The 288,358-nt window shown below is 34.6% G+C and overlaps 8 protein-coding genes, 2 non-coding genes and 1 pseudogene across 12 annotated transcripts; 6 read left to right on the top strand and 5 right to left on the bottom strand.

The window, feature by feature from the left end:
- Positions 1 to 7,791: 7,791 nt before the first annotated feature.
- Positions 7,792 to 19,547, bottom strand: Gld (Glucose dehydrogenase). The gene is made up of 10 exons (XM_068767576.1): positions 19,392 to 19,547; positions 17,126 to 17,246; positions 15,291 to 15,436; positions 13,126 to 13,384; positions 12,779 to 13,040; positions 11,383 to 11,618; positions 10,633 to 10,876; positions 9,593 to 9,857; positions 9,281 to 9,415; positions 7,792 to 7,914 (listed from the first exon to the last, which is right to left on the bottom strand). Exons 1-10 carry the CDS (start codon positions 19,539 to 19,541, stop codon positions 7,822 to 7,824), a joined length of 1,911 nt encoding a protein of 636 aa, XP_068623677.1. The 5' UTR covers positions 19,542 to 19,547; the 3' UTR covers positions 7,792 to 7,821.
- A 51,532-nt stretch (positions 19,548 to 71,079) lies between these two features.
- On the top strand, positions 71,080 to 71,152 carry TRNAV-CAC (transfer RNA valine (anticodon CAC)). The gene has a single exon. It is a non-coding gene; the product is annotated as a tRNA-Val (tRNA).
- Positions 71,153 to 74,692: 3,540 nt separating this feature from the next.
- LOC137924393 (clavesin-1-like) lies at positions 74,693 to 97,660 on the top strand. 2 transcript variants are annotated; one of them, XM_068767788.1, is made up of 7 exons: positions 74,693 to 74,773; positions 88,977 to 89,116; positions 92,007 to 92,160; positions 93,062 to 93,220; positions 94,997 to 95,090; positions 96,355 to 96,571; positions 97,490 to 97,660. In XM_068767788.1, exons 2-7 carry the CDS (start codon positions 88,984 to 88,986, stop codon positions 97,639 to 97,641), a joined length of 909 nt encoding a protein of 302 aa, XP_068623889.1. In that variant the 5' UTR covers positions 74,693 to 74,773; positions 88,977 to 88,983; the 3' UTR covers positions 97,642 to 97,660. The 2 variants fall into 2 exon arrangements, with proteins under 2 accessions (XP_068623889.1, XP_068623890.1); XM_068767789.1 differs by lacking the exon at positions 88,977 to 89,116 and having other exon boundaries at positions 74,708 to 74,773.
- Positions 97,661 to 105,991: 8,331 nt separating this feature from the next.
- LOC137924396 (cuticle protein 16.8-like) lies at positions 105,992 to 134,985 on the bottom strand. 2 transcript variants are annotated; one of them, XM_068767791.1, is made up of 4 exons: positions 134,852 to 134,985; positions 108,435 to 108,630; positions 107,540 to 107,731; positions 105,992 to 106,372 (listed from the first exon to the last, which is right to left on the bottom strand). In XM_068767791.1, exons 2-4 carry the CDS (start codon positions 108,628 to 108,630, stop codon positions 106,188 to 106,190), a joined length of 573 nt encoding a protein of 190 aa, XP_068623892.1. In that variant the 5' UTR covers positions 134,852 to 134,985; the 3' UTR covers positions 105,992 to 106,187. The 2 variants fall into 2 exon arrangements, with proteins under 2 accessions (XP_068623892.1, XP_068623893.1); XM_068767792.1 differs by having other exon boundaries at positions 134,901 to 134,984.
- Positions 134,986 to 147,332: 12,347 nt separating this feature from the next.
- On the top strand, positions 147,333 to 176,702 carry LOC137924397 (clavesin-1-like). The gene is made up of 6 exons (XM_068767796.1): positions 147,333 to 147,465; positions 160,662 to 160,812; positions 164,472 to 164,576; positions 165,453 to 165,600; positions 175,343 to 175,559; positions 176,451 to 176,702. Exons 1-6 carry the CDS (start codon positions 147,333 to 147,335, stop codon positions 176,603 to 176,605), a joined length of 909 nt encoding a protein of 302 aa, XP_068623897.1. The 3' UTR covers positions 176,606 to 176,702.
- Positions 165,654 to 166,479, bottom strand: LOC137924163 (uncharacterized; annotated as a pseudogene).
- Positions 169,941 to 171,138, top strand: LOC137924395 (meso-2,3-butanediol dehydrogenase-like). Its single transcript, XM_068767790.1, has one exon. The coding sequence runs from the start codon at positions 170,018 to 170,020 to the stop codon at positions 170,771 to 170,773; it is 756 nt and encodes a 251-aa protein (XP_068623891.1). The 5' UTR covers positions 169,941 to 170,017; the 3' UTR covers positions 170,774 to 171,138.
- Positions 176,703 to 177,009: 307 nt separating the features above from the next.
- On the top strand, positions 177,010 to 180,367 carry LOC137924340 (uncharacterized). Its single transcript, XM_068767735.1, has 3 exons — positions 177,010 to 177,013; positions 178,319 to 179,122; positions 179,636 to 180,367. The coding sequence occupies exons 1-3, from the start codon at positions 177,010 to 177,012 to the stop codon at positions 180,343 to 180,345; spliced, it is 1,518 nt and encodes a 505-aa protein (XP_068623836.1). The 3' UTR covers positions 180,346 to 180,367.
- A 1,316-nt stretch (positions 180,368 to 181,683) lies between these two features.
- RpLP2 (ribosomal protein LP2) lies at positions 181,684 to 185,854 on the bottom strand. The gene is made up of 5 exons (XM_068767348.1): positions 185,747 to 185,854; positions 184,091 to 184,263; positions 183,193 to 183,288; positions 182,127 to 182,210; positions 181,684 to 181,773 (listed from the first exon to the last, which is right to left on the bottom strand). Exons 2-4 carry the CDS (start codon positions 184,260 to 184,262, stop codon positions 182,140 to 182,142), a joined length of 339 nt encoding a protein of 112 aa, XP_068623449.1. The 5' UTR covers position 184,263; positions 185,747 to 185,854; the 3' UTR covers positions 181,684 to 181,773; positions 182,127 to 182,139.
- LOC137924435 (small nucleolar RNA Me28S-Am982) lies at positions 182,270 to 182,346 on the bottom strand. The gene has a single exon (XR_011107592.1). It is a non-coding gene; the product is annotated as a small nucleolar RNA Me28S-Am982 (small nucleolar RNA).
- A 42,208-nt stretch (positions 185,855 to 228,062) lies between the features above and the next one.
- sand (sandman) lies at positions 228,063 to 251,244 on the top strand. Its single transcript, XM_068767671.1, has 10 exons — positions 228,063 to 228,247; positions 233,072 to 233,219; positions 234,806 to 234,942; positions 239,109 to 239,210; positions 240,258 to 240,361; positions 243,443 to 243,558; positions 245,176 to 245,367; positions 246,077 to 246,166; positions 247,433 to 247,562; positions 251,069 to 251,244. The coding sequence occupies exons 1-10, from the start codon at positions 228,127 to 228,129 to the stop codon at positions 251,135 to 251,137; spliced, it is 1,209 nt and encodes a 402-aa protein (XP_068623772.1). The 5' UTR covers positions 228,063 to 228,126; the 3' UTR covers positions 251,138 to 251,244.
- Positions 251,245 to 288,358: the final 37,114 nt, after the last annotated feature.

The following is a 288,358-nucleotide window of genomic DNA, read 5'->3' as shown; positions in this document are numbered from 1 at the left end:
GCAAAATTTTTTAGACAATAAAACCTTTACCTCAAATGAACACTGAATGAGATGCCCAAAGATCCTTGGCAAAGAAATTTAGACCAAAAATTTTATGAGTGTAGAGTCATTACTACCAGAAAGATGGCAAAAAGTGTTGGATCTAAATGATCAATACATAATTTTCATTTTCACCATAGAAAAACGAAATTAACATCCCAATGTAATATAGTAAGAAAAAACATTTTCAAAAATATGAATAAGTTAAATTTAATTATTGTTTACTATCTATCCCTGCAGACTTTGTACTGCCAGAAGCGTCTGCCATTTAAAAAGAATATCTTGTGCAACCGCAAAGGTGCCAAAAGGTACCCAAGTGGTGAAGGTTAATGTCTTCATCATACAGAGGAGCTAGTTGTCTGACAAATTCCGGTCATTGTGTTGAACTTTGAGAAGGACTTATAAGTTTTTTAATATTCAATTTTAAGTTAATTGCATATGTCAACCCCATTGTGACCGTGCAAAGTTGTTAAGCCGCACATGATGTTTTACACAGTGTGATTTGAAATAGGAGTTTTAACTTTTTATAAATGAGCTACATATCTGCTAAAAGCATTACATATAAACTTTTATAAAATTATGGAACATTATATGATATTGATAATAATTTTTACTTACTACCTACATCACAAGTTAAGAAAGATATTAAATTATGTAATGTATTAACTGCATGCGCTTTTTTAAAGGAGTTACGATTTGCCCACCACTGGACTAATCAAGTTAAATATTTATTAAATAAAAATTGTTTCCTCAATATGTTATTTGTAAGAAAAAATCAATCGGTGACAAAAATATACTGCGATTTTATTGTGATTTTCTAAACGTAATGTGATTTATCTACCGCAAATAGATATTGTATGGTGATATTTTTAAATAAATGATCTATTTTGAAACTCCTGTATTGGTATCACAGAGAAATAATTGGGCTTATTGATATGCACCAAATTAGTATATTAATATTATTTGAATGTGTTTACAAATATATTCTTGTGCTAAGAAATCTTTGGCATATTTAGCAAGCTTGCCAGTGAGGACCTAAGTGGAGGAGATCATGTTTCAATGCCTCGTAAGGCTTCACTGGTAACACTTAGTAGTTCATAATTAAACACTAAGGGATAATAGACGAGAAGATGTTACATAGTTTCCCAGAGCACATAAAAGTCGTGTTGGATTCGATAATTGACATGTTTCTTAAAGTTAGACTTAGTTTGCTTGTTATATGTGAAGGTAACTAAAATATAGGAGTCATATATATATGTTAGTATTAAGAGATGTATGTATTTGTGACATGAAAACACTTTTGTTACTTCTTCTCCCATCATTTTCCTTAGGATCAGTTTTCTCTTTGGTTTAGAGCAGTGTTTCCTAACATTGGACCCATGCCCTACAGTGGGGCATTTTGAATATGAACTCCATATGAGTTTTTAACTTCTTATATATCAGGGGTGGCCAAACTGCGGCCTGCGAGCCACATGCAGATATATGAACGATTATATTTAGCTCTGATTGACTGTCTCAATTGTTGCAATATTTAAATTTATATAACATATGTAAGCTCCTGGGAAACTTAAATTACTGGTGTGTATAACTATTACCATTATTCCATCATAAAATTAGCAAATCCAAACACCGATCATAATTAACTAACTGGCATCTTAAGTATTATTAGGAGTTCCGGCATATATACTACAACACACACATTTTCTACAATTTTGTTTTAATAATTTCAATAAATATGATTTTAGCCAATATATATATATATATATATATATTGCATATTTAAAAAAATGGCTCGCACAATCGAAGATCTTGGCCACTCCTGATTAAATAACTTATGTTATGTAAAAAAATATAATTAAAGTTTGGGAACATTTTGATTAATTATCTTAATTCGTAAACAATACGATTTTTAGATTATCCTTAAATTCAGACTGACACTCAGCAGTTACATTAGTAATTTGTCTTTTAAAAATAAGACTTTGTTCCATAGACGGGTCAATGTTCATAAAGAAATTGCAAAGATCATTTGTCATTTTAAACCTTCACTAAGATTTTTCAAATTAAATGTCATGTTTTTATTTCTTGTTGAAGCCTCTTATAAGGGCTGTGTATTTAACAATTTTTTTTGTTAGTCCATTTAGGATAAATATTGGAATCCTTTTATTATGTATGTACTTATTAGATTTGCCAATATAGGAAGGAAGCACCAATAAAGAGTCTTGACTATTAAAAGTATTTTTCATAGAATTCTTTGTGATAAGTTCTATGCAGACATTTTAAGTATATACTAGCTTAGTAATCAATTTTACTTTGTCACTGATATGTTGGATCGTTGGCACTTGCAATTTTGTGATTGCAAAAAGTTTAATCTCTTAGTATAGACCTAACAAAACCTTAGCTTGAGGAATATAGGGGCCTCAACTGGGGTCATTATTTAGTTGACAAATGAACTAATAATTTTGAAAAACAAAACAGCTTTGTAACTTTGTGATCTACGGCTATCTGTGATCAAGAAAATATGTCATGTGCTTAGAAAATTTCTTAGGTTTAATAGGGTTTATATTTAAGCACTAAACATTATTAGGGAGACCGGAAGGTATTGTCACCTGAGTTAAATTTACACGACTACATTTTAACAATTTTTTATTTTTAATCAACAATAAATTCACCTTCGTTGACAACAACCTTTTGCCATCTAGTATACAAATTTTTAATCCAGGAGCAGTAACAATTCCATCGATTTTTTTGTAAAATATGTCGACAGAAACGACATTACTTTCCGGTCCCCCTAATACTTGGGTGAAAATATCTATTACTCATTGTAATTATTATTTGAATTATGCTAGAGCACCTTTTGCTTTTTATATGTATAGTTAATTGTGATTAATGATTTTATTATAAAATATCACTGCCTTTATGTATAGTTGATGATTGTTATAATGATTATAGTCATTTGGTATGAATATTTTACATGTGTTTGTGGCTACATATGTCCCGCGATGTTCGTTTTTTGTTACAACCTATTGTGTCAATCCACAGACAATTATTTTTTTACAAACGTCAAATTGACGTAATTATTTTGACAGATGTCATTAAAGATGTGTCACGTGTTTGAATTTTTTTTTAAATAATAGTTATGTGTATTAGTCATAGGATTGAATACTGATACAACTACCAAAAGTAATATAGCTAATATACGAGACGGTTTTAATGTGTTATTAATATATATAGGAAATATTTAATATTTGTCACACCCGCGGTAAATAGGTTTACTAAATGTTCGCGTTACAAAAGTACTCTTCATATTAAGCTAACAAAACTTTGATTTGTCAAAAGCATTATTTTGAATGAGTTTTATATTGTATATAGTAATATTTTGATCAGTAGCGCATAAGAAGTTGATGGCCTAACAAGCTTTCTTTTAATACATCACAAATCAGGTTCTCGTATTAAAGATAAATGTAATAATAAATAGTCAAATTAATTTGTTACAATGAATCGAATGTGTTTTTAAATAATATCAATTATATTTGGTTAACTGGCATTTGATTTAATGTATTGTCATTATTATTTTTTAGTGTTGGCAACACAAATATCATTATATTTGTGTTGCCAACACTAAAAAATCTAATATAAATTCTCTCAACTATCAACCACGGCTATTACAAATTAGTAAAATGTAACATATATGGTTTATATTGAACTTTGTTTTTTTTTACCTTACTTTATCAGTAAATATGACAGGGATTCCTAAATTATTTTGGGCTGTTAGTCAAATTTAAATATTCTATTTCTAGCTTATTTATTAAGCATATAAAATATTTAACAGTTTAAAAATAGCGGTTAGTATAGTATAGTAAAGAATGGGTTGTGGAAACCCAGCGACAGAGGACTGAGACTTGGGATCAAAGGTCGTGTGTTCGATTCCCGAGATAAAATATTTTTACTGTTATATTCAAACTAGTTGCATTATTTATATAGAATTGTCAACACTTATAAGTTTCCAAAGGATGGACAACAGCGTCCTCTGCATACCCCACTGCAACCGAGGGTGGCGATTATGGTGTATCCCCCATAGATATCTTTAGGGGAGAACCTATGCTTGCAGTGGGTTTCTATGGATTAAAACTACGACGACTATCTTATGATATTCTATTAATATAATCCTGAACCCTTCCTCTCAGACAACCGTGTTAGTCAAATAAACCAGGATAATATTAATCATAAAAATAATGAATGAGAAATGAAAAAATCTGTACAAATTTTAAATAAAGAGATGTCTTCTTATTTCTGCATTAATCCCCACAATTTTATTAGCAGCAGATGATTTGTCACATATGTCAGGATAGCTGTGACTTCTAACAAAGCAAACTCCCTCACAAAGAACCATAGACTGCTTACACTATGCCTTTTCAGGAGGTTGCTATAATTTGATACAAGTTTAGTTTTAGATAGGACAGGGAGAGGTAAAGTATGTACAAATAACAATTTATTTAACAATTTTTGTCATATTCCGTCAAGGAAGAATTTCGAGGAAAGTCTAGTGCTTTTTTAGTCAGATGTTTTTTATGATTAAACTAACCTACTTTATTCTCATCTCAGGATAATAATTGTCTGGCCTAATTATAATTGTATCAAATAAATAAAAAAATAAACAAAAATGACAGATTCGTAATCTGTCATGGCTTCTAGGTTAGTCGGCGAAATATAAAAGCAGTTTCCGACGGGAATACAACGCTATATTATCGTGCTATTTAATTTTGTCAACCAATCTTTCAATTAAGATAGGTTATAATGTATCAAGTTTTACAATCAACATTTTTAGAACACTTAAAATTACAACAAAAATTAGATTGCTCTTAGAGATGGACAAAATGTATCACTAATAAGAAAAGAGTGACTTATATGTTTTCGATCTTGGGATATATATCACTCTTTTATATGTTTAACTCATTTAGCTCGGTACGGCTCAGAGATAAAGGCAGCTAAGATTAAAAATATATTCTTTATATCTTCGGCTCTTTTAGGTCAGACTTAGAACTCAGTAAGGCGGAATAAAACGTGTGAAATATTCCTATTAAGCATTTTATGTCTTTGTCATAAAGCACAAAATAGCTAAACGGCCGCGCGTGATTATGTTCCGAAAATCCTTAGTTTACATTCTTAATACAAACATGAAATAGCTATCCATCTCTCTTTTTCTCTCTAACTCTGAACAAGCCGTAACTTATCACGAAAATTGACTATTAAGTATAAAGATATAAGAGATATAAATGAAACACGCGCTGGAGAGTGATTATATATTAAAAGGATATATATGTATCTTGTCTTTAGCTCGCAAGCCACCCATTTCTAGCACCTATTCATCAAAAGCACTTGCAAGAGTTGATGAAGACAAAAGGAAATAATCAACCCACATACATTAGGCTGCGAGAAATCTGATCTAAAATTTTATCGATAATATTTCACCTTATATTTACTCACATCTAGACTTCATCTCTTACATTGAGTATATATCCAAGTTGTAAAAAAAATTGAAAAATGTTTTGAACCTCTGTAACCCGCCCCGCGGCAATATATACAGATGTTTCCAATACCCTAGATCAGTGATTCCCAAAGTGGTCTGTATCGACCCCTAGGGGTCTATGACAACCTGCAAGGGGAAAAAAAATTTGGGGGTCCATGAAATGAAAATGGGGGTCCACGATAGTGGATCTCAACACTTACACTGATGGCACCTATTTACTTACATCATACTATCTTATAATATCAAAACATTTACATTATTTATAAAAGTACCTATGAAGTAAAAAAATATTATATATGTTTATATAATTGTGTAAGTTGTAGGATGTTGGTATTCGCTTTGTGGTCGCAATACATTTTGCTTCGCTATCTTGCACTGACTTGTTCAATTCGTCACTCTATAAATACGAATGTGGGACAAATACGTTTATTCGTTTCCTGAATCTTGAAAAGGAAACTGCTAAGAAAATATTTAAAAAAAATGCATAAATTAACACGTGTTTTTACTTTAAGTTTTTAACACTAAACTTCACTACAGTTAGAAATTTACAGGTAATCAATATCAGGTAAGTAGGGGGTCAACCCAACACGGAAAAACATGGCAAGGGGTCTACGACACAAAAAAGTTTGGGGAACTCTGCCCTAGATCATCACCAGAATTAGTAAGTATACATTTAGCCCCCTTTAGCATAATTTAGGTGATGTCATATTTATTTCTCTCAGACAACCGTGTTAATTAAATAAACCAGTTTAATATTAATCATAAAAAGAATAAGCAACTTCTAATGTAAGATTAATCTACTTTGAAATTTTGGACAATAATGTATTACATAAAATATTGAAATCTTATAACTACGCCATATTTGAAAATAAAAATTAAAATACTTGAAATGGATGAGGTCTTTTTTCATTAGTGAACAACCTAATGTTAAAATTATGAATTAAAATTAGAAAAAAATAACGAATGAGAAATGAAAAAATCTGTACAAATTTTAAATAAATTTATTATTACGTATTTCAATTTGTCTAATTAAACTTTATAAATAAGTAGCTAATTTATACAAAATTAAAACTGAACAACATAATTAAATAAATGTAGACAATTATAATTATATTTATTATTACATTTTACATTTGTAATTGTGAAACTTTTTTGTTTTATTCTTAATAATAACTATAGTTTTGAATGTACTGAACGTGAATTGTGTTTTTTTTTTATGAAGAAACGTGAAGTGTGTGTTTTGTTTTGCGCTGAACTGTTCATCATCGCGGTATGTGACACGGAGGGGAGCAACGTCGACAAGACGCACACGGTCTTTTTAACAACAGACTTGATGCTTATATATATATATCTCACGTCCTGCCCACATACTTTTGGACGTAAATACAGTGTGCGTAACAGAGCTGGTCACTGACTCAGGTATGTGAGTAGCGAAAGGGTATAATGCGCAATTAAAAAGACGCACATGAGATATTTGCTTTGATATATGTCTATCTCTCATATCCTGTTTACAGACTTTTTGGACGTGTATATAGTGTGCACAGAAGAGTTGATCACCACCATATGTATGTAAGCAGCGAGATGGCATAATGAGCAATTAAAAAGACGCACATGAGATATGTGCCTTGATATATGTTAATCTCTCATGTCCTGGTCATCACAGACCTTTGGACGTGTATATAGTGTGCACAGAAGAGTTGATCACCAGCATATATAAGTGAGTAGCGAGACGGCATGATGCGCAATTAAAAAGACGCACATGAGATATTTGAGAACAGACGGCTTGATATTTGTCTATCTCTCACGTTCCGTTTACATGCCTTTGAAGGTGACTATATTGTGAACAGAAGAGCCGGTCATCGGCTCAAGTATGTGAGTAGCAAGACGGCATAAAGCGTGATTGACAAGCCGCACACGAGATATTTAAGAACAGGATGGCTTGACGTTTGTCTACATACGATATGTCATCAAGTGTTTTTAATTTTGTACCATTTGTACCAGTAGTATTTTTCAATACTATTGTATTACTTTTTACAGTTGTTTTTTATATAGTCTCCGACTTTTTTATTTTTATTTGAAATGTAAGTTTTAACGTTTTTATTACTAGTTTGATTTTTTTTTCTTAATACTATTATTATAATTATCTTAAATGTAAATTTTTACAATACATTCAGGTGTTTTGTTTTTAATTCCTAGATTATTTCAATCTGCGTAGGAAGAATTGATGTTTCATTTCAATTGTATTGTGTGGCGTGTCACGGCCAGGCAGGCCAGGGGCGCGCGTGGTGTCTGGACTCGCTGCCCGTCAGCTGGTTGGAGATGTCTGCCGATCCTGTTGGGTAGTTCCCCTGTGGCAGAAAAAATAAACTTATTTACACTCTCCTCTTGTTTATATCTTTTTTTTGGTTTTGTGAAGGAGAGAGAAGCTTCGGAGTCTGCACAAGATGTACCATCTAGAAGGAAATCCCCTACCTAACCAATTCCTAAATTGTTGATAACACCGTTCCTAAAGTTCCCAACCGTTAGGTTTTACCAATGGGTACAGTGCACCAGCCCAAGGACAGGGACCTATTTACAGTAAGTCTTGCATCCACCATCTCCAACAGCAATACTCTTTAAGGTGATGGAGTTGTAAGGCAAACGCATTTCCCGTACGTCATCAAGAACGCACTAACGATTCAATCATCACTAAAAGGACAGGGTTATGTGGGACTACCCACTAAGCTCAAGTAAACACTTAGGCAAATATAACTTGAAGGCTACATAGGGCGAATAGATGGTCGCTGGCACTTTATAGTTTTGAAAACCATAATCCGGCAGTTTTGGATGTTCTCTCAAGATGTACAGATGATTTTATTAAGTTCGTTAAAGATGCTGAATACAAGCCACGACGCCTATATCAAGCATTTCAAGTGGAATTCCAACGAAGGACCTTATGTGCAGAAGCAAACCTTCTGCGGCTCAAACGATGACGGTAATGAATGTTTTTCGCGTTGGTGCGTTGTTCCATGACCTATTAAAATCTGATAGCTCGCCTTAGGTATACTTTATTCACAGTACCTCTGGATTTACTATCAAGAATTTATATATCTCGTCAATACACACACGCGACCTGCATTGTAAATATCAAGCTGTTCGATTTTATTGTGGATCTAATTAACATTATACAAGTGAATATCTACTATCCCTATTTGCATATATATTTTTATATTAAAGCGATAGAACCTAACTCGTGTCGAATCCACTTTCGAATTGCCCTAATTGCATTCAAATTGCCCTACTTTGGAGCGTGGGGTCCTCGTTGGAAAACGCTGCTATGGTCCGCATATGTGAATTTAGAGCTTGGTACCTAATCTGGAGAATACTAAGGCTACCTGTTTTCTAATCTCTGGCACCTTAAACCAGGTGAAACTGTTAATACCAATTAGCTTAAATAACTAAAAATAAAGTCTAGTTTATTCTGCTGTGTGGTTGGATCCGTCAGAACAGATTAGTGAGATATTTCTATCCGCTAAACCCCTACGGTGGGCTTAGATGCTTTACAGCGATTAACAATAAAACATATATGTTACGTAACACATGATTTCGCTTTCTTACTATGGACACGAGATTACTTTGCGTAAAATCAACCTTATCTAGATTTGGTTAAGTGGTCTTTAATTCAAGTATCTTGACTGAGCTGAACTAATATTGAGGCATAAGAAGAGTACAAACATTTGTGAGCCAGCGCTGCTTGATGAAGTCTGCAGCCCGTTCCCCCACCATGACGCAGGCTGCGTTTGTGTTGCCAGACGGCACACTTGGCAGCACACTTGCGTCAGCCACACGCAGCCTATCTATGCCTTGCACCTGGAAACACATTTTATTTTTGAGTTTGCTTATAAGGCAATCGGTCAGTCATTAAGAGCCAAATAAAATAGAATACTAAAAATTAGCGATGCTCATCTCTTCGATATAGACAAATGCAGTAGAACAAAGATCGTGTCTTAGAGGCATCTTCTTGGGCGAGAATTGCAAGAGTCATACCTGCAGCAATGGGTCAACGACAGCACCAGGGTCCCCTCGCGGGCCCATCCTGCAGGATCCAGCCTGGTGGTTCTCGGGTCCAGTCTGCGTGCGAGCAGCGCACTCCCAGTAGGCATCACAGCCGAACTTGAATTTCTCGCAGCCGCGCACCGGCGTGCGGTCAAGTTTCAATCCGTACTTCTTCAGCGCCTTGGTCTCCGACAGTTTGATCGCGAATTTGATGCCCTCGATGAGTGTCCGCACGTCGTCAGGATGGGTCAGGTAGCTGGAACATGGTTTGAATTATCTAATTTTGGCTAAAAACTCTTCAATAGTTACATCATGGAGAGATTTTAGCATATAATTTTGATTCTGTATACATTAATATACGAGCGAAAGGGTAGTGAGAGAAAATGGGTAAACCACATAGCACGTAGGACAGATGGCCTCTGGAGCCTTAAGGTTCTGCATGGAGAGTCCAGCTGCCTGTGGACCAGCAGTTTCATAGTCGTCGGTGCCCCAACAACCGTTGCATATAATATGATCGACTTTAACAAAGCCAGATGCATCGTTCTTATCACCTCTGTGTTCAGAAGCTAAGATATCTTCGCCGTCCGGTACAGCTAACGGTAAAGCCAACCATAGAGACCCTAGACCTTTCTGGTCACATCAACTGTGAGGTCTAGTATACGGATCTCTTTTGTTTGACAAAGTTGCTCACTTCCCACGTTCAGTAATGGTTAGAACCATTACCTTTGTATTGTGAAGGAACGAACCCAAGTTTGTTTCTTACTCCTCTTTAAGAATATGGGCAAGAACCTCATTGATCTTAGTCGTAATGTCCTGGGCATTTTTCCCGAGAAAACACAATTTTACTTGCGAAAATCTGGCATGTGTCCTGCTCTTTGCTACTTTCTACAGGAGAGGGTTGTTTAGTAGGGTCCAGAAGGTTGGGCCGCCTATGGATTCCTGCAGATAGACTTCTAATAAGACCGGTTGGAAGCGGCCATTATCCGGTATTCGCTGTAATCTGTTGATTATCCATAACAAAAAAATCTCACTTGGCATAAATCTTGGGATACGCGAAGGGGTCGCTGCTAGCTATTTCCAAGTGCCCCCTACTCTTGGGATGTAGAACAGCTGGGAACATCTGTATGGAGCGGGAACCGTTGCCGAGGCTCTCCCCCACCATGCCGGTGCGGGCGCAGTCGGCGAGGAATCCGCCGAAGAACATCTGGATGTCAGGATTGTCACCTTCCGGGTCCGCGTACTTTGTGTTTATGAAGGCAGTCACCTCCGATATACCTGGTGACAAGGGAAGGAAAACCATCAGTACCAGAGATAAAGTGAGAATGGAATTAAATGTTTGCGTTTTGTGAAGAAAATATTTTTATCTATACATATATACATATTAATTAAATTGGAGTATAAGTTTGAAATATTAAAATAACCGCTTTCTGCTACATACGTATGAATTTATATAGTTGATATATAAAAAAAAATATTTTTTTTATTTTTGTCTGTTTGTCTATTTGTTCCGACCAGTCTCTGGAATGGATGGACCGATTTTGACGGGAATTATACTGGCAGGTAGCTGATGTACCTCAGGTAATGTCACCTCAGGTGAGCAATTCTTTGAGCTACGTCGTGATCTTTATTCTTCTGCAAATCTCCTCATTTCTGATTAAAGCTCGCAGCGAAACTTCGAGCATAATCTTCTCAATTGCGCCTTGAATTTATTTCGTGCTAATTAAAAGACATTACACGTTAGTGTATTGTCACATGTTAACCGTGAAATCTGATGAACCTACCTGTTCCAGACATAAGTCCATCCCTGAAGAGAAGATACTCCATAGCGGTGGCCCAGTTTAGTGGCGCGGTGTTGTTGTCGCGCAAGGAGAAGCTGAGGAAGTGGGTCACGTGGTTCTGCAGGTTCCGACCCACCGCTGGCAGCTTGTGCACCAGCTGTACGCCGGCCTTTGCCAACACTTGCGGGTCGCCAACGCCACTGTTCTGCAGCAGTTGAGGGGAACCTACGGCTCCAGCGCTGTTGAAAGACATCTATGTAATTTTGCAGCTGGTGGTTAATACCTGATTTAATATTACTAAGGTGGTCGGAAAAAGCAGCATGCATCGGCAGCGCACAGAACAGGAGAATCCCATGCCAGAGCGCTTTATATTTACGTCGTGCGAAAGAGAGAGACCTACAATACTTCTCGCCTTATCATTGGCTGAGTGTTTTTATTGGTTGAATATATTCATAGTTTTAAGAATCGGTATAAATATGGGCTAAGTTTTAACAATATACCCGGCGATCTCGAAGCACATGTCATGTACTACACACCTACACATGACACGGCGGCCGCGTCCGCCTAGCCCGCGTTCAAGCGAGGGCGGTCCGGAGAGGCGTTGTCTCTCCCGACTGCCGTGTAGTCCTCGCTTCGTGCTACATACTCAACACCCCACTCACTACACTATACACTTACACGGTTATAGTTCTCTGCGTGTGGACGTTTTCGTCGTAACTGAGATACGATCCCCAGCGTAAGATGTTTTAGTCCGTGAACCTCTGTTTCCACGGGTTCAATTTCAAGCTGTACAAAGACTAGACCGGCTAGTAGCACAACATCAAATAGTCAATATTAGTGACAATATACACACTTGTACTTTGGACTCCATGTTATCATTACCTCCAAGACATACCGGCTCTAGGAAGAATCCTACAATGTCAATAAATTAAAAAATTAAAAATCTCTATATGAAGTGGCACTGGGAGTATTATATGCATTTAATAACATAACTTATATGCATTTAAGTTTTCTTCCGTTAAATTAATTTTGTATTAATAATTAAACTTATGTTTAATGCTGTTTTGGTAGTTACTTTTATTTAGGCTTGATTTGTTCTTTTATAAACGTGTCGTGTTATTTAGCATAAAGGTAATAGTCAATTATATTCATAAGTATAAATGCATCTGTATTAGACGATGGTGTATCTTAACCCTTAATAGCCTAGTTTCAATTTTGATACCAATCTTTTAAATCGAATGTTCACATTACTATTAGTTTTTTTATAGGTTGGCTGTACGTATTTTACTGTTGTATAATATTCTTTCCAACAAAATCATCTAGTCAAGCAAACACAGTAATATTAAAAAAAAATCACTTTCGTAAATCAGGGTATTAAGGGTTAAATGAATAAGTGTACCTCAATATGATTTCGTTGTTCGCGAAAATGGTCTCCGTGGCGCCGAAGCTGTTCCTGACTTCCACGGCGTAAGCCTGCCGCGTGGTTTGATTGATGAGCACGCGAGCGACGGTCGCGTTCAGCATGATGTGCAGGTTGGGACGCTTGCTAGCTGGACGTAGGAAGGCACGTGCCACGCTCAGTCGGGATCCGTTCCTGTTCGTGGTCTGAGCGATTGCGAAGCCCGTGTGGTGTTCGCCGTTCAGATCTCTTGCTTTATACCCTGGGTACAACGTAATTATCTCAAGAAGAACGAAGTAGAATTTCCTTTGAAATGAAAAGTCCCAGGCTAAGAAGAGAATAGCTACCTAATTCCTCTCCCGCCTTCACGAGGCTATAGCTCAGCGGCGGATGGTACGGAAACTGAGACACTGTAAGCGGCCCTCCTGCAGCATGGTATCCTTCATCCATTTCTTTGAGCTGTTTGTTATCCTCAGACTTGAGGAAGTATGGAAGCACGTCGTCGTACGACCAGCCCTCGATGCCGGCTGCAGCCCAGCTGTCGTAGTCTTTGCGGGAGCCTCGTATGTACATCATTCCGTTCATTGCAGACGTGCCGCCAAGTACCTGTAAACATAGGACCATCTTTATTGGTCAAGACCAGAAGAAATTGGAAGTTGAGATGAACTGCAGTGACCTAATTTGGGGACAAATAATTCTTTTATGTTACATTTCCCAAGTAGTATTGAAGTATGAGAATTGTTGTCAAGAGTAGAGATAATGTTACAATGTGCCCAGAAACACAATTAGGTAAAAGTGTATAATGGAATCAGGCGTTATCTTGCGGAAGTCCATCCTAAGTAAGAAAAGGACGAATATTTAGCCACTTCCGCACATGCAGTGGTAGTCGTGCAACAAAGTGCACCGCCCGTTAGCCCGCTGATAAATGCGTATGCGGCAAACAATGCGAATTACACAACTGCCACCGTTAAATCACTCAACACGTGTTTGACCCCTCCACGGGGCATCTTCAGGAGTTATGTTACACCGATTAGTGCCAAACACAGAGTCATCTCTCATCAGGCTCTTTTTTTACTTAGGTAAAATTTCATCTATAGATATATATAATTATTTTATATATACTAATTCATTATTTACTCGAAGGGGTAGATTGCCGTTGGCGTGACAAAAAATGTTGGTTAACAATTTGTAAGAGGAGATCCACAAAAATTTTTCACCTTTTAATAGAACTAAAATGTATAACTATAAAAATTATGCATAATATATCCTTTCGTATTGTTCTATCAACTTTCAGTTTCCTTTAAGTGCTAATGACTGCGTATATTAAAACGGAGTCTCTCTATATTCTTCAAGTCTTATTGGTGATATTATTTTTATTTGTTGAATATTTACTTATAATAGATACAGTAGAGAAACAAACTCGAAAATAAAAGAAGTTTTAAAATATAAATCAAAAGCGTTCAGATATTCTATAATAACAATAAAAAAATTTCGTTTTTTTATGTATATTAGTGAGACCGGAAAGTAATGTCGTTTTCTTAAGTTAAATTCACACGACTATAACAAGTTTTTATTTCTAATCAACAATATATTCACCTTCGTCATCATCAACATTTTGCCAACTAGTAAACAAATCAATGCCGGAGCGGTAAAAATGAATCGATATTTCTGTAAAAAATGTCGACAGAAACGAAATTACTTTCCGGTTCCTCTATTAATTATGTCCGAGGAGATTCATAGGTGAATGAAAGCAACCGAAGTAGCAGGCAGGCTAGACGGCGCGCAGAACGGATCATCATCACTGCTTTAAGGTTTCATAGTGAAGACCAGGCATTGGAAGGTGTTCAACTACAAGGTGTATTAACTGTTAAGTCGTAAGTCAGATGTTTCCTCTTAGATGAGAACACAAATCAAATTCTATTCAATCAATTTGCTTTTGATTTGTGGTCTGATCTCTTTTCAATGTTGTATAAAGTAAATATTTAGTGATGTGTCAGCTATGAAGAAACACATAATTTATGAGTACTACTGGTTTACCTAAATAAATAAGGTGGACGGATGATTTTGTCAAGGCTGTGAATGTGTAGGAGAGGCATTTCTCTGAGCTTAATGGTGATGATGATGAACGGCTTGAGGGGTGGTCGTTAGTACGGGCTTCTTATCCCGTAATAGATAATTCGATGTAAAGAAAAACACTTGTTGGATAGTTAAACTTATAATATCAAAGAACAATAAATCTCAATCTGATTTACAAGTATTTCCTTTGTTGAACAGCGGTCGAAGCGACACGTCCGCTCGGTATCGCGGCGAGTCAGAGAGAGAGCGAGTTGTACCGAGTGTAAGAAGGGGCATGAAAAAACAGATGCGTTCACAGATAATAAATTTGGGTGCGTTCTTATGAACGCCACAGGCCCATTGCTAGGTTGATGAATAGCACAAAGAAGAACAATAATACAGATATCTATATTTGTCTAAGTGTATATCTAAGTTTATGTAAAGTAACTTAGTCTACCTTCCCCCGTGGCCAGTAGCAGCGTCTCTCATCCTCCCCGAGGCAGGCGGCAGGTTCAGGCTCGGTGCGATAGCCCCAATCGATGCTGGACCCGATGAAGTTCAAAAACATTGAAGGCACCTGACTTCCGGTTGGCTCGTCGAATCCTACATTAATCATTATTATTTTATTTAATTTAATATTCTTTATTATACACGCTAGGATACATTTAAATGATACTACAAAAATATACAAAAAAGTGCAAAGAGCGATCATATCACACAAGGCAATGTGTAACAGACAATCATAGTACGGAAAAGCTAGTATTATCATATAAGCTCACGTCAGTATAGAGTATAAATAAAATGTACAGTTAATGTATGTTTTATATACTACAATACCTGGCGATAAATATTGCACATCGACCTTTGGAAAGAGACAATCGGCTAATTTCGCTACGTAGAGCGTTATCTCTGTCGCACGAAATACGACTGACAAAACGTCACATAGGTAGTGTGGGGTAGGTATAGGTTAGAAGATATAAGTTCCGTATGTTTATGTTTCTCCGTCTAACTTTGCTGGGCACCACATATTATTTTTATTTAAGAAAACGACCAATATATAGCTACTTCTGCTATGTAGCAGTAGTCGTGCAATAAAGTGCACCGCCCGCCAGCCTGCTGATAAATGCGCATGCGGCAAACAATGCGAATTACACAACTACCACCGTTAAATCACTCAATACGTGTTTCACCCTTCCACGGGGCATCCTCAGGAATAATGTTCAACCGATTAGTGCCAAACACCGAGTCACTTTTTATTGCACGGCTATTGCTACATAGCGAAAGTAGCTCTATATTAGTCCTTTTCTTACATAGGATGGACTTCCGCAAAGTAACAGCTGAATCCATTAGATATTTTTTTTATTTATTCATATTTTCCCTACTTTATTAATTTTTTTTAGTAGTCCTGTACTTGTTTTTGAATTGTTGATTATTTTAACATTATAAGTGGTAATCTACCGCCGGCCGGGATCGCAAATCTGCTGAGAAAAGCCGACCCAAAACTCTGCAAGTGGTTTTTTAAATTAAACCAAGTTTCACATATTTCGAACAACTGATAACTTTTGAATGCTATAATAAGAATCATTAATTGATATACTTTTAATTTTAAATTTACAACTACGAAAATATCTAACATATCTTGCTGAATTTTATTATATATAATCATACAAACACATCCGTAAAGGATTTGTTAGAATTTTCAAAAACGAAATTAAGGCGTTAAGAGTTCGTTTTTATTTCCTTTATTTATTATACATCTGTCACTATTATTCATATTAGATTTTAAATTATAGCGCATAAATAATATATTATTGAAAATTTATTGCATTAAAACCGTTAAAATACCAATAACTCTAATAACATTTCTGATGAAATCGTTAGCTATATATTATATATCGTTAGTTATAAATTTATTGTGTTCTTCTAGTGTATATCACGATGAAAATGCCAGAAATGCCTAATTTGATACAACCTAGAATCAAAACGCGCTCTCCTATACTGGAATTCTTTGAATTAATGCTACCGAAAAAGATCCCAGAACAAACAAAGACGGGTTTTTTGTGATCACATTTACAATATACTAAAATTGCGAATTGTTGTATAGCAGTCAATAATGCCGCCAGGACTTTGGGGTTCTGGAGGGAAGATCACGGACCAGCATGTACATTGTAGGATATCTACAAAGTGGACTAACGATCTTGTTAAGGAGAGGCCCACGTCCAATAGTGGACGTCTTAAGACTAATATGATGACGTAATAAAATAAATGTATATATATGAATATTCCACTAACCAGCCTCCAATAGAAGCACACGCCACTCAGGCACTTCCGACAGCCGCGCTGCCACCACCGAACCGGCCGACCCACCCCCAACAACTATGAAGTCGTATACGGAGTCCATGTGTCGCCGATACTGGAACAGATGGAATAATAAGTTATTTTACTAATAGAAACAGTGCTTACTTATTCACCTTTATTTGCAGAGGTACTAAAGCAATCGACTTAGATATGTATTTAATGAAGTCCATCCTAAGTAAGAAAGGGACCAATATTTAGCCACTTCCGCACATGCAGTGGAATCGTGCAATGAAATGCACCGCCCGCCAGCCCGCTGATAAATGCGTATGCGACAAACAATGCGAATCAAACAACCGCCACCACCAAATTACTCAACACGTGTTTCACCCCTCCACGGGGCATCTTCAGGAGTTATGTTACACCGATTAGTGCCAAACACAGAGTTAGATATGTATTGCTAAGTTTAAAGTGACAGTTGGCGGACCACATGGCACGCAGAATAGATAGCAGCTGGGGTTTTAAGGTTCTGAAATTGATATACAAGGCGGATAGATGATGTTATTAAGAGTGGAAAACACTGGCATTAAAAGATAGAAAAAAGGAACATCGCCTCATTGTTGAACAAAAAGGAAAGTCGCTTGATCTTTTTAGATTACTGCTGATTATAGGGAATGTAATCAAAGATAATAAAATACAATAACAGAAGGAGAAGGAAAGAGATATAAGAAAATATGAGTTAAAAAAAAATTATTAAAGACTAATAAGAAATTAAATTATTGCAAAATGTTATATAAATAAAGAAAAAAAATGTTGTAAAGTATTATTGCTTAAAAAGATCTTTACCTTGTTATAGGATTTTATGTAAATGTTTTTTATGAAGAAATGTGATATGGAAAAGCATTCAAAAAGTTTTGCATCATAAGCATATTATAATCTTCGCGTCTGAAAAAATTGAAAGTCTTCGAGTAGGCACATCAATCTCCTGGGAACGATCAAGATCTAAAACGGGGAATTCCCACGATTGTTCATGCCTGTTATCTTTATATATAATACTAAATTTATTGGGAGCACATTTCTCCCGTGTGAACACAATCCTGTCACGCTTTTCGAAGCGCGCCGATATTGTTTTAATGCTGATTATTAACTTTTATCGATTTATTGATGTTCTTTCTTCGATCTTTCTAAGTTTATTTCCTTGCTCTTCTTTCGTATTTCTCAATTTATCTTACTCGCCTTTTATTCCTTTTCATTCCATTATAATTCATACATCACTTCTTTTTCTTCACCATTTCTTTTTGGATTACTTTTTTACCATTTATTTTAACATTTCTGCATAGTTATATATTTTTTGTTTTATTATTATGCATACTCATATCTATATCAAAATTTTAATTGCTTATTTCTTGTGTTTCAATTCGGATCAGCAATAGGCAGTATCACATCGTGTGAAGTCTTCACATGTCCAACTTAGAACTGATCATAGTGATAAGCTAGAAGGAAGAGAAGGTATGTCTTGCAGAAGTGTTAAATTGGATACTGCGATCAAATTTAGCTTCCCCATAAAGGTGTCTTTGCAAGTAAAGAACGGAACAGAGATGAGCTCTCAAAAATATATATTGTGTATCTAATGGATTCAGGCGTTATTTTGCGGAAGCCTATCCTAAGTAAGAAAAGGACCAATGTATAGCTACTTTCGCCATGCAGCAGTAGTCGTGCAATAAAGTGCACCGCCCGCCAGCCCGCTGATAAATGCGCATTCGGCAAACAATGCGTCCTCAGGAGTAATGTTACATCGATTAGTGCCATTTTATATCATATTGACTCTGTGTTTGTTTGCACTTTATTGCAAATTGCAAAATTTGAATACTGCATGGCGGAAGTAGCTATATATTGGTCCTTTTCTTAAATATATTTTGACTGCTCAAATAATTTAAATTGCATATTATTATTATCATGCTCCTTTCTCATCCTTCTTAATTTCTTCCATTCATTTCTCATTTTTTTCCTTTCCTTTCGTACATCACCTCGCTTCCATCGCCTTCTCTGCAGGTTACATTTGCATTTTGTTTTATTTTGATTGCTTGTTTTTGTTTTTTTACATTTATTTGTTTTAATTTAAACTGGTTACTGGAAATATATAGAGAAGGCTTGTTTCTAATAGTGAACATTTTACAGCTAAAATGATGATGGATTAGATTTTTCAAAATACGCTCTATTAAGATTAATTATTTTCTGTAATTCGTTTTGTCTGTAACTCTACCTGCGTCCTCCCACACGGGTCCTCCAGGTCGCACTGGCTGCGCAGGAATACCTCCAGCAAACCCATGAACAGCATGAAGGCTCCTCCTCCGCACGTGGCCGCCAGCGTGGGCCCGGGCTGCGACATCGGACAGTCGCATGTTATTGCCATCTGGATAAATAGAAAAAAAAATTTTTAATCACCTTCTTATTTCTTTGTTATTATTTAATTTTGAAGCTTTTTTATTTTAACATTTATATTTGGAACTCCTAATGTTATACTTACTTATCTTATTTTTTTGATTTAAAACATTTTATCGTTTCATATTTTTATTTATGTCTTAATAATCGTGTCATTTCATCACCAAACACTTAATTAATTTGATATTTAATTTTCAAACTTTTAATTAGAAAATGGTTGCTGATTAGTCCATAATGAATAGAGAAAATGATAAATTAAAACCCAATATGTATCATCTAGAGCAGTGTTTCCCAACGTGAGGCTCACGCCCAAAAGTGGACTCGTCCGAATGTTACTTAGGGGGTCACAAGAGTTTTAGAAAGGCTAAGGTGGCGCAAGGCAAAAAAATGTTACAAAATACTGGCAGAATATAGTATAAGTTATCCGTTTTGTAAAAAAAAACAGTTTTATTCTTAAAAACGTTTCACAAATTTTGAATGATTCAGACATTTTCTTTAAGTGATTCATGGACTAATTATGTCTCTTTCCATGTATAGCTTCACCATGCTTGAAGGGACAGAGTCTGGAAGATCATTATATCTAAGTAACGTAATTATGCTACCTCGGGAACTTTGTCTAGGGTCATTTTATATTCGACAGCCTAAATTCCTCTCAGAGTACATTAGTGTTGTAGATTTAAATTTAAGCTTCGTGTCAAAGAGTATACGTGTAGTCCGATTAAAAACTAGTTAGTCATAAATCATTGTGGCCACACTGTTTGCGAAGTAAAACGTGTTGTAACAACTCTTGTAATGTAAGTGGTAAATTGACAAATTTGCCCGGAGGTAAAAACAACTCCGTCAATATCCGTTAACTTATCCTGTATGTAATGATATTAAGTAATTAATTTAGTAGTAATTGTAATAATGTATTTTGTTAATATAATATAATGTAAATAGGTGACTTAGTATTAACTTCTGTGAATGGTTATATTCGCCATGTGCCATGTGTGGATTTGTATCTCGTTCGGCAATTTGTTTAAGCTGTACAAGCGTTAGTGACTTGAGGTAACTGAGCAGTAGGGCACTGGAAGAAGACAAATGTCAAGCCGTCTATTCCGAAATATCCCGTGTGCGTTATGTCAATCGCACTCTTCGCTGTCTCTTTGAACACTGTAATCACCCATTGCGGTATGTGAGCGGTCTGAAGAAGACAAACCTTAAGCCGTCTGTTCTTAAACATCTCATGTGCGTCTTACCAATGACGCTCTTCACGTCTCACCGCTTAAATACCAGTACTTTCGCTTACTATAGTTACTCTATATCTATTGTAGGATGGTGTAGGTGCTAATGTTGATTCGCGATTGGAATTCGAAAACTTTATTTTCAAACAAAAATAAAAATTTTCTTTTCTTTTCATCTGATAGACGCCCACTGTGTCTTCCGCTGCCTGCATCCAGCTACTTCTCGTGATCTTAAGTATGTCGTCTGTCAAACTTTTGGGGGGAGGGGGGGGGGGGGGGGGGTTATCGACGCCACGTCTACCGGCTTGTCGCCAGAGTCGACCTTTCGGCCCCAATGGCCATTGGTTGCATAAGCGATATCCCCCGTTTACTGCCACTTCAGAGACCAAGACCAAGACCTGTCGTAAGCGACCATGTAGCAGATCCGTATGTCAATACATATTAATCAAAAATCTATACGTAAAAATATATTATGTATTCAATATTGTGTGTGTTGTTGATTCCCGAATTAAAGCAGTGTGTATGCACCTTTAAATCTTCTATTAAGATGATTACACACCTGTGCTGTACAAACACACATTGCGTGAATGTTTATTAGTTGACCTTTGCTATCTAAATGCAATGATAAAATCATTAACCCAAGGCTGGTCGGTTTTTATTCACTTTCACACTTCGGATTTGTGGTAGAACTTTCCGGATAAATAATTATGATTACGAATTTACATATCTGTTTTGTAATTGTGTTTATTTATAAGCATATAGCCTAGCGGTAGAGGACTAAGATTTGGGATCGTAGGACGCGGTTTCGTCTCCTAGGATACATTATTTATATAGAATTGCTAGTACAGTAATACCCCGCTTTACGCGAGGGATACGTTCCAAAAAAAAATCGCGTTAACTGAAATTCGCGTATAACGAGGTTTATGATTAAACATAGTCAAAAATTATTACAAATAAATACAAATAATTTTGATCAATCACTTTAATTCTAGGAACACTTTATACAACACATACTCTTATTTTTTACGGAAAAATAGATCTATTGTCTTTTGGGTAACGTTTTGTTTACGTTCTTGTAAAATACGTTCATAACACCCAACACTGTTTTTAATTGTTTGACAGATGGTCAAGACACAATAAAGAAGTTGATGACTATATTATATTTATACGCACTCTTTCGCATAATTCGAGGCATTAGAGAGCGAAATTTGCAATTCGCGTTATAGTGAAACCGCGTATAACGGGGTCGCGTAAAGCGGGGTATTACTGTACACAAACAAGTTTCCAGGGGTACGCACTGCCAAGCGTGGCGATTATGGTACATCATAGATATCTGAGGAGAAGACCTATGTCTTATACTGGGCGTTTATGGGATGAAATATTATCTGTTTTTGCGCCAAATATGCTATAAGTATATTTAGATGTCGAAGAAATGGCTTCTATATTGTTTTCTCTGTTTTATTCACTTATCGCTTAGATACATTCTAATATAATAATGTACGGGTCTGTCTAAGCCTCTAAAAGGCCAAAATTTTTGTATATACAAACACTGTACTGTAATAAAAAGTAAGGTGGAATTGTCATTTAAAACTTCCAAACATTAGGAACGATGAAATTTTTTTTTCCTAACTTAGTAGAATTGTGCCTACATATAACATTTGCAAAGCGTATGTTTGTCAAAAGCTGTAATATCATTTAGCTCAACCCAAACCATTTTATATAGGGTGGGCCAAAAATTTTTGCAAATAGCAACACTTGATTTCTCCAAAAGCGTGAGAGTAACCGTGGGAGTGCCAACGGCGAGACGGAGCACATCTCGACGATGTAATTTTTAAAAAATAAATTTTAATAAATGGCAATTACGGTAAATAAATCATAAACAAAATAGCATTTGTACTTTTATTTTTACACATGTTTCAAAAGTGCAAAAATTTATGGCCCACTCTATACAATATTTTGTATCTCAAAAACATTAAGTCTCATCAAGTCTAAAACTCAACTGATATTTTTCCGCAACCACTGTATTGCACGATTTGGCTTTATGCGACTTGTCGTTCTCGTTTTGACACGACTAAGGAGGTAAAAACCGAATCGCAGAAGGTACTAAAAGCTCTACCTGAAAGCCTATTCCGACTTTTTCGCGGACTGGAAAAATGTTCACAATAGTTTGTTTTATCGATCGGGGATTACTTTGAAGGGGATGAAATAGATATGGAACAATAAATAATGAATTTATATTTAAAGAAAATATCACTGCTTTTTGACTACAGTATTATCAAGATGTTGGAGCTCTACCAGAATTAAGCAAGAAAGTTATCATTGGGTTCAATAATTGCAATAATATTTATGTATGTATTTAGACACAATTAAGTTACATTTTTACAAATTATCAATACGATCACGAAGAATTCCACGTTTTTAAATAATTTCCATGTCTCTGCTCGAGCAAGTTCGATGAGTGTGGTAGTTATTTTGACTACCATAAGCTTAACATTCGCTTTTTAAATTTTTTCGAATTTGAGATCCAACAATTTACGTCAGCTAACTCGATATTACCAACATAATGTTTTTCCGCCAATTTATTGCATTCTTTTTTTAATTTCGCGCGCTTTAAGAAGTTCTTCATGATTTCAGCGATATGATGTCCACGGCTGGACATCGGACTCGTCCATAAATTTCTCATAAATTTTATTGGTACGGCGTTTTCTTTTTTCACCGAACTTCACGTGGTTGTCTGTACACGCTTTGTTTGCCGGTCCGTGATCTTCATTCCAGAACCTTCAGGCCGCAATGACCATTTGTTCTGCGCGCTATCTGGTCTGACTACTGCCACTTTAAATTGCAACACCGCTGGGGTATGTCCGTTAGTTTCTTTCGTTTAAGAATCTCGTAAAAAGCGAAAGTAAATCGTGCAGTTAATTAAGTGAAAATGTTCCGTAACTAAATCAACAGAGATAAATCTTAAAACTAACAATATATAAAACAATGAACAGAATTCACATTTAATTTTAATACAAATATGAAACGTATGGGAGCGTACTTAATTAGCGCGCGCTTTTGCAGCGCGCTGATTGGTTGAAATGTTTCACAGAGTATAAATAAATTCACAGATTATCAAGACGTCGTGTATTGTATTATTAGGAACTTTAATTGCATTCAAAATTGATGGATGAGGTAGATTAATATGTTATTATGAAGCGGTCGAGGTTGGACGCGCATTAGGGTCGGAACATAATTGCGATGCACTTGTCGTATGATTTGACACGCACGTATATTGAATTGTTTTATTATTTATAAATTTTAACAAAGTTGTCAAAACCACAATTATGTTTTATCATTAATTCACTGATTAATTTTTGGCGATCGAAATATATGTCAAATGTATATGTAATATGGACATGCTTCGATAATTTCGAAATTTGAAAAATTAAAAAACTAAACAACGTTTTTTATTAGTGGACAGTTGTTTGTTTGGAACATATGAAAATGCCTCCAACTAGTCAATTAGTATATAGTAGTAAATTTTTAAAATAATCTCATCACCTATAGTCACCGAAAGAGAAGGTATATCCATGTATTTATATTATATTAGGACCTTGAATAAGTTCTCGCTGTTTTTTGAAAGATGGCGTTGCGGCACTCTGTGTCCGGAATTTTTTTTCTTTATAATCTATACTTATTCTATGTTTATACTCTAATATTATTATCTTTATTTTTGAACTTGTCGTTTATTATTCAAAAAGATTGCATATTGAACTCTACCTGTACTATTTACAATGTGTAATAAGCTAATCTCTTATTTTTTTAATTTAAACTATATTAGACATTGATAAGTCAGAAACTTCTGTCATTATCAAATCAAGTTAATATCAAGTTAAGAGTAAGTTACAAATAATACAAACTTAAACTTTTAGGAAGAATATTAGATAATTAAAAATCTAGAACTAAATATTGCAATAGCCAAATGACCATGCAATAGACAGTTTATTATTACACTCGTAAATAACTTATTGGTGTTAATTACGCAATTTGCATTTATTTTACGTAATTGATACAAATAGGAGTTTATACAGGGTGTTAAAATTACTTACGAAATAGTTAAAAATATTAATTGATTCGGCTTCTTCCAAAGATATATATGGAGGATCTGTCTTAATCGCCATGCTTGGCAGACGGGTTGGTGATTGCAGCGTGGTATTATGGTGCGCAGAGGACGCTGCTACTTCATCCTCTGGAAACTTTTTTGTGTGAAGTGACAATCTTATTTTTGCATAAAGTAGAAATTATATATAAATTATTAAAATAATTATTTGTATCCCGGGAATCGAACCTCACGACCTAGAATACAACTACCCACATAAATAATAATTATGGGTATTTATATTAGTGGATTTACTATGATAATTTTTGGCTTTTTGTTATTTATTTCGCTTTGAATTAGATACGTATTTATACTCTTATTAAGATTTTTTGTTTAAATTTTTGTACACACAATTTATTACAAAGAATATGAATCCGAACGTGAACTTGAATTGGATTTTGAGTTTGAATTAGAATAAGACTTTGATTTTGAAAATGTATTTGATTTCGAATTAGAATTAGTATTTGAATTAGTGTTTGAATTCGAGTTCGAATATGAATTTGGTTTTGAATTCGAAATTGAATTAGCATATGTATTTGAATATGAACTTGAAATTGAATTTGTACTTGTATTATAAAAAGAATTTGAATTTGAATTTGTAATGTAGCCGCTAGGGCTAGATTCGCCGCTGTAAACAAGGTTTTGGTTTTTTTTTTAAAAAATTGTTAATGCAAATAAGGTGGTTTACATGGTGTGGTATGATGGTTGTGGATCATTCCACATCAGGCGATGTATGAAAAGAAATAAAGTATAAAAAGGAATTACAGGCTAAAATTGGATAAAAGTGGGAAGAATATGTGACATTGAGACGAAGACAAGACAAAAGATAAGAGTGAAAATAAAAAATTTAACGTGAAAAAATTATTATTGTCATAAAAATCCCTGTGAACCATATAGTTACATAGAGGTCCCAGAAACAAGGTTCTAAAAATTGTTCAGATCAGTCCAGTTAGCTGGTGAAGTTTATTGATTTTAAAACCTTGTTTTTATCATCCTATATCAAAGATTAATACCAACGAACGGTTGCAAATTTTTAGTTGACGTCGATCTGTCTCCGACACGTTCGCTTGCTCAGGCGAAGGTCAAATATTATATAACTGCAGAGCTTAGAGAGCTTAGTCTTGTGTCAAATCAGTTGCGTCGGTTAGTTTGGATTACATTATTTCTGACATCTTATAGCTCTATGAATCATGTACAGAATGATTGTTCATAAGCATAAATGCTTTGAGGGGTAAAAATACTAAGGTTTCTGATGTAATAAGGCAATAAAAGAAAAAGTGTTCACAAAAATATGATTATTATAATAATTTAATGTAATATATTCCAGAGTAATTACTTTCTACAGGTTTGTAAATATATGTATATATATATATATATATATATATATATATATATATATATATATAAATTAACATTTTGTTATCATAGATTACGAATTTTAATGTTGCAATTGAACTGTTCCGTAGACACTGATTCGCTGAACAAAATTAATACCAGAAAATGATTATGTTACTGGTACTAATATATGTACCAGTACATATATATATATGTATATATATATATATATTCATATAAATATATATTATATATTTGTGTGTTCGTCTAATATTAGTACAATTCTTCTTGGGTTTTGTATGGGTACTTTCAAGTTATAATACTATTATTATTGTGTGCAATTAATATGTTATAACTATAATTAAATCCATTTTTAAATTACTGTCCTATTGTCGCAATCCAGTATGATCATCTGTCTTTCTTTTTTCACGCTTTAATTTTCTAAGAAGTTCACTATGTTTATTAAATATCCCAGTATTTTAGAAAGACGCCGACAAGATATAAGAACAATTTAACTTGAAAATATGTAATATGATTAAACGGTATATGATTAATAATTGTTTTTCAAATAAAAGCCTTTGTAATTAATGCATTAATTTGGGTTTTTTTGAAACTGTCACAGATTAAATAGCTGTTAAGTGTAAAAATGCAGTAAAAGTTTTAATGTCCTTCGTATATTTTATAGATATCTGTATTTTCCGTACAAATGATTCATTGCTGTCCACGCTGGGTCCGGCTTTATAAAATTATGAACTCTTGTTAGTTTGTATACGGTATACTTATATACAGAGTGACTCTTACATACAGAGTATAGCAGTAAATTATCGACAAGGTTGCGATGTTTTATTTGACTATACAAAATGTTTGTAAATATCAAAAACGTGTACATTGCAGCGGTGAATTGTTTTCGTGATGCGCTAAAGTCGTGAAGTACCTTCGAGATCCCACCATGTTTAAGTATTTAAAAATAATTTTATATACCACCTTCGTGTATCTTGACTTCCGGCCTTATAAAACTTCCGTTTAAAACAACACGTTCATTTCAGATAAATGTAGGTTACTCTTCATGTATATAAGGTACAGGGTGTTTGGTTACAGGTGTAAAAACTTTGAAGAGGCGATTGTATTGGTCTCTCTTTCTTTTCAGTCAACAGACGGACATTGCACGACATAGGCATACTCTAAAAATCTTCACAATGACTAGTTCTATATTGTCCGCATCCATTACGCATCTATTTCTATGTTATGTTATGTTATGTGTTTGAAGTTATGCTGATAGCCGATTTTGGCTTTGTACAGCTTCATCGGAATGGAGCCCGTGGAAACTGAGGTCCACAGGCCGAAATTTTTAGGCTGCGGAACGTACCACAGTTGCGGCGAAGACGACCAAACGTGGGTAACTATAACCGTATAGGTGTATAGAGTAGTGAATGATTGAGTTAATTATGTAACGCGAAGCGAGGACTACTCGGCGGTCGGGAGAGACATGGGCCTCTCCGTAATCTATTTCTCATTTGCTGTCAATTAATATAAGGAACAGTACCCGGCGATAAATACCCTTAGAAAGAGACAATCGGCTAATTTCGTCTTCGCAGACCGTTATCTCTGTCTAACGAAACACAGAGTCCGGTATCTATTAGGAGCTGTTGCAACAAGTATCATTTGCTTATTTTGATAATTATTTTTATTCTTTGTATAAGACACACCAATTTTTCTATAAGTGGTGGCATTAAATTGGAGTAAAATAAAATAAAAAAAAATTAAATACGTAAACATAAAGTGAAAAAAATTTTTTTGTGTATTTTATACAAAGAATAAAAATATTTATTTTGTATTGTTTTACAGCTCCTAATAGATACCGGACTGTTTGTATTTCGTGCGACAGAGACAACGCTCTACGAAGCCGAAATTAGCCGATTGTCTCTTTCCAAAGGTCGATGTGCAATATTTATCGCCGGGTATTGTACATACTATCCAATTTTAAATGATATCAGAAATACTAAATATTGTTGCCAGAACTTATACGCTTTCGGATAGAAATAATATTTTAATGTAACATATTTCAGAGCGAACATTTTATAGCTTTTAAGCTAACAAATGAAGTATACCACCTATCCCTTTAAATATTTTACTACAGAAATAAGTAGAAGTATAGAAATAATATATTAAAGTTATAATTAGTTTAGTTTTACTTACCTTTGGTTAAGTTTGGCTTTTTTTATAGTAATAAAAAATAGTAGTAATTTGTCTACGAAATCCCTTTACGGAATGACACATCTGTTGTGATTCCATTATACAAGAATAAATTAAAATATTGCAAAGATATGTACAGAAATGTAACTACAAAACCATTGGAATATCGTAAAAGCGAGAGGTAATTCAAATGGAGCATTTCGCACCAGAAGCCGTTGGAAGCCGCTCGAGATAATTAAACCTTTTGTTAGCGCAGAGTACAGTCGCGAACATAAAACTTAAATTTATCCAATAATATAAACATTTGAAATATATTACAAATTATTGTTTTGTATAATTTTATGTGTATTTATGTTATATGTCTTATGAAGTTAACATTAGTTTTTTTTCAAGACCTACATTTCACAGACATTAGCTTTCATGCATTTGTTTTTATGATTATTTTTTAATTTTTTTTCTCACGTTTCTGCATATTACCGTGCTTACTGTCTCTTAAACTATTTTCTAACTTGAAGTCAACTAATTATAATTATTTTTAAATTATTAGTGTCTTATTCGTTTTTCACGGCGCCATAACAATGTTCATTGTTTTAGCGGTAGCACGTTGACTGCTGGATATATTCCTTCATCGTAGATTTCCAAAAGCACCTGTTGTAAACAGCCTATATGTAGCATATTTCGACAACCATAACAATTTTGATCAGAGAATGTAGAGGAAAGAAAGGCGACATATCGAAGAAGGTTTGCAAATAAGGAAAGATAGAACAAGTGAAGGCATAAAAGGTATTTTGAAGAAAGAAGAAAATAAAAAATCCCGAAAAAGTAACCCATAATATATCGTTTGCCCAATACATGGGAGAGGGAACTAGATATCCCCAAAACCGGGGACCAAAAAGAAATTGGTCATACGAGAAATCTATCCAAAAAGCCCATGTCAAATAGCGGACCTTCTGTGGTTGAAATGATGATCATATATATAATAACTTTTCTTCAATTATTTTTGTCTCCATTTATCGAGTGTGTGTGATTGTACTTCTAAAATGTTAATACTTAAACCCCGCTGATTTTTATGTAATTCCGAACGCCTCGGTCTGAATGGAGGTATTTTTTCTCATTAGAGCAAAGCACAGAGTTTGTGGTGCTCGTGAGAACTGTGCCACGGGAATTCGACTGTGCAGAGGTAATTAACTCGCTTTTTAGTATATAATATAGTTTTGGTACGTTAGACAAAGGTATTACATGTTTTAATACAATGTAGTGGATGTCTAATTTCATTGTTTTGTAAAATATTTATGAACGCGAGTGTACTTTTATTGGAAAGAGATATAGAATTATTAATAAAATAGCTGTGCTGATGCATGGTTGTACCAGCCAAAAATTTTTTTATACTGATGGGAAGAAATAATAAATCGAAGAGCCAGGCCTGGAGAATATGGTGGCAGTACATCCCATCCAAGCTGTGTAAGCTTTTGGCGTGTGATTGGTCACAGATCACAGAGAGTTTGGACTCTCCGTGAGGACATGGGGAACCCATATCCGAGCTTCGAGATTATACCCAGGCCTTTGTGTCAAGTGGTCATAAACAGTTGTTTCGATAAATTTGAACTCTCACCGATCTTACTTTACCTATTTGCCGGTTTGCATCAACTAATGCCTTTATCGCATCTTTATCAGCTTCAACCGGCCTTCCAGAAAGTGGTGCATCTTTGACATAAAAATTGCCGAAATTTTGCAAACCAATTCTGGCACTGGCGTATTGTCAACACATCTTCTCCATACACATCGGTTAATTTCCTTCCTGCTTAGAAAACATTTTTACATTTTCCATATAAGAAAATGAATTGTGACGAAAATGCTGCTTATTGCTCTCGATTTTTAAAAGGGCACCAACCAAAAACTACTGTGTAAAATCAATTGAACTATGTATATATGGTTATTGACTATCTTCCCTGATGGCGAGGGTAGTGGACGATACTCTACAAGCCTCACACGGATTGTTTCTCTGTCCATGAAAGTCCCCCCAAGTACTACATATTGAACAAGTCGACGCGTTATTTTGGTCTGTTATTCATAAGGTTCAAATTTCGATTCCATATAGGATAGGTAACAATATCGATTAGTGTAGTGACAGCTACAACCTTTAAAAATTAAACTACAATTTATATGCTATTATTGAGAATGTCTAAAGCAATTTTGTACAGTTTTTCGTTGGGTTAAAAAGAAAAAACTTAATAGTTATTTCGGGTAATGCCGTTGCCTGAAGGTGCCCAGAACTGCTATACCGCTGCACGGATTATTAAAGCACAAGAATACATATGCAATTTATAAAGTTATGTACAGGATACACTACGGACCTTCGGAGACCACGCGCGTGTTTCAAGTGAGTGGAATCTCCGCGTAATGTCAAGGATCGTTTCGCAATTGATTTAAAGGTTGCATTTGGATGCGGTATAATAGGACGCACGGCACGCGACCCACGATTTAGTTCTTTTGAGGATATGTCCCATTTAAAATATCTCATAAATATATGAATAGATGAATTTTTATGTGTTAATGACGAATATTTTACGTTTAAATATTTTTATACACTTGTAAATTTCCCAAAAGCCTCACACACACATACATGTATATTTGAGCTATATAATATAATATATTCCTACCTTCTATCAATCTTAGACGCTTCTTTTACTTCTCTTTTGTATAAATGTGTATGAATGAAAAAAGGTAAAAATATGTTTAAATAAACACATAAACAAAAGATAAAAGTAAAGTGTAGTAAGTGTTTAAGTATATCAAATAATATATTGGAAACAAACATGCCGGGGATTGGTAACACGTTGATTGTCACCTGAGAAATACATATAATGTAACATGAAGATGTGAAATTGACGTTTAATTATTTATTTACTTTTTATTGTTCATCATAGATAGTAACTAAAATAAAAAGAAAAAAAACTATTTATATAGAGGTACAAGAGGCGGTCTTATCGCTCGTGACGATCTCTACCAGACAGCCTTTAGATGGAGATGAGAGACTTGAAGGAGAGGGCAAATACATGGTCTTTAAAAGAGTAAATATGGGCATTTTTGCTGGACTCTTCTCTGTAGATTCAATATTTTGAACCTTAAAAAATATAGAACCAATAATTATATTCATTTAAAGAAATTATTATATACATATTTTGACACCCTGAAAGTGCTTCGAGTTACGTCGATGATCTTGGTTCTTCTGAGGATCTCTTCATTACTGCATTAAAACTCCATTGCTCTCTCGGTGACCTTGAACTTTATGAGGTATGAGTGACTACTTTTCGGATCCATATGTCATCACCGGTAACACAAATTGGACAAAGACCATCATCTTCAAACGTAGCGGTATTTTTGTATTCCGAAAGTGGTTAGTAAAGTCTATAAGAAATAATTAATATTTATTCCATTACTACATTATAGATAGTACGTAAAAACCCATTGGCTTTCATCACCATCTATGACTTGATTTTACGAGCAGTCGAGCTAGCAACCATTTAAAGAAAATTATTTATTAACATTTCAAATGTAAAAACACGGACATTTTGTTTTATTTCTTTTGATTCCTTATAGTTGGCCACTTTATCATATTTGATTTAACTACCATCGCAGACGATTCGGAAGGAGTCGTGAAATCCTTTAAGGCGATCATAAATAGGTACGTGTTAACATTATCGAGTCCTTGTCGGATGAAATGTTTTGTTGCATCAGATTTTTACGTAATTGAATCTTTAGAATTAACCCTTTTATGTAAGAAAAGGAATAATATTTAGCCACTTCCGCACATGCAGTGGTAGTCGTGCAATAAAGTGCACCGCCCGCCAGTCTGCTGATAAATGCGTATGCGGCAAACAATGCCAATCACACAACCGCCTACCACTGCATGTGCGGAAGTGGCTAAATATTGGTCCTTTTCTTACTTAGGATGGACTTCCGCTAGGTAATGCCTGATTCCATCAAATAACCCTTTTATATTACTTCCTTTTTTGACTACAACTTTGTGAAAGTATCCTTTCCACTGTTTATTTTTTTGATAGTAAAAGTCCAGTTGCTTCCCACCATCTTCATAACTATATCCTTCGAGTTTGAAGCTTTTCCTGCGTTTATGTTTCCAATTCTGGTGCCATAGTCTACTTTCTAGCAGGTGCTTGCCATTCCCACTAGTGTTTTGTCTACTCTTAGATCGATATCTGTGATCGTTCTGAATTATGACCCATTTGTTTGTCTATCTAACCCTTGGACTGATCCATCGGCTTCTTCTGTGTTCTAAAAACAGATTGTTAAGTCCAATATAAGGTTCTTCAAGTAAAGAGCCATGTGTGATATCCTCCTCCTTCTTTTTTTCAGCCGGTGGACGCCCACTGCAAGATATAGATCTCTCTTAAAGATCCCCATGATGATAGGTCCAGCGCTGTCCGCATCAAGCGAATTCTCGCGACTTCAACTATATTATCGATCCTAGTAGTCATACACTCCTAACATCTATAAAATTCACAGATTAACTATTTAATAGTTAGAGTTATACAGAATGATTGGTTGTGTATATGTCAAAGCTTTCAAGAAATAAACACATAGCTTATTTATCTACAAAAAGCAAGAGCATTTACACCAATTTCAACATATATAAAGTGATCACTCTGAAATATGTTGATTTTTTTTATTAGAATGCAACAGGCTAATGACTTCTGGTAGTATAAAGCCTTGTGGTTACCATTTTACGGTCTTTTCAGGCTATGTGATCGAAAAATTAAAAAATCTGCATTGTTTATCTGAATAAAAGCATTCCAGAACACGATATATTTTTGCTTAATAAATCTGTCAGGAAATTCAAAATAATCAAAAATTGCAAATATCCAACGATAATTTCACCAGATATTTTAATAATAATAGAGATATTAAACCTTTTCACGTGAAACTAAGATATATAATACTCACGTTGACATTTCGGTTTATACGATTATTATGTTGTCTGTTTGACAAGCAACTAGCGTGTGAGATGACGTCTTAATAAACACCCAACAGGCGTATCGTGTGGAAATGTCTTTATGTCGTTTAAATTTAATGACATTCTAGAAAATTCTATCGTTTATAACTTTCTAAATATTGTTTCATACACGAAATGTATTCTATACTTCGATTGTAATGTTAAATATGATTGTTTCAACACCTAGTTCTGATTTTCGATCTGTCAATGTCATGTACTTTTTTTTTAATTATCTATGTTAATAATAATTATAATGGGACATTGTTGCTAAGCGCAAAGATCGAAAGCCGCTCCACAAATTTAGATTATTTATTTTCTTAATTAGAAAATTACGAGAAAAGTTTCAAGGAAAATAGTAAAAACAGCAATTTTCTTTACTTATCTACACCATAGAATAAATTATAAACAACCGTTCCTAGCTGTCAAACTAATGGCGCCATTAAAATAAAAAAACATGAAATGGGTTGCAATAAAAATATAAACAAATGGTTTTGCCTTGTACTAAATAAAAAATTATATAAGTAGTTGTAATTTATTATTAAGACTAAAGAAAGTGATTACAATAAACATTTTAAACTTTTTTTTTTATCAGACTGCTATATGTTAATTTATATATAAAACAAATTATGTATATAAATAATTTACATATATGTACTGACTCATCATGATATGTCATAAACAATGAGACTTAAAAACTTGAAATTTAGATTTAATATTCTTTTTACTAATAAGCAAGTCAGCTAGGAAGGGATTTTAGTAAATTTTATTCACAAGCAGGTTTTTTTTTTAAAAAATGTTCTCTTCTATTGGGACCCCTCGTACCCTTATCTATTGTGGGACAGGGACTTCGTTTTTATTTAATAATTTATTTACGTAATATTTTTATTTTCGCGCTCTACTATCGTTCCTCCTTTTATCTCTCATTCCTTTATTTATTTTCTTTCTGCAATTCTTCTTTTTTTCCCTTTCATATCCATTTTCACTTTTATCCGATACCATTCTTTCTTCTCCTCATACCTTAAATATTACAAATTCTTTATTTTTATTCTACACCACATTTTTGGTCTATTCTAGGTATACATTTTTATATGTATTATTTTATTCATTTATTTATTTAATTGCCTATTTTTACACTTTTATTTACTACTTTTTAATTTTAGCTCAACTCTTGTTTCTTTTTATTACCATTTCCGCAATTGTTGTTCACATTTTTAGGAACGTTGGTTTTGCTTGTCTTTGATTAGCAAGGCGATAGAGTCCTTACTAATCTCACAAGAGAGGTTGAGGTGGGTTGGTTAATGTATATTTTCAAATAGGTCAGAATATTTTCTTTGTATATTAAAAATTATTATTAATGCAAGAGAAGTAATATAAAAAACGCCCAATATAAAAAACGCCGCAAAAAATTGAGCGACGTCATATATAGGGCTTACAATATCGAACTAAAAAATAAAATACGGGTATTTGAAATTTGAAATACCGGTATACCGGTATTAAAATCGGTATTATTAACAAATTTACAAAGTTATATTTTTACTTACCTCTGTTGTTATATTGACTTGTTAACAAATAATATATGAAATATAATAAATATTGTTATGAAATGAGTAGATATTATTTATTACACAGAAAATAGGAGTAAATAGATACGAAAACTCGTGTACGTAAAAAAAGTACATATTAAATTCTATGTTACATTTTACGTTACATATAATAGGCTCGTATGGAATTATATAATTAAAGAAACCAAAAATATAATTTAATTAAAATTATTTAAGAAATAATATTTATCACTTGCGTTTTGTATGTATAATGTAATACCAAAATATCGTTTTATTTACATAAATACCGGTTTTTAATAAAAAAACACAAAAGGTTTTTAATGGCGTTACCTTGCGGAAGTCCATCCTAAGTAAGAAAAAGACCAATATTTAGCCACTTCCGCACATGCAGTGGTAGTCGTGTAACAAAGTGCACCGCCCGCCAGCCCGCTGATAAATGTATGCGATGCAAACAATGCGAATTACACAACTGCCACCGTCAAATCACTCAACACGTGTTTCACCCCTCCACGGGGCATCTTCAGGAGTTATGTTACACCGATCAGTGCCAAACACAGAGTTTGGCTTGGTTTGGCAATCTGTGTTTGGCATCATCCATACAATCCATACTAAAAAGTGTTTCGAGATCCTAGAATCCTGGTATTGTAAGCCAGTAATGACTAGCATAGACCTCAATATGATTATAGTTTTAAGGTCGTCAAAAAATAATAACCTAAAAGGGTTTTAAAGTTGTTAGTTTGGTTAACATTTGCGAACATAATTGACACGTAATTTTATTAACCTAACAAGGCAAGGAAGTCAAGGTTATTGCAAATAATTATAATATTGTGTACACCTAATACCGTTACTTCCTGTATGCACCGCCTTTTAAAAGCTAAACGCGACTGTGATAAAAAATATACTGTTTATGTTTAGTTATGTGTAGTTTACTTTTTACTAGGCTTAGAAACTTTTATTATTCTTATATGTGTTAATAGTATTATTATTGTAGAAAGATGACCATATGAAATAAAAAAAACTGAAGAGTAAAGTGAATGCACTTAGAGAAAACATTGGTCTTAAGACTTTAGACACCAAAAGTGTTTTTAATTTATTTTTAATTTTATTCAAGACTGTGCTAAAAATACTCAATTAAATATAAAAATCTGGATACAGAGAATTGTTGAGATGATTTCTAAACACTGTATAAGAGCCGGGAAAATCGATGGCAGGCAATTCTATTGTTTATGAAGATGTTAATGCTGTTAGCCCTAAGGCTTTTACTGGGTACTGAGTTCACGGAGCGGAAGGGTCCGTGAACTAGATTTAAAATTAGAAACTAAAAGCTGGGGAGGTGTACAATGCGATTAAAATAAGAATAGGACCGGCCTAGCGCCATGTTGTGACGTCACAACGGGAACTTGGTATAGTGTGCAAAAAAAGCAATGTTAAAAAATAATACCAGTGGCTAAAGTCACTCGCTCGGTTACCTTCGAAGCAGTTTCCAAATGCTTAATGAAACTTCCAAATACATCACGCGATATATGAATATTGCCATCTGGCCCTGGTACAATTCTTGCTTGTTTTAACTGGTCCAACAACATAATGGCACGTTTTTTCTCTTCCGCGAAGTACTTATCAACATTGCTGATAATCTCTCGAGCTCGCCGATGTAAAACACTACCTCTTTTGCTCATTGTAGAACAAATTAAACAATTAACAAAAACAATTATTATTATTTTTTTATTTTATATATTTAATGCTGACCGTACTTATATGAGTGAAGTTAGCCGAGAGCCCGTCCTATTCTTATTTTAATCGCATTGTATATCAGTTGCATGCGGGTTAGGACGGCAGCGTGGACCACAGGCGAGCCGATGAGGAATCCGGATCCAACATCGGTTCGTCCACGCTGTTCGCGGTTAGGGAGTAGGCGGCCGCTCATTAAAAACAGGTGGCAGGCTATTGTAGAAATATTCTGTTATAAGAAATAATAATCGTGATATATCAAACTCTACACAACTGTGTCATAAATCTAGACATATATTAGTACATTGATAATTACTTCTAGCAATTAATGCATTCTTAATGCTCTCTGTCATGCGAATATATTTTTTAAGCATATAAAAATAAAATCATATATCGTTTGCATATATTTATAGAATTTACGAAGGTTTACACGTGAGGTATACATTCTTAAAAACAACTCCACAGGAAGTTGAAGTAAAAAGGCAGTTAGTTGCTATGTTTATTTATACTGTTGGTAAATGTCAATTGAAAGTTAATTTATATGTTCATATAATTTTCTTTTTAGGATCACTTGGTGATCACTTTTGAGCGTCTAAACTCATTATCGTTTCAGCCCACAGTGGCCCATTGCTGGGCATAGCCCTCCTCCAAAGATATCTATGGGGAGATTAATCGCCATACTTGGTAGGCGGGTTGGTAATTGCAGTGTGATAGTATGGTACGCAGAGGATTCCTGCCCATCCTCTGGGAACTTGTTGTAACTTGTATATAATTAATGTACAAAGTGAATTATACAAGATATTGTCCCGAGAAATGAACCCTAGACTTAGGATCGCAAGTCTGAATCCTCAACCGTTGGGCTCCCAAAGATCAAACTAAAAGCTCTCAAATAGACAGGTTTTATGTTCTCTTTAACAAATAAATACATTTAAAAAACTTTAAAGTTAAACGGTTTTTTGATACCCATATTGTGGTGGTTGTGGAAAAATATCTTCCTAGTCCGCCATATTGGAACGGCGTCCATCTTGAATTTTAAATTTTAACATAATCATCGTGTTTTACTAGTGTAGCCCTTTCATTTGATACCCATATTGAGGGGGTTAAGGAAACATATGTAATCCGACATTTTGTATCGGCAGCCATCTTAGATTTATAATGTTATTGATTTTATTATATTGTATTGTCATCTAAATTAAACGTGTATACCAAATTTCAGATCAATCTGACAACGGGAAGGTGCTTAAATTTCAATTTCTTATTTTGACTTAAATAAACATATTCCGTACGGCTCGAACTAAATTAAATCGTTTAATATACCTAATCCAGTGATTGAAGCAATTCAATCTAAAGTATTGTCATTGACATTATTCAAAAAAAATATATCGCATCGTTATAAGATATTACGAGTATTTATTTAACTTTTTTGTCCATATGCGAGATATTAAATAGTGCAATACACGAGCTATATATAGAGAAATATGGTTGGCATTTATAAATTGTGATAAATATAAAAAAATACCAACATACACAAGGTTAGCGTTGGAAATAAAGACAAGCTTGTCATACCTTTCTCTAAACTCCATAAAATTATTTACAGAGCAATTGCGTTCGATTTTGATATAAACTCTTACTGCGTAATAGTTATCATGATTTTATTTATATAGTTATAATGGAATATGCGTTTGTATTTCATCTCACCTGATGGAAAGTGTAGATGAAGACGAAGATGGTACACGACCATCCAAAATAAACCTGTTCACTCTACTCTTAAAGGCTCCTGAGTTCAATTCATCAGTAAAAATAGACCCAGGCAAGTCGTTCCAAATCTTGGCGACTCTCACCAAAAACGAGTTGTCAAACCGTTTAGGCTTTTGGGTATATCAACAACGTATGGATGAAATTTTTGCCTGCACCTAGTAGTCCGGTAAAGGAATGGAGATGGCTCAATCAGTTCGAAAAGAGCCTTCGAGCACTCTCTAAAGTACATGTCATAAAATAAATCGATTGGCTGGACGACGACGACGATACTTCGTTGTTAATTAACCTACGGGCTCTTCGGTCGAGTCCAAAGCTTCCAGATGATAATTAGCTGCACCGTTCAAGGGGTGACTGCAGTACTCCATGTAGGATCGAACTTGGGCAGTGTAAAGATTAAGCAGCTGTTCAGAGCTGAAGTACTGCGGAACCTTTGAAAGAATTGATAATTTCTTGGACGCCGCTTGTGCCATAGACTTGAATTGTTGGCCAAAGTTGAGTTTGGGGTTTGAGGTGATGGTAATACCTAGAAGCCCTAGATGGTTAGTAGTTGGTAAGGATACACCTTCGAAAGTGGGTGTTAAATCGAAGGTACTCTTTTTACCCTCACTAGTGTTCACTTTTATATCTATTACCATTCACATTGTATCTGTTCACCTGTGTTCTTTGACTTTTTCTCTTAGCGCACATAAGTGTTCGCAAAAACTATCCAAAATGTAAAGTAAAATGAAGTTACTTACAAGAATAAAACACTCGAGAGAAACTTTGATAAAAAGAAATAAGTTCGTCAGGGAAGACGGAACTTGCGTGTACCGTGTTCCGTGATTGTTCACCTTATCAGAGTACCTGCACAACAAAGGCCAATTAATTAACTAGAAAGACAATAAATCTTCAGGGACGTTAGGGTGTCCAGTAAAAGTGTTCATTTCGGGATAATCTCATAATGTACAGTCTTTTTTATTTTAATAACTGAAGACGAAGGCCTTTGGCACGAGTTGGTTGGCAGAAATGTCATGGATCTGAAACGGAGTCATTTACGTTGGACCTTATAAGAAAGTTAAATGTCACCCCGAAATGGAGAGGTCTATGCTCGGCGCAGAAAGGAGGAGATCCTCAGACAAAACATGGTCACCAATATAACTCGAAAAATTGCACATTTAATCTGGACACATTGTTTGTTCGATGACATTTGGTATCGAAATGTCTGTAGTGGCGGCTACGGGTCGGTAGTGGGTAGCTCCCCCCTCCCCGGCAGATCGATGGTGTAGTCAATGTCGCAAGAACTCGATGGATATCAGAATTATGTTTTCTGATTGAAATAAAACATCTATCCTTTTGCAACATTACTTTTTCACAGAAGATTATACCAACGCCCCGTGTCTGCTCGTTCTGTACCATCTGCCTAACAAAGCCTGGTAACGAGGGCTACTTGCCCACAATGTCATACCGCCATAGCCTAGCGGAATATCCACTAGTATAATCTGATTTCTACCAGGTTTATTTCTTCTGGTATTCTTATAATTAAGTATACATTGCATTTGCATATTTTTTCCACCACAAAAGTTTCTAAATTCAGATTTGAATATATTACGTAATTTTATGCCGAAATGAAAATGATGACAGTAATTGTAGGCAATTTTATGATGAGCGTAATAAATACGTAATTGCATTAAATTTTAAATGATGAACACTTTCACCTGCGTGTTGCAATGTTTAATTACTGGTAATATTCTCGTTAAATGAAAGTAATGATTCAACATCCACGGATTTCCTGCTAAACGACATTTCTAATGGCACTGCACTCGTATGGCCGGATGAATGTGTTGACGGCTTTATTTTTTATCTAATATAATAACACCCGTCTATCTATATGTTGAAACAAAGATTTATAGATGTCTCTAGTGGCCCCCCGTTTTCAGGGATCTCTAGTTCAACCTTCAATATGGAATATTGAGTTGGTTTACAGAGGTTCAATCATTTTTCATTTTATTTTCTTCTTCCATGCTTCACAATTTCTTCGTCTATTCTTTATCTTTCTCGCTTTACAAGTTCTAAAATTCATCATCAGTTCTAAAATATCAATCACAATACACTTAATCACAGCCTCCTTTACTATTTACTTGTGTCTTTTCTTTTACATCCTATTTGTTAACACCTTATCTATTTATTTATTTTAGATTCTAATTCATTTAGTTTAGGGTGTACATACACACGCACGCACGCACGCGCACGCGCACACGTATGTTTATATATATATATATATACATATTAACATATATATATATATATATATATAGGAAAAGGTTTTATGGAAATGGTAAAGGAGGATTTCTATTCCAAAGCGGAATTACAGATGCACGAGCGAATCTCCCAGCACTTTTAAACTTGTGGAGGTAAATCGAATGCTCCGTGAACATCAGGACCAGAACCAGAACAGAGTTGGAGACAACTCGATTTTGTGCCGTGCTCGGTAGACCAGCGTGGCGCTCGGGAAGAATATATCCGCTGTGTTTTGCTAAATAGAAATCTGTTAAGAAAAGATTTTTCGAAATTATTCGCAATTGGTTGAGTTAAGAGTTTTTTATGTACTCGTTGCAGCCGGGGGATAGCTGGTCTACATGGTGATTGTTAACAGTTGTAAAAGTTTTAGTTTTAAAGGAGCGTATGTATAGGTTAAATGCCAGTAAGAAGCTTTAAAGTTTTAACACCTATTTCCAAACATCCTGTATAAAGCGATCGCTCTTAAAAAGGTCCTATTAATTTATTTTTCTTATTCGAATGCGACAGACTAATGGCAGAGAGTAAACCATAAATAAATTTGTAAACTTTAATGTAGTAATCTGATATAAGAAATCGCTTTTTCTTATTATATAAGATTTTTGAATATAATTATCGACAGCAAATGAGTTATATATTCACTCTGTTAAATCATTTACATCTACAAACATCACCCTGTATACAATAATAATAAAACATTGGTTGCATTGTGATTCTTATAAAATTTTCTGTAACTCTAATAAAAAATCCAATTTGTTATACCACAGAAACCGGAAGAACTTATAAAATAAACAAACAAAATATCTTATACCATGGTTAAAAATATTTTTTTAAACGTTTTCTAAATGTGGTCGAATATTAAATTATATTTTAATTATTTAATGTCATTTTAAGAGTATAAAATTCTTTGTAAGACTTTTGAAAATATTTAAAAAAAGAACGGCTTCAAAGATGGCGTCGTAATTCCAAAAACACGCACACAGGGTCTATTCCGCAAGCGAATATTAAGCAAGCGACCAAACCGTGCGATTTATTATCGCACGCATCAACAACCGCAGCGATTTGTAAGAAATATGAAACCGCGAAAAGCGAAGAGTGAGCGACAGTTACGAGGCATTACATAATAATCCCCCAGGAACTTTAATTATTCTATTACAATTTCAAGACGAATAGCTTTGGCGTTTTTATTGCATTCTCTAAACTATACTTTTGTAAGCAAGTGAAAGGGACAGATGATTGTAACGGGCGTCGATTATTATAAAGAAATTTAAAGATTAGTTTACATATGCGCGATTAAAAATATTTTATAATATAAAAAAGGTTTATTATACACATATTAAATTTTAAATTTATAAATTTCTCCTTTTCTTTTTATTTTTGGACATCATTTCAGCCGAAGGACGTTCACCGAAATGGACTTTTGCCACAGATTTTCAATAAGACCAGAATGTCGACGGTAGACTTTCCACCGCGTCGTCTGTTAACCAAGATCACCAACGTTGCTTGAAGAATTATTAGTCTGAAGGTGCAATGAGCGAGACACAGCTCGTGTAACTGATGGCCGTTGGAGTTCCAAGGTTTTAGAGTGGCGAATAAGAGCGGTTCACGCGACGTGGCTCGCCCATCACCAGGTGGACGGATGATCATAGTTAAGAATATTTAGCCACTTCCGCACATGCAGTGGTAGTTGTGCAATAAAATGCACCGTCCGCCAGCCCGCTGATAAATGCGTATGCGGCAAACAATGCGAATCACATAACCGCCACCGCCAAATCACTAAACACGTGTTTCACCCCTCCACGGGGCATCTTCAGGAGTTATGTTACACCGATTAGTGCCAAACACAGAATGAGCTCTCTAATCGTTCTATTCGTTCGGCGGGCGGTGCATTTTATTGCACGACTACCACTGCATGCGCGGAAGTGACCAAATATTGGTCCTTTTCTTACTTAGGATGGACTTCCGCGAGGTAACGCCTGATTCCACTAAATACATAGTTAAGAATGCCTGAAGTCGCAGAACGCTGACAGCCCAAGACAGGTGTGTTGTCGATATTCGATGGTGGCCTATGTCTAGCAATAGACGTCGAATGACTGATATTATCACTATGATATAAGGTGGGCCATAAATTTTTGCACTTTTGAAACATGTGTAGAAATAAAAGTGCAAATGCTATTTTGTTTATGATTTATTTACCGTAATTATCATTTACTAAAATTTAATTTTTAAAAATTACATCGTCGGGATGTGCTCCGTCTCGCCGTTGGCCCCTTACTCTCAGGGTTTTGGAACAATCAAGTGTTGCTTTTTGCAAAAATTTTTGGCCCACCCTATATTTACCATTACATATGTAAATCCCTTTACAGTACTCACTACGTTTTCCTTTTTAACCAAATCCAATAAATTATCGACTGGAGAAATCGCGTTTTGTGATAAGACCGCCCATTGTATTTCATTTGTTTCGCCTCGTCATTTTGGCCCATGAATGCCCACTGCAAGGCATAGGTCTACCCAAAGATATCTATGGAGGTATATATCATAATCACCACTCTTGGCAGGTGGGTTGACCATCACAGTGTATTAGTGGTACGCAGAGAATGCCGTTGTCCATCCTCTGGAAACTTGTTTATGAGCTGTGGCAATCCTAAATAATTAATGTATAACATGTTAATTATATACTAGCTGATCCTGCAAACGTTGTTTTGCAAAAAAAATAAAGTTTTTAATTAACAAATGTAAGATAAGGGTTGATCGTAGAGGGGTGAAAATTTAGGTTTGTATGCAGTATCATAATAAAATAAAAACCAAAAAAATTGTCTAAAAAATTAAAAATAAAATTTATGAGTGAACAACCCTTATCACTTAGGGGTATGGAAAATAGATAGTAGCCGATTCTCAGACATACTGAATACGCATGTAAAATTTGGTAAAAATCGGTCAAGCCGTTTCGGAGGAGTTCAAGTCCGAACACCGTGACACGAGAATTTTATATATTAGATAAGACTGCTCTACCGTTGCACTACCACTGTTCATTTGTTGCGTATTACATGTAATTTAATATGTCTTGTTGATATACAATGAAAAAAAAAAACTTCGACTTGATTTGTCGTAAAAAAAAACAACCCCTCATCCTATTACAGCACGGCATCGTTTGCGGTCGAAGCAATAAAGACAATGACACACCAGCTGCATTGCATCTCGACGCGGCGTTTAGAGCAGCTAATGTGTCACGTTACTCAACTCCGCGTTCGGCGGCCAATATACCGCACGCTATAATTTTTGTATTAGCAAATACATAATAAGGAAGTGAGAGGGTGTAATGGAGTGTGAATCTCTATAGATTGTCTGGATAATTCTAGAACGATGACACACGGATCCGAGACGTGGTCACTTACGATTGGCTTAATAAGAACGCCCAGTTCACCCAGAGAACAATGGAGAGACATGCTCGGAATTTCCATGTGAGATCGAATTAGAAATGTGAAGATCCTAAGATCACGGGTTACGGGGGGTTCTCTGAGTACCTTCACAGGTTCAAGCTCAAGGAGGACCCCTCGTGCTTCTGTGAACCGGGCGTGGGCCAGACCGTGGTCCACCTTGTGGCCCACTGTCCGGCCTTCGGAAGACTGGGCGCAGATTCCGAATGCCGGATGGGCAAAAAGATAGAGGAAAGGAATATCTCGGCCATCATGCAAGACGAAGGGGAGAGAGAATGCTTCCTCAGCTACTGCAAGAAGGTGGTAATAAATGCAATAGGTAAAAATAAAACAAACACTAAAATATAGAAATAAAAGGAATATAGTAGTACCAAAAATAGTGCAATAAATAGTATAATATAAGATGATAATTACAAAGAAAATACGTGTTAAATATCTGAACAATAAATAATGTTGCAAAATAAAATAGTAAGGAAACCTAGAATGTAGTGGTTGGGGATGGATGTATGGCTAATGGAATGAAAGAGAAAGACTGGGAAAATTGTAGAATGAAAGAAACAGAACGACAGATAAGATGATACATGAAAGAAGAATGATAATAATAAAAAATATGAATAAATTACTAGAATTAAAAAGTCCCTGTCCCACACGAGATAGGGGAACGAGAGGTCCCCAACAGCGGGGACCAAAAAAAAAAAAACAGATCCTAAGAAGGACAAAGACCACCGACATAGCTCGAAGAATTGCTGATGATCGTTGGGACTGAGGGTTCTCGAGTGGCGACCACGAATGGGGGGTTAAGTGGACCGATGACATAGTTAAAGTTGTGGGAAGTTGCTGAATGCGATCAGTGCGGTGGACGTCCATCAGCTCAAAAGAAGACGACTAAGAAGAATTGTAGAGTTATGGTATATGTTAATACATGTTATGTTAATCAACGACATACAGGGTGAGTATTGTATAACACATTTGTCAGCAATGAGCTATAAAACTTTTACATCCACTTCCTATCAACTTGTATAAAGTGATCACTCTGAAACTCTATAAGAATTTGATAGGTCAATGACTTCTGACAGTACAAAATCTGCAAGGACAGATAATAAACAATCATTCATTTTAATGGAATCAGGCGGAAGTCCATCCTAAGTAAGAAAAGGGCCAATATTTAGCCACTCCCGCACATGCAGTGCATTGTTTGCCGCATACGCATTTATCAGCGGGCTGGCGGGCGGTACACTTTATTGCACGACTACCACTGCATGTGAGGAAGTGGTTCAATATTGGTCCATTTCTTACTTATAGTAATAATTAATATTAATATGTAATAATACAAATAAAATCGCTATTTCTTAATATACTTTCATTACGCTGTCAGCTTTTAAAAATATATAAAAGACCACTTCTTTAGCCTCTTAAATAAGATGTTGTATATATACACACACACATCAAGTATGGCGATTGTAGTGTGTATATATATATATGTATACACACACTGTGTATGTATAAGTGCAAGTGTATTATATTTTAAAATGTGTATTGTACTTTGATGTTTTTTTTTATTATGTACACCCTAAACAGCCTTCATGTCTCTCATCTCCATCCAAAGGTTGTCTGGTAGAGATCGCCTCTTGTAGTTATTATCTATGTTATCTGGTTACATTTCCATTTTTATATAAAAAAGGAGTTTTGATGTACTATAAAATGTAAATAAATAAATATTTAGGAAGCTATAATTTTTTTTATTCCATACATTATTTGACACAAAATGACTTATATACTCGTACTTACTCCTTATAACTTTTATATTTTATATTTTTAGTTATTATTAATTATTCCAAAAAATAAATTTCGGCTAACTGTTTTGTAAGTGCTTATAAACACATGTAAACACATCCTTATACTGAAGTGGTTAAGAAATAATAAAGCTTCAGAATTAATTGCTCTATCTTCAGTGTACTATACATTAATCTACATTTAATAGGTTAAAAAATCACTCTTTATATTAAGTTTTATGTGTTTATAAATTATAACACATACACATAACAATTGGCATTAAAATCTTACAGTTGACAACCCTGAATATTACTTAATTTGGCATTAAAATATTACAGTTGACAGCCCTGAATATTATATAGAAGCAAAAGCGGCAACACATAATAAGTTATACGAAAAGTAACAGTGTTGCCAACGAAACAATGGCACTGGTTATCACCAGCCGATCGGGACCCGATAAGCAATGAATATATAATGGCAACACTGTATATGTAATCTGTGTCATTGATACACTGCGTTTGTTTATTGGCGTGAGAAATACGCGCGGTATTTATGTAATTTTCATTTATCTGTGCCCCGAGACGTAATGGCGTCGTTATTTTGGCGGGAATATGTGAAACGTCAAAATTGATGCTATAAATGTAGAACAGTAGACAGAATTGACAAGTTTTATTAAATATGCAATATAATTTGAGTTTTGATTAATTTTATTATGAAAAGATTCAAATGAATAAAAAACAAATCCATAAGATTTCATCGTGTAAGCATCGAAAATAGCTGAAGCTATTCCGACCCTTGATCTTCAGCTATATAGCTTAAAAATAAAACTAGATATTTATTTATCTAATTATGCGCATTTATCAGTGGGCTGGCGGGCGGTGCACTTTATTGCACGACTACTGCTACATAGCGGAAGTAGCTATATATTAGTCCTTTTCTTACTTAGATATTTATTTATATATTATATTACATATATTAATTTTTAATGAAGTCGTTCTTTATTTCACTAAAAGTTTTAAACTGATTTAATAATAACAATAAATTATATTAAAATTCTTTTTCATTTATTTAGATATAGATTTTCAAGCTTGTCGATAAATAAATAAGAACGAATAGCGATGACGTCATAATGGCGTCTAATTTCTATAATTAGAAGTGCAATGGAGTTGCCGATTATGCTTCCTGAGTAAAGTTGCAAGAGAGGAAGAGTAGCTCCTGTATTTAGAAGCGTCTTCTTCATTGACCTTCGTGATTTAGTGGTATTTCACGTGGATATCACGGATGTGGTTGTAGATCTGTTCATATGGAGGCTTAGTGGAATCACGATTAGTACCGGAGTTGTAATAAGAAGTTGGGTTTACACAAGTACAAGAAGAGAATAAGAAATACTCTTTCTTTTGGTTCTTTTGGTCATGAAATCGGGTGAGTTTTCTGAGTTAGACGAAAACGCCAAATATATGTGAACAAGTTCCAGCCCGTATTTTCTTCCTTTAGACAGGAATGCTTAGGACACGGTCGCTTATTGCACTGCGTTAGTGTGATTTTTTTAGGTTCTATATTTCACGGACATAAGCGTTCGTGCCTTTGTTTTTACATATACGTTTAAAATTTCTGAATTTTTCTGGCCGCATTTTTGCATGTAACAGTGTTTAAGTCTCTTAAGCTTTTTTATAAATTAAATCGTAAACTATATATAAAACTAAGTTCAGGTCAACTAATTGTTATATATTTTGTTTAAATCATCGGTGTCTTTTTTTGGTTTCTAACGACGCCGTAACAATGTTAAGTTTTTTTTTAAAAAAAACAGTGTCATTTAGAATAACCATTGTACTGCCAGGTTGGAAATACTACTAGGAACACTACATTCTATTATTGAATAGTAATTTTCCTACCAAATTTCAAATATCTAAACCTAGATGCAAATTTGAGGATTGGTTAGTAATTTTTTCTTTGAGAAATAAATAATTCTAAATAAATCTATGTACAACTTTAGAAAGTGTTTTGTTGACATCGTCTATTCGTCTGCATACAACACTATACTACACTTATCCCTTACAAGGTGAAGGGAAAGCGGTTCTGTATCAAACGTAATCTAAGTTCCCGCAAGGCTTTATACGCAGAGGTATTTTTACGACAGTAACTATTGAGTAAGAAAAGGACCAATATTTAGCCACTTCCGCCCATGCAGTGGTAGTCGTGCAACAAAGTGCACCGCCCGCCAGACTGCTGATAAATGCGCATGCGGCAAACAATGCGAATTACACAACTGCCACCGTTGAACCACTCAACACGTGTTTCATCCTTCCACGGGGCATCTTCAAGAGTTATTTTACACCGATTAGTGCCAAACACAGAGTGTAACGTAACTAATGAACAAGTACCAGAGGTTCTAATGCGACGACAATAGGACAAGCCAGGTACACTGCTTACTTGGTTTCGTCGGAAACGAGATGGGATTGCGTATCACAGGGGACGCCATATACTAGATAGAAGCGTTCCTGGAATTTGAAGACTCTGTGTTTGTCACTAATCGGTGTAACATAACTCCTGAAGATGCCCCGTGGAGGGGTGAAACAGAAACACGTATTGAGTAATTTGGCGGTGGCGGTTGTGTGATTCGCATTGTTTGCCGCATACGCATTTATCAGCGGGCTGGCGGGCGGTGCACTTTATTGCAAGACTACCACTGCATGTGCGGAAGTGGCTAAATATTGGTCTTTTTCTTACTTAGGATGAACTTCCGCAAAATAACACCTGTTTTCATTAAATATTTTAAAATTTTTTATTTTAAACATTAACTCGTTATTTCTTTTTATCACGTTTTTTGCAATCGTTCTGCATATTTTTAGGAACGTCGGTCTTGTTCCCTCGCCGTTGATTAGCGAGGCTATAGGTAGTGATATTAGCCAGGGAATGGCAATAGGCCAAGCTTGGCCAAGAAGCTTGGCCGTCTTAGGTGTCCTTGTGTAGCTATACTAGGCGAGTATTGAAGACGAATCCAATCCAAGCGGAGGTCCCTTAGTAGATCATTCATTGAAACGATTTTAAAAGCTATGCGGTCTCCGGTATAGTAGTATGTAGAAGCTAGAGTCGAGGGAAAGGAAGGTTTTTTTGTACTCCTATCTTTGGGCAGGACTGGGTCGTTTTTAATCTCTTTATATATTTTTTTTCACTTTCTTTTTTCAATTTCATACTCTCCATCATTCTTCACATGATCTATCATTCTCTTACTTATATTCTACAATTTCTCTCTTTCTTATACTTACTAGCTAACATTCATTCATCGCGTAACTTTCTTCGTCTTGTTCGCTAATATCACAGGTTTTGTTATCTCATTTATTTACATAGTATATACTTAATTAGCATTGTACATTTTTAATTTACTTATTATTACTATATGTCATTGAATTATTGACTATTTAATTAATTGGTTTAACTTAAAGATTTAGGTTATGTGTCTTCTGCGCCTTGCATCTCAAATCCGAGGAATTTGCAAATGCCATTTGGACAGAAACGATAAAAAATTGGTCAGATTTGCATCTTTGTCATTAAGCCTACTAACAATGCGATTGCATTTTTCAGGCTTTAATATTGCAAAGTATTTTGTATTACATTTCTAATGACCCGTAACCTTTTTCGATCTATGACATGCGTGCGATTTCTCGGACTGTTATGAATCAACCATCTATTGTTAGTTCATACGGTGGGCAACGTAAGTTTGTACGTTGTATCATTTTGTATAACATTATATCGCCATACAATATTAGATGTACGTGACATTTGACCGGTAGATATAAAGATGAATTGACAGTTTGACAGCATTTTCGTCGTCGTTTCAACCCATAGACACCTACTGCGAGACATAGGCCTTCCCCATAGATATCTATGGGGATATAATCGCCACGCTTGGCAGCTGGGTTGGCGATTGTAATGTATTATGGCTGCCGCAGATCATCACATGGAGCTTGTTTGTGAACAGTGTCAATCCTAAATAATGCACAAAGTGTGAATTATATAAGATTGTATCCCGGGAGTCGAAACCGCGATCGTTGCAAGTATCATTTCTCCACCGCTGGTCAACCACTGCACTAAGTAGTTAATTAGTTGCATTAATATAAATGAAAGGTTTATTTTCGAGGATTAAAACCAGGGTCGTACTCGATAATTTTAAATTATATATATATATATTTTTTTTTAAAACATTTGTCTTATTTCGTCTTTGGATTTCCTTTTATATTCTTTTTACACTGTTTTCTTGTATCATCATCTGTTGACAAGGATCTAGACCAGATCTTTGCCAGTGCCAACTTAAGGAATAGCTACGAATCACCCCGCTGCACATTGTTTTATATGTTTATTTTGTGACTACAAAACGGAACTATATACCGTTATATCAATTCGGATGTTACAAAGTTTATTAAAAATACGTTTGCAATAATATTTTTATTTATTTCGAAAATAATTAGGAATCGAACCTTGGACCTACGGTTGCTAGTCTCAGTGCTGTGGTAGCTCTGTTCATATGCCTTTATAGAGAAGTTCAATTTGATTGTACATACCATAAAATATACCTTTTTTCATTACATAAATTAAATATAAATGATTGTAAAGATAATAAATAAACAAATTGACTAAAAGTACATAATGTTAAGTTACATGATACACTAAGATACCAGCAATTAAATCGGTTAGATTCATTAAAGTTAATAGGTTTGCACAAGCGCTGCGACTTGTGTGCATCTGTGTATAAGATAAAAAAGAAAGGCTGTGTGGGTCGAGGCCGTGAACATCTTCAGATAATGGAGCGGACGAAAGAGGTTATTACTGACCTCATTTATATCTTTTTTTTCTATTAGGCCAGACTATTCACTGTCAATATTATACTTTTTTATGAATAAAAACTTTTTAAGGGACCTTTTTGTAATCAATTTTTTTTTGTATGGATCTTACATATCCGGGTGAATATTTTTTTTTCTATTCTTCGTAAATTCTTTCGTGTTCTCCTTTCGTTCTTCACAATGTCTATCTTTCCAACTCTTACATTTGCCTTTCATCGCCTTCCTTCCCTCCACGCTTTAACCCTTAACTTGGCAGATTTTTTTAATATTACATTAATATTCATACCACTTGACTTTTAAGACCAAAGGATGCCAACAGAAAAAACTGAACAAGCGTTCGAAAATTAAGAAATTACCTAAACATTCACATACAAATGATTACTTTGCGTTCAAAATTGATGCCACTATTTTTTTTTAATTCCGATATATCTCTACAGATACATTATCAAGAAAAGGGGATCAAAGTTAGACTTATAAATAAATTTTTGTATAACAGTATTGACTCTTGTTTATTTAGTTTATTTTTTGTATTTTTATTTTACGATTTTTGGCTGGCAACATTTTTATTTTTTTTCTTAAAATTTATACTAAGTTTCTTGATTTACGGTCTTGCCTGACCCCTGTACTAGTACTGAGTCTTGTATTTATTTATAGCATACTGCATTACCTTTCTGCAAAAATCCATTAGGGAGGCGATGTTATCTATTTCTATTTTTGCTTCCATCTCTAACTCGGAAATAGTGTATTTATAGGTTTATTGAGAAAAAGTTTAAAATTGCAAAGAGATGAAGGCTTTATGCGAAGAGCTTATGTGCAAGACCGGTCATCATTGTGTTCTTTGGAAGAGGCTTATTTTGCAATAGGCGTCTATCTACCAATAAGATGAAGAAAGGTCCCTTAATTTACATTTTTTCATTCATTCATCATTTTTAAAATACGTGATGTGTGAATGGTAATAAAATGAAACGTGCGGAGGAAAAAATAGGAACGAGTGAGAGAAATTGAGAAGGACGAAAGAAGAAAAAGGAAATTATGAAAGAAAGAGAATTAATTAATTAAAAAATCGCCCCTGCGTGCCCAAGACTGGAATGTAGGAGAGGTCCCCAAAAATGCGGACCCTAAAAAAAGTTACCAACGTGCCCTAAGGAGTCTCCGAAATAAATTCATACGGGTTTTTATTTTTACTGAGAACATATAATAAGTTATAGTCAAACAATGAAAGAACAAAAACATTACTAAACAGGGATCAAAGACTGATGGTTTATATATTATATTTATATTATGTTCGTTTATATATTTGTTACATATTTATATTATGGTTTAAATTGCATTGTATGTACTCAATAATTTCGAACGAAATTGTTTTTAAAAGATACGAGGGAGCACGAGAATAAATCAATTATGCTACATAGCGGAAGTAGCTATACATTAGTCCTTTTCTTACTTAGGATGGACTTCCACAAAGTAACGCCTGAATCCATTAGATATTTCAGATCAGTATGCGTAGAACAGGCGCGTTTGTACAGTAAATTAACCAAATTACGTTTTGTTTAACCAATAATGCAAACGGTTAAATGTAAAAAGTGTTTGGTACTAATTGATTTAACATTACTTCTGAGGATGCCCCGTGGAGGGGTGAAACACGTGTCGAGTGATTTAACGGTGGTATTTGTGTAATTCGCATTGTTTGCCGCATACGCATTTATCAGCGGGCTGGCGGGCGGTGCACTTTATTGCACGACTACTGCTACATAGCGGAAGTAGCTATACATTAGTCATTTTCTTACTTATTACAACTACAGGTCTCATTAACTTGGGAATTAATGAAAATGCATTTGCAAACTTATCTTTAATTCATTCTGTTATATCTGAAATATTGTCATATATAGCTTCGTTTTGGAATCACAAATATAAACATTAACAACGATTTGTAGTGCAAATTTCGAATTTTGTTTCCAAAAAAATCTTTTTGAACATTTTTTTAATGTAATTTAAAATTCGCTGATACAACCCTGGCTTCTATCTATGAAAATAAAACTTTTAGCTTTACTAACTTAATAACAGTTTGTAGCGGTAGTAGCCCAGTGGTATAGGACAGACTTGTGATCGTAGGTCACGGTTTCAATTCTTGGGATCCAATTTTATTCATACTTTGTGAATTATGTAGGGTTGCCACTGCTCACAAACAAGTTTCCAAAAAATGCGTAGCAGCATTCTCTGCGTACCATAATGCCACATTGCAATCGACAACCCGTCTGCCAAGCGTGGCGATTATAGTATATTTCCCCATAGATATATATAGGGGAGGCCTAGGCCTTGCAGTGAGTGTCTATGGCCTTAAACGACAGCGACGAATGCAACTAAAAATATCTGTGTGAAATATTTATAAAACATGCGTTATAAAGTTAGTAAGATTTAAAGTAAAATTAAAATCATTCTATTTATTATTTAATTTTTATCATTTACATAATAAATACATTCTCGAGTACATCCTATATATTAGATAGAAAAAGCTTCTATATGTATTGAATAACCTTTGACCACTGGGTCAGACATGTTTTAAACTTACGAAAATTATTTATGTACAGGATGTTACGCAAAGCTTATGCCTCGAGATATAAAACTATCACGATAGTAAAACTACCCATCTAAGTCTCATATAGATATTATAATATATATGTATATGCTATGAAAGCTGTCAAACGCGCGAAGTTCAAAACGAACTGTCCAACGATCAGATTTTTATATTTGCTATGTTTTTATAAAGTTTCTGGTGTAACTAAATTTCTTTCTTAAAAACTTGACTAGTAGGAAATTTATAAAAACAGATAGTAATTTTCAAGTAATGTCCTAACCATAGCAAATAGGATTTATTCTTAAATACGCATACATAGATTTAAAATTAATAAGTAAATATATTAATTAAAAAATAATAACTGCTAGATAGTAAGTTGTAATTTATCTTTAATAATATTAATTTATAAATAAAGTCAGTACTGACTTTACGTATATATTTGTGTGCTTATATTTATCAAATCTAATAATTTTATAATTATAATTTTCCATTTTAATTTATTTTTGCTCAAATTTTTACAACCGCTAATCAAAAAAAAAAAATCAATTTTGAAATATAAAATTCGAATCAAATTAAGCATTAAAATAAATAACTGCGTATATATTTTAATAAAGAACATTAAAAAAAACTTACCTTAGAATAATGTAACAGGCAGTTATTATCACAAATAAAAAGAACAAAATTAAAAACAAATCACTGGCGTTGTCGGCAGCGCGTGCGCGTGCGCTGGTTCCGTCCGTACGCGGCGCACTGTCGGAGGCAGTCGAATGCAGACGGATGAGGGTCAGAGGCGACGGAGCACTCTGCCATGAGAACCCTTCGGCTATGTGAGGTTACCGAGGTCGCATAGCTTGATGGACATTACGTTTTTAAACGGTTTTATTTAGTTCGACCCGTACGAAATTTATTTGGGTCAAAACTAGAAATTGAAATTTAAGCACCTTCCCGTTGACAGATTGATCTAAAATTTGGTACACACATTTAATTTAGATGACAATATAATATAATAAAATCAATAACATTATAAATCTAAGATGGCCGCCGATACAAAATGGCTGATTACGTATTTTTCCTTAACCCTCTCAATATGGGTATCAAATGAAAGGGCTACACTAGTAAAACACGATGATTATGTCAAAATTTAAAATTCAAGATGGACGCCGTTCCAATATGGCGGACTAGGTACATATTTTTTTAAAATGTATTTTTTCGTAATCTAAACTGCATTGTCTGTCATAATACTAAACTGAGCCTTCGTCTAGCAGTGCAGTTCCTGTGACCTAAATTATGATAATAATTATACAAGCGATTGGTCATCGGTGTAAAAGGTTTAAAGATATAAATATATAGCTTATTATATATCAATCTATTGTATACATTATCTAAAAATCAATGCTTCCACAAATAATATTTAACGTAATGATAATATTTATATACTATATACGTACATTTATATATGTATATATATTTGCATAGTAATGTATGTACTTGTATGTAAATACACCCTAAACTGCCCTCTCTTTCATGTCTCTCATCTCCATTTCAAGGTTGTCTGGTAGAGATCGCCACTATTGTGTACAAAGTGTAAATAAATTATAAATATCGTTAGTAATGCTGATATAATATAATATTCATAAGAAGACAAAGGTAGCCTTAAATGATGAAAATCATATTAAAATTAGGGAATCATTATTCAATTATTCTTTTTACTGAAGTGACTACAATAGATTGCGTTAAGGATGTATATGTATATATATATATATATATATATACACACACACATCCTTATATGTGTGAGTGTGTGTGTGTGCACACCTAAAAGAAAAATATGGCCACATGTAAATCAAGAGTGGCAAAAAAAATGCGGCAAAGTGTGACAAAAAATAGGAATGAATGGAAAAGTCTGAAAGAAACCTTTGCCAACTGGCAAACAGACAATCAACAAATCATAAATGTTAAGCTAATGTTAGATAACATACACTCTGTAAAGCCTGCAAAGTATTCAAATCAATATTAACTTAGAATCATATTGACCATTTACGTACGTCATGGGGAATTTAACAACAACAGCCTCATATGATAGAAACTATTGAATCAGATTGAACTCTTCTATGAGGCTTCGAACTAAAACCCACAAGCGCGATCTTAGAGCATCCTTCGACAAACTTAGTCTGGTTTTTGAGCTTGTACAATACTCTTAATTCAGTAATTACAACAATTCATTTCCAAGTTCTATTTCACATTGTTCACTTTATAATACTTCACACTATAACAGAATCTCTGAACAAATTTTTGTTCAATGATGTTTATTAAATATATTACAAGATAAATTTAAAAAGACATTGTAATATCCTACACAATTGCCCATAAGACTTATTAATTTTATGAATTTAAATATATGTATATCATATATAGTCTTTAGTATATCTATTTTGAAGAACTCTCAGTCGGCGTCAACAGATGGCGCTATTTGTTCTCGCATATGTACACACACACACACACTCATATATATATATATATATATATATATATATATATATATATATATATATAAAAGGCGCACATTACAGTCGACGAATGGCAAATTAACTGAAAAAGCTTTTTATTCAATAGACGAATATTTAAATGACTAGAATCCTTGGCAGTGATGTCGCCTGATTATTTTGATTTCATTTAGGCTATCTGATTAAGTATATATATATATATATATATATATATATATATATATATATATATATATATATATATATATATATATATATCTGAACTGTTAAACTTTATTAAATGATGTGTTGTTGTGGTGTTACTTCCTGCTTCTTCACCACAACTATAACACCTTGCGAAGCAGAGTAGAGTCGAAAATAAAATATGTTCGATCAATAAAAGTTCTGTTAAAAGTTCTAATGTTAAGTAAATTAATTTCATCTTATATCTTATCTTATTTTAATATTATTTTTACAGCATTTTGACAAAAGCAAGTGTCGAGTTTCTGTTTATATGGACTATTTACAACTTATAGATTACGAAGTTCGCAAAGCTATTGACATCGGTCGAGGCGATGGTTGAAATATAAACAGATGCCATTCGGTTACACCAGCTGATTGATCCGTGCCGCTCGAGTTGCGACCAAATATTTGACAACGATTATGCAATAAGAACTGAAACAACAAACCTTTGCCTTGGCGACGGACATCGAGAACAAAAATCTAATAGTAATTTTTAAGACATTTTTTCGTTAATTATCTCCAAAAAAATAACTCATTTATATTAGAATTTGCGTTGAAAATTCCTAATATATAAATGCACTAAAAGGTATATATAACGTAGTAGAAGAGTAGAATAGTTTTGTCTGTTCTGGTGTCCCCGCTGCTTTTGGTATAAATGTATGTTCATCCATGTATTCAGTTTTTATCGTAGCATTCATTTACTGATTTATTATTAGTTCTAATAAGATCTGTCCATGTCCTGAGAGAGAAGTCCTGAGATTAAGTCTTTACCGTTGACATGTCCAAAGAACACGAAGATTCATATGTGCACAGTGAACGAATAAGTAAATATTAGAAACAAATTGTGCTAGATTATTTTATAATAAGATTATAAACACAAAAAAGGTGTTATTTTTAAATACCCTAATCTTAAGTATATAGACATCTTATAATTTTTACTTTAAAGTCTTATTTTAGTTGTGTAATGTTTTTTTTAGTTGCTTCAAATAAAATGCCAAATCAGAGAGGAGTCAATAGCCTCCCTGATAAGCGGAAAGGATACCAGGGAAGAATTCTTCTCTTATTGCAAAAGAATCACACAATCTGCAATAGAAAGAAATAGAAGTTAGGCATAGACAACAAATAAAAACTAGCAAGACAAGTTAAAAAAATAAAATAATACAAAACTGTGATATAGAATAGATAAAAATGTGATACAATAAAAATAGAAATTAAGAAAATGTAAAATAAAAAGAGGATGAAAGAAAGGTAAACAGAGCAAAAGAGAAAGAAAGTAGAATTGTGGCATAAAAGAATAGAATGAAAGATTATATGAAGTATGAAAGTAGAGAATGAAAATAAAAAATAATTATGAGAATAAATAAAATTGCCCATAAAGTCCCTGTCCCACCAAAGATAGGCCCCTAATAGCGGGGGCCACAAAAAAAAATGCCACCGGCTGTTAAAACACTCCTGTAACCAACGTAACGTTGTATACATTAAACACTAAATGCTACCACATATGATATACTGTCAAAAATTATTACCAGATAAATGTACTCATTAAATAGATTTATATTTATAAATATATTTGATGGCTTATTTAGAACTAATTCTCTTTATATCTACATCATAAATGTCACAGCGCTGTGACATTTGGCGCCATTTGTAAAAATTAAGGTGCGTTCAAGTTATAAGATTATTTTTGCGCAACCTTTTATATTTAACTATTATTTATTAAACATATATAATAAACAAGTATTACTTACATATAAAAATAGTTTATTATATATACGGTACTTTTTGGTACTAATTGTCGTCAAATGATTGATAGCTAGGGACATATTTTTTTTGTTTACTCTGTGGTAGTAAAAAGGTATTGTTATTCGTATTTTTCCCGCCATTATTAATTAATACTGTTGAATAAATAGTCTAACTGGTCGAATCATTCTCGACTGTTATATTTAGCAACACATTTGGGAATTAATTCTTGTTTATTTAAACTTCACTACCGTCGATCCTGATAGAAATTTCTTTGTATTTTATACATGCATCAAGGGATACGGTTCTCAGGGCTGACAACATGTGTAGCAGGTTAAGGGAGAGCTTCTCATACTAGACTCCTCTTTCTACCAATACAATTATAATGAACCTACCAATGCTGCTCTAAAAACGCGTTCCAGAACTTCGCTGCATTCAAATTCAGAACTAATTTATTACATTATATCTGAATTTGACATAAATCCGCATTTAGAACATTCCGCCGATAACGTTCGAGGTCAGACTTGCGGAGGCGTTTGTTTACGTTCCCTGTATATTATACAGGGTGATCAATTACAGGTGTAAAATGAAAGAGATGAATGTATATTTCATATGTCAGTACAAATAAAATGGTTAAGAAATATTTACTAGACCAATGATCTTTTAATTCTTTTTTTTCTATCTCTGTTCAAGTGCAATACAAGTCAATATGTAGATATGCCATATACATGTTTATGTATGTGTACGTTTATATATGTTTGTACATATGTATGTTTTGTCTATATGTACACGTTTAATGTCCGCTTTTTATACTTCTATTTTTTCAATACTATAGTTGTCTGGAAGAAATTGCCTCGTATGATAAGACCGCCAATTGTACTTTTTTATTTACTATTATGCAATTATCTATCTATCAAAAACAAACGATTAAGCCTCGCGGTTGATACAAGGTACTTCAGCTTGTGTTTTTATTAGTCAAACAGCTTCTGGCATAATTAATTTGTTGCCAGCGCATGAAAACGATGTCCCATGAACGATTTCCTCGTGAAACAAAAAAAGATATCTAACATGATATAAGTTAAAACTGAATTTGTAAAAGCTAGATATTAAGTCTATTCACATGTGGGTGTGGCAACTTTCTACTGAATTGCGTCACTGCACTCCATACGTTACGTACAGCCAGCAAAAAAAAGTACGAAATTTTAATTTATTTACTTTTGATTTAAATAAATCAGTATTATTAATAGCGTTATAAATTATATAATTCATTAGAATAAAATTATATTGGTCAAGTAACATATAACAATATAAGGCAAATAAAACAATTTTACGAAATATTTTTTTTTACCAATCCTATTACCGACTAGACCTAAATAAATACCGATTAAAAGTAAAAAAAGAACATATAAATCAATTTAAAACATTTCTTTTTTATAACGAATTGTGCAAAAGTAATGTGTAATGTCATAATGTGAACGTATCTTAATTTTTACAAATGGCGCCAAATGTCACTCGGCTTTGACATTTATGATGTAAATATAAATATAAACTCCATCGTTCATTGAAAAATCATTCTTTATATATTTACATTATAATTGTGAAAGAACAGCAACATTTGGCGCCATTTATAAAAATTAAAGTACGTTCACATTATGATATTACTTTTGCGCCAACATATAGAAATTTGTAAAAGGTACGCAAAAAAAACTACTGTTCAAGATTATATGTCGATATGTACGTAATTAAATATTATATTAATATTATCTTGCGAAAATGTTTAAATTATATAATTTGTTTAACATTGCATCTTAAAAATGGTCTTCTTTGTTTTGATTTGCCTTTGATCGCGACCTAGAGAAGTGAACGCATGCTCTCTGACTGTACAGAGGTCATTTCTATAATTATAGCTATCGAAAACGTAATTGTAATATAACGGACCAGCATTGTTGAATGCTATGAAGTTTCCCGTGAGAGGTCCAATGTAGATTTTATCTTTATTACACTTCTAATACCTATCGCTGTAGAGATCATACACTTTATTGTTATGTTTTCTATATTTTTGCAGGATTTATATAGCAACCTTTAAACCCGACTTTTAGAGGGAGTGAGAGGGACAGATGATTGTAGATATCATCATCATTTCAACCTTTCATCGCCGGGCATAGGCTTCCCCGAATCTAATAAGACCGGCGTTTTTCAGGTTTTTTAATTTTTATTTACACCCTTCTTCTTTTGACCTTCATATGTTCTTTTCTCATTTGCAAAACCTTCTTCCATACATCATCTACATTCCCTGATCACAATTTTACATTGTATATAACAGATTTTTATCACCCATCTTTATTTAATACACTTTTGTTTATTTTCTTCGATACTTACCGACCCTTAGTATCTATGTTTGAGTCTTATTCCTATTTATTTGAATTTGCACCACCTTTTTAGAATATTCAAGGAATGTACGGCGCAGATAGTCGTCGCCCGTTAGGGGGGTGATGCTTGCTCATCTATTTTTCTCCCCATCTCTACCTCAAACCCAGAACTGCCAGCAATGATGTCACGGTCTGGTCCACCTCCGAGTCACAGGTGCATGAGGGACTGTCCTTAAGCTTGAACCTACACAGGTACTCAGAGAATCCTCCGTGCTCTGAAAATATATGGACTAGATATGTGTCCAGTTGGACTTTTCAGAGAACGCGATAGGCTGGTAAGAAATTCCTCGTTACGGATACCGTCACACCTTCCGGTAAAAACCAGTTTGCATCCAGTGTCTTCTGACATCTTTAACGAGTTTGACTGTCCACTTTTTTGCTGGACATCCTTTGCTACACTTGCCTGTTACATTTACAGTAGCATAACTTTCGTCATTATCATTTTTGCCATAGGATGTTCAATGTTGGACATAGACCTAACCCATAAATTTCCAAATAGACCGGTTAAAAGCGGTCTGACCGACCTTCTTTTGACTACCATAACATTGTGGTCTGTCTCCTTTAGGCGGAGGTTCCACTGCGCTTGCCGGTCTGTGGTCTCTTCTCTCTAAAACCATAAGGCCTCAGAGGCCCTCTATTCTGCGCGATATGTGGCCTCCCAACTGGTATTTTAACTTTGCAGTCTGCTATGTCGATTATTTTCGTTCCTCTTCATGTCTCGTTATCCGTTGATTATCGAACCAATCTTGTCATTAATAAAAAATGAAGTTTAAAAGACGAAGAAATTCTGTTTAAATAATCTGTATAAAATAAACTGAATTAATTAAATTAAAATTGAAAATGTTTATTTATTTGCTGACCGTAATCAATTTAATTCAGAGCTAAGATGGTTGACAAGAACAGTACTGGATACTATAGTTAACATTGTTCATTTGCGGATTATTTAATCTTTATGTTAATGCAATAGAGTTAAAAGTCACATGATCAGTTTCAAATTGAGTTTGTGTTTAGATAGTACGTGAGCTTATTCAGTACACAGGCACCAGTTCTGAGAAATTACGTTTGGTTTTGATATAAGTCGAGCTTATTATAGTTTATAGAAGTGATATAAGAGTTTTAAACAAATTCATCTACACGGTTGGTTATAAGTGAAATATGTTACATTAATTTATTTTTTATTGGAATGCGACTGGCCAATACCTTCTGGCAACATAAAGTTAGTTTTAAGATGTAGTTATTTGAATGTTTAAATTGATTTTTCCGACTATATTATCATTACGTTAATTACTATTTACTAAACTATTGATTTTTTTAAAGGGTGTACCATTGACAGCAAATGAACTATACATTCACCGCTAAAGGTTTAATACCTATATCCAATCATCCTGTATAAATGTATATGTAATTTATTTATATATTATATCTTCTAATTTAATTACGTGTTTATTTGTAGGTTATATATATTTTATTAGTGTGGTGGAGTTCAATAGGTTAGGTAGGCAATGTTAGAGACATCACCACGAGCGGGAGCACAAAAATTAAAACGCTTGGACGAAAGAGAGACAGTTTATTTTAAAATATCATCCGCCTACAACTTCAGATACACCAACGTCGTAATAAATTATTTGTCATGCGAATGAAATAATTTTTACACATAACTTTCACCACTCATTTGTACATGTTAAACATTGATTCAAAATGAATATAAGATAGTCTTTAATTTCATATTCCATCAAGCACTAAAGATTTAATACAAATTCACAAACAACAACACATATCTCACTTGACGCGGTTTTGACAACCGCCTACAAATCATACGCCGCGCGTTCTTAGTTTTTGCGCATGCGTAGACCGATGGATAGACAGATAAGCGAAAGCATTTTGACAACTGTGATTAATTCACTACATTAGTACTGTATTACTCAATATTACTCATTTTGTATCTTCTTGTTCTTTTCAATCGATGGACGCCCACTGTAAGACGCAAGCATTCCTCAAAGTTCGCCACGATGACCGGTCATGCGCTGCCAGAATCCAGGGAGTCCCCGCGATCTTTGCTATGGTCATTGGTACGCCTTGGAGAGGGGGGAGGGGCTACCCACGCCGCGTTTACCGCTTCGTGGTCGTTACTCGAAAATCTTTCGACTCTGTATATATCAAATTATTCATTTAGATCAGAGTTCCCCAAACTTTTTTGTGTCGGAGACCCCTTGCCATGTTATTCCGTGTTGGGTAGACCCCCTGCTTACCCGATATTGATTTCCTGTAAATTTCTAACAGTAGTGAAGTTTAGTGTTAAAAACTTAAAATAAAAACACATGTTAGTTTATACATTTATTGATTGAATTTAAATTAAAACTACTCAAAATAAAATTTTGTATCTACTATACCAACTAAACCAACCTACAACTTACACAATTTTATAAACATAAATAATAATTTTTTTACTTCATAGGTACTTTTATAAATAATGTAAATGTTTTGATATTATAAGATAGTATGATGTAAGTAAATAGGTACTATCAGTGTATGTGTTGAGATCCACTATCGTGGACCCCCATTTTCATTTCATGGACCCCTAAATTTTTTTTCGCTGATGTAGACCCCTTGCAGGTTATCATAGACCCCTACGGGTCGATATAGACCACTTTGGGAATCACTGATTTAGATTCTTCCATCACTTTGCGTAAAACTTTCCGCAGTGATGATAATTTTAGGTAGGCAATAGCAACCATGTCGAGGTTCGTCCGTTTCGGTCACCCTTTGAATGTTAATGCTAAATGCGTAATATATGGCAACCCAAGTCAAGGTGGCTTCGGACCCTGGTCTGTCTTGGGTACTCCATTGAGCGTCCACACTGGGACCATAGAGTTTGAAAGCCTTTTAATTCGGTAAAGAATCAATGTAACGTCGTAAGATGAAGATCAGAGCTTTCGAAGTTATTAGAAAACGAAGCTTCGGGTGGTGTTCAGTGCTCTACCCCTTATTATCCGTGAAAGTGGAAAAAGCCTGTAAAGCCTGTGTGTGCCAAAGACGTGCTCCTGTCTAGGTAGATCGACGACGTAGAGTCTGGTAGATCTTTGTGGGAGGCCTATGCCAGTAAGCGTCCATCGGCTGAAAAGAAGAATTATGTTTCTGTAGAAATAGAGTTCCACCGGCATTCTTGTCATGATGTAAACAAGAGATCACTGTAAGTTATTCAAGGTTTATATAAATATACAAGACCTAAGTGTTTTTATCTCGTATAGTTTCGAAAAAAAGTAATCCTTATACATTCGTAAAATCGTCCAAATGTCATGGCGATCTTATAACATTATCTATACCAGTAAAACCACTTACAAGTGACAGGATATCGTGATTAACGGATGCATGACAGTGACAAGTGACAGTTGGAATCGATTATCTATCTCGATATTTATATAATCGAATCTTTTTTTCATTTGATTCCGCTGTAACTTTAGAATGATTATTACGGTTTAATTATTATTTAATTATAAATTTACATAGTCTAGTGTACTTAACGTTCAGATTCAAGTTTTTCTGAGACATCTAGGAATTTTTGATCGCAGGTCAGAAAAATATTAAATGATACACAGCATGGATGCACAGACCGCGGCCCGCCGGTCGAATACTGGTGGCCCACCGACAGTAAAAATAACACTCTCGTACATTCGAAAAATATTGAATTCTTTTCCAGAATAAAACCAAAAAAATTTAATTACCTATATTTCTGGCGCCCGGCCCGCCATCAGTTCATGATTTGCCCGAGTGGCCCCTAGTCCTAATAAGTCTGTGCAAACATGGTATAGAGGGTAAGGGTCTAGTGGAAGATCTTCCATTGGTGGAAGACACTTCTTTATTTCTAGATACATTCTAAGCAGGTAATAATGCGCTACCACTACTGTGTTACGTAATAAGCAGATCGAGGCACAGTGGATCGAAACCACGGTAGGGCGGACTTAATACTTTTTATTTTTTCGCTTTTTTAATTCCAAACGATAGACCTAGAAAAGCTTAATCAAAGTTATTCTATATATTTTTTTTCGTAAACCTGGTAGTTCAGGCAAAAAAAATTGTTGAAGTTTTTTTTTGTATAGAGCCGAACCAAAAAAGTAAATTACTGTTAAGTTGAAATCGATCCAACTAAACTGTGATAAAGATAAAGATAAAAATGTGATGAAATATAACAAAACTAGAAATTAAGAAGATGTAAATTAAAAGAGGATGAAAGAATGGTAAAAAAGAGCAAAAGGGTAAGAAAGCAGAATCGTGGTATAAAAGAACAGAATGAAAGATTATGTGAAGAATGAAAGAGAAGAGAATGAAAATAAAATCATTAAGTGAATAAATTAAATGCTAATAAAGTCCCTATCCCAACACAAATAGGGGTACGAGAGGCCCCCAATAGCGAGGGTTACAAAAAAAAAATCGATCCAACTTTGAAACCTTATATACGTTATAAATCTAAGCCCGCTTTCCTTGGTTTTGATCCACTATGCGACGTTATTGTTGTGTGATAATATCGTAGGTTGCGGCTTCGATTCCTGGAATACAATTCTATGTAATACACGCTTTGTGCATTAATTATATAGGATTGTCATAACTCACAAATAAGATTTCTAAGGATGGGTAGCAGAATCATCTATGTACCTTAATATACTGCGATTGTCAACTCGCCTGCTAAGCGTGGTGATTATGATAGCCTGGAGGCCTATGGCTTAGAGTGGGCGCCTATGAGCTGACGGCTGCCAATAAACTAGGACGAAATCTGGCACATCTTAGGAGGTTACGCCGTAAAGCGTGCAAAAGAGATGGCTGCTGGGACCTGGAAGTTTCGGGGTGATGATTTTGAACTGGTAAGCCCAGCGTTGGAAATCCACCGACAAGGAACACAGACAGTTGACCTTGTTAACCCTTTTCTTGATAATGTATCTGTAGATCAGAATTAAAAAAAATAGTGGCATCAATTTTGAACGCAATGTTATCATTTGTATGCGAATGTTTAGGTAATTTCTTAATTTTCGAACGCTTGTCCGGTTTTTTCTGTTGGCATCCTTGAGTCTTAAACGTCAAGTGGTATGAATATCAATGTAATATTAAAAAAATCTGCCAAGTTAAGGGTTAAAGTCATCGGAAGATTCAGGATACAGGTCGCTTTCAACCGACCTTATTAGAAATCTGCATGCGAAGCCTATATCCAATAATGGAGGTCATACGGCTGAAATGGTGATGAATGTAACACGACCGTACGCCCTCAACACATCGGACATCGGAATACTGGTGTCGCGGTGCATTTAATAATATAAAAGCGCCTAAAGAAAGTTTTAGCATTTGACAGATGACGATATTATTTTCGTATGTTTTGACAGTTCGTTTTGAGGTTAGAATTTAAAGTTCAAATTTTTTATTTCAAGTAGACAAAACCTACATTCGCTTTTGAAAAGTCATCAGAATATTCAATATATTTTAATTTGTTATTTCTTCAGACAGAAATAACGAAAATACTATTTGAAATATTACCATTATATTTTTGTTCACGTTGTCCGTCGCCAAGGCAAAGGTTTGTTGTTTCAGCAAAAAGTTCTTATTGCATAACTGTTATCAAATATTTGGTCGCAACTCGAGCGGCACGGACAATCAGCTGGCGTAACCGACTGGCATCTGTTTATATTTCAACCACCGCCTTAACCGATGTCACAGTGGCTTTACGAGCTTTTTTTTTTAAAAAAAAATTATAATTCCAAATCAAAATATTCTATATTCAAATTGCATATTCGAGCAATTTTGAATCGTCAATCAATATAAAATGTCGGCATTGCTGTCTATATAAAAAGCTACCATCGACTCGAAGGCATTTCTGTTGAAAAGCGCCGGCTAGAAACTCAACAGTTGCTCTTTACAAATATAGTTTTATAGATGAGCAATAATAATAAGCTTCCTGAGAGAGCATCATCAACATTTAATTCCACGCATTAATACCAGTATAGTATTCTTGGATAGCATTTTTGCCTTTTACAATAACATTTTTTAATATAGGTTTTAGGTCTCTCCTGTGGCAGATGTGAAATCGTCTACTTTAGTAAGACCATATATCAATTGATACGGGTCGCTTACCTGTTCTATTGGAAGTATAAACGAGAGGAATATGCCCAGCTGTGGACCGCCAGCTGCTGAAATGTTGATGGGATTTCTTTCGATGAATATAACAAAATCTCAAATATATTTCCAAATGCTTCTAGCCTTCTTTGATACAAATAATCAACGGCAGGAAGCATTTATTAATGGTGAATAAATATATTAATAAAAACTTTAGGTATTGGCATAGGCGAAGTAATAAGGAAGAGATATTTCACTAATCTGTATCCAAAAGTCAATTACTTGAACAATTGCGATTGTTGAGCAAGCACATATAATTTTCAAACGATTTCTTAAACCTATTACATGATAGAATCTCCCATCAATATATATGGCGAGTATCTAACGATAATCGATTTTATTTACTAAAAAAATTTAGGTCGAAATTTAAATTTAGAATATTCAAAAGCTTCATTAAAGGCAGAAAGTCATACGTCTAGATATTCAAAAAGCTCAAAATGTCTACGGCGCATATAACATATGATATGCTTATAGTTTTGAAATGCTTAACAGATTTTTATATTTTTCATTAAACAAAAGGACTGTTACTATCTTTCATGCCTTCCTTATGTTCTTTCTTCATTTGCAAATCTTCTTCATATTTAATGGAATCAGGTGTTACTTTGCGGAAGTCCACCCTAAGTAAGAAAAGGACCAATATTTAGCCACTACCGCACATGCAGTGGTAGTCGTGCAACAAAGTGCACTGCCCACTAGCCCGCTGATAAATGCTTATGCGGCAAACAATGGGAATTACACAACTACCACCGTTAAATCACTCAACACGTGTTTCCCCCTCCATGGGGCATCTTCAGGAGTTATGTTACACCGATTAGTGCCACTCTCATCACTCTGTGTTTGGCTAAATATCGATAATTTTCTTACTTCTTTCATATATCTCCTTTCTTCTCTCATCTACATTCCCTGATCACAATTTTACATTACATATAACAGATTTTTAAGACTCATTTTTATAATAATACGCTTTAATTCTAGTTTACTGCAAGTTTTACCGACTCTTAGTGTCTGTCTATGGTTGAGTATTATTCTTTTTCATTGTGATCAGCACTATTTTTACAATACTCAAGGAATGTCTCAGAATGTAACGCCCATCGGAGGTGATGCTTGCTCCTTTTATCCTACTTCCTGTCTTGACAGGACATTTAATGGAATTAGGCGATACCTTGCGGAAGTCCATTATAAGTAATAAAAGGACCAATATTTAGCCACTTAACATGCAGTGCACATACATGCGCATGCGGCAAACAATGCGAATCACACAAGCGCCACCGTCAAATCACTCAACCCGTGTTTCACCCCTCCACGGGGCATCTTCAGGAGTTATGTTACACCGATTAGTGCCAAACACAGAGTACCTGATTCCATGCTGCCAGATTCTATTAAATATAATACTTTTGTTTGTCAACGAATCTCCTCGTTCCTTGTTTAATAAAGATATAAGTCAAAGTAATATTTAGTTTCTTAACCCATTAGTTAAGACATTTCCGGCCCAATTCACAAAGCCTCGTCTGTTTACCGAACCGTACTTAACTTCTATAACTTGTCAATTAAGTTGAAGATAGTGAAACCTCCGTTGTTAAGTATTGCATAAAAAAACACTCGACGTAGTATTCTTTTTTTAAATGTTCTAATTGTATTACAATTGAAGGTTATATGCGTGTATCAATCAATATACTGAGTGATTTATTATCGATGTAAAACCTTTTAAGAGGTAAATATATGGCTTATTTACTGTAAACTAAATAGAAAAGAAGAACAAAAAATAAAACCAAAGGTATTATTTATTATCCTTTATCACTGTCAGAAATTACTCTTATTCTTTTTTTCGAAATCGAAGTTTCATCACTCGAAGTTATTTGTGCCGATTCGATGTTTGAAGCAGAAATATTTACATTACGAGAGATGGTTATAAAATCGGTTATTAACAATTGCTTCGAATTTTTTGTAAGATCTTTGAAAACTTCTTCATAATGAGCCAAGTCAGCACATAAGCTCGGGATTCCCCGTGGAATGTGCACACGGCACACGTGTTTAATCACAGTAGCATTTAGTAGAGAGCGATAAAAACCAAAAAAAAACATTGACATTATTTAGCAGGTTGCTTAAAGGTCATTGACACTGGGCTTCTAAATAAAAAAGATGACATAAATTTAAGATAAAAATATGACGGAAACAGGAAGGCTTCGGTCTCTTTAGTCCCTCGATAGCGGACAGGGCCTCGGCACACTTCCCACGCCGATTCCACTCTCCATTTTCACAGAGATTCACGATCTACTAGAGATTGCACTTATCGATGTTTTGATATCGATAATTGTATTTTTGTCTTGAGTTTCGTAGTTCTTCTTCCTATGTATATATAACATATAGTCTCCTTAACCCTTTCTGCGCCGGTCAGTGTCGAGAAGAAATTTTTAAAATGATAAATGAAATATTATTGTTAATGATCCTGCATTCTGTAGTACGTCCAGAGCAAGCGATTTTGAACTGTATTTTTAAGGTGATTCGATATAATGTAGCCTACACTATTTCGGGAATATCTGACCCGTACGCACCCGGGGAGTTCTGACAGATATGTCAATCGCTATGATGGCTAAATCCGCAGTTATGGAATCTAGGGATCAATCTTGAATCTATTAAAAAAATACATTCTTAAACTAGATCTCGGGCGCGTGGTATGTACGCAGTAAAGACCAGCATGTTAATCTGGAACTGTCAAAGACCTCCCAGTTTCATCCATTTCAATACATTCATTACTTTGACTATGATGATAAACACACAAATTCATTAATTGTAGATGTCGCCACTTGCCCAATAAACACCATCCGATACATTCAAACGTCGCAACCTCCTGGGACCTAGACACGTGCAGTTTCTTTCGATTATAAGATAAGTCACGTACACAGCATTCCGTCATCATCACCATTCAATATCCAAGCGGTCTCGCCGGAAACTCTCCGGATCGTATACCACAGGGGGCCCCAACCCATCAAGGGTTCACACAGATAGAAACGTTTCTGGAGTTTCTTCCCCAACTTCTACTAGCTTTATCGCTTTCTGAAGTGATGGTAGTGATATTAGCCAGGCATTATCTACCAAGTCATGGTTCAGTCGTTTCAGGCGCCCTTGTGTCGGACTGCTAAGCATATACCATTGAAGAGTGCCATCTCATGCCTCGGTCACGTCATAAGGACCTTGAGTGTCGGAAGAAACAATCTAATAGCTTGACGACCTTCCAATTGGGTGAAGTAATAGTGGCTAGATACGAGGCTCTCGATCTTGGCTACCTTAGAAGAGGTAGGTTAGGCGTCCTCTGTGTTCTGCCACCTTAAACCCACGGAATGATGCCATTTGGGCGACTGTGAGAGTGCAGTCCAAGAATTGCCTTTTATTTTTTAATATTTAGTTCATGATAAACGTTCCACAAATCGCAGACAAAATGCATGTTTAGCTCAGCTGTAAGGAAGCTGAATGCCTCTGTTGAATTCTTTGACTTTAACCTGTTCAATGACAAACTTCTTTTTAAAAAGATACCTACAGGAAAAGGAAATTGGTTTTCTGGTTTTTATTATAGCCAGCGATTATTCTAAGTAATTTCATTATGTACTGGTAGAAAATTTCTTTTTAATTCAAATATTTTCCCGAGATTTCGTCAATGTGGAATTTAAAAAAATCCAATTTATTTAGTTATTTTTTTACATTTAAGAATTTCTCTAATATAAATGCTCCTTATTACATCAGCTACATGCTAGTATAAATTCTGTTCAAATCGATCCAGCTATTTCAGAGATTAGTCGAAATAAAGATAAAGACAAAAATGTAATTTTGATATAATTACCGTATATATATTCATATACATGTAGTAAAAAAGGATTATTTTAATATTACAAACAGACATTCTTATTTTATTTATATTTGTAGATGTGGTCTATACACTAAAAATAAATTACATAACTTTTCTGTTACATTCTCTTATGTTTATAGATGGGAAAGTGTTATTAGTGTAAAGCTATTTATTTTTATTTAACAATATAAAATTAATAATAAACCAAATTATAAATATTTTACGATGTTTCGGTTCATATTTCGAAAGTCGATAAAATCACATCGACAGTATTACATCACTAGAACGACTCAATGAGTTGAGCGTGAAGATCGACCCAGAATGACTGCTATTACGTCTTATGTAAACACAAATATTTGCCTTGGGCTTCTACAGTTTGAATTTGAAAATGGAATCAGATTTAGATTCGATTTTTATCATGTTGAAAAATAATTTTTTTTTACCATTATAGAAAATTTCTGAACTAAAAGATAATAAAAAGAAGAAAGTTTTTAATTTTTAGGTAATATTAAACCAGACTAAATATAAGAGTTTCAAAAATGAGAACCTTTAACATGTTATATGCAGCCTAACCTGCCGATTTCACTGATATTTTATTTAAATATATTTTTAATTTAGAATTATAATAGTTAAGTACAGATTTTGATTGTTTATTAACATTTAGTGCTAAATATTTCACTGTGATATAACTTTTTAATGTTTATAGAAATAATTTTACATTTAATATTTATATGTAAAACTTATGATTAATTTTCGCCATTTCAAATAAGTTTCCGTAGTGTAGCGGTTATCACGTGTGCTTCACACGCACAAGGTCCCCGGTTCGATCCCGGGCGGAAACAACTTGCCTTTTTGATGTTATTTGCTTATTTTCATTTTTAATATTTTTTACATAGGAATTTTAAAAGTTTGTAAAGGGGTTACCCCTTAGGGTTAGTAAAAAACATTGTTAAGAAAAAAAATTGTTAACATTGGTAGGCGAATTAAAATCAAAGCCTTAGTGACAATGATTTTTTTCAATTTATTAATCAGCCTTTTGTTCATCAAAGCTATAAAAATCTGAAAGGATAAGTGCCCGGCATTTATCGAATACAGAAATTTTTTTCATACTAATTACCGCAGCTTTCGGATTTCGAGACAATATTAAACTGTTAGTTAAACGTAAGGAGATTTTCTGCATTTTAATGGTAGAAGACTTATTATTAATAGATAATATACTTAGAATCAATGAAATAAATCTATTAAACTTTTTATAATTCTAAGAAAAAAATGTAATACATGGGGGCTGGTAATAGTGTCAAAAATTTTGCATAGATGGCATTAAACATTAAAACCCGCTCATTATTTTAATGTAAATATTCAAATGACTCGAATAGTGTCAATACGTGCTAAATCAGTCATTTGACTTGTATTCCTATGCTTAGTGCATGTTATATTAAATTCAAGTTTTATATCATACAAAACAAATTAGTACATAGGGCCATGGGAGAGCTTCGATTTGTATGCAATATAGAATATAATTGATGTCTTCCCCACGATACCCCTGTTCATAAAACGAGCAACCTTCTTTAATTTCACTTATAAATAATAATATATCTTAAGCGTGTTCAGAGATCGTAACTAAAAAACAATAGAAGCGTTGATTTAATTTTCTTACCGTAGTGTCAGAAAAGTACGATAGATGGCAGTAAAATAAATTTAACAATATTATTAATATAAATTTTAATCAGATATTTGAGGAATAGAAACCGAATCCAAATTAAAAAAAAATCATTTAAGAGAAAAATGTATGCGAGAATATATATATATATATATATATAATCGGTGGCGTGCGGAAACTATGTGTTATGTTAATATGATATGTAAATCCTTTATTATATAATTCCAAGTTGGATATCATTTTTATTCTTAGATAATACATCTATCTTAGCACAGCGGTAGTCTGAGACTTGTGATAGTGGGTCGCGGGTTTAGTTCCCGGATATAATCTTATATAATTCACATTTTGGTCATTAATTACATAGAATTGACACCGCTCACAAACTCGGGCAGTATGAACTCACGGCTTCAGGCGGCTCGCAATTGGAACCCGGTTCGGTTGTTTGGATTGGTCTTTGGTGTCAGATGGTTGGTGATATGGACGTCCTCTGCATACCATAACATCACACTGCGACCGCTAACCTATTGGCGATTATTGTATATCCCCCAATGTTTGGGGAAGGCTTATGCCATGCAACGGGAGTCTTTGGGCTGAAACGACTACGTCGTCCTAAATAGTGCCACGGTGACCAGTTTGGTGTTCCATTGTCTTTCCGCGACCTTGGCTATCTTCAGTCCATCTGATGGGGCACCTACGCAGACCGTGTCATCCGGTTCGTGGTCACCTCACCAGCCATACAGGTAAACAAGTAAGAGAAAAAAAAAATGTAAAATCAAGTGATATTGTAATAATCCTATTTAGAAATAAAATAAAAAAAATGTAAAACAGTAATGAGGGATATATGAAAGGCGTTTCAGAGCGAAAGGTAAAGAGAAGAGTTGTGGCAAGAATGCAAAAGAACGAATGATTACACGATGTATGAAAGACGATAATGAAAATAAAAAAATATGTGAAAAAATTAAATAATGATCTGATGATCACACAAGATAGGGGGTACGAGGGGCTCCCAATAGCGGGGGACATAAAAATAAAACAAGTTAGAGAAGGTGATCTATCCAAGTCAAGGTCCGTAGAAACGACACGGTACAGTACATCAAATACATTCGTTACTTATACAGGTGGCTCTTGCTCGAGTAGCGCCCGGGTGCAATAATACCCTGGCGCCCCCTAGACCTGACTCCTCTCCCCCGTGGATATAACTATTAACTTAGCCGTCGTAACAAGAATTTTTTTCATATTTCAACAAGCTATTTTATAAGTAGGTATAGCTTACAGTATGGTATTAGTGTCGGCCTTTCTTCTAGTCGCGGCGCTCCCTGAGACAGCGGCGCCCGTGTGCATTGCACACCCTGCACTATAGGCCAAGCCACCCCTGCATATAGTATTATCTATATTATGTTACTATCACTATATTACAACACACACATTTACACATATATGTACTCCCGGACACAATTGCGTATGGAATAAAATGCTATATATTGATAAATTAAATTATTATAATTATACTAGCTGATCCCGCAAACGTTGTTTTGCAAAAAAATATTTTTAATTTTCAATTTAAAAATAAGGGTTGATCGTAGAGGCGTGAAAATTTAGGGTTGTATGTATTTTTGTATGTTGTGTCATAAAAAAATAAAAACAAAAAATTTAGTCAAAAAAATAAAAAAAAAATTTTAAGGGTGAACAACCCTTATCACTTAGGGGTATGAAAAATAGATAGTAGCCGATTCTCAGACCTACTAAATACGCATATAAAATTTGGTAAAAATCGGTCAAGCCGTTTCAGAGGAGTTCAAGTTCGAACACTGTGACACGAGAATTTTATATATTAGATTGTGTGTAATAAATATGTGTTGTTGTGGAATCTTCTTTGTTAATGACTATTTTATCGCGCAATAAATGTGCGCGTGGAATTTGTTCAGCTTCTGTTTTATTTTTAAGATCACAAAGCTGAAGGAACTGAGTTTAGTTCAGATGAAGCTGTAAAAGCTCCCAGCTAAGCATGAACTCCAACTGAAGTCAAGCAAGCACCCCTTTTAAACGTTTACGAGAAACTAGCGCCATCTATTGACGCCGGCCGAAGATACAGAGTTCCTGGCAAATATAACATTTATTATTATTTTTATATTCATATTTATTGCAAATGGCGAGAACACTTGAGAAATTTCTTTTTTTACTTATATTTGTATTACAAGTGATATTATTTGCGTATTTTCAGAAAGTTTTCTTTTGTTTCATACTAGAGAACTTTGAATGCAAAATAAACTGAAAGTTAACTTCATTTTAACATACATATATATGAGACAATTATTAAAAAGATCGACATCCACTCATAACTATATTTACACTTTAGTAGAGTCAAAAATAAAAAAGATTTAAAATAAAGTTTTGACCAATATGAGTCCTTTTAAAAGTTCCAATTTTGAATAAAAGAATTTAAACTTTATCTTTTTTAATACTTTTGTAGTTGTTTTTAGGTTTTCATATAGTGGTGTTTAATAGTATTGTTTGCAATTTGGTCTTTAAAAATGTTATTTCATTGTATTTATTGTTTAAATATATTATTGTATGTCCTGAAATAAATAAAGTGCATCTTCGATTGTTTTAATCACCTATTTCAACAAGGTTTTTAATTTGATTTCGTCTTGTTGCGATCGCTGCCGGCTTGTCTGTTTTAAGGTACCAGCGTTAATGACCAGTATTCAGTTTATCTCCGGAACTCAGTCGAAGCAGTCGTGTAATAAACTTTACGTAAAATTCACGCGCGTGTTCCTGTTACATTTTTAATCAAATCACTTGGGTATGTAATATATTATAATTTAAACGCTATTATAAGTCATTCACTTTTTAATTTAATATATACAGGCTGTCAAATTATTGATGTAAAAGATTCAGACGTATCAATATATTTTGAAAATAATAAACAACGTCAGGAGAATGTGCGAAGAAAATGAGTTTTTAAAATTCAAATCTATTTGTCCATACAGATTTATTGCTAGAAGTTAACGCTCTGTAGTATTCAGATTGCAGAGAGATCAAAAGTGATTTTCCAATCATACTCTATAAAGATACAGGATGATTAGAAAGAGGTGTATAAACTTTAAAAATTTTTGCTGACAAATGAACTATATGCCACCTTTTTAAAGCCCTTATTCTAAACAATTATCCTGTAGTTTGTCTGTGTTTGTTTTTAATAAATAACCTGTGAAAGTTATAATTATAAAAAAGCTTATATATTTTAAGCGACTTTCCATTGATACAAGAAAGATGCATGGATTATTTAAATTCAACAAGTTTTCGAACGGTTGAAAGTGTTCAATTCTTTTCTTTTCCATGTTCTGAACGAAGTTTTCTTAGTTCCCACATAGTTTTAAATAAATCAATAATTTAACATAAATAAATGCGAGTTTAATTCCAATCGGACCACATATATCTATGTTTCAATTTTGGAATCGTTTATACTTTTTATACGCAATTTTCTCGACGAACAAACACACATAGTGATAAATTTAAAAGTAATTTATACCTTGTTTGTTTTATATGCGTTGAAATGAGTTAAATATATTAACATTTACTTGTTTATAAATTTGCACTAATTAAGCAGTTCAAGCGTAGTGCTGAGGTAATCATCTTCATTTTAGAAAGTAGAACCTCCACAGCTGGGCATAGGTTTATCCCATATTTTTGCCCAGCTTTTTTTTACGACAGACAAGATTGTTTGCCCTTCGCTGGGGTCTCTAATCTATGTTCACCATTCCGGAACCTTACAACCTCAATATCCATCTGTCTACTGCCACTTTGACCTCTCTATTGCCATTTTGCATAACTTTAATAAATTAAGGATAAAATATAATTACTACTCTCTAATTGCAAACTGTAACATATACATACATACATATATATATATATATATTCTGCTAATTAAGTTTGTATTTATTAATAGTCCAAACCATAGACGACTTATTAGGCATAGATTTACCCCATAGATATATACGGTGAGATATAAAAAGAAAACGACGCGGCAAATGATATGGCACTTGCAGCAACATCGCTTCACGTTTGAAAAAGGAGAAAAACTGCTGCACTTTCTTGCGGTTTTGATGCAGGGTGGTGGGTGACGTAATTAGGCAAAACAAAACCGTGAAACAGGAAGCGTGGTGAGGAATGGGAGTCGATGCGTAAATGTAATGTGTGTGAATGCTTTGAATGTATGCTGAATGATATAAATTGTGAAGGATAAGAGAGGGAAGGTGAAAGTAGGAGGGTGTATGTCCCTCTCCCGAAAATAAGAGGGCGATCGCAGTGAAGTATTATGGTACGCAGATGATGCTGCTGTCCATCCTCTGGAAAAATTCGTGAGCCGTGGCATTAAGTGTGAATTATATGAGATTGTATTTCGGGGATCGAACCTGTGACCCATGCTTGCAAGTCTTTGTCTACTGCATGGTTACTACTGCTCAATTATCGAATATTTAATGGAATCAGGCGTTACCTTGCAGAAGTCCATCCTTAGAAAAGGATTATGTTACACCGATTAGCGCCTCTTCTTGACTCTATGTTTGGCACTAATCGGTGTAACATAACTCCTGAAGATGCCCCGTGGAGGGGTGAAACACGTGTTAAATAGTTTAATGGTGGCAGTTGTGTGATTCGCATTTTTTGCCGCATACGCATTTAACAGCGGGCTGGCGGGCGGTGCATTTTGTTGCACGACTACCACTGCATGTGCGGAAGTGGCTAAATTTTGGTCCTTTTCTTACTTAATTGTAGAACTTATGTATATATTGTTTGGCCATAAATACTATTATAATTAAAAATAAATATTCATTCTTTTGCATTTAGAATCAATTTTTGTATTGATTATTCATTGCGTTTATATGTTTTCGCGCCAATGTATTGTAAAATATTTTGTGATATTAAAATGGAGTAGGGCGATAAAGAGAATCGTTGTCCTTGCACCATTTAAAGTACGAATGACGCCAAATATAATTTTTAAAATTCTCCCTAGGCTTGGTATTAGTCAAATGTTTGTATACCACACTATAGGTGTAAGAATAAGGCGATCAAAGTAGTAAGGGAAAGAATTTTAAATAATCATGTCCGAAAACAAAAGATTTTATCTCCGCCTAGAAACATGTCGCGTACTTTAAAATATGACATAGGACTTTCAGCCTACAAGAGATGCACTGGAAATTTCTTAATTGGTAATTTAAAAACAGAATTTGGTGACAAAATTAAAACAACCACATAAGCAGTGCGCAAAGGAAGATAATATATGAAGCAATATTAAAAAAATGAATGTATTCATGTTAACAGCTCTGTAAAAGCTTCTCAATTAGTCAACAGTCAATGTAGGCATTATAGAGATAAATACAGTTAAAATGTATACATATAAATAATAAAATTTAAAAGTTTTACTAAATTACACATTAGTTGGTACATTATTTTATTTCAAGTCGTTGCATAAGCGCTACAGACCGTTAAAGGTCTTGAGGTTGACAATTTGGATCCACCCATGACCAGTCGTAGCCATGATCTCGTCAGCCCATCTGGCATTGGGCCTGCTTCTCGCTCTGGTACCTCGTGGTCCCGTCCATTTTATAACCCTTTGTGTCCACCTGTTATCAGCGAATTTCCTTTTTGAATTTTCGAAGTATGTATATACTATGATATATATAATATAGGCGAAGAAATAAATGTAGACATAGTAAGTAATAAAAAATTACTTATTACTATGTAACTGTAGCGGTTAAGTTCAAAATAAGCAAAGTTGATAAGAACCGGTGGATCCGGAAGAGAACTTGGAGAGAAATTATTTTACCGGTTTGAAATGGTAAATAAGGTCGGCTGTAATTGTCTAGATCCGAGGCTGGTCAGAATAAATATGTCATAATTTTATGACAACTTGTCATCAATACTTATTATACTGTTCCTTATACAGGCTGTGTGATTTTAATGTCATTTTTAATGGTCCTCTGTTTTGGGGATCTCTCGTTTCATCCCTGCTTATGTTGGAACAGGATATTTTTTTTGTTATTAATTTTTACTCTTTTTTATTATTTATTTTCTCTTCTTCCATTCCTCACAATATCTATCTCGTTACTCTTTCATTCCACCATTCGTTCTCTCTTTTCGTTCACTCTGATTACCTTTCATCTATCGTCAATAACTGCAGTTAGGTATATTTACATTTAGCAATAACCCAGGTGTTTTTATTTAATTTTTCTCATATATATATATATATATATATATATATATATATATATATATATATATATATATATATATATATATACACATCTAGTTTGTTCGCTACTATATTTAAATTCTAATTCACATATTATTTTTACACTGTTTTGCTTATTTGTTTCTATTTATAACGTCTTATGTCATTTTATTTAGGTAACTAAGTCAACAAGTATAGCGGCCTACATTCAGTCTCTTTCGATGACCTTAAAGCCATGTGTCTACCTAGGGTGTCTCCACTCGGTAACCTAAAGTTACTCTCGTTCTTTTTGTTATGTGACCTGTCCACTGCAACTTGAACTTATAAATTCGCTGGACTATATCTTGTACAAAACGCGTTATACATTAATTATATAGGATTGTCACTGCTCATTAAAAAATTCTAGAGGATGGACAGGCGTGGTTTCCGTACCATAATACCACACTGCAACTGTCAACCAGCTTGCTAAGCGTGGTGATTATTGTATATGCTCCCATAGATATCTTCACGGAAGTCCTATGTCTTGTATTTAGTGTGTATGGCCTGAAATAACGCCGACCATGTATTAGGGTGACCGGAAAATAATGTCGTTTCTGTGGACATATTTAAAAAAAAACCAGATTGATTTCTACCGCTCCGACATTGAAAATTTGTATACTAGATGGCAAAAGGTTGTTGATAACGAAGGTGAATATATTGTTGATTAGAAATAAAAACTTGTTGAAAATGTAGTCGTGTGAATTTAACTAAAGAAAGCAACATAGCTTTCTTGTCTCTCTAATATATTTAATTTATCTAGTATTTATTCACCCATTTTACAGCCTTTGTATTGTCGGACTGAATGTATTCGAGCATTACCTATTAGTCAACCCAAGGCGGTACAGTGATAATAAGTGGGTGGTGACCAAATGTTATATAAAACGAAGTAATGTATTATATTTATATAAATACTATTTATATTATAGTTACATAAATAGTTACTTATAAACATATACTTAAAATTAGCTTAACGCTTAACTTATAAAAAGAAGCATAGATTACACATATCCTCACACACGCCTTTAATATATATATATATATACATACATATATATATATATATATATATATATATTATAATTAGATTATGAGGCCCGTTGTAAGTGACCACGTCATTCATATGTCATCATCGGTATAACACATTGGTCAAAGACCTTCGTCTTCAAACATTGCTGTATTTTAGATAAGAAGAGTTTTCGGTGCTTCCTGAACGTTACCCATTGTATCCAGCGAGTGATCTCTTTCTCGAAGGTGGATTTATCAAACTGGACGGATAGTTCTAGATATATAGAATCATCTACAACTTAGATTTCTCTCTAAATCACTTAAATTGACCGGAAATTATCGATATTTAATAATCAAGAGCCAATTGATGTTTCTTTTATCTCTAAAGCCTATTGCGACTGGTATATAAATACTATAATTAGTTTATTGTAGTAAGATCCTATTGGTAATAATAATTATTATGATAATCAATAATAATCCTTTGTTTTATGAGAAAGCAAAGTTACATGTTTATTTTTACAGACCAATCACATCAATTATAATCTATTAAGAATACTAAATACATAGAGTCAAATTAAAATAAATTAATGGAAAAAGCTAATTATTCAATAAAATAATATTTAAATGATAAAAATTCTTGGCAAAGTGGTCGCCTGATTATTTTGATTTATTTAGGCTATATCTAATAAAGTGTATATGTATAAAACTGCATTGCTAATATTTATTAAAGATGTGTTGTTATGGAGTTTCTTCCTGCTTGTTCTCCACAATAAAAACACCTTGAGAAGCAGAGTCGAAAATAAAATAGATTAAATAAAATAATAAGTTGTCGATCAATAAGCGTGCTGTTAAAAATTCCAATGTTGAATAAACAAATTTTATCTTTTATCTTTATTTGCTATGGATGTAAAAACTTAAGTGTTGGGATATATAAAATATAAATAATAAATTCAAAATATCTTTACATAAGGCTTTTACATGCGCATGCGCATCGTCGATTGTCAATATTTTAAGCAGTAAGCTACCACAGGCTTCAAGCGCTCATCTGTTGAGAAGACCCGGCAAAAAATCAACAGTTGCTCTTTTAAAAGAAGTTTAACAATTTTTCATATGTACATCATACAAATAAACACCTAAAAACTATACATAATATATATATATATATATATATATATATATATATATATATATATATGTATGTATACTTTTGGATGTCTAGTTGAGTAGTAGTTGTAATATATTCGTACAGACAGACCCATATAGGAAAATCTAGCTATTACAAGTTCATTTTTATTTCTTGTATTTAATTTGCCTATCACTATTTGTCATTTAAGATTATTTATTATATAATTATTTAGAAGCAGCCGTTACAATATTAATTTATTTAAAACATCTTTCAGTGAATATCTAGATTTTAAGTTATAAATCTTCTAATATATAAAATTCTCGTTCACGGTTTCGAACTTGAACTCCTCCGAAACGGCTTGACCGATTTTTACCAAATTTTACATGCGTATTCAGTATGTCTGAGAATCGGCTACTATCTATTTTCCATACCCCTAAGTGATAAGGGTGGTCCACCCCTAAATTTTATTTTTAATTTTTTAGACAATTTATTTTGGTTTTTATTTTATTATGATACAGCGTACAAAAATACATACAAACCTAAATTTTCACCCCTCTACGATCAACCCTTACCTTACATTTGTTAATTAAAAACTTTAATTTTTTTGCAAAACAACGTTTGCGGGATCAGCTAGTAGTCTATAAAGCTCTTATTTGTGAAATAAATATAAAATTAACATCGGCGGCATTGCTCCGTAATAAAATACCGTAAGAGAGAACGCTATGAAAATAACTAATGTGTACGAGTCGAGACGAATTAATGCCCGTTAACTGTGTTACTTTTTAATTGCAAAGACGCCCAAGCTGAGTTTACCTGCCAGGGTTGACAGATGGGGATCCCACTGAAGCTTCCTGTAATGTCACAGAAAACCTTTGAGTTAGTCATCTCCAATACTACATTGTTGTTGAAGTACAATATATAGTAGAAACAAAGGCTACGTTAGTGATGATGATTATACTGTACGAAATCAAAGGCTTTGGTTAAATCGAAAAACACTCCAATTGCATTGTGCGATTTCTCCCAACGTATTTTGAAATTGATTTCCGCTAGCTAAAACTTTACTCTGGCAGGTCTTTTTTTTTCGTGGGGAAATATCCTGCATGGGATACCTCTCCTATGTAGTGTCATCGAAAGAGTTATGACGGACTCCTACCAGCTAAAACCCCACGGTTTTCTCGAATGTTCTAGGATTTTCTTTTGTTAAAACTATGGGAACGCGAACATACTAACATAATTTCAACGGCGGTGGCCTATTGTCTCAACTCCTTACTTGTGGATCACCCCCGCATCCGTAGCTAAGACCATGCTAGGTAGGCTGAAATTGAGGTCGAGGAAACACAGGTTCGTGAGCTAAAAATTTACCCTGGCAGATCGTTTCCTTATCACAAAAAAGAGGTTGCAGATGGCGTACATCGGCTGAAAGGAAGAAGTACTGTGATGCGTGGATGATAAAAGAAGGCAATGTTCAAGGTATACGATGGAACCAGGTATAAGGCTGTTTTCCTTAACAACCTTAGTCACACCGAAATCTGTCTCTTAAAAAATATAGTCACACATATGTTAAAATTAAAAATACAACAGTACAGTTACAGTACAAAATTAAATTTATCCAATTAAAAACGTTAATTCCTTGCAGGTTTCTTTGTTAGTCAACCGGTATTGAACAGTATAGTAAACACAACCTTAAAGGGTATACTTTTTAGTTATACAATTGAAATAAGGATAAATATACAAGGAAATGCATAAGGATATATTTTCAAAGTTAAACAGTTCTTTATATTTTAAATGTCATATTTTATACTCACCGTGTAAAGAATATACCAGATGCTCCGTTATTTCCTTGTAATTTTGCTGTCATATTTTTTATTCTCCCCGTTTTAGGTACCTCTAGTATCCTTGTAATTTTTTTTATTTTCCCTTTTCCGTTCATTACAATACCTTGAATTCTATCTTCTTCCTTTCTTCAGATTTTATTTTAATTCTTATTGCTTTTATTTACATAACCTTCCATGCATCGCCTTGTTACTATTACCTTCTTAAAATTCAGGTTATATTTAAGAACAGATGATTGTAACCACCTCGTAAGGTATTAGTGCTATGGTAGTTAAGGAGGCTGCCTGTTAGACACTGCGCAGATGTTATCTACGAGCGACAGACAAAAACCAGGTCCTCACAAACCACCCACCCACAAAAACCAGGTCCTCCAAAACCAGAACATTTCTCGTAGCAATCTAAGAGCTCGGCGTCCATTCAATCTGATGACCTAGAAGTATATAGTACCCCGAGCTGAAGCTCTCCCGGAAGCCTTAGTGCTTCGCCCCTCGGCATCCCGCCACCTCGAACTCTGTCCGGTTCAAAAAAAAAGACATCGCTATCTACATTTTTTTCTTTCTAATTCAGATTTGTAGCCTCTAACTACATCAAGAACTCTACCTCGTTGAACAAACTTCTATTCAAGTGTCTCTCCCACAGAATTGACTTTACTCACCCCTTCGCAATACAATCTATTTATCTCTGGAACCCGCTCCTTATAAGGATAACCAGGAATCTGAAAATTTTATTCATCACAGTTCGTAAAAATTTGCTTGAAACTATTTATTTATCTATAAATTTTTATATAATGTATGTATAACGGAGAGCCTAATGCTGAAGCCATTCTCTACCAGTTAACCTTTTAGACGATGTAGAGATAGTAATCAAGGTAGGTAAAACAAGTAAATATCATAAAAGACATAAAAAACACTTTATATAAATATGTAATGACTACTACTTACTATATTTATATATAGATATGCAATAGTAGATCTACTTAAATATATACATATACTAATTATATACATTTAATAAATAATAAAATCCAATAATCGTGATGATTCCATCAGGCTTGTCAGGCTGAAGCCTTGAATGGGCAATTCCTGTTCATACATATACAATATTACATTATACTTATTGTAATGTTTTTGATACATTACTGTTTAGATGAGTGATTAAATAATCTTGATACTTTTACAACTCGAGATCAGAAATAAAAAATACGAAATATAAAAACTGATGGCACAAACACACTTTTGCGATTTTTATATTTCAAATACAAGCACAAGAATTTTATAATTTTTTTTATAAGTATATTGTATCGAGAAAAATATGAGATAAATAAGTAAATTAATTCTGAAGTTATGACGCAGTGTTTATAAACCTTCTTGTCATGAAGCACCTTGGTCTTTCTAAAGTTCTCAAACCACTTCCTCCACCCTTGCGTCATATAACATACATATACATAACTTAGATTATATGTTTTAAAAAGAAGTCACTAGGAGATCAGTACAATGCATTATTAAATCAACGAGCTTATACGACAGTTTTGACAGACATTTCAAATTAACACCGACTCAATACTGTAAACACTATAGGAGTTGCAATGCCAATAAAGAGTGAACAACTGCGCTGTTTGAGATTTTAAACATCCGGGGTTTCCCCGCGAAGCCTGTCGTCTGCCACAGCGAAATTTACGTGGACATCTCAAGCGAAATTACCTACCGTGGGCGCCTGGCCTCTTTTGTTTTTGACAGTTCGTTTTTTTTTCAGTTCGTTTAACGTGTTAATGCTAATTTATGTTTTATGTGTAATTTGTGTTTCCTAAAAATAAAGTAGATTCCTAATATTTGTTTTAATAAGGAATCTACACTACTAAACTTATACATTTATTTTCTTTGTTAAATTCGACACCAAAATTGCATTTAAATAGTACGGAGCGAAAGGGTTAAATTCCTGTCGAGTCCATTTTGGAATAGACTTCCCTAACAATCAAAATGTCGACACTGTTAAGGCGTGACTGAGGCAAAAAGGTCCAACTGCCACAGCAAAAATTACGTGGTCATCTCAAGCGAAATTATCTTATAATTACTTATATATTTATTTTTTTTCGTTAAATTTGGCACTAAAATTGCATTTAAATAGCACGGAGCGAAAGGGTTAAACTCATTTCGAGTCCATTTTGGAATTGACTTCCTTAACAATCAAAATGCCTTCCTGTGGAGCGTGCGTCCTTCGTCTGAAAACATTGTTATGGCGTGAAGGCAAAAAGGTCCAACCTTCGTTTCCTGAGTGGTAACTTGTACTTACTTTAGTATAAGAAGTGTATAAACTATATATTCCAATTATGAAATAAAACATTTTCTAGACATTTTTTTCCTTTTAATTTTCCGCTGTCCTTATCGGCCAGTGATTAGTAAGCAGATCAATGTTTTTTTTTAATCTTTTCCTTTATCATTAAATTGTCGTTAGATGCCGACTAATTAATAAATTGTTGTGTTTGACCTGCTGACTTAGAGGCCAGCTTGTTATACATTCTAGTTTGTTCTTTTAAAACTCGGTGACTTTAAAAACATTTTGATGAATCTATTTTGTGCATGTACAGTTCAATACGCAACCGATGTCTTCTAGAATATTCATTATGTTAAAAAGTAGTTTTTAATATTCTCTTAAAGCCCTAATAAATATCAAAAGACAATAGAGAGGTAGATGAAGAGGTGAAGAGTATAAAAAACACAAAAAGAAGAAAACAATGGGTAGAAGAATAGAATCTGAGACCGCGTCCAAATTAGATGAAAAAGATAGGTACATGAGCAAATGTTCAACAGTCGTATGAGACACTGTATTCAAAATTGCTAATCGATTTGGTTCTTGATTCTCTTCTGGCTTGTTTCTACGCTTCTCTTGATTTCTTTTTTGCAGCTACATCTATACATTTTGCATAATATTGTACAACTAGTGGGTGAATGAACGCGCACAGGTCTGCGTGTGTTAGGCTTTGTGCGAGCGAGACAACACTAGGGATTATTAATGTTCGATGAACTATTGATTGATTAGGCGATCTTTGTAAACCATATAAGATAGGATGTCTAGGTTATTGGAAGAAATATATGCAGGCCAGTACTAACTTTATATCCTCACCCCCTTTTGGGTACTCTCGTACTTCCCATATTACGGTGGATGGAAAAAATATTTTCTTAATAAACTATTCACATAACCATTTTTATTATCTCTCTCTTCGTCTATCCATCTCAATATCTTTCATTTTTCATCATATTCTCTTTTACTCCTTTCCATACCTTTGTATCTTTTGTTGCCTCTCATTCCTCGCCATTCCTTCTGGAGATTTGTATCCGCTAGTTGATGTATTTTAGGTTGTATTTTCTGTTAAAAATATTTCCATGAAACATTTTCCAAATACAAAGTGTCACAGTTTGTCTGTTTCAATTTACCTGATTGACCCTTTGTTCCCATTAGGTGAGTTAACGATATAAGTGATTAAATAAAACGCGTTAACTACAAAATACATTTGCGGTTTGTTATAACATAATCAGATCGCATGCGCGTGCGCAGTTCTTAGCAATTGACTGACTTTATTGACTAGTTTTTGCCGGTGTTTTTGCATGCATTACCTATCTGTACAATGTAATATCTTTGATGTTTTCAATGTACAGTAAGGGAGTTGAATGGCCTATTCTATTGCTTCTTTAATGTGATCTATATTTAATGAGAGATACTTCCTGCGTCGTTTCGCTGTCAGCTGAGGATTTTGACATTTTTCGCAAAGTTGTTTACGAACTAAGTTACGCAGAGTATTGCTTCGGCTACTATACTTCGGATATATCGATTCGGTTCGGTCGTGATCGGACCAGCGTACAGGACTATGACCACATGGTCGCCATGCTTTCCAGTGATCAAAAATTTTTCAAGTCGTTATTTGTCCACTGGTCGACATATGCCTCCCCCAAAGATATCTAAGGGGATACTTCGCAGGTGAATTGGCACATCGTAATATGCAAATTTTTTTTGACCCGCTTTTTTGGGGGCCTCTCATTCCCTCTGACTGGGGGTAAGGAACGTTACAAATTCGGATAAAATAAGTTTTTAAATTTTTACTATACATTCTCTTTTGTCCTTCACATTATCTTTCGCGTTGTGGTATTATGGTACGCAGAGGATGCTGCTACTCATTTTCTAAAAACTTCTTTGTAAGTTGTGGCAATACTATATAATTAATGCACAAGGTGTGAGTTATATAAGGTTGTATCTCGGGAATCGAAACGACCAACGATTGTAATAATTTATTATTATTATTTTTAATAATATCTTTACCAATCTTTTTTTGATTTCGATTGACTTTGTTCGCAAGTCTTAACCCTCTACCGCTTACCATTGGTCTGGTTAAGTATCTTCACTTAACTATTTAAGATTATAATGTGTAGTTAAGATCCCTTCCGCCGATATGTTAATCATAATGTATAATAAATATAAACTTTTGAAAATATTTTGTTACAAATTTTATTATTTAAAGTAAATGTATTGAATATTAAACTCTTTTGCACTAAAGTGGAGCGGCAATGGAAATTTGAATCCGAAAAATAAATCTTCAATATTGATTCGCTCCGGACGCATTATAAAGTCCGATGTCATTAACGTTTATGATTACGCATTAATTACATTTGATATTACTGACAGTGATCTCAAATCAAAGAGTAGACTGTGACTTGCGATTGTATGTCGCGGGGATTCCCGATATACAATCTTATGTTGTTATTCGCACACTTCTCGCGAACAAGTGTCCAACGGATGGGTTCCAGCGTTCTTTGCGTACTATAACATCAAAAATTCAAAATAACTTTATTTAAATAGGTATTTACATGCGCTATTGATTCGTCGATTATTTTAACATTATAAGTAGTAAGTTACCACCGGCTGAACGATCTGTTCAGTATTATAATATCATTCATGTAAGTCAACGACCAAAGCTTCCACATTTCGATCAGCTACAAACTCATGAATGCTATATTAAGATTTATTTAATTTTCTTCTTCTTCTTCTTCCTTCCCTTTTCCCTTTATTTGGGGTCGGGTCTCTTTATCAATTTGTACCAGGCCACTCTATCCTGGGTTGTCCCTGCATCAAGTTGAAGGGTTTCCATTTCCTTTCTGATATTAGACCACCACGTAGCTTTTGGACGCCTTCTCCCTCTTGGGAATTCTGGGAGGCTTAAGGCAGTTTTTACCACGTGGTCATCTGGTTTTCGTTTAATGTGGCCATACCATCGTAATCTCCTTTCCTGTAATTTGCTGGGGATTAAGATTTATTTAATAATATATTTTTTATTTTAGATTTACGACTAAGAAAATGAAGACCTTAGATATTAAGTGGAACTTTATTATGCATGCATCAGACCATCGTCTATACCTTTCAGTGGTCGTCTATTGGCTGAAATGACTAATTTTAATAATTGTTATAATTTAAAAAATAATAAACTGCCACCGAAACCGCTGTACCGCGCCCTAGGTAAGCGCGCGGTGAGACGGGGAAATATTGGCCGCTTCGTTCCGTCAGTAACACGTCAACGTTCGCATCGCAACTAATCCTGTATTTCTCGCCTTAATGATGGGCGACGACAATCTACTCCCATCCTTCCTGTCCTTTGCTCGAAGGGTGGCAGACAATGCAATTGATATATGTATGACAAATTATGTATAGAATTGTTATGTATTAATAATGATAAAAATAAAATGTAAGAACAATATAAATAAATAAAAAAATAATATAAATGTACCTAGCCACCTTAGACTAAGAAGATGATGGAAGAAAGGCGAGAAAAGAAAGAAGGTATAAAAGAGCAAAACGAAAGATATTGTGAAGGACGAAAGTAAAGAATGAAAGATATTGTGACGCGTGAAAGAGAGTGATTAATATAGAAAATACTGAAAAAATTATTAAATAATAAAGCCCCTGATCCCAATAAGTGAGAGGCCCCCAATAGCGGGGGCCATTAAAAAAAAATCCTCTATTTCACTCGACCTCTACCTAGCCACGCTTTTGAAAAGTTTGTTGGAGATTGCATTTGTTTGGGTAACAGTATTGTAGTAATAGGGCTGAACATCCCGAAGTTATAAAGCCTGCGCCGGGACTCCCGGAGCTCTCAATCTTAGTAACCCAAGAGATTTAAGATAAGCGCCATCTACCGCCTACTCTCACAAACTGTGGATTTATAAATTTAAAAAGTACGACAGAGCATCCGTCATAAAAAAGTATTAGCTTATATTCAAATAAAGAGGTTTGTTATTGGTAATGGGCATTATGTTTGATATTGTACATTTAAAATAAAATTAATGAAAAAAAAATGTATATACTTGTAATGGAATAGGCGTTTGTCTTCCATCTCACCTGATGGAAAGTGTAGATGAAGATGAAGGTGGTACACGCCCATCCAAAAGAATCCTGTTCACTCTACTCTTAAAAGCTCCAGAGTTCAACTACTCAGCATCAGGAAAAATAGACCCAGGCAGGTCGTTCCAAATCTTGGCGACTCTCACCAAAAAACTAGTTGTCAAACCGTTTAGTTCGACTTTTGGGTATGTCAATAACGTATGGATTAACCTTTTGCCTGCGCCTAGTTGTCCGATAAAGGAACAGAGTTGGATCTATCAGTTCGAAAAGAGCCTTCGAGCGCTTTTCAAAGTGTATCCTATTAAAAACCGATAAGCTGGTCACTCGACGACGATTTTTACGATTTTTTAATAGTTTCGTCGATCTATACTTAGAGTTTTATGTGTATAGGTACAAGATGTCGCTGGTGATCCATCAGTTTCCTGTGGAGAGAGAATACGAGAAGAATCCGGAAATAAAGGCGGAGGATGTCAGGAAGTTGGCAGAGTGGCTTAAGACACAACCGCATCTTCCTGGAGAATATTTGACAGGTGAGCTTTTTTAATTCGCTTTAAATATGCCGATAGACCTTTGATTGAAAACACCATGTATCACATCATCGCTTCTCACAATGGTTTTAATATACGCAATGAAATCATTCATTAACGGTATTGCAAACTGAAAATGAGCCTCCTTCAAAGTTAACCAAGATGATTGGTTCAGCACATTGCTCACGCTGGTATGTGGTCTCATCTAGAACCTGAAGACCTACCCGCTGCTACTTCAACTTTCTAATTCGCTGGCCTTTTGGTTCTACTTCTTCTTCTTTTCAGCCGGAACGGACGCCTACTGCAAGCAATAGGCCTCCCTCCACCATTACCGATGCCCGGTACCTTTGCTATGTAGAAGGCCTGCCTAGGTATCTTACCTACGCCGGGTCTACTGGCACATGGTCTCCAATACTGCCCCTACACTGAGACGGCCGACGAGCATTTCTTTGAGAAGAAAAGATACCAGCATAACTCTCTCTGGGTGACTTTGAACCGCCCATTAAAGACTTGAAGGCTTGAAGGTTGACTTGAAGGTCTTTGTGTTTGGCACTAATCGGTGTAACATAACTCCTGAAGATGCCCCGTGGAGGGGTAAAACACGTGTCGAGTAATTTGGCGGTGGCGGTTGTGTGATTCGCATTGTTTGGTGCACGCATTCGGTGCACTTTGTTGCACGACTGCAACTGCATGTGCGGAAGTGGCTAAATATTGGTCCTTTTCTTACTTAATCTATAAAGCGTATACAATCAAGTCGTTCGTTACATGTAATGATGTCATCTCTAGAATTACAAGTAGCAGGTAGAGTTTTATTATAACATATCACTTACGTAATACATATAACCGATGTATGAAATGGTCGATGATTGTAGTGTTACTATTACTTTTGTATCGGTTGCTTTATTGTATGTAATTATAACAAGTGTTTGCTACTCATTACGTCGATTTATATGGATATATTATATGATAATTGAAAACTGTACGAGTGTTATTCAAATTTTGCAGGGTAAAAAAGTTCAGGATGTTCACTAGGTCTCTGCGGCTATGCTAAAACACCAGTTCTTAGGGGCCGGCCGCCCGCTTCTTAACCGCGAACATTGTGGTAGAACTGAGGTTGAATCTGGATCCATCCTTGGCTCGCCTGTGTTCCACGTTGCCGTCCCAAGTAGCATACACATTAACACCACACAGCTCTACTCGGGTAGAGCGGTTTACTACGTGCGAACGTCATCGTACAACTGCATTGCGTCTGTAACATAACTCCTGAAGATGCCCCGTGGAGGGGTAAAACACGTGTCGAGTAATTTGGCGGTGGCGGTTGTGTGATTCGCATTGTTTGGTGCACGCATTCGGTGCATTTTATTGCACGACTACCACTGCATGTGCGGAAGTGGCTAAACATTGGTCCTTTTCTTGCTTAGGATGAACTTCCGCGAGGACTTCCTGATTCCATTAAATATTTAATATCAGCATGCTAAGCCGAACAAGCGCGTTTTTACATCAAATTAGACTTTGTGTTTAGCACTAATCGGTGTAACATAACTCCTGAAGATGTCCCGTGGAGGGGTGAAACACGTGTTGAGTGATTTGGCGGTGGCGGTTGTGTGATTCGCATTGTTTGCCGCATGCGCATTTATCAGCGGGCTGGCGGGCGGTGCATTTTATTGCATGACTACCACTGCATGTGCGGAAGTGGCTAAATATTGGTCCTTTTCTTGCGTAGGAGATGGAATGAAAGTTTTTTGGAAACAGTTTAAATTATTTTTAATTGCGCGACGGAAGCGTGGGAACGATTGCCGACACAGTCCGTCCGCCGCACACGTGTCGCTAAGTATACTAACTTGATTTAATGTACGTATCTATATAAACCCCCCCCCCTTGTTTTACACCCCTATTTTTCAAAATTTGGATACAAATTTTCATTCCTAGAATATACAAAATATAGAATCCTAGAATATACAATAAATAGAAACACTTATGCCATGTCGCAATACGTTTCGCTATGTCAATATCCGTCCACTTGAGTTCACGGAAAATCTGACTACACGTTACTCGTACTGGGGCAGTGACGTATTGTGTCATGTGACAACTTCGTAAAGTCAAATATCACAAGTCTCTAGCAGTCCAATTGAAGAAATATGCCAGTAAAAGTTATTTCAAAGGACCGCATAGATGAACAGTGGTTACTGTTCGTCTTTGCGATATCTTCTTCTTTTTAACCCTGATGAACGCCCACTGCAATTCAGGTCTCCCCCAAACACACGATGACCAACCTGTGCTGCCCGCATACAGCAACATCCGTTAACTTAACTTACCCTCGCTAACTCGCCACGACATGAATTTATCTGTATTTAATTTAAAATTACTGTCAGATTTGTATTTTATTGAAATTTATTTTTTTTCCTTTTATTATAATTTTTCTTTTTATTCAGTTAATAATGTTTAGTTATCTACTCTTCTCATTTGTGCACTCTTATCAGAGTGTTCGTGGTCATGCCGTGGTCGCTTCTGACGCCCCAGTGCCCATCAGTGACAGTCTTGATAACGTCTGTCCATCGCGTTGAAGATCGTTCACTAGATCGCTCGCCTTCCAGTTTTCCTTGCACCAACAAACGTTCCATTGAGTCCTCATTACCTATATGTCCAAACAACTTGATTTTGTATTGGAACAGTCAACAATAACCTATCTTTTACGTTAACTTATTTGAGGATCGAAACCTTAGTTCGGTTTAGTTATAGACCAGCATAATTATGGTCAGGACTGTCTACGCATACCATCATCATGTCAACAGATATACACCCAATGATATAAGGCTTTCCCCAAAGATGGTCAATCACCGGTCTTGGGCTGCCCGTGAAACATATTTAACTATCGGTTTGTCTGTATTTACAGATATGGACCTTGCAATTGTGTTGCACTCGTGTGCGTTCAGTCCGGAGGTCTCTAAGCAAGTGCTGGACCTACACTACACGCTCAGGACAATCTTCACTGTGTACTTCAAGGATCGAGTGGTAGACCAGACCATCCTGCAAGTGTTAAACAACGTGTGAGTGTAATAACAATTGTTTTTATAATAGTATTATATCAGTATTTTCCAATCTTTTTTGTACCATGCCTCTCCCTAGCCTTTCTAAAAATCTTACGCACATGTGTAACATACATAAATTTTTATATTAAAGCGAAAAGGCCCTTTATGTCCTAAATGTCCTTAACAATCAAATTGCCTCTGTGGGCTACGTCCCACGTTTGGAAACACTGATCTTCATAAATGTTTCATTTCAGTGTTTTTTTTTTTGTCATTAACAACTAGTTCTTCGTCAATATTATGTTCATATTCTTGTTGAGGTTATGTATGTACTCTGTAGTTTCGACCGGTACCCATAGATGGCGCTCGTAATATTCTTGCACTAAAAAAACAATGCTCGGTTGAATCGGTTTCAAGTCTAAAGAAGCTGTAAACGGCAGAAAAACTAGCAGCGAATAGTCGAATCGGGGCATAAATAAAAATGAATATCTGGCAAAAATTATTGAAAAACGAAGAAGAGGACCCCAATAACAGGGACCATAAAATACTGGTTTGGGTTTGCACACTTCATTTAGTCTGCATCTCTTTACAGTATTAATAGAGAAAAAGCCGGTAAAGCTTATTGTAGACATTTTTAAAAACCAGAATACCTCTACAGGAGATTAAATTAAATATAATCTCTTTTAAATTGAGTTTTCCGGCAGTTTTCTGTTTATGAATGTTGACTCTTCGCTTATTCTTCTCTTTTTAATTGCGAAATCAACTAAGCAAAGTTCTTTTACATACGCGCCAAAGTCAAACTACTGCCAGTGACATCTATCGGTTGTATACAAAAAATAACAGCGACTCTAACGCCATCTTTTATCAAGAATTATAATTTTGGTAAATATAAATTGATTTCATTAATTTTTATAATTCACAGCCTCATCGCTCGATTACCAACGCCCACAGTCTACGGCTACCGAGCAATGTATCTGCGGCTCCTGGATCCAGACCCTCGAAACTTCAACTTCTGCGCTACAGTTAGAGCGATGATGATGGAATTTGATCTCTGGCAGTACGAGGAAGGCACCTGGCCGGGGTATGCAATACATTTTAATCACACGTTTTCCCCCGATGTTTATTGATAAACTTAACCGTAGGCCGTTCAGGTCCAAGTTTTTCGGGGGTAAACAAAATGAGTTTAATTATGTGTTCATACTTAATATATTTACTTAATAGGCATCAAACTAATTCAAGCAAAAGTATAAATTTAGGTTGATGATTTAGTTTCTTACAAGGACAACTGTGAAAGTTATCATAACAATTTCATTTGACTGCGTTGTGGCCTATTTTGAATCTTATTTCTGTGCAATAGGGTTCTTTTAGCATTCTTTTACATGACGTATATATTAACACTATATATGGACATAAATGAAGGGATAATAATTTTAAAAAATAAGAAAATAAAAGCCTGAGTTGATTACGTACATATTAAAAAAAATTTTAATCTTTTTATTCTGTTAGTATTTATCTGTATGTATATTTATATGAATTTACTAAAATTGTTATACAATTTGAGATTTGGGATCATTTACGGGTTTTTTTCTCGTAATACAATCTTATATAATTCACATTTTGTGCATAAATTATTTAGGATTGCCACTGCTATAAACATGTTGTAGGGGATGGGCACTAGCGTCCTCTGCATACCATAATACCACATTGCGCTATCCAACCTGCCTATCAAGCGTGGCTATTACAGTATATCCCTCAGAGACATCATCTGGGGAAGCCTATGCCTTACAGTGGGCGTATATTGACTCAAACGAGCTGTTACAATATCATAGTATGTGGTCGTGACAGTAAGTATGGAATTGGCCGATAGATGGCGCCTTCTGTAGCATGAATAAACATAGACATCTACCGTTGATTTCATACAGAAATTTCTAACCACTTTAGCAAGTTCGTGTTTTTCTTGTGCGTGGAAACCTAGTACGCTTCTGGTCCAGATGCTGATGGGGCACGGGGATTCCCTGAGTATCTATATAGGTTAAAGATCAAGTTAAAGTCCCTCGTGCTTCTGTGACCTTGAGTTGGACCAGATCGTCGTGTATAACATATCCGACTGTCCTGTGTTTTGAAGACTCCGCTTTGATTCCAAGGTAGTGATGGGGAAGAGGATCTAAGAAGGTAGCAATGCCTCCCTCATGGGCGACTGGTGTCGCCATATATTTCTAGAATTCTCATAAAAAGTAAAACAATATACAATAGAAACGAGTAAGACTTAGAAAGAAGTCAACAATGGTCGAGCAAGATTCCACGCTAATCACGAGTAAAGTAAAAATAGGTTTAATAAATAAAAAAAGATAATGAAATAGAAAAATTAAGTGAAATTGTGATAATGTAACAAACTGATAATGTATTATCAAATTGTGGTGTAATAACGAAGATGTGGGAAGGAAGGTGACGCACGGGAGATTGTTTGAATATGTAGAAAGATAGATATATATATGTAGAAGTTTGAATATGTGAAGGATGAAAAGAGAATGTAAAATAGAAGAATAAAATGAAAAAGTCTTTACCCGAGTTGCAACGTATGCCCCATACATACCAGGGATGAACGAAGAGTCCCCAAAATGATGGTCCATTAAAAAAAGACCTCCTACGCTGCGGCGGCAAATTCGTGGTCTCCTCTCCAGACCACTTTAAGGCCCTCACAGCCTTCTGTTATGTGGCCTTCTGGTATGTGGTCTTCTGTTATGTGGCCTTCTGGTATGTGGTCTTCCACTGCGACAGGTTTAGCTAGTTGACTAGCTAATCCTCTGGGCTATATCCGTTGTTTATATATATATATTTATCTCATATTACGTTTTAGATTCGTCTTAATTATCAACATGCAACTAAGCTCATTGGGTCACATCGCGAAGCTGGACCTCATTAACATTAAACAGGTCTTGTATTTCCTGCAAGTAAGTATATTTAATTATATCATATATCAGAGGGTCCCGACAGTAATGTCGTTTATGTCGACATGTTTTACAGAAAAACTGATTGATATGTTACCGCTCCAACATTGAAAATTTGTATACTAGATGGCAAAAGGTTGTTGATAATGAAGGTGAATATATTGTTGATTAGAAATAAAAACTTGTTTTAAAATATAGTCGTGTGAATTTAACTTAAGGAAGCGACATTATTATTGCACCTAATACTTACGGTAGTTAGAGGTAATTTATGTTTAAAAAACAGTCAATATACAGATTGATAATAAGTGTATAAGCTTTAAATGCATAAATAAACAGCATATTTCTCTGCAAAAATCTTTACAGCTTTTATGCCTATTTTCAATCATCCTGTATCAATTGATCACTCTGAAACTTCATTGGAATACTACAGGCAAATAACTTCTAGCTCTAAGACATCCAAGTTAGATAATAAGCAATAATTAATTTTAATATGTACTCATTCGAATTTTAAAAACGATTTTGTTTACTATATTATTATTACGTAATTAATTATTTCCAAAACCATTGATTTTTGGAAAAGGTGTACCATATATTACATAAATTAAAAAAAGATGTTCTATAGATTTCCTCCTATCTTTTACAGTTATGACCAATCACCCTGTATATTACCAAAAGCAGAAACTATATATTATAGAATAGTATATTAATTTTAATATTTTAATTTGTATCATTATATATAGCAGCATACATATAGCAGTGTATGTATTTATATGTATGTATAGTCTAAACCGCTCTCTCCTTCATATCTCTCGTCTCCATCCAAAGGTTGTCTGGTAGAGATCGCCTCGAGCGATAAGGCCATCTCTTGTATATATGTTAATTGGTTTTTTTAGTTATTATATATGTTATATAATAAAGTGTAAATAATAATAAGTAAATACTGGTTGACCCAAGCCAGAGAAGTTGGAAGAGGCTTTTAACCAAACAGTAGTCTATATTCCGTAATAACATACAAATCACATACTAATAATATATATATATATATATATATATATATATATATATATATATATATATATATATATATATATATATATATGTATATGTATATATATAAAAGGATATATTTGTTATTTTTATTATCGTATTATATTTTTATTCTTAATATCATTAGATATAATTTAAGCAGTCATCAGCGAAGTAGTTTAGCGAAATTTCAAATCTTGTTAGAAGAGAGTTGCAAGTAAAGATATTTATTTATTACAAGGAATGCATGCTGGTTCGCCTGAAAGAGGTCCACTTCTTGAATGCGCCCGTGTTTATGGACAAGCTGATGATGTTGCTGAAGCCTTTTATGTCGAAATCTCTAATGGACATCATACATATTCACATGCCAAACTCCGAGGGGCCTTACAAATATATACCGAAGAAGGCTTTCCCCAAGGAAGAGGGGGGTGAATATAAAGATTACAAAACCATAAATGGTATACAATTTTGATCCTTTTTTAAGTTCTTATATCTTATTACATCTCTCTTCATGGAGAGTTCCAGATTCTTTTTAGGATTCTAGTTTTTTTTATTGTTTATCGAGGTTTTAAAACGACAGGGGTTCCAAACGGCTTACCTAGTCTATATTTTGGTTTCGTCAAAACCATACCTAATAATTATGTATATTAATTAATAATCAATTTGTTTCTTTTTTTTATTAAATTTGACACCGAAATTGAGTATTGCATTTAAATGGCCCGGAACGTAAGGGATAAACTCGTTTTGAGTCCACTTTCAAATTGCCTTCTATAATAGTTAAATGCTCTCCTTTTGGGGCGTGGGCCCCACATTGGGAAACTCTGATATAAAGCGTTCTCATTCAAACATTACAAATCCAGCACAACTTATTTAAGTAAGAAAAGGACCAATACACGTGTTTCACCCCTCCACGGGGCATCTTCAGGGGTTATGTTACACCGATTAGTGACTCTACACAGAGTTCTCAAACTGTTGAGTGATTTGACGATGGTAGTTGTGTAGTTCGCATTATTTGCCGCATGCGCATTTATCAGCGGGCTAAATATTGTGGTGGCTAAATATTGGTCCTTTTCTTACTTAAGATGGACTTCCGCAAGGTAACGCCTGATTCCATTAAACAACTTATTTAATTTTAAATTTTTAAATAACAAATTTGAATTATTTATTTTTGACTGACATATATATATCATTGATGATAAACTCATCTTTTCGATTATCTATTATCCATTTGGTATATTGGTTCAACGTCTTCATCAGGTCACGTACGTAGATTAGTATAAGATCGGTAGGAAGCCAGCATCCAAGGTCCAGGTTCCTACCTCTATATTCATTTAGATGTTCGCTGTTGGATTTAAAGTGAAACTTGTAATTTGCAGATGAATTGCTTGAACGATTGAAAAGCAACAGTCAGTTTTTCAAAGACGAGAGTCTGCGCAGAGTTGACGAGACCAAAAGACTTGGCGGCAAAACGGCGGTGGAAGACATCTTCAGTGTACAAGGCAGCTTCAAGAAGTTAAATATTGACTGATAAATAATACATATATACAAAGATATATGTTATTGTAATATTAGTTTTAGATTAACTAGGGATACATTAAGTGATGGCAATAAACAGGTTTTTATTTTCTATGTTTTGTCAATTCTTAAGGACCTTTTAGTTTTACTATCAAAATTTGACGACCTATTCAGATTATGTGATAATCTATTACTGTACTAGAATTTAAGACTACAATAAGTCCGTAAGGTAAACTTCTAGAAAGAAATCACTCTCTGAATCGAATTCGGATTGACAACATCCGGAAACATCGAAACATCTCGTCAAAAATACTGCAATATCTGAAGACAAAGGTCTAATGATATGTGCATCTGAGACTTGGTGGGTTACTAGGCCTCATAAGAACTACTATAAACGGGGCCTTCGGAGTCGCGGGAGTTTTTGGTGGGGACCCTAAACTCCCAATAGCTTCGGCGACTCTGAGGTGGACGATGGTTCGATGTGGTCTCGAACCATCGTGACAGCACCACGAGGGTTTCGAGGGTAGCGTGAACCACACACGCATACCCTGGGACGAGCTATCTAGAGTAGCATGGCGCGAGGGAAGACCGCGTACCGATCCCTGGCCTGAGGACGATCACCGGGGGGTTTTAGTGGGTAGGGATCCCATATACCCCTGTCCTCCCCCTAGAGGCGGGGCACCTTGAACGTCCGGAAGATTTTTCCTTCGTAACCAAAAAAAAAGGCTTCATCAGAAAGCTCATGGTCACTTAAAGATCAATGGGGAACGCTATGTTCGGAGTTTTAATATGAGCACGAGCCAGAAATGAGATCTGTAGATGAACTACATTCACAGATATATCTCGAAGAATTGATCGTCGGAAGTGAAAAAGTGCGAGGTGTATCGCTAGTGCAATAAATAGCAGCGCGGACAGAAAGATTCTCGAGTGGAATCCTGGAGCTGGTAGTTGCGGCGTGAATAAGACCCCAATTGACCCCAACCCCAGATGTGGGCAGAGCTAGACCCGTCACTGTGGCTATCTTTTATAGACGTCTCTGCCTTGCTGTGAGGATCTATCGGATGATATGGCGATGTTGAAGTCTTTGGTTATATATATGTATATAATATATATATATATATATATATATATATATATATATATATATATATATATATATATATATATATATAAATAACATCGCCCTATCATCCAATAGATCCTCACAGCAAGGCAGAGACGTCTATATATATAGATATATATATATTAGGACCTTGAATAAGTTCTCGCTGTTTTTTGAAAGATAGCCCGCCGTATTCACCGGACATAGCCCCCTCCGATTACCACTTGTTTCGGTCGATGGCGCACGGTTTAAGCGAGCAGCGCTTCCATTTTTTTGAAGAAGCCGAAAAATGGCTTGATTCATGGATTGCCTCGAAAGATGAGTCATTTTTCCGACGGGGGATTCTATTGCTACCAGAGAGATGGGAGAAAGTGGTCTCTAATGATGGACAATACTTTGAGTAATGTCATTGTAAGCATTGTATTTTAAATAATTTTTTTTTGAAAAAAAAAGCAGCGAGAACTTATTTAAGGTCCTAATATATATATATATATTGATTTAAGGATACAATAACATATCTTTTAATAACATTTTTTAATATTGGTTTTAAATGTCTCTATTGACTAATCTGAAATGTAACGTGAGCAATAAATGATTTATTTATTTTTGAAAACGATAACTAGGAACTAACTATTTTTATTCCTTTATGTATAAACATTTCAAAGAGAGTCAGGAATTCGGCATATATAATAAGGCATACGATCTATGCAGGGCCAGACATATCTGTTCAGCTATTAGTATAAAATTGCACGTATACCGCATTTAGTATGATCAATTAAATATTTACAATAAGTAATTTTACATCTGGCAGCAATTTCTCGCACTGACGCCCCTTTAAATTGCAATACATATTATCGAAATTACAATAATAGCGTTCATAATCGTACACCCATTGTCCACTGCTACTATTTCCTTTGCCTCTTCATATAAAAGTCGATCCCGTGAATCGTGTGCACAGTTATTTTGCAAAATGAAACTGCTGGCTTTGCTCCTGACCCTCGTTGCAGTCCTGCTCGCTGCTGTGGTAAGTACAATTTATATATATATACATATATATAATTTTACGTTTTAGATTCGTCTTAATTATCAACATGTAACTAAGCTCATTGGGTCACATTGCAAAGCTGGACCTCACACCTCACATTTTGAATAATAATATATTTATAAAATTAAATATGTATAAATATGTATATTATTAACTTTCATATGTAATATTCTCAGTGTTATACATTCAATTTAGAATTTTGGCAACTTTGGAAATTTTAACAAAACTATCGATCGTCAACTTTTTTTTAATCTGTTTTGTTTTTGACTCAACTCTGCTTCACAAGGTGTTATAGTTGTTGAGAACAAGCATCAAAATACTCCACACCAATACACTTTTTAATAGTTTAACAATACATATTTATACATATAAACTTTATAATTTATTTATGTACACCAGCAGTAGACAAAAATTAAAATTGCATTAAAAATTAGTAATTGAAATTTAAGCACCCTCTCGTTGTTAGATTGATCTGAAATTTGGTACACACATTTAATTTAGATGACAATACAATATAATAAAATCAATAACATTATAAATATAAGATGGCCGCCGATACAAAATGGCGGATTACATATTTTTCCTTAACCCTTTCACGACCACGGGGACGCCGGTGTCCCAAGCAAAAATCATGGATTAATTAAATATTTACGTAACCATTGTAAATTATTTTTTTGTTTTAATATTTCGGAAAGTACCTTTTTATTATTTTTTACTAGCAATATAGGATAACTAACACCGTTTGTTGTTTATCGTCATCGGAACGTTAGAGTTCTTTTGGCGCGAATGATCTGCTGTTTGGAATAAATAATTGATATTGTAAAAGTGCTCTTCAAGTTTTTACAGTGTCAAATTATCATTACCTGGTAAATAAATTGTTATTCTAAATATTCAGTAGTAATGTATTTATGTTGTATTCTGTGATAAATCGTTATAAAGATTATGGGACACGGATGTCCCTGTCGGCGTAAAGGGATACTTTTTCTACGGATTTTCTTAACTTTTGGCCTGATGATATACCAAAATGCTATCATTTCCTTACTCATATTTTTCTCAGAATATGTTTCGTAAGGGACGTGGAGTTTTTGAACTTCGAAAAAATAAAATTCTTCAAATTTTTGTGGGCGACAATAGCGATGAGGAAGATGACTTAGTGCTTGATGACGAAGACCAAAGACTTCTAGTACAGGATGATGACCAAGGGGTATTTGATGTCGAGGTTAAAGAAACAACGACTCTTCAACGGCAAGAATCACCTGAACCTTCAACGTTTCAAAAAAACAATCCATCTAATCACTAACCAATCATCTAACAACAGGAATTGTTTCGCCGATTACCACAAATAACTTGCCCTATTATATTTATATTATTCATAAACTAGTAAAAAAAAGTACACTAAGTAACAAATGTACATTATTTACAACAAAACAGACTTACCAACAAGTAAACCAAAATTTAGAGTTTAAGTAGAAAGTAACCCTTAGCGACCATCGGGACATATTTGTCCCATAAATTTCCAACAAAAATGTAAAACTTTTTTGAATTTTTAGTATAAATTATGTTTTTAGGATGCCTATTAATTCATTACATCTAGCTAAATTAATTAAATAAGGTACCGTAACCTTATGGTCCTGAAAGGGTTAACCCCCTCAATATGGGTATCAAATGAAAGGGCTACACTAGTAAAACACGATGATTATGTCAATATTTAAAATTCAAGATGGACGCCTTTCCAATATGGCGGACTAGGTACATATTTTTCCACAACCACCACAATATGGGTATCACAAAAAACCGTTTAACTTAATAGTTTTTTAAATGTATTTATTATTTATAAATACTGTAAACATTTGAATTAAATGTGTTGGTAACTATGAATGTTGTCTTAAGCAAGATTATATATCTACTTTATACAATTCTATACCAGACTAATGTACATGAGGTATAGTAATTAAATAAAATATAGAAGCCCTGAGCACTGGTAGCCCGGCGGTAGAGGATTGATTTGCAATCGTGAAGCGCGTGTTAGATTCCTGAGATACAATCTCATACAGTTCACACTTCATGCATTATTTTAATAGGATTGCCATTGCTCATGAATAAGTTTCTAGGGCAGAGTTCCCCAAACTTTTTTGTGTCGTAGACCCCTTGCCATGTTTGTCCGTGTTGGGTAGACCCCCTACTTACCTGATATTAATTTCCTGTAAATTTCTAACTGTAGTGAAGTTAAGTGTTACAAACCTAAAGTAAAAACACATGTTTATTTATACATTTATTAATTGAATGAAATTAAAACTAATCAAAATAAAATTTTGTATTTGTTATGTAAAATATACGTAACATTAAATAAACATAAAATAAACTATAAATAAAATAACATAAGCAATAAATTTTTTCACTTCATAGGTACTTTTATAAATAATGTAAATGTTTTCATATTATAAGATAGTATGATGTAAGTAAATAGGTACTATCAGTGTATGTGTTGAGATCCAATATCGTGGGCCCCCATTTTCATTTCATGGACCCCCAAATTTTTTTTACGCTGACGTAGACCCCTTGCAGGTTGTTATAGACCCCTAGGAGTCGATATAGACCACTTTGGGAATCACTGTTCTAGAGGATGGACAGCAGCATCCTCTGCGTATTATTATACCACAGCGATCACCAACCTGCCAGCCAGGTGTTTATAACTAAAACATTGTTCTACCTTTTTAGAGCGGGATGTCAGTTATTCCTAAAAGCGGCGCTCTTCACGATGGCTCCCAGCAGAAAGCCGCCTGTCGTGGAGGACCTGGAGGCGGACCGCCACCTCCACCACCAACTAGTAATATTTTTGTATATTCATTCTTATTTATTCTTTATATCTTTAATTACTCTAGTTCCCTTCTTTTTGTCACCTCTTTTGTTTTCCATATCTAACATCACATTCATTCTTTTCTCTTTTAATATACGGAATATTAAGACACAGGAGTTCTTTGAAAAAGAGTGTGCGATCCATAGTGCATTAGCCAATGTTATATCTGCTGGATTTTAATGGTGTCTTCACTGTTACTATAAAAACTAACGCGTTATCTAAGATAATTGCTTCTAAAAAGGTTTTCATAGTATTTTTATAACTTAGTTCTGGTAATAGGAGTTCTCCTTCTTCTTCTTTTAAGCCGATGGTCGCCCTTGATGGTCGCCCTTGTAAGGCATGGGCCTCTCTTAAAGACCGCAACGATGACCGGTCCTGCGCTACCTGCATCCAGCGACTTTCCGTGACTTTAACTATGTCCTCGGTCCACCTAGTGTGGGTCTACCCACGCCGAGTCTACCTCCTCGTGGTCGCCTCTCTAGAAACTTCCAGCTCCAACGACCATCGATTGCACGAGCGATATGCCACTGTCCACTGCCACTTAAAACGAGCATTTCTTCGAACTAAGTCAGTGATCTCGGTTCTTTTGTGGATCTCTTCATTTCTGGTTCGATCTCGCAGCGAACTCCATCCATAGCCCTCTCCATTGCTCTCTTGGTGACCTTGAGCCTTCTCATGGGGCACGTCATAAGTGACCACGTCTCTGATCCATATATCATGACATTGGTCAAAGATCTTGATCTTCAAACATTGCTTTATTTAGAGGAATAATAAATCATTTCTTGTTATCCTACATATCTTCTGCTACAACTACTATTTTTATTTCAATTTTTAATATTGTAACTCTTTGTTGGACACTAATCGGTGCAACATAACTCCTGAAGATGCCCCGTGGAGGGGTGAAACATGAGTTGAGCGATTTAACGGTGGCAGTTGTGTAATTCGCATTGTTTGCCGCATGCGCATATATCAGCGGGCTGGCGGGCGGTGCACTTTATTGCACGACTACCACTGCATGTACGGAAGTGGCTAAATATTGGTTATTTTCTTACTTAGTAATGAATATTTTATCATTGTCATCATTTCAGCCGCATGATGTTCACAGCTGGACATACCTCCATTAAAGATTTCCATTAGGATTGGTTGGAAGCGGCAGGTATATGGTGTTTTCTATCGTCTTTCCATCGTAGACTAGACTAGACTAGAATCTTAGATCGTTGAGGTCCGTGGAATCCACTAAGGCTTTTCCGCCATGATTCCGAGGTTGAGTTGGGCAAGAAAGTGAAAGAAGAAAGTGCCTCCTAAGTCATGGGCGACGACAAACATCTCCTTGCATTATATAGTCATATGCACATTAACAGCTTCCGGGATTAAAATAAAAAACAAAAGATACTACACCAATACCTCACTTTGCGTCGTGGTTACGTTCCAAATAAACACGACGCAAATTGAAACGGCGCAGTGAATTTTCTATAGCAAACCATGTTAAGATCGAAAATAGGTTCCAGGGTCCCGAAAATACTGCTTTTTAAACAGAAAAATGAACAAAGTAAACATTTAAAAAACAAAAATAATATAACTCTGCCAATAAATAAATTGGAATAATATTTACCTTTTTTGTAACCAGAAACAAATTTATAAATTTATTGTTCTCTTTAAAAAAAAGCACAACACACTTACAACGTTGAAACTGCACTCTTAAAATTAGCAAAACAAAGTTAAAATAAAACTGTATTCAAATTGCGTTGATTTTTAGTTAGAAACGGAATCCCCGAGTTTTTATGGCATGGCGCAATTAGAAACAAAAGTGTTGCCATCTTTTATAAAAAAAAGAAAATTACAAAAAAAATAAAAGACTCGAACCAAAAACTACGCAACCTCGAAAATCTAACGACGCACAGTGGAAATTAGTACTAAATAAGCAGCTACGCAACTTCGAAAAAAAAAAGCAAAATGAAACGACGCAAAGCGAGGTATTGGTGTACACCCGTATTGTAACGTCCCTGCATCAAACAAAGCAATGGGAACGAGTATTTAAAAAAATACCTTAAGGTTCCAGCAGCCATGTTCTGTGTGTTATGTTATAAATAATTACTTTCCGATTGCAGACAGTACCAGCTAGATGACCTCAAACCCCGATGGCCTCACAGCAAATGGACTTCGAGCAAAATAAATAAATTATCATCATAATTATGTTCTTTCATTTAACCTGTTTCCTTTTTATTTTTTCTTTATTAGTTAACCAATGACTACTATTAAAGAAATGAAAATGTTCATCTTGAATATCGGACCTATGTTTTAAGATATTTTTTTTGGATATTTGTTCCACAGATATTAGCATCCGTGACTTTGTTTCATATTTACGTTTAAAATATTCGATTTTTCTGTTCGCATTTTCCTTCTCACAGTGTTTAAGTTTTCTAAACTATTTCCTAACTTAAATCGTAAACTATATAAAAGTAAGTTGAAGACAACTAATTATTATGATTTTTTTTAATCATACTACACTAAGTGTACATAAAAAGAGACATACATATATGTACATAAGAATGAAGTATATAGTGTAAGTACATTCATTTGTTCCAGCTTTCTTTTATACGCGCAAAAATAAAGTTTATTATGAATATTAATAACACTATCATCGTTATTATCATTATAATCATTATTATGATTAATATCATTATTATCGTTGTCACATTGTTATATTTTATTTTATAGGGCATATTTTTGTTTGACTGTACATCTCTAACATAGGCTTCGATGCCAGCTGTTTTAAAATACTTATTCTGATATTTGAAGAGTCGGTGTGTATATGTGATATTAATGTAAATAAAATCAGAATTTGAAATTATTAAAAATTTAATTATTAATATGGCCGTCATGAATGAGAGTACATTTCTTTTAGTTACATAGCTTTACATTTACACTTAGGACAATGAAAATAACATGACAATTTTTATATATTTTAAGCCTTCGAGATTTCTACATATCATTGCTTTTTCATTTATTGTACACAAGGTAAAAACCAGGACTTTGCTTGCGGAGGTACATAGGACCACGCAGCACGAACATGAGAAATTTTGAAAATATTCAAAAGTTGCTATAAACACAAAAACTAAAAATTAAAGAATTACATAAAAAATTTGAAGACAATTACATTTTTTGCATTTATGTTTGATATATTGAAATTGTTTATATATTTGTAAGCAACAAAAAAGGATATTTACTTCAATATTTTTCTTAATACATAGTGGCAAGGAGTAGATATACAAAAAAATATGTACTTACATCTTAACAAAATTAGCGTGACCTCAAAAAACAAGTGACAATGAAAGTACTACTAGTAAGTGTTACTAGTTACTAAGGATAAATATAAACAAGATGAAACATAAACAATGGTACAATCCTTTATTTTTTACATAACTTTAACAGTTTCGTATATAATAATACAACTGATGCTATCAAAGATATCTCATGGCATAATAAATGATTAAAAATTTTCAATCTTTGATGTAATCTGTGATTGAGCGTGATTGTCTGATTTTCTATAGCGTTCTAATGTTCGAGCTCTTGCAGCTTCTCTTCTAGAAGACGCTGCTTTTCTTCTTCTTCCCTTTGCAACGCTTCTCTTTCTGCTGCGATGCGTGCATGTTGTTCTGCAATCACCCTGAAGAGTTGTGCGTGTTTCGCTGCTGCTGCAGCCACGGCTTCTGATTGCCTAGGACCAGCGACTTCGATGCCTGGAATCAGAAAGGTTTTGGATTTAAAAAAGGATACAGATGTAAATTCTTAACAATTTTTTTATTTTAATATTATAAAGTATATATAATGATATAAATTAACATTGAACTACATTGCTTGTGAACCGAAGAGCCTAACTATAAGTAATAAAATATTTATCTCATTAGTTTGGTACGTTCGTTTTTAAATCTGACAAAAATTGTGTACACAACCACAATGTTTTACGATATATTAGGGGGACTGGTAAGTAATATCGCTTTCTTAAGTTAAATTCACACGAATACATTTTTAACAAGTTTTTATTTTTAATAAACATTATAATAATACGTTAACAACAACCTTTTGCCATCTAGTACACAAATCTTCAATGCCACTCCGGTAACAAATCAATCGTTTTTTTTTGTATAATATGTTGGCAGAAAGGACATTACTTTCAGGTCTCCCTGATAGAATCTATCTGAAACTTTATCAACTGTATTTTGTTCTTGAACACTAGATTTTTCTATAGCAATGGTCTTGGAACTGCCGCCTTTTTTTTAGTAAATACGACTGTGGATACAAACATTATCTCCAATGCTTTATACAAGGGATAAGTAAACAAAAAATATTTTTAATTAACTTAAACTTTATACTGATTCTTTCAAAAGTAATCGCATATATAAACACGTGCGATTAAACAAAACCAACAACCTCACTATTTATAAATCGATGCGTATACGGGGGCGGCCGCCCGCCCATGCCTCAGTGAACAGCAAGGGCGATTCAAGGTAGGATCAAACCAGGATAGAACCTTAGATTGCCGAGGGGTCCTCACTGAGCTCTAAGTGGTACAATCATATATGTTACGCTACAGACAAATTCTACACTTGTAAGCTTTCTTCGTCGACCCTTCCGTTCCGTGAACTCTGTTTTAAAGGCTTTTTTTTATATATGGTCCCCGCTATTGGGGGCCTCTCGCACCACTATCTTTGGTGGGACAGGGACTTTACGGGCAATTTATTTTTTCACATAATTATTTATTATTTCCATTCTCTCCTTTCGTTCTTCACATATTCTTTCAATCTATTTTTTCATGCCACATTTCTGCTATCTGTTTGTATTAAAGGCTTTAAAAAGGCTTACAGCAATAATTTACCAATATTTGAACAATGTAGATAAATACTTACTTTCGGGATGAGCGTGCTGCTCGGCAATTCTGGCATATAATTGGAAATGTCTCTCTTTGGCCTGCGCTACGGATTCCGAGTCGGAAGGATGTTCCGGTGGAACATCGCTGAGGACAGGGTGGAATCCATCTCTATCCGCGATGTAGTCCACCGTGCGCAGCTTCTGTCGTGGATCTACATAGGCGAAGGAACCTGAAATATAACCAGTCTTTGAAGCCTTATGTATATTAAATAGTGATGATCTTTCATATTAGATTTAATCGTCTTAAGTTTCTGCTAATATTATATGTATTACATATGAAGAAGATATTGCAAAAAAAGGTATATTTTTACAATAATTTGTCTAAGAGTCGTCGTTGCGATTTCAGCTCACAGATATCTATGAAAGGCGTAGGTCTCCCTTAACACGTTCACTGCGGCTTGAGGTCGATTCAGCCTAATGGTAAACTTTGCACTGGTGCGGCGCGTAAAACTCGTGTTTTCTCTCTAGTGCGGCGGCTGCTAAAATATTGATGAACATGAGGCAGTAAAGGCCTCAACCGCACTACTAGGAAGTTCAGCTTGAGGCTGACTCGACCTCAGCCGCACCCGCTGAAAGTTCTTTAAAATTGGGCCCGCAGTGAACGTGTTAAAGAGGTCTATCAGAGATTTACCATAATCGCCACGCTAGGCAGGCGGGTTGGAGATTGCAGTGTGATATATTGGTACGCAAAGGACGCTGCTGTCCATCCTCTGGGTACTTGCTTAGGTGCAGTGGCAATCCGATATATTTAATGCACACATGAATTATATAAGATTGTAACTCAGGCATCGAGCCCGCGATCTATTAATGCATGCCTTAGACCTTTACCGCTGAGCTACCCGTCAATCACTAAGTATATAGCAACAAATTTACCTGTAACAACACCACTCCCATCACTGCTTTCTGAGTGTATCCTGTCAGCGTGTCCAGGGTACCTGCCAGCTGTGTATGTGAAGGAATAAGGCTTCGGTGGCGGTGGCTCCGTGGTGGGTTCTTCTAGAATGTGGGACACATCGCAGCTGCTCAGCGCTACCGTTCCAAGAAGGAGCAAGAGCTTATGGCACAGCATCTGTGGAAAAGAGTTCAATGATATAAGACTGGAAGTTACAGAGTTCTTGTTTAAAATATAAGATAGCTTATTTCTTGTAAGAGAATCTTATATTAATTTGTATCACTTTTACGAATGGAAATTTCAAGCCGGTAGACGCGGAGAGATTAGCCTCCACCAGGTCAATCTTCAGAGACGGCCTTTGGCTAGCACCTGGCGTCTGCTGTCTGATATGATGATGAAGATACAGGGTGATTAGATATAGGTAGTGTTTAGCTTATCTGGCAGTAGAAAATTTACTTTTACATCTATTTCCTAACACCCAGTGTAAAGTAACCACTCTGTTTTTTTTTTTTTTTGGAATGCAACAGACCAAAGCACATAGACACACACAGACACACACACGCACACGCACACGCACACTTATAACTGAGAATAACCTTCTAAAAGCGGAAGTTATAGAAGGGATTTATCGATCGGTTGCAGGTTTAAAAATTTAACAGCTTTTTTCTATCATCTTGTACGAGATGATAACACTAAAGTACACTACGCTTATCTATTTTTTCTAGTGAACACGACAGGCCAATTACTACTGACTGTACAAAGGATGCAGGAACAGTATAGTAAAGAATAATTAATTCTAATACACAGTAATATGAATTCTGAAAGTGATTTTTCTTACAAAATATCTATTACATTATTCATTATTTACGATTTATTAAAATAATTGATTATTGAATAGGATGTGCATAAATTGACGCCTATGAAGCCTTTACATATATAACCAAACACCCTGTATACTAGCTGCCCCAGCCGCAGGTAGAATTTCGAGAAAACATGATGAAGTAACTTCTACTTTGCGGAGGTAATATTTCTACCATATTTAAAGTTTCTAAGCCTGGTGATGAAATGCTGTATTATAACCTTCTTTCGGCTTAAAAGCATCATCATTTTTTTATCAAAACCAGCCAGATTCTATATGCAGACAGTAACATTCTACATTTAAAATACTATAATAGTTACCCACCTTTGTATACATATTATATTTATGTATATCTATTTAAAATAAAAGCGATACAAAAACAATATTGAATATGATGCGATATAAAATAATGAGCAAACAAACATTAAATAAGTGCGCATTAGACATATGAACATTAAAAAAATCATGTCACAAATAAATTGGTTTTTAAATTTACGAAGCCGAGATATAATAATAAAATGCCATTCAAGGTCTTTAATAAAACATAAATATTATTTAAAATAATATCATTATTGTATTAACAAAACAAAACTGATCACTTGAGAAGAAACCAATCTGTTTTTTTCATAACATTCGTAAGGTTGACGATTAAAAACCTAAATGTCTGCAACGATAAGTATATAAAAAGTGTTTTGCGAACAAACTTCATGTTTAACCTTTCATTTCTTAGTTATTTTTTCTTGTTTTATGGAATGTTCGTTACCGGATTTATCCTCTAGTGTTTTTATGACGAAAACGTTTATGTTATTTTTTATACAGAAATATGCAGCGGTTTTTATATTAAGTGAACCGTTTTATATGTTTTAAAGAAGTCTAATTCGATACATAAATCAAATCGATCTAAACTATTTAGGATGATTACAAGTGTAAGCTGTTACTTTTTTACAATCACTTTGTATAAACTTATTACTAAGATATATCTTAACAAATTCTGCAGGAACAGATAGTAAATAATAATTATTTCTAATATGTGCCTATACGAATTTTGAAAATGCTTTTTTTACTACATTATCATGTATTTATTATTTATGAATCTACTGGCATCTTGCCAGTGCCATTACCTCTTTTTGTACCCCTGACAGGAGGAGTACAAGAGGCATCCAAAAACGGCGGCCATTGAAAAAAACACTAGCACGCATGCGCACAAAGAGAGAGGGAGTGAGAGCGAAAGAGGGAGAGAAAGAGATGTAGACACGTTATTATCATTATTGAAAAGAGGACCATTACCAGTACCGTGCATTATTTAACAAACAAGCTGTACATTCACCTCTAAGTTTTTCATCTATATCGAATCACCATATATTAAGTGATAACTTGTTTTTCACTTGATTACGTCATTAGTAGATAAGTGCTAGAAGTGCCTTTAGTTCAAGGATATAAATATAGGGGAAATCAATTTGATTCCGATTTATATCAGTTTGATCTTATTTGGAACACTGATACATCGTAAGGCTTTTAGTTACAAGGTGATGATGTTAGATGCAAGCCACTTTCAAGTGGTTCTATGGGGGAGGCATTTGGCTAGCAGCGGGAATTTATGGGCTGAAAAGAAGTGTGTATGAACCACCCTGTGAATTCTTCTTTTAACCCTTAATAGCCCGAATTACGAAAGTGATTTCTTTTAATATTACCGTGTTTGCTTGAGGGTCTAGATGAAGGGAAAAATAGTTTTTTTTTTTTAATTTCTTTGGAAAGAATATTATACAACAGTAAAATACGTAAAGTCAACCTATAAAAAAACTAATAGCAATGTGAACATTCGGTTTAAAAGATTGGTATCAAAATTGAAACTCTAGGCTGTTAAGGGTTAATTACCTTTTACGAAAGCTATGAGATGTCTGGCTACATATCAGGTTACCAAGTTCAATACGAAATACAACGTCTCACAGAGCTGTGACGCAAACGATAGAAAGGTCAGTCGGATTCACCGACGGCGTTATGACATTAAGAAGACTTGCCAAACTCATGTCTAACGCGCTTTTGTTGCCACGCAACATATTTATCAATAATAAATACATACTGTATATACACCTCTCCCCCGATTTACACGGTACTCGTTTTACACGTTTTCGCTTTTACATGGTTTTCCAAATATTTTTTTTTGTTGTAATAACCAATTTTATAACCATCTCTTATAATGAAAATATTTCGGCTTCAAACATCGAATCGGCACAAATAACTTCGAGTGATGAAAGTGAATTTGAACCTTCGATTCCTAAAACAAGAATGAGAGTAATTTCTGACAGCGATAAAGGATAATAAAACACCTTTGCCTATATTTTTTGGTCTTCTGTTTAATGTAGTGTAATTAAATTTAAAAAAAAAACAGTATTTCCGTAATTTATTAAATATTTTAAATTGTCAATGAATTTTTTTCGTGTACACAACACCTAAAAATATTGAAAAATAATCACAATTGTTAAATAGCAAAATTATGCATTTTCAGCAAGTTTTTCGATTTACACGGTTTTGACTTGAAAATTTTTAATTTTCGATTTACACGTTTTTCTCAGGAACGTATCTACTGTGTAAATCGGGGGATAAGTATATACAGGATGATTGATTATTGGTTTAAAACATTTGCTGTTAGTTAATGTATCAATGGTTTCAGAAATAATGATGTAATTATAACTTTGTAAGAAAATGCGTATATATTGTTTACTGTCTGTACCTGCATACTTTATACTTCCAGAAGTTTTTGGCTTGACGCATTCCTATCGAAAAATTCTCTATTGTAATATATTTATATTTATTATAGTAATCAGAATAAGGTATACAAGCCTTAAAAATTTTTTGCTGATAAATAAACTATGCATTCACCCCTTTAAAGCCTTTACGCCTCCATATAACCTTAAGTATCCATTTAAAGCAGTGATTCCCAAAGTGGTCTATATCGACCCCTAGGGGTCTATGACAACCTGCAAGGGGTCTACGTCAGCGAAAAAAAATTTAGGTGTCCATGACATGAAAATGGGGGTCCACGATAGCGGATCTCAACACATACACTGATAGTACCTATTTACTTGCATCATACTATCTTATAATATCAAAACATTTACACTATTTATAAAAGTACCTATGAAGTAAAAAATTTGTTATATATGTTTATAAAATTGTGTAAGTTGTAGGATGTTGGTATTCGCTTTGTGGTCCGCAATACATTTTGAACTTGTAAAAACCTAATAAATGTAAAAATAACATGTGTTTTTACTTTAAGTTTTTAACACTAAACTTCACTACAATTATAAATTTACAGGAAATCAATATCAGGTAAGTAAGGGGTCTACCCAACACGGAAAAACATGGCAAGGGATCTACGACACAAAAAAGTTTGGGGAACTTTGATTTAAAGTAATAATATGTCAAATTTATGTTTACTTATACATTATAGTGATTTTAACTTTTTTTTTTATATTTACTTTTTTTTATTATTTTGTCGTTTTATAGGCGCCCACTCGCGCTATCATTGTCGAATATAAAGCACAACGAATCCGCTGGCTTGGTCACTTGGAGCGAATGGGATCGGATCGGAGCGTGAAGGTAGCGTACCTGGAAAAACCGAGGGGTCGAAGACCAGTGGGTAGACCCAGGTATCGCTGGATCGATCGCGTTGAGGCAGACTTGCGCGAATTGAATGTCAACCAATGGCAGACGATGGCGCAAGAGAGGAAAGTGGAAGTCTCTCGCTTCGGAGGCCAAGACCCACTTTGGGTCACTGAGCTAGCGGAGTAGTAGTAGTAGTATAGGCGCCCACTGCAAGGCATAGATCTCTCCCAAAGTTATCTATGAGGGGATATACCATAATCGCCACACTTGGCAGGCGGGTTGGCGATTGCAGTGTGGTATTATGGTACGCAGAGGACACTCCTGTCCATCCTCTGGAAACTTATCTATGAGTAGAGTGGTAATCCTATGTAATTAATACACAAAATGTGGATTATATAAAGATTGTATTCCGGGAATCGAATCCGCGACTTCCGACCGAAAGGCTCAGTCCTTCACCGCTGGGCTACCACGGCTTTTATTATTATTTATTATGTTTCAAATTTTGCATATAATTTTGACGTTGAGTTCAAAATATAATTCTCTACTGTATTTTTCCGTCAATTCTGTCGTGATAGCTATATTGTATTAATGATACTTTTAAAAAGAGACTTAGTTATACAAAAAAAGAGAATAATAGTATCAGTTGATGTAAATAGAGTACTATAATGTATAATCATAATTTAAACAGTGGTCAGCCAAAACGAAACATTCAGATATTATTTTTATTACATTGTAACGCGGTGGTTGCTGTGATTGACCTTTTAGAAACTGGTCGCAAATAATTTAAAAAACAGGTTAATTAATAACATTTTCACATAACTTGCAATGATATATATTCACAGCATTTAATATACATTTCAGTTTTCCAGAGTTGACAGTAAATTGACGGTTGATACCAATCGATAATAACTTATATTACTTAAATTACTTATATTTAAAGCTGTATTGATGTAAAATATGCAGTGTTGCCAACATACTGCGGCATTTAGAACCTCTTTATATTTTTATTTGTTTTTTATACTTTTTATATTGCCAGCCAGTGTCGCGATGTTTTGCTTGTTCGTTTGTTTCATCAGTCTATTGTTACGTATCATTTTCCTGTTACCTAGTTTTGTAAAATTATATTTAAATAAACACCATTGCATTTATTTAATCCGTTTATACAATCCACGTACTCGCAAATATGCAGAATAATATTGATATTAATTAAATAAAGCGATCACTGAGCATTGGTAGCGCAGTGGTAGGGGATCAAGACTTGAGATTGTAGGTCGCCGATTCGATTCCCCGGATACAATTTTATATATTTCATACGTTGTGCATGAAGTATTTAGAATTTACACTGTTCACAAAAAAGTTTCCAGAGGATAGGTAGCAGTATCCTCTGCGTACATAATACCACACTGCTATCGTCAACTAACCTGATAAGCGTGGGGATAATTTATCCACCATAGATATGTTTGGGGAAGGCTTATACCGCTGTGGGCTGAAACGAAGATGATCACTTTTAGTATGTTAAAAGAAGTATACCAGAAGAGCACGTTTCATTGCGATAGACATTCACCTTAAAACACTGGGAGATATTGGTAGATGTTTCGTTGGTACATGCTTGTCTAGAAGATACCTATTTACTCTTATCTTGAAGACTTCTAAGTTATAGTTGGCTAGAAACAATGACACCAGCAGGGTGTTCCGCTCCTTGTCTGTTCGGACTATAATAAAATATTAGGAAAATTCTTAGGGCGAGTGAACCGTGTATAGATGTTATGAATCCGAGCGTCTTATTGTCTGATGGAAGAAACGTGAGTGTTTTCCTTCTGTTCTTGTATTCAGACAGACATGTGGGCTGGACATCGAGGTGTGATGTAGAGGTGAAGCCGTTTATTTAGAAACTCTACACTGTATCTAATCGGGTAGGCTTGTACAGAATTTTTGTCTAGATCTAGTTATATTAGACATTCCATTAGGAAGTCACTAAGTTCAGAAGGATGTTTTTGGGGGCCCTCGTTTTTGGGGGCCTGTCGATCACACTATTTTATTGGACAGGAACTAACGCTTTGGTTTTCGTATTTTGTGATTTATATACATCCTCTTTCTTTAATTTTTTTTCTTCTTATATTCCTCACGTTATATTTCACATTCGCGACTTATTATTAAACGGTTTTATTTAGTTCGACCCGTACGGAATTTATTTGTTTATTTATTTGGGTCAAAATTAGAAATTGAAATTTAAGCACCATCCCGTTGTCAGATTGATCTGAAATTTGGTACACACATTTAATTTAAATGACAATACAATATAATAAAATCAATAACGTTATAAATCTAAGATGGCCGCCAATACAAAATGGCGGATTACATATTTTTCCTTAACCCTCTCAATATGGGTATCAAATGAAAGGGCTACACTAGTAAAACACGATGATTATGTCAAAATTTAAAATTCAAGATGGACGCCGTTCCAATATGGCGGACTAGGTACATATTTTTTCACAACCACCAAAATTTTGGTATCAAAAAACCGTTTAACTTAAAAGTTCTTTAGATGTATTTATTTTGATATTATAATTATATACAGATATGTTGGATACAGAGTCTCGTTGCAAATAAAACTGCGTCTCTCTTGTTTTTTTTTTGTTGTCAGGTAAATTATTTATATGATGTATTCAACGACCAACGTGCGCAGTTAAATTGTGATATTATAAACAGATCCTGTTTGTGTTTTCCCAGATCGTAGCGATATCATAAAATTATGTATCGAATCTTTAGAAACGACGTTTGAACTCACGCGGAGAGAAGAGGTGAGATCATGCGGTTGTAAACTTGTTGGTGTTTTGTTTAGATCGTTAAAAGATGTGCAATTAGCATAAATTATTTTTTATATATATTATTTATGCATCGATAAATAACAAAGAATTATAGGATGTATCAGTGGTAACCAAGGGGTATAGGATTGAGTAATGCGATCATAGGTTGTGTATTCGATTCCCGTGATCCAATCAATCTACTTTAATTTACACTTTTTATACTAATTATACAGGATTTCCGCTACTGAATAAGAAGTTTCCATAGGATAAACAGCAGCGTCCACTATGTATTGTTATATCCAGTTTGAATACTACATACCTTACAATTTATTATACATACATACAATTACAGTTATTATTTCGGGTTTTTAAATATTTGCAATCTACAAATTTCAATACACCTTGTTAATTTATTTCATTATTTTTTTGCTAAAAATGTCGGAGTTGGTAGATTTGGTAGAGATATCTTTTTTTCTGAATAAACAAACAAGGTTTTAACAAGCAATATAGATTAATAAAGTACAAACAAGAATAATAAGAATATACGATATAAGTAAAAACTATACTCTTATTCGGCATACTAAGAATAGGTACAATAATGTTCTTATAAATATTATCACTGTTTTATATATAGTTACTAGCTGATCCCGCAAACGTTGTTTTGCAAAAAAAAAATTGATATTTTAATTTACAAATAAAAAATAAGGGTTGATCGTAGAGGGGTGAAAATTTTTGGTTGCGTGTATTCTTGTATACTGTATCATAAAAAAATAAAAACAAAAAATTTCGTTAAAAAAATAAAAAAAAATTTTAAGTGTGAACAATCTTTATCACTTAGGGGTATAAAAAATAGATAGTAGCCGATTCTCAGACCTACTGAATACGCATATTAAATTTGGTAAAAATCAGTCCAGCCGTTTCAGAGGAGTTCAAGTTCGAACACCGTGACACGAGAATTTTATATATTAGATTCGTCTATCCTGAAAAAGTTGCATTTTCATAACACAATAGTTCATTGGTACAGTCAGCGCATCTTAAACTAGGTCACGGTTAGGTAATCTAACCGTCTGAATGTACAGTGCGCTAGATAGCGAAACAGTACGTTTCTTCACTTCTATTGCTTGGACTCGCTGATTCACAATTTATTAACTATCTTGCCTCTCGCAGAGAAATATAAAAATAAATATATAACCTATTTCAAAGTGAATTTATAACGTTAGATATAGTTTATACAGATTATTTATATATTTGACGACATAATAAACAAATGTTACTAACAAAAATTAATTATTTTTTTTTCTCACTGCTTTTATTTTATTTTATCTGACTTTATTTCAATATAATTATATTCATTATAATACTTTATAGATGCTCACTGCAATATAGGTTTTCCTCAAAGATATCTATTGGTGGGATATACCATAATCGCCAACTTAGCAGTGGGGTTGACGATCGCACACTGGTATTATGGTACGCAGAACACGATGCTGTCTATCCTCTAGAAACTTATTTGTGAGCAAAGCAATCCTATATAACTATCACATGAAGTGTGAATTACAACAGGTGGCGCAGAAGTAATGTCATAATATGAACATGACTTAATTTTCACAATGTGTGCTAAATGTCACAATGCTTGTTGATATATAATTACCATTATATTTACGTTTGAAATGAGCGAGAAAGAACGTCCAAAATCTCAAACCGTGACTAGAAATGTCAAAAGCAATCGTCTAAGACAGTGATTCCCAAAGTGGTCTATATCGATCCCTAGAGCTCTATGACAACCTGTAAGGGGTCTACGTCAGCGAAAAAAAATTTGGAGGTCCATGAAATGAAAATGAGGGTCCACGATAGTGGATCTCAACACATACACTGAAAGTACCTATTTACTTACATCATACTATCTTATAATATCAAAACATTTACATTATTTATATAAGTACCTATCAAGTAAAAAAATTATTATTTATGTTTATAAAATTGTGTAAGTAGTAGGAATAATTATAGGTGTTGTGGTCGCAATACATTTTGAACATACACTAAACTTCACTACAGTTAGAAATTTACAGGAAATCAATATCAGGTAAGTAGGGAGTCTACCCAACACGGAAAACATGGAAAGGGGTCTACGACACAAAAAAGTTTGGGGAACTCTGGTCTAAGATGTCGTTGTCGTATCAGATGATTGGACTATCCGCACGTTGTCGTCTCAACTCTTAGAAGCCCTCTGCAAATCATAGCCTTCCCTAAAGATAGAGGCGTATACCATAATCGCCATTATTAACAGGCACTTTGGCTATCGCTGTGTAGTATTATGGTACTCTGAGGATAGCTGGTATCTATTCTATAGAAACTTTTTTGTAGCAGTAGCAATCCCGGAAATTGAACGCGCGACATACTATCGCAAGACGCAGTCTTCACCGCTGCGCTAACATTGCTAATTTTTCCGTTGCTTACTTGAGAAAACTTTAATTTTTTCTATTGTTTATATGAGGATATGTATTAATAATATTTATGTAGCATTATTTCCTATATCAAAAAACATTACTAATACTTTTAGAAAGACATGGAAAGTAAATTGAATACAATATTGAGCCAATGATCAAAGTTGAAATATTATGACAGGTTCTGAATCGATTAACACTGGCAAGTGTCATGAGCTGGGGAATCACCGGTACGGGGATTTCCCGTAATTATACCAAGACGTCTGCTTTTAAATATCGAATATTAATTCGATTTTACACAGTCAGATGTAAGACAGTCTGATTTACACAAACTATTCAGATTGGTTAGAAGAATTTAGTTAAGACGTTTAATTCTTTTTATTATTTTTATATTACTTCCAATTATAAATAAGCACATAACTTTCGCGGAACCCCTGAACTATTTCCACGGAACCTTGGGGTTAAACTATACTTATATATTACAAAATTTAAAACGCATATTAAAAATTATTTGTCTAAAAACAGCTTATTATTCAGTAACGAATATTTAAATGATTAGACTCTTCGGCACTGATATTGCCTGATTATTTTGATATCATTTAGGCTATATCTAAAAAAGTATATATGTATATATCTGTATTAAAAGGTGTATTGTTGTGGAGTTTCTTCCTGTTTCGTTACCACAACTATAACACCTTGAAGTAGAGCAGAATCAAAAATAAAATAGAACAAAATTAATAATAAAAAGTTGACGATCAAAAACAGTTATTTTAAAAGTTCCAATGTCAAATAAACGATTTTATCTTAATAAGTTTTCTTTTTTGTACACTGTAAGTATTTAATTACAATGTAATTGGCTAAAGATTATCCTAACACGTTTTGTTTAGTAAAATTGATTGTTTTTATTTACTAAATATGGAGTGTGTCAATATATGGAAGCAGTATTAGGTTCTAATTTATTTAAAATTGTATTCTTTTGGAGATAAATAAAAATTCTAAATATGCACAAGAGTGGTAGATAAATAAATGAACGGTAGCACAAAAGTGCACACGTGGCCGGTCAAGAGTAAGTGAGGGTCGGAATTCAAGTCGTTCGAACTGCGGTCAAGGTGCGATCGTTTGCGTAACTCAAGCGTTTTTATAGCAACACTCTCTCGCAAGTTTAATTAACACTTACTAATTTACAGAAACGTGATATCTCTGTGCAACTTTGATAAGATTGCAGTCACTGAACGAGTCTCTAAGAGAATCAAAAATCAAATCCTTAGACGAACTAAACACTCGACGTAGATTGGCGGATAGGTCTAGCCCAGAGTTCCCCAAACTTTTTTGTGTCGTAGACCCCTTGTCATGTTATTCCGTGTTGGATAGACCCCCTACTTACCTGATATTGATTTCTTGTAAATTTCTAACTGTGGTGAAGTTTAGTGTTAAAAACTTAAAGTAAAAACACATGTTAATTTACACATTTATTAATTGAATTTAAATTAAAACTACTCAAAATAAATTTTTTTATCTGTTATGTAAAATATACGTAATATTATATAAAAATAAAATTTCATTTCATGGACCCTCAAATTTTTTTCGCTGACGTAGTCCCCTTGCAGGTTGTCATAGACTCCTAGGGGTCGATATAGACCACTTTGGGAATCACTGCTCTAGTCTAATGACCCCCACTACTGGGGACCTCTCTATCCGTTGGGAACATGGAATTTACTTTCTTTATTAAATTTTTCATCTCCTTTTCATTATTTTTATACTCTTCTTCCATTTTTCACAATCTCTATCATTCTGTTCTTCATTCCATAATTCAGTCAATTTTTCTCTTCCGCCCTAATATACTTTTACAGCTTTTTAGTTAATTTTACAACCTATACCTATTTATCACAGTTCTTTTATTTTAAATATCAGTATTTACATATGTAATTTATTTCTGTTATTATTTGTTCCAATATACATTTTTGTATTGCACTGTTTATCTTATCATTTGTTCCTATTTATTACTGTTTTGGTTACTGTTCTGCAGGACCCTAAGGTTCTGGAGAAGACTCCAAGTATCGGTAAATGTAGCGCAAGACGTCCACCCACTAGATCAGTGATTCCCAAAGTGGTCTATATCGACCCTTAGGGGTCTATGTCAGCGAAAAAAAATTTGGAGGTCCATGAAATAAAAATGGGGGTCCACGATAGTGGATCTCAACACGTACACTGATATTACCTATTTACTTACATCATACTATCATATAATATCAAAATATTACATTATTTATAAAAGTACCTATGAAGTAAAAAATTATTAATATGTTACGTATATTTTACATAACAGATACAAAATTTTATTTTGAGTAGTTTTAATTTTAATTCAATTAAAGAATGTATAAATTAACATGTGTTTTTACTTTAAGTTTTTAACACTAAACTTCACTAGAGTTAGAAATTTACAGAAAATCAATATCAGGTAAGTAGGGGGTCTACCCAACACGGAAAAACATGGCAAGGGGTCTATGACACAAAAAAGTTTGGGGAACTCTGGTCTAGCCTAATGATCCCCACTACTGGGGACCTCTCTATCCACCGTCTGTTTTGTTGGGAACAGGGATTTACTTTCTTTATTAAATTTTTCACTCAGTTTTCATACTCTTCTTCCATTTTTCACAATCTCTATCATTCTTTTCTTCATTCCATAATTCAGTCAATTTTTCTCTTCCGCCCTATATTAATTATATAGACTTGCCACTGCTCTGAAATAAGTTTCTAGAGGATGGGCAGCAGCGTCCTCTGCATATAGCACACTGCGATCGCCAACCCGCTTACCAAGCGTGGCGATTATGATATACCTGATATAAATATCTTTGGTGGAGGTCTGTCTTGTGTGTTTATAGACTGAAACGACGACGACATGGATGTTATTATAAAGAAGCTGACACTAGTTCGTATCAAATTGTACTTTCATGGTATAATTTTTAAGCATATATAAGTATATATATATCTTCTATATATGTACAAGTATGATAATTTCAAAGTACAAAATGTAAAATGAAGAATGGAACAATTTTGATCTGCATTGCAACGTATGCGATATAGCTTTAAATTGCGTTCAACTTTTATTACAACCGCCGAAGGTTCTGTTCCAAAAACGCAATTATTATTATGTAATAAATACCTAAGTGGTCAAAGAATAAACATCGTAGATATCAGAAGAGATATTTTTCGTATTCCATACGTTTACTGCCCACCATTGCTGGTTTTAAATTAATCAAAGGGGACCAATTTATTGTACATCGATTTGGTCTATACGCTTGTTCATGTTGTCTTTTATTTGATTTTCGTTACATCTACTTATTGATGTCTAATTTTTAAATAAGTTTAAAATATTACTCCATATTTTATAATTTTGATATAAACATAATAAAATGTTTGTGTCTTATGACAGTAAATTGCATATACCTGGTTCCTCTTATAGATCAAAAAGCTATGAAGGAGTGAAATAGCTCGTTCACTGTCAATTATATATACGAAAAACATTGAGATGGACGAATGATGAGTATGGAAATAATAAAAAAATTGTAAATAAAGACGCTACTCGCCTCTGATAAGGGTTGGACGAAAGGTTCCAAAAACGAGTCTATTAAAAAAACAATCCAAAGAGGGCTTAGTCCAGCTGTGGACATCTAACGGTTGAAATGATAATGATATAAAACCAGTTGGTGTTGTGATATATTCTTTATATATGTCAATTGTTTTTGTTCCATGCAAATAAGTGTCTATCGTGTCAAATACAGTTTTCTATTCAAAAATTTGTAATCCTGTTCCGATGTGACCACTCAATGGAGGCCTTTGTCTTTTTGTGAAAATTTACTTTTGTTTTGTCTTTCTTGAAATAAATATATCACCTAAATTACAATTGTTTCTTAAACAGTTCGATCACATACATACGTATATTATTAATTTACATGAAGAACAAATATGTTTTTATAATCAAAGATCAATGAGTAATAGTGTATAATTATAAATGATCACATAGGTACAATGTGTTTGATGACAAAGATTAACATAATGAGTCGATACGTTGTCATGAATCGGCATGGTGGGCTCGCCTACTGCGCGTTACATAATCTTTGACGCCCACGTGTTCACAAAATAAAATTATTTATTTCTAAAAATAGCTGAACATTATTAGTCAGTACTGAAGTATGTGTAGCATGTCCCAATGCCATCAGACGGATATTTATCATCAGCTAAATCACCTGTTCAGCCTGGGTACTGGCCGCGCTAATACACATTTAAAAGTGTCATTGTGGAGGTTTCTTTGTTAATGTCTATTCTCACATTTGATTGAATGTGATAGAAGATGTGCTGCTAGCCTAAGGCTTTGTACAGCTTCATTGATATTGAGCCCTATTATATATTTAAGCGGGTAACAAATAGCGCCATCTGTTGACCCTAGACGAAGCTACAGAGTTTCGATATATATATATATATATATATATATATATATATATATATACCGATTGAAACACGTTGGGATCCCTCAAATCTTTTTTTAATAAAAATAATCGTTACAGAGGAGCTCAAATTAAATCCTGTGTTTATGAAATTCAACTCTACTTCAATTTTTCACAATTAATAACTCTAATTAATAAATACGTAACTGGAGAACAAACAGACTAATAAACATACACAAGATAACTCACACATGCAATAGTTTTATAATGTTTAACTTTGGTTTAATTTTATTTCATTCATATTTCAATAAATAATAGTAATTTTCTGCGTCAAAGATTATTAAGTTCATATAATTTATAACATTATTATTAAATACAAATAATTAAATAGTAAAATAAAATAATAAAATATGTATGCATGTTTAAGTATGTATGTTTAAGTTCGTTTGTTTGTGAATATGTATTTTTTTTGTACACGTAAACTACTCATTATTAGTACTTTTACCTTTTCCATACTATGGTTGTCTGTAAGAGATTGCCTTGTGTGATAAGACCGCCCATTGTACTTTTTTGTATATTATTGTAAAACTTATTAAATGTACGGTATACAATAAAATATAAAATAGTTTAGGTTTTATAACACATGTAAACCTTTTTTTTTATAAGTTTCATTCGATTATTATCATAAATCCTTGTGCATTTATATGATATCGAATGTTAATGCAAGGTTTATATTTAAAGTACATCGCATGCTGCGTATGTGAAATATTTGAAGGTAAACGTATCAGCGGCAATGTATGCTGCGTTTCCTTGTTTTTTGTTGCGTAAGTTGGAGCGCTAATTCGAATTCTGCTTGCAAGATGCGAATGATTGACTTAGGATGCGTCATCAGTGTGATGCTGTCCATGAGGCTGAGGTCACAGAATCTGATGCCGTATGTTATACGTTAACAGTATTATGAACAAAACTATACAGGGTGATTGGTTAAAAGCTCTGAATATATCAATTAATATATGTTACATCATTTCCAAAAATCAAATTGTTTAATATATAAGAAATAGCGTTTTTAAAATTCAAAATACTACATATTAAAATTAATAATTGTTTACTATATGTCGCTGTACACTATATACTGCCAGAAGATTCAATGATTTTTTTGCTGACAAAGTTATATATTACTATTTATTTGTTGTCATAAAATACCGGTCTTTCGCATTCAAATAGAAAAAAATTAATTAATGTAACTTATTTCAGAGCGATCACGAGATTTATTGAATAAATGTAAAATAAATAAATACATTTTTTTAACAATAAATACTGGCCGGTGAAGCTGTTAAACGACAATATAAATGCGCAAAAAAAAGAAATTGACAGTTCGATGTGAAGTTCTCGCTGTTCACAGTGAATTGTCAAGTGTGCAAGTACATTACGGTCATTATATTTTGTCTGAAATTTATGAAATTGCGTTATACTATGCTTTTTAAAATAAGAACCTTCTATTGAGTATTATTAAACAAACGAATATGTTTTATAAAAACATTAACAAAGTATTTTATAAATTCTTGTTGTCTTAGTTAGGTTATGACGGTTTCCTTGGTGTCGAATATGTAAGTCCATAACTTAAATATGAATAAAAAAGAAATGTATTGTAAGTTACATCTGGTAAGATGCATTATCATAACGATTAAACGAACTTATCAAATAATAATAGACAAGTCTAGCAATGTATTGAAAAGTTCAAATCCAAACAAATCTGTGATATCAAAAAAATAAAGATAAAGATTGGAAAATAAAACTGTACCTAGCCACCTAAGAGTAAAAAGATGAGGAAAGGAAGGCGATGTAAGCAAGAAGGAATAAAAGAACAAAAATTGCAAGATGTTGTGAAGAATAAAAGGAAAGAATAAAAGAAATTGAGAAGTATGAAAGTGAGAGTCGAATAAAGATAAAACTCTGAAAAAATTATGTGTAAATAAAGTACCTGTCCTAAACTAGATAGGGGGTACGAGAGGCTCCCAATAGCGGGGGTCATAAAAAGAAAACCAAAAAAAGATGCATTATCTTCAAGTAGCAATAAATAGAAAAAAGTAAGCAAAATATTGTGAAAATATAATGTAATCAGAATATAAATATAGTACAAAAAAAATTAAAATGTAAAAATTAATAAATGTAACTGATATTAAACAAACTAATACACGTATGTATAAATGAAAAAATTCAAATAAATTCTGTGATATTGTAAATTGTAAATAAATACACCCAACTGTAGTGATTGAGGATGAATAAATAGAATAGAATAGAAGAGAAAGATAGAAAAAATTATAGAATGTAATAATAGAATGACAGATGATGTGATGTATGAAAGAAGAGAATGGAAATAAAAACAGAAATGTGAAAAACTTAACTAAGAAAAATAAAATCCCAGCTCCCAAATAAATAGAGATGGAACGTGAAGTCCCCAATAGCGGGGGCCATAAAAAAGATGCATTACACTATTACATATATGCACAAATATAAATAACATATCTATTTAAGAATAACATATCTATTTAAAGCCTCACAAATGTAAGCAAATTTTAAGATATTAAATGAAACGTAGAATAATTCTTTACTTGTTCTATCTAATTGTTATTCCGCTGACAGCCTGTAGCTTGTGCGTCGCAGTTCAATTCACAAACGACTACAGAAACGGTTTAAAATCGGAGCAATCACAAGTGAGGATTGTCATACGTAATATGCAGTTACATTGGCTTGCATTCGCAAATACATTTTCCATTTTCTCTTTACAATCTATTGCTTTAATAATGGAATACTAAGTATTTTATAAGGATGAGAGAACTGGAAAGTGTACATATATATATTTATTAATTTACTTCCACTTTTTTGTAAACCATAGCGAATAAATAGAGGAAAAAATACAATAATTCATACGGTATAAGAGGTGGCCTTATCGCTTGAGGCGATCTCTACCATACAACCTTAGGATGGAGATGAGAGACATGAAGGAGAGGGCAGTTTAGAGTATACATACATACAAATGCATACATGTATTACTATACATACAAGATTACTTATGTGTGTATATATATATATGTATGTATTGCTGTATATATATGTACATATTTACGTGGAAAAGGTATTACGTAAATATGAATAAATATATTATTTATGTAGCACCCACAAATCAACGACATTTATAAAGGAGACATAAAAGAGAAGTCTCTTTAGCATGTCTAGGAGTAACTGTGTGGGTGTCGAGGTCGTTGCGTCGGAAGGTAAAACTTCCTTACAATGGCCTCAAATCAACAAAAAAATAATATAAAAATAAATCCGTATTTTATTCATTTACGCCATAACTAAAAATCAACATTATCAGCGTGCATCGCGATGTCGATCGATTAATCGCAAAGGCAGTATTTAGAGGTAACAAAAAAAAAACAAAAAATAGAGATCGTTAAGAACGGAATAGGAGAGTGATAAGAAAACTTAAACTGAAATAATTATTTAAAATAAAAAGGTGCTGGTACTCGGTATGATAGGATCTACGAGGAAGAAACCAAAAAGGATGGTCGTTGAATTTCAGCCTATAGGTGTCCACTGAAAGGCCTCCTTCAAAGATTTATGGGGGGATATACCATAATCGCCACATTTGGGAGGCAGACTGGCGATTGCAGTGTGGTATTATCGCATGCAGAGGACACTGCTGTCCATCTTATGGAAACTTGTTTGTGAGCTGTGGCAATCCTATATAATAAATGCAAAGAGTGTGATCTATATAAGCTTGTGACCTGGAATCGAATCCGCGACTAACGATCCCAAGTCTTAGTCCTGTGTTGTTTCTACATGGCCAAATATACGTCTCCTGTTGACGTGTTTAAAAAGCATCAAAATGAATTATTTGCGTATCAACAATATTATGTTATTTTCTAGTTATTTAATTATTCATAGCTATATTACGTAAGAATATTTAATAAATAAACTGTGATCATAATTATGATTATTGTCCCAGTTTATTTTATTTTATTTTAATACCAACATGATTGTTACATTCATTTATTTCGTTTACTAGTTCGTATAATTAGAACCAATGTCACTGTTACTGTTGAGTATGTGTAATAACGCATGTGAATGTAAACACGTGGTTGAAGCTTTTCTGTGATTCGGGGTACCTTTGCGTTGGCCAATTCGATGGAGCAACGCGGTCCATTTGGCCTCTTGCAATATCTTCTAACATGTACCCATTACTGCTATTTCTCGTTTTATTTATCTAGACAATTCTCTGAATGTATATCTCATTTGTCATCAAACAATTTTATAGCATTTACGTGTATTTTCAATCATCCTGTATATATGAATCTCTGTAAAAATCTACTAATAACTTTTTATAGTACAAAATCTGCAAGAACAGATTGTAGATAATAATTTATTTAAATAATTTATTTTTATATTTTTTAAAACGCTTTTTTATTTTATTTTTGAAACCGTTTACTATATCTTATTTCATGGATAATAAGCTATAAATTCATCCCTTAATAGCTTTTACACATGTCACTTTGTACATTTTAACTAATCATATACTTCTTCTACTTCGATCATCATCATTCATCTACCATGCAAGCTCACAGGAGTCACAACACACATCACCGTTTAATGGCAATGTAATGTAACATAAAAGGAGTGTATCGTCAGTAAGAAAAGGATCAATATTTAGCCACTTCCGCACATGCAGTGGTAGTCGTGCAACAAAGTGCACCGCCCGCCAGCCGGCTGATAAATGCGCATGCGGCAAACAATGCGAATTACACAACTGTCACCGTTAAATCACTCAACACGTATTTCACCTCTCCACGGGGCATCTTCATGAGTTATGTTACACCGATTAGTGCCAAACACAGAGTCACTCTGTCACTAATTGCAAGTGGCTAAATATTGGTCCTTTTCTTACTTAGGATGGATTTCCGCAAAATAACGCCTGATTCCATTAAATAGAGTGTATCTTCATCACCATATCAGCCATAGACGCCCACAGCAAGACATAAGCCACGATGACCTGTCCTACATTGTCTAAATCCTGCGACTTTCCGAGGACTTTGTCTTCCACCTAGTGCTCAATAAACATATTAAAAGAAGTATTAAATATACTTTTAACATATATTCATGGAAGCCTCGCGTAATTAACGGTAATAAAGCATTACAAGTCACGACACGCGTGAACTTCTGTTCAGGATTATCAAACCATTTGACCTTTAATTCACATCTAAAGGCCAATACGAAGCTAATATATTTGAAATTAGTTTTAATTCAATGAAACTTATATCTGTGTTAAATTCGTAAGGAAGTTTTTTTTTCAACAGATGCACTCTCCCGAAAATCGCCATCATGACCAGTCTAGGCCAGCGACTACCCGCGATCTTAATCATGTCATTGGTCTACCAAATGCCCCCCATTGGGCCCCCCCAATGTATTAAAACTTCACATATTATAATTTATCATAAATCGAACTAATTTTGGGGTAAGTATTGGCATACATAGAAGTCTTCATATAATTACTTAGTTTTGGTTAGACTTGGTAGGTAGGAGATTTAGGTTATGATAGATCTAGTTTTTTAACTATTGCTAGTTTCAGGTATATATAGATATATCTAGGTCAAGGTAGACAGTCGTAGATATTTGTAGGCCTGACCAGACCTAGTGCAAGTATATAAGTTGATGTAGGTTTTGGCAGATCAAGATCTAGATAGATCAAGTTATAGATATATCTAGGAATTGGTATATCAGAGTCTTTATATACCAACATCTAGTTCTGAGGTATTAGGTATAAGTTTAGGTTTATCTAGGAATACGCGGATATCTACACTGCGTTTTTACGTGTAGAAAAACAATACTTTATAAATAGTAAGGTTGCTGTACAAAATTATTCGTGCGCACATTTCTGTTAACTTCTTCACCGCAATAGTTTTTTACAGTTTTTTCGAGTCGCAAAGGCTTAGTTAGTGATCGATTCTTTGAAATAGATTATAGTAATAACACGTTACCGCAAATATATTCATAAAAGATACAAAACGAAGCCAGTGGCGTCCATTACTTGAAACTTATTGAACATTTTTCCAACGAATAATATGATACTCGCTAACAGCGCTACTTCGAGAATTTCGTTCCATGAATTATATTGTAATTGTGGTTTACTGTTTGAGCTTCATTAAACTATTTTCGTAAAAGACTATTACTAATTGCAAAACAATTAATAGTGGAATAAACTGGTAGAAACGAATCTCCTTTATTAATAAAAAAATACAAGGTGTTATACTACCTGTAGGTGCTGTATTTGGCAGAAACGGAACAAGCGCGCGTTTATACGGGTTTATTTAGTGGGGTGATGATTTATGCTGTGTTTTATCACCACATAACCTATATGCCTGTCTCTTCACCTTCTGATATATAAGTTTAAGTTGCACATATTCTATAATTGGGATAAATGTCTTAAAAATACGTTCATATAACCTTGATATGTTTAATTAAAATTCACCCACGTACGCCAGCGCAGGCAATGACCTTGTCTAATCGACGAACGTTAGTGAAAATATGTAATTTTAACAGGCAAAGGTCAAATTGATTACGTCAGATATTTGGACGATAATTCGTCTGGGATTTTGATCGCGTAATTTTTTTAGATACTATATCTGTTAGTATGAAAACTTTCGTCCACCTAACCACTGTTGATTCCATAGTTATAATAAGGACACAATACTGTGTTCAAAAAGTAAAGTAAGTAATTTGTTAAGAAAATGTTATTTTATTCCTTATTTATTCTTCCAAATCAATTTAATCCTCTTAGAAGTAATGCCAACGCTTTTCCCAGTCCTCAAAAGAGTCGGAATAGTCTTTTTCCGGTAAAGCCTTGAAGATATCTTTTCGATTCGATTTTCATCTCCTCAATCGTGTCAAAACCGTGTCACCACATTAGACTTTGACTTTGCTAAATTGTTAAAAGTCGCACAGAGCCAATTCAGGCGAATACGTTGGTTGCGGAACGATATCAACGAAATTTTTGGCAAAAGATTCGCGTGGAATCAGTGTAGTATGATATCGACCAATCGAAACTTGACGCATTTGAGACACAAAACATGCTTTAAAATAGTTTGGTTTGAGCCAATTGATATTATACAAAGAGACATTTGGAAAATTTTATAGACAGTTCTACGAAACTTTGGAAAAATTACTTAAAAAAAATTACTCGCCTTCTATAGGTATATGTTCAGGAGGAACTTACTAAATAATAATAGAATGTAAGACAAGACTCTAATGTATTAAAAAGTCTAATCTAAACAAACCTGTGATATTAAAAGATAATGATAGAAAATGTAAGAATAAAATGAAGATTAGAAATAAAATTGTACCTAACCACCTAAGAGTAAGGCGATGAAAGCAAGAAGGAATGAAAGAACAAAAAAATTTTTTTGCTAGATATTGTGAAGGATAAAAGTGAAGAAAGATTGAAAGTGAGTGTAGAATAAAGATAAAACCCTGAAAAAAATTTTGTAAATAAAGTCCCTTTCCCAAACAAAATAGGGGTACGAGAGGCTCCCAATAGCGGGAGCCATAAAGAAAAAATAGGTATATGTTCTATAATATTAAAAATTGTATAAAACCAAAATACTGTGTTGAAATTAACTTAAAATCGCAAAAAAATTTACAGAAATTAAATTAAATACGCTGCTTAACAAATAACTTCGAATGTTTGAACTTCATAGGAAAATTAAACTTAAATCATTTTATTTTATTGAAAAGTATTACCTTACATATATAAAATTGTGTGTCTGTATGTCCTTTATAGAATTATGAACTGTACATTTCTTTATGTGGTGACCTTCGGCAAAGTTATTATGCATAGGCCCACAAAGGTTTGTAAGTTATTTTTTTTTATTATCAATAAAATGACGCAAAATGAATTAAATATTTGTGTCGTCTTTCATTGATTATTATTTCTATCTGATATTGATTTTGCAACGTGGTTCAGGCAGAGTGGTTCCAACCTTCTTTATCAGAAGACTGTAGCTACAATAGAATTTTGCGGTACAATTGATTGATTTTCACAAACTTTATTCTCGTAATTAAATTTTGCTATAATAATTTTATTTTTATGTCACTCTATGTCCAGATATGGAATTTCTGAATCTCACGTTGTAATTCAAAGGCTCATTATTTTAGATTATGAATAAGAAAAGGATTTTCTAATTTTCTGCAAAGTTGGATGTAATCCAAACTGTACAATTTCAAAATAGTATAACATTTTTTTGTATAAAAAGAGACCTTAGTATGCAATAACGCACTTAAAAAATATTTATTATTTTTTCTCATATTAGCGCTAGTTGATGTCAAATATTTTTGTGATATGGTGTGAGGTGAAAAAGAGATACAAATTGTATTTGTGTGAAAGAAATAGTTGTTTGCAATAAAACCGCCGCTTCTGCTTTATGTTTTGCGGTCGTTCGTTTCAGCTCATAGACGTTCACAGATAAAATAAGCATAAAATTCATTTATTCAACACTGTAACTTTTAACAGAACTCTTATAGATCGACTTCTTATTATTTCTTGTTATGTATATTATTTTTGAGTCTACTCTGCTTCGCAAGGTGTTAAAGTTGTAGACAAGAAGCAGGAAGAAAGTCCACAACACAATTTTTTTTAAGTTTAACAATACAGATTAATTATATTGCAAATCATAAACCTCCCCCAAAAGATATCTATGGGGAGATATACCATAATCGCCATTCTTGGCTCGCGAGTTGCCGATCGCAGTGTGGTATTATGTGTAAATCCTATACAATTAATGCACAGTGTAAATTATAAAATTGTAAAACCGGAATTGAACCCCTGACCTACAATTGCAGTCCTCTACCGCTGGTATCACTATATGCAACGTTTTTTGCATGTTTTACATTATTTCGCCAGTTTCAAGTTTTTTTCAAGTTTCAGAGCAATATACTAAAGATGTACTTAGTATATTGCTATGAAACTAGAAAAACAATTGAAAATTACATAAATGTATATATATTACATATATATATATATATATATATATATATACTTTTTCTTTTTTAGTTTAAACTTTTTTTCTGTAGGGGAGTGGACCTCTGTAGGGGAAAGGCCTCTTTTTTTACTTTCCAGAATTCTCTGCTAGAATCATCCAACTGTGGCCTGCCGTAACAACAACATCATCAGCATAACGTGAATGTTGTACACGCCTTAAATAAGCTGATGCATTAGAATTTTTATTATTATATCGCCTAATTGTACCTTATTGTAAATACACTATGAGTGTATTTACAAACAGTATATATCTTTGTAAATAGTTACATGCGTGTATCACGTGTAATATTGCCAGATGGAACTTGAGCGAGACCTTGGTATTGGTGAATGTGCAAAATAAACCTTTTCGCGTACCGTTTGCTAACTGTAACATTCGTATTATGAAAAATAGACTCTATTAATATATACATAAAACGTGTTTCACTTATATTTACGTGTTGCATTACACCGGTGTTTAGGTAATAACCTGATTTACTTTCTTATAGTTGATTAGCGCGGAATATTTGTATTATGCAAGCGAAATAACGTTGCATGTATGTTGTAAGATTATATTTTATCAGATACCTATCACTTGAAAACGAGTGAAGCTACGAAAGGTATTTTTTATGAAAAGAACACATTTTAACACTACTAGCATTACCCATTTAATAGAAATAAGTGTGCACAACACGCAATTAAGTTTTTTTGCTATTTGTCAATAGATGTCTCTGAAAGTAGTTTGACAAGTTGATAACTAAATTGTAATAATGTGTATAGATTTATTGATATTATATCGTATACATACAAAACATTATGAACACATATATGATAAAGAAAACGCATTGATACGTTAGTTATTTTATAAAGAAATCATACACTTTTGATTGTGCATGTATGATTTCATGTCTGGTTATCGTCTATCGCGGGAAATGATAGTTCTCTTATTACATTTGATAAAAGAGATAAGAAGAGTTTAAGGAAATGTCGCTCTAAGGGAAACCACGTGCCGTTCGTTCCATCGTTTTAAGAGAGTTATTTCGATTTGAAGACAGTTTTGACCTAAACCGAGATGGTTTTGGACTAATTGATCATGCTTCTATATCGGCTTAACCAAATATACGCTGCGAGGATTATGTTTTATGTTTGGTAGAAGTAGGTCGGTTTTATGACTAAAAATAATTCTAGGCTGCATTAACTAAAGTGGAAAAACGATTTTTTCAAGACAATATCTATGGGATCAATTTTTTATTTTAGTTTTTATCTACAATCGGTCTCGGACTATAAGTGGATTTGTTTCTTTTCCTTTGTGTCGTTTAAAGTGCAGGAAATACCTCATTCTAAACCGTCTGTTACCAAGTTTCTATATGTCATTCATTTATTCCTATGTCCCCAATATGGGGCAGAGGGCGTCCACGGTACGTCGCCATCCCGAGCGGTCTTGAGCCTCGCGCTTTACTTCGCTCCACGTCATTCCAACTGCCTTCACTTCTGTAGTGATCATCCGCCAGGTTTGCTTTGGGTGGCCACGTCTTTGCTTTCCTTGAGGATTCCGTTCTAGGGCTTGCCTCGGTATGTGATCAGGGTCCCTTCTAGGGTCCTTCTAAATTCTATATGTACTGGGGTTTAAATCGTTTAGAATAGCTGATAATTGCTACATGCGGTAGCCAAGTCGTTCGAGTAATTCATTTGGGACTTCGGACACAAATCTAAATTTATCTGGCATTCGTATGTTATGATATTAAATATTTATACAGATCCTAAAATTCTTAAGTTTATTTGGTTTGGATTGCCATTAGTCACAATCGTGTTTCAATAGGATAGGCAGCAGCATCCCCTGCGTACCATTATATGTACCATGAATCATATCTCTTTAAAATTCACACTCTCGCGCACTTTGCGTTCCACCTACGATTGCTCTTCTATTTCAAATTCTATTATTTATTCAAGGTCTTTTCCAAAAATTCATTATATTAGTATTAAATCTTTTTAAAGGCTTCTCAACGGAGACTCATAAGAATACCAATGTGGTATTATATCACACTGCGATCGTCAGCCCACCCGCCAAGCTTGGCGATTATAGTACATCCCCTCCATAGATATTTTTGGGGGAAGCTTAAGGAAGTATGAGCTGAAAAAACGACGACAATATTGTGTATGACTGTACTGTCTCATACATAGCGGTAGACATATTATGACTATAGGATTGCGCTATTTTACATTAAAAAGACATCAACGCGTGCACGCAGTATATCGCATACAAGGTTTTTGCTGTCATACATTTATTTATGTATATTTTAATATTTCGTAATAATTAAAAGGATGCATCTTTCTAGAATATAAAACTCAGAAAAATTTTAAGTGTTTTGGTTGAAAATTAATATTCATAATAACTATAAAAGCCAAGAAATAAATAAACATAACTATATATTTATATAAGCAAAAATTTAAATGACATATTAGCATAAAATGTAAATATCACTGCCTAAATATATGTATAAAAATATATATAATGTTTCTTAATTAGTTCTTGATAATTGTTTATCCTGTTATTGAGAGAAAATGCTATTCCCGTAAGCACTAATATAGTTTGGCAGACTCGAAGAATAATGTTAAAAATGTGACTACGAAATAAACATTTTGTTTATTAAAAAAATAATTAAAGGCAATGTATTCACTGACAACTAGCGTCAATAAAACAGTTTACGGTTACGCTTATATATTTATAATATCAATGATTAGTTGCATCATCCTGAAAGGATAGAAAATATATGATTATAGACCATTTTAATATTAAAAATATAGAACTCAGTGAACGTTTTCGCGAAAAATTTACCTCAATTCTTATTTCAGAGTTTATTATCATTTGTAGCTTCTTTAGATCCGCATTCAAATCTAACTGGTTTTATGCGAACATCATTAATTTGAATAATTAATATATTTAGCTCGTGACATATCTTAACTTGATATTTAAGTTCGCTATATTTATGAACTTAAAACGTATTGCATTTTAAACGACGCAAAATGTACGTTTTAATTATTTATGAACACTATTTTAGTTATAAAAATATATCGTCGGATGTCATTAATAAACATGTTATTATAAAGCTTAATATATATAATATCTTAAGTTAAATTTGGAAAATAAAATAACTTAAGTTTATAGTTACCTTATTTGTGTACGTATGAAGTAATAACACGAAATTGAATTTCACTCACTTTGTAATGCGTCGTACGATTCCTAAGAACGACCGATCGCTTTACTGCGCGGCACTCACTGACAGACAGCGAAGGTGAACGGGTGTGGTGAATGAATGAACGAAAACTGAATGTTCGAGATGTTTGCGTAAGGTGCTGCGATTAGATCCGGTACTCACATTGTACGCTGTAACAGATTAACAACGATCTTTATTGAACATAAACAAAAGATACGATGCCTTTTAGATACGTAGTGTATATTCAATGATCTTTCATGTCATTTATATCTAGATTTATTTTTATCTTATTCTTTGCGATTGTGGAGTAAAATGCGTATCTTTATTAACGATATTAATCGTGAATATTTTTTCGCTGTGAGCTCGATAGATGTCGCTCATAGCTGATTGCCTCCCGCTATCATTTAATGCGAATAATAGAACAAAAAGGTATCTATATCTATCTGGGCTCGGACGAGCTAGCAACTGGCCTAGTCGAGTTTGGCTCTCTCTTGCCCCATGTTGCAGATTACTAAACAGGTATCATCGGTAAGTGACAGCCTTACCTCACCTCAAAGGAGCCCCCGAGACTAAATACTATACAGATATATGACTATGACTAAATACTATATAGGTACAGATAATACAGTACAATGTAGTGAACCGAGCTGAGGTTCCAGATGAAACCTTCGAGCTTCGAAGTTTTAGGCTGGGCGCCATGCTTCTTCGAAGCCTTCTGCATATGCCATTTGGGCAGTCACCATTGAGTCGGAATACTAAAAAGATATCGATTGACTGCCTAAGTCAAGGTGCCATTTTTTCCTGAGATACCTTGAGCTTTGTTAACTGCTTTGATGCTAGAAGTACAGGTTATACTCTGAAGCCTACGGAAACTACACATGCCGCTTAGGCAGCAATGATAGTCGAGTTTAAGCAAAAAATAATTTAGTTATCAATAAAGAAGTGTGGATGAGATTAATCCATATGTAATGTTAATATCAATATTGGGTCGGTTCTTTTTATTTTCTCTTTATATAAAAGGTTTAGGTAAATAAACAATGTAAACACAAATAGAACACAGAGTCTGAACTATACCTGAACACAGAGTGAGTTTTTGGCACTAATCGGTGTAACATAACACCTGAAGATGCCCCGTGGAGGAGTGAAACACGTGTTGAGTGATTTAGCGGTGGTAGTTGTGTAATTCGCATTGTTTGCCGCATGCGCATTTATCAGCGAGCTAGAAGGCGGTGCACTTTGTTGCACGACTACGACTGCATGTGCGGAAGTGGCTAAATATTGGTCCTTTTCTTAGAACTATAACAGTCACTATATTAAACCTTGAAACGTGTGCATACATTTTAATTAGGTGCAACAGCAGAAGGCTATATAAGAACATTAAAAAAGAAAAACATAAGAATAAGCAACAGTAAATATAAAAATAATAGTGTATGACTCGAAATTTATTTAGAATGACGTGAAACAGACAAATATTTAGGAAATACTGCCTGTGCTGTTTTTTGCCTATTCATTATGCCATGTAAAGGCATAGAAAAAGCAAATTTATATTATTTGTATTATCTATTATCTTCGTTAAATGTATAAATGGTTATTCAGCAAAACACTTTAACCTAACTCCTATATCATTCCTATCTTTCGCTCGTGGGGTGGCGAGTGATACGGTTGAAAGAAATAAAACTGTATAGAATAAGGTACTCAATAAACTCTGCACAAAATAAATTGTTAACTAATAATAAGAAATAGAAAAAGAAAAGTGTAATAAAGAATTAAGAAAGTAAAATAAATTTAAGATAAAATTAAAGAATAAAAATAAATAAAATGTACCTAGCTACCTTAGAGTAAGAAGATGATGTAAGAAAGGCGAGGAAAGAAAGAAGGTATAAAAGAGCAAAACGAAAGATATTGTGAAGGACAAAAGTAAAGAATGAAAGATATTGTGACGCGTGAAAGAGAGTGATAAATAAAGAAAAGACTGAAAATAAAAATTATTACAAAGTCCCTGATCAAAAAGTTAGGGGTACGAGAGGCCCCCAATAGCGGGGGCCATAAAAAAACCTAACTCCTATTTCCAATCATCCTGTATTATCAAATGATCACTCTAAAATAAGTTACATTATTTATTTATATATTGAAATTAGACAGGCCAACAATCTGGTAGTATAAAGTCTACAGGAATAGACCGTCGTCGTCGTTTCAGGTAATAGACGTCCCCCAAAGGTATCTACGGGGGGATTTTTATGTGTCGTAATCCCAATTGTGAAAATGCTTTTTTTACTACATTATTATTACGTTATTCGTTATTTTTAAAAGCATTGATTTTTGGATAGGATGTACTATACGTTGATTGACATGTTTTAGTTGTTACTCCGGACTGTCACTGCTGCTTAAATGGCATTTGTAAATTCCGCAAGTTTAAAGTGGCAGAGTGCAAGTGGCACCTAGCCTTTTAAGCTAGCGAAGCTCGAGAGCTTTCGGAGAGCCTCCGCTTAAACCGTTACATACTACTACACACAACTCTCTTTTTGTAAAAAGAGGTACAGTGTACTGTATATACGGGAGGAAGGTTACGGTATTCCTTCAATTTTATTTTGTTGCTGCATAGATAAGTTTCAGAAAGGCACGGTCAAAACGAGAATAAAAAATTTAAGGATTTGTGCTTGAAAAAAAATTAGTGTAAATATTATGTATTTTCTTGTCGGTGAACCGCGTTATTAAAGAGAGTAGGGTGTATATTATCGGATTGGGAGGCCGCCGAGTTCTAAGATCGCTTCGTTGCATGGTTCATGCAGAGCTATGGCCTTGGTAGTATCAATACTGCAACTTCGGAAAGTGTAAGCTCTGGTATGAGTCCGAAGAAACTCCAGCAAGGCTTTTTTGCTAATTGTCATCACGTGCTAAACTTGGTCACAAGACGATGCGGCGGTTGAATGTACCTGGCGTGACTGTGTTGTATGTTCCAGCACATACAACCAGTAACTTTTAATGATAGTTATAGGAACATCAATAGTTTATCAAATTAACTAAAGAATTAAGAAACAAAAGCATATCTTTGCGGATAATTTTTGAAAGGCGCTAGAGTAGCGCCTTGTTAAAAGATGTCCGCAAATATAATTGTTTGTTGAATAGGTTTTTTTAAATAACAGGAAGTTAGTTTATTACTTTTTATATGTGAACTTTTAGGCAACTAATAATGCTAATGCTGTGACAAATCCTTTTATATCATCTATGACACATCTATACGTTTACGCTCCGTATTGCTGGCTACAATAAATTTATGTTAAATCAGGGGTACGCAACATTTTTAATCAACGAGCCATTTAATTTTTTTCCTTTACTGGCGGGTCGCATATAAAGTAACACATTTAAAATTTACTTAACTTTATATTTAATTTATAATCAACATAACAATAAAAAGTATAAATTTTAAAAAGGTAAACAATAAAAGAATGGAAAAACGAATTCATTTGAAATTTTAAATGTGGAATTTGACACTGTTTGATACAAGCTTATCAATATCAGCTGGATTTGATGAGGTAGCTACAAGTATACAGCTTTTTTAGGCCTGATCGGTGTTCATTTTCAGTTTACGATTTCTGTCACAATCAGACTGACCAATGAAGTCGCTGACATTTAACTTAAAACAAATTGTTTCAGTTTAGTATGTACTGTCATTACAATTAATTTATTATAAGATATTGATGGGAGAAAGTCGATAAAATAAATTCAATTTCAAAAATGCTTGACGTGCATGCTTACAGGGCTGCAAGTCGCCCGCGGGCCGCGTATGGTTCACCCCTGCGTTAAATCATTCTCGGGCGTTCAAGCAGTCTGAATGCTGGGATATTTTGCCGTTCCACGGCAAAATAATATCGCATCACTCATTTAGAATAAATAGTTCCTGTGTAAGAAATTTGAAATAGCGTGTAATATAATTAATATTATATTTATGACGTCATTAATCAATATGTCAAAAAATTTACGGAGTTCCTTCATGTACAGCCTTTGCACAGCTCCATTCTATTATATATGGCAATTACGGAAACTAACTACGAGAGTTAAGCACAAAATATTTCGGTCCATTGTGAAAGCCGTGTTGCGATATAAATGCGAGACGTGGAAGATCAAACGATTGCCCCAAGTCTTCCTTAACAACTATTTTCGACGTATTCTCGGTATATACTGGCCTGGGAAAGTCTCCTACATAGATATTTGTAAAGGCTGCGCAGTGATGCCGATCGACCAGCAGTTCAGACGCCGCAAGTGGAACTGGATAGATCAAACGCTCCGAAGGGACCCTGGTCACATACCGAGACAAACCCTAGAATGGAATCCTTAAGGAAAGCTAATAGCCTCCCAAAGCAAACCTGGCGGCGGACGATCACTGCAAAAGTGAAGGCAGTTGGAATGACGTGGAGTGAAGTAAAGCGCGAAGCTCTAGACCGCACGGGGTGGCGGCGTACTTGATGATCCCTCGTGTGCGGCTCGTGGCGCCATCTTGTGTGACACCATATTGTGTAGCGCCATCTTGTGTCAGACACTAGACACACTGGTATCGATGTAAGTGTTGATGGACTGTCAATGTACGCATTGTAAACCGAATTTTACCAATTTTGTGTAGTGTTTTGTTAATATTTTTCTCATTATTCCCTCTCAAATTCTGGTTCACTTTCCTTACATCCTTGATAAAATTATTACATTCTTCACATTGCGTGGATGATAAGGAACGGTTATAGTTAAAAGCGAGATCTACTCAGCATTCAAAGAGGGGTTTAAACTCTGTTGAGACAGACGGGGGCCCAATATATGTATTTTGTATGACTCCGATTATATATATTCATATACCGAGGTCAATTAAGTAACCTAATGTAAATCTTTCAAAAAACGCCTACGAGAACTTCGTACTAAAAACATACAATAGTATTACAGACTTTTGTAAGCAAAAAAACCTGGGAATTAAAGTATGTTAATATCTATTACAGAAGTAGAACATTAGCCTATATTTACACTCTTCTAAATGATATACATGAAGATTTTTAATTAAAAAATAAATAACAGAAGCTACAAATTGAAATATAAACAATTATTTATATGTACCTATTTATTTTTAAATTGTTAAATATAAATTGTAGAAATAATTTAACTTACTGTAAAACTGTTTTAATTATGGCTTATTTATTTACTTTATAATGAACATGAGCACCAAAAGCAATAAATATTTTTTTGGTGCAATCATTTTGAAAAAAACATTTTTAGTGAAACGAAAATTAGTAATAAAAAAATCTAGAAGCTTATACAACGGTTTGATATATTTTGAAATCATTTTAATTGTTACACGTATATTAAATTCAATTGACTGAACTTTGCCTAATCTTTGTTATATTTGCAATGTTATTTTTATCTGCTTTTTAATTAAATTGTTATAATGTTGTTAATTTTCTGCTTTTCAAATAAGTCAATACCGGTTTTATACGATGTTACGGCCGGTCGACGTTGTTATCCCTACAGGAAGCTACCAGCGGCTCGGAAGGCAGTTCTGCTGAGAAAAGGCGGAGGAAAACTTTACAGCTGCTCATTATAAACATAATTTTAAAAATAGTACTCGACAATAACTAGCTTTTTAAGTTAGCTGCCACTTTAATATCTCACTAAGCATATATATATTATATTCTTAATAATAATAATGATTCATGTATGTAATAATCAATTGATTTTAGATGTAAATGTATAATTAAATTTATGTGAGACTACTGACAAAGGTAATGCAAAAATTATACGAATTTATTCAAAATAATTTAGTCATTTAATTAATAAAATTTAAATTAGATCTTTTTATATCATAGGTCTTTTTATATTACTTATTGTAAATCAAGCAAATGAAACATAGGTCAATTATTTATTGAAAAATAAAATGAATACCACATTATATTTTACTTGATTCGGATTTAAAAAAAACTTAAATTGAAAATGACCTTGTAGTAATGCTAAGTGTTTCTATTCCAATACCAATGTTAGGTCATTTTTGTCAGGTTTCGATATTATTAGTCTTATTAGCAATGATAAAAATTCTAAATTTAGATATCATATTGCGGATGTATTGGAAGGTCGTCATCTGCATGTACATTTAGAGCAGTGATTCTTGAAAATAGGGGTCCACAGACTGGACATCATTAGCCGAGGAGATTTAAGATTAACCCTTACAAAATTGACGCCAAATGTTGATAATTTATTATTAAAGCATCAGGTTCATCCTTCTCACTAAAAATGTTGACTTATTGCTTATGTTATTTTATTTACAGTTTATTTAATGTTACGTATATTTTACATAACAGATACAAAATTTTATTTTGAGTAATTTTAATTTAATTTCAGTTAATAAATGTGTAAATTAACATGTGTTTTTACTTTAAGTTTTTAACACTAAACTTCACTACAGTTAGAAATTTACAGGAAATCAATATCAGGTAAGTAGGGGGTCTACCCAACACGGACAAACACATGGCAAGGGGTCTACGACACAAAAAAGTTTGGGGAACTCTGATTTAGAGTGTCTCTACTTCACTGTTCATGGGCCTTAAGTCGTCCACAGCTGGACATAAGCCTCCATAGATTTCCAATAGAACTGTATACTACTTACATCCCGTTGGCTGATTCACTAATACTTCTTGTATACGGTTTAGCTAAACTCACACTTCTGCCGTACAGGTAAACTGTTTAGCAAAGTTCGCACTTGTGAAGCACAAATATATGGTTTAACTCAGAGTTCCCCAAACTTTTTTGTGTCGTAGACCCCTTGCCATATTTTTCCGTATTGGGTAGACCCCCTACTTACCTGATATTGATTTCCTGTAAATTTCTAACTGTGGTGAAGTTTAGTGTTAAAAACTTAAAGCAAAAACACATGTTAATTTATATATTTATTAATTGAATTTAAATTAAAACTACTCAAAATAAAATTTTGTATCTGTTATGTAAAATATACGTAACATATTAATAATTTTTTACTTCATAGGTACTTTAAAAAAAATGTAAATGTTTTGATATTATAAGATAGTATGATGTAAGTAAATAGGTACTATCAGTGTATGTGTTGAGATCCACTATCGTGGACCCCCATTTTCATTTCATAGACCCCCAAATTTTTTTTCGCTGACGTAGACTCCTTGCAGGTTATCAAAGACCCCTAGGGATCGATATAGACCACTTTGGGAATCACTGGTTTAACTGTACATGCACATCCGACGTACATATAAATGTACGGTTTAGCTAAACTCGCACTTCTGATGCAGAGATATATGGTTTAGCTGAATACGCAAATCCGATGTACAGATGTACGGTTTAGCCAAACAAACTTTTAACGCTTATATATACGGTTTAGCTAAACTCACACTTCTGATATACAGGTAAACGGTTAATCTAAAAACACTTTACTATATACGTATTTATATACTGTTAGATAAACACACACGTCCAAAGCACCTACATGAGGTTTAGCTGAATAAACTTATCATGTACTGGAAATGTCTGGGTATAGTTACAAACTTAATATAATAAATTTAATAAGTAACGTAATAGTAGCTGTACTAAGATCAACAACTTACTCTAATAGCATATATTCAATAATAATTTAAATTTATATCCCGATTTCTCTTGACTACGCTATAACTTGACAATTTACTCAACTGATTCTATTAATACATTTTTACAAGTTGATTACTTAGTAGTTAAATAACTTAATAAATATGAAGCAATGTTTCCGAATCTTTTTTGCGCCATGTCCCTTCCCTGGTCGTTCTAATATTCTTACACATTCTTTTCTTATGTAACATATATATATTTTATGTTAAAGCAAGTTACACTCGAGTTGAGTCCATTATCGAATTGACCTTAACAGATTACTTCCCTAGGGGGCATGGGCCCGACTTTGGTAAACACTAATATAAAAAATATTGAAACTTTGGGTATTTCACTTTTCGGTCTTAGCTTGTTTTACAGTTCACGTGCAAGTTTATAATGTCCTTTGACAATTGCATCAGTTATCATTTTATGTATAACAAAGTTTATTTTTTATTTTATCAATAAATACAGTGGGCACTCTGAAATATACATTAATTAATTTTATGTTTAAGAATGCGACATGCATTAGATCCTGGCTACACAGTATTTCGGAACTGATAATATATTCTTATATAATAAAAGTTTATAGATATAAAACACCATTTATATTAACATTTGCATTATTTATTAATAAGATTTATTTTATTTTGATTGTGTCGATGTAAATACTTAACACCTTTAGATTCAGGCGTTACTTTACGGAAGTAAACCCTAAGTAAGAAAAGGACTAATATATATCTACTTCCGCTATGTAGCAGTAGTCGTGCAATGTGAGTGAGCTCACACGGTGTTTGGCACTAATTGGTGTAACATTACTCCTGAGGATGCCCCGTGGAGGGGTGAAGCACGTGTTGAGTGAATTAACGGAATTCGCATTGTTTGCCGCACGCGCATTTATCAGCGGGCTGGCGGGCAGTGCACTTCTTTGCACGACTACTGCTACATAGCGGAAGTAGCTTTATATCAGCCCTTTACTTACTTAACACGTTTTTCAGCGAAGCCTGACGGCCTCCGGGGGAACCTCGTCTTAAGTCACTATAAACTATAGAATGACCGATGAACTCTTATCCTTCTCATGATGTGACAAACCTTAACGTGCGTCCAGAGCCTCCAACAGTGGGACTCTTCTTGGGCTATTACTCCTCAATAATACTCGTTTAGTTCGGAATGACTTGAAGGCGCCCGAGACGGTCGACGTATTTCAAAAGAATGATCAACTTAATATACACATTAAGTATTAAGTAAGAAAAGGACCAATATTTAGGCACTTCCGCGCATGCAGTGGTAGTCGTGCAACAAAGTGCGCCGCCCGCCAGCCTGCTGATAAATGCGTATGCAGCAAACAATGCGAATCACACAACCGCCACCGCCAAATTACTCAACACGTGTTTCACCCCTCCACAGGGCATCTTCAGGAGCCATGCTACACTGATTAGTGCCAAACACAGACTTTGTGTTTGGCACTAATCGGCATTGTTTGCTGCATACGAATTTATCAGCGGGCTGGCGGGCGGTGCATTTTGTTACACGGCTACCACTGCATGTGCGGAAGTGGCTAAATATTGGTCCTTTTCTTACTTAGGATGGACTTCCGCAAGGTAACGCATGATTCCATTAAATATTAAAGATTAAGTATTGTCATAATGAAAGACGAACCCAAAATGAAAAGGTTTTTATATGTCATTGGTTCACCAGGTTGGGGCCTTACCCACGCTGCGTCTATGACTCTTGAACGCGACTCGAGTACCTTTCGATCGGTCGCATAAGCGATGTATTCCGTCTACAGCCACTTCCTAGTTGAATTTTCTGCGAATTTCATTTCTGGTCCTATCATGCGAGCATAGTTCTCTCCATTACTCTTTGGACGACCTCGAGCCTTTCTATAAGGTATATCATCACTGGCAACACACTATACTTCACTAGAGATTGCTATTTACTTTGTTTTTTAAGATCAAGTTTAATTTTTCATTTCTCGACATTAAGTCAGCAATATTTAAATCGCTAACGCTTATCAATGAACCCGTGCCCGAATCGCTCCATCGGCTGACTTGAATGTTATTCATGCATCTATTTCAAGTCGCATAAATACTTTATGTACCTCTGAAGTCGTACGTGTTTTTAGCTGTGATTAAAAAATAAAAAAATATATAAATAATAAGTCTAACTTCAAACGTCTATAAAATCAGCACGTGAGTAAATTTAAATAATTTTTATAAATGATACGAAGTAGGTTTTTAGTTTTAGGTCAAATATTGAAGAAAATTTTATAATCTTATATAAGTTATTAGTTAGTGTGACATCTTCTTAGTCATATTTTTAGTCGCTTCCTCAGGGCTGACGTAACTTTTCCTCATGACTGACTGTCGTAGCCAAATATGCCAGTCTCCTCGCTGAATCCCAACCATTTTTTCTCTAGGCCAGTATCTCCCAATATAAAGCCTACGCCCCACAGGGGGTCAGTTTGACTATTAAAGGGAGCAATTCTAAAGTGGACTCTACATCAGTTTAATCCTTTTGTTATAATATAAAAATTATGTGTTACATGGGGGGCGTAAAAATTTTAGAAAGGCTGTGGTGGGGCATGGCACAAAAGGATATGAAAATACTACTCTAGGCTTTTGTTTTTTAAAGATTTTATGAACCCATGCACCGTGCAATTGCATGCCTTTGTAACTTTGTCAGTTCTGCTAATGGTTGAAGGTTCTCTAGTATTTTTACCTTCTACCTCTATTGAGGCATATAAATTAAAAAAAGAGAAAGATACAAAGTCTAAAGGTACACTAATAAGACTGTAAGAAAGTCCTCACAATAACAATTTACTTTTATTAATTAATATTCGTATGAATATAATTATATATATGAACAGTGATAAAAATAATTAAATTTTATTTACATCAGTGTTACTTACGCCACCTTATGTAACATATATATTCTTATATTAAAGCAAAAGGATTAAACTCGTGTAGAGTCCCTTTTCAAATTGCCTCTCATTGTAGCGTGGGCCCTATGTTGGTAAACAAAGATTTACATGGTATATAACTTATGAAACTATTTTTATTATTTCATCATCGACATCAACATTAGTTCAGCTGTAAAATGACCACTGCTTGAGCTGGACTTTCTCTATAGATTTCGAATAGGCCCTTCTCTTTTTGGCCTCTGCTATTGGGGATCTCTGGTCCTTTTTTGGGTTCACAGAGACAGTTTTTCATAAAATGATTTATTCATTTTCTTTTGTCTTTCTCAATATCTCTCTCGTTCCTATTTTTTCCTTCAAATAATCTTTTATTCCTTTTCATTACCTTCATCGCCTACTTTCCTTCACCATTTCATACTGGATTGATTTTTTACAATCTCTTATTTTGCTATTTTGTTTATCTGTGTCTTTAACAATTCTGTTTATCGTTTTTATTTTATTTTATTCTTGCGTCTTATCTTATATATTCTACTATTGGTTTTTATCCCTAATTTTGTATCACAGCTACTTTTGCGTCCAATGCTCCGATTGCTGGTCCGTCACCACTCTAGAACCTTAAGGCTTCAGCGGGCATTCTGCGTGCTATGTGACCTTCCCAACGCCGCTTCAACTTGCGAATTCGCTTGACTATGTCAGTTGCTTCCGTGTAGTAAAATTCTAATCTGATAAAATAATTTCGTGGATTTTTTTCTTTTGGCGCCAAGTATTCAGTCAGTTCTTTTAAACAATGCAAAATGCTAATTGTTTCATAGCCTTCGGCGTCCTTCTGTCTAACTAGGCAATTTTAATTAATTAATTAATTACTTGCAAAAGTTGCGAATATTAATTTAAATATGTACACATGCGTGTTTGTGTGCGTGTGTATAGATGTGTGAGTTGATTTGGTTATTTTATGCTTACCCTTATTTCGAGAAATATGTTACCGACCAGTATTTAGTATGTTCCGACTATATATGCAAGGTCGTTTACCCGTAAAAATTTAAATAACTCGAACATTCCAGCACGAAATAGTCCAGCGGGTTGGTAGGTTGAAATGGCATTAGGCTGGTGCATTGAGGTTCTGAACTAAAGTCCAAGGACTGCCAAGCGTCGCGTTGGACGTTCACCCACAAGGTGGACTATCAGAGGTCATCGGAAGTTGCTAGAGGTAGAATGCTTCAAACTGGTGTTATAGAAATTTATGGGGGGAAGCTTGTGTTCAGCAGTGGACTTACTTATGTCTCAAATCATTATGTACAGCCTATAGATGCCCACTGCAAGTTAGGTCTCTCCCAAAGATTTCAATAGCGGGATATACCATAATCATCACACTCGGCAAGCAGATTGGAGATCGCAATGTGGTGTTAAAGTATGCAGAGAATTTTGCTACCAATCCCCTGTTAACTCATTCCTGAGCAGAAGCAATACTATATAATTGCACAGTGTGAATTAGAACAAGTGGCGCAGAAGTAATGTTATAATGTGAACGTGCCTTAATTTTTTTAATTATCACCGAATATCAAGGTGCTTATTAATAAATTATTTTCTATATGTTTGAATCATTAATATCAAAGCACTATGACATGTAGCATGTGACCCTTTGTAAAAATTAAGGTGCGTTAACATTGTGAAATTACTTTTGCGCCACCTGTTATAAGATTGTATCCCTAGAATCTACCACGCGACCAACGATCGCATGTCTCAGACATCTACCGATTGGTCAACACTGCCCAAATTTTTGCTTTTTATAACTTTTTTACCGACACAACATTAGCACTAAATTATTTTTATCCCAGTCAAACAAAAAGAATTTTCAAGTACACAACAGTAGAGATGCTAAAAGTGATTTTGATTTGTTACAGAAATATGGGGTCTCCGGTCACTGAGTTCCCTCTTGAAGAAGAATATAAGAAGAAAACTGGAATCTCGCCCCAGGACATTGCCAAATTGCGACAATGGCTCGACACACAGCCCCATCTACCGGGAAAATATGTAACAGGTAACATAACTAATGATCATTTTTATAAACAAAACTTCTGTATAGCTTGCTAATAACACAGGAGACAGCTTATTGTAGATTAATGCACAAGCTAAGCTATAGATATTATCTATTTCTTAGACTTCTCTTAGACAAGTAAGCTGGCTGCAAGGCTTAGCAAACACACGACGTCTTTTCCAAGAAAAACAATTGAACTAGGGATATCGGATAGTGATAGAGGCAGTTCTAAGTTAGGCTGCGTTAGAGTCGCTGCTCACCAAAGTACTAGCTTAAACTTACATAGTCACAAAATCGACACATAAGTTATACATGTTAGTATAACGCAAAAATTGTGTTTTTTATAACTTTTTAATAAAGATGTTTTCAAGCAATGAAATTTGACTTGATTCCCAACGTTTTACGTTTTAAATCATACCAATTTTAGACAGATTTTTATGAAAAGCCTTTTCAGAATTATAAACAAGTCGAGAGAGATTCTCTGTTGTAATTGAAGTAAAATATTATTGTGGGAAGCAGACTACATGACTGTTCCATATGGAATACTTTTAACGAATGCCTTTATTGACCTAATGATGCTGATACAGCTAACTTTAGGATTTTCACAGCTTCGTCTGATATGAGTTCACGGAGCGAAAGGTTCTGTGAACTTGCAAATAATTTTATTGGGCAGTCACGCGATAGTGGCAGCTCTATGTGTGATGTGTTGTGTGTGCGACTTAGTATGACAGTTTGGATCATTCGGCAATCTGAGGAAGCGAATCTGTGCTCGGATCGCCCTCGCTGTTCACGATTAAGAGACAGAAGTCCGATTCCGGATACGGATCGTGCGGCCTTTATTGACACATGTATATTCAGGATTAATACCATAATGGTTCTAACAATTAGGCATTGTGTGAATGGCTTATTGCGATATTTGTTAATCCATGTCCTGTTGCATCTTTCTTTCTTTTTTTCTTATATATAAAAGTTATACGTAAAAGCGTTAAAAGAATAATGATTGAACTTCTGGAAAGTTTCATCTCGATAGAACTAAAATTCCTAACCACTATATAGCTACTTCTACATATAAATACATATATAATTATTTGTTACATTAATGCCTGTGTGTTTTATTACGTATGTATGTACTAGCGCATAACCTGCGGATGGCAATATGAAGTAGGAATGAGGAAGTAGTCGCACGAAACGTAATTTTGAAAACTAGATATTGTTACGGCAGATTTAAAAAAACAAGACATTAATTACTTTAAATAATCATTATAATTAGTTAACTTCAACTTAGTTTACAATTTAAGTTAGTTAATAGTTTAGGAGACTTAGTGAACAATGTTTCATACAAAAACGTAAGCAAAAAAAATAGTAATATCGTACATAATTGTATAATCAAAGGCACGAACGCTAATGTATGTGGAATGTAGATCGTAATAAAAATTCTAAGTCTTTTTTTTCTGTATTAATTCTAAACAAATTCAATATTTGTGTCATTATTGTTATGCTATAGACTCTTTTATAACTTTAAACAATTGCAGACGAGTTATTAAAATTATAAATATATAAATGAGAAGCTTAGGACTCCATACAGAGACAAGCCAAGACATTGCTAGCGATTAGACTCTGTATTTGGCACTAATCGGTGTAACATAACTCCTGAAGATACCCCGTGGAGGGGTGAAACATGTGTTGGGTAATTTGGTGGTGGCGGTTGTGTAATTCGCATTGTTTGCCGCATGCGCATTTATCAGCGGACTGGCGGCGGTGCACTTTGTTGCACGACTACCACTGCATGTGCGGAAGTGGCTAAATATTGGTCCTTTTCATACTTAATTGCAGACGATGTTTCAGTGAGCGCTAGCTTCAGAGATTGGAGCATCGGCGAAAATGTTCTAGTTTATCGGTGTTCCACACACTGAATTTTGTAGTGTGTGTGGTAGAGTTTAACAGGTTAGGTAGGCAATGTTAGAGACAACACCTAACGAGCTGGAGCACAAAAATTAAAACGCTTAGACGAAAGATAGACACAGTTCGTCACAGACACACCAACGCCGTAATAAATTATTTGTCATGCGAATGAAATAATTATTACATAAAACTTTTACCACTCATTTGTACATATTAAATATTGATTCAAAATTTAATATAAGATAGTCTTTAATTCAATATTCTAAAGATTTCATACAAATTCACAAACAACAACACACATGTTACTTGACGCCGTTCGCTATTATTATATTAAACGGTTTTATTTAGTTTGGCCCGTACGGAATTTGTTTATTTGGGTCAAAATTGGAAATTGAAATATAAGCACCTTCCCGTCGTCAGATGGATCTGAAATTTGGTACACACATTTAATTTAGGTGACAATACAATATAATATAATCAATAACATTATAAATCTAAGATGGCCGCCGATACAAAATGGCGGATTACATATTTTTCCTTAACCCCCTCAAATATGGGTATCAAATGAAAGGGCTACACTAGTAAAACACGATGATTATGTCAAAATTTAAATTCAAGATGGACGCCGTTCTAATATGGCGGGACTAGGTAAATAATTTTGCACAACCACCACAATATGGGTATCAAATAAAACCGTTTAAAAACCGTTTAACTTAAAAGTTTTTAAATGTATTTTATTTCATAATAATTTTCGTCGTGAGACGCGGTTTTGACAACCGCCTACAAATCATACGCCGCGCGTCCTTACATTTTGCGCATGCGTAGACCGATGGATTGACAGATAAGCGAAAACATTTTGACAACTGTGATTATTTTGCTAAATGTATGTTGCAGTTATACCAAATAAATCCACCATTTCCTTTCTTATATCAGACAACAAGATATAGGAATTTATTGCATCCGTACATGAATGAAATTTTCTTTACGCACTAAGCGTTTTGCTAATACTTTTATAGTGGAAACATCCAAGGTGTGGAACAATCTCCTGACGTCATTTTTTCCAGACAACTATGACTTAGGAGACTAAGACAAGGGTGAATAGGTTTCTTCTAGGCAAGCATGCAGCATGTTAGACCTCATCGCTTAATATCAGGCGAGACAGAGGTCAAATGCTTCGTCTATAAAGGATTAAAGAACGTTATAAGAACCATTGATATTTAATTTGTCAAATAAGTTCATATAAATACGTACAATTTGACAAGTTTTGAATCTCTAAATGATTTCTTAGTAGTTTTTATAAAGGTCTCAAGTCCATATTACTTTGGTATTTACTGACTTGTATGTTGTGTTTAATGCGAGAAAAAAATAGCGGAACAGAATATTTAAGTGGAGATATAATCCTTTGATGCTGCGAATGTAATACGTGAGCGGACAGTTAAATAAGATGTTTATTATTCTAGAAATGTGAAATCTTAAACTTATTGCAAGATTCATAAATGTGTATATATATATATATATATATATATATATATACAAAGTTATTCACCTGTTGCAGTATAGAATAAATATTTTGTCTTTTGACTGACTTTCTGCCACTATCTCCTAGTGCATTCCGGGGTAATAGTATGTTTATATTAATTTCATTTTATGACCCCCGTTTTAGACCTTTCGTACTTTACCTATCTTGGGTACACAGGAAATATTTTTAATAAAATATTTTTTTTATCACCTAATTATGTTGTCAATTATTTTACATCTCAATGTCAATTATTCTTCACAAATTATTTCATTACTTTCATTTTATCCTAATCCTTTCATTCATTACATCACTTTCGTCGCCTTTCCATCAGAAACAGGTTCACATTTTGCTCTGTTGTGCTTTGTTATTATTTAATTATAATATCATTTTATATTTCCTATTTTCACACTACATTCATTTATTTAATATCATTTATTGTACACGTTAGAAAATATTCACAGTTTCATAATAATAAACAAAACATGCAATAGACAGTCTTATCACACGGGGCAATCTCTTTCAGACAATCACGATATGGAAACAGTAGACATATATATCATGAGTATTTAACGTGTATAAAACATACATTCAAATTTACATACATATGTATATAGCACATATAAAAAAATACGGTTTAATACATATTACGGTATAAGAGACTTTTATGAGAGATGTATTTATTTTGACAAGTCATATACACATTCCCTTTTGCAGTACTCTAGAAAGATCTTGCGACTCTCCTTATTGATTAGAATAGATTTCTGGGCAAGTATGTAACATCGTAGACCTCGTCACTCAACGTCAGTAGAGACTGAGGTCAAATGCTTCGCCTAAAAAGGTTAAAAAATAAAGGGGCATAAGATTTTCAGATAGGCCAAAGTGGTGCATGGTACGAAAGAGATAGGGAAACACTGGAAAAACTTCTAAAATCTCTACGGCCTTATAATCCTTTAACAAACTAGTACGAGGATCTACCTTCTACTGTAAAGGAGCTTTGATACTTTACTACCAAAAATGGGTTATATACATATATACAATCTACAAACTTAATAATTTTAATAAGGTAAGTGATAGTAGCTAAACTAAGATCAACAACTTACTCTAATAGCATATATTCAATAATTATGATACGTAAACGTATTTTTAAACCTCTTTAAAAAAAATATATATATATATTATATATATATATATATATATATATATATATATATGTGTGTGTGTGTGTGTGTATATATATCACTACAATCGCCATGCTTGACAAGCGGGTTGGCGATCGCAGTGTGGTATTACGGTACGCAGAGGAAGCTGCTAGCAATCCTCTGGAACTTTCTTTGTGAGCAGAGACAATCCTATATAATTAATGCACAAAGTGTGAATTATATGAGATTGCATCCGGGAATTGTACCCGCGATCTAATTCCTTAGATAGCTTTTTGTTTCAATTTTCGTAAAATATATTAAATAAGTTAAATACGTTTCGCATTTTGTTTTATATGTGAAAAGAAAACTTTTGTTTGTAGTAATTTCCTCGCAACTTTTTCGTTTTTTTTTATCATCAAATAAACCTCGTCTGTTGACGATAATGTGATTAAATTAGATGTACAACTCGACATGTTCTCTAGTTTTACCCTTATCATTACATTTGGATTATATTTTATATTTACATCATATAGAATGCATATAATAATTTCAGCTGTAAGACATGGTGTTACAACGTAATAAAGATGTAAATCGCTCCATGTCCTGAGGTCACGACCCCAGCAAGGAGGTTAATGATTCGAGGAAGAATAGGAGTACAATGAAATTCTCCATGATCACTATTAATTCAGCCATAGATTTTCATTAGGACTGCTGGTAGAACCGATAGCGGTCTACATCCTGTCTTTCAATGACCTTAAAAAGTATGACTTCTTCTTCAGCCTTCTTTCAGCTCTCTCTATACTTAGCGATCACCCAATTTTTCCCTCTTTTTCTTTGATTTTTCTTTTACTTGTATAGTCCATTAAAACCTGTCGTTGTTTAAGGTCCATTTACAGCCTTTGATCGTCGATATATGACCAGTCCATTTTAGTTTTAAAGCCTGCATTGAAGCAACTACTTATATACATTTAATTAAAATAAAAGTAAATATTTTAATATATATTCGACGTGACGCCAACGAAACTTGCTTGTTGTTGGATGGGAACTGAATATTATATAACAATTGTTATAGAGCGTTTTTAAAATTAATTAGAACTGGATAAGAGTCATCCAAAATTTTTTGTGTAGTAGACCCCTTGCCTTGTTTTTCCGTGTTGGGTAGACCCCCTACTTACCTGATATTGATTTCCTGTAAATTTCTAACTGTAGTGAAGTTACAAACTAACTTTCTAACTGTAGTTTAGTGTTACAAACTTAAAGTAAAAACACATGTTAATTTATACATTTATTAATTGAATTTAAATTAAAACTACTCAAAATAAAATTTTGTATCTGTTATGTAAAATATACGTAACATTAAATAAACACGAGACTGCGACTCTCAGGTTTTTACAAGTTCAAAATGTATTGCGACCACAAAGCCAATCCTACAACTTACACAAACGTCATAGGTACTTTTATAAATAATGTAAATGTTTTGATGTTATAAGATAGTATGATGTAAGTAAATAGGTACTATCAGTGTATGTGTTGAGATCTACTATCGTGGACCCCCATTTTCGTTTCATGGACCCCCAAATTTTTTTGTCGCTGACGTAGACCCCTTTCAGGTTGTCATAGACCCCTAGGGGTCGATGTAGACCACTTTGGGAATCACTGAACTGGATAAATATTATTAAAAACGAAAAAAATGTAATGTTTGGATCACAGAATACAGACGTATGTTTTGTTCCAAGCTATCAGAATACATTGCTTCGAGATGTTATCAAATGTTTTGTGTGGGTTTTATCTATTTGTTTTTTATTAACCTTCAAAATAGTTAATTTCAACCTTGTTATATCGCCATTGTTTGCGGACATAAATCGAGTGACTGATTGATATCTTTGCACACAATTTGTAATAAACGGACATAGATTTTTTAATAAAATTCGGCAAAACATTATTAGACTACCATTTACAAAATTCAAAACGCATATTAAAAGTAAATTGACAGATAAGGCTTATTATTCAATAAATGAATATTTAAATGACCAGAATCCTTGGCAGTGATGTCGCCTGATTTTTTTGATTTTATTCAGGCTATATCTGATAAAGTGTATATGTATAAATCTATATTGTTAAGATATTACACAGACACCGTGTGTGTAATAGTATATACTTTTACAATATTCTTAATACAGAAGTAGAGCGTTACATTCCCAAGCATTATTATTAAAAATCCTTCATACTCTACTATAGTAGGATTCTATAAAAAGACTTTTTGTTTTGTAGTTTAAAAGTAGCATTTAAAACATAAAAGATAATCTTACTTATTCTACATTGGAACTCTTATTGGTGGTCAAGTTGACCATTTTTAATCTACTATATTTTTGACTCTACTCTGCTTCACAAAGTGTTATAGTTGTGTAGAAGAAGGAGGAAGAAACTTCACAACAACACATCTTTTAATAAAGTTTGTCATAGATTTTTAAACATACACTTTATTAGATATAGCCTAAATTAAAATAATCAAGCGACATCACTGTCAAAGATTCTTGTCATTTAAAAATTCGTTTTTCTGTCAATTTATTTTTAATATACGTTTTGAATTTTGCTAATAGTAGTCCAATAACGTGAATCCGTTTATTACAAATAAATATACTTTTTGCAGTAGTAATTTTAGTACAGTCAGTTTTTCACGGTGCCTTGTAAATACACCATGGAGGCATTAGTAGTATAGATCTTCAATAATACATTGGTCTATAGGCAAAACAATTATTAATTCCACTGTGCTGTTTTTTACCTAGAATGACAAAGCCATCTAAAGCCGGTTAATAGACATAGATTAGATATAATGACCTGTGATTAAATCAATGTCTATCCGGAAAACCGGAACGAATAAACAAGGCTCTTTTCGATGCCTAGAGTTGTTAGTACGATATATATACAGAGCTGCTAAAACATTAACTTTCAATTTATGTATGGTAAACTCTATTTAAAAATCAATGGTTTTAGAAATGATAGTTAAAATAGTTCAATTAATTTTTAACAATAGTGATCTTTTACCCGTTCACTTGTCCACGTTTGATCACCAACTCACCTGATAATTAGCGATAATGTGGTCAAAATTAGAGCAAGTAAACTGTAGGTACCTTATTGGAAAGCTTCATGTATTTTATTATCAATGTATCAATATATATACAATATACTTTATCTTAAATAGGAAGGATCAATTTTAACTAAACGAAAATTTGGTGTTTACACGATTCAAAATTTACTTATTATTTTATTTTTACTCAACTTATAGTGATGCCAAAGCACAAATACACTATAAGTAAAGATGGCTGACGAAACCGCTTAACTTAGATTGTTTTTAGATAAATGCTAAAATTTGTTATGATCGACAATGTTTTCTATTCTACGACTATAATTAATTGTCAATGTAAGTAATATAATTTAGATAATTCTAAGGCTTCAATCAGAGCACGTTCCACTAGTTAATATTTTTTTTATTTTATTAAAAATTAATGAATAAAACACTTACTCTAAATTGCACAAATTATGAAGCAGTACAGGATATCCACCATATCCTCGTGAAACGTGTCCGAACCGTAGCGTTTAGGAAATCTATCAACACATATAACAATCTATCTGAAGGCTTTGTATACAGTATATTAACTTTTATTACATCGATATCAGTAAAAAAAAATTTATTCCAAAGTTGTAAATATTATATTTAATGAAATCAGGCGTTACCTCGCGGAAGTCCATCCTAAGTAAGAAAAGGACCAATATTTAGTCACTTCCGCACATGCAGTGGTAGTCGTGCAATGAAATGCACACAAAAACACAGAGTCAACAAAAGTACAAAAGTAGTGACTCTGCGTTTGGCACTAATCGGTGTAACATAACTCCTGAAGATGCCCCGTGGAGGGGTGAAACACGTGTTGAATAACTTGGAGGTGGCGGTTGTGTGATTCGCATTGTTTGCCGCATACGCATTTATCAGCGGACTGGCGGGCGGTGCATTTCATTGCACGACTACCACTGCATGTGCGGAAGTGGCTAAATATTGGTCCTTTTCTTACTTGTAAATATTATGTTTCGTATTTGTATGTTATATAATGGTTTTCTAATAGAACCATAATACACTTGTAGAAACCTGTGTAGAAACTTATTTGTGAAAAGTGACAACCCTATACAATTAATTCATACAGTGTGAATTATATAAGAATGTATCCGTAAATCGAACCGGCGATTTACGATCGCAAACCTCAGTCCTCTAGCGCTGTGCTACCATTGCTCATATATAATTATTAACTATATAAATTTGAACCTTGAACTAACATTGGATTATAAATATTATTTTATTGTAATAAAATATTGTTCACAACAATTATGATATATTATTAGCGTGTATTATAATACATGTAATGGATAATAAACGTGAGTTTAACGCGATGTTAGCAACAATACATTAATCGTCATTTTAAACGTCAAAGGTTTACTGTCTGACCGGCTGGAAGCGACATTCATGATTTTTACGACAATCTTAACAAAGTCATCTGTCCTGTTATAATTTGACCCTATATATCTTACGTTCATTATTCACCATCATCTCAGCAAGAATTCCCACAGTTGGGCAAGAAAGAGACCGTTGATTTCCAATATGTCTGATTTAAAACATCTTCCATACGTCTTCTGATGACTCTTCTATCTGTCAAGGTCATCTATCTTATAGTGGACGTTAAAAGCCGCCCTTTCTCGTAAGAGAACTCCACTTCATAACCTTGAGGGCCTAGCAGCTGTCTGTTCTGCGTGATGCACGGCCTCCCTTCTGCTAGTTGAACTTACGAATCCACTGGCTTATATTGGCTACTTCTTTCGCTTACGTATTCTTTCACTCCTGATATATTCCAAAGTTGTATTTAAGTAAGTTGTTCCAAAGTAAGTTATATTCCATAGCTATATTAAACACATCCTTGATGACGGTCCGATGTTTTATATGTATGTGGCGTGCATATCGCGCGCCACTCAAACACGCGTTGCCTAGCAACGAGCTCTTACCCACGTGACCGTCGACCACATCGCGGCGGCGGCGGCAATGAAACTGATAAATGACAGATGGCGCCACAGTAGATGCAACAAAAGTTTGCATCGCGCTGTTGAGAGTCTCCGCGCTCATTATAAGTGCTAGCGGAGGTGCGGTCAACATTTCAAGAAGCTACAGAAGAACAAGAAGCTACAGTACTACGACCACTCCTACACTGGTGACCCCGAGTAAGAACAACGAGAAGCACCTTCTGGACCCAGCTGGTAACCACACTGGGAAGACGCGCAGATAAACCACAATATGAGTCAGCCTAGTAACGACGACCGCAAAATTGCCGAGCATGTTTGGTTACAAGTATTTAAATCTGTGATACATTCACTTATATAAAGTGATTACTGTATAGTATGTAATATTAACTTACTTTTTTCAATTGAAATGCGACAGGAATAACTTCTGCCTGTATAAAGACATATATGTCTTGTATACAGTATTGAATTTTAATACTTAGAATTTTAAAATGATTTTATCATATTTTTAAATAATTTATTTTACCATACATTGACAGAAAAAGAGCTATACATTCACCTCTTTAAATCTTTTACATCTGTTATCAATCACCCTGTATATAAATAAAACCATACAGGAAATTACAGTGTAGAAATATTATAGACTATGGTGTTAATAGAAGTATTAAAGTATCTATAATAACTGTGCAATTATGAACTTGCATTATTCAAATCATGCAACATGAGACGTGGAAGAAGTACTTGCAATTGCATCTAATTGCATTATTATAGGACAATTAGGCGAAACTATAATTAACTGTCGAAGTACATCTAATCACATAAGTTGCATCACAGATGATATTAAAGTCTGTAGAGAAATGTTTTATCTTTATTTCTTATTTATATGGCCCTCTTGGGGACCTCTTGTACAAGCCCATCTCTTGGGTTCAAAGAGAAAGTTTTGCTTAATCATTTATACATTCATTTTATTTTCTCATTCTTTCGTCTTTTTTAACCTTATGCCGTCCGGCGACACCACAGTAGTGTCGCACGCAAAATAGTATGAATAGTATCGCTGAGTTCTGTTGCTATTGAGTTCTGTTGGTGTTTTGTTTAAGTAACAATAAGTTACACACGTCAAAAAGTTTTTTGTTTTTATAAGTGTTTGTGCCCTTTCATCATGGCAGACGAAATAGATAATATTATTATTTATGATGAATGCGCGGACGTCTTGTCTGACGTTCCGGACGATTTGGCCGATTCGGAAGAAGACATTGGAGATGAAAATAGTGAAAGTGGAGCAGAATCGTCGGAAGATAGTGAAATATTTACAAGGCGAATTCGACGTTGCATCTTGTAGACTGCTTTGCTTCATACCATACGAAAGAAAAATGCTGAATACTAAAGAGAATGGTAATAGACAAATATATAAAACAAACAAATTTTGTATTTATTTACGTATGTATCTATTCGAAATTTCATAAAATTAAGGGAACAGGGTTGAGATCACATGAGAACTAGCGATGAGTTGATCAAAACTACAATTCATAATTTCCCGATAATGTCAAAAACGGCCGGCGAAAAACCTAGTAATCCGAATTAGCGCTGCCGGCACCAAGCGAATAAGTTTCTACGAAACGTGCGTACGGCAAAGTGTTAATATCTCTTATTCATTCTTCTTTTATCCGTCACTTTATCTTCCAATCTCATCTATTTCTTTACCTTTCATACCTGCTACTTTACAATATCAACTCATTTATATATTTACTATATTTCACACATTATTTTTACTTATATCTATACCTGTAATATAGACATAAGTTATCATATTATAATTTGATTACTTTATCTCATTTGTAATTTTTTTTGTTTTTAATTACTACTACTTTTTATTATATTTCATTACTTAATTTACTACCTTTATCTCTAATTCATTCTTCTTTTATCGTTCACTTTATCTTTCAATCTCATCTCTTTCTTTTCCTTTCATTCCTGCTACTTTACAATATCAAATTATTTGTGTATTTACTATAATTCACACATTATTTTTACTTATATCTATACCTGTAATATAGACATAAGTTATCATATTATAATTTGATTACTTTATCTCATTTGTAATTTTTTTTGTTTTTAATTACTACTACTTTTTATTATATTTTATTACTTAATTTACTACCTTTATCTCTAATTCATTCTTCTTTTATCGTTCACATTATCTTTCAATTTCATCTATTTCTTTACCTTTCATACCTGCTACTTTACAATATCAACTCATTTATATATTTACTATATTTCACACGTTATTTTTACTGATATCTATACCTGTGATATAGACATAAGTTATCATATATATTAGTTAGTTAGTTATCATATATATATTATAATTTGATTACTTTATCTCATTTTGTAACCTATTTTGTTTTTAATTACTACTACTTTTTATTACTTTATTTACTACCTTCTGATAGTAAACCAAAAAGGCCTGGTGACTTTCCTCTTTACATAATCTTATATACTTTTATCAATAAAGCAATGTTCTCTTCTTCTATTATTTTCTCCAACCGAAACTGGCATACAACCCGTAACGCATAAAATGCGGGACAGTCTGCGATCAGTGCGCAGAGCCTATAGAGAAAAATTTGCAGCTGCCACTACGGACTTAGGCTATCGGCAAAAGACAGAACTATAAATAATGCACTTCTTAATGATATTATTCCCGTAGGGGTATTGATCGAGCTGTGGTAGCACAGTGATAAAGGACTGAGAATTACGATCGTAGGTAGCGGGTTTGATTTTCGCTATACAGTCTTATATAATCAACACTTAGTGCATTAAGTATATAGGGTTGTCACTGCTTACAAACATGTTTCCAGAGTAAGAAACAACCGCCATCACCGTCGCGGGCTGGCGGGCGGTGCATTTCATTGCACGACTACCACAGCATGTGCGGAAGTGGCTAAATATTGGTCCTTTTCTTACTTAGGATGGACTTCCGCGAGGTAACGCCTGATTCCATAAAATATGTTTCCAGAGGATGGACAGCAGCGCCCTCTGTGTACCATACCACACTGTGATCGGCAGTCCGACTTCTAAGTGTGGTGATCATAATATATCTTCCCCATAGATATCTATGATGGAGATCGCGCTACCTGCATCCAGCGACTTCCCGCGATCTTAATCATGTAGTCAGTCTACCTAGTGTGGGTCCATCCCACACCGCGTCTACCAATTCGTGGTCACCACTAGAGAACCTTTCGGCCCCAACGACCATTGGTTGCGCGTTGATGTGCTCCGCTCACTGCCATTTCAGACGAGCAATTCTTCGAGCTACGTCGGTGATCTTGGTTCTTTCCGAGCACAGGTCTTTCCATTGGTCTCTGGGTGACCTTAAGCCTTCTTAAAAGGCCCGTCATAAGTGACATATGTAACTTGGGTTACCGTAAATATATTGTCAGTATCGTATGAGAATGTGTCTTTGAATTTATTTCTTAATGACTCCCGTTGAACCATCAGATATAAAATAATCTGACAAAAATCTAGTTACTCCTTAACGTGAATTTTACATTTTTTTCTTCTATCATCGATGTTTATCATTTCAGATCTGGATCTCATCTTGACGTACCATTGCTGTGATCGTAGCACAGGCGTCACGAAGCAGGTGTTGGATCTGTACTTCACGCTCCGTACACTTTTCCACACATACTTCAAGGATCGAAATGTAGTCGACATGGAAAAGACGATGTCCACACTGTAAGTAACTTTATTGAACATTTTTAATATCGCAATCTTTACCTCTGTACCTTATTTTACGCGGGGATTTCCCTCTTTACATACCCGCGCTATAGGATTCCCCTAGGTCGGATTTGTATCATCTAAAATCTTCGTGATATATCTCCATGATTGTTAAATCGTCATCAATCCCAGGGTTCGGACTCCCTCGTACTTGTCACTCTTTTTTTTTTTTAATGACCCCCGCCATTGGGGGCCTCTCGTACCCCTTTTGTGAGACAGGGACTTTACGGGCAAATTTAATTATTCACATAATTTTTTATTATTTACTTTCTCTTCTTTCATACTTCACATTGTCTTTCGGTCTATTCTTTCATGCCACAATTCGGCTGTCTTTGTACTTGTCACTCAGACGCCAATTATAAAGATATCTATTTTATTTATGACTCTACTTTGCTTCGCAAGGTGTTGTAAATATGAAGAAGAAGCAGGAAGAAACTCCACAACAACATAGTTTTAAAGTTTAACAACACAGATTTATACCCACAGGCTTGCTTTTAGGCTAAAATGACAAAAAAAAAATGAACACTTACTAAGTAATTTTACTAAATTTTAACAAGACTGCAATGTTTTGTGCTTTATACGAGACTTTTTCGCGCAATGTGTATTTATCAATCAGGTTGGAGGGAAAGTTCGGTCGTATTAAAAAAATTATATCAATATGTGGTCGATATTAAACCATATGTCTTCCGTTATTTGTTACAACTTGTCGCCATCCTTCAGGTAATCTATGAATTCTTATTTTGTAAAAGTTCACGACTTTGGACTGTAAGTATACAGCCTTTTAGTCTCTAAAATATAATAAAAAATATTTTTCCGATCTAGTAGTTTGCCGTTTTAATATCAATGCACCTTTACCGGTATATAAAGATTTTCCGTATGTATGTTATTAAACAGGTTTCTATTAAATTCTCTATGAATTATTTATTTATTTAATGCTATAACATAAAATATAAAGTATATTATACTGAGATGTAATATTGATTGTGATTTCCGGATCATACTTATCTATAGAATACAATATACAGGATGATTTATAAAAGATGTGAAAGCTTTGATGGGTGAATATATAACTCTTTTGCTGTCAATATATGTATGTTACATCCTATCCAATATTCAATAGTTTTTGAAATATTATTAATACCATACATATTAAAATTAATTATTGTTTAATATCTGCCCATGTAGAATTTGTTCCGCCAGATGTATAGACCTGTCGTATTTCAAAAGAAAAAATAAATTAACGTAACATATTTCAAAGTAGACATTTTATACGGACTGATTGAAAATATGCGTAATAAATACATTTAAAAAACTTTTAAGTTAAACGGTTTTTTGATACCCATATTGTGGAGGTTGTGGAAAAATATGTACCTAGTCCGCCATATTGGAACGGCGTCCATCTTGAATTTTAAATTTTGACATAATCATCGTGTTTTACTAGTGTAGACCTTTCATTTGATACCTATATTAAGTGGGTTAAGGAAAAATACGTAATCCGCCATTTTGTATCGGCGGCCATCTTAGATTTATAATGTTATTGATTTTATTATATTGTATTGTCATCTAAATTAAATGTGTGTACCTAATTTCAGATCAATCTGACAACGGGAAGGTGCTTAAATTTCAATTTCTAATTTTGATCCAAATAAATTCCGTACGGGTCGAACTAAATAAAACCGTTTAAAAATAAAACTTTTTGCTGCCAAACTAGCTATACGTCGATGCTTTTACATAAATAAACGTAATAGCAAGATACATTAGCGGCTATCTCACTCTCGAGTACATACATTTTGGCTTGTCTATATTTATTTATTTAATATTCTTTATTGTACACTTTAGGATACATTAATAGTTTCACAATAATATACAAGAAAGTACAACGGCCGGTCTTATCACACAAGGCAATCTCTTACAGACAACCATAATATGGAACAGGTAGAAGTAATAATAATGGGTAGTTGACATTTACAAAACATACGTATTTTAACATACATAAACATTCATACATATGTATATAACATAAATATTTATAATAAATAAGGTATAATACATAATATAAATATAATACTGCGAGAAATAAAAACATAAAATTGATTTCGATCGCACTTACCTCAGAAAGAATAAAGGAACAGAGAAAGAAAAACAAATTAATTAACATATAGATAATCATAGGTCTTGTAAATAGTTCTTAACCATTTTCTTGAAAATTTCTATAGTGTATATATGGTCTGTAGTGTAAATCTAACAACAATTTTTATTCTGTGTTTATCTACAATCAATCTAAAACTAAAAGTAGTCAATCTAGATGAATTACTTTTACCAGTGTATAGTCAAAAAGCAATAAACACATTCTACAATAATACCAGAAAAACATAGATCGCTTGATCCTAGTTAAAACAGTTTCAATATTACGCGAATATGACACGAACTGCACAAACATAACGGCTAGTTTCCCTTGAAAAATTGCATGGACATCCGCTTTTGTTTAAATTACAGCGCCTATATAATTAAGATTAAATAAAGAATATTGGGAGTAGTGCTAACAAGTTACCCCAGTGGCTTCATCTGCGTTATTTAGCCTGCGCACTGCCTGTACAACCTTCGAATCTCATTTCTAAATTGATCTCGGCGACAAATATGTTATATAGCCCCATGGTTAGGTGAAGAACTTTGTCAGTATGGTCAAAAGTGACGGTGCCTTTAGACACTACTAGCAGAATTAAGGATATTTGTGATAGAACTAAATTGTTAACATTACCAGAAGATGCAGGATCTACGTCGCTTACTATCAGTCTTATCAGAATTCTAAGGGTGAACCATTCCCAGCAGTGGACGATCTTTGGCTGAAATATCATGGACTCTTCTCAGATCATATCACGTTGTGAATCCTCGCTGCATTGAGATAGGTAATGATCCTACAAGAGCTCTATCAGAGTTTATGTCCTAGTATAATGAGCTATGAATACACTTTAGATCAGTGATTCCCAATGTGGTCTATATCGACCCCTAGGGGTCTATGACAACCTGCAAGGGGTCTACGTCAGCGACAAAAAAATTTGGGGGTCCATGAAATGAAAATGGGGGTCCACGATAGTGGATCTCAACACATACACTGATAGTACCTATTTACTTACATCATACTATCTTATAATATCAAAACATTTACATTATTTATAATAGTACCTATGAAGTAAAAAAATTATTATATATGTTTATAAAATTACTTTAATTACTTACAAAATTGACACTAAATGTTGATAATTTATTTTTAAAGCATCAGGTTCATCCTTCTCACTAAAAATATTGACTTATTGCTTATATTATTTTATTTATAGTTTATTTAATGTTACGTATGTTTTACATAACAGATACAAAATTTTATTTTGAGTAGTTTTAATTTAAATTCAATTAATAAATATATAAATTAACATGTGTTTTTACTTTAACTTTTTATCACTAAACTTGACTACAGTTAGAAATTTACTGGAAATCAATATCAGGTAAGTAGGAGGTCTACCCAACATGGAAAAACATAGCAAGGGGTCTACGATACCAAAAAGTTTGGAGAACAATGCTTTATATATACGGATTTTGTATTTCAAAATATTTTATTTCAGACTGGTGACATTGTTGGAGACGCGAGCTCGTGACGGCTCCGCTGTCTGCTACACACGTCTCATGGACACCGATCCAAAGAACTTTAATTTTGGAAGTTGTATCAAGTTTGTAGTTTTGTCCTAGTCTTCTAGCTGATATTATTAGATTAGAACTAATGTTATACCTTACGTGGCATAGAGGTAGGGGAAGACACATAGCCACTGACGTGTTCTGATTATTCGCGTTCAATTACGTAACCATACAACACCCTCAGTATTCACGTTACTAACTCTACTTCGATCTCTATCGCTGATGAAACGTCAGGCAATAAGCTCCCCGCCTTCCTTGGTACTGATCCTTAAATACTGCTGGCAGTTAATTTCTAGACACTTCGACGCGAATGGAAAGGCGTAGTAAAGTAACAATTAAGCCACCTGAAGAATGAGCCTCTATTGTAGTCTTTAAATTATTTCATCTCACTGCCTGCCTGTAAAAGATGCAAAAACGACTTTATTGCCTTATTTATCTCATCTGCAATTTTTCGATTCGCACCGTCAGCCCCGACTGGCCCGATCGTAAAATTCGTCTTTTGCTCCCAGCGGTCTCCTTTGTGTCAAATATTTCGACGGTCATCACAGTACGAACTTTCAGTATAATTTGTTTTGCGTATTTTGTGCTTATTTCAACATTTTAATGACAAGATGGCTCATCGTTTTGGAAAAAAAGAGAACATTCATATCATTGAAAATGCTCGACTTATGCCTTTTTTACATATAAACTGCATTATTCAACGCAAGTATTATGGAATAATTGCAATAATTTAGTATAATTGTTTATTCGAATTTAGTATTAGACAATTATTGTACGCTAATGTTGAGTCATAAATTATTACTATCTATCGTTGATTTTTTTAAATATTTGCATATGTGATTACTGATTTCGTCCATTTCAAAGTAGTATTGATCAGTAAAACATCAACTGCAGCTTATCCTGTTTTGCAGAATGGTTTTAATGATGTTGGATATATGGCAGTACGAACAAGGCACCTGGCCCGGCTTCACCTTGGTGATCGACTTTGAGAAGGTCAGCCTTGGTCACATCGCCAAGTTGGATCTGATGAACATCCAACATCTCCTGTACTACCTTCAGGTGAGTCTTGTAAACTAGAAGAAATTATATTCTCAAAAGAGTTTCTCGAGTGATTACCAGATGAGCTGGTAAGCGTAGCGAGGGTAGAAGCGTGCAGGCATGGATTCAGACATGGGCAGCACAAGGCCGATCTTCGAAGCAGATCTATTCCTTGCAGAGGTTATCTATCGCAAACATTTTGATAGTAATCCTATACTACTGCATTGGAAGCAATCTGTAATTAGTATTGATAAAAAATTTATTATATAAATGTTCCACGGTGAAAAAAATAATTTAAAATTAAACAAAATCATGTGCTGTAAACTTTACAAGCAAGTAATAATTGCAACATACTACTCACCAGTAAGAAACCATTGTAAACAACGAAATTAGAGCCCGTAGCAACCTTCATTTTCTCACTGTTTACCAACAAGATCACATCAGCCACCTCCTTCGCAGTCATTTCTTCTATTTAACTCTGCACAAACACTGTCTTCTATTTAACGCAGTTCAATGCATAGCTTGCCTTCACGTAAAGTGATGGAAGTAATTCCATCATCACTGGATTTGGTGTAACCGTGTTTACACTTTGCTCTCGTGATTCCAGAGCAAGGCCTTGTGTGTGAGACTGCTTTTGACGTGTAGTAAGGTAGTAAATGGTGACTGTATAGATGCAACGCACCCGTGCAAGATATGTTTCCTTTGGTTTTTATGAGATGATCAACCCAGCCAGCTCCACGAACGTTTACAACCATTGCGTCGTCGTAAGCGTTCATGTTTTCCAAATTCTAGACATCCAAAAGAGGCTACTGCGGCATTTTCCACAAGTACATCTATTCTAGAAAATTCTTCCACTGTTCTCCTGACGATTTCCTTTGTGTTGTTCCTCAATCGATACATCAGCTATGATGATAAAATTTATTATAAATAAAGACCTTTAAATTAGCCCGTTGATTAAAAAGGTTGCTTACCCCTGTAATATACTAATGTCCTACTTCCGTAATAGTATAATTAACATATTTTGTTTGCAGTTTTTCGCGAGTAATGTTTTTTGTACATATATTGTGAGCAATTGGACTTTGTGCTTAATTATTATTGTAGTTTTTTATAAGTAAAGACACGCGAACTCTTTTGTGGATAGGTAAAATGTTGCAGAATCTAAAAATTTCTTGGACATCATTGCTGTATTATTTTTATAATATTTTCACGGATAATAATTTTAAGCGCTCATCTTTTTTATTTATTTTTTTAAATTTCACAGTCGACCAAGACCTACTACAATGGCATCCATTCCGTCCTGTTTTAAGACACTCTGTTTTTTTTTATGACCCCCGCTATTGGGGGCCTCTCGTTTATGGTGGGAAAGGGACTTTATTAGCATTTAATTTATTCACTTAATTATTTTATTTTCATTCTCTTCTCTTTCATTCTTCACATAATCTTTCATTCTGTTCTTTTATACCACAATTCTGCTTTCTTTCCCTTTTGCTCTGTTTTACCATTCTTTCATCCTCTTTTCATTTTACATTTTCTTAATTTCTAGTTTTGTTGTATCACATTTTTATCTTTATCTTTATCACAGTTTAAAATTATTTATTTTTACATATCTTTTTGGTTTTTGTTTTTGTTTGTTGATGCCCAACTTTTATTTTTTCTATTGCATATTGTATAATTCTTTTGCAATAACTGAGGAATTCTTTTATGGTTTCTTTTCCACCTATCAGGGAGGGTATTGTCTCCTCCCTGATTTCAACGCCAGACCGGCGCTCTAAGCCGTGCCGGAGTCCTGAGACACTCTGTTACAAGTCACACCCGACACTTGCTTGTCATCAACCCATTGTTTTTGTGTTCTGCCTCTGTTTCTTGTATTGTTAAGGAATGGCTGATTGAACTGACATTACGTGGTTTAACACGTTCACTGCGGCTTGAGGCCGATTCAGCCTTATGGTAGACTTTGCACTGGTGCGGCGCGTAAAACTCGTGTTTTCTCTCTAGTGCGGCGGCTGTTTACACTCAACCGTATGAGGTATGACAAAGACAAATATAGGTTTCTTTATGTCTGCGAAGCATTGACTCAATATTGTAAAAAAAATAATTGAAACATAAGGCAGAAAAGGCCTCAACCGCACTACTAGGAAGTTCAGCTTGAGGCTGATTCGACCTCAGCCGCACCAGCTGAAAGTTCTTCAAAATTGGGCCCGCAGTGAACATGTTAAAAGAACTATATTAACAAAAGTGATTTATTTAATTATTTCTTCATAGTCGCGCTCTGTTATTAGTGTGATTGTAGTCATGTCTGCCGTTATGCGTCGCCATGTTGCTCCATGTTTCATTCATTTAATGAGGTTATAGTGGCAGTTCTAATAAAATATGTCTGTGGCGTGCACATCGCGCGCCACTCAAACACGCGTTGCCTAGCAACGAGCTCTTACCCACGTGACCGTCGATCGCATCGCGGCGGCGGCGGCAATGAAACGGATAAATGACAGATGGCGCCACAGTAGACGCAACAGAAGTTTGCATCGCGCTGTTGAGAGTCTCCGCGCTCATTATAAGTGCTAGCGGAGGTGCGGTCAACATTGACAAGAAGCTACCGAAGAACAAGAGGCTACCGAAGAACAAGAAGCTACAGAAGAACAAGAAGCTACCGAAGAACAAGAAGTTACAGAAGAACAAGAAGCTACAGAAGAACAAGAGGTTACCGAAGAACAAGAAGCTACAGAAGAACAAGAGGCTACAGAAGTACAAGAAGCTACAGAAGAACAAGAAGCTACAGTACTACGACCATTCCTACATGTCCATGTCTTTAGAGAGCGTCCACTTTACTTTGCACTTCCAGATGTTCCATTGAGTTGTCATTATAAATGACACACTCAAACAACTTGATGTTATTTATTTGAACAGTTGAATATAGCCTCTCTTTTATGTTGACTTCCTTAGTTCAATGTCCGTTTACAGGGTTCTAAAAACCTGTTACTCTGAGCGTTTAATTATTTACGTATAGAAATACAATAATAAAAGTTAACAAATTACATTGTTATTAAAGATATACTATATAAAAATGGTTCTATAATTATAATTGTGGCCGACATTTTGTTCAAATATTCTTTTGTTTTTATTCACCTAACGACGAAAAATAGACAAAATGTGTGACCAGCCGTTTTATTGTATTTTACATTTACCTAAAGACGATTATATTTGCGAAAAATATATTATACACAAATGAAATATGCACGTACTATGAAAAGGACCAATATTTAGCCACTTCCGCAAATGCAGTGGTAGTCGTGCAACAAAGTGCACCGCCCGCCAGTTCGCTGATAAATGCGTACACGGCAAACAATGCGAATTACACAACCGCCACCGTCAAATCACTCAACACGTGTTTCGCCCCTCCACGGGGCATCTTCAGGAGTTATGTTACACCGATTAGTGCCAAACACAGAGTGACTTTTTTTTATTTTTTTTTTATTTGGTCAAATTCTACATTATGTAAATTGAAAAATTGGCACTCTTTTTAATGTATACATTACAATATTAATTTCGTAAATGAGTCAACAAAAAAGTTGCGACGCATTATATATATATACATGCAGCAGTAAATATATATATATATATATATATATATATTTACTGCTACTTATGCTCGTTTTAGTGTAATTTTTCAACATTATGCATTTAAGGGATAAAAAAGGTGTTGGTGCAGTAAAAACACTAAAACGAGATATATAAGACGTCAATGCATTTCATTTGAGATTCGGGAACCCTTTGCGTTGTTACTTACAGTACTTTTTTTAATAACTCCCGCTGTTGGGAACCACCCCTCGTTCCATCCTTTTGTTATGAACAGATTTTTGTTGAGTCTATAATTTCCCCTTCTTCAGCTCTTTGACATTTGCTCTCTTACGTTTTTCATTTATCTTTTTTCCTTTTATTCGTCACCTTCCATCCTATCCTCTGTCACTAAAGTCTAGGTCTATTTTGCTGTTACAGCCTACAGTACTTTAAAGTGTTCATAATATTATGTTCACGTTGGGAGGAAGTTTTAACTTCACCCGGCACCCTTGTTTTATTTCTCACATAAACATACAGCACTATTTAGAACTGTTACTCTCTTTATTGAAAGATAACACCTTCATTCAATATTCAATGTTCTTAAAAACTAAACTAAAAAGAGTTTCTTATCTAAACATGTTAGTACAGAAAATATTATTTTTAACCGCGTATTGTATTCTTTCTTGAACTTTATCAACCCAATTCATTGCGTTATCTACCGAACAGTCATTATTTGTTATTCAATTTGTTTAACTATTTCATACTCCTAATGTATTCTGTACTTATGAGCGTATATATTAAGCGTATGGAGTGAATATTAGACAGTCGGACGACGTGCGCCATAGATTACACAAGTGTAGACCAGCGACGGAGCGATAAGGAAATGAGTTTCGAAAATAAGGTTGTCTTGGTCACCGGCGCGAGTTCCGGCATCGGAGCATCTATTGCCGTCCTATTCTCGAAGGAAAAAGCAAATATTGTTCTTGTGGCGAGGAATGAGACAAAGCTACAGAGTGTAGCTTCACGATGCGTGTCAAAATGCTTAACGATCAAAGCCGACGTATCGGTTGAGGCGGATGTGAAGGCCGTCGTTGAACGGACCTTGGAGGAATTCGGTGGCATTGATGTCCTGGTCAACAACGCCGGGATCGTGCGTTATGGAAGCATCGGAATGGGAAACATCCTAACCGCATACGACGAGGTGTTCGCAACAAACCTTCGAGGCCTCATCCATCTGACGTCACTTTGCGCTGAACATCTCGTAGTGCGAAAAGGGAACATTGTTAACATTTCCAGCGTTGGAGGCCTCATTGCTCCAAAAAAACCAATTCTTCTACCTTATTGCATGTCGAAGGCTGCTCTGAACCTATTTACTCAGGGTGTCGCTCTTGAACTTGGAGAACATGGCGTTAGAGTAAATACAGTGAGTCCTGGTCCAGTTGAAACAGATATAATATTGAACTCTGGAGTCCCTGCAGAAATGGTGTCGTGGAAGAAATTCGAAGATGAGACATTACTGAACAGAGTGGGAGAACCGGAGGAAATTGCCGAGCTTGTTCTCTTTCTTGCGAGCGACAAGGCGAGGGGAATTACTGGAGCAAACTATATCTCCGACAACGGTTTCCTTTTGAAGCGTTGATGCTCATTCTATTTATAAATCTCTACAACATACTATCTTTCCTATCAAGAATACTAATTGCTATTTTCTGCATTTTATTTTATCATTTAATTCAAGTTTCTGCCTCTAAATCTACCCATAGTGTTACAACCTATTTGTCAAAGCTAGCATTAGTTTAAGCATTAAATGATCTTATTAAAATAAGTAAAACATTTATTTTCTTGTATTTAGATATTTAAAACGTGATTGTGTTTATTTGTGCATGTTGAAAATTAATGTTGCATTGTAGATTATTCGAGACAAAAAAATTCGTTGGCGTGCAGTGTAAATTGCTTCAAATTCTTTAAAATTATCAAAATTTTCTAAATAAATAGATAATCCAATAAGCATTATTGTATTTATTTTATAACAAACTACAGACTTGATAGTTTTTTATCTATGATGACACGAACTTAAACGGTAATACAGATAAAAAATCAAGTCATGCTTAAACTCTTTTTTTTCCGCATTCATCTTTGTAAAATGAGACGATGACACATGTCATTAAAAAAATAAACATTTATTCTAAATTTAAACATTTAATATTGACATAACGTAACATGATATAATGTAATTGGTTTTATCTAACAAATTGTAGGTAAATGACTTTATATTTTTACAACAAAGTAAATTGATTTAACACTAATGATAATAACAATACAGGATGATTCTGATATTCTATCAAAAATCAATAATTTCGTAAATAATAAACGATATCATGATAAAACAGTAAGAAAAAAAATCTCAAAATAATTACTTATGTCCCTGTGGAATTTGTAACGCAGAAGTTATTGGCCAGTCGCATTCCTATTTAAAAAATAGATATTGTGATATATTTCATAGTGAACACTTTATACACAAGTTTCGTGAAGAGCGCAATCCGCGCTGAACACAACCGCATTTGGCAGGCTAGATACGAGAGCTCGGCTCAGGGTCGACATACCATAGGACTCCTTACGAAACTCTCCGACATAAACAAACTGCGAAAACTCATCAAGACATCTTTCCATCTCACACAACTACCAAGCGGGAACGGGTACTGCAAGCAGTACCTGCACCGTTTTAAAAAAAAAATTAAAATAATTAATAAAGAGACTTGCCCCTGTGACGACTCCACAGTACAGACTTTTCACCACTTACTCAGACACTGCTCCCGATTCGCATCCAAAAGACGTAACCACGTGACCTTATGTGTAAACCTTAATATACTCGTACCTCCGTTCAACTTACCAGACCGGAGTTGGCCCGGCACATTGTCCTAAATCTCAAGGCATTTAACGGTCTGCAGCGCTTGGGCAGCGACTTGAAATAAAATAATATACGAACTAATATATAATTGAATTAAACTTTCAAATTGTATTGTTAATATGTATAGATTTTAGCTGTACTTACCCATAAGAGTAATTGAAAAAGTAAGATTAGTTGTGCAAGAAAAATTATAAAAATTATAAAACGCTGTCGTGCCTCACAGCTGGCAGAAGAAAGATCCGTATCAAATCGAATGTTTATAATTGCAAAAGCTTTAAAGTGGTCAATAAATAGCAATATATTCACCCCCTTTAAAGCTTTTGGGGTGAATGTAAAAATACATGTTTGCTCATGCTCATATTTTAGAACTCACATTGTTCGTATCCATTATAAATTTCCCAACGCCCAACAGAACTCATGCTGTAAATGTATTAGGGGGTCCGGAAAGTAATGTCGTTTCTATCGACATATTTTACAGAAAGCCCGATTGATTTTTACCACTCTAGCATTGGAAATTTGTATACTAAATGACAAAACGTTGTTGATAACGAAGGTGAATATATTGTTGATTAGAAATAAAAACTTGTTAAAAATGTAGTCGTGTGAATTTAATTTAAAAAGCGACATTACTTTTCGGCCCGCCTAATATATCGGCGGGTTGCATTTACAGAGTACAATTTAAATAAATAAAACATATTTCATATTGATCACTCCATTTATTTGTTTAAAATCTTAAAAATCATGATTACTACAATAAATTTTATTTTTTATACATCAACATGAAGCGACGGGATTATTAATTAGTTTTTTGCTGTATACACGAGAACGTAAAAAAGTTATTTTTACTTTACGCAAAAATTTTCCACTGTTCTCTTTTTATTTATCCTTTGTAGGCGAAGCATTTGACCTCGGCCGTATGATCTTAAGCGATGACGAGGTCTGCAATGCTACATGCTTATCTAGAAGCAACCTATTCACTCTTATCTTAAAGACTCCTAAGTTATAATTATCTGGAAACAATGATGCCTTAAGGTAGATCCACTCATTAACTGTTCGCTTGTTAGCGCAAGGCTGTTAAGCAAGGCTGTTATGTAGCATCGATAAAATTTAATTGAATTATAGTATCTTGCGATTCTAGAATATGTTTCATTCATTCGTGATTCAAACATTTCAGTAACAAAAATCTTTCCTGTTTTAAAAATTTTCCGCAAAAAGAAGTATTACACCATGTCGAGTACCACTCAAAAGTGGAGCTTGTGGAACAAAAATAAGTGTCGAGTGACACTCGACATTGGAGTGGAAAGGGTTAATGCTGGTGGGAGGAATTTCAACTGTGTACGGATGTCGTGAATCCGTGTGTCTTGTTGTCCGCTGAACGAAAGGTGATGGGAGAATTGTTTGGTGTAATTCCACTGCACACTCTCCAAAATGCAGTCTGTAGGATACTGATAAACTAGTCTCTTTTCGTCGATGCTCCAAGCTCTGAAGCTCAGTGCTCACCAAAGTTCTGGCAATCAGCCTCCTGGCTCGTCTCTTTATAGAGTCCAAAGCTTTCAGCTAATACTTCGCGGATCTATACCACAGATGTCTACAGCATGGTTGCACAGACTTATTAAGACTAGGGGCCACTCGGGCAAATCATGAACTGATGGCGGGCCGGCCGCCAGAAGTATAGGTAATTAAATTTTTTTGGTTTTATTCTGGAAGAGAATTCAATATTTTTGGAATGTACGAGAGTATTATTTTTGCTGTCGACGGGCCACCAGTATTTAACCGGCGGGCCGCGGTCTGTGCATCCATGGTCTACAGTATTTTAAACATGTTCGAACTTGTGCTATACACAGATTTAAGAGATTTCCTGATGTAAAATTCTGCAGAACCTTGACCAGAATACTCAGCTCGTTGGCATATATGCTCCTCCGGCTCACTAATCAGAATACCTTCATAAAAACCTTTACCATACCTACAGAAACAGAAAGTACAGAAACCAGGTTCCTCACTTGTGGTTCTTTTTTAATGAAGATCTATGTATCACTGACAAGTGGTTATGCCTATGTTTTTACAATTACTTTGAATATTTCAGTAAAATTTTTTTTTTGCTTACCCTTTATGCATGTTGCAGTGTTTACTAAGTCTCTCATACTATTTATTAACTTAAATCGTAAACTATATAAAATTAAGTTGCAGTCAATTAATTATTATTTGTTTTTAAATCATCGGTGTCTTGTTTGTTTTTTACGACGTACTAACAATGTCTAGTTTTTTAAATAACGTTTCATGCGACCACTTCCTCAATCCTACTCCTTATTGACATTCTCAGGTTGTGCGCCAGTATGTGCGACGGTTGCCGTATTCGTCACATCGATGAATCTTGCGATCGTATCTTGAGTCTCGTTCGTGTGATACACACGTGAGTTTGCGTGACGTGATATTGCTACCGCCACATGATGGACACTGTTATGTTATGTATATGTTCGCTGAACTTAGTGGGGGCTTGCTTGTCGATTCACTTGCTGGTGAACCGAGCATATAGTTACTAAGACCGATTATTGTGGCTATATTTGGGAGCGGCCTATAGCTTACTGTGGGCGTCCATCAGCTGAAAATAAAAAGTAGAAAGTGATTTCACTTCGCTTTTAAAGCCGAGAATCGCCGGTGCAAATTGGTTAAGGAATTATTAATAGCTTAAATTTACAGTAACTGTAGAGTAAATAAAGACAGTAAATTATCAATTAAGTGTTCGTTTAGTGATTATGCAGTCAACAAGCAATCATAATTTGTTTAAATAGTGTAATGGATGCTAATGGAAATAAACATTGACAAGAAATGTTTCTTAAAACGTAAAAATGATACAATTTGACGATTCAAAATTTCTTATCAATCGAGAAAGAATATCGATTTTTTATCGATGATTTGTTCACGTCAACAGATCAACTTGTGATGACGTCACTAAATTTATAATAAAGTTCCTAAGAGTTTTAAATGCGCGAAATAAATGAACAACGAAATAGGGTTTATATTATTTTGACTTTAGTAAATATTTCACCAAAAGAAATATTTGAATCGCTTGCAACACTAGGTATTTTATAAAATGAGATATTATTTCGAATTACACAATTGCCACCATCAAATCACTTTTGATTTGACACAATTGATTTGACGATGGCAGTTGTGTAATTCGCAATGTTTGCCGCATACGCATTTATCAGCGGGCTGGCGGGCGGTGCACTTTGTTGCATGACTACCACTGCATGTGTAACGCCTGATTCCATTAAATATGAATGAGATATTATTTGTTTTAAGGAAGCAATGTTAGTCAAGCTTAAGGGATTTCATTTTATCAACGCTCCGTCATTCATCGATAAGTTGCTGATGATGATGAAGCCGTTTATGAAGAAGGAACTGATGGAAGTGTTCCACGTTCATGTCGCTGGCGCCAATACTATCGACGAGTTCGTGCCGATTGAAGCGCTGCCAAGTGACTCTGGTGGCAGATATAAAACCTTAGTGGAGTGTCAAGGTATTTATTCCTTTTAACCACGTTGACTTCTCAACTTTCCTTGTTAACAATAACAAAAAAAACAAACAAACGTAACGTATGACAGGAAAGGATTAGATTTCCCCCGAGATGGGTATTGGCATAATTTTGGGGGTTACCTGTGAGTTTTAAATTACCTGGCTACTCTTTCAAAGATACGGTGGACAATCACCGATGGGATTTTAGAGGATAGGAATCATAAAGGTAAAATATATTTAGTCTATTCAGAAGATTTCCTTCCGGAACCAAAAAATTTACACGTTATGTGGGCGGCAAAGGAACTACCTTTGCAAGTATTTATTCCTTCTTTGATGGCGAAAGAAAATGAGAGCCAGGTGCGATCGATGTGGTGTATATTATATATATAGACAATATACACAATTTCGATCCGAACTCAATAGAAATGACTATCTCACTGATGGCGTCCGAATTTAAAATTCGAATTTGAATTGAAAAGCGCAAGAATAAATTTATTATAAAGAATATTGTAGTCTTAGTGGCCAGTAATACGAGAACGCGACTGGATTTCAAACAATAAAAATAGAAGAGTAACAAGTCATACTTGTACAGTACAGTGATCTTTTTTATTTAGGTCCACCAGCGATTTTTACAAAGTTGTTATTAATTATATTATTATAAAATCAAAGACTGCACTGACATTATGTCGTATTTCAAAATGAAAAAAAAAACACATTAATGTAGCATAAAGGAGAGAGGATTTTAGAATAATCACTTTATACAGGTTGATTGGAAATAGGTGTAAAAACTTTAGCTATACATTCTCACGAAATGATTCTACACAATGAAAACTATAATTATTCTTCAGTTAATTTAAAACACTGTAACTTTTTAAGTGTTTATTTTAATTTTCAGAAGCAACTAATGCAAAGATGAGGGCAAATAATGATTTCTTTTTGCAAGAAAACAATAAGAGAGTGGTCGAGACACTACGGCCCGGTAAGCCGAAGACGATAAGCGACATCTTCGGCGGTGTGGAAGGCTCTTTTAAGAAGCTGGATATCGACTAATTGTGTGATCTGTATACAATTTTTTTATTTAGATGTTATATTTTATATACGGTTGGATAAAAAGTCTATTCGGTAAGCCTTCACACAAATTCAAATACAATCCTGTTTCTCCTCGTTCCGATAAATCATACATTTTTTTTTATAAAATCCGAGTGAAACTTAATAAACTTATAGCAATTGTAAATAGAGTTTGGTTGGTAGGCGTGGTCTTGCGGCTTTGGAGGTTAAAAATAAAATACAAAACAGCCATTGAATCTCATTTCATTTCTCTATATTCCTTACTTGGTTTTATAATGTGCGCGGAGAATCTCGACATCAAGTCGATTTTGTTAGGTTACTGTGACGCCATCTAACAGTCCGTGTCGGAAACAACTTCATCGCAGAGCAGTCGACTATTCTAACACATGGGTAAACATTTGTACAAAAACAAAAAATCTAGATACTTAGTATGTTATTTTTAAGTTTACAAACTTTTTTAAGCATAATGGTTTAAAGTTATATAAGCTGTGAAAATGTATGTTAGCATTTCTGAACGAAATTTTTTGTTAGACCAATAGTAGTCAAAAGTCCGCCATCTTGTAACATAGACATGTGATATTTTATGTAATTAATAAGGTGTAAACCAATTCTATTTGATTATTTATGATTTACAATAATATTACCTTAGTTTTATCATGCTCTAAATTAGAATCCATCAGTGATAAATTTAGATCGTATTCTTTCGCATCAGAGTTTTTCAAATATTTCGTGTTGTCATTCTGAAATGTAACTATTCTAGGTAATTCTGAACGAGATCATTCAACATTTTATTTATTTAATGTTTATGCTCAATATGGACCATAGAGAAGTCACAGGTGTAGTTATTTAAAGACGATAAATTAGATTTTTAGGTCTATTTTTAATAATAAACAGACATTGATCTGACTACGGATTAGGGGGAAGCTTATTGTAGAAACTAGTGTATTCTATGTAATATTTTAACAGGTTTTCGATATAAAATAAGGATAATGAATTACGGTATATTTTATTTATCATATTATATACGTGTGTACATGTATAATAAAAAAAATTAAATATGCTTTTGTAATAATATTGCTATATAAAAAAGCCGCCAGATGTGAAAGTTCCCGCGGACGTCGTCACAACGCTCAACCTTTTGTTTGTCTCGCCCACTCGCCTCGCTCACTCGCACGGCGTGCACGATACGCGCTCTTGCTTGCTCTTGGCAGGTAGCCAAGACGCGCAGCACGTGCGCCCGCGGCCGTTGGAGTTCGGAGAGTCGGATTTGAGCCATGGTTCGATGCGCAACCGCGCGTAGGCGAATTATTCATTTTCCGCGCACAAATTGTTTTAATAATTAAATAAACGTGTTTCCACATCACACTGGCGCCCAACGTGGGGCCTACGCGCTAATTATCGACGAAATCGCGTACTCAACCGTTCGCCATCTTAGCGTCGTAGAAGAATCCCATCGAAAATTTAACAATTGTGCGTTATCGGAGTGAATTTCGTCAGTGGTTTGCATCTGTTGTTTGCGATGCCGCGTCGCAAGGCTCCAGGCGTCCGTAACAACGTCGAGGATGAGGACTCGGACAGGTTCATGACCAAGGGGCAGCTATCGTCGTTCATGGCGGCGTTCGCCAAGGCTCAAGCGGAGTCAAACCGCCAACTAATAAGAGAGTCTTTTGCTGCGATCGCCGGCCTTCACCACAGAAGCGCCCTCGCCATCACCATCACCATCGTCGTCTTCGGCTCATCCGTCTCCGTCGGGAAACTTCGCCGGATGCACGGCTCGTTTCAATGGCGCCTCACGCGACTCTGACATTCTGGAAGCATTTATCGACGCGATTGTGATATACAAAGAATGTATAAACATCGCGGACGATCATGCACTTCGTGGTTTACCGATGCTACTCGAAGGAGAGGCAGCTGTATGGTTCCGAGGCGTAAAATCATCGATAGCGTCGTGGGAGGATGCGATGCAGCGCTTACGCGCTATGTACGGAGCGCCCCGCCCCCCGCATAAAATATTCCGAGACATCTTCGCTTCTGAGCAAGGAGACCGGGAGCAATCGGAAGTATTCATCGGTCGTTTACGCGCCTCGATCGCCAAACTCCCGTATGCATTGGACGAAAGAATTCATTTAGACATGATTTATGGTCTGTTAAATAAGCGTATTCGGAAGCGATTAACACGTGAAAGTGTACAAAGCGTTGACGAGTTGGTCTCAAAGGCGCGCTACATAGAAGATTCGCTGATGGAGGTCTCATCGGACGCGCAGTCCCGCGCGCCGTCAGATCAGCGAGCAGGAAGTGTGGGCTCGCGCGCGCGTGCGACGTGCAACGCCGCCGCCGCCGCCGCCGCCGCCGCTGTACCTGCTGTGGTAAGCGCAGCGAATGCGCCGAATCGAGGTAAACGGTTTTGCGTTTATTGCAAGAAGAGTGGACATAATCGCGATGAGTGCTCAAGGCTTAGATCTAAAAGTGATCCGCATACAGTTTCGTGTTACGGTTGTGGTATGAAAGGTGTTATTCGTGCTAATTGTGTTAACTGTAATACAAAAAATACGGACACTAAGGATTCGTTCTTTGCATGCGATTCTATGTCAACAAATAGGCATTTATATTCCAAAACCAAGGCATCACAATGTCAAGCCCATGTTTCTTTTGATTGTAATACTGTTTTTTTAAATTCTGTTTGTAATGTATATGATGTGCCTGATGCGCAGTCAGTGGATAACTCGCGTACCGAGCGCTTGCGTCCGGATGTTTGTACCAAAGGTCGTCCAATTTTGGACATAGAGATTTTTGGCTATCGCGGTACCGGTCTATTAGACACGGCGGCTAAACGTAGCGTTGCCGGATCCACGCTGTACTCCTTATTGCTTAAGTTAGGGCAGCCGATGCGTAGTAGCGTCATGACTGTGAAACTTGCTGACGGTGTAGTACGTGACGTGACAGTCAGACTGGTGGACGTTGTGGTGATGCTCGCGGGCGCATCAATACCTACCACATTTATAATTTTTCCAGATGCAGTTAACAATGAAACATTGCTAGGCATTGATTTTATACGTAAAGCTGGTTTGGTTATTGATAATTTTAATGAAACGTGGTTCACAGCTGATCAACCTCAGGTCATTCACCCCTTGCGTTGTGAGAAATCACGTAACTTCATCGGGTGCGCCTCTGCCGACATGTTGCGTTCGGACGAGGGTATGATGCTGTCACCACCTGAAAGAGCAAGCCTTGCGCAGACATTGCAGGAATACGAGGACATTTTCCGAGAAGGGGGAGGACCGACGTCGTTCGCTGAACATCGCATTGACACCGGCACCCACCCGCCGATCGCCGTCCCGCCGTACCGCCTGACGCCTGCGAAAAAAGAAAGTATTGAACACCAACAAGACCTCCGCAAAGCTGTTAAAGATAAAATTCGTAAAAGTGACAGTCTCGACGTCGGCGACCTCGTATTGATGAAAACGCACGTTCTCAGCAACTCTGCAAAAGGAGTCAGCGCTAAGTTCGTACCTAAACGAGACGGGCCTTACGTCGTTCAGAAGAAAGTTAGCCCAACTACGTACCTGTTAGCGTTTCCTGATAAGTCCGACATTTCCATTGGGAAGTATCATGTCTCTGACTTAAGACGCTATCATTCGCGAGAGGGTGAATGCACTGAGATTCCTGAGCCTGTGGCTCCAAAACGTCCTCGCGGCCGACCGCGAAAGCTTGTATCGGTTTGACCAGTTATGAGGTCACTGGTCCTGGTCAAAAGGGGGAGTATGTAATAATATTGCTATATAAAAAAGCCGCCAGATGTGAAAGTTCCCGCGGACGTCGTCACAACGCTCAACCTTTTGTTCGTCTCGCCCACTCGTCTCGCTCACTCGCACGGCGTGCACGATACGCGCTCTTGCTTGCTCTTGGCAGGTAGCCAAGACGCGCAGCACGTGCGCCCGCGGCCGTTGGAGTTCGGAGAGTCGGATTTGAGCCATGGTTCGATGCGCAACCGCGCGTAGGCGAATTATTCATTTTCCGCGCACAAATTGTTGTAATAATTAAATAAACGTGTTTCCACGTCACACTTTTATATTATAGGTATGATTAATATTTACTTCATGTTTACAACCATATTTACAAAATAAATCTCTTATGCAGGTGAAAATCTTGGTTTTTGCATTATTACCTGGTAAATACATGTTAACCCATATTGATATGCTGTCTATAAATATCACCAAATTTCCTTATAATTTGAATGACTACTTGCTATGTAAGACATAGGCCTAGCCCTTAGACATTGTATATACATATATATATGTTAAATTTCTTTAAGTACTTTTATCTTTATTTTGAACACTTGTATAATTGTTTTCATAGACATTCTCATCAAAAACTAGACTATTGGCAAGTGATTGACTTAATAAAAAATAAATAGAATGTTCATTTTTTGTTATTTACTCTGTGACCACTATCATTAAAGATTTATTATCTTAATAGTAAACAATTACTATAAACTAATTTTCAATTTTATATACTAGTAATGGGATTAGTTTTGAAAAAATAAAACATTTTCTTATATCGTAATACACCTTTGATTAAGACTAAATGCAAGACAGCCAGGTTCATAAATTAACAATTTTTCAGAACCTTCCTGTTGCTTTTAAAAATATGCACACAAAATTATCTGAATTGATAAAGCAGTTCAACATTTGTCAACTATTTGTTTATATAGCTTTCTGTTCTAAAACCTTCAATGTAGTTCTGTTAGCTTTTGTTTGGATATTCACTAATTTTTTTAGTAAATAAATACTTTGTGTGGAAGTGTAAGTCACTGTCTATGGTATGTGAGCAGTGAGACGGAATGGCGCGGTAGACAAGGTGTACACGAAATGTTCAAGAACCTTAACATTTATCTATCTTCGCCGCCTTGTCCCTCCCTTTACCTAATTTGATAGCTCCTTAGCTTTTTGGTAGCTTCTAGCTCTTTTGCACACATACTATAACCTCTGTTTATCTAGTTCATTTATATCAAAACAAATCATAAATACAGAACAAATAAAGGAAAAAATAATACAAATACGTTTTCTGTAGGATTTATTTCACAGAAACAACCCCGCAGTCAAGTTATTCTTACACCAACATTGGAATAAAAAACCGCGTGCGCTGCACACCTGCGGACAAAACATTACAGACTAATAAATAAGTAGAAATAAACTGGAGATTCCCAAAGCGGTCAATACACCTTAGATTCTCTAAATCTATAATTAAAGTTATGTTATCAAATAAATCTTATTTAGCATTCAAGTTTTTAGTTGATTTAATGTTTGGGACTTGTTTGTTGACTCATTTACATGGGTAATATAACATAACATATGCATGAAAAATTGTTAAATTTCGTTTAAAAGAGCAACTGTTCAGTTTCTAGCCAGCTCTTCTCAACAGAACAGATTTCCATGCTGGTGGTAGCCTCACCACTAATGTTAAAATATTGGGTGATTAAAAAAAAATAGTAATAATAACTTACCATTAAAAATTCTTTAGTCAAAGAGACCGAAGCCCATGTCCTCGTCGTCAGACTCGGATTCCTCCTTCTTGGTTTCTTTCTCTTCTGTAATTGAAATAGGTATGTCAGTTGTGTTCATTTAACAACAGATATGAGATGTTTTAAATATCCATCAGGATTTAATTGTTAACATCAATGTATTTCAGTCGAAAGATGGTGTTAAATATATTCATCATATAAATTTTATATTATCTATATACAATTTTAATATTTTCTGTACATGTTTTTATGACTTATATATTGCATAATTTCAACATTATTTATAAAATGAAGTGTCATCCAAAGATGAATCAATCTTATATATTATACAGGGCCATTAAGTGATAGCTTATTTGCTGTCAAGATATAGTACACGCCATTCCAAAAATCAATTGTTTTAAGAATAATAAATAATATAATGTTAATATAGTAAATTAAAGCATTTTCAAAATTGCTATTACTATACATCTTATTTCTAATACAAAACATTAATTAACATGATACATATCAAACATATCACATTTATTGGTGATATGAATATATATATATATATATATATATATTCATATCACCTATATATATATATATATATATATTCATATCACCTATATATATATATATATATATTCATATCACCTATATATATATATATGCACACAATGATTGAAAATATAGCGATATGGTGACAAAAGAGGTAAACATTACACCCTGTAGATCTTTTGTTACATTTTGCAGCTATAAAATCTTTTCAATATTTCTTAATTAACAAGATTCTTGCAAAAACTTTTCCGATTTGAATCAACATTGTTTTTTTTTTATTTCATATATATTTTTTTGTTTTATAAGTATAACGATTATACAGACACTTATACTAGCTGTGCCGGACTTCATCTGTGTGAAAATTACAAAAAAAAGCACTTTTTTAAGGTCTAAGGATTTTTCTTAAAAGTAGCCAAAGTTACTTTTTATACATCAGCTACCAGTATTAAGCTGGGACAATATAGAAGTCTTATATGGAGTCAGGATATAAGATGTTCTGGGTACATACCCTTCTTCTCCTCAGCGGCAGGGGCAGCAGCTGCAGCTACACCGGCAGCAACAGGGGCGGCGCCTCCGGCCGGCATCGACGACAACTTCTCGCGACCTGTGTAATTATACACCATGTATAAACTGTTCCACACGACACTTGACACACATAAGTTTATACTCTTTCAGTGTAAGAAGTTTACAGCACAGTCCTTCAGACGAAAGATGGTGTTAAGTTTGTATCATCATATTAACAGATTCAATGGTATATTAATTATTGTCATTGTAATGTTCTACTGAATATCATAGTGTATCCAGAGTTAATATATTGTAATGCATATTTACTTAAGTATTAATTGCTAATTATAGAAAGCACTTATGCGCAAATGACAACAATATCTGTTTAAGAAAGACAAAAATTACGGTAAGTAATAACTTTAGTTGAATGTTTGTAAACCAATATTTTTAATGGACTACTGCCTAGTCTAAGACCTTTAAAACAGTGAAGCTCAGGGGCTCCTGGGGGATGTCTAATATTAGGGGGACTTGAAAGTAATGTCAATGTATTTTACAGAAAAAAAACAACAAAAACAGTGTTTTATCTCCCTGGTAGATAAGCAAAGTATGTGTTGTACTTATTGACATCTCTATAAAAATTTAAGATTCTCATGTCATGATCATGATCATCATGTCAATACTGAAATACAACTCATTATTAAATTGGCTTTTAAAACAGCATTAGATATTTGTATTCCTATTCAGATAAAAACCATTTTTGGCAAATGAAACGCTTACAGGACCCAAAATTATTTAGTTTTCCCTATTAAATATAAATACATAATTTAGAAATATTTAGAAATGTATATGGTCTGCCATATAGCTGGATTTAAAATATTTTAGTAAGAAAAATGGTATCTTACCCTGAGCAATCAGCTCATCTACACTCTTGCCGTTAAGCTCAGAGATGACCTTCTTGAGTTTCTCAGAGTCTGCCTCAATGCCGACCGAGCTGAGGATCTTCTCAACATCGGCAGCGGCTGGGGATGCCTTGCCGCCCAGCACGGCTAACAAATACGCGGCCACGTAACGCATTCTGAAATATATATATATTACAATGTATCCATTTTTTTTACACCAGATAAGGAACAAGGTCAATGACATAGCTCAAAAAATTGCTTGTCTGAAGGGACAGTGATCAGGGAACTTTGCTCATAGACAGCCTGGATAGAGCCACAACATAGTTAAAACATTACGGGATGTAGGCAGGACAAGACCAATCATCATGGTGACCTTTGGGAAAAGCTTGTAGTAAGTGTATATCAGCTAAAATGATGATTGTCTATATGCATATATGAACTTGAATAATAAAAAAGTCAATTATTAAGGGTGACTGTGGAACTTTTTAATGTCATGTGAAGTGAAAATATGTAACATTTGTGTTGTATATTTTCCCTACACATGACATAAGAGAAAGTCACAATTCTTGCAACTAATTGATGCAACTTCCTATTTGGTCATATTTCTGGGCTAATGCTATTTACAAAACTAACAATGATAATACAAATAACTATTATTGGCGCCAATTTATTGTCAACTTTTCATCAACTGTTACTTATATATCAGCAGTATTGACGACACCACGTGTTGGTTTCGTCAATTAATCTGTTATTTATTATTTATTTAAAGGAAATTGCCTCAACCATAGGTATAGAAAACGACATTCTATTATTGAAGCTAGAATCTGTTAATAAACAACTATGAAATTATGGTTCTAAGCAGTCATCATATTAGTCGATAGAAGCCAACTGCAAGGCAATAGCACAAAGATCGCCACGATGACGTTGCATGGCCTGATGCCTGCATGCAACGTCTTCCCGCCATCTTAATTATCGTCAGTTTTCCTAGTCTGGGTCTACGCACGCCGCGTCTACCGGCCCATGAACATAGGCTCCTACTTAATTTCACACACTTTTCCACAAATTTTCAATGTCGGAGAACTTCTAGCTCACGTGTTTCAATATACTTCCAAACAACCAATCTGATTTCATAACCATCTTTAATCGAGGTAAAGAGCTACAATTCGAGTTCGCAATCAACGTAAACTTCGCATCGCATCGTAGATAGAATTGTTTATTTTTTAACTTACACGACATTAATTAAACATGTTTCAACGTTAATTACATGATGACACCTCAAAATGGTAAATTAAATAAATTATACACAGGCTTTGGAACTGAAAATATTAAGTTGTATAAATAAACTTTACGAGAGAAAAAGTAAAGCATCACACCATCATTGCAAGTTAACCTTACCTAATGACACGTGAAATATTTTAAATATAACACCACATTTTGTATAATTATAGTGGTAAATCTTAACAATAATAGATAAATATCTTAATAAACACGTGTTCTGTGAATTTGTAACGAACGAAGACTTCAAGCTCCAACCGCGCAAAAAATGTATCCACACAAATCTTACGTTTAACGAATCGATATATTCAACATATAAGTTTAAAACACAGAAAACTCACTGAATATCACATACAAATATAAATTTTAAGTTAAAACACTTACTTTTAAGTCCTAATGACACGAAACGTGTTGAGCCGAAAATTAATGTTCACTTGAAAGAAGTGACAATTGAAGAAGAGGGCTGCTAGTTGCACGGTGTTGATACTTTTGAGACAGTACGTTCCGTTTTAAGGAACCATGTTTTAAAAGAAATAATAAAAAAAAATATTTTTCATTTTTATAAAATAATTTTGTTTGAACCGTATTTTAAAAGAAATAATAAAAAATATTTTTCATATTTATAAAATAATTTTTAAACAAATCCTTTTCAAAAATTACATTTTTACGTATTAAATTAATTCAATGAAATATTTAATCTGTTTCTTAGCCGCTTATGACGTGTATTTGAATACCTTTATATCTAAATAAAGAATAATTTGTTTATTTTAATATTTCATGGAGGTGGTTTTTTCTATTAACGCTTTTTGTATATTCAATTTACATTTTAAAACTCATTTTGATGCTTACCAATTTAACACGTTGATTTATTAAAAACATCAAATCAAGAAAAACTATTCTATGAATTTTCTTTTGTATTTAAATTAAATATTTATTTATAAATTACGGCTTCCTGTTTACTCTGTCAAGTACTAATTAATTGAACCATATTAGCATTTTAATTTCTTTTAATTTGAGCGCTTAATATTTTATATTGTAGCGTTAATATAGTTCCTAATAATGATAAAAAATAAAAATAACGTAAAGAATAGGCTGCTGGTTTTTATAAACTATTTTAAATATTAAAAATTGACAATAAGCCTTTTAATTTCTATTTTTAGCTAAAACATGCTTACGAAAATATTATTTACTTCAAAATGTGATTAAAGACATCTACCATTTTGTGAATGCAACACTAAGAATATTATGTTTACTTTTTTAATCCGCAGTTATCATATATAACAGCAGATGTCGCTGTTAACGGAAGAATACTTTAACAATTATTATTTATAAATGGTCTATTTATGAATGTAAGGTGTTTCTTTTCATTGATTTTAAAAATTGGTACATAAGATTAAATATAATTTTTATTAACTAAAAACTTAATTTGATTATAAAAACGCTTAGTTGTTTTACACATTTTATTTGAAAGTATATTGTTTACATTACGATAATTTTCTTAAATAAAAATTATTCTGGAATTCTTTACTCTGTTATCCATATTATTAGCAAGTAATATACAATATTATTAACAAAAAGCATCAAAAATAATGTAATCCAAAGAGATAAATGTTTTATTTCCAAATGAATCTCAAACAGCGGCCACTCGGGCAAAACATTTCCTGTTTGAGTAATATGCTTGTGCAGGGTGACCATCCTAAATTATTTAATGAAGAACTTGTCTTTTGGGTAAAATTATGAAATTTAAAATATGAACTTTAACACGGTATGTTTTTGTTAAATTATTAGTATAATTTATAATTATAATTGGTATTGTTAAAAAAAAACAAAGTTTATAAATAATTTTATTCAGATTTCTATCTAAAAATATTTGCTGAAATCATTAATTATTTCTTTATTGAATATATTAGTATTAAATAAATTTAGATAACGACTATCAGGATGTTAGAAATGCTTATGTAGCTGCCATTTGAACCTTCATATTTTATTGACCGCTTCTTAACCTGCGACCCGACCGACAACAAAATGTTCGTTTTATTGGCAAACCAAAGACTTCCTTGGACGGGAAATCTTCACCGTATTATTACTGCACATGTATTAATGGCCAATCAAACAAATACAAACATTACATAATGGAGTTCCGTATGGAATAGTTATGCGGTTCATATACAAGTCTTATATTTAATTTTGGATAAAGAACCTATCTCTACTCCAAAGGTTCTTTGCTTGGGAACTCATAAATTACACGTTTAATTTATTTCTTCAAGTAGTAATGTCACCGTTGAAAAATTTCTTCATATTTGCTTTTTTGGACAGGATTGTCGATGTGTCCTAAATGGCATACATGCAGATTCCTTGGGTTTATGATGACAGGGCGTAGAGGGCACCTAGGATCCCTTATAAATTAGCGAAAGTCGTCTCAGGGGAGCCTCGGTCCGCTATATACTACTATTTTAATAGATTAGGAGGCCGCCGAGCTTTTGGACAGTTTTGGTGAACACTCCATGGAGTGACTCGACCAAGGGCTTGGGCCGTCATTTGTCAATAACACTTGCTTAGCATTCCAACATAAAAGTGCCTGAGAGCGGCTACCATAGGCTTGGTCGATTGTTATTGCCTGGTTACTACTACTTCAGAAAGCGCTAGCACGGGGATAAGATGTAGCGGAAGAAACTCCAGCAACGCTTCTGTCTAGTATGGTCTGGATTTACTTGGTTGATCTTTTAAAATATTGGTAGCCTTTCGAGAAATATTGCAAAACGTCATTGCTCCTTTTACATTATAATTTTCTATTAAAAAACTTGGTTCTATTAAACTTTTATACTGTTTCTATAAGTTTATTAAAACCATGAAGTAATAGTAGAATATTTGACCTATATTTTGTAAGTTTACAAGCGCTTGTAGTTAGTCTGACAAGAAAGAGACAATTGGCTTCATAGAGAGTTATCTCTGTCGAACGAAATACAACGACTGACAAAACGTCACATAGGTAGAGTAGGACAGAGATAGTGTTTTACGGAGCAGAAATTAGCCGATTGTCTCTTTTCAAAGGTCGTTGGGCAATATTTATCGCCAGGTACTGTATGGTACATTTTTAAAAAAATCAAATGTTTAACATGAGAAATAGCGATTTAAAAAATTGACTTATTACATATTGAAATTAATTATTGTTTACTATCTATCCTTGCAGAATTTGTACTGCCAGAAGTTATTTTTCTTTTGTATTCCAATAGAATCTCTGAGCGATCAGTTTATGCGGGTTAATCGGAGAAAGGTGTTGAAGTTTTAAAGGTTTTTTTCGGAGAATTTACTTCTTTAAAGATTTTACATTTATAATTAATCACATTGTAAGCTTTTCAAAGTGAACAGTAAAAATAATAAATTAATTATATTCAAAAATGGGAAATTTTTCCCGCCAACATGGCAACACTAGCGCTAAGCAATCTCGAGTCGAGTTATTGATGCAAGCAAATTAGTCTTGCGATTTCAAAATAACATCTGAGCCTGAAAAAACATAAATGTCAATTATCCTGGATCATATCTTGGATTGCGTTTAAAAATTGGGTCGAAACCTTTTTTAACGAGGGTTAATTAGGGTGTGTTTGCTTTTAGCTGACGTCGGTTGAGCAACTTTTTTTATCCAAACATTCATTGTGGAAACCCTTCCACAATGAATGTTTGGATAAAAACCACCCGGTCATTCGAATTTCAATTTATTGTTGCCGCGTTCATTCATCAAATAGGTAATGAAAGGCCCTTTGATTTTGTCATGTCTAAGATACGTCGCTTTCCGCCCTCTTGCTAAAAATAGTAAATAATATGTTACGAAACTAGTACCTATCGGCAATTTATATGAAAATTCAAGATATATTATTTTCAAATATATAATTAAACTGTAGTATATATGTACAATGTTTTGTATGACTAAGAGATTCTATGAGAAAAAGAGAGAGACTCCCAGATTAAAAATACTTAAGCCGATTTAATGTTATTCTTACTGACGTTTGTTAGATCTATAAATGTCACAATTTTTTTTCATATATACGTTGCATTTCATTTTTTATTGACGTAAAAACCAGCCAGTAACAAATAGCACAGACAAAGAGTTTTTATAACAATTTTATAAAATACTAGCTGATCCCGCAAACGTTGTTTTGCAAAAAAATTAAAGTTTTTAAATAACAAATATAAGGTAAGGGTTGATCGTAGAGGGGTGAAAATTTAGGTTTGTATGTATTTTTGTATGTTGTATCATAATAAAATAAAAACTAAAAAAATCGTCTAAAAAATTAAAAATAAAATTTAGGGGTGGACCACCCTTATCACTTAGGGGTATGGAAAATAGATAGTAGCCGATTCTCAGACATACTGAATACGCATGTAAAATTTGGTAAAAATCGGTCAAGCCGTTTCGGAGGAGTTCAAGTTCGAACACCGTGACACGAGAATTTTATATATTAGATATGAGAAAATAATTTGTTCTAGTATTAATATTTCAGAGTGATCACATTATATAGAGCGATATGAAATAGGTGTATAAGCTAGAAAGGTTTTTGCTGACAAATATTTTATACATTCACCTTTTTGAAGCTGTTACGCCTATAATTTACAGTGTGTGAGAGGAAGATGGGAATCGGAGTCAAGTGCGATCTAATCATTCCGTTACAACATAAAGAGGCACATAAAAGCACACTTTAATCATCGTTCACTTAATCGAGGAAATGGCGAGAGCTAAGTGAACGACGTCATTTCCGGCGCGCGCTCGATCACGCGGGCATTTTACGACCGATCGCATCCCGCGCCATGTTGGACCTCTGACCGGTGGATATTTATTCAGTAAAACATCGAGAAGACAGTGTTGTTTACGGCCATGTCCAATATTATTATTAAATAGAATATAAGACAAGTCTAGGAATGTATTAAAAAGTTCAAATACAAACAAATCTGTGATATCAAAAAATAAAGATAAAGATTGGAAAATAAAAATGTACCTAGCCAACTAAGAGTAAAAAAGGAAAGGAAGGCGATGAAAGCAAGAAGGAATGAAAGAACAAAAATTGCAAGATATTGTGAAGGATAAAAGGAAAGAATAAAAGAAATTGAGAAGTATGAAAGTGTGTGTCGAATAAAGATAAAACTCTGAAAAAATTATGTGTAAATAAAGTCCCTATCCCAAACTAGATAGGGGGTACGAGAGGCTTTCAATAGCGGGGGCCAAAAAAAAATATTATTATTTATATATAGTAATAAGAAAAAAATAAAGATATTAAAATATTAATTGTTGCTTCTTAATACGTGTATGAAAATATATGTCCATCAAAACAATATTAATTTTACTGAAAAGTGTGATATAACAATTCATTATCATCATTTGAACCGTAAGACGTTCGCCGCAGGACTTAGGTCTGCCCTATAGGCTTTCAATAAGATCGATTAAAAGCCTTATCGGTTAAAAACCTTAATAATATCGTCTGTCCACTTTTTTAAAGATATTACCACCGTAAATTAAAGCAATCATATGGAATATGTTATAATATCATATTGTAAAGGCATAGTATATAAAGAGATATATTTTAAGTAAGAAAAGGACTAATATATAGCTACTTCCGCTATGTAGCAGTAGTCGTGCAATAAAGTGCACCGCCAGCCAGCCCGCTGATAATTGCGCATGCGGTAAACAATGCGAATTACACAACTACCACCGTGTTTGTATCACGGTGTATGGCTCTAATCGGTGTAACATTGCTCCTGAGGATGCACCGTGGAGGGGTGAAACACGTGTTGTGTACTTTATTGCATGACTACTGCTACTTAGGATGGACTTCTGCACGGTAACGCTTGAATCTATTAGATAGATATATTATAAATTGACAAATATAGGTTACCCGTTGTATTATACAGATAATAAAAGTAAAATAAAAAAAATCGTAATTTCACGATAATCTTAATTACGACCAAACAGTAATAAGGTAAAATTCATTATTAAATATAGATATGTAATCATCACACAGATACTGGCGTACAACCTGAGGATGGCATTATGGAGTAGGGATGAGGAAGTGGTCCCACGAAACATGATCTTAAAATTGGACATTGTTAGGGGGTCGTGAAAAATGAACACGGCAAACATTGATTTAAAAAAGAATAGTCATAATAATAAGGGCGATACAACCCAAGGTCAAGGCACTGAAAATAGAGATAATAAATTATAGCAATCCAGTTGCTTTGTAGCAGTCGATGCACCCAATGCGCGTCTGACTGAACGGTAGGTATGCCCCTCCTTGATCATGGTCACTGCTCTAGCCGCTGAAGTTCCTGGTAAATCAATCATTTTGTATCAGAACAATATGCACTATTGAATGCAAATAGTTAAATGAACCACAGGCACAAAAAGCATTTGAAAAGTTCTTATCAGAAAATATTAGAACACTCGATATCAGCAAATTCTTAAAATAACCATAAAATCTGTCACCGCATTTGAAAAGTGTGAAATTTTTAAAGAATGTTATTTTTTAAGAGTGTACTTACACGTTAATAATAACTGGTTTTCAAGATTTACAAAAACTAAAAAAAAAACTACCATTTCTTCAAGATTTGCAAAAACTTTTTAAAAAATCTACGTTTTTATGTTCCTCTCATTGTACCAGGTAGAGTGTATCTCTCCTCCCGCACATAATATACAAATTAACATAATAAGATATGCAACGACAAACTTCTTTCAAGCCAAGGAAGACTACGACGAAAACCCTCCAAAGAAAAAAACAAATAGAGAAATATAAAACCCCATAACCAAATGAAGTAACAAACTCTAAATACTAACATACAACGTCAGAAGGTTCTTCTTTGGAGGAGGCTTTCACCCGCGGAGAAGTTTAACTTTTACTTTCTACAAGAAATTAAAGGCTTTATAATTATTAATCATAATCATTAATTAACTTCAACTTTTTAATAGCATACGGTTTGAGTTAGGAAAAGATTAAGAGACTTAGTGAACACATGATAATGGAAAACAATAGTAAAAACAAAGGCTAGGAATCTAATATCCGTGCAATATCGAACTTAATAAAAAGAATATAGAATAATTTCGTAACGTCACTGGCTGCAAAGCAAGTCGGCAATTTTTAAAATATAATCTTCCATCACAGATGTAGAGTCGTAATAAATATTATTTAATTCAGGCAAACACAGATGTTATTTCTCACGGCTTGTCAAAATATCGATATGAAAATGCCGTTGAAATTCGTTCTAAACGAATTTTCTTCGCTCGCCGGCGCGGCGGACGCGATTTTTCCTTTGATTTGTATTCATGGACTGCGCTCGTCGGTAAGAACGGTCGTTGGGTCTTGTTTATTTGAACATTAATATAAAAATTATTGTTACACATAACTTAGGTGTACACTTATATATGGTCGCTTAAGTAGGGCCTTATATGAAGGCTCAAGGTCACTTAAAGAGCAATAGGGAAGGCTTTGCTCGGAGGTTCGCTGCGAAAACGAATTAGAAATAAATACATTTAAAAAACTTTTAATTTAAACGGTTTTTTGATACCCAAATTTTGGTGGTTGTGGAAAAATATGTACCTAGTCCGCCATATTGGAACGGCGTCCATATTGAATTTTAAATTTTGACATAATCATCGTGTTTTACTAGTGAAGCCATTTCATTTGATACCCATATTGAGGGGGCTAAGGAAAAATACGTAATCCGCCATTTTGTATCGGCGGCCATCTTAGATTTATAACGTTATTGATTTTATTATATTGTATTGTCATCTAAATTAAATGTGTGTACCAAATTTCAGATCAATCTGATAACAAGAAGAAATAAAACCGTTTAAACAGGAGACTCGCTCTTTCAGTTTTGTTAAAGGAAGCTCGAAGATTCACTGAAGTGACTGTGATTGGAGACATCTTTTACTCAGCCAAAGATGATCACGTGCCGGTAGACGTGGCATGGGTAAGCCTTACACCTGGTGGACTGACGACATAGTAAAGAATACAGAAGGTCGTTGGACGAGGGAAACGAAACCCTGTTCATCGTGGTGATCTTTGATGGAAGTGTCTTGAGGAAGGCTTCTGTCGGCTGTTATGTTGATGATGAATCTTAGAGCTGCGCGTCTTAAAGTCAAAAATATATAAATAAATAGCAGTGTTGAGATGGATACGGTCTTGGCCCAGCTCTTCACGGGTCACGGGGTTCTCTGAGTACCTTCACAGGTTCAAGCTCAAGGAGGACCCCTCGTGCTTCTGTGAACCGGGCGTGGGCCAGACCGTGGTCCACCTTGAGGCCCACTGTCCGGCGTTCGGAAGACTGCGCGCAGATTCCGAATGCCGGATGGACAAAAAGATAGAGGAAAGGAATGTCTCGGCCATCATGCAAGACGAAGGGGAGAGAGAATGCTTCCTCAGCTACTGCAGGAAGGTGGTAATAAATGCAAACAAACACTAAAATATAGAAATAAAAGGAATATAATAGTACCAAAAATAGTGATAAGATGATACATGAAAGCGAAGAATGAATAATGTACTAGAATTAAATAGTCCCTGTTTTTTTATGGTCCCAGCGGGGACCATAAAAAAAACACATATAAATATAAACAAAAGCTATAATGCTTATCAAAACTAATGAACTATACTTTTATTTCTTCAATCCCTTTACACCTATAGCCATTGTGTGTGTATAAATAAACTTGAAACGTTTAAACAATCGTAATAATTTGTTTAATTTCTTTATCTATAAGTTTTTCACTTTTGATAGCTGGCTTTAAGCTTCTCAGTTTGACAGTTCTAGCGCTGCATGTTCATATTGTCGTTGAACACAGATCTATCCGTATTTATGGATCACAAAATATATTTAATTATTTCAAACTTTAATTAATAAATAACGTGATCGCATCCGAACAAGTTACACTAATTTATTTTTAAACGTCGAACACAACAGGCTATAAACTTTTGGCAACAGAAGGTTTGTCAGGACAGCTATTAATATATAATAGTATTTATCAATATAGGCTTTAGTTAAATGTACAAATATTCATACCATTATAGCACTTTGTGTGTGAAATTTACCTAAATATTTTGCTTAATTTAAATTCAAAACATGATTCTATTCAAAATGTGGCAACACAGGAACAAATTAAATTAAAAATCACGTGATGTGACAGGCAGGCAAATTGTTTAATACCGCATTTAGTACTTACATTCCTAATTCAAAATTTTTTATATCTTTACATTGCACTCAAGTAGGCATTTATATGCGCTTTTGTTTTGTCGATTATTTAAGCATTTAAGCTATCACCAGCTCGGAACCCTGATCTGCTAATAGCCAGCTAGAAATTTAACAGTTGTTATTTTAAATGAAAATTACCAATTTTTCATGTGTACATTATAATATAAATCATGTAAATGAGTCAATAAATCTAGTTCTACACAAGATTTATTTAATAATATAATTTTAATTTACATTTAAAACTAAAAAAACGGAAGGTTTACCGTTTTAACTATGATATCTTGCGGAACTTTATTATATATGCTTACATTCAGATCCATGAAGGACCTGTTAAATTTTTGAAGACGAATTTTGGTCTGGAAATCTAGTCACTATTTTTCATATTAGATTTTAAATTATGGCGCATAAATAATATCCTATTATATGTGTATTGCAATGTAACCGTTAGAATACCGATTTATTTAAAAACATGCTTCAGGGAATCTCTAGCTTTTAAATTATAAATAGCCTGTGCAGTTCTTTTTTGTAACATAAATACAGTCTAAATATGTACGACACAACCGAGAAGGCTTTATGCGTGTAAGTAACTTTACTTTCCAATACCTTTTATCTTATGTAGTCAGTTTATGGTCGATAAAAACCTTTAAGAATCATGTCTTATTTAAAACGACTACAATATTTACATAGGAGAACTTAATATATCGGGAGCTAATATAGTCAGACCAAATAAATCCAGGTTCCAACGGAGAATACTCTAATACGTTAGGAGATAAATCACTTACTTAATTAATCATAGACTCGGACTCTGAACGATTGCCAGAAAATAAGCCGTGCTTATTTACACCGAGGGACAAGAAAAAAGGGGTCGTCCCCGTAAAACTGTAACTCGTGCAAACACATAAAATTTATGTTGGGAGATATTGTCGGTGGAGATATTGAATGAGCCGGAGCGCCTTCGCGACGCCGTCTGTCTCAGCCCAGCAAGCGGCCGCGAAGGAAATGGCTTTTTTATCATTTAATACAATCGAAGTGTGGTTTAGGCCGATCGTATGGCATCGTTTGAAGTTACGCCTTCCAAAACAATGTTACTTGAAACATTCACGCACTGTTTTGAGAGGAGAACACACGCTCGAGAATTTAAGACAAGCATAGAATAGAATAGAATAGAATCAAGTTTGCTCTATCACATAGGTTGCCAATATTCCACAAGTATTGCTGAAGTTTCTTTCACCACTACTACCAGCGCTAACGCTTTCCATTTAGTAGTTTTACCCAGGCAGTTACAAGTGACCAGGTCGAAGCAGCCCTCCCGGATGATCTCGAGTCGGATTATAAAAGTGCCTCTGATACGTTTAATGTAGTTTTATTTAGGATGAAGGGGCTTCCCCGGTTCTTTCAAGGAATAATGAAAGGCACCATAATTGTGTTAATCTAGGAAGCATATATAGACTTCTTCATCTCTTCTGGAATCTTCTTTTTAATGAAGCCACCTTTGAGGTCGTACGGCAATGGTCGCTCTCCGATCTTTGCCGAGCGCTCCCGAAATTCCCCGAAGCCGCAGTGTACAATAAAAACTAAAACTGATACTCGGGTGCCGGCGTCGCGGGCCTATAATTAGACTAGACATGGCAAAGAGTAGCGATGTCAGAAGTGGAATTATTCACAGAACAGAAGTTTTAAAAGAAAATCTTTTCATAAAACACGACAGATGTGATTTCACGTTTTTAAATCCATCATCTTCTCTTATCCGCGATACATTTCCTACCAAACAAGTGAGAAAAGGACCAATATATGGGTCGTTTTCTTATTTAGGACGGACTTTCGCAAAATAACGCCTGATTCTATTAAATATCCTACCAAATAATCTTCTCACAAATATTAAATAAACTGAATTAATATTAGAAATAAAAAAAAATTAAATGATGATTATTTTGTCGTTCAAATGTCGAAGGATTTCTTTAAATTTCTGAGTTTCCTATAGTCGGACATAAAAAAATTAAATGGACATATCAGAAATGGAGATCGTAACGTTGTCTTGAACTTCTCACTCCCATCTTCACAGAATGTATGATCGGCCCCAAATGAGAACAACAAAGAGAAGGAAAAATTCGTAAACGCCACGCGTCAAGTTTCACTTGCTGTAAACGGATTTTTCCGTAAAAAAAACGATGACATAGTCATGCTCTCGGGAAGTCGCCCATAAGATCTTTCTTCGTGGAGATCTTATAGGCGCGCAAAAGAAGAACATAAGTGTAAAATGTATTTGAAGGAACGGGTGGAAAGAGGCACCATCGCCTTCCTGATGGCAGAAAAAAAAAAGCAGCTGTATAATCCTAGATTATTGCAGGAATGTTGTCAAGGAGGTTATAAGCAAAAATAAAAAAATATAATGTCAGATATATTAAAAGACAAAATGGAAAATAAAAATGAAATAAAACAGGAATAAGAAATTTTAAATTATAAAAAAGGTTAAAGAACGTGGCGAATGAAGAGAGGCTATGCATTTAAGGATTGTGAATGAAAATAGTAACATTAGAAAAAAATGCTAAATAAAGTCCCTGTCCAAAATACGATAGGTAGATGGAGAGGCCCCCAATGGGGGGGCAAAATAAAAGTCTTTTAGGTCTATTGGTTGACATAAAATGCAAGCAAGATGATCGAGTTTGAAGAAACGAAAGAGTTGATTCTGTCTTATATTTAATCTTTGACCGCGCATAAACCGATCTAGGTACAAATGCTCTGCGCAAGCGCAACCAAATATTGGCCAGTCGCACCTGATCTTTCATTCATTACTCCATAGATACAGAATTTTGACATCTCTTTTTAAATAATATAAAACTTATATGTTACAATGTATCTGTGTAACAAAACCGTGTTGTATTATTTGTGATGTAGATATTTATTTAAGGGATATTGTAAAAAAATGTCTAGATTTTAGTGTTTCAGTCAGTGTCAGTTTACGAGATGTCATACACATACGAGGTAAGTTATTACAATTAAAATCTATTCTAATAGCATTAAAAAGAATGCATAGATTTTACAGATATGTTCTGTTCAGTCTGTATTTAGAAGGTTTACTGAAATTTTTTTTTCAATCTTTTTTTTTAATGAAAAAGAACGATTGGAAAAACAAGTTATTTGAGTGTTCAAACTAAAACTAGGCATCTTGAAATTAGTAACTACTAACCGATAAACCGTTTTGTATTATCTTGTAATTAAATTAAAAAGTAACCCGGCGGTAGAGGACTAAAACTTACGGTTGTAAGTCGTGGGTTCGATTCCAGGGATTCAATGTTATATTGTGGTAATGGTATTATGTGAATTATCACATTGTGTGCATTAATTATATTGTGGTATATCCTCTATTGATATCTTTCGGGGAGTCCAGTGCCTTGTTGTGGGCGTCTATGGGATTATTAAGTTTGAGAGATTAAAAAGTTTGAACAAAACCTATAAATTCCTTCTACAGATATATTTATTGTTAAATATATATAGTAAGAAGTTGATGTATAGAAGAATACTAGTAAGACAGAGGATTATGAGATATTGTGAAGTAAAAAAAAAGAAGAAAATAGAGGAATGTATGACCGAGGCAGAGACGGAAAAACGGAGCGTAAAAAAGTATAAATGGGAGAGAAAAAAGGATTGAATTGTAAAAAACCTTGTGCCTGTGTACGGTACAGACAAAGTAATTGATGAGAAAATTAAAAATTATTATTAAAAATTTAAATGGAGTCTTAAATATGCAAGTCTAATTTTAATTAACATTACACTATTTGAGTATGTAAAAGATATATACACCAATACCCGACTTTGCGTCGCGGTTACGTTCCAACAAAACGCGACGCAAATTGAAACGCCGCAAAGTGAATTAAGATTTTCTATAGTAAACCATGTAAAGATCGAAGATAGGTTCCAGGGTCACGAAAATACTACTTTTAAAAATGAAAATTAAACAAAGTAAACATTTAAAAGACAAAAATAATATAACTCTGCCAATAAATACACTGGAATAATATTTACCTTTTTTGTAACCAGAAACAACACATAAAAATTTAAATAAATTTATTATTGTCTATTAAAAAAAGCACAACACACTACGTAATTAAAACTGAACTCTTAAAATTAGCAAAACAAAGTGAAAATAAAACTATTCCAATTGCGTTAATTATTAGTTAGAAAGGGAATCTCCGAGTTTTGGTGGCATGGTGCAATTAGAAACAAAAGTGTTGCCATCTTTTAGAAAAAAAAGAAAATTAAAAAAAAAATTAAAGACTCGAACCCAAAACAACGCAATCTCGAAAATCTAACGACGCACAGTGAAAATTAGTACTGATTAAGCAGCGACGTAACTTCGAAAAAAACGCAAAACGAAACGACGCAAAGCCAGGTGAAGCTTTTCTTCATGGTGTGGAAAAAGCAAGGTTGTGTTCGGTTATTACGAAAGGCCCCGGACCTCCTGCGATCTCACTGCTGTTCCCACAAAATACACAGACTCAACTTTCCTCTGAACTCCTGATTTTTACCATATGTCATAGGCATCAATACCACCGGCTCGGAATGATTTGGAGAGACGCGTCGGATAGAAATTCAACAGCTGCTCTTTTTAAACATACCATGTGAGTCAACAAACCAAGATCCACGCATTTACATCAAACAAGAACATTTCAATGCTAAAATAAGATTTATTTAATAATATACATTCAATTTTATATTCAAAACTATGAAAAGGAAGTGCTTATATATCTTGTGGAACCTTATTATATATACATACGTTCAGACTTATGAAGTAGGGCTTACAATACCGGGATTCCGGAATCCCGAATACCGGAATCTCGGACGATTTTTGTCCGGTATTCAAAACCGGTGTTTATGTAAAAATACCGATATTTTTGTATACTATAATAGTAATACATATAAAACGCAGATTATTAATGTTATTACATAAATACTCTCATTTTAATTATATTTTTGCTTCTATAATTATATGATATTATACGAGCCTATTATACTTAAAATGTAACGTTTTAGTTTAGTTTTTTTGTGTCTATCTACTCCTACTCTCTATGTAACGAAATAAATAATATTTACTCATATTAGAACAATATTTATTGGATTTCATATATTATTTGTTAGCAAGTAATAACAACTGAGGTAAGTAAAAGTATAACTATTAAATTTTTTATCATTAATACCGGTTTTAATATCGGTATACCGATATTTCAAATATCATATACCGGTATTCAGATTTAAGTTCGGTATTGTAAGCCGTACCATGAAGGATTTGTTAAATTTATGAAGACGATTTAAGGCGTGAGTTTATTTTTATTTCTTATATTTATCATGTGTGTGGCACCATTATTCATGTAAAATTTTAAACGATAGCGCATAAATAATGTGCTATTAAATATGTGTTGTAAAGCAACCGTTAGTGTACCAATTCATTTAAAAACAACTCGGAATTTTTCTTAACTCAGATTTTTTTTAAACCAGCAAACCAGACGCTTTGATAGTTTTGTTTCTGGTTACAATCTATATGGAATTGCGTAATTGAATTTTCAAGAATTAGATGTCAAAAACTATTTTACATGTAAAATAACATAATATATATGATATATCTATGTTATAAGTAAAAACTTAACTATTTCAGTATAAACTAAATATCTTTTGATGTTTAATCAGGCGTTACCTTGCGGAAGTCCATCCTTAGTAAGAAAAGGACAAATATTTAGCCACTTCCGCACATGCAGTGGTAGTCGTGCAACAAAGTGCACCGTCCGCCAGTCCTCTGATAAATGCGTATGCGGCAAACAATGCCCACAACTACCACCGTGAAATTACTCAACACGTGTTTCACCCCTCCACGGGGCATCTTCAGGAGTTATGTTACACCGATTAGTGCCAAACACAGTCCTTTTTGATGAACAGTACAGGGATGGATTTGGTTGATTTTGGGTGTCATGTTTTATGTTCTTTCAAACATATTTATAGATCCCTGAAAATCTATTTCGTAACATACAAAGTAAACACGCAATGTTGGTTGACGGATTCGAATCCTCAAGAAGGTTTTACGAATAACAATATTTATTTCTTCCATCATATTAAAATTGTAACTATTTTGTTCGAAAAGCTGAGGTACATTTATTATATGGTACTCCAAACCGAGGTTCCCTTTTGAAGGTTGTCACGCTTGAGGATCTGCCTAAACGATTCTAGAATTTGAAACCTTCCAATCTGGTTTAATGACGTAATAAATATCGTCCCTGGTTAGGTTCTTGAGTTACACCACGAGACTAGTTATTGTACAGAGGTCTTTTTTTTGTGGTTTCCGTGAGGGAAATCTTCCAGTGTTCAAGATGCCCCGCCTCTGGGGGGAGGACAGCGGTATGTGGGATTCCTACCCACTAACCCCCCCCCCCCTCAGTGGTCGCCCTCTGCGCTATACGGGGGACCGCGGTATCTCCCGGTCAGGGATCGCCACGCGGTCTTCCCTCGCGCCGTGCTATTTTTTCGATAGCTAAGGGTATTCGTGTATACGCTACCCCCGAAACCCTCGTACAGAGTACTGTACAGAGATACAGAGGTCTAGGCTAAGTGCTTGAAACACCTTAGCGATCATTGATGATATATGTCAATATTAACAATTATATTATGTGGTATAATCACAAAATATGATGCAGCTTAGTCAAGGAAGAAAAGCATAGTTTAAAGGTACGATAGCGCCGCGTGTTTAAGTTTAAACTTACATCTAAGACATTTGTAACAATATTTTTTATATTAATGTTCAAATAAACAAGACACAACGACCGTATTTACAGTTGCGTAGTCCATGAATACAAATCAAAGTAAAAATCGCGTCCGCCGCGCCGGCGAGCGAAGAAAATTCGTTTAGAACGAATTTCAACGGCATTTTCATATCGATATTTTGACAAGCCGTGAGAAATAACATGTGTGTTCGACGAATTAAATAATATTTATTACTACTCTACTCGTGAGATGGAAATTTATATTTTAAAAATGACCGACTTGCTTTGCGGACAGTGATATTGTGAAATTTTTATTCCATATTTCATAATATTATGATCATAACCTAATTACTGTTCGGTTATTTTCAAATTACGAATCATTATATTTTACTTTTTTATCTGTAAAGAATGTACAAACATAAAAAAATGTTTGCACTAGCTGGCTCAACAGACAAAACATTTGCCATCAGCTGTTCAATAAAGAAATCAATTAATTAAAAATATATGAGAGTGTACAATTATTTATTGATTTAATGTTTTAATAATAAAAAATTGTTTCGTACTGACATTTTTAAAAACATGCTGGCCCGCGATCCTGAGGGTACAATAAAAAAATCCGTTTTGGTCAATTTTGATTCCCCTTGCTGTTGAAACTTCGCGACAGAAGTAATATTCCTACCAAATTTTAAGTTCCTTAGTCTTATAGTTCCAGAGATCTAGTGATGAGTCAAGCTATAGGCGGACTTATAAATATAGATAAGATGTTTGTATATTTTTATTGATGCTTTGTGATATACTGTTTTTGTTTTTAATTGATTTTGAGTTTGATTGACAGCTGTTAACAGGTGTCTTAATATACTCTGTGGCTTATATCGATGAACCTCGTTATATTAGGGTAGTTAAATATCATCATAATTTATTCCTATGTCAACAAGATGGGGCAGAGGGCGTTCACAGTACGTTGCCATCACGGGCGGTTTTTAGTTTTACTTCGCTCCATGTCATTCCAACTGCCTTCACTTCTGCAGTGATCGTCCGCCGCCAGGTTTGCTTTGGGTGGCCGTGTTTTTCATTCCACTCTAGGGTCCATTCAGGGTCCCTTTGGAGCGTGTGGCCTATCCAGTTCCACTTGTGGCGTTTGAACTACTGGTCGATTGGTTAAATGTCACAAGAGCCATAATGGAAGAATAGAGTAATGAGATACGGGCAGTGATGGGTCGATTATCGGGGTGATCTTCGGGGGAAGCCTGTGCCTAGCAGTGGGCGTCTATTTGGAGAAAAGAAAAAAAAGAAGAAGATAGGTATGCCGGGGAATCGAACCTGTTGCAGAAGATCACAAGCCTCCGTACTCTACCGCTCGGCTACCACTACTCAAGTTTTAGAAATAACGAATTCATATTTTAAAATTTTACGAGCGTCTTTACTACGTAGTCAATTGACGATCTGTTGAAATCCAGTATCATATTATAACATATTATATATATTTGTCATTAAGACTTTTTATAACAAGAAATGTGCACTTTTTCATACAACTTTCAACCTATTTGAAAATGTAAAACATGGAAAAGTCTAGAAATAAATTAATATTATATATACTTCATTTTAAACATAGGTGCAAATTAGTAAAATAACAAAAGAAATCTACATGAATAAAATAAATATAAGGGTCAGTGATATAATATAAATAAAAACTGTGATCTAAGAATGTTGATGAAGGAAGGAATGAGATGCAAGAAAGAAGATCTGCAATTGAAGAATGACAGATCATGTGAAGAGAAAGAATGAACAAAACATAAAGTAAAGCACGAAAGGGAATGTGGAATAAAAACTGATAAACTCATTTTACTCGCAGGGGAACGAGACGTCATCATCATTCGAAATATATTTTATTATTCTGATATATAATGTATGCTACATGTTTCATATTTGCATATTAAAAAACATGTTTTAAAACGGACAAATATATTCAAGTAATTGTAAATATAAAGTGTAATTGGTTAAATTCAATGAAAAATAAATGGTTTAAGAAATAATTAATCATGTTACGATAATTTACTAGGAAAAAGAGTTTTAATTTTTTTTTACTTTACATTAAAATTAATTATTGTTTACTATCTTTCCCTGCGGACTTTGTACTGCCAGAAATTATTGGCCTATCGCCATTGGTCAATAGGAAATATTAATTAATAAATGTCACATACTTCAGAGATTATTTTATACAGGAAGATTGAAAATAGGTGTAAAAATTTTAAAACATTTTGCTGTCAAGTGAGTTTTACATTCACTTCTTTAAATCTTTATGTTATATGTATATATATATACACACACATACAAACATATATATAGATATATAATTATTTATTTATAAATATATATGTGTTCATTTATATATACACCAATACCTAACTCAAAGCAAGCTCGAAAATATAACAACGCACAGTGAAAATTATGTAGCGACGCAACTTCGAAAAAAACGTAAAACGAAACGACGCAAAGCGAGGTATTGGTGTATATATATGTACACAAATATATCAACAGTTGTACATGAAAATTAGCAATTTTCATGTAAAGGTAAATGTACATTATAATATCAATCACGTAAATGAGTCAACAAACCAAGTTACATATTTATTTAAAAACATACTATAAATTTTAGATTATAAACTGTAAAAGAAATGACCTAGATATCTTTCGAAACTTTATTATATATGCGTACACTCAGACTTATGAAGGAATTGTTAACATCTGTTATACGAAATAGCCTGTTTCTATTTTCAATATAGGATTTAAAATTATAGCGAAAAAATAATATGTTATTAAAAATGTATGATAAACAACACTAGGGAATAAGTAAATAGATGGAGACGATACTGCAAATATAAGAGATGAAGAAGAAAGATCCTCTCAGAAGTAGATTATTGATGATCATTCTGATGTGTATGTTTTTAGAGGCTGTTATTCCCAGGTTTGTGTGAATGCTTCTTGATTAAAATGTTCACTCAGCTTTGCGACCAACGGATTAAGTAAAAGCTATGCGTGCGAATAAAGAGAGATGACAAGAGATTATAAAAAGGATTGTATTAACACTTTCGTGACCACGCCCGTGCGAATAGTGATCTCAGAAGAAGTGTGCAGAAAGCTGCGAGTAAAAGATATTGTACTATAAAATTTACGAGCATATCTTAACACTTACACCGGCACTCAAATACGTCGGATGTGTAATAAAATATGACCGCCTATATTCATTTTGATGACAGATAGGCAGACACGTACGTTGGTGTAAACAATCTTCTATATCGATGAACAGTAAAATAAAACCTGCTAATTACAGATATAAGGTTACAACAACTTTATTATTTATTAAAAATTATTATTACATGTATTAATAATACGTAAAGAAATATTAAAAATGTTTAGTGTACTTTTTGATCATGCGGGAAGCTAATTATTGTCGCACACTCTTAAAACTAGATTTGTAAAGAACAACTGTTGAGTTTCTTGTTGCTCTTCTGAGTAGTATTGCCTTCCCGACGGTGGCTTCCTGCGGGGACATCAACGCCGACGTTTTATGTTGATTGACGATTCGAAAGTGTTTGCAATAGTATATTCGAATAAAGAATATTTTAATCTTGATTTTTTTATGTACATGCCCGCTAAGAAGTTGGAGAGGCAACCTTTTAAGTATCTTCGGAAAAAGTTAGATAAAAACCGCTTTTATCTAGTCTTATTGAAAATCTATGGAGGAGGCTTATGTCCGACATTTAAAGTGTTATGTGGCCACCGTTTTTGGGGTTTTTAAACGGTTTTATTTAGTTCGACCCGTACGGAATTTGTTAATTTGGGTCAAAATTAGAAATTGAAATTTAAGTACCTTTCCGTTGTCAGATTGATCTGAAATTTGGTACACACATTTAATTTAGATGACAATACAATATAATAAAATCAATAACATTATAAATCTAAGATGGCCGCTGATATAAAATGGCGGATTACATATTTTTCCTTAACCCCCTCAATATGGGTATCAAATGAAAGGGCTACACTAGTAAAACACGATGATTATGTTAAAATTTAAAATTCAAGATGGACGCCGTTCCAATATGGCGGACTAGGTACATATTTTTCCACAACCACCACAATATGGGTATCTAAAAAACCGTTTAACTTAAAAGTTTTTTAAACGTATTTATTTATCGGACAGTGACTTATAATTTTTATAAATATTTTTTTCAGTTGTCATTTATTTACATTATCTCGCTCACGTCATTAACAATATCTACTTATTTTCTTATATTACGAAACATTGAATTATTAAAGTAGTTTCTAAACACTCTATAAGATTAGCTAAAGATATCAAATTGTCCAACACGTCTACTCATATCTGTATATTAATTTTGTAATAAAAAATTTTAAAACACATTTTGACAAAACGGTTGATCTTTTTTAACCCTTAGTAGCCTGATTTAGGAAAGTGATTTTTTTTAATATTACTGTGTTTGCTTGAGGGTGTTTATGAAGAGAAAAATATATTTTTTTAATTTCGTTGGAAAGAATATTATACAACAGTAAAATTCGTACAGCCAACCTATAAAAAACTAATAGTAATGTGAACATTCGGTTTAAAAGATTGGTATCAAAATTGAAACTCTAGGTTATTAAGGGTTAAGTCATCACAGGTCATCACAGGATCATCACAGGTCACACATAAAGGATACTTAGATTCGATTGGCTCCAGGGAACATCAATCAGCGAACTCCAACTTTTTATGGCATGGACATAGAACTATATGTCCATGTCATATAAAGTTGGTGTTGAAAATAAATACACACAGGAATGATAATTAATAAATACATAGACCGAATAAAATATGTACACGGTAGAGTCTATTAAACATATCATTTTAAGACAGAGACCACTCCCAAAGGTACCCTTAGAGCAGTGCTCTGAAACCTTTTCTCATCTACGGCACAGAAAAAGCTTTTCTAGTATTTCGCGGCACAGCGAAAGCTAAATTCGATAGACGAGTGAACATAACGCCACTGTGTCTCAAATAAAAATTAAATATAATAAAAAATAAAAAATTTATTTTTATTACTTTTTACCGCGGCACGCTTGTCACACTAGTGTGTGACGACACATCGGTTGCGAAACACTGCTTTAGAGAATGAACTATACTTAAATAGTAATACAATTAAAAAAAAAATTGAAATATAAAACAAAAAGTAAAATGAATAGATTATGCATCGAAATAGAATTAATAAATAAATCCATGAAATATTTAATGAAATCAGGCGTTACCTCGCGGAAGTCCATCCTAAACAAGAAAAGGACCAATATTTAGCCACTTCCGCACATGCAGTGGTAGTCATGCAATAAAATGCATCGCCCGCCAGCCCGCTGATAAATGAGTATGCGGCAAACAATGCAAATCACACAACCGCCACCGCCAAATCACTCAACACGTGTTTCACCCTTCCACGGGGCATCTTCATTAGTTATATTACACCGATTAGTGCCAAATAAAGAGAAACAAATCCATGAAAAGCGAGGGAAAGGGTTTTTGAAATTTGACTTAAATTTGATTTAAATTGATATTAATAAACTTTTCCTTAAAACCAAAACTAAAAGAATGATAATTCAAAAAAAGAAAAGCTGGATTTATTGTCATTTTCCGGTGTAAATTTACATCGCGTCAACCTAAAACTAGGTTTATACTTTTTTTTACTAACATTTTGAATACTAATTGAAAATAGAAAATATATTTATCATTGCAACATCTAAAACTCTTTTCAAATAGAAATATTATTATTTATTTAAATTATTTATTCGTTAAAATTCGTTATTTTCTTACAGTAAAATATTTTGGCTTTTTGTCAACTAGTATAATTAAGAATCATTTCAAATTGAATTCGGTTTTAGAATTCATTTTTTAACTGTCAAACTGACAATTTATTTACAGAGTTTTGCACCTTCAGTCATCAATAGCTCTGTATATTTAGATTTAAAAAAATGTTAGTGTAAGTTAAATTTTTAATAAAATTATTAAAATAACAAAAAAACTCTCCTTTAGTATTTAAAAAACACGAAAACACACTCTAGAACTGGTTGGCCCCAGAGGCTAATTGCTTTTTGAATTTATTTCTTAAATCTTTATTCAAAAGACATTAGCGTCTGTGCTTTTTTTAACATTTGCGATTAATATTTTCGAATTTTTTTTGTTCACACACCTGCATGTCACAGTATTTACTAACCTAAGTTACTTTAGTCCAGAAATGTTCAACCTTTTGTGTGTCATGCCCCACTTTAGTTTATCTAAAATTCTTACGCCCCCCATGTAACATATATATATTTTAATTTAAATTCAAACTCTGTGTTAGGCACTAATCGGTGTAGCATAACTCCTGAAGATGCCCCTTGGAGGGGTGAAGCGCGTGTTGAGTGATTTGACGGTGGCAGTTGTGTAATTCGCATTGTTTGCCGCATACGCATTTATCAGCGGGCTGGCGGGCGGTGCACTTTATTGCACGACTACCACTGCATGTGCGGAAGTGGCTAAATATTGGTCCTTTTCTTACTTTCTAACTGTTCTCCTTTATAATCAAATAGCCGGCTTGTGGAGCGTGGGTCACACGTTGGGAAACAATGCTCTAGTCTCTTAAATTATTTCTTAACTTTTATTTTAAACTAGATTGAAGTCAACTTATTATAATTATTTTTGTTTAAAATCATTGCTGTCTTGTTTGTTTTTAACGACGCCATAACAATGTCCAGTTTTTAAAATCACGTTTCGTGTGACCACTTCCTCGTCCCTACTCCATATTGGCATCCTCAGGCTGTATGCTAGTATCTTTGTGGTCGTTACAATTTACTATATAATAAATAAATTGCATCCAAGACAGTCAAATTTCATAAACCCAAAACTTCTGTTTTAAAAAGTTATACAAGATTATATATCTTATTATATAGTTTAACTTATCCTCGAGTCGTTTTGGTGACTCTGTGAGTCTGAGCTGGTGCTGTGGTGAGCTGCAATTCCCTCGCAGCCTGATCCAGAACTGACGCCATGACCATCCGATATCCCCTACTTACTTTAGTTGAGTTTCTTGGAAGGTACGTCGGATGTATACATTGTTTTACAGACAGCTTATTTGGCAAAGTAAAGTCTAGGAAATAGATATAGCTTCTTGCCTAGTTTGCACATAGTCGTCTGCTATTTTTATAACTAGATTATATATTCTCGTTACAGTTGAACATTTGATTTTTTTTCTGGAAGTAGGATATATATAGTTTTTCCGATAGTCCCAGCTATAATAGGTTATAAATCAATAAAGTTTTACAAAAATACGTATGTTTATATAAATGAATCGTGAAAAATGTATATATTTTGCCGGACGCACCTTTGTTTAGAGTCGTTTCGTAATGAACAGCTAGCAATGTTTGTATATCTTCATTCGCTACAGCTTTAGTGTTTCTAGACGTGAAATATTTACGCTGTGAATTCTTCGAACGGAGTTCATTCGTGTAAATATATTGATACTTCTCTCAATAAATGAACCTCGTCGACGTAATATGTGTAAATTATCTGCTTTTTAATTTTTAAATGTTTCAAGGAAATGTTTCTTTTTAGTTTTATATTTTTAATATTTTTATTTATGCTTTATAATTTAAAATCTTTTATGAAAAATTGTGACAGATATATGATAAATAAAAATAATAAAAATAAACTTGTATCGACAAAATTTCGACTTTAAAATGTTTACGAATTTATCATAGATCTGGGTGTATGCATATATAATAAAGTGGAACCTTATTAGATATTTAAATCCTTTTTTATCTAGAATATTAAAACTAAAATTTAAAGTAAACCTATATAAATAAATAAAATTGGAGCATCTGTTTTTAATATTAATATCTTTTAACTACATGCAAATATATATATATATATATATATATGTATATAAATGGTAAATTAAATTAAATATTTTTAAAAATTTTCGTCTGTCTGTTTGTTGTAGCTAATCTCAAAACTAGCTGGTTCCATTTTAACGGGACTTATACCGGCAGGGAACTGGTGTTATGAGAAGTATATTCTTATTTAAGAAAAATTCTTTAACAAAAATTATAAACTAAAATAACTTAGTCATTTTATGTTAAATTCCACGCGGACGAAGTCTCGGGCATTGCTAGTTATTAAATAAATCTTATACAGCATTCAAGTGTTTTTAGTTAATCAAAATATATGGAACTTCGCTTGTTGACGCCTTTACTTGATTGATATCATAATGTACACATGAAAAATTATCAAATTTCATTTAAAAGAGCAACTGTTGAGTACCTGTCCATCTCTCAGCAGATCAGCGTTCCGAGCAGATGGTAACTGTCTGCTTATTTTGTCAAAATAATCAACAAAACAAAAGCCCATGTAAATTCCTACTCGATTAAAGATATTTTCAACACTTTATTTTATTCTAACATTAATGTACATGTTTATTAGTAACTATTCATTTAATAATAATAAGCACAGTATTTATATAAAAAGCACATGTTCGTATAATAAATTACTTTTTATATTATATTTGGACGCCTGCTCTAATTATTTCTGTACTTACATAGGTAGACCGATAGAGAATGCCTAAAGGTACTCGTATTAAGTACGCATATACAAAGATTGTGAAAGGGTGACAAAAAAAGATTTCTTTATAAAATACCGCGATATCTGAAAACGAATGTCTTCGACCAGTGTGTTTTGCCGGTGATAACATGCGAATCTGAAACGTGGTTGTTTACAATGGGCCTAGTAAGAAGGTTCAAGGTTACCCCAGAGAGCGGCCGTTGGTGTCTGAAGGTTCTAGACTGGTGACCACATGCCCGGAGTAGTTGTTGATACGTAGAGAGAAGAAAGTGGATAGGCCCTCCACTGAGTGGACCGAAACTATAGTCCAGATAGCCGGAAGCCGCTGATTGCAGACAGAACAAGACTCGTTGGAGGTTTATTCCTTGCAGTGAGCTTCTATTGCCTAATATTTGACTCTTGAAGTCCTACTTTTCTCCACCATGTGTCAAATCAAATGCCGGTTCCTATTAATATGTTTTAAAATAAAAATACTGTACAGCACGGTGTTTATTATCATATTTATTTTGACTCATCATGCCAAGTCTATTTATCTTTGAACTTTTCAAGCATGATGTTCTTCAATTTGAAACGAAGAGACAACGAAAACAGACATATCCGGCCAACTGCAAGGCGGCAGGAAACGGCGCCTCGGGGATTCCCGCCCACACGGCCTTTGAAAGTATTAACACTAAAAATATCTTTACCGAAAAGCATTAACATGTCTAGATGATATGTGTTGACATTTTATAAGCGTGTTAATTATTTACTGTATACTTTGAATTAAAATAGATAATAAAATATTTATGTTATCTTCAACGTGCATGTCTTAGATATTATAAACAGCTATTGACTTTGTATATAATAAAGTTACTCCATTCAAAGTCAGTTCGGATACGCGCTGTTACAAAAGAGTTAAAATAAAAAATAAAATAAAATTAACGACTCCCAGACCTGTCGGTAGCAACGACGCTAGTACAATTTAAGAGACGTAAAAACTAATTTGGGTTCAGACTAAAACAAACGGTTTTTGCGAGCAGAAATGTAAAATGTATAACGTTCGGATACTCACAATAAACACGTTATAGGCATATTGACATCGAATGTTAATGACTTATCCGAACAGATGTTCCTAATATAAACCTTTTAAAACAAATCCACGTTTTGAAAATGGAACATTCGCTGGAACCGCTTTCAATAAATCAATTGGCATTCGTAAACTTTATGGGTAATTAAAGATTTCGGTTTGATTTTATTGTTCGTTATACACTGTTTATCGACAAGGCTTATTAATATAATTAATGGTTTGAAAATCAGCAATGGTGGATACATTAGTATAGACATTTATAGCCGTTATTTCCTGTTGGAAATTAATCAACCAGTTTCTATTCACTGCTCTTACACTGCGATACTTTGGTAGGCAAAATTCAATTTGAAATATTCTTTATTTAAATTATGTCATTGGATTACATCTCTTATTGACTTCAAGTTGAGTATATTATATGTTCGGATAATATATATCTCAGCCTCGGGTAGAACAGGCAAAAGAAATTCACAAGGCCTATGTAAATTAGAAAAAAATACATGTGTTTAAAAATATTGAAATAGCAAAGAGACGACTACATCAATGTCAATATAAATATGTTTCAATATACATAATTTTTTTAGTAATTGTTTATGCTGAAGTCTTGGGCAGAGGACATAACATAGTGCACGACAAACTGTTTTTCACAAACTTTCCTATTTTAATCCTTTCTCTCATCTTTCACAATTCCTCTCTTTCTTCCCTCTTTCATGTTTACTATTATTCTCACGGCATTTATTTAAATTAAATTCACGTATCGCCTTCCATCCTTCACCACATTTCTCGAAATTTTAAATATTTACATTTCCAATTGACCATTTCTATTTCCTTCAATTTTCTATTTTGTATTATTTTATACAATACTCTTATAACTTTCTCTATTTCTAAATAATTATTGACTCAATATTATAAGTAGCTTAATATATTACAATGTTTTTTACACAGTTTAATTATTTTTAATTACACCACTTATTATCTACGATCTAAAACCGAAAGTGTGGCGGATCTCTTTTACTTCCAAAAGGTCTTTAGTGAACGTACCTTCATGTAACATCAAATTAAAATCAAAATATTCTTTATTCGAAAAAGCTGTTACAATCGCTTTTTAACCGTCAACAAAATGTCGGCATTGTTATCCCTACAAGAAATTACCACCGGATCGGAAGGCAGTTTCTTTTAAAGAGCTAGAAAGGAACTCAACAGTTCCTCTTTATAAATACAGTTTTGTAAAAAGGGCGCTACAATAATAACTTCCTGAATCTGCATCAATAACATTTAATTCTATGCATTAACATCGGTATAGTATTTTTGGATGGAATAATATACTATTTTTAACATTTTTTTAATTTTTGATTTTAAATCCCTCCAGTGGCAGACCTAAAATTGATTGTAGAATTTTATTGCACAATCGTATGCCTTGTGCCATAAACGTAAGGACCTTCATTGAAGGAGGTCTAAACCATCAGTTCGGTGGACGCGGTCTCGGCCCAGCTCTTCACGGGGCACGGGGGGTTCTCTGAGTACCTTCATAGGTTTAAGCTCAAGGAGGACCCCTCGTGCTTCTGTGAACCGGGCGTGGACCAGACCGTGATCCACCTTGTGGCCCGGTGTCCCGCATTCGGGGGACTCCGGTTCGGCTTTGAGTGCCGGTCTGGTGTGCAAATCAAGGAGGAATCAATAGCCTCCCTGATAGGCGGAGAATATAAACAATCATTTCTATCCCTTTGCAGAGAAATAGCGGAAAGTGCAATGAAAAGAAACAAAACGTAAATATAAGAAATAAATAAATAAATATATATTAAAAAATTAAAAGTAGAAAATATAATTATTAACTATTAAAATATAAAAAATCTGTGATAAAAATAATTGTATAAGAAACAAAAATGTAAAATAAAAATAAAAAAAGCTATTGAAAATGTAAAAAGCAAGGGAAGAATGATAGATGATCAGAGGAAAAGAGAAAGACAGACGAATTGTGGCATGAAAGATTAGAACAGAAAGAAAGATTATGTGAAGAATGAAAGAAAAGAGAATGAAAATAAAATAACTAAGTGAAAAAATTCAATGCTTGCAAAGTCCCTATCCCAACTTAAATAGGGGTACGAGAGGCCCCCAATAGCGGGGGTATTAAAAAAAAAAAAAAAAAACCATCAGTTCGTTCTGGACCCTTGCGAAAAAAGTTTGGGAATCTCTGTCTTAGAAGAGCGTGAAACGTTTTTACTTACCCCATTAACTTTGCCGGTGGCGTGATAGTATAAAACATAATGCCTCCGATAATATACCACCTTTGTTCTCGAACTTTTATTTTAGCTGGTGACGTCACAATTGACGTCACTACCTTCTGATGTATGTACGTCATTAAGACGGGGATAACGCTGAGCGTTCGCGATATTTTCTATATCTAACTACCGACATACCGCGCCTGTAGGCATCTTTAAATGAGTATTGGTCAGGGATTCTTAAACTTGTTTAGTTCAGGTACCAATTTTGGAACAAAATTCTTTGAAATTGATATTTAATTTCTTGTTTACAATCACATAGAAAGTGGAAAAAATTTGATTGAAACTAGCCGATTCTCAAACTACTCCAGAATCATAAGAGTGGCCACTAAATCAGAGGAGAATAATTGCCTGGTCATTGTCACTTCAACTTGCAATTCTATTACGCTATGTCATTTAGTTTCGTTTGTAAGTAACTTCTAGTTGGAGGGACACTCAGCTTCAGTTGTATTTTATGGAATCAGGCGTTACCTTGCGGAAGTCCATACTAAGTAAGAAAAGGACCAATATTTAGCTACTTCCGCACATGCAGTGGTAGTCGTGCAATAAAGTGCACTGCCCGCCAGCCCGCTGATAAATGCGCATGCGGCAAACAATGCGAATCACACAACCGCCACTGCCAAATCACTCAACACATGTTTCACCCCTCCACGGGGCTTCAGTTGATTCATTTTTTTTAAATATTAGGATTAATGTTACACAGAGATTGGTGCCCGTGCGTTTGTTACTATATATATATATATATATATATATATATATATATATATATATATACGTATACATATATATATATATATATATATATATATACATATATATATATATGTATACGTGATATTGCTACCACCGTATGACACTGCTATACAGCCTGTTGTCTTGTTCGACGGACAGCGATGACTGCCTCAATCTTTAGCCCCTGAGCCTCGTGGATGGTGAGCGTCCTTGAACCTGTCTCTGTACTGTACCCATTGGTATCACCTAATGGTTAGGAACTTTGGAGTCAGTATAATCAACAAGTTAGGAATAGCTTAGGGGTATGTACGGAACTCTTTATTTCTGATTCTATCTTAAGTGAACTTGACAATAAGACTAGAAGTAAAACTACATTAAAATTTCTTAATTCATCACCGGTAACACATTGGCTGCAAAACCTTCGTCTTTAGGTAGTGTTTCATAGTTTATTGAACGCTGTCCAGCTGAGTTGGAGTCGACGATTGACCTCTTATAGCCTCTTAAAGCCTTAATTTACAATAAGTCTCTTACTAAGTCATAGTTTGGCAATGTTTTAACATTTATATTTATTTATTTAGTAAATGTAAATTATGTAAATCATACTATCAAAAGGTAGTTAGACCAGCTTTGGGCGTATATAGTTGTGTTGCCAGAGCTTCCCACGCGCGGTACTTCCAACAAGGTAGTTACAAATATGCGCCGGTGCTAATCTATTTCGGGAGCAGATTCGATGGCTCGCTACCATTTTACGGCCCAATAAACTGTCGACACGGGAATCGAACCTTGGTTTAGTGACATAAAGCTATTTATTATCCGCTCCCGCGCGGACGTCCGTCATTGTTTCGATGGATTAAGCTGTTGGGCCATGAAAAAAGAGGTTTAATGTGTTCATCATTAAAAAAATATACATGAATATAATAAAAATAAATATATGTATTTTTTGTACACGTAAACTACCCTTTAAAAGTACTTTTACCTTTTCCATTCTATGGTTGTGTGTAAGAGATTGCCTTGTGTGATAAGACCGCACATTGTACTTTTTTGTATATTATTGTAAAACTTATTAAATGTATCTTAACGTGTACAATAAAATAAAATAAAGAATAGTAAATAAAATAAAATAAAAATACATTTATTTTTTATTTGTTCTCTTGGTTAGTAATTAATTCGAATATCAAATATATAAGACTATTTGTACGCGTGACTTCGTTCGCGTGTATTTTAACAAAAAATAATTAAGTTATTTTTTATTTTAGAATCTTTCTAAGATAAAAGTAGCCTAAGTTACTCCTTATTATATCAAATAACTGCCAATATAAGTTCTGTTAAAATCGGTCTAGCTATTTCAGAGATTCGCCGGAACGAACACAGACAGGCAAAATAATATAAAGAAATTATTTTAGTATATGTACTATATACATATTTACAGGCTTGTATTAAAAAGCGGTTATTTAATTGTTACAAACAAACACTCCAATTTTAATAATTTGTATAGACTTTCCAGGCATGGCTCTAAGGTTGTCTGGTTGGTTCCCCTGTGGGATAAGTGAGTGAAAGGGCGTGTGAGGGCGGACTGCGGCTTGAGCTGTCAATGCAAAACATGTGTTATACATTCCGACTGATTACAACCAAAGATATCTCGCGTCGGCTGCAAATCTTAGTTAACAACTGTCTTCGACGTATTCTCGGTATATACTGGCCTAAGAAAGTCTCCAACGTAGATCTCTGGAAACGCTGCGGTGAGATGCTGATCGACCAGCAGATCAAACGCCGCAAGTGGAACTGGATAGGCCACACGCTGTGGAACCCTGATCATATACCGAGGCAAGCCATAGATTGGAATCCTCAAGGAAAGCGATGACGTGGCCGCCTAAAGCAAACCTGGCAGCGGACGATCACTGCAGAAGTGAAGGCAGTTGGAATGACGTGGAGCGAAGTAAAGTGCAAGGCTCAAGACCGCCCGGAATGGCGATATACTGCGGACTCCCTTTGCCCCATTCTGGGGACATAGGAATAAATGATGCATTTCGACTCAATGATGGTGATTGGTGTTGCCTGGTTAATTTTACTACCACTTTGGAAAGCAGCGTTTTGGCATTGGCGGAAAACACTCCAACTATTAGCAATTCTACGTCCGTTCATTACCCTCAGTGTCGAAAACATAGTAATGCTTGCTAATTGACGGTATGACTGGTATAATAATAAGGTGGACATCGGATATACCAATAACAGATTGTTAATAAGTGAATCAAAAATTATTTATAACCTAATACCCCGCTAGTTTCGTGGCCATACCGTCCCAATTTTTTAGGACGGAAAGGCAAAACCTTGGTGCGGCGTGACTGCGTACAGACCCCATTATAATTACATTATCAAAGGCGGCACGCACACTGCAACACGCTCTGTGTACATACACACACACACACACGTAATTACAAGACACATACAGCGTACAGGTGACGGGTATCGGTGAAAAAATGCCTCATTTTTCTGAGAAATTTGTCAGCACGATTATTAACATGTATGTGTTATAAAGGAGACATTTTTTGTAACATATATTATGTTAAGAAAATATATCTCTAGATTCTAGATAGATGTGACAGTCATTTGCTAAAATTAATTTGTAAGTTTTGTATAAGTATATGTAGCAAAAGTTATATAGGTTTTGGAGGATAGGTACTACAGGATGTGTGATATGGGAGTTGGTACTTGGGAATAGATATTGAGAGGGCAAGGATTCGAGAGATAAATAGAGGGATTTTTAATCGGGGGATTCGTACTAGATATATATTAGACTATATACATATATATATATATATATACACACATTTAATGGCCCCTGGTAATAGGCTCTCCCTTGTCGTATTTATGGGACAATGCATTACAATCTTATTAATAATAGACAATATCCTCAATAAATATACACATTTATCATATTGAATATACCCATTTTATATTATATCTGTTTTATTTCTTTTCCTTTTTCGTATTTCACATTTGTGTTTTACTTTTTTTCCTATTCCTTTAATTTGTTAACTGAAATAGTGCATATGTTAAGGGAATGTAAAAGAGGAGGAGGCACTCAGGTAGATATTAGGAGGAAAGGGATATTGTCTCAGGACATAGGTTCCGGAGGGAAAGTCTTGTGAGGTACAGAAGATAAAGGTACAGCTCGTATGTACTTGAGGGATACTCGAAGGACAGATATTAAGGGAAATATATTAGGATATATGTACTAGTGTATATATGTATATATGTAATATGGGATATATGTAATAGGGGGTGTTTATGGGAGATGGATAGTGGGTAAGATTTATTTTGGCCCCGTCATTGATGCCTCTCGATCAAACCCCGCATGTATGGGCTGGAACTTAATATTTACAAGATTAATATTTTTTATCCGTTAAACATCTTGTTTCGTCTTTTATACTTCTCAATTTCTTTCTTAATTTACTTCATTCCTCCTTTACAAATTCTAAAATCGTCTATCATTTTCATCATACCTTTTAAATGTCGCCTCTCAACCTTTTCCACAATTCCAATAATATCACAGATACAGTATTTGCTCATTTTAGTTGTCTTTGGTGTACTTATGTATACTGTGTTAGATATTTTTCTTATTTGGAACCTCCCGATCTTTCCTGCTATAACAGAGACGTTAGTCTAGTTAGTGAAATAAATCACTTCCTTTCTTCCTTTACAATCTCATATGTTCTAATTTACTTCTTTTCTTTACAATCTCTGTCTTTCTTCATATTTAAATCGCCTCCCGTGCATTACCTTACTTCACTCATCTTCATTCCTAGAAGTAGTTTAGTTTGCTACATTATCAAAGTTTTGATTCAATTATTTCTAGTTTAATTTTTATACCATTGTAGCTATTTTATTATTTTTTATAGTTACTAAACCTATATTGTTTTATTCAAGACTTGCTTGGGAACTTGCTCGTCTCTTTTTAACTTACTTCTGAGTCATATTCTTTTTATTGTATATTTTACTACCTTTTTGGACAATTCTAGGAACACAGGGCATCGTTAGTCGTCGTTCAGTATTGTGGAGTAAGCTTGTTTGGTTTCAGTTGAAGTTCATGCTGTTAGCCCATGGACTTTTACAGCTTCGTCGGAACTGAGTTCACGGAGCGGTAGGGTCCGTGAACATAAAAATAAAACGGAAGTTAGACAGACACATTCTAGTTGTACGATGATGTTCGCACGTAGTAAACCGCTGTACCCGAGTAGAGCTGTGTAGTGTTGATCTTGTGTATGCGGTTTGGAACGACAGCGTGGACTACAGGCGAGCCAAGGATGGATCGGGATCCAAGCTCGCTTCGCCCACGCTGTTCACGATTAGGGAGCGGGCGATCGTCCCCTAAGAACGAGTGTTGTGGTGTTGTGTGAAGAGTTTTGCTCTTTTGTGACTGACGCGATGTCCTGTGCGGAGTGTTGCAGGTGAATTGGTTGCAGATGCTGTGTGATAAGCGCTTGCAGTGTTGTGAGTCTGCAGCTGGTGTGGTGTGCTGCGTGTTCTGTGGGAACTCTGTGATGGGCTGATGCGTTAGGTTAAGCTCATATGTACAAGAGGGACACTCTTCGAGATAATTAGCGAAATACTTTAGTTGATAAGTACTGTTGACCCGCGAGCTAATAATTTTTTTTCTACGCTATACTATTCGCGTTTGTGTTGCTGCGTTTTTCCTTCGATGGTGTTGGAGTCGGCTTTGGTTTGTTGATTTATTCTTGCTTCTACCTCCTGATAGTTGCTATTCGGTGCGCCCTCTTGCTTGGGCGTGTCTTGTCACCTTATGATCTTCTTTATGGGGGCCCCCCTTGGTCTTTTTGGGGGCGTGGACACGCTTTTTATGCGGTACTATCTTCTTAAAGTGTGCGAGAGGGACGCCAGATGAAGCGCCCTCATTTGTACAAATAAATCAAAGTCATTTTTAGAAATAAAATCACTCTCAGTCGAATCGTCTTTCTTTAAAAACGCGACGCTAAACTAGTGACCAAAACAGCTGCCAACGCTAAATACTCGAGGAATTGGTATCGAGTGTTTGTATTGGAGGCGTAAATACTGGATTAGATAAATGAGATAGGGAATACTGGGGTGTTAGGTAGGGTAGGCGAGCATCAATGTTAGAGGTGTGAGGTACCGTGACTGAATAGATTATGTTTAGCATCGCTTTTGTTCGGGTATTAAATGCGCAGTAGCGCGTGGAGTCATTTGCATAACAGCATTATCTTATTACACGTATTATCTCATATTAGACGTCATATTGCAATTAGGCTCTCGTGCAACAGGAGAACAGGCTCGGTTTCGCAATGTGTGCAATCAAAAACATCTGTCAATTGACAAAACTTAATACGCCATTGTTTTAGCGTTTTGTATTTTTAACAGCTTGTGTAATAGCTGTATTAGTTATTTTTATAAGAGATAATGTTTTTAATACAAATATAGTTTCTGTATCTAAAAAGACAGCTACTAATGCAGTTCTTTGAAAATTGTTGTATGAGATTTTTTTCCCATATGGAATTAAACTAGGATCTCTTTTAAAGTAACGAAGGGGACTCCCTGGGGAGCCTCGGTTCTGGACGCTAGTTGTTGCTGTTTTACCGGATTAGAAGGTCGCCTAGCCTGCAGATCGCTTCGGTGAACGCAACATGGAGTGAGGCTCAAGGGCTTTCACCAGGGGACTTCCACCAGGGCTATCACTCGATAAAACCCGCTTAGCATTCCGACACAATGATGACCGAGAGTGTTGTACCTCGGTTTTTCCGGTGGCTATTGCCTGGCTAATATCACTACTTTGGAAAGCGTTAGTGCTGGGAGAAGTGGTGGAAGAAACTTCGGCAATGCTTCTATCTAACATAGCCAAGGTTGGAGTTGGGTTGGAGTTCTTTTGATATACAATCCGACCTCGTTTCCGACGAGACCGGTTGGTAATCGAATGGACTCGACCTCGGAATCAGTGCGGCTGCACGTGTTGTTCACCTTCTTATACCTTTCGTTAAGCGCCATAGTTTAAAATTAGTAACTTTTTTGTGGTTTCTGTATCATCGTCATCATCATATAAGCCGATAGACATCTACTGCAAGCCATAGACCTCCCCCAAATCGCCACTATGATCGGTCGACTTCGACCCTGACTTGCAAGCACCTCACTCGTATAAGCCCTAACGCGCTGTCGAACTAAAACATACTCTATATTAATAACGCAAAGGTTTAAACTCTTACTAATTATACATTAAACATTAAATCTAATGTTAAATACCAAACGGGCATATATACAAGATGTTGATACAACGCCTCTTGCAACACGCTGACACACTCCAGATCGGCCACGGGGTTATACAAACACGGCAATGTACGCGCATTAGCGGTAAACATTCGGCTTGATATATTAAACGTAACATTTCATTGCTTGTTATTGTAACAAACCCAATTTGAATATTTGCATATATTTTAGTGTAACATTTACAAAATTCAAATCGCATGTTAATTGACTGTAAGGGCTTATTATTCAGTAAATGGATATCCGTTGACAAAAATCCTTGGCAGTGATGTCACTTGATCATTTTGATTTCATTTAGGCTATATCTGATAGAGTATATGTAATTAATATGTATGGTTTTAAAAAGATATATCGTTGTAGAGTTTCTTCTCTGCTTCTTCTCCGCACAACTATAACATCTCGCGTAGCATGGTAGAGTCAAAAATAAAATAGATTAAAAAAATAAGTTGACAATTAGAGTTCTGTTCTGATCTTTCTTCTCCCAGCATCGAGGCACGACAGCGTTTTGTAAAAAATTATAAAACGCTGTCGTGCCTCGCAGCTGGGAGAAGAAAGATCCGTATCAAATAGCGGCAACCCTCTCCCAACTGTCTGCGTTTAGTTTAAGAGAAAAATAAATATTGTAAAAAAAAAACACTAGCGACACAAATAAGAATTGATAAAAAAAATAAGAGTTCTGTTAAAAGTTCCCAATGTTGAATAAATTAAATTTATCTTATATTAGGGGGACCGGAAAGTAATGTCGTTTCTGTCAACACATTTTACAGATCGATTGATTTTACCGCTCTCGCATTGATAATTTGTATACTAGATGGCAAAAGGTTGTTGCTAGCGAAGGTGAAATTATTGTTGATTAGAAATAAATACTTGTTAAAAATGTACTCCTATTTAACTTAAGAAACCGACATTACTTTCCGTTCTGCCTAATATTTATTTGAAATTAACAAGGTTAAAATAAATAATTGTAGTTATTTAATAATATTGCGTAATAATACAATAATAAACAAAGGTCTATTGTCTCAAAAACCAATCAATTTATTTACTCAAACATTTAATATTTTATTTATATTAAATACAGTCTATAATTTTAGCGTACACGCTCGCGAAGTGTTATCTCTAATTTCTTACACTCATTTTTAATTCTGCCTTTATTCTCATCTCATCTCTGGTAGTTGTCAAGATCCAGGTTCTGATGCTCCTGCTGCTCTAAGCATCACCATGTAGCTTCAAGTTTGGCGGAAAGAGCATTCACTTACTAATTAGTAACAGTTTTGATGACGTCTGTCCATCTTGTTGTAGAGCTTCCAATAGATCACTCGCTTCCACTGTTCCTGGCACCATCAGCCGTTCCATTTAGTCCTCATAACGGATGGCTTTATACCCTTGTACATAATTCATACTTTGTATAATAATTATATACGCAACTTCTCATAGAAAACTTTTAAGGTGATGAACAGCAGCGACCTCTGAGTACTATAATACTATCTGATATGTAATATACTGCTATCGTTAACCCGCCTACCAAGTGTGGCGATTGTGGTATATCCCCTTAGATATATTTTGAGTGAAACCTTTGCAGTGGGCGTCTATTGGCTGAAAAAAGAAGGGAAGAGATTATTTTCTATGGCTAGAAGTTTAGAAAAGAAAAAAGAGATAAGCAGAGAAAACGAAAAAAGTAGTTGACATGGCCAGATGTGGAAAAATGGCCACTGTAGTCTTAAAGTCTTGGTCTCCAATCTAGACCAGTAAAGATATCTTTGGGGGAGGTATATGCCCTTCAGAAGTCGGCTATAGGTTGAAACGACGCGTTTGTTTTAAAAGCATTTGCCTACAAAGGTTATAGAAATTTTATGAAGCCTGGTAAATGTATAAAAAACTATTTATTATAAAAATTCAATCGTCTACATTTGTTTTAAACCCAGATTCGTGAGCAACGAAATGAAGCGGTACAACGAAAGAAGCAGAATGAGCAGTCGAAAAATAATTATATAAACAAATCGTAAATGTCTGAAATGTTTTATTTTGTAATAGATCGTCTCCCACGCTCTTCACGCCGCGTTTCTATGGGCGTTTGACTTTCATTCGCATTCAAAATGTTAACAAATCTTACATTGGTCTGATTGTACGTATTTATTATAAAGTTCCACTAGATATATTAGACCTTCTTTTTGAGTATGGAACATAGTTTGTTAACTCATTCACATAATTGATATTATATAGTACGCATGACAAAAAAAATGGTTAAATTTTATTTAAAAAAGCAACTGTTGAGCTTCTGTCCGGTTCTTCTTAAAAGATCAGCGTTTAGGTTGGTTACTGCTTATGATGTTTAAATAATCGACGATTCAAAAGCGCGTGTACATGCCTATTTTAATAAAGATATTTTGAATTAGAATTATGACTTGAATTTGAATAAGACTGACTGTAAATATGAATTTGAATTCGAGTATGAAGTTAAAGATGAATTAGAATTAGAATATGAATTTGAAATAGAGTTTGAATTTAAAGATGAATTAGAATTTGAACTTGAGTTTGAATTCGAGTTTGAAGTTAAAGATGTATTAGAATTTGAATATGAAAATAAATTGGAAGTTGTATTTGAATATTAATTTAGCTTTATTCTCGGTACTATATTTTGACGTTAAAATAATGTTTAATTAAGAGAATATATAGTAATCTCTACTACGGTATGGGACTTTCACAACGCGATTCCATATTATGTGATTTTACTTTTCTTTTATAGATCCCTCCTAAATCTCATTCATACATTGTGCCAATTGTAAATTAGATTATTATCACTATAACCTCAGTCGCAAGATGTCCACGCTTGGATATGGACCTCTACCACAGATTTTTGTACAATTAGATACGTCAGAATCATTACATCAGCATTATCTTTAAATCTATATTTAAAAACGTATTAATATAAATTAGGTTTTAGTTGATCGAAATGTGCGGAATTTAGTTACTATTTTGACTTATTACATTTTTAATAAGTTTGATCATTTTTGTTGAACACTAGTAGCTGAGCGAATGAGAATTAAGACTTGCGATCGTAGGGTCGCGGGTTCCATGCAATCCCTGGATGCAATCTTATATAAATTATTTTGTACATTAATTATATAGAATTGCCACTATTCACAAGATTTCAGAGGTTGAACAAAAGCGTCCTCTGCGTACAATAATACCACACTGTGATCGCCAACCCGCTTGCCCAGCGTGGCGGGTGTGGTATATCCTTATAGATATCTTTGTGGGAGACCTATGTCTTGAATTGGGCGTCTACAGGCTGAAAAAAGAAGAGAAGACAATAACCTTTATAGCTAGTAGTTTAAAAAAGAAAAAAGAGATCCACAAATGAAAAACGTAACCGACATGGTGCGGGTGGACAGATGGCTGCCGTGGCCTTAGGATTCCAGTTTCCAATACAGAGTAGAAATCATAAAGTCTACGGAAAACGTTTGCTGTATACCGCTTCCAATTGATCTTGAAGGAAATGAAAGAAGCCTAGGTCCTGAAAAGAAATCCTATCGGTTAAGTCAGTGATTCCCAAAGTGGTCTATATCGACCCTTGGGGGTTTATGACAACCTGCAAGGGGTCTACGACAGCGAAAAAAAATTTGGGGATCCATGAAATGAAAATGGGGGCCCACGATATTGGATCTCAACACATACACTGATAGTACCTATTTACTTACATCATACTATCTTATAATATCAAAACATTTACATTATTTATAAAAGTACCTATGAAGTAAAAAAATTGTTTATTTAATGTTACGTATATTTTACATAACAGATACAAAATTTTATTTTGAGTAGTTTTAATTTAAATTCAATTAATAAATGTATAAATTAACATATGTTTTTACTTTAAGTTTTTAACACTAAACTTCACTACAGTTAGAAATTTACAGAAAATCAATATCAAGTAAGTAGGGGGTCTACCCAACACGGGAAAACATGGCAAGGGGTCTACGAGACCAAAAAGTTTGGGAAACTCTGGGTTAAGCGATGATGGCAGGCTTACTCGACTCTTTTTTTGACCCGGCTCACATTGCTGCCCAAAAAGCAGTTGTGAATTCAGCAGGTTCGAGTAGGAATAGCCTTAAACCTAGTTTATGATAGGCAAGCTCTTTGGGAGCTCGGGTCCGAACATATGTGATGATAAAAATACATATGTATGTAGTGGAAACAAAAATTTTCTTTAAAAATATATAATAGAAAGACATTGGTGTGCAACGAGCTACTCTCAATGCGAATGACCTCCGCAGTCGTCGCTGTGATGGTTAAAAAGGCATACAGGTCACCTAGTTAGCTTGCACAAAGACAGCGGACGTAAATCTTTTCTAGAGAATCATAAATCTGTTCGGAAATTTATAATTTATATAAACAAAAGTTGAATCTTCAACGTTCTGAAACCGGAAATCATTTCTCTCAGTGTAATGCCGTCCTCGCGTGCAGATGGCGAATCGGAACTAGTAATGTGAACTGAAAAAATGTTAAATATCATTATTTTACTTCAACATGCACTTTTGAGTCATCAATTATTTATTGGAATCAGGCGTTATTTTGCGGAAGTCCATCCTAAGTAAGTTTCACCCCCGTGGAGGGGTGAAACACGTGTTGAGTGATTAAACGGTGGTGATTGTGTAATTCGCATTATTTGCCGCACGCGCATTTATCAGCGGGCTGGCGGGCGGTGCACTTTGTTGCACGACTACCACTGCATGTGCGGAAGTGGCTAAATATTAGTCTCAAAAGTGGTTATGTAATAGTCCTTTTCTTACTCATCAATTATTTTTTACTTTATACAAGGTCAGTATGACCCGTGACTACGCTATCAGCGGTACTGAGAAAGCCAGTATGGAACTCAACAGTTCCTTTTCTTTAAATTATTTGCAATAGATCCTCACTGCAAGTCATAGATCTCTCCAAAGTTATCTATGGGGAAACATACCATAATCACCAAGCTTGGAAGACGGGTTGGAATTGTGGTATTATGGTAGAGCAGAGGATGCAGCTGTTCATTCTCTGGAAACTTGTGTGTAAGTGGCCATCCTATATAATTAATACATTACATAAGATTATATTCCGGGATTTGAACTCCTGACCTACCATCTCTGGTCTCAGTTCTTACCGCTTGGATACTAATGGTCAATAATCTTTCATGAAATTTATATTTTGTGCACATTCTAACCCAGAGTTCCCCAAATTTTTTTGTGTCGTATACCCTTTGCCATGTTTTTCCGTGTTAGGTAGACCCCTACTTACCTGATATTGATTTCCTGTAAATTTCCAACTGTAGTGAAGTTTAGTGTTAAAAACTAAAAGTAAATACACTTGTTAATTTATACATTTATTAAATGAATTTAAATTAAAACTACTCAAAATATTTTTTTTATCTGTTATGTAAAATATACGTAACATATTAATATTTTTTTACTTCATAGGTACTTTTATAAATAATGTAAATGTTTTAATATTATAAGATAGTATGATGTAAGTAAATAGGTACTATCAGTGTATGTGTCGAGATCCACTATCGTGGACCCCCATTTTCATTTCATGGACCCCCAAATTAATTTTCGCTGACGTAGACCCCTTGCAGGTTGTCATAGACCCCTAGGGGTCGATATAGACCACTTTGGGAATCACTGCTCTAACCAATCAATTAAAAAAAATAATCAAAATATCTATTCAGTTCTGTGGCCATTGGAAAATTTTTGATCAAATTTTCTTATCTATAAAGTCATGTGCGTTCGGTAAATTTTAAATTAAGTTTTCCATCTGTTCGTCTCGTCGGCGCTTGGGTTGGTCGTAAGAGAATTAGTCTATCGTGTAATAACGTGTTCCCCCGCCTCTCTACAGCATTGTGAGGCTGATTCAAAGGATTAATTGGGTCATCGATTGGTTCCAGAATATATATTTTATTCATTTGGGTCTCTCCAAATTTGCAACGATAGATTTTACACTATTTGAATATTGTAGCGAAGAAATATAGGGCAAGCGATTCGAGAACCTGTTCCAATTATGAATATATTTTATTAAAGATATACCTCGGAATTTATCATCTGTATATCAGCTGAAAGACTTCCATTCCAAAGGAACAGGCCTCCCCCAAAGATCGCCACCATGGCCAGTCCTGCCCTGTCCGCATCCAAAAACATTCAGTGACTTCAAATATGTCGTCAGTTCAAAAAGTGGGGGACCTAAGGTGTTGGGTAAGCCTGACAAGAGTAAGGACAACCATCGTTGAAATATAATCAGGAATATACATGAAAGAAGAGACGCAACCTGTTAAGGAGATCAAAATGTGGAGAATGAATTAGTGAAGGCTGTGAGGAAAGAGACAAAGAATTTGTGAGTAAACAATATATATTTATACCCTAAGTGTAACGTCAAAGTCTTACACAGACAGGGGAATTAAAAAAAAAAGTGGGAGACCATCCCACGCTATCTAATCCCACTCATCTACCAATATCTTAATTATTGTGCAATAAAAGATGACGTCAAATTCAGGCCTCTTATAACCGAGTCTATAATAAATCTATATGGGAAGCCTATGTTCAGCAGTGGACGTCTTGTGGCTGATGATGGTGGTGATGATTACAAAAGCAGGTGATGATTTCCAAAAGTGATCCTAGGTGAAAAATGTTATACCTGAAGCTATTTTTGTAAAGATACCGATGTCATTACAGACCAGAAGATTTTATTTATATTATACAGGATGATTAGAAATAAATGTAAAAGCTTTAAGGGAAGTATTAAGTACCTCATTTGTAAATTTACCAATAATCAATGGTACATCGTGGTTCAAATAATAAATACATTATTATAATATAGTAAGATAAAGTATTTTCAAAATTTTGGTTACAGCGTGTTAATTATTACTATTTACTGTTGATTTGTATTGTCTAAAGTTATTTGTCTGTGGCATTATAGTAGAAAAATGAAATGTAATATTTATCAGAGTAATCACTTTACAAAGGGTGATTGAAAATGCGTTCATCCTGTAAATATGTATCGAATTTCTAATACCATATACAATGTAAACTCAAAAACACTAGTTTTCTCTTTATTTATTTCACAATATATAAAGGGAAATAAATAATACAGAAAGTTATGTAATTAATCAAAAATTGCTTAGTTGTTATAAAATGTGAAATGAAATATAATATGTATTAATTAAGGATATATAAGATAGTAATGCCCTGTCCCATAAATACGATGGGAGAGATCAAGAGGCCCTCAATAGCGGGGTCCATAAAAATGCCATATATACTGACCTCTCAATGTCCCTTAGTAATAAAACCCATCCAACGGTTGTCTGGAAAATTCCACCATTTACTTCAAGAGAGTCATCCAACGGTTATTTGGAAAATTCCACCATTTTCTTCAAGAGAGTCATCCAACGGTTATTTGGAAAATTCCACCATTTTCTTCAAGAGAGTCATCCAACGGTTATGTGGAAAATTCCACCATTTTCTTCAAGAGAGTCATCCAACGGTTATTTGGAAAATTCCACCATTTTCTTCAAGAGAGTCATCCAACGGTTATTTGGAAAATTCCACCATTTTCTTCAAGAGAGTCATCCAACGGTTATTTGGAAAATTCCACCATTTTCTTCAAGAGAGTCATCCAACGGTTATTTGGAAAATTCCTCCATTTTCTTCAAGAGAGTTTGTTAACTTATTAAGTTATTTGGTTTCAGAAGCACGGCCTGAAGCATCGGATGAGGTAGCTGTCGGTACCCGAGACATGGGACCGGGCCTGGCGGGCAGGATGTGCGCAGCATGATGCCGCGACGCAAGCGCCGGTTCGCCTCCCGCCTCAGGAACTACCTGAGGGGCTTGCTGGCTTTCCTCTTCAGCAACGTCGGGGTCATCGTCCTGGTCGTCGCGTACACTGTGGCTGGTAAAACTCTATTTTAAATTTATTCTTCATCTCCTCCTGTGTCTTTTTTTTTTCTCGTACCCCTGTTTTGTTTGGGACAGGGACTTTATTTACAAATATATTTTTTTCATGGTTTTATCTTTATTCTACACTCACTTTCATTCTTCTCAATTTCTTTTATTCTTTCCTTTTATCCTTCACAATATTTTGCAATTTTTTTTGTTCTTTCATTACATCTTGCTTTCATCGCCTTCCTTTCCTCATCTTTTTTACTCTTAGGTGGCTAGGTACAATTTTATTTCTAATCCTTATTTTTTTCTTACATTTCTATCATTATCTTTTGCTATTACAGATTTGTTCAGATTAGACTTTTTTCTTTTACATGTGTTTTATATGTGCATTTTGGTTAAAGTTTTCCTACTTGGTTTTATTATTTTTTATTGCATTGCTTACCACCCTGCGAGCAAACAATAGAAATGATGGGCGAAGGTTGTCGTCGCCCATCATTAGGGCGATGCTTTCCGTGTCTATTTTTATTTTAATCGACGTTTCCTCCTGTGTCACAAACTCTAAGAACAATTCAGTTGGATTCTATTAATCATCTCTTATTTCTCCATTGTTGATGTAGTTGTGACATTTTAGCATGAAAAAGAAATACACATGTACTCAAGTCGTAAGGTTCCTGAGTGGCGACCAGGAACCGATAGAAGCAACCTGGGTAGGTCTCCCTCTAGGTAGACGGAAGATATAGTCAAGGTTACTGCAAGTCCCTGGCCACGGGCAGCGCCTGGTTAGTCGTACTGGTGATCTTTGGGAAGACCCTTGCCTTGCAGATGGCGACAATCGGCTGACATGATATTAAAATCTTTTTAAAGTATAATCTATATTCCACAGGCATTAGCGTGTGTATCTTTGTTTATATTATTACACTTAATATTTAAGATTTTTTGCTTATCTTTTCGCATGTAAATTTTACTAACTTAAAACATAAACAATTGAAGTAAACTGAAGTCAACCGAATATTAAGATTTTTTTTCTTTTTACCGACGCCCTGACAATGTCTAGTTTTTAAAATTACGTTTCGTGCGACCACTTCCAGGTCTCTACTCCATATTGGCATCCTCAGGCGTGCGATGAATCTTGCGATCGCATCTTGAGTCTGTGTAATACACGCACGAGTTCGTGTGACGTAATTTTTGCATGGTTTAGCTGCCATTACCCAGCGACATCCCGAGACCTAGACTATGTTGTCGGTCTACCTAGTGATACATATATAAAGCCTTCGTGGCATTTTTCATATCGCACACAAAAACACGTGCGATGTAACAAGTTTAAACACAAAACTTCGTATACACCGCTTCGTTTTTAGGACGGCCTCCCGCCCCCGTCATCGCGTACAGCGATCAATTTTGGAGTCATTGGTGTCTTGTTGGTTTTTAACTATACCCTAACATGTCCTGTTTTTAAAATACGAACCATTCGTGTTACCACTTCTTCATCCCTACTCCATATTGTCACGACGTACAAATCTACGCGCATTTGTCGCAGCAAGACCGTAAAATATAAAAAGATTTCAATGGAAAAAGGTAGTAGAAATACATTTCCTGTTTTCTTTTCTTTTAAGATACGTATTATTACAAAGCACAATTTACAGAACCCTCTAAACTATAAACACTGAATTAAAGGGTCAAGAACACGCGTGACCTTGAAGTTTTTTATAATTTTTTGTGTATGGTTCTCGGAAATTCCTACCTAGTACTATCTCGAACTTACTAGAGCTTTATCTGTAGTATAAATAAGGGTACTCCCCATATCGACAGTTCAGTGTTATTTTTTGAGTTATAACATTAAGATCTACGTTCAATGATACAAAGTGACTATTTGGCAAGTTATTTGGACAGTGATTTCTTGAGCGATTTGGAAGCGTAGTTTGGACTAAGCGAAAGTATACTTTGTGTTAAAGTAGGGTGACCATCTGATTTGTGAATAAAGGACTCCTTGTGAACCGGTGGTGTTTCATTTCGAGTCAGAACCAGAAATTACAGAAGGTAGTCAGATCTGGATATTTCTTTTTGTTCTTAGTGATATGAAAGAGGTCGACTGTAATATGTATCCTCGTTTTTCTACCGGTGTTTCATATCTAGAGCTTTCTTTTGAGAATTTTCTTATTTAAACATTTCCAATAATTCTAAATTACAGACTCTATTTGTAACAACACATGACCCTGATGGAGAGTACGAACCCAATGAATTTAAATGCAAAAAGGTTATGACATGAAATGTCATAGGTTGACATAATCTGTATTTAAAATAAATACTATAAAACAATAAAATAAGCAATAAATTAAGGAAAGAACTGAAATACGAAATTTCTAATTATATCTTTTAATCCATTCATTAAACTGCACGTATTAAAAGTTAGTAAACATAATCTTTGATGTAAACTACAGAGATAACATTTGCCGGGTTGAACAAGTTATATATATCAGGGGTGGCCAAACTGCGGCCCACTTGCAGCTCTTTGACCAATTATTTTTTGCTCCGATTGATTGTCGAATTATTTAAATATTTAAATTAATATAACTCATGTCAGCTCTTGAGATATCGAAACAAATTAGTACTGTGAATAATAATTATAATTCCACCGTAAAATTAGCGAAATCTATACACCGATCATAATTAACTAACTGGCATCTTAAGTATTATTAGTAGTGCTGTCATATACCTGTACCGTTATATATAATTTCAATACACATATAGTACTTCTGTTTAAATAATTTCAATAAATGTGATTTTTGTAAAAAAAAAACATGTGCGTAAAAATTTCAAATTTCGAGAAATAGCTCGCTCTACCAAAGAGCTTGGCCACCCCTGATATACACAATAAGTTATAATTGGTTGCCCTTAATAACACCGAAGAGGTTTATGTCAAGCAGTATAAAATGTTTCAAGATCTTGTATAATTAGTTCGTAGTGTCTCAGAGAGATGTATGTTACATTCACTTTGAATTTTATAGCATCTGTTATATTCTCGTCGACTGCGTAATCTTTGATGTGATTGACAGATTAAAAATATTAAAAAAATCTTTTGATGTGAATATTAAAAAGTCAAGTCAATTAATCACTACTTTTCCTGTGATGTTAGTTTTGTTTCTGTTCCGTAATTGATACCATCGCAGCTGTCTATCTGTCCGTTACACATTAACATTTTGCATTTGTTAGATGTTTAGGAAACTACGTCATATCTATAATAATTCAATACTTTAATACAGAATGTTTGTTATCAGATATACATATAGATATTGTTTATTATATATTATATATTGAAGAAGGCAAAAACAGACGGAGCTTTAAAAATTCATAATTGGATGTCCCTTTCAAAATGGACAAACGGTCTTGTTAAACTCTTCGGAAGAACCTGAATGCAGGTCATGTTCTCTATGGTGGGGCTTATGCCCAGCTGTGGTCATACTATAGTTACAAAGATGACGATGATAAAACTATCTTATTCCACGTGGAAAGGGCTGTGCTCTGAATTAAATCACCAATGCGGACATTTGTAAAAGAACAAAAGTAAAATGTAACTCGACAGATTGGTAGTTTGAAATGGTAGATAGCAGGCTACCAATAAACTACGGCATGGAAGTAGAGCGTGGGATGTCCAACCACAAGGTGGGCAGACGATCTTGTTAATTCGTTGGAAGACGTTGAATGCAGGTTGCTTACAACTGTTCCTATTAGAAACCTTTGTGGGGTAGTCGATGTCCAGCTGTGGACATATAATGACTGAAATGATGGCGTTAATTGATACACCACTGACTGTGTTCTATATTTGAAATGATATTCATATTTCAACAGTAAATTCGTTAATAGCTCTTTCAAAGTACGATAAACAAATAGTATATATTTATGTACTTATTTAAAACACTATTTATACATTTTATGTAAAATGGATTTAATGCCGAAGGCTTTCTCTACCAGTCCACCGTTAGGCGGCGCAGAGATAAATTAATAAAGGTAGGTGAACTAACTAATATTATATAACAAAAAATAAATTAAAAAATTAAAATCGAATAGAGAGGGAAAATAATGAAATAAAAACACCTTATATAAATACACTAATAGCTACTACTTTAAACAATTATATATATATATATATATAATTATCGCGATGATTCCGTCACCTTGTCAAGCAACAGCTTTGGAACCTTCGCTTTATATCTAATATATAAAATTCTCGTTTCACGGTATTCGAACTTGAACTCCTCTGAAACGGCTTGACCGATTTTTACCAAATTTTATATGCGTATTTAGTAGGTCTGAGAATCGGCTACTATCTATTTTTCATATTGATAAGGGTTGTTCACCTTTTTTTTTATTTTTTTGACGAAATTTTTTGTTTTTATTTTTTATGATACAACATACAAAAATACATACAACCATAAATTTTCACCCCTCTACTATCAACCCTTATTTTTAAATTGAAAATTAAAAATATTTTTTTTGCAAAACAACGTTTGCGGGATCAGCTAGTTAGTATATATAAATATATATTAAGGTGTATCTATATATAATTATCCAGAAATGAAGTGCTTTTATTTATTCAAATATAATGATATTAAGCAGAAATTATTACTATATTTATATAGGGTGTAATTATTCTCCCTTTCAATTTGATTTTACTTTTTTATTTTATTTTTCGTATATTGTAATATTAACTTGTTTCACTAACCTATATTAATTTATTTCTGCATCGCCTTACGGTTTACTGGTAGAGAATGCCTTTGGAAAATATAAATAATTGTGTATTTTGAACGAGAAACAGTATCCTGTTTACTTTTCACAGGTGCCTTCATGTTTCAAGCCATAGAAGGTGCGAGCGAGATAGAGCGCGCGAACAATATGGCGCTAGAGAGGAACAGCACGGCCCAGTACCTGTGGCAAAATGTGACGTTGGCACTGAATTTGTTCAATGAAACAGCTTTAAAACACAAGTGAGAATGTTACAGGTTAAGTATAAAATAAACAGGATGTTCTAGAAAAATCGGTTAGATCGTATGTTGTCCATTTTGGACATTAGGTCTATTGCCCCCTGACGCTTCATGAAGCATTAAATATACTCTTTTTATAAGTCCTTGCCGGCCTTACGATACTCTGAAATAAAGTAGCTTGAAACGAGGTCCTTCATGACATTAAAGACATTTGTGTAAGTGAAAAAAAATTTAACTCAATTTGTTACGATCTTCTATGTTTTAAATTTAATGACATCAATGTAAAAGAGTTTAGTATGCAGCATTATTGTTGATAAATGATAAATATATATATGAACAAAATAAAAATAAAAATAAAAATATAGTTAAAAAATACTTTTAATAAATATTTTTATTCGTCATCATTTCAACCCATAGACATATCTTTGTATACCATAATCATCACACTTAGCAGGTGAATTGGCGATCGTAGTGTGTTATTATGGTTCGGATCTCCATGATCTAGAGCAGTGTTTCCCAACGTGAGGCCCACGCCCCACAGGGTGGTAATTTGATTGTTAAAGGGGGCAATTCGAAAGTGGACTCAACACGAGTTTAACTCTTTCGGTTTAATATAAAAATATATATGTTACATAAGGAGGCATAAGAATCTTAAAAAGAGTAAGGTAGGGCATGGAATATATAAAGTTGAAATATTCTGGTCAAGAAACTAGTTTGTTAGCAGTGGCAATTCTTTATTAATGCACAAAGTGTGAAAAATATAAGATCGTTTCTTAGAAATCGAACCCGTGAATTACGATAGCAAGTATCAGTGCTCTACCGTTGTCAACCTAGTATTTAAATTATTATTTGATAAATAATTACAATTAGCAATAGTGTAAAGTATTATGTTACAAAAAAAGTTAGGGAATGAATTGTTTTAACTAAACACAAAAATAAACAGAAGTAGTTAATAATGGCTTATCCTGACTTCTTTTATTTCAAGGTTCTAAATTTAAATCGGTTCTGTGAGATTTGGCTCTTGGAGCATTTTAATTTTTTTAACGTAACCTTTACTGCTGTCCAATTAGTATTTGGAGATTTTACGGGTGGAGGTCGTCGAGCCTTCGCTCGGTTCGATCGCTTAGGTGGGCGTTTTGAAATATTACCTACGGATGCATTTATAATATATATATATATATATATATATATATATATATATATATATATATATATATATATAAATATATATTAAAATGACCATGCTGAGTACGTAGTGGATTGTTAATTGATCAGGAGTTCATTATAGAAATGCTCAATCTACTTTTAATTTCTCTTAAATGACACAGAAAGCAATGTTTATTTTATTTATTTACACTTTATTTTATACTTTAGATAATAACTAAAAAACAGTATATAGAAGTACAAGAGGAGATCTTATCACTCGAAGCGGTCTCTACCAGACAACTTTTGGGTGATGAGAGACGTAAAAGAGAGAGTTTAGGGTGTTCATACATACAAATAGATACATTACTATACACACATATATATACTTGTGTATATGTATGCATTTATGTGAAAAACGTGGCTAATATCTAGTTTGATTTCAGGATAAGCATAGAGTTGAATAAATATCAAAGCAAGATCGTGACGGCAGTTCGTAGCGGATGGGACGGAGGGAGATCCTCTCGTCAGTGGAGTTTTTCCTCTGCATTTCTCTACTCTCTCACTGTTATAACAACAATAGGTAATGAAATTTTATGTGTACATATTTTTTTACCATGACTTAATAAGTCATAAATAAACCATAATCTTTTAGTTGAATATAAGATTACCAGAACATCTTTATCGCCGTAACATTCACTATGTCGTAGGTCCAAAAAAACTAAGTAATGATCAAAATAACCGTTTAGTTAGTTAGCTCTTGATTGGTAATAAGCAAGCTGCAATTCTGACTTTCCTTCCAAACATGGCCTTTCAAACTTTATCTCCATTCCCAAGACTTCACCTTGTTTCTTATTTCATCATCACAGTACATCACTGGATTTATTTTCTAGTTTAATTTATTTCTCTTGTAGCTTTACAGTGAGGGTTCCTGGTGTCTGGTAAATGTAATATTACCAAGCTAATCTTAAATAGCCAATATACAATATAAGTAAGAAAAGGAGTTATGTTACACCATTTCTCCTGTAGATGCCCCGCAGAGGGGTCAAACACGTGTTGAGTAATTTGGCGGTGGCATTGTTTGCCGCATACGCATTTATCAGTGGGCTGGCGGGCGGTTTCGCAATCATTCGATTGACCTTCGGGTCACAGATGCGCAAGGGTTTCTCCTAGAGCTTGAACCTATACAGATACACAGAGAATCCCTCTTGTCTGGAGAACATCTGCGGCAGATACGTGTCCTGGCTATTGCGGCGTCCGGGAAAAAATTCCTCGTTGTGGATGCTTACCTTGTGGATGCTTGCATTGTGTTAGTCTTACCTTCCGTGTACCTCCTTGCCAACGAGGCTCAGTAACATATATGCCTGTAACATATATAGGTCATAGATTTTCGACAAGATAGTAGGGTATCTGGTAAGCTGATATTACTCTTAAAATAGAGAAGCTATTTGCCCGATAAATAAATGAATTCGAGATGCATTTATAGACGTTGATTCCTTGAAAGCCTTAGATCGGTGCCGCTAATTAGGTTAGTTGGGAGATTGGAGCGAGATCTAGAGGACAGTAAGTGAGTTCGACGTTCCGATGGGAATTATATTGAGTTCGTTCCGTTTAAAGTGCGCCAATCAGCGGAATCGATTCCCATTTATAGCCGACGGGTTAACAAATTGCATTCTATGTTCAATTTGAATGTATTTGGTTCATATAACGGAACGCAATCCTTCATTTAAATCGCTTACTGTATAAATAAATTAATGTTAATGGTTTTTAGATAATATTGTTACGTACTAACACCACTGGTTCACAAAGAGTCCTTTATTCACAAATCAGATGGTCCCCATCTTTAACATAAAGTATATTTTCGCTTAGACAAACTACGCTTCCAAATCGTCCAAGAAATCACTGTTCAAATAACTTACCAAATAGTCACTTTAATCGTAGATCTTATAACTCAAAAAACAACACTGAACTTTCGATATGGGGAGTACACCTATTTATACTATGGAAAAGGTTCTAGCAAGTTCGAGATAGTACTCGGTTAGAATTTCAGAGGACCGTACACAAAAATTTATAAATGACTTCGTCACGCGTGTTCTTGACCTAAGGTTCCGTGTTTATTGTTTAGAGGGTTCTGTAACTCGTGCTTTGTAACAATATATTGTTAAGCAGTTTTATATATCACCCTGTATGTGGGAATATAACGTAAACAAGGGCAAGTTAAAAATTTTGCAAGATGAACGTATGATAAACACATAAGAGTGTAGGTATATATTTCATTTATTTATAGCAAAAAAGTGGAATCAAATGAACTTCTACCATTAAAGACGAGAGTTTCAAACGCTTTCTGATCTGAGAACAGCCTACAACAAATGCAGCCGGGTTTTATTTTTTAACTTAATATTTCTTATTAATTTATTTACGGTACTATTTACTTAGATGCGGCGTGGGCAAATCCCACATAAGGTGGACATAGGTAAATCTGTGGAACGCCTGGTATGTGGGTAGTCCAAGACTTGATTGATGATCTTTGAGATAGGCCTTGGTCTTGTAGAGAGCGGGGCTATTATGATGATAATTTACTTAGGATCTTTCATGGTGATGTATACGTTACGAGGTGATGAAACTAGAATCAGATTGAGTTTTACTTTAATGGCATCATTCAATTTAAAACGATGGTTGCAATTGCGTCTTGATCTAAGACTAACTCAGTCGGTTTTTTGTAATCCCTTAAACTAGGGGTGAGCAACTTTTTTATTGTGAAGTTATTCATTATTACAATACATTATTTTGTTAATCAAACTTCGATCTCAAGTAACAGTTCTCTTCTTACTTATCATTTTATTGTAATTTTTTTCATGAAAATACATAAAATAACTGAATACAGATTATAAGAGTAGTTTTAAGACAAATCATATATAAATATTTCAACAAATTAATAAAATTATTGCGAGTCTTCTTATTATAGCAACGATTAAACTGAAAATTCGAATATTAGGTTAGTACAGGGTTAAGCAACCTTTATAATCAACGGGACAATTCAAATTCTAAAATTTTTTGACGGGCCGCATATAATATAACACTTTTTAATAATCATTAGAATAAGTAAATATACAGATTACAATGCAAATTTATAATTAAAAGATAGGAACCGAAAAACGAATATACTTTAAATTAATTTTTATGAATAATTTTGCATCGTTTTTTCGATACAAGTGTATATACAATACGTATGCATCTTTCTAATTTTCACTCTGTTTTGACATTTTATTATAATTCATTTTATAATAATATATTGATGTGAAAGAGTCCATAAAATAAATTCAATTTTAACAATGCTTGGCGGGCCGAATGATACTTTATCTCTGATTAAACAAATATACATGACATAATAAAAAGTGGCTATATTGAAAGTCAATTGACTGTCCGTACGAGACATGCAAAAAAATGGGCATTTATATTAACTTATTCAAATTGTATTTGAGGTAATACATTAACGTAACAATAGTCATGTAACGTTTAGTTAAAGGGATGTTAATATTACTACGAAGGTTCTCCGGTATATGAAAGCTAACACAGCTTTCCTTTGTCCGTGAGCGGTAGCGTGCGAGCCTTCGTATAGAGGTATACCCGAGGTCGCTGAACCAGCGATACGTATTGTCTCAAAATGACTTGCAAAAACACGATGTTGTGTTGGCATTTCGTATTAAACACATTAATTTTCCTTTCATTAATTTATTGCATACTAAACACTAAAAGAAAATTGCAAAAATATCTTAATTATATTATTATATCGGTTTTCGAGGCGTAGGATGTCCACGCGGTGAATAGATGACCTTGTGAATGTCGTCAAAAGGCGTATGTATATAAGGATGTCTTACAACTGAACTGAAGAAGAAGATGATGATAATGGAATTATTTACAGTGATCAGATATAAGAAGGACTTATAACAAACTTAGAAGCGTTTTCTTGATTACTTCCACAGTAACCTTATTACAGAAAGGAGAAGAATGTACTAAGATTGAAGTAAAAAAAGGACCAATATTTAGCCACTTCCACACATGCAGTGGCAGTCGTGCAATAAAATGCACCGCCCGCCAGCCCGCTGACAAATGCGTATGCGGCAAACAATGCGAATCACACAACCGCCACCGCCAAATTACTCAACACGTGTTTCACCCCTCCACGGGGCATCTTCAGAAGTTATGTTACACCGATTATTGCCAAACACAGAGTCACTGTGAGAGACTAATCGGTGTAACATAACTCATGAAGAAGTCCTTTTCTTACTTAGGATGGACTTCTGCGAGGTAACGCCTGATTCCATTAAAAGTACTAAGATTGATTTCTAAGAAAGTAAAAGATTATTTGATGATCTTAGATTTCTGTTAACATTTTGTGATATAATAAATGAGCGTGTCTACATGGGCAGGTGGATCACCAGGTAGACCGGTGATAGTCAAGGTGATCTAAGGCGGAAGCCTGTCAGTGGACACATATCATCTGATATGATAACTGTCTTATCTTGTTTTATATAGCTATGTCAGTGTTACTGCAATTCTGTTTTACTGGATTTAAGAAGATTTAGTTCATGTCTCACTACACTAGATGGCGCTGGTAGCCGATTAAATGACGATTTTGAAACTTTCTGTATTATAGCATATAAGGTGTGGGATTTTCAACCATAATAGATTCTTCGAGATCGACACCCGGATTTTATTACATACCGTATAGATTTACTATCTTTACAGGTTACGGTCATTTAAGTCCGCGGACAAGTTGGGGGAAGTTGGTGACCATACTGTACGCGTTACTGGGAATGCCTTTGTTCCTACTATATGTCACCAATGTTGGTAAGACTCTTTTCTCTCCTTTTTAGTCATTTGCTTATAGCAGAGTTGGAGTGATCTTGAAGGTATTTTACAATGCTAATATCTCTTTCTCAAAGCACTCTGTTCTGACCGTCATAAAGCTGGGTGACATCCTAATCTTGTACCATTCGATATGCCCTGGCCTTCAAAGTGTTGTCTACCTCGAATAAAGTGGCAAAAGTATTCCTTGGTCTTAAAAAGTTTGAAAGGGAGGCAGTACAACGGTCATATAAAGTTTACTTATGAGAGCATCTTCTTTTTTCTTTATTATTTTTGTTTTCGTCTTCTTTAGACATCTATTTACTTATTTTCAAGTATTGCCACGAAGACAATGTAAGTTCTTTCTCTATGAATAAATCATAAAACGCCAGTGTGTTTGGCCACATTCACGATGTCTCGGTGATCATATCGTCCTTGGTATCGTCGTTTTAGCTTATAAACACTCACTTCTATGGAAAAGATATCTATGGAGGGGTATACCATAATCGCCACGGTTAGCAGGCAGATTGGAGATCGCACTGTGGTATTATACACATACAAATTTTAAACACATTATAAAATTATTATTTACTGTATATACGTAAAGATACTTTTTATAATGCCCTGTCTAAAGTGACAACACGTCATGATTTCGTCAGAACAGTCCTGCTTTATAGAATGGTGTCCTATATTTTCTAAAAAAATCCCATATAAATACATATATACCCCATTATATGTTAATTATACTGAACATGAAGGGAAAAAAACATTTAAGATAAACCGGACATATTTTGGTATACTTCTTGACTTTTAGATGAACATATACAATGAAGTATATTATTTTGAGTTATTAGTCTATTTTAAAATTTTATTGATTTTTTCCCGCTTTGTCTTAATGAAAGTATGGTCACTATTGTACTGTCAAATTCAGGCTTAAGCAACAACTAATATGTTTAAATGCAATTTAATACAGCGCTAAAACTATACAGTACGAGTCTCGCCTTCAATTAAATCCCGCAAGCACCTGCAAAAGTGTAAATATAATTCCAGGTCAACTTTTGGCGCGTTGGTTCAAGTGTTTGTACGCGCTGGTATGTTTGTGTCGGGGATGCCCCGGCTTCAGTAGGAGAAGGGTAGTACGGTTGCGTACTCAGGTGAGTACTTCCTCATATTATTTTACATAACGTTCAGTGCTCAGCACTCGGATCCGAGTGGGACGAGTCTATAGTAGCAGTGCTTATCACTCGGACCCGAGCGTGCGGCTCCTTTATTTTGTAGTAGTAAAAAAACTTCGACGCTTATGGTGTGTTGACGTGGTTTTGAGTGTCTGACTCTGATATTATCAACTTACTAAAACTAGTAATAGATTCATTCCTAACAGTGCATTAGCGATTTGTATCCATATCTATCTTTAAAGTCATCTAAGCAAAGTTGACGAGTAAGATCGTAGTACTTTTATTTAACGCAAGATATTTAACCTGCGTTTAGTGGTTGCCATACGGGAGGTCATATTCCTTGTACGCGTGATGTACTCGCTCTATCTCCAAAGATTTATATCCTCTCCATCCTCCAAAGATATTGTTCTTCAGCATCAAAGCTCGTCAACCAGAATTTGACAGAAGTATTAGTGATATAAAACTATGATAATAAATAAAGTGCATTTAAATAAAAAATGTAAATTCTTTATTTAATTTTCCAAATAAATTTCATACCATTCAAAGAAATCCCCCTCCGATGAAACGCACTTTCGCCAACGCTTTTTCTAGACCTCGAAACAGTCGGAACAGTCATTTTCCTGTATAGCCTTCAAGACCTTAGTTTCGGTTTTTATCTCCTTAACCCTTAATAGCCTAGAGTTTCAATTTTGATACCAATCTTTTAAACCGAATGTTCACATTACTAATAGTTTTTTTATAGGCTGGCTGTACGAATTTTACTCTTGTATAATATTCTTTCCAAAGAAATTTAAAAAAAAACTATTTTTCTCTTCATCTAGACCCTCAAGCAATCACAGTAATATTAAAAAAAATCACTTTCGTAAATCAGGCTATTAAGGGTTAAACGTGTCAAAACGGGGTCCCTGCATAAGCTTTTTGAGTTTACTGAATAACCAGAAGTCTCACGGAGCCAATACAGGTGGTTGTGGAACGATAGCAGTCGAGTTTTTGACGCTTTTTTCCACAAAATTGAGCGATTTTGCTACCAATCAAAACTTCACATGTTTGACAAAATTGAAACTTTTGATTAAAACGGGTGTAACACCAAAATAACCTTTGGACAAACAGAAGTTTAGCAAATGTTCTATACAGCTTAACAATCTAGGGGAAAAAAATTACCTGTCTTCCTAATACCCGGGAGTTTTATATAACAATTACACCTTATTTAACGGTTTTATTTAGCTCGACTCGTACGGAATTTGTTTATTTGGGTCAAAATAAGAAATTGAAATTTAAGCACCTTCCCGTTGTCAGATTGATCTGAAATTCGGCACACACATTTAATTTAGGTGACAATATAATATAATCAAATCAATAACATTATAAATCTAAGATGGCCGCTGATACAAAATGGCGGATTACATATTTTTCCTTAACCCCCTAAATATGGGTATCAAATGAAAGGGCTACACTAGTAAAACACGATGATTATGTCAAAATTTAAAATTCAAGATGGACGCCGTTCCAATATGGCGGACTAGGTACATATTTTTTCACAACCACCACAATATGGGTATCAAATAAAACCGTTTAACTTAAAAGTTTTTTAAATGTATTTATTTCTTGAACACAGTTGTATCTTGTATTTTGTAAATACACCTAAAACAATCGATTATCATTTTATTACTTACTGCTAAGTTTCAATTATGTCCCTGTTAATATTAAAGTAACTTTGATATGGTAATTTTATAGTAACTCTATTGCAATAATTTCTCCATGTGCAAACTCTACAGTGACAGATATGTTAGTGAATAATAATTAATTACAGTATATATTGATTCGAATTCTGAAAAAAGCTTTTTATTTATTGTGGCTTTTTTATTAACAATCAACTGTTAGAGTTAATTGTATCAATGGTTTTCTTTGGATTAAAAACTTCAGTTGGACTCCCATCTCTTAACACTCGCAGATCGCGCGTCTGTGCAATTAAAAAAGTAAGACAGTGATTTTCATAGCGTTCTCTCTTACGGTATTTTATTAAGGGGCAATGCTGCCCATATTAATTCTATATATATTTCACAGAAAAGAGCTATACGAGCTATTTATGACTTAAAAGCTAGAGTTTCTCTGAGAGATGTTTTTAAACATATTAGCATACTGAAGGTTGCTTTGCAATACATTTTTATTAACATATTATTTTAGCGTGTTTATTTAACATATTATATGAAAAATAGTGACAGAAACATGATAAACACAAGAAATAAAAATAAACTTGTAGCGCCTTAATTTCGTCAAAAGTTAACAAATCTTTTATAAGTCTGTGTGTACGCATTTATTTAAGTTCCACAAGATATCTTGACCGTTCTGTTTCTTAGTTTTAACCTAAAATGAAAAGTACTTCAAATAAATCTTATTATAGCATTCAAGAGTTTTTAGTTGATCGCAATGAGCGGAACTTGGTGTGTTGACTTATTTACATAATTGATATAATATTGTATACATGAGTTTTAGCAGGCTCCACTAAGTAGATCATCGTTCCAAGCCAGTGGCAGCTTACTGCATATAATATTAACCCTTAACATCCTGATTTACGAAAGTGATTTTTTTAATATTACTGTGTTTGCTTGAGGGTCTAGATGAAAGGAAAAATATTTTTTTTTTAATTTCGTTGGAAAGAATATTATACAACAGTAAAATACGTACAGCCAACCTATAAAAAAACTAATAGTAATGTGAACATTCGGTTTAAAAGATTGGTATCAAAATTGAAACTCTATGCTATTAAGGGTTAAAATAATCGACCATTCAAAAGCAGATGTCAATGTGTAATTGAATAAAGATATTGTGAATTCGATTTCAAATGGAATAAACTTTCATCTTTCATGCATTGGTATAAAAATGTTGGAATGGTGTTAATGTATTATAATTTTTATATTATCGCATCGTATAGTATCCTATTATTTAAAAAAACTACTTTATATTAAATTAAAACAGAAGTAAATATTATACGAGTATTAAATATTTTTATTTTAAAAATGTGTTGTTTTAATAGAAATATGTTATTTTTCTTTACGCCAGTGGGAGAGCAGCGAAGCGGAGAGTATAGAGAGACCCGAGGGCTGGAGGCCGCAGCTGTCAGGCTCTGACGTCACGCCCGAGTACCGCATACCGCCGCATACACTTTATCATAAGAGGTATAGCTACCTACACCTAAAGCGTAAACATAAGTTTTGGTTTTTTGAGATGTTGCTCGAAGCCTCTTAGTAAGTAAGAAAAGGACCAATATTTAGCCACTTCCGCACATGCAGTGGTAGTCGTGCAACAAAGTGCACTGCCCGCCAGCCCGCTGATAAATGCGTATGCAGCAAACAATACGAATTACACAACTGCCACTGTCAAATCACTCAACACGTGTTTCACCCCTCCACGGGGTATCATCAGGAGTTATGTTACACCGATTAGTGCCAAACACAGAGTCAAACTCTGTGTTTAGCACTAATCGGTGATGTGCGGAAGTGGTTAAATATTGGTCCTTTTCTTACTTTTGATGGACTTCCGCAAGGTAACGCCTGATTCCATTAAATATTCTTAGTAAGTGTTAAATACATCTCTTAAAAAATAATTATGCATACCACTATCATATCTGGACTAAAGAATTTTGATAATCCCTGACCAATACTCATTTAAAGACGCCTACGGGCGCGGTATGGCGGTAGTTAGATATAGAAAATATCGCGAACGTTCAGCGTTATCCCCGTCTTAATGACGTACATACATCAGAAGGTAGTGACGTCAATTGTGACGTCACTAGCTGAAATAAAAGATCGAGAACAAAGGTGGTTTATTATCGCAGGCATTATGTTTTTATACTATCACGTCTGCAGCCTATGAACGCTTCACCGGTCAGGTTAATGGAGTAAGTAATAACGTTTCATGTTCTTCTAGGACAGCGATTCCCAAACTATTTTTGGCAAGGGTCCGAAACGAACTGATGTTTTAGATCTCCTCCAAGGAGGGTCTCTACGCTTATGATACAAGGTTTATTAAGTACAATGAAATTCCACAATCTATTATAGATCTATCACTGGAGATATTTAAAGCCATTATTAAAAAAATGTTTATGAAAAAAGTATGTTATTCTATCCAAGAATACTATACTGATGTTAATGCGTGGAATTAAATATTGATGCTCTCTCAGGAAGCTAATTACTGTCAAGCTCTCTTTTTAAAACTATATTTGTAAAGAGCAACTGTTGAGTTTCTCGTCGGCTCTTCTCAGGAGAACTGTCTTCCGAGCTGGTTGTAGCTTCCACGACAATGCCGACATTTTATTAAACGGTTTTATTTAGTTCGACCCGTACGGAATTTGTTTATTTGGGTCAAAATTATAAATTGAAATTTAAGCACCTTCCCGTTGTCAGATTGATCTGAAATTTGGTACACACATTTAATTTAGATGACAATACAATATAATAAAATCAATAACATTATAAATCTAAGATGGACGCTGATACAAAATGGCGGATAACATATTTTTTCTTAACCCCCTCGATATGGGTATCAAATGAAAGGGCTACTCTAGTAAAACACGATTATTATGTCAAAATTTAAAATTCAAGATGGACGCCTTTTCAATATGGCGGACTAGGTACATATTTTTCCACAACCACCACAATATGGGTATCAAAAAACCGTTTAATTTAAAAGTTTTTTAAATGTATTTATGTTGGTTAAATATTCGAAAGTGTTTGTTCGAATGTTTTGACTTTGATTTTTTTATTATATATTTATCGATGCAAGCTGTTAAACAGGAGGACAGAGTACATGAGGAGTGCGTCGATGCCTCAGCCGTGGAGTGTTCGTTACCAGCAGCCGGTGCGCGGCTGGTCGGAACCTATGCCGTACAGGCCAGAAAGCGAAGCCTCGTCCGACTTCAGTTACGTGCCCTTTGACGCTCAGTCCATCACCGTGCCCATCAGCGTATGCGTTGCCATAATGGTGGGGTAAGTGTTCATCAACAGCATGAGCATCCAATGCTCTCTTCACATAGATCTCCTTCAGAGATTTCTAATAACTCTGGTTGGAAAGGTCACAGGACCTACACGATAAGAGCCAAAAAATAAAGGCTTCAATTGAAATATAATTAAATAAAAAAGTGAAAATTTTAAAAGTCGATTGAAAACAGGCTTTGGTATACTCGTAGATAATAAGACAACAAAATAATATTAATAAACTAAGGCAAACAAACATAAACATGAAAAAATAAAATAAAATATGAATGTAATTGACACTGAATTAAGAGGAAAAATAATTAAAAAATTTTCGATTTTAAAAATTTATTTTGAATTTTCTCTTATTTCATCCTACACATTTTATCCCAAACCTTTATTTACGAACCTTCATTTTATCACCTCCCATCCATCACCACAATTCTTACTCTCTTTCATTTTATTTCTTTTTATATGGCGACTATCGCCATCTCCCATCAAAGAGGCAATGCCGCTGTCTATCTTTCTTCCCAGCTGCATCTCACACTCTGCTCTCTGTCTACTAAATACGGGATAGTTAAGGATTACATGCATCATGGTCTGGTCCATCGCTGGGATGAGATCCCACAGATACACGAGGGATACTCCAAGCATCTTCCGTGCCCTCTAAGCATTCTAATAGGTGTATTATAGAAATAATGTTTTTCTTTCCGTCTATTCCTAGGTACATAATGTTTGGCTCCATGATTTTCGGTCTTTGGGAGAGGTGGGATAAGCTTGACGGCGCCTACTTCTGCTTCATATCATTGAGCAGGTAAATTATGATAAGTTTAGTTTTATATTCACATTAGCTTATCGCTTTGGGTCGTTTAGACTGCATACTGGTGGAAAATTTTGGGTTTAATGAAGCATATCACTATTTAGATTTATAAGTATGGTCAAGGAAGCGAAGATAGATAAAAAAAATATATAAGGAAGCCTTTGTAATAGACAGGCAATGGGCCTGTTTGTGGTTGAATTTCTCTTAATAGATTCGTAAATTTAATTTTATTATATATATTGGTCCAATATTATTAATTATTACAAAAAAGTTAATTATTGGAATCAGCTTAATCTAAAAAACTAAAATAAAAATAATAATATAAAAAATCCCGAAAATAGAAACATTTTTCAGTGACGTGCAGTACAGTTTAACCCAAACAACTGTGCTGATTTTCAGTGACACACGGACAAAAACAGAGTCAATAAAAATTATAGTATTTAACTTAAAAGTCTTTAATTTACAAAATATTCTATAAATATAAATAAAATCGGAGTATCTGTTTGTAATATTAAAATAACTCTTTACTACATGCGTATGAATATACAAATAGCAAAATTAAATATATTTTTTAAAATGTTGTCGGTCTGGCTTTTTGTTTCGGCTAATCGCTTAAATGGCTGAACCGATTTTCACAGGACTAATACTAGCAGGTAGCTGATGTCAAAAGGAGTAACTTAGTTTACTTTTATTTTTGAAAAAAAAAATTTACCCAAAAATAATTAACTCAATAATTTTTTTGTTGAATTCCTCGCGGACAAAATCGCGAGTGCAGTGATAATATAAAACTCACAAAAGTATAGCACATTTATTTTAAACCTTGTCTAATACACACAGACTAATTAAAGTTAAAAAAATTAACGTGGGCTTTATAGAAGGCTCAAGGTCACCAAGAGAGGAGTGTACAGAGATTGCTGCAACATCGAATCACAAATTTAAAAAAAAACTGTGATACAGTAACATCGGTCGTGCATCTGACAGCCATTGGAGGAAAGGTTCTCGGTCACGACCATCAGCTCGTGATCACCTCCAGAACGTAGACGCAGCATGGGCAAGCCACCCGCTAAGTAGGCTGACTGCACAGTCCCAGGAACTTGTCGGATACAGGCAGTGCAAGATCGGTCATCAAGGTGATATTTCTGTTAGGGATGACCATGCATGAATCGATTGATTGATGATAATAAACGTTAAAGATATTATAATCATCATAAACACGACCAATACAATATTATATAACTTATAAGGTCTTGTTTTTATCAGCATTGGGTTCGGAGACTTCGTCCCGGGTGAACGCGTGTACACGCCGCGCATCGAAACCTCCTTTATCGTGTGCTCCTTGTACCTCATGCTGGGTATGGCGCTCGTGGCCATGTGCTTCAACCTGATGCAGGTATGCTGTACTATTTTTGCTGTTGTAACTGCCATAGCTCGACGAATTGGCAAGTTGAAGTAGCATTGGCCAGCCATAACTTTTTTTTTGGCCAACGTTTTTTGACCTTATGTTCTATTCTACCACGGTAAAAAAAAGTAAAGTAAAGCTAGTAAAGTTCTACCAAAGTAAAGCAAGGACTATTTATACAATTAATAATTTTTGACTGTATATTATTGTTGTCATGTTTCTCTCTTATCCTTCTTAATATCTTCTACTCGTTTCTCTTTTGTCCCTTCACAGTATCTTGCATTCCTTTTCTTACTTTTCCTTTCGTACATCGCTTTACTTCCATCGCTTTCTCTACATTTACATTTTATTTTTGTTTTTTACATTTAAATATTATTATTTTTTTCTTATTATCGTCGTTTAGTTTATTTTTGGACTTTTAAAATCATCACTTTTCTTTCTTATTTTCTTTTATTTAAATTATTCCTGTTATACCTTTTATTTGTTGAAGGTCGTATGACCTTCGTACATAAATCTAGGAAGATCTGGCGACGTGAATGTTCTCCTCGATCCTTTTCTGCAACGAGCTGGTCATATTGCTCAGAACAGTTTGCCGCTGTATCCTTAAGGTTCTCACGGACCGAAAAGCGTAGCTTAAGTTGTCCATCTGTAGATACTGGTTGCAACTCTCTTTCTATCCTATCCTTGCGGCAGCATCGCTTCCCTTTTGGAAGAAGAGGAGAGCCGTCACACTTTCTTGCGATTTTGTTGCAGAATAGTGGGTCATGTAATTAAGCGTGACAAGGAATGTGGCGAGTGAGAGATAAGGTAAAAATAAGAAGGTTTATATCGTTGTCCCAAAAATAAGATGGGGGAAAGTGTACTAAATAAAAAAACGCTCTTCCCATCACAGGCTGTTCTGAATTGGATAGACTACTGAACGATTTCGAAAAGAAAGAAAGGTAGAGATTGGCAACATCGTCCGCATTTCTCACATGTTGCAGTGAGATAATCAAGTAGGTTTTTAATAATAAGAAATAAGGTCGGGTAGGAAAAAAATATTTGGTCAGAATATAAGTGAAATTAATATAATATTATAACAAAAATAAATTGGAGAAATCAAATTAAAAAAAGTTTTTGTACAAATAAGTTTTAAATATGAAAGAATAAGTTTTTATTATGAAAAATTGTAATTGTGATACTGTGGAAACTGTGGGGCAGAGAGTGAGGTAATGTATGGAAGGAGAAAAAAAATGAAAAAAAGTACGAAAGGAATTGTGATAGAAGACAGACGAAGAGCGAAAGAAAATGTGATTCAAGAAATAGGAGAATCAAACAGAAGAAATAACTAATATTAAATTAAAAATAAAGTCCCTGTCCCTACTAAAATAGGTGAATGAGAGGTCCTTAATGTGAGGGCCATGAAAAAATCCCTTTCCTATTGAAAATCTATGAGGGATACCGCATATGTTTATACATATTCTTAAATGATGACGATGATCAAGCTAAAACTATAAGAGAAGAATTGTAATCGACTTTCACTTTGACAACACCATTGCTGTATATATATATATATATATATATATATATATATATATATATATATATAAATATATATGTTTATAAGTCGACGCCTTGAATTTTATAGTATAAAATTTCACTCGTTGAATTTTTGCGTAAAACACGTCTTTATCCTATTAATATCATTTGCCGAGGGCAAAAGAAACCAAAAATTTAACCAATTAAAGGAAACGTTCCGTGTTCGTCGGAAACGTGTTTTTCCGGACAACAAAAAAGGAAATTCCTTTTACGATACGAAAAAAAATTAAATGTTTCTTTTTCAATTCAATAAAATCAGATTGAAATTTACTGGAAGAATTATTTTAATTATTTGCAATAATTATGTCTGTGAACGTTTTAAGCAATGAAAAATTATTGAAAAAAAAATTAAGCATGTTAGAGACTGTTATATTTATTTATATTTCATCATTGCCATATTTTGGTCATCATCATTAAATCGGTAGAATATCCTTTGCTAATAAAAAGACCAGTTGGAGGTCTCCCATCCCTGACAATGATCTTTAAATATCGTTTATCGGACTTATGGGTGGACATCTTACGGTGTGCTTTCTAGTCCGTGCTCCCCTTTCTAAATATTTAATGGAGTCAGGCGTTACTTTACGGAAGTCCATCCTAAGCAAGAAAAGGTCCAATATTTAGCCATTTCCGCACATGCAGTGGTAGTCGTGCAACAAATGCACCGCCCGCCAGCCCGCTGATAAATGCGTATGCGGCAAACAATACGAATCACACAACTGCCTCCGCCAAATTACTCAACACGTGTTTCATCCCTCCACGGGGCATCTTCAGGAGTTATGTTACACGATTAGTGCCAAACACGGACTCAAAGTCCCTTTCTAAAAACTTAAGGCTCCAGATGTTTACATTCTGCGCGATTTAAAACCTGCCTACTGTCGTTTGTCAATCCACATATCGAAACAGCCTTTTTGAATTCATTCTATGAGTTTTGTATAGAAAAAGCGATGTTTTGTATTTCCTTACACTATTTAAATTATTTTTTCAAGAATTTTTCATGTGCCTTATAATGAAAACACGATAGAGTTGGACGGCTCATTTAAATTTTCTTTTGGCAAGTTCCATTGAATATAAAGATTAAGATAAAATCCGTTTATTCAACATTGTAACTTCTAACAGAACTCTTTTTGATAGACAACTTATTATCTATTTATTTTGTAAATTCTATTTTATTTTTGACTCTACCCCGCTTCGCAAGGTGTTATAGTTGTGGAGAAGAAGTAGGAAGAAACTTCACAACAACACATTGTTTTAATATAGTTTAGTAATACAGATTTATACATATATACTTAATCAGATACAGTCTAAATGAAATAAAAATTTATATATAAAAATAAATTTAGGAAGTAATAAATATTTTAAAATGTAATATTTTTACCAGTGAATTTAAGTAAATATAAAAGAGATATAGTTAATAAACGCATTTAATGATAAAATTTTTTTAAATATTACTTACTATATGATTCGTGGCGTTGCTACGAGGTAATGTTTAGTGTCTGGAATCATGTTCCTTAGCGTTTCATCTTAGATATTTAAAAATAATTAGAAATAAATGCATTTAAAAAACTTTTAAGTTAAACGGTTTTTTGATACCCATAGTGTGGTGGTTGTGAAAAAATATGTAATCCGCCATTTTGTATCGGCGGCCATCTTAGATTTATAATGTTATTGATTTTATTATATTGTATTGTCATCTAAATTAAATGTGTGTACCAAATTTCAGATCAATCTGACAACGGGAAGGTGCTTTAATTTCAATTTATAATTTTGACCAAAATAAACAAATTCCGTACGGGTCGAACTAAATAAAACCGTTTAAATATATATCCTTGTTCAGAGACCCTTGTTATTCAACTACAATTTTCTGCTTCTCCCTCTTAAAAGTGGAAAGGATACTGACGTTTTGTGTAATTATATTTCAGGAGCAAGTGATCCATTATTTCGCCGGGCTGAAGCGCGCGCTGAAACGAATCTGTCGCTGCAAGAGATGACAGCGCCTTTGTGGCATTTATCCAATAGTGTATGTTACGGTCAAATTAACGAATCGGACTTTATTTAAAATTACCAATTTTTACACAGGCTTTAATAAAAATGCAAGAGTTCATGAGCAAGTGTACAAGTTAGATCCGGTTAACCTTTAGAAGGGGGGCAGGTTGAAAACCTCTTCTGAACGTAACCTCAGAGCACAAGCTGACTCGTCTTTTCGTCTTTGTGTTAACTGAAACAAAATATTTTAAATTCCTTGTTTTTATTTTAAATAATTGTTTACATTTAGTCCGATTCAACAATTTCACTGTAACATACAATTTGTAAATATAGCACTTTAGATCTGTTTGCAATCGTGTGAGTGTTATTTAGACGATTAATTTGTTGAACAATTGTGTGCGTCAATTGAAATAAAGACTTTATACGAATTGTTTCCATTTTATGCTTTTATTTTGTTTGTATACACCCAAATTATAATTTACACAAATTGATATGTACATGGGCATTAATACTTTAAACTTTTATATCAAAAGACTAAAATGCACATTCAAAGCGGAAGTTTAAATGCTATTAGCTGACGGAACCATCACTAATAGGAAATTACAAGGCAAGTATACGCGTTATAAGGGCGATGGAAAAATACCTCTACACGTATTGGATCTTTTTTGATGTCAAGGAAAATGTAAGCCGGGTTTAAACGAGGTGATATATTTATCTATATATATATTTACATATATATATATATACATGGTGGTGGTGTATATATATATATATATATATATATATATATGTACACCACCTTATACATTAACCATTTTGGCCAAAGCACAGATGTAACATTACGTGCGTTTCAAATTACATTAATTTCTACCAAAACTTGATACAAAGAAATTTAAATTATATAGCATATAGCATCTATGGGCTATATGACCGTCGACGCCATATAGCCCATAGATGCTCACTGCAAGACATATTCCTCCCACAAAGATATCTATGGGGAGATATACCATGATCGCCACGCTTGGCAGCGCGGTTGGCAATTGTAGTCTAGTATTATTTACGCAGAGGACGCTGCTGTTAATCTTCAGGAAACTTGTTTATGAATGTACAATCCAATATAATTAATGCACAAAGAGTGAATTATATAAGATTGAAAGATTGTATTCTAGGAATGAAAGCCTTAGTTCTCTACTGAGGCAACACTGCTCGCTCATTATGTTATGAGCGGATAGCGCAAGGTCGGCCACTGTCGCGATCTTTCAGACAGGCCTTTATGTGCTCCTGGGAAATCCGGAATGAGATTCCCTTACTCTGCAGGGGCAACGAAAGAGTTATGCTGGACTCCAACCGACTAAAACCCAACGGTTTTCTTGAATGCCTTCTGTTAAAGCTATGGGAACGCTTTCGCATACTAACGTAGTTTCAGGGACAGTGGCCTAGTGTTTCAACTTCTCACTTGCGGTGGAACATTCTAAATCCATTGCCAAGGCCATATTAAGGAAGTTGGAGAAAGGCCCGGTATAACACCCTCTGACGTTCAGGTCTCCGAATGCGGTTGGGGATTTTTTAAGCAGGCTCATGTGTGGACACCAGTAGACGTCTATCGACTGAAAAGAAGAAGAAGCATTATATGTTATTAACTGTCTTTTAAATTGTGCGAAAATCTATAAAAGAAATGGTATTTGTAAGCAATTGTTAAAGATTTAAGAAAAATAAAAATTCTTTATCGTATTCACGAAAGGTATTCAAAAAAGATTCCATAAATTAATTTATAAGCTGACTTAATAATAAATGGAAAGCGCTGTGAAATTTTCATTTATAACGATCATTAACTAATATATCTCCCGAACAACTGCGGAGTGATTAAGAAATGGTTTAGACACGATTCGTACAAAGTGAATTCACAAAAGGTGCTTTGAAGGTTCTAATGAGTGACGGAGCCGACCGGAGAACGCTTATGGGATAATGACATCTCATCTCCCTCGCCTCTATCTATGACGCAGGGAGAATTCATATTATACTAGATTATTTCACGTGAGCGCTTTGTCGGGTTTAAAAGAGATCAAAACGATTGGGGCCATTCTTCACAGATCTTCTTCGCAATTTAAATCTTTTTAATGTTAGCTTTCAAGGCTTTCAAGGTGCGTATCCTAGTGGACTCAATTTACACGAGGCACTTGGCTAAAGGCTTGATGGTTCGAAAACATGGAACACGACGATAAAATTACAGGCTCTATTAAAATAAAGGACAAATAATCATTAACAATAATTCCACGTTCTGAGAAGTATATCGATCGATTTATTTACAAAAAAGAATTAAATAAATATGTAATTATAAGATACATAGTTTTTTTAAACAACTATATGCTTGAAAAGGAATAGATATTTATTCTGTCTTCTTCTTTCTTGCGTTCTCTCCCTCACTACCGAGGAACGTGACTCTTTTTGAAAAGCTTGTCACGCACATGTGCACCATCTGTGCCGGTTTTCTGTGTGTATTGTTTCGACTACTGCGGTAAAGCTGCGGCCTCATGGTCACTGTACATCCTCTTTCTTTAATATAATTATTATTGAATTATTTTTATTAAATATTATATATATCCATTAAGCATTATGATACCTTTAATTTATTTATTAATCAACAACAAATCAATAAAAAAACAACACGTAATAATAAACAAAAAACGGAATTGCCGAAGCAAAAGCTCGGGTCAATAAATTTATATTGACGACAACATACGGTTTACAATTCTAAAGTTTAGTTTTTTTCCTCGCTATTCTTCGTATAACGTATATTGCATTCCTGACACGGATAGAGATGCTTTATTGAATTGTCGTTAAAATAAAACCTCACGCATAACCAATTCTTCCTTCACTTCATGTGTAATATATGAGTAAATTTATCTATTACCTGTATATATCACCATTATTCAGGCGTAGAAACGTTCACTGTTGGGTATATGCGTCTCCTATAGATTCACTATTAGACCAGTTGGTCACTATTTATATATTTCGACGATCAAAGTCGACTGACCATTTTAGGTAGATGTCCTATGCTGCTCTGGTCCTTCGTTTCCATCTCCACCTTTGGAATTTGAATTGAATGAAAGGAATAGAATAAAAGAAAACGTGATGACTTAAAGAGAATGAGAGAGAAGAAAGAAAATAAAAATAGTAAAATTAAAAAATATTGCTGAGCAAATTCCCTGTTCCAGACAATGTAGGGGCAAGAAGAAGTCCCTAATAACGGCGGCCATTAAAAAACAACACTGGAACGGCCTGGTATATATGTCCACTGTCACTATGACTTGCTACTCTTTTGGGCTGTATCAGGTATTTTGGTTCATCCACGGATGTCTTCATCCCTGATTCGACCTTGTAGAAAAATCCACAGGATGATCCTTCATTGTCGTCGAGTTCACTTATTGGTAAGATGACAATAAATCTTTCCAGCTATAGTTCCAAGATCACTGTTCAACCGTTCGGCGATAAAAACTGTTGTATATATATATATATATATATATATATATATATATATATATATGTATGTATATATGTATGTATATATATTAGTATTTAATTATATAAAATTAATCCTTTTTTCTTTTGGTCCACATTATACTTTAGTTTTAGATATTGACGATATGAATAAATTATTAGAAAATTTGAGCGAAGAGAGATAAAATTGTCTTGTTTGACAAGCATGCGACTAACCTTCAAGAACATCACCGCAACTGATCGTTATGACAATGTTTGCCACAATAAACAGCGTAACACACTTCGCAACTGTTGAAATCCTTTATGATCCTGTGGTGAATCTTAGTTTTTATTAAACAGATATTGTTAGGGTCATCTGAAAACCGTACAATAAAGTTATTCCCTGCCAGTGTTATTGTAAATCTATTTGGAGGCCTTTTCCCAGTAGAGAATGACTTACGACATTTGTAAATAAAGAACTCCTTGTGAATTAGTGGTGTTCCATTTCGAGTCAGAACCCACAGTAAGTAACATTATCATTACTTTATTTATTATTTCTTGAACCATTAATTTTTAGGTAGGGTGTACATGCATTAAATGAAAGCAAATGTACTATAGTTTCACCTTTCTGAATCTTTTACACCTGTATAATCTAGTGAGAGGTAACAGCGTGTATATATAAATACATTTCATAAAACTCCCACCGTGTGCCCCCTTTCGTAACTCTATTACCCCCGTACCCAAGCGTTACTTTTTCAATCAATCAATTCCTACTTTGTTTCATATACACTTTGCGCTTTTTTATTTTCAATCCGTCTCTCAAAGCAATCATCTCTCTTATAAAAATATGTATTCTGTAACACATTTATATATATAATCTTATTTCGACAAAATAAAATGTTCCTCCAGAGACGGGGTCTTTGAAAACCTACGAGTTTAGTTATAAAAATAACTCATGATAGGAAGTTGTAAATTTGAATAAATAAAATATTATGACAAAGGTTTAACAGTCATGAAATTAAACAAAATTGTAAAAACTCGAAATGTGGCAATAAAAGAAATAAATAAAAATCAAAATTTAATATATACTGTGATATATCAAAAGAGTGTAGCGAAAGAATAGAAGAATATATATTATATAAATAAATTGAAGAAATAGTTACCTTTTTTGTAACCAGAAAAAAAAGCACAACATACTACATTTCAACTCACTTCGTAATTAAAACTGAACTCCAAAATAAGCAAAGTAAAGTGAAAATAAAACTGTATTAAAATTGCATTGATTTTTAGTTAACAAGGGAATCCTCGACTTTTGATGGCATGGCGTAGTGTTACCATCTTTTGAAAAAAGAAGATAATTTAAAAAAAAATTACAGACTCGAACCCAAAACAACGAAACCTCGAAAATCTAACGACGCACAGTAAAAATTAGTATTAATTAAGCAGCGAAGCAGCTTCGAAAAAAACGTAAAACGAAACGATGCAAAGCGAGGGATTGGTGTATATGATAAAAAATATAAAGTATGGAAGAAGAAGAAGAGTAATAGAGATTGTGAAGACCGAAAGAGAAGAGTGATAACAAAAGACAAACTGAAAAAAAATATTAAAAAAAGTCCCCGCCCTCAATATAAGAAGAAGTATGGCAGGCCCCAAAAACGGGGTCATAAAAAGAAGGAAGCCTGCAGGTGTTATATTTTATCCTTTGTAGGTGAAGCATTTGACCTCTGTCTCGCGTGATTTTAACCCTTAAATGCATGACTCTTTTTATTACTTCCGAATAAATTAAATTGGATAGGAAAATTTATAAAGATTATGGGAAAAATCATAATTATATAAATAATATTTTATTTAAAAAAAATATTGTTGATGCATATCTACATTATAATGCAAAATCGGGTAAAACCAGCTGACATTTCAATGAAACAATAATAAAGTAATACAATAAACAAAACAGAGTGGAGTACCTTGATATAATAACTATGACAGGTGAAAATCTCTAAAACAATTTCTGGCATTCAAGCAAAGGGGCCTGTTACACTTTGAGCATGACCACTGTGTAGTACCTTTGTAGGAAGGTATTTGGCACCTAACGCATATATAAGCATCACGGAAGAAAATAATTAATTCAAAAGCACTGATTTTGCATGATGATGTATTTATACATCACCAACTAAACAACAAATAATTTGCAAAATACACAATTATTATTAAAATTATAACATGAAAACGTTGCACTTACCTTTTATCTTTTTTTCAAACAATTTTTCGTTGTATCTTCCGACACTATTTTGCAAAAAACAGTGATTGTTATAGCCGCGGGAACCAGTTTAATAACTGTTTGGCGCCAAACATATGAAATACAATTTTTTACAAAACTTCCTGTCAATATTTGGTTTTTGTGTTCATAAATCAACGTGTAAATATCAAATTTATTTAAAAAGTAAAATAAATACAACTTGGGACAAAACGTAATGAGTCATGGGCTATTAAAGCGTGCGATGTAGATCTACATCACCATGCATTTAAGGGTCAAGTGACGACGAGGTCTTCGATGGTACCTGTTTCCCTAGAAGAGACCTATCATTGGTAACTAAAATTACATAGACTACCCATCTTTACAAGAAAAAAATGTAAGCAAATACAAAAGGATTCATTATAATCATTTCAAACATAACTTATCACATTCTTCACCATAAATTTCCAATGCACCACCCGCAGAAAGCGGCCTGCATGCTGCATGTTCTACGATCTTAACAACGAAGCCTCTCTGTTTTGTAGGTGGACCTTCTACGTTGCGCTTGCAGATCCTTGGTCTCTATTCCAGAATTTTAAGTACCCAGTACATCTGTTATGCGCGCTATGTAGTCTTCTCACTGCTACCTCAAAGCAAACCAAACATGTGTAAAACTAAAAATATTCACGAAAGATCGTAGGCGATGCATAGTAGGTATGTAAATAAAATCAATAATAATCTTTATTCAGAAATGTTAAACCTATTGTTGGCTTTGCAAGGCTGTTACAATTTACTTCGTCGTTTCTTGTTTCGGAGTTCTCCTTGGTGTTCGGTTTCATGCTTGGGCGTATCGAGTCACTTTGTAGGCGACTTGTTCGGGTGGCTTCCCTAGTTTTACGGAAACGTTTAGCAGTTAGAATAAAAGAAAATGCAAATGAAAGAAAAAGGTAGAATATCAGATATTGTGAAGGACTAAAGAAGAATAATAAATAAAACGATAGCAAAAAACCTACTGAAATTAAAGTTCCTGTCCCAAAAAATGACAAAGGTCCCTTGAAAAGGTGACAATACACAAAAGACAAGGTGATAATTTTTTTTAATTAATATTTGGGTTATTCATAAAGTTTGAATCATTAAACCTTAGTCTTTAAACCCACTACTAGCCTTAAAAGGAATGAAAATACTCTTAACATGTTAAAAAACTTCTCGTGTTGACCGTGTATTGTATACTGTGTTAGCAAAACAAGAGACAATGTAGAGAAAATTTAGTTAATTAAGAAAATCAATGAATAGCTTTGGTTTCCGATTGAGACAGCGTTCACAAAGATTGCTTATAAATATGCAAAATTTTGTTCAAGTCACTTGCAAATTGTTTCAATTATAGAGCAAGAGCCTGTCACCCATTGATCGCCGTCATTTTATAAATATTGAACGTCTGTCAGCGTATATCCCCAACACAGGTAAAATTGATAAACCAATATAAAATTTGGGTAACTATAGTTTTAAACACAGAAACTCTGTGTTTGGCACTAATACGGTGTAACATAGCTCCTGAAGATGCCCCGTGGAGGGGTGAAACACGTGTTGAGTGATTTGGCGGTGGCGGTTGTTTGATTCGCATTGTTTGCCGCATGCGCATTTATCAGCGAGCTGGCGGGCGGTGCATTTCATTGCACGACTACCACTGCATGTGCGGAAGTGGCTAAATATTGGTCCTTTTCTTACTTAGGATGGACTTCCGCAAAGTAACGCCTGATTCCATTAAACTATTGTTTTGATATGTAAACGGTACTAAAGTTTTATAAAATACCGAACCAAAATACCAAAAAAATAAAATGTAAATAACGAAAAGATAAAACAGATAATTAGCAACACATAAATAGTTACGAGTATGATAGACCAGCAGTAGATCACTGAGACTTGCGATCGTAATTCATGGGTTCAATTCCTGGGATACAATATTATATAATTCACAATTTGTGCATTATTATATAATACTAGCTGATCCCGCAAACGTTGTTTTGCAAAAAAAATGATATTTTAATTTACAAATAAAAAATAAGGGTTGATCGTAGAGGGGTGAAAATTTATGGTTGTATGTATTCTTGTATGCTGTATCATAAAAAAAAAATTTTGTTAAAAAAAAAAATTAAGTGTGAACAACCTTTATCACTTAGGGGTATAGAAAATAGATGGTAGCCGATTCTCAGACCTACTGAATACGCATATTAAATTTGGTAAAAATCAGTCAAGCCGTTTCAGAGGAGTTCAAGTTCGAACACCGTGACACAAGAATTTTATATATTAGATTGATACTGTTCATTAATAAGTTCCCAGAGGAGCAGCGTCCTCTGCGTGAAATAATATCGCACTGCGATAGCCAACCCGTCTGCCAAGCGAGGCAATTATGTTATGTACCCCATAGATATCTTTATGGGAGGCCTTTGCCTTGCAGTAGCCGACTATGGGCTGAAACGGCGATGAAATAGATATTGATAACAGGCGAGCTAAGAAAAAAGATATATAGCAAGAATAAATGTACTAGCTCTCGTTAGTTGTAGAGATAAACATAAATAAAAAATTAGTAAATACACATAGACTTACATTGTAAAATAAAAACTAAATGATAAAATATTTACACTATATAAAAGGTCTGTGCCATTTCGCGGCAGAGAATCTTGTGGTTTAATGATAAAAGAAACTTAACAAATTGTGATATTTAGAAATACTAAACATACGTCAGATTGATATTTTACATACGTTGTGTTGGGAGAATGCGCTGAGAAATTTTTAGTTTTATTAAAATAAAGGAGCTCTGAGTTTTACAGGCTCTTCGACTATTATGAAGGTGAAACGAAAATTTCCATCCGACAAAACGATTTTCATAAGACGTTAAAATCTTTAGATCGTAAATAACGTTTTTATTCAATTAAAAAACACCGTGAAAGCGATCAGGTTCTAATTAAGTATTTCTTTTGTAAGCGACTCTACGGATTTTAGATTTAGATAGCTCTATTGAATAATATTTCTAAAGCCGTTAATCAAAGTAAATTCTGATTGCTCTTTTTGTTTCATAAAACTAGCTAATTGTAAGATTTAATATAATTTAGATTTAGTAAAATAGTTTTTGAATTAATAATACAATAGTAAAATAACGAATAACGAGACTCACAGGAAGGCTCAGGGTCACCCAGAGAGCAATGAAGAAGACGCTGTTCAGAGTTTTGCTATGAGGGAAGAAAGAAGGGAGATAGAATCAGAAATGACGAGTTCCGCAGAAGAATCAAGATCGTCGACGTAACTCGAAGAAATGCTCGTCTGAAATAGCAGTGGATGTGACACATCGCTCGTGCAACTGATTGATGGTAGAGGTCTGTAGGAGTGGTCGTAGTACTGTAGCTTCTTGTTCTTCTGTAGCTTCTTGTTCTTCGGTAGTTTGTTGTTCGTCGGTTGCTTCTTGATCTTCAGTTGCTTCTTGATGTGTTGACCGCACCTCCGCTAGCCCTTATAATGAGCGCGGAGACTCTCAACAGCGCGATGCAGATTTTCGTTGAGTCTACTGTGGCGCCATCTGTTATTTATCTGTTTCACTGCCGCCGCCGCCGCGATGCGATTGACGGTCACGTGGGTAAGAGCTTGGTGTTTGAGTGGCGCGCGATATGCACGCCACAGGTCGCTGATGGTAGACGCGGTGTGGGTACGCCCCCTCACTAGGTAGAGCGACGACATAGTAAAGATCACAGGAACTCGGACACTGGAAGCGGGGAACGCAGAACCGGTCATCGTGGAGATCTTTGAGTGAGACATATGCCCTGCTCTGGGCTTAGATCGGCTAAAATGAAGAAGAAGGAAATCAAATAAATATAATACTTTTATACTTAGCATTTGACCAACTTTATCAGTAGATTTGGAGAGCATCGCCTTAATGATGAGCGACGACAACCTTCGCCCATCATTCCTATCGTTTGCTCGCATGGTGGTGAGTGATACTGTTAAAAGGAATAAAACAGTATAGATAAGTGGGTACAAAATAAACTGCACAAATAACTAGTCAATTAATAATAGGAAAAATAAACTAAAAATAGAATAAGAAAAAAGTAGTATTGTATTAAAAATTTCAAATACAAAAAAAAGAAAACTGTGATATTAAAAAATAGGATAAGTAATAAAATAAAGAATAAAAGGAATGTACCTAGCCACCTAAGAGTAATAAGATAATGGAAGAAAGACGATTAAAGCAAGAAGGAATGAAAGAACAAAATGAAAGATATTTTGAAGGAAAAAAGGTAAGAATAAAAGAAATAGAGAAGAATGAAAGTGAGTGAAGAATAAAGATAATAATTTGAAAAACTTATTTTTAAACAAAGATCCTGATCCCAACAAATTAGGGGTACGAGAGGCCACCAATAGCGAGGGCCATTAAAAAAAAAAACTTTACTTTATCCACTACAATAAAAAGTTGAACGATTCGTTTTCGTTGAACGAGTCGATTTCGTTTCGGTTTTTTGTTATTTTCTTTTGTCATTGACTACATGCTGGCATCAGCTCGGCTTCACCGATCTCACAGCCGGCTCCACTGATTTATGCACGATTAACCCACGCTCGCGATGCTTCGTGAATGGACGGTTTAATTCGAAATCCTTTTGAATTAAAACACAATGAGACGCCATTAAACGGTTTTGTGTTAATAGACGATTGTGGCGGATAATAAAGGCTGAAGTGACTACAGCGCCATCTACCGGATAAGCTATTAATTACAATTATTATAACGATTTCTATTCGTGACACAAAGAAATAGAATTACAAAGCAATTTAATGGAATTCGCTAAAATCTTGGCTTAGTATTAAGATTGAAATATTAATTATTAATTTATTAATTAACTTATTTTATTATTACATATACAATATAAACATAATAAGTATTGTTAACAGTTTTGCGCGTTGAGAACTTCGCTATGATTCTGAAATCGAGACGGGAAAGAGGATCGAAGAAAGAAGCATCACCTTTCTCATGGTTGACGACAAATGTCGCACTACATTTCTAGAATTATCCAAAGAAGTAGTCCAATATACAATAGATAAGAAAAAGACTTAGAAGTAATTTAAAAAGGGTTGAGGAAATTCTTAAGCTAGTCATGTACAAAGCAATATAGGTTTAGTAAACTAGAAAAGATAATCAAAACTGTGAAAATTTAGCAAACTGTGATCTGCCTATGATTCACTTTCTTTTAATTTTGTCTGTTTTCTTATTTACTTTATACATTTGACGGCGCAGTCGCTCGTGCTGTCAAAGTCAAGGTTAAGAGTGGCATATAAGTTACTAGCGGATAGTCGCGTCTGTGGCGGCGGGGCGGCCATCTTGGATCGAGGCAGTTTTTGAACGAAGGCACGCCAGCACACCGCGTCTGCGACGAATCGCTCAATATCGTATCAATCATTCTGATTTCCTACTTTATTATTATCTGATTGTGTAAAGAAATCGATTTTAAAGAAAATACAGCAATTATTTTTCATAAAACTTTCATAATCTCTCACGATCACGCCCACCTGACATGGATTCTGAAGAAGGCCCTCCTGCGCTTTCACATTTGTCGGTCTTAGTTTAATATTATAATTATTTTATTTTCTTATTATCTCTTAGTTTATATTTAGACGATTTTTAAAATTATTTTAATTTATCAGCACTTTTCTTTCTTTTTTAATTTATTTCTTTTATACACTATACTTGTCAATGAGGATATCTATGAGTATATATTTATTTCATCTATTAAATTATATTTATCCACATTATCAATTCGTAATATTATTATCAGCCATCAAGTGACGTAACACGGTAATTTAATAAGGCTTTAAATATTTTAAGCACCACTTACACGAAGTGCCAGTCAACCTGCGGCCCCCGAAGCCATGGCTCTCCAATCTTTTAAGCGAACTTATCAATCTTGTGCCATTACCAAAGTGACATCTATCAAATAAATGTCAAATTTACTTTAAGACTAAATCACTCTGTCGGTTTGAACAGTCTGACCTATTGATCATTGTATCGTACACCAGGGGCACTATACACAAAGTAATTGGTTATAGATGAAAAAGGCTTTAAAAGGATACACGTATAGGTCATTTTCTGTCAATAAATGTGAAGTGCTGTGTTTTTAAACGTGAAGTCCACGTGTCACTGGATAAATATTAAATAAAGATTAAACACAAATCTTCTTATAAGTGTACCATTTTCAATTAGTTTCTATATATCAGTTTTATCAGTTAGACATCTTCTTAGTCAAATTCTTAGTCGCTTCCTCGTGACTGACAGTCATGACCAAAGATGACAGTCTCAGCTCTACTCTTACTATATATCTCTAGGTCAGTGTTTACCAACGCAGGATTTACCCTCCAATAGGGGGCAACTTGGTAGTACACCGTGTTTTTCGGGCCTTCGTCGACTATGTGGGACGGAAGTGGGATCCAACAAATTGGAATATCGTGCAAGCTTCATTTTGCACCCGATAAAACCTGTGCAATGGTAATCACTGAGAAGTTGAATGTTACACCAACAAACCTTCACAAGAGCGGCGAGGCTATTGTCATTGTTAAAAAATACAAGACAATCGGTCTGGCCATCGATTTCCAACAATTAAAAAAAAAAAACACATTAATCATTCGACAAAAATATACCCATATTTAATGGAATCAGGCGATACCTCGCGGAAGTCCATCCTAAGTAAGAAAAGAACCAATATTTAGCCACTTCCGCACATGCAGTGTTTGACTCTGTGTTTGGCACTAATCGGTGTAACATAACTCCTGAAGATGTCCCGTGGAGGGGTGAAACACGTGTTAAGTGATTTGGCGGTGGCGGTTGTGTGATTCGCATTGTTTGCCGCATACGCATTTATCAGTGGGCTGGCGGGCGGTACATTTTATTGCACGACTACCACTGCATGTGCGAAAGTGGCTAAATATTGGTCCTTTTCTTATTTAAAAACATACCCTCTCTAAAAAGAAGACATAATAGATACTTCAATTTAAATATGACAACGTTTTTATTGCGAAAATGTAAATTCCCGTCTGAAAAGCCGGTTCCATCGCTGTCTTGTGCCATTCAAACAAAAGCAGAAACTCGATACTAACTCGCGACACGATACGAGCTACACATTTGCATCCGTCTTAACGAGAACGGATGTACGCTACACAAACTCGCAGAGATTATTACAACTCTGTATACGTCCATTGCTCCATTTGTACTCTGAACTAAAAAATTCTTAATACAATATACGTAATGGTAGCAAAATATAAATTATCAACGTTAATTGTAATAATATAATACCGGTTGACTTTGAACAAGGCATTCTAGATCATTCTAGATAAAATCGCTGTAGGAGTTCCTTTCGCTACTTCTTCTACCAGCACTTACGTTATCTGAAGTGTTAGCTATGTTAAGCAAACAGTAGCAACCAACTAAGTCGAGGTTCAGCCTTCTCTGGCGCCCTTGAATTGGAATACTAATTGAGTTTTATAGGAGCTTTTTCGTTTCAGCCCAAAGACGCCCAATGGACGACATAGGCCTCCTCAAAGATACGAAATGTAAACGAATGCAATGACAAAATGAGAAGGATGTAAGATGGAAGAAAGGGAGAAATGGTGAAGGATGAAAGAGAGAACTTGAAAATAAAAATGTAAAATGAAAAAAAAATTGTTACATCCCTGTCCCTGAAATAAGATAGACGAACGAGATCTCTCCAATAAGGGGGCGATAATAAAACGATATCTATGTTTTACTGCTGCACATCTTCTGGAAACTTATATGATGTGGCAATCCAGGCAATACAGCATATAGTATGAAATATATAAGATTGTATCAAAACCGCGACCACTGATCACGAGTATCAGTCTTCTACTGCATAGCTACCACTGCTGGTGTTATAATTAATATTCAATATATTATAATAAATAATTTTAAATACAGCAATTTTTTAGTGTTTATTTTTTTTAATAGTTTTGTATGTGGTATAGTGTGTTTGTCATTAGTCCAAAATAAATTTTAATCTTACGTTGTTACATCATTTTCCGAATGAAAAATTGATATCATTAAATACATAACCGAACTTTCATTTATCATTATTTGTTATACCTCAATAGTAAATATGATTCTGTGATATTATTTATTACAACATTACATCGTCTTTTCTCTGACGAAGTGGTTCGTTACCCACGACCTCGCGCTGCTGAGGAGGTTCTCACCCTCCTCCCGCCCCGGCCCCCGGCACCCCGGCAGTGACACCATTTGTTCCGCGGTCGATGGGTTTATTTGATAGAACGGTCACTTATGTTTTTATTGACTCGAACTCGATATAAAATTGAAGCGGGTTCTATTATTTCAAATAAATATTTTGCGGCGTACTATGTTTTTGAAAGTTAGCACGAGATGGCGTTTGTAACGCAGTAATTTCGGAATATATCGATAGATGTTGCTAGATACCGATTGTTACAAAATATTTGTTTATAAGGACTGGTCGAAACGTTTTGGATGCGCCATCCACGGGATTCTGATCGTCCATCTCCAATACCATATACCAGGGTCATGTCCTCAGCTAATCATAGCCTAATCATAATTATATGTAGCGAAAATGATAGTAACAAAACTGTAATTACTGATAAATCGGTAATTATCAGTAATTACAGTATTGCTGATTTTGCATACCTCGGTAATTTTCGTTATTTAATTATACAATTGAAATTATGAAGATGATGATGATAACAATTGGTCCGAGTGATCACCGATTATTATAATAAAACCCGTATTACTCGCTAGCATTGAAACCAAGTTTGACGGGCTATTTTAGATACTATGTCAGGGTTTCTTTTTTGTTTTGGAAGTGATCCCGCGGGCGCGACCGGTGCAACGAAATTGCAAGCTCAAGAGCGGCTTTTGAAACGTTTTCGCGAAGTTGCAACAAGATTACGCGCTGAAAAGGCCTCGTATATTTAAATGAACGAGCGTAATTGCAGCTCTACAGTCCTCCTATCACACCGTTAGGCGACCGGAAAAAGAAATAATTTATTTGTTCATATTACCATTTTGTTATTGTTTTATTGATGATGTTGGGGGTTTTGTTGTTTTTGTTTGTCACAGATGGTTACTATTGCCTTAATCGCATTTAGAGGTTTGACGTTCTTTTTTATTTTTGCACCCCTGATTTTATTGACCTGTCGTTCACCCTGCCTTGTGGCTAAAATGATACATTTTCTTTCGTGCTTCTCATTAATTTTTATTGATTACTTTTACGCTTCACATAATCTGTCATTCTGCATCTACAGATCTTTTATTTAATGGACGATTGAATGTTGAGTAATTTGGCGGTAGCGGTTATGTTTCGCATTGTTTGCCTCATACGCATTTGTCAGTGGGCAGACGGGCGGTGCACTTTGTTGCACGACTACCACTGTATGTGCGGAAGTGGCTAAATATTGGTCCTTTTCTTACTTTTTTACTACAGATCTTTTTTTTTGCATCTCTTTCCTTCCTTCATCTACATGCTTAGATCACATTTCTTACATTAATTATCACAGAATTTTTTTTTCACAGACATTAAATACATTCAAAGTGATTTTGTATTTACTTACATTTCTTTTGTTATTTTACTATTTGGTACTATTTTACTAATTATTCCTTATGCCTTAAATACTTTTTCTTACGGGTTTGGACGGGAAGCGCGCAGATGACGCATAGTCTAAACCTACCCTTTGGTAACAAAGCTAAATAGATACCTGCTACTTTAATACTGATTGTTCCTGCCATCACGTGTGCTATTTTATGGGCCACGTGGAAATCCGCGGGTCCCGACCGGCGCCAAAATAATCATCACGTAGTGCATAAGAATGATAACTTATGTGCCAAGCTACTTTGGAAACTTTCCACGATGTTGTTACTTCTAATAGTCTTTTATTTAGGAAAGAGAACCTCTCTGTCTACACCTGAAGTTCTTTACCCATTGTGGCTACTCCCGCATATGATACCGGTCTATTTCACTTCAGCCGTTGCTCGCTATCAACAAGCGTTAGTAGCGTTCTGTCGCGCGCTTACTAAATTTAGGCATTCAGCATTTCAAAATTAAATATCACTCAATATTAAGTTTACTGTAGTTCGTATCGCGCCATATACCGAGAACCACAAACAATATATTCTGGGAGTTTGTAATTTAAAAGAAAAAAAATTATTACAATTAAAATTTATATGTCACTCTATTTCTTCTATTTTCTATTTACTTGTGAATATCGCAAGAAGTCGTTAGATATGTGCAGCGCATGAAATGACGTCGTGTTTTGTTCTGGGAAAGGCCTAGGCTTTGAAATGTGCGTTTTTCAGTTGATCTGATGATGACGATAAAAAGGAACAGACTCTGTAATGTACTCGACATCAAGATGGGAAAAAGGATAAGAAATATAAATGAGTAGAAGTGTTTACGGTGTAACAAGCGGCCGCAGCGAGTGCAGTAAGTTTCAGTAAGCGGTGTTGACTCTAAACGCCAAGTTTCGAGTGAGTATTTGATCCGTCGCTACTGTGAGCCGTTATAACGAATGGCCACTTGTGAATATATTTTCGCTTCTTGGTAAGTGAAGTCAATTTGTTTACATGTTAACATGAATATATTGCGTTACGTCGCCGTTACTTTGTCTGGTGCATTATTAGCTGGCACTTTAGCACGTTCACTGCGGGCCCTATTTTGAAGAACTTTCAGCTGGTGCGGCTGAGGTCGAATCAGCCTCAAGCTGAACTTCCTAGTAGTGCGGTTGAGGCCTTTTCTGCCTCATGTTCATCAATATTTTTTTACAATATTGAGTCAATGCTTCGCAGACATAAAGAAAGCTATATTTGTCTTTGTCATACCTCATACGGTTGAGTGTAAACAGCCGCCGCACTAGAGAGAAAACACGAGTTTTACGCGCCGCACCAGTGCAAAGTTTACCATGAGGCTGAATCGACCTCAAGCCGCAGTGAACGTGTTAAGCTTCACGTAAAAGTAATTGCTGTCTACTCAAAGATTTACTAAACTGAACTTTTAATAATGATAAAAATAAATAACAATTAAATAGCTTGAACAAATGCCTGTTTACATAAACATATTTTCATCGTCATTTCGGCTCCTAGATGACCATAAGACATAGCCCCATCTAATTATATCTTTTGGATATATATAGTAATCACCACTCATGACAGACTGGTTGGTGATCGCATTGTGATATAGCGGTAAGAAGAGGGCGCTGCTGTTCATCCTCTGGAAACTTGTTTATGAGCAGTTGCAATCCTACATATATAATGGCCAAAGTGTGAATTATGTAACAAGACGACAGGAATCGAACATGCGACCTATAATCGCGAGTCTGAGTCCTGTACCGTTGGTCGCTGCTTAAAGAATTTTAAATTTCAGTTTTAGCGCAGTTTCAAGAGGAGCAATGGCGAAAAATAAAATATACCAAGAAATTATGACATAAAAACTATATTTTTCTTCTAGCGTTGTTGTGGTTTAGATTATCCATACAATTTAAATAACTTGTAGGCATATTAAAGATTTAATTAATGTCAAAAATTTCTAAGGTAACACTTGCAACATATGTTAAATTCATTGTTTTGTATAGAAAATATATAACAGTTTTATTTATAAACATAAGGAAACAGATTTTAAGTTTTAGATACAGTTACTCATGGAAATTTGAGTTTTGAAAGCGAATGAACTCAAAAAGATCCCAGTTACATTTTATAATTAGATATTTAAATCGCTCCGGTCTGAAGTAGATAAACATTTACTTATATTGGTTGCCGTATCATTATATAAGATAAGTTCATTGAAAAAGCTATAAATAAACCACAGTAGATGACGAATGAATTATATTTATTTTAATCCAGCTGCCTTCAGATTGTACTGCAAGTAGGTACTGGCATGATGCGTTCAAATAGAAAAAAATATTAGATAAATATTTATCTAAGTAAGAAAAGGACCAATATTTAGCCACTTCCGCACGTGCAGTGGTAGTCGTGCAACAAAGTGCACCGCCCGCCAGCCCGCTGATAAATGCGTATGCGGCAAACAATGCGAATCACACAACCGCCACCGCCAAATTACTCAACACGTGTTTCACCCCTCCACGGGGCATCTTCAGGAGTTATGTTGCACCGATTAGTGCCAAACACAGAACTACTAACTATTGGTCCTTTTCTTACTTAGGATGGACTTCCACGAGGTAACGCCTGATTCCATTATATAAAATATTTATGTAACATTGACCGATGCGAAGAAATAATATCAATTTGCAGCGCATGAATTGTCAAACACGGAAAATTAAAAGTGAACCGTTGAATGTTGAAGTTACCATTACGTTTTCTAAAATTTTTAAAGTCTCTACTCAGTTTTCTTTTTACCACAACAACCTTCTATAAAGTAAATATAAGGAAGGTTATTAAAATAAATTGAACCGGTAAAGTCGTACTCGAGCTGTGAGTAAGAAAAACGAGGATATAATACTGTGATTAAAAAGTAAGGTGAATTTATTTATAAAATGTAAATTCTAAATTTGTTTTTTTAAATAAATATCAACCTCTTCAAAGTAATTCCAGCCTGTTTAAAGGCACTTTTGCTAGCGATATTGCCAGTCTTCGTAATGGTAAATAGTTTTTTTTATTTTTATAAATGTAGTTTCTGGTATTGCCATTAAGACCATCTTAGATCCTGTGTTTGGCACTAATCGGTGTATATGTTACACTCCTGAAGATGCCCCGTGGAGGGGTGAAACACGTGTTGAGTAATTTGGCGGTGGCGGTTGTGTGATTCGCATTGTTTGCCGCATACGCATTTATCAGCGGGCTGGCGGACGGTGCATATTGTATTTTGCATATTGCATGACTACCACTGCATGTGCGGAAGTGGCTAAATATTAGTCCTTTTCTTACTTAGGATGTACTTCCGCGAGGTAACGCCTGAATCCATTAAACATCTTAGATCCGGTTTTTATCTCTTCAATAGTGTCAAAACGGTGTCCCTGCATAGGACTTTTGAATTATCTGAATAGCCAGAAGTCAAACAAGGCGACGGTGGTTGTGGAACGATATCATTCGGGTTTATTCCTCTTTTATTCGAAAAAATATGCGATTTGAGGACCAATCTAGACTTGAACACTGCGTTTGTCGAAATTGAAACTTTAGACTAAAACACGAAGATAATTAAATCTTTTGACAAACATACGCTTTGCTAATATTATAGACAGTCCTAACAGCCTAGAAAAAAAAAATACTTGCCTTTTTACCGAGAGTTTTAAATGACAATTTCACCTTACGTTTACACCACAGTATACGAGTATATGTAGATAGATTCGTTAAATAGGGTTGTATTACACTATTGTGGTTTGATTTATATGTAATTTTTTTTAATAAAAACAATAAGAAAGAATATGAAGATATTGGTAATATATACAAGATCTATTTTAACCTTTCCTTGCATATTTAATTCGTCAATATTCTAGCACACCAAATGTCACGTATAAAACGTGAAGTAAATGTGTTGTAATATGTTTGTTGGATGTAATATTATTTCAGATGTTTTTCATAAAAAAAAATTTCATTTTCATTTATTCAAATTATTATCAATGTCGGATCATTTACAACACATGTGTACGTTACGAGAAGAATGTGAGAAGAATACAATATAACAGAATTTGGAACCAGTGTTCGTGTCGACATCTGAGAGAAGCCTACAATAAATCTAGACGAGTTTTATTTATTAATATCACAATACTTATACAGTAATACCCCGCTTTACGCGAGGGATATGTTCCAAAAAAAATCGCGTTAACTGAAATTCGCGTATAACGGGGTTTATGATTAAACATAGTAAAAAATTATTACAAAAAAATACAAATCATTTTAATCAATCACTTTAATTCTAGAAACACTTTATGCAACACATACTCTTATTTTTTACGGAAAAATACATCTGTTGTCTTTTGGGTAACGTTTTGTTTACGTTCTTGTAAAATATGTTCATAACACCCAACATTGTTTTTAATTGTTTGACAGATGGTCAAGACACCACAGAGAAGTTAATGACTACATTATATTTATACGCACTCTTTCGCGTAATTCGAGGCATTTGAGCGCGAAATTTGCAATTCGCGTTATAGTGAAACCGCGTATAACGGGGTCGCGTAAAGCGGGGTATTACTGTAATAGTAACAAAGCAATGCATTCGTAAGATTTATTGTCAATTTATAACCTTCATAATTAAATAAGATTAATGTATTATACAAGTTATTGATTATTAAACTTTTTATCTAGAATTAGAAATGAAGAGATCCAAGAACTAAGGTCAGGTAGATAAAAGAATTAGTCGTCTGCAATGTCAGCGGGAAAGGCACCTAATAACCTATAGGTTTCGAGTGTTGTCCATAAGGCGGTAGACGCAGTGTGAGTAGGTTCCTCGCTAGGTAGACCAACAAAATAGGAGAATGAAGTTGCTGGATGCGGAAAGTAAAAGCCACAACCAAACATCGCCACAATGTTCGGTACATTGTGGCGATGTTTGGTGAACGCCTAAATCTTGCATTGGGCGCCTATTGGTTGACATAATACGGGAGTATGTTGTTAACACGTTCACTGCGGCTTGAGGCCGATTCAGCCTCATGGTAGACTTTGCACTGGTGCGGCGCGTAAAACTCGTGTTTTCTCTCTAGTGCAGCGGCTGTTTACACTCAACCGTATGAGATATGACAAAGACAAATATAGCTTTCTTTATGTCTGCGAAGCATTGACTCAATATTGTAAAAAATATTGATGAACATGAGGCAGAAAAGGCCTCAACCGCACTACTAGGAAGTTCAGCTTGAGGCTGATTCGACCTCAGCCGCACCAGCTAAAAGTTCTTCAAAATTGGGCCCGCAGTGAACGTGTTAAACTGTACGGTCCAACATATTTACATTTATTTCTAGTGTGTGCGTATGTATCTAAGTAAAATAGATACTGTATTATCACAGTGATACTATCACGTCTTTATCATTTATCACGTAAGCTTAAAGAAAAATTAAAAGACTGAAAACAAATTCTAACCGATACAGCGGTCTGTTGCGCGCCTAATCCGCCATTAACTTTTGCAGTCGCTCCAAATTAAACAACAAGTGACTACGTTTAGAATGGGAATACTGACTTAATTACCTAGTTAATTTATCCCTTAAAGCCGGCTGTTCACGCTATCAAAATATAACATTTTATATTTTTTTTATATGCCACAGATTATTGGTGAACTTTAAATTGTATATGTCTGTTAATTCTTTTACATTTATGGAGAAATTTTTCACTTTCTTCGCAGGTTATGGAATGAATGACAAAAAGCGATAATTCGCACTAAATCACTGTCAGCTTTTAAAAAGGTAAAAGAAACACTTCCTTGTCCTTAATAGGATATTCGCATTTGTTATTTATTCGTATTTATGTAACCTTTCCCTTGTAAAATGTATATACGTTTGTATGTACATAAAAATATGTATGTATAATGAATCATTGTTTGTTATAAATGCCTTATGTTATATATTATATTACACATCTTTCAAACTGATTGAGTTATCGAAACATTCCCATTTTTTTAACCAAGTCTTGTAATTGTAAAGGCGGCGTAAAATTACTATCGATTCGGACCTTTCCGCAGGTAAACGTTTTTATTGCCCCGTTACTAAAAAGGCGATGTTAATAAACGGGCTCGATGAGCGAATATAATGCGCTGCGGTTGAAATCGATATTACAATATCTAACCGATGGACCGTGAACAGCGGGCTTTATTGTTGAGGAACAAACCCAAATTCACGGTTCACGTGTTTGTGTACATGGAAATAAATTAAAACGTTTTACATTTCACGCCAACTAAACACCCGTCTCTTTCTCTCCGCTTCGCATTCGCTTCACGAAACTTCACTTTGACATTTATACGGGAGCGATCCAATATTTGCACCGTTTTAAATATTCATCAGCGATGTTTAGCGCGCCGCTGTCGGCTCCGGGTGTCGTTGGCGCCAACAAAATTGAATGTTGACTTTGTGTTCTGCAGTTTGCATTTGCAAACACGACACGCACGGATTTCCTACTCTGATGAAGCATTTACACTATTCACATATTTATACAGGATGATATCGATACATACAAAATACATAAATACCAGAAATCACCCTGATTTTATCATCGTAACAATAATCATACCATAATGCAATAGATCAAAAATTATAATTTTTATTGTTTGTAATATACTATTTTGTGTATTATTAATAAATTTAATTGATATTTTCCTCCTAAAAACCATATTTAATACATTCAAGCTAGAAACAAAGTTATGATCCTCTATAGTAGAAATAGGTACTGTGTAAGTGTTGGTATGATTTAGGTTAAACAAGACATTTTTGAAAACCTTACAGCCTTATTTTATGTTTAAGGATGGCTTTATAGGAGAGTTCATTTTCATCTAGTCTCTATCTATTTGGACCTTTATTGAGCTTCGTCTAAAGATCGTCAGCTGCGAATTAAAATGACCTGAACTATGTCGACTTTATACCAAGAAGGGAGCCTACCCATACCGCGTTTACCTTCTCATGGACGCGTCTTAAGAACCTTCCGACCCTGATAGCCAACGGCTGCATGAGTGATGTGCCTTGGCCACAGGCACTTCAGAGGAGAAATTCTTCGAATTCTGTTGGAAACCTTGGTTCTTCAGAAGATTTCCTCATTTTATCTCCTCATTAGATTCACATTAGTACAGTATAGTACAGAGTTCCCTAAACTTTTTTGTGTCGTAGACCCCTTGCCGTGTTTTTCCGTGTTGGGTAGACCCCCTACTTACCTGATATTGATTTCCTGTAAATTTCTAACTGTAGTGAAGTTTAGTGTTAAAAACTTAAAGTAAAAATACATGTTAATTTATACATTTATTAATTGAATTTAAATTAAAACTACTCAAAATAAAATTTTGTATCTACTATACCAACTAAACCAATCTATTATACCAACATCCTACAACTTACACAATTTTATAAACATATATAATAATTTTTTTTACTTCATAGGTACTTTTATATATAAATAATGTAAATGTTTTGATATTATAAGATAGTATGATGTAAGTAAATAGGTGCTATCAGTGTATGTGTTGAGATCCACTATCGTGGGACCCCATTTTCATTTCATAGACCCCCAAATTTTTTCGCTGACGTAGACCCCTTGCAGGTTGCCATAGACCCCAAGGGGTCAATTTTGACCACTTTGGGAATCACTGGTATAGTAGTACATAAATTACTATAAATGCTCGTAAGTAAAAAATAATTTATGAATTAATAGAAAGTTAAAAGCCTTATTCATTCATGACAGCCGATAGGCGTCCACTGCAAGAAATATGCCTTTCCCAAAGACACTGATCTTCCTGAAAGGAATAATGAAAAAAGTACACTAACCTAAAAGAAAATTAAAAGATTTATTTGTACATGCGATATGCCATGTCCATTTCATCATTTCATTTCATCATTTTCTTCAGACGAGAAAAATCTTCGATCCACGTCTGTGACTTTAAGCGGCTTATACAGGATGATTATATGCATCAAAATGATATTTTTAGATATATTCTTTTAACTAAAATATATAAACCATTATTTAATCTGTCGACTGTCTCTTAGAGGCATATTTATCAAACTTTGCTAGTCTGTGTGCCTGTTTACCGAAAATTCCTCGTATACTTTGACGCAGTATTGTCGTGTAATATATTTAATAAAACATGCCGGTACAGGCTGCAGGTATTTTGACGGACAATAAGTACGTAGCCTGTTTGACGAGGTTATCGCACAAAGGTTTTATATATGCGTGACGTTGTGTCCACAGTTGGGCAGTGTGCTTTGCTCGGGTCCTTTGTTGGGATTCGCTTGCGTGGTTCGGAGGTTTTTCTTGTTCCAATGGAACTCCAAAGATGATTATTGTCTCGTATGATTAACCACGTATGTAACATTATGTATATTTAAATCACAAATATTATGAAAGCAGGTTTATATATAACTGTCGTAGATTTTAAGTATTTTTTTACTTAATTACGAGTCAATAGATGCAGCGTGGGTAGGGCCTTCACTAGGTGGATCATCGACATAGTCAAGATTGCGAGAAGTCGCTGAATATTTAATGGAATCAGACGTTACCTTGTGGAAGTTCATCCTAAGTAAGAAAAGGATTAATATTTAGCCACTTCCGCATATGCAGTGGTAGTCGTGCAACAAACGTGGAAGGGTGAAACACGTGTTGAGTGATTTTACGGTGGCAGTTGTGTAATTGGCATTGTTTGCCGCATACGCATTTATCAGCGGGCTGGCGAGCGGTGCACTTTGTTGCACGACTACCACTGCATGTGCGGAAGTGGCTAAATATTGGTCCTTTTCTTACTTAAGTCGCTGAATGACAAGTCAAAGTGGCGATTTTCAATAGAGGCTTTTGCCCTTCACTGGGGGTCTATCGGCTGATATGATGATGGTTATTATATACTCCAGTTTAGATACAATTATGTATTCTTTGCGATGATATTTTTAGGACGTTATGACCTTCAAGGTCATAAAAAATCTCGACTGAGTTTGTTGTGGGCTTTTCCCAGATCAAAATGTGTTTGGAACTAGCTTGATTTTGTTTTAAGTAGAAATATGTCATACTAGGTGTGCTTAATTTAATTCTTCTTCTTTTTTCAGCAGATGAACGCTCACTGCAAGGTACTGTAACATTGACTTAAAGGTTAATTTTTTTTTCATTAATTGACCGTAAATGAGCAATGTATTCACTCCTTTAAAGCTTTTACAACTATTACCGAACATCTTGTGCTGGATATAGTTTAAATTAAGTATATATTACGATAAGGAATATAAAAATAAAGCATTCAGTCATTATACTCATTCTTCTTTTTTCAGCTGATAGACGCCCACGGCAAGTGTCCTGCGCTGCCCGCATTCGTCGACTTCCCGTGATCTTAACTATGTCGTCAGTCTACCTCGTGTGGAGCTTACCAATGGCGTGTCTACCATGTCTGGCTCGTGGTCGCCACTCGAGAACCTTGCGGCTCCAACGGACATCAGTTGTTGAAGCGAATCAATTTTAGTTCCTATAAATGTATATTCTCGTTGAAAACTCCATACTTGTGCTTCTATTTCCATAAGTCTGTGAGTCTGTTATTATATGTAAAATTATTAATATAAAAAGGTTATTTAATGTTAAGCTAGTTACATGCGCAAGTAAATACCATAATTCATAAAAATTATAAGGTTTTGCTTTCTGCAGTCGCGGGCTGCGTCTGTCGGGGGACTTTGCATTTGTCGCGCTGCCTGGACCGGAATGTGCGATTAATTCGGCCGTCTATCACACCGTAGTCTACATTTTTTTAAATTTTTCTTTATTAATCAACCTGAAATCCTCTTCTGCCAAATGGCAAAGACGTTTTGAAAGTAGTCTTGTTTTAAATTTTTATTCTAGTAATCATTTTATATTTAGCACCTTTCAATGATAACATTACTATTAATGGGACTATTGCAATAATTCACATAATTTATATAAAGAATGTCCGGTGGCGGAATTTGAACTAAAAATTGAAACATGAATAAAACTACTATAATTAAAAATTTATATTACCAAAAATTTATATGAAAAATTATGCGAATTTTATTTTTATACACTATATTGTCTTTGCTTTGACCATCACGCTAGCATACTCTTGGAATCTAGCCTCGACACTTCGTAAAGATATGATCGTGGGGTAGCACTAACTTTGCGAACGATATTTTCTTTAAGCGTTGAGATGGTCACTGGGTTCATTTTATTCTTTAAATATTCTCTTAAAAAAGTCCTCGGGGGATAAGAATTGGCAATCTAAGTAACTAAAGATAATGATTGAAAAACCGCATAAACAACAAAGCTAAAATAGTAAAATTAGTGTCATTTTACTAAATAATTACAAAAAAAATAATAATTTGAAATGAAAATTGTACTACCGGACACCCATACGTTAACTGACTTCTCTCCAGCAAAAGGCTTGTATGATAATTTATGTATATTAAATTTTGATTTATTCATTTTTAGTATTCGGTAATGTATGCGTTTAATCGCAGTATATTGCTTACAGCATTTAATAAACACAGTGTTTTATAGATATAACGCTACGAGTGTTGGTTTATCAAAACATTTCATCATAGCTTGGAACGATCAGAGTGTTAGATGATCAAAATATACAATGATCAAATCATTTGAAGTGTTTGGGCGTCATGTACACGATGTTATGGTCAATGCTCTAGTTGGACGGTTAAACATATTCGGTGCAAGATGATCGCCTTGAGATGATCCACCTTGTGGCCCAGTGTCCCGCATTTGGGGGACTCCGGCTCGAATTCGAGTGCCGGTCTGGCGTAAAAATCAGGGAGGAAACAATAGCCTCTCTGATAAGCGACGAAAAAAGCAAAGAACAGTTCCTCATACCGTGTAAAAAAATAATAAGTATTGTAATAGAGAAAAATAAAAGCCAATAAAAATGTAAAAACAAGAATCCAAAATAATGTAAAACAAATCAATATGTAATATCCCTATAAATAATAAAAATGTAAGAGTAACAATAATAATAGAATATAAGTAAAAAATGTGATATAAAGCAATAATAGAATATAAAAAAATGTAACAGTAATGAGGAATGAATGAAAGGCGATACAGAGCGAAAGAGAAAAATAGTAGAATTGTGGAAAGAAAGAAATAAATGAAAGATAATATGAAGTATGAAAGAAGAGAATGAAAATAAAAAAAAAATGTCTGTGAATAAGTTAATAAATGTAAATAAAAAGTCCCTGTCCCACACCAGATAGGGGGTACGAGAGGCTCCCAATAACGGGGGCCATTAAAAAAAAAAGATGTTCGCCGATGTTTGTACACGCAACGCGTCGGTGTGACAGGCGGCTCTCTGTATCCAGGTAATCACGGGCGTTCGTTTCAGCTCGCGGGCCCTTTTCAGCGTGTAATTTCGTCGTAGCTCGAGCGGAACTTTTCGAAAGCGCTATTTCGTGATTTCATTGAATACAATTGCTACACGAATGCATTACTATTTAAGCAAGCCGGAATTTCGTGGCCCGTTATCTGGTGAGAAAATCCTTTTCTTCTTTTGTTTTACACGGGAAAAACTTCTTCACATACCCCCCTTTCGGGACATCTATAAGTTGAGTTTGATTTGCTTATAACTTAAAACTTCATAAAGTTCCTCAATCATTACTATATGAGTTTACACACCACTCTCTTAACGCCAGTGGCCTGTGTAACCATTTCACATGGAGGGTATTGTTACTTGCTTTCATTGCGCCGAACGTGTATACGGAACTCCACCCCTTGTCCTGCCTTTCGTGAGATCACCGAAATGACCAGTTGGTGATCTCTTCCACCAGCGCAGGCATGAGTAAATAAAAGTGAGGACTTATTTACCGTATCCAAGTGAAATCTCTCTCAGATACGTTCCCACGTAACATAGTGTACATATCTTTTAGGTATCTTTACCTAATACGGACATTAGATTTTCTCTAGTTCAATAGGTCACGGGTACTAAAATATATGGTTTATGTCTATATTTTAGCCGAGAGATATCCAAGTCAGCAGATAGCCTCTCACTGCAAGACATAAGCGCCTCCCAAAGATATTTGTACATAAGAAAATCTCTATAGACAATATAGGCGTATGTTTAAAAAAAACAATTATGCGTTGTTCTGAAAACAGAGAAACGACTTTTAAAGTTATTATTTAAATTGTCGATTCCTTCTTTACCGACCGTCGACCGCAATGGACGCCATCATAACAACATTACTAACAGCGCCATCTATGAAGTATCAAGGTTAAACAGCTACTGCTTTACCGACATTAAATAAGTGCAGTATAATATAAAATATTATTGTTAAAGTAACTAGTTTCTTTACAAGTATAATAATTAGATTTTGACTTTCTTATATGGTGTTGTATACGGGTATCATTATTATCACAAAAGTAGTATACACCTTAAATAAGTAATCGAATATGAATTTTTAATTATTACCGTTTAATTGTATCGATTTAATGCATCTGTAATAAACAAAAAATAATTTAGTTAATTTATTATATTTAAATAAATCGCTAAATAAATAAAGAAAATACTTATAATACAAGCGTATCTCAGCGGGATTTCGAGTGTAGAGACGGGATATCTCCCACATTTATATTATCCTCACATCCGTGGTGCGACTATGGTCGCGTCAGGTAGAGAGACAGCGCGTCGTAACACCTGCACTCTTTTCCATCAGCGACTCAACCTTCGCTGAAGAAGTAGAGCTAGATGAACCCACCACTGTTTACCCAGCCTTTACCTCAGGTCAACCACTTACTTATTTAATGGAATCAGGCGTTACCTTGCGGAAGTCCATCCTTAGTAAGAAAAGGACCAATATTTAGCCACTTCCGAGATGACGACGAAATGACTCTGTGTTTGGCACTAATTAGTGTAATATAACTCCTGAAGATGCCCCGTGGAGGGGTGAAACACATGTTGAGTGGTTTGGCGGTGGCGGTTGTGTGATTCGTATTGTTTGCCGCATACGCATTTATCAGCGGGCCGGCGGGCGGTGCACTTTGATGCATGACTACCACTGCATGTGCGGAAGTGGCGAAATATTGGTCCTTTTCTTACAACCACTTACTACCTCAAAGTAGTGTGAGTCAGTTCAATGGATACATTGTACATAGAGAGATAGAACAATGGTGTCCCTGTAGTAAAGGACTCGAGTGGTACAAAATATATTTTTTCAGTTTGTGCGTTAATTACATAGGATAACACACTGCGATCGAAAATACGCCTGGCAAGTTTAGTGATTATAGTATATTCTCTATAGATATCTTTGCGGGAGACGCGGAGAGCGGTCTGGGTAGACCCAGGGTCTACCCAGGGTCTACCCAGGTTGGGGAAAGTCACTAGATGTGAGCAGAGCAGGACTGTTCATCGTGGCGATTTCTAGAGGGAGAGGACTAGGCCTTGCAGTGGATGTCCATCGGCTGATATGAAGAAGAAAAAGAAGCTACATACCTATTAGTAGGAATTATATTAGCAGAAGTATTAACTGTGAATACTTTTGAATATGTAATATCAAATTTTCAAGATAAACACCACAAAAGTGCAATTTATCTTAAAGAAAAATTACAAGAAAGTATAAATATAAAATTAAAATCATCCGACTTACCTACTCAGACGTTAAGAAAATAATTTCTAGATAAACTCAACTGTCTGGAAACTTAACCGCAAGCAAATAGTAATGTTGAAGTTACTCAGAAATTATGACGTCCTGGGAAAGCTTATCTGCTTTAATAAAGAAAGAAAACAATAAAACTGAAACTATTATAGTTACACATCTAGGCTATCATATTTTTCAAATTGATGTAATCCATCTTAAAAAAGAAAGACATTATATGTCGACCTGAGATAGAATGACGTGTTTCAGTAAATTTGTTATATGTTGTGATATCACCTTTGTAATATCTTGACCGATTCGTATTGTAATGTAATAAAAACAAACAAAGAAAAACTTTCTATCAACTCGTAGAAATTCAACAGCCCGGTTGTATATGTTACCATGGGTATTTGAAAGCGGTTTATAATTAGTTTTATTACAATTAATTATATTGGAGTAATTTAACAAGTCCTGTTTATATATTAAGCGCCTCGTTAACCTGTTTCGTTAAATGATTTAATAATGAAGCCTTCATTCCGATGTCCCCTCTTCGTGTCTAGACGGGCGCGATTTCTTCTCCATTCCCATTCAAGGCAGGCGCGCGTAATGAGTGAAATTTCCCGGAAAACCCCTCTCCCTCCCGTCCAACAACTTGTTTAAGTCGCATCCAGAGACTATTAAGTTTGGAAGTTTATTCATTCCTCAAATTACTTCCTTCTAACTTTCCTCTTAATGTTATTTTACATTTAACTGATGCCCATAAACTTTTTGCCTTTTTGAGCATTCGCTGTGATTTTAAATTTAAATGCACTGCACTTACGTATCATATTCTTTTTTCAAAAACCGTATCCGCTTACCAAGTACCACTCGTTCTAGCTTTTTATCATCGCGAGAGAATCTGGAATTTGAAATTCCTTAACAACTAGAATCCTATACAAGTTATTTACTTGCCGCCGTACGGTCGTGAAACAAATTGACGGTGTAAGTAAACAAGACAAAATCTCTGCCAGTTTACAGAAGGTTAATAAAACTAGTAGCTTTAGTTTTGTATTTCTTTAAATAAAATTACATATATGGTATTGTGTTTATTGTAAAATCGTAGAGTTTCCTACAAAATAGTTACAATACCCGGCAATAAATATTTCACAACGATATTTAGAAAGAGACAGTCTGCTAATTTTGGCTTCGTAGAGCATTATCTCTGACAAAACATCACATAGGTAGTGTGGGACATAGATAATGCTGTGTAAATGTGAAAAAAACACCCCGTGAGTTCAATTAAAAATATATTAAAGGTTGAATTTCACTGAGGAATGTCGGGTAGAATAATTTCCAGTATTCGCATTGGGTTCACCGCAGCGGCTCTAATTACAGGTAGAGCGCGACGTGTAATTATAACAAATGAAAGCGCGAATCGGATTAAGTTATCTACCTATCTATCGGCTGTTTGTGAATTATCCGCAACGAATTTTAATCGAACAAATTAATCTCGTCCGCGCGCATATATTTTGTTTTAATCGTTTTAGCGAGACATTAATGCAGAATATGAAATCGGATTGAAATTGATCGGTGCGTTAAAATTGAACAAAAATTAAAAGTACTCATCGCACCGTAAGGTTTTAAATATTACGAAAATAAACTGCCTTCATCTTCCATTAGTCGGATCCAGCGACTTTCGGCGACCTTGACTGTGTCATTGGTTCATCTGATGAAAGCTCTACCTTCGTCGTGGCTTGTTGTCGCTACGAGAACCAACGGCCAAAAATACATTAAAATAAATATAAATAATTTGACCCCCGAATTCCATCAACCTCTCGCTTTAAACGTAGTGAGACATCTTAGGCGGATTTCGAGTAATGCCTAACAATACGAAGACGGTGTTGTCTAATACAAAGAACTACTCACATATCCCAGCTGTGTAACAATGTCATGTGGCGGTAGTAATATGACGTCACACGAGCTCGTGCGTGTGTTGCACAGACGAGACTCAAGACGCGATTGCAAGATACATCGATATACACAAAAATGCATTATCCAAAGTGTACAGTAGAGTAGTCATACAAAATACCGATACATAGGAACGTAGCGGTCAAGCTGATCATAAAAGAAAAGTAAAAAATCTAATTCATGAGTTGAAATTACTTGACAAAAGAACAGACGGAAACATAGTCTTTAGTTTTAAATTTAGAATAAGCTCCGAACACCGTATTCTCTTACTTTATTTCTGTTAAAACTAGATACAGCTTACAAAAGGGTGATGAAATTAGTGTAAACTTATCTAAATTACAATGTAATTGGTGTAAAAAAACGTTTGTTTCCGATCACAGTATATAAAGTGATCGTTTTACAATATGATACTTTGATTTATTATTACATTAGACTGTGACACTCTTATTACTTATAACAGATAGTAAACAATAATTAGTTTGAATATGTACAAATCGTTTAATGGAATCAGGCGTTACCTTGCGGAAGTCCATACTAAGTAAGAAAAGGACCAATATTAACTTCCGCACATGCAGATGCATATGCCATTAGAGACTCTGTGTTTGGCACTAATCGGTGTAACATAACTCCTGAAGATGCCCCGTGAAGGGGTGAAACACGTGTTGAGTAATTAACGGTTGCAGTTGTGTAATTCGCATTGTTTGCCGCATACGCATTTATCAACGGGCTGGCGGGCTGTGCACTTTGTTGCACGACTACCACTGCATGTGCGGAAGTGGCTAAATATTGGTCCTTTTTTATGTACAAATCGCTCATGCAACTGACGGCTGTTGGGATCGGAAGGTGCTAGTGGCGATCATAAGACAGATGTGGCGTAAGTGGACCCCTGGTAGGTGGAGAGACATGGTCAAGGTCGCGGAAGCCATTAGATGCGGGCAGCATGTGACGGATTAACATGGTGATTTTTAAGAAAAGCCCATGGCAGTGGGTATGTATCAGACATGATGACAACCGTGAATAAAATCAAATTTCGAAATCGCTTTTATGTAGCATTTCATTATTATTTCTGAAACCATTGGTTTAAAGGTAGTGTGCTAAACATTCACCCTCACAAAGCTTTTACACCATCCAATAACCCTATTTCTGTAATTTTTTGTACGATTAGGAATTAAAGCCTTCAGTCAGTATGCTTCTTCTTTTTAGCCGATGGACGCCCACTGAAAAAGTTTTGCGCTGTCAGCACCACGGGCGGCCCACACCACGTCTACCAACCCGTGGTCGTCACTCTAGAACCTTTCAGTTCCAACTGCCATCGGTTGCACGAGATTTGCCCCGCCTACTGTCATTTCAGACAAGCAATTCTTCGAGCTACGTCAGTGATCTTGGTTCTTCTGTTGATCTTCTCCGAGCATAGCGGTCTCCATTGCTCTCCGGGTGACCATGAGCCATATATACAATCGTTACATAAGGTTAATTTGATACGTAACAGAAAACTATAATGATGATTGTTTTTGAAGTCTAATAATAGCACTGTCTCTCTCATCGACAAGATTTTCTATTGTTACACTAGCACTTTTATTTGCATTGTTTAGCCTGTAAACCTTTTATACCTATTACCAATCATCCTGTATAAAGGCTATTTAATTTATTGTTTTCAATTCCTTTGTAATTTATCGTTCCACCGAATGTATTTCAGATGTTTTCGATACAACATCCGGACACGTATCTATGTGGGTTAAGAATAAAAAATTTCCTCGCAAGCCGTTTCCCTTTGTACGGCGATCGCTTAGGGAGTCCTGGGAGACGGGGATCCCGGTAACACGGAGTCAAATTGATTGAATCGATTCCGTTAGTAATCGGCAGCGGCCCCGCGAGGGCACGAGCGCGCGTCATCAAGTTTATGTGGCGTTCGGCAGTTCTGGAATTTTGTTCGCAGTTGTGATGTGAAAACGATTCAACTGCGGTGCGAACATTTTATCTTATTATCTCTTTATTCTTTCGTATTCCTTACTACGTAAGTTCACCAATGTGATTATGTTTATACATGGTGCTACATAGGAAAGCGAGCATGTAGGTAGTAACACCGAATAAAAAAATTCTATTGTAAACGTGGCAATAGATAATGAAAAAAAGGAAAATTCAGACTTTTTGAGATTCTTCCTATGGATGATAGGTCTCGCAAGTAATAACAATTCAAGCTTACACCATATTTATACTGATTTAAAACTATGATAACAATGTTCAACCAATAAAAATCGTTGGCCAATCAAAAAAAAAAAAAACAAGTCCGAAGATCCGATCCGTCTGATATATATAAAGAAATATATTTCAGTGGAATTCCCCTTTTCGATGCGCCACTGACGATGACGTAATGTAACCTACACCTTAGTTAAATCGTAGTCGTAATCCTTTAGCCCGGGTTCACTAGAATACGCCAAGGTATTCCCCGCCTGTCGTGAGAGGCGACTAAAAGAGTATCACCGTCCACTAAATGCCAACCTGAGAAGAACAGAAAGGTCTTCTGGTCTTCTGGTCTCGTGTTGCTGCGGTGCAGCGAGGATGACAGGGAGAGCACAGCTTCCTGCCGCGTTGTATCTTGGCATAGTACTGAGATGAAGCTACGAGCTACGTAGGAGATCAGGCAACCCCTCCAAAGGTACCGAAGACTACGTAGGGGGGATTTTCATGGGTGGGAATTCCACATAACCCTGTTCTTCCCCATCCTCCCAGGGTATCTTAGGATCATCCAGAAGATTTTCCCCCCGATACTAAAAAATAGGTAATTGGTAGCTTAGGATAAATTATCTAAGAATCCTAAGTCAGTAATTAGGAGTTCAGGACATAACATGTTGAACGTATGTGTTGAAAGGCATTTAAGTGTAACAAGTTAATGTCTTAATATATTGTTACAAAGCACGAGTTACAGAACCCTCTGAACAATAAACACTGAACTGTATTGGTGTGAACATGCGTGACTTTGAAGTTATATTTTTGTACGGTTCTCGGAAATTCTAACCGAGTACTATCTCGAACTTACTATGAACCCCATGACGACAGTTCAGTGTTGTTTTTCGAGTTATAAGATCTAAGATTAGTGATATAAAAGTGATTATTTGGCAAGTTATTTGTACAGTAATTTCTTAAGCGATTTGGAAGCGTAGTTTGGGCTAAGCGAAAGCGTACTTTGTGTTATAGTAGGGTGACTATCTGATTTGTGAATAAAGGACTCCTTGTGAACCATTGGTGTTTCATTTCGAGCCAGAATCTACAGTACGTAACAATATGTAAAGATTAAATTTAATCCGAGGTTGATTCTAACGTAATAAAAAAGTATTAAAGGTTCTTTACAGTTTCGGTACAGGTTCAAAAGACGCGACTAAAAATTTACAGAATTATTGGTTATATATATCCAAACATAATCCCCGGTCAATTGACGTAATTGATTAAGAGGTGGCTTATTACACGTTGATTATTTACAGGTGTGTAGCCAAAGTCTACACGGTTTGCTTTCAAATTGAAGGAAAAATATGAAAAATGAAAAGCTAACAACACTCGATTGTCGGTGCTCGATATACACACGCGCTATATAATTATATTGTAGCGATATCACGTACTATTTGTTAAATTTATGACCCGACGTGACGATACTATATATATATATATATATATATATATATATATATATATATGTCTATATATATAGTTAGTATATTATAGTTCAGGCGTGTATATAAAGAAGAATAGGCGATTCGCTAGAGGTGTAATGACTACAAAAATAAAAATCGGTAAAAAAACTTTTAAGTTAAACGGTTTTTTAAACGATTTTATTTGATACTCATATTGTGGTGGTTGTGAAAAATATGTACCTAGTCCGCCATATTGGAACGGCGTCCATCTCGAATTTTAAATTTTGACATAATCATCGTGTTTTACTATTGTAGCCCTTTCATTTGATACCCATATTGAGGGGGTTAAGGAAAAACGTGTAATCCGCCATTTTGTATCGGCGGCCATCTTAGATTTATAATGTTATTGATTTTATTATATTGTATTGTTATCTAAATTAAATGTGTGTACCAAATTTCAGATCAATCTAACAACGGGAAGGTGCTTAAACATTGACCCAAATAAATAAATAAATTCCGTACGGGTCGAACTAAATAAAACCATTTAATAAAAACTGTAAAGGACGAGATTGTGCAACAGTGTCAAAAAATATGTTAAAAAATTGTTAGGAAAGAAAAAGTTCCTCTTGTTTTATGGCAGTCGTCAACAAGAGGTCCCCAAAAAGGAAGCAATAAAAAGGTGTGATTGCTTTAAAAAGGGAATCCTTACGTTATTTTCAATCAATTAATATATGGTATACTCTATTAAAAATAAATAGTTTCAGTAAAATTATTTAACGTTATGATAATAAAGTAAAAAAAGCATATTTAAAATACGTGTAACTACCTATTAAAATAAATTATTGTTTAGTCTGTTTACGCAGACTTTGTAAATGCCGGAATTTATTGGCCTGATGCAATTTCAACACATTAATGTAACATATTTTAGAGTGACCAATTTATGAATTAATTCAATAATTATTATAATTTATTACGGATTAATTAGAAATATGTGTACACGCTTTGGTTTTGGTAATAAATGAACTAAACTGAAATGAATAGATTCACTTTATTAAAGCCTTTAAACTTATAACGAAACACATATGACTACAGTTATTTTACTACTTTTAATACGATGATTGTATTCAACTAAAATTCGGAAAGGATCATATCTGCAGCAGGGGACTATGATGGGCTTGTAAAGGATACTTGTTCTTTTAAATCACTTGATATTTTGGTTGACACCACTTGACGGGGGGGTAAGTCCGTTCCCTTCATAGGTAAAGATATAAAAACTGAGGTAAGCAAGATACTAGTGCGCTTTTCTTGCTTTTTTTACTCTGTGTTTGGCACTAATCGGTGTAACATAACTCCTGAAGATGCTCCGTGGAGAGATGAAACAAGTGTTGAGTGATTTGGCGGTGGCGGTTGTGTGATTCGCATTGTTTGCCGCATACGCATCTATCAGCGGGCTTGCGGGCGGTGCATTTTATTACACGACTACCACTGCATGTGCGGAAGTGGCTAAATATTGGTCCTTTTCTTACTTAGGATGGACTTCCGCGAGGTAACGCCTGATTCCATTAAATACTTGGAAGGAAAGACAGATTAGCTTTATGTGGCTGTGTTATGATTATTTCTTTATTATACTGTCCCCTAAGTTCCCAACCGTTAAGTTATGCCCATGGGTCCAATGCATCTGCCCGAGTTCAGGGATCTGTTTACGGTAGATCTTGCCTCTATGATCTCTGGCAGCAGTACGCTTTAAGGTGAGTGCCCCTGTTCGTGAACGTACTACCTGACTCTCCCAGGAGGCAATAGACACGTGCAACCGATGGCTGCCGGGGTTGAGACGTTCTCGACCATGAGCTGGTGGACCGATGATATAGGTCGCGTGAATTCACCGGATGCGGATACCGTAAGGTTGGCAATCGTGGTGATCTTTAGGAGAGAATTATGCATTATAATGGGCGTCTATCGGCTGAAAGAAGAAGATAATTAACATATCTCTCTCTCTCTCTCTCTATATAAATATATATATATATATATATATATATATAGATAGATAGATATGCGTGCGTTTAGATTTACAGAGCCGCAATAAAATCAGTCAGATTAGACAAGTTGTATACTTAAGTAGACTTAATGAAGCCGTTAGTGTAACTTCGGCTGGCTGTCCCGGGAGGTATTAAGTCGTAACTTTGAGTTAAATGTGATGCCAAGGGAGAATATATGTAATGCGAAGTGTTATGCTGCATACGGGCAGAGCCTATTTGCGGTTGTAGAGAGATGGATTTGATTTTCAGCTAAGATTCAAACATGGGGTAATGGAAATAAGTGAAATGAAATACGTGATACAAGCCGATATCCTACAGCATGGTTGCACAGACTTATTAAGACTAGGGGCCACTCGGGCAAATCATGAACTGATGACAGGCCGGCCGCCAGAAGTACAAGTATTTAAATTTTTTTGGTTTTATTCTGTAATAGAATTCAATATTTTTCGAATGCACGAGAGTATTATTTTTGCTGTCGGCGGGCCACTAGTAATCGACCGGTGGGCCGCGGTCTGTGCATCTATACCTAGACCCACTGAACCTGGGAAAATTATGAAAGATTTTTCAGCCGATGGACGCACGCTGAAAGGATTAGGCCTCCCCCAAATATGGCAACGGTGACCGCATCCGGTTACTTCCAGTGACCTTAAA

Source organism: Battus philenor, unplaced genomic scaffold, assembly GCF_028537555.1.
Source record: "Battus philenor isolate CCGP_79_NKW_IND1 unplaced genomic scaffold, ilBatPhil1.0.hap1 SCAF_23, whole genome shotgun sequence".
Lineage (NCBI taxonomy): Eukaryota > Metazoa > Arthropoda > Insecta > Lepidoptera > Papilionidae > Battus > Battus philenor.
This window is presented reverse-complemented; position numbering and strand designations above follow the sequence as displayed.

Bases quoted from the DNA above. Each gene is read 5' to 3' on its own strand.
- LOC137924393 (XM_068767788.1), top strand. From the start codon at position 88,984: ATGTCGCTGGTGATCCATCAGTTTCCTGTGGAGAGAGAATACGAGAAG. The intron at 93,221-94,996 runs GTATGCAATACA...ATTACGTTTTAG, and splicing joins GAGGAAGGCACCTGGCCGGG to ATTCGTCTTAATTATCAACA. The intron at 95,091-96,354 runs GTAAGTATATTT...ATTTATTACAAG, and splicing joins AGGTCTTGTATTTCCTGCAA to GAATGCATGCTGGTTCGCCT.
- LOC137924395 (XM_068767790.1), top strand. From the start codon at position 170,018: ATGAGTTTCGAAAATAAGGTTGTCTTGGTCACCGGCGCGAGTTCCGGC.
- LOC137924396 (XM_068767791.1), bottom strand. From the start codon at position 108,630: ATGCTGTGCCATAAGCTCTTGCTCCTTCTTGGAACGGTAGCGCTGAGC. The intron at 107,732-108,434 runs GTAAATTTGTTG...GTTATATTTCAG, and splicing joins TGGGAGTGGTGTTGTTACAG to GTTCCTTCGCCTATGTAGAT. The intron at 106,373-107,539 runs GTAAGTATTTAT...TTCTGATTCCAG, and splicing joins GCAGCACGCTCATCCCGAAA to GCATCGAAGTCGCTGGTCCT.
- LOC137924397 (XM_068767796.1), top strand. From the start codon at position 147,333: ATGGGGTCTCCGGTCACTGAGTTCCCTCTTGAAGAAGAATATAAGAAG. The intron at 160,813-164,471 runs GTAAGTAACTTT...ATTTTATTTCAG, and splicing joins GAAAAGACGATGTCCACACT to ACTGGTGACATTGTTGGAGA. The intron at 165,601-175,342 runs GTGAGTCTTGTA...ATTTGTTTTAAG, and splicing joins ATCTCCTGTACTACCTTCAG to GAAGCAATGTTAGTCAAGCT.
- RpLP2 (XM_068767348.1), bottom strand. From the start codon at position 184,262: ATGCGTTACGTGGCCGCGTATTTGTTAGCCGTGCTGGGCGGCAAGGCA. The intron at 183,289-184,090 runs GTAAGATACCAT...ATAATTACACAG, and splicing joins AGATGAGCTGATTGCTCAGG to GTCGCGAGAAGTTGTCGTCG. The intron at 182,211-183,192 runs GTATGTACCCAG...TTTCAATTACAG, and splicing joins TGCCGCTGAGGAGAAGAAGG to AAGAGAAAGAAACCAAGAAG.
- Gld (XM_068767576.1), bottom strand. From the start codon at position 19,541: ATGGCAATAACATGCGACTGTCCGATGTCGCAGCCCGGGCCCACGCTG. The intron at 11,619-12,778 runs GTACACTTATTC...GTCTTTCAACAG, and splicing joins AACAACGAAATCATATTGAG to CGCTGGAGCCGTAGGTTCCC. The intron at 7,915-9,280 runs GTTTGTACTCTT...TTTCTGCCACAG, and splicing joins AGCAGCGCTGGCTCACAAAT to GGGAACTACCCAACAGGATC.
- LOC137924340 (XM_068767735.1), top strand. The intron at 179,123-179,635 runs GTATGAAAGGTG...TAATTTTTCCAG, and splicing joins AGTTTCGTGTTACGGTTGTG to ATGCAGTTAACAATGAAACA.
- sand (XM_068767671.1), top strand. From the start codon at position 228,127: ATGATGCCGCGACGCAAGCGCCGGTTCGCCTCCCGCCTCAGGAACTAC. The intron at 228,248-233,071 runs GTAAAACTCTAT...TACTTTTCACAG, and splicing joins CGTCGCGTACACTGTGGCTG to GTGCCTTCATGTTTCAAGCC. The intron at 243,559-245,175 runs GTATAGCTACCT...GCTGTTAAACAG, and splicing joins CATACACTTTATCATAAGAG to GAGGACAGAGTACATGAGGA.